General features: G+C 45.5%; 6 protein-coding genes across 18 annotated transcripts in view; 1 reads left to right on the top strand and 5 right to left on the bottom strand.

Moving 5' to 3' along the window:
* The window catches only part of MAP3K12 (mitogen-activated protein kinase kinase kinase 12), a 116,839-nt gene extending 70,510 nt beyond the window's left edge, over window positions 1-46,329 (bottom strand). The window contains exon 1 of the mRNA XM_084836740.1: window positions 45,924-46,329. The gene's annotated coding sequence lies outside the window, so the exon portion shown is untranslated. The remainder of the gene's footprint in view (window positions 1-45,923) is intronic.
* Window positions 46,330-48,558: 2,229 nt separating this feature from the next.
* On the bottom strand, window positions 48,559-62,347 carry LOC146353565 (pleckstrin homology domain-containing family A member 3-like). 3 transcript variants are annotated; one of them, XM_084836737.1, is made up of 8 exons: window positions 62,285-62,347; window positions 60,391-60,507; window positions 58,376-58,531; window positions 56,731-56,867; window positions 55,993-56,163; window positions 53,904-53,947; window positions 52,858-53,015; window positions 48,559-50,619 (listed from the first exon to the last, which is right to left on the bottom strand). In XM_084836737.1, exons 1-8 carry the CDS (start codon window positions 62,322-62,324, stop codon window positions 50,558-50,560), a joined length of 885 nt encoding a protein of 294 aa, XP_084692863.1. In that variant the 5' UTR covers window positions 62,325-62,347; the 3' UTR covers window positions 48,559-50,557. The 3 variants fall into 3 exon arrangements, with proteins under 3 accessions (XP_084692863.1, XP_084692865.1, XP_084692864.1); XM_084836739.1 differs by lacking the exon at window positions 62,285-62,347 and adding an exon at window positions 60,982-61,092; XM_084836738.1 differs by having other exon boundaries at window positions 49,419-50,619; window positions 52,805-53,015.
* Window positions 62,348-67,042: 4,695 nt separating this feature from the next.
* TARBP2 (TARBP2 subunit of RISC loading complex) lies at window positions 67,043-82,939 on the top strand. Of its 4 annotated transcripts, none has more exons than XM_084836733.1 (9): window positions 67,043-67,169; window positions 72,671-72,840; window positions 74,696-74,801; window positions 76,101-76,196; window positions 76,760-76,829; window positions 77,905-78,022; window positions 78,768-78,895; window positions 80,246-80,438; window positions 82,367-82,939. In XM_084836733.1, the coding sequence occupies exons 1-9, from the start codon at window positions 67,108-67,110 to the stop codon at window positions 82,522-82,524; spliced, it is 1,101 nt and encodes a 366-aa protein (XP_084692859.1). In that variant the 5' UTR covers window positions 67,043-67,107; the 3' UTR covers window positions 82,525-82,939. The 4 variants fall into 4 exon arrangements, with proteins under 4 accessions (XP_084692859.1, XP_084692858.1, XP_084692862.1 ...); XM_084836732.1 differs by having other exon boundaries at window positions 76,757-76,829; XM_084836736.1 differs by lacking the exon at window positions 82,367-82,939 and adding an exon at window positions 80,603-80,748.
* A 3,162-nt stretch (window positions 82,940-86,101) lies between these two features.
* On the bottom strand, window positions 86,102-91,099 carry NPFF (neuropeptide FF-amide peptide precursor). The gene is made up of 3 exons (XM_084836731.1): window positions 90,910-91,099; window positions 87,761-87,891; window positions 86,102-86,441 (listed from the first exon to the last, which is right to left on the bottom strand). Exons 1-3 carry the CDS (start codon window positions 91,054-91,056, stop codon window positions 86,318-86,320), a joined length of 402 nt encoding a protein of 133 aa, XP_084692857.1. The 5' UTR covers window positions 91,057-91,099; the 3' UTR covers window positions 86,102-86,317.
* Window positions 91,100-95,989: 4,890 nt separating this feature from the next.
* On the bottom strand, window positions 95,990-232,407 carry LOC146353562 (cyclic AMP-dependent transcription factor ATF-7). 6 transcript variants are annotated; one of them, XM_084836723.1, is made up of 12 exons: window positions 232,237-232,407; window positions 194,161-194,225; window positions 140,731-140,827; window positions 135,685-135,803; window positions 129,271-129,405; window positions 127,672-127,829; window positions 125,098-125,197; window positions 122,721-122,834; window positions 120,562-120,714; window positions 118,415-118,612; window positions 114,186-114,294; window positions 95,990-110,358 (listed from the first exon to the last, which is right to left on the bottom strand). In XM_084836723.1, exons 2-12 carry the CDS (start codon window positions 194,206-194,208, stop codon window positions 110,141-110,143), a joined length of 1,449 nt encoding a protein of 482 aa, XP_084692849.1. In that variant the 5' UTR covers window positions 194,209-194,225; window positions 232,237-232,407; the 3' UTR covers window positions 95,990-110,140. The 6 variants fall into 6 exon arrangements, with proteins under 6 accessions (XP_084692849.1, XP_084692851.1, XP_084692852.1 ...); XM_084836725.1 differs by lacking the exon at window positions 232,237-232,407 and adding an exon at window positions 145,009-151,306 and having other exon boundaries at window positions 194,161-194,227; XM_084836726.1 differs by lacking the exon at window positions 232,237-232,407 and adding an exon at window positions 151,194-151,306 and having other exon boundaries at window positions 194,161-194,227.
* Window positions 232,408-250,000: 17,593 nt separating this feature from the next.
* On the bottom strand, window positions 250,001-263,163 carry ATP5MC2 (ATP synthase membrane subunit c locus 2). 3 transcript variants are annotated; one of them, XM_084836721.1, is made up of 6 exons: window positions 263,119-263,163; window positions 262,766-262,850; window positions 257,508-257,580; window positions 255,408-255,485; window positions 252,264-252,454; window positions 250,719-251,008 (listed from the first exon to the last, which is right to left on the bottom strand). In XM_084836721.1, exons 3-6 carry the CDS (start codon window positions 257,544-257,546, stop codon window positions 250,894-250,896), a joined length of 423 nt encoding a protein of 140 aa, XP_084692847.1. In that variant the 5' UTR covers window positions 257,547-257,580; window positions 262,766-262,850; window positions 263,119-263,163; the 3' UTR covers window positions 250,719-250,893. The 3 variants fall into 3 exon arrangements, with proteins under 3 accessions (XP_084692846.1, XP_084692847.1, XP_084692848.1); XM_084836720.1 differs by lacking the exon at window positions 262,766-262,850 and having other exon boundaries at window positions 250,001-251,008; XM_084836722.1 differs by lacking the exons at window positions 255,408-255,485; window positions 262,766-262,850 and having other exon boundaries at window positions 250,725-251,008.
* Between the last annotated feature and the right edge of the window lie 25,195 nt (window positions 263,164-288,358).

Genomic DNA, 288,358 nt, shown 5'->3' with positions numbered 1-288,358 from the left:
AGGCGGAGTGAGCTCCGCCTCATAAATCCCAAGTGGGAGGTCGTGTTCCAGCCTGGTTCTTCCTGAAAACCACGTGAGAGACAAATACGAGAGGGAGGTACAAGGAAAGGGGAGGGATGGAAGGCTGCGATGCTGCCATAGCAACAGATGAGAGAGAGAGAGAGAGAGGCCCTGAGCATGAAGTCAGCACTAATATTAATCGCTGACTCCACACAGTGGGTGGTATGCAGGAAAAAGGAGGGCAGTTGGGCCTAGGGGGAACAGAGGAGTCACTGCACTGCTTTAAGATAAAGAGTCCAGCAGCCTGAGAGGAAAAAGGTGACCACATGCAACAAAGGGGGGCAAAGGCTTCTGCACCTTTAAAGGCTGCATAACAGGGACATGGGGCAGGTGCATCTTTGTGCATGAAAACAAGCTGCACCTGCTCTAAGAGGTACAGAAGACTTTCACAGTAAAAGATATGTTCTTAGCAGTAAATGATGCTGCTTTTTTTTTTATCACGCTGTGCAATCCCCATCATCCCTAACCACTGGGAATGCTGGCTGGGGGGGCAATGGGGGTTGTAGTCTGAAACATCTGGAAGACACCAGGTTGGGGAAGATGGTTGTACAGCATCTGGCCATCCCAAGAAGGAACCAGGCCCCTGAAAAAAGTCTGACAAGATCCCACCATCTACAGCTGGTGGGAATGCCATCACTCTCACTTCTCCTCCACAGATACCCTACACCTTTAAACAGCTGTGTTTAAAGGCATATTAGCAGGATTTCAACATTGCATCTTTATGCTGCAGAAGTCTGCTGATGATGAATCTCTGCCTCTCATGCAGGTGTTAAATGTACAGGAGCCCCGCCCCTGCCCAAGGGGGCTGGCACCATTAGGAGAAGGAGGACACTTAATATGACAGCAAGAGACATTCTGGGCTTCTCCACAGCAGGCTTTTTATCCAGCAATTTACTGGGGCTTCTGCCTCCGGATTCTTTGCGGCATTCAGCTTGGCCCCTTACACAGGCTTTTTTTCCAGAAGATCCTTTGTCTGCCAGAGCTACATGTTTCATTATACAGCCACTAGATGGTGCTGTGATATAGCGGAACTTCGCAATTTCACATGGCCATTAAAGCAGATTGACATTTATTACTGCATTATCCCTGATCTTTTAAAAACCAGAATAAGGATCAGAAAGTGCAGGAGACACCCTGGAGGTTGACCTTGTGTAAAGGACCAACAAACTTCCGTGAGTGGCTAATCAGGAGCGTGCAATAAAAGCCTTGTGTAAGGGTGAAAGTGGAGTCTTTGTCCTTTCAATGCATGCTCATGGGAGGGGACTGGAGAGTCAATCCTGCTTCTGTTTTCCCATCAATGTAGTACAGAGGTGTTGAACCTCAGGCCTGTAGATCAAATCCAGCTCACCTGGGGTCCCAATCCAGCCCTCCATGCCTTCTTTCCCTGGCCCACCCCTTTCCCCCAACCACGACTCAGTGGTTTCCCAGATTTTGTGCAGTTTTTTGCCCATTCTAAAAGGTTGAAATGCTTCTCCTAAGCCTTAGTTCCTGGAAGTAAGAGCTTTGAGATACAATAGGATGGTATTTTGGCATTTTACCCCTTTTGCCTTTGGCCCTGCTGACCACTGGAATGTGGCCCCTGAAGACTTCTCTGAAATTGATTTTGGCCCACAGACTAAAAACAGTTCAATTTATTTTTATTTATTATTTTATTTATTAAATTTATTAATCACCCATCTGGCTGGTCACCCAGGTTCAACACCCTGATGTGGGATGGCCACTTCCCCCTCCTCCTGCCATGTTGATCTCATGCTTTTAACAGAGTCTCTCTCTCTCTCTCTCTCTCTCTCACACACACACACACACACACACACACACACAGCGAGAGCGTGAGAGAGATCTGAAGCAGGTGAAGGTTATTAACTACCATTTATCTCCATGCTTCACTTGTGTGTATGTGTGCTGAGCTGCTGTTAATGGCACAGGGGCAAGATCAGGAAAAAAAATGCACGATAAGCACTAAATAGATCAGATGGATAACAAGCTGCTTTTAGTGCCTTACAGAGAGGAGCCATACACAATTAAGCGAGGCTTGTATGCTTTTAATGGTGAACAGTGTGAAACTATGGTAGGATCCAAAGTATCTTTATGCATGGGAGAGCATAAAGATAGGTAAAACTTTCTATATTGTACACACACACACTGATTTCTGCCTCAGCAGAAAGTGACAGGACCTGTTTGGGAGCTTTATCCACAGAAGCTGATACATAATTTTCACAATAATAAGATTTTCCAAGTTGTTAATTATTGTGAAAATTATGTATCAGCTTCTGTGGATAAAGCTCCCAAACAGGTCCTGTCACTTTCTGCTGAGGCAGAAATCAGTGTGTGTGTGTACAATATAGAAAATTTTACCTATCTTTATGCTCTCCCATGCATGAAGAAGGGCAGGATATAAATAGCCTCAACTTTAACATTGTCACTTTTGGCATGGGTACTGTCTGATAACACCACTGTAAAAATCTGTATGTATTAACACAGAAGCTGAAAAGGAATTATATGGATGTTGTAGGAAGTACAGACACTCCTAAATTTAAAGAAGCATTAGCACAGCCTAAGCTGGCCAGATGCAAAAGAGGATAGGGCTCCTGAACCTTCAGGGCCAGCCCTACCATTAGGTAGAGTTGTCTCAAGTGGCTGGTGCTGAAGGGTGGGGGGGAGTAGCAGTGGCAGCACCCCAGACATCCTTCCCAAGTCCCCCATGTGCTACACAGCCTGCCCTGCACTCCCTAAGCTAGCCTGCTTCCCTCAGGTGTGCTGGAGTACGCTGTCCCACAGCCAGTGATGAAGTAAGATTAAACTGAACATCCAGTTTCCTTCATATGTGGAGGGGAGCATCTTGTCCTTTGTCTCAGGCAGCAAAATGGCCACCCTGTGAACTTTTCATAGTTGCATAGAAGAGGGAATTTCTGCAGGTGCAGCTTGTCATGCAGGCTTTACCTGCTGAAATGCCCTCTTCTGTGCAACTATTAAAGGTGCAGGAGGCTTGTCCTCTTTTGCATCTGGCCACCCTAGCACAGTGGGTCTCAGATTCAACAAACCATAGAGTATATTAGGCTACTCTTCTCTCAGGCCTCTCTTTCTAGCACCTGTACTCAACTGAGCCAAAGTTTCTTTTTTACCACCAGCGTGCATGACTGATCTAGCTTCACCATTACATCCCATCTGGATTTGGATTCCAAATGAGCCAGAACTCCTGGGTTCTGTTTCTACTGAGATGCTTCTCTCCCTCTCCCCCACAGCTGTAAATTATCAGTATTTGTGGAGATTTGGGAGGGGTGGGATATACTGACATGAAGTGGGTGCATCACTTCTATGCATGGTGGTGTCTTGGGACCAGTTATGAACGGACTCTGCTTCGAGTCATTGGAGTACTGGGGTCCCAGAACTGCTGTCCCCACACCCCCCAGCTTGCATCAAAATCACTTCACAATCTCAAAGGCAATTACCAATTTATCACTGATCCATCACAGAGAATTTGCAGCTAAAGAGATTATGGGTAGAGGCAAGAGGCATATAAGGATTCACTATACCTTCCCTATAAGGGTCTCTCCCACTCTCACTGGGCAAGCCAAATGCCACAAGCAGGGATGGGCAAAATGCAGAAGATCGATGCCATCAGCCAGATCAGTTTCCTCCAGTCCTAAACAATGGATTTCCACATGGAAAAATCCACTGGCAATTCTACTACATTCACCTACATACACCACTGTTGTTGAAACTTAGGAACATTGGAGGCTGCTTTATACTGTGTCAGACCCTTGGTCCATCTAGCCCAGTACTGTTGACACTGACTGGCAGCAGCTCTCCAGGGTTTCAGGCAGGATCCTTTCCTAGCCCTACCCGGAGAAGCTGGGGATTGAACCTGGGGCCTTCTGCATGCAAAGCAGGGGCTCTACCACTGAGCTACAGCCCCTCCCAATCATTTGATTTAATCTGGGCCCTATATGTTGCATCATGCAGTGTTCCATTTGCCATCACACTGTAGCATGGGCTTTTGGAGGCTTGCACCTTCTGTTCTTATGACTTTTAATGTGGGATGAGGTGTTTGGCTGGAGAGACCATAGCTCAGAAATGGAGCATATGCTTTGCACATAGAAGGTCCCAGGCCGAATCCATGGCATTTCCAGCCAGAGCTACTACCAGGCAAAGTACACAGTGCTGGGCTGGATGAACTAATAGCCTGACCTATATAAAAGGCAGTTTCCCATGTTGCTATATTGCAAAGTTGGTTGGACAAGATTACAGGAGGTGTCGTGGCTCAAAAGGGTTAGAATGTCGTGTGAATAGAGAATGCTTGTTAATGAGACATTGAAAACCCTAATAGCAAAAACTGTGCTGGATAAACATACAGTAGATCTGATGGAGATTTAAGGAAGGTTACCTGAATTGTGACAGGGCAAAAGTTTGAGTTGACAGAGTGGCAGAACTCAGCTCCTGTGGTTGACATATTCCTGTGACAATCTGAACTACAAAGGGCTTCCTCTGTTACCCAAGGAAAGACATCATTCATGGCTGCCCTACCATCAGGCAGAGAGAGGCAGTTGCCTGAGGCAGCAGATACTGGGGAGCAGACAAAACAGATTTGCACGGTTTGTTGTAGGGTTGCTGGGTGGTTTGTTAACTACTCCAGCCACCCACCCTCGCTGGGTTTGGATGGCACAACAACCCATGCCCGGCAAGGGTAAATAGGGAAATCAGCCAGCATGTGCAGGGGTGGTTAACAAGCCACCATGGCTTATTAACCACCCTTGTGCCATGCGAACCAGCTCAAAGTGTGCTGTATGCTGCCCCCTAAGCCAGTCTGCTGCCCTCAGGTGCAGTGGAAGATGCTGTCCCATCACCTGTGTTGCAGTAAGATTCAAAGTCTGAATGGCTTTCATACATGGAATGGAGGGAGGTGCCATCATGTTCTGTGCCTCAGGCAGCAAAATGTCTTGGGCCAGCCCTGACATTATTCTACTGATGGCCTATACATTTGCCTTGCCTCTCTTGCTGGGGACCCTGGGCAATCCCAGAAGCAGTACTTTCACCTTGCCTTTTTGCTGCTCCACTCAGGTATGAAAGTTTATCCAGGTAGTCTGTTGTGCACAAATGCCATGGTCCCATTCCACTGAAATCAGCACCCCTTTCTGCAAGAAGCCACACAGGGGCTAAAGATGAGCTGAGACCCAGGACCTATTTGAATGCCAGGACAAGCCTGGAAGATTTGAAGTCGTAGTGCAGAAGTGCCCCTTGATAACATATAGAACGCATCTCCCTGACAGCTGTAGTAAACGACAGTCTGGTTCCCTGTATCTGAGATTAGGGCACAAGACTTCCAGGCCAACAGAAGCAGCTCCCAAGAGTTGGTTCCCCTGACACCTGCCCTTTGAGAGCTTGACCCCTACAAATAAATCCTCTTTACCATTATGCATGTAATGTGCAGCAGTGGCACAGAGAGAGATCACATAGGCATTTTCATCACTTCTTGACTGAAGCACCAAGCGGAGACTTGTATGTGTGAATCAAGCAGAGACTTGCACGCGTGAATTGGACATCAGATTATTCATCACAGACTGACATGGTTAATATTTAAGGGCAGCCTTGGCAGCATGCGGGGCTGCTGCTGTGTACTTGGTCCAGCAGTACTCAAGTGGAAGCACTGACGGTGAGAAACGGCACCTCCATGTGGGGGAATGACGACATGGCTGCCACAGTGTGAGAGCTGGTGTGACACAGTGACTATGAGCTATGCACGGAAAAATGCCCAACTTGAATCTTGCCCTCTGCTATGAAGTGACTAGTTAGCCTTAGGCAAGGCACCCTCTCTCAGCCATAGTCCCTCAACTGTAATCTGGATACAGTAATGCTGGCCTATTTTGCGGGGTTGTTGTAAGCATTACAAGATGATGTATTTGAAGTGCTTTGAACATCTGAATGCTCTCCCCGAACATTAAGCAATAAACAGGGGTTGCAATGGACCCTTTTTTGGCTTCCTGCAATTGCATAAATTGCAGCAACCATGTGAACAGTCTCCACATGGAGGATTTCATTCTAAAAAAACAGAGCCTCGGCATCAGTCCCGCCAGGCAGCAAGCCAGGTGGCCCCTCCGTGCTCCTTAGGAGCACTTTTCGGGGTGGGGAGGGGTCACATCATAGAATATTTGTATCACCAGAGGTCAACTCACGCACAATGCTTTTCAGTGGGGAGAGCTGACATACTGGGCTGAGGGTTCTCAAGTGTCAATCAGGTAAGTAGATAATGGGAGACCAAATGCTTTAAGCAGTTTTAATCCTTGCCCAGCTCACTTCCCAATATCAGAGCTGGCTTTGGGAAAATGGCTTAAAATCAGCAGACTGCAACAAGGTACAATAGGGGAGGGGGCTGGATTTAGCTCCCCTGCATGCTCCTTTTTGTGTACAACCACCCTCACACACATTTTATATATGAATAGGGCAAACACAGGTTTAAGATGCACAAGTTTAAGATATACATGATTGCCTCACACATCTAATTTTGGCCCTTAGAGCCCTGCAGTGGCTGGAGACCTACAAGTATGGCTAAGGCATTCGCCTTCCCTCCCCACTCTTCAGGTCGAATCCTGAAGAATCTGGAATATTCTTTGGAGTGGCCCTTCAATGGGTCCAGTAGCCCTACTTTAGCGATAAACAAACAGATTATTACAAAGACACCATAGGACTTCAAGTTCTCCTTCAGAGGCAGGAGGCCCTCTTAAAAGGCAGTCTTGAAGTGCTTCCTGGAAATGTGAATTTACCTCAGAATAACTCCACTCATCCTCCCCCTGCCTCAACGCACATCTTTCAGCCTGATCCTACTAAGCGATATTGGGAGAATCTCTCTCAGTTGAAAACTACCTGACAGATTTTTTTTTCCTGTGAGAGTAAATGAGCTAAGAACAGCTAAGCACTTAGGAGATGAAAAAGAAATAGTGACGCTCTCCTTGCGTCTTGTCCGGCAAGGAACGGCCAGCTCAGGAGACCCCCTCCCCACTCCCCCAACAGCCATCTGGGTCCCCTGCCACTTTTGCCTCGCAACAGTCTTGCAAATCTTCCCGACAACTCGGCATTCCCACCAATCACCTCAGCCAGAGGGGCTCACGTGAGCGAGCCCCCGGCCAGGATGCCAAAAAGCCCCCCATCTGCTTGGGCCTGGGAGGGGAGCCAGACATGCCGTCACCTTGTTAAATGGAGCAAGACGATTCCCAGAGTCAATTTGAATTTTTCATAAGTTCCACTTTATAAAATATTAACAGGGGGGAAGGGAAGAGGGAAGGGCCTGGGATATTACGGAGCAAGGAAAAGGGTGGAAAGGAAGTAGGTGACATTAGTGTCTATTGAACCTAACTGTGCGTTGTAGTTTTTTTTTAAGAAGCGAGCGCCAGAATAGTCCAGCAAACAGGTATCAGTAGAGTTTTGGCCTGAAAACTATATGTGGCCTGCATGTGGGAGAAATTTTCCAGGACTGATCATTAATGTGGAAATTTGCATGGCTATTCTGACATACATTCAAGAGTTTTCCTCCACCCATGAGGTTCCGGACCCGGGTTTGCAAGGTGAGAAGTGGGAACTCTACTCACTCAGTCTGACTATAACCGCACAGGGGGGTTGTGAGGCTAAGAGTGCAATCCTTTACACACCTGCTCAAAGTAAGCCCCACTGAGCTCAAAGAGACTTACTCCCAAGTAAGTATATATAACCCCCTTCCCCAAGGTGACTCCTGTCATTCCCTGGCAGTGATGGGAGTTGTAATCCCACATATCTGGAGAGCACCAGGTTGGGGAAAGCTGGTGTATAGGACTGCAGCCTACTGTATAGGATTGCAGCCTAAGCTAGTGTATAGGATTGCAGCCTTGGAGTTCCTTGGATGAAGGTAAGATCAGTGGAGGCTGGTGGCTCTGATTTCAGTGGGGCTGTAAATCCATTCTGGGTTTCAGTCAGAACCAGCCTGAACTCTAAAGGAGATATCCAAAGTGCTGAACCAAATAGATTCAATGCTTTGGATAGCTTCTTTAGCATTCTGGCTGGTTCTGACTGAAACCCAGAATGGATGCACATCCCCACCGAAATCAGAGCCACCAGCCTCCAGTGGTAAAGATAAAAATGTAACAAAATAAAGTAGGGATAAGCTAGAGACCTGTTAGTCTATTGCATAGGGCTGTCAGCTTTTTCACTGTCCCCTGCTGCTGTGTTGTTGTTTTTACTGCCCCCTGTGTGGATCTGAAAACTTTAGCAGTGATAAAGATTCTCTCCATGCCGTGTATAGGTTCACCTGCTGATTTCTGCAGATCAAGCTGCTGTTAATGGCATAGGAACAGACCAAGTAGTTTTTCTTGGCAGCCCCACATACATGTGTTTGACAAATGTGTGTTTGCACATCCACTCTATAGGTTTTCAGTGTAATTTTAAAAAAATGTGTGAAGAGGTCCTAGGATACCTGTAAAACCATGAGTCCACCTATACTTCCTTGGAGCACTCATCCCTCACTTCCACTTTTGTGGGACACATGTTAGTCCCTCTCTGCTGATCTCATCTGAAAACTACCAACACCTTTTAATAGGCATAGCAGGTGCAAAACAAAAACTGTTTGATGGGATTTTGAGAAAGCTGGTGTGACTGTTCTGCAGCTTGAAGGGCACTGTGGCTGAGCCGGCTATCATAATTCCTCTTTGCAATTATCTCCTGCTTCAGACCATTCGCATCAAGCAGTGACCACAGCAATTTAAACTCTAAAAGCATCATCATTAGCCTGTTCAACGTAATTGTGCACAGGATCATGACAAATGGGACAGAGGTGGCCTCAGGAAGGGGTCAGATGCTTGCGTAGTTTGCTCTTTGAAGCTAAGCAGCCTCTACAGTGACCAAGGTCTCCATGAAGAACATAGGAGTTTCCAGGGAATGTTTGTCTCTCTCTCCCCACACCCTTGTTGCATGATGTAGTGTGGCTGCACTGAGCAACTTGGCACTACATCAGCTTTCCCCAACATGGTGCCCCTCCAGATGTTTTGGGCTGCAACTCCCATCAGTCCCAGCCAGCTTGGTCAATGGTCAGGAATGCTGGAAGCTGTGGTCCAAAACAACTGGAGAGGCATGAGGGCTAGATCTACACTATTGCTCTCCTTCAGAACTCTCCTCATAAGGAAATGGCATCTTCCCACTTCTGGCAGGGTGTGGAATGATTCATATCATGGTAATGGGGTGTGAGGGGGGGAACTCCCACAGGCCTGTTCCTTAATGTCAGCCCTTATCTCCCTGCAGTGATGGGAGGCTGGTCTGGATGGGGTGCCTGGTCAGCTTGTTCAGTGACCTGCCTCAAAGGGGTCCAGATGAGGGAGTGAGTCTGCACCAATCCAGCACCAGCCTGTGGAGGAACCTGTGCTGGAGACCGCACAGAAACACAGCATTGTGACACACGCGAGGTTTAATGTTGGGGCACATTACACATTCTATATACTGCTATCACAGTGATTTCCTGCTTTTTATTCCACATTATCCAAAATAGCACAACAAATGTCATTGTGGGTCCTATGAGGTATAAATGTGCAAGAGGGATAAAGCGTTACCATGAAGGGATCGCAATGATATGACACAAGGTGTAGAACTGGCCCAAGTTGGGATGGTTGCACTCCCTATGATGTCAAATATATTTGGCACCTCTTACCGGTAAGTACTGTCATCCAGTACATCTCAATGGCAGTGCTCTTAGAGACTTTCTACACGAGGTATTTATTGTGCGCTCATGATTCCAGATGGTCAATATCGAAATCAGATTGATAATGTCCTTTGCAGTCAAAGATGGAGAAGCTCTATACAGTCAGTCAAAACAAGACCTGGAGCTGACTGTGGCTCAGATCATGAGCTTCTTGTTGCAAAATTTCGGCTTAAATTGAAGAACGTAGGGAAAACCACTAAACCATTCAGGTATGACCTAAATCATATCCCTCATGAATATACAGTGGAGGTGAGGAATAGATTTAAGGGATTAGACCTGATAGAGACAGAGTGCCTGAGGAACTATGGATGGAGATCCGTAACATTGTTCAGGAGGCAGCAACTCAATCCATCCCAAAGAAAAAGAAATGCAAGAAAGCCAAGTGGCTGTCTGATGAGGCTTTACAAGTAGCTGAGGAAAGAAGGGAAGCGAAAAGCAAGGGAGAAAGGGGAAGATATACCCAACTGAATGCAGAGTTCCAGAGAATAGCAAGGAGAGACAAGAAGGCCTTCTTAAGTGAACAATGCAAAGAAATCGAGGAAAACAAGAGAATGGGAAAGACTAGAGATCTTTTCAAGAAAATCGGAGATATCAAGGGAACGTTCTGTGCAAAGACGGGCATGATCACGGACAAAGAAGGCAGAGACGTAACAGAAGCAGATGAGATTAAGAAGAGGTGGCAAGAATACACAGAAGAACTATACAGGAAAGATCTGAATGTCCCTGATAGCCATGATAGTGCGGTCACTGAACTTGAGCCGGACATCCTCGAGAGTGAAGTCAAGTGGGCCTTAGGAAGCATTACTAACAATGAAGCTAGTGGAGATGACAGTATCCCAGCTGAGCTATTTAAAATCCTAAAAGATGATACTGTTAAAGTGCTGCACTCAATATGCCAATACATTTGGAACACTCAACAGTGGCCACAAGACTGGAAAAGGTCAGTTTACATTCCAATTCCAAAGAAGGGCAACACCAAAGAGTGTTCAAACTACTGTACAATTGCACTCATTTCACATGCCAGCAAGGTGATGCTCAAAATCCTACAAGCTAGGCTTCAGCAGTATGCGAACTGAGAATTACCAGAAGTACAAGTTGAGTTTCGAAGAGGCAGAGGAACTAAAGATCAAATCGCCAACATTCGCTGCATCATGGAGAAAGCAAGAGAATTCCAGAAAAATGTCTATTTCTGCTTCTTTGACTATGCTAAAGTCTTTGATTGTGTGGATCACAACAAACTGTGGCAAATTCTTAAAGAGATGGGAGTACCAGACCACCTTTCCTGTCTCCTGAGAAACCTGTACGAGAGTCAAGAAGCAACAGTGAGAACCAGACATGGAACAACCAATTGGTTCCAAATAGGGAAAGGAGTATGACAAGGCTGCATATTGTCGCCCTGCTTCTTTAACTTATATGCAGAGTACATCATGAGAAACGCCAGGCTGGATGAATCACAGGTCAGAATTAAGATTGCCGGGAGAATTATCAACAACCTCAGATACGCAGACGATACCACCCTAATGGCAGAAAGCGAAGAGGATCTAAAGAGCCTCTTGTTGAGGGTGAAAGAGGAGAGTGCAAAAGCTGGTTTGAAACTCAACATCAAAAAAATGAAGATCATGGCATCTGGCCCCATCACTTCCTGGCATATAGAAGGGGAAGAAATGGAAGCAGTGACAGATTTTATTTTCTTGGGCTCCAAGATCACCACAGACGGTGACTGTAGTCATGAAATTAAAAGACGCTTGCTCCTTGGGAGGAAAGCTATGGCAAACCTAGACAGCATAGTAAGAAGCAGAGACATCACCTTGCTGACAAAGGTCCGTCTAATCAAAGTTATGGTTTTCCCAGTAGTAATGTATGGCTGTGAGAGCTGGACTATAAGGAAGGCTGAGCACCGAAGAATTGATGCTTTAGAACTGTGGTGCTGGAGAAGACTCTTATAAGTCCCCTGGACTGCAAGGAGGTCAAATCAGTCCATCCTAAAGGAAATCAACCCTGAGTGCTCATTGGAAGGACAGATACTGAAGCTGAAGCTCAAATATTTTGACCACCTAATGCGAAGAGAAAACTCCCTGGAAAAGACCCTGATGCTGGGAAAGACTGAAGGCAAAAAGAGAAGGGGACGGCAGAGGATGAGATGGCTAGATAGCATCACCGATGCAATGAATATGGACTTGAGCACACTCCGGGAGAGAGCGCAGGACAGGAAGGCCTGGCATGCTATGGTCCATGGGGTCACGAAGAGTCGGACACGACTGAACGACTAAACAACAACAACATGATTCCTCACTCATGGTAGTTTGTGGGTCCTTTACATGACATTATAATCCCCCAGGGCCTTTCCCATGGTTTGCAACAATTTTAGCTGGTTTTTTTCTAATGAGGAAAGTCTGGTATATCCAGAATGGTGGCATGAAACCCTCCATGTGGTTCTGCAATTCTGCTATACCACAGTGCCACCTAGTGGTTGTGGAATGGAACATACAGAAAGGCAGAGAACCTCCTGAAAAAAAAATGTGTAAAAGAGCCAAAGAATACGGAAACAGAAGCCTTGGTAAAGTGGTGGGTTAAAAGCCTCATGTAGAAAAGCCTTTTGTTCCCAGCTTGTTGTGGGACATTCTAGCCCTCCTCTAGCCAGGTACATATACAAACACATGAAGCTGCCTTACACTGAGTCAAACCATTGGCCCATCGAGGCCGATGTTATCTACTCCGATTGGCAGCAGTCTTCCAAGGGCTCTGGCAGAAGTTTGCACAGCAAATACCCTCTGAAGAAATATCAGAAAAAGGTTTAAAGTTCACAAAATGAGGTAGACATGGGAGTTGGAGTGGTTGTGGTAGAATGAGATGGTGTCACCTGTCAGTACTGATGCTAACACTGTTGTGTGAATGTCCCAGGGATTTATTAGATGTAATAATGTCAAATGGATCTCTGGGACACTCAGACAACAATCTTAGCAGTGGACATGATACCTGGAGAAACTATTGTGCTTATTTCAGGTAGAATATACATTGTATCCAGTACTCAAAGAGATGATGTCCCCACAACAGGAGCACAAACTAGAGAGAGGAGATGTGTGAGCCATACTCAACAACTACATAACAAATATGTTATTGAGCTATGGGGCTGCACCCTAACACTTCTTTGCTGGAATGATCCCCCCCCAAGACCATTATAGCCACAGTCCTAAGCACTCCTCATCATGTGTACTCAGAAATAAGTCCCATTCACTCCAGCAGGGTTGACTTCCAGTATGCATGCTAAGGATCGCCTTACTTCTTCTTTTCTTCTCCTTCTCCTCCTCCTTCTTCTTTTTAAGTAATTACCATCAAAATGAATGGGATCTCTGTCCATGTAAATATGCTTAGGTGGATCAGGTGGTACCACCATTGATTTACCTCTACTTCGTTGATAGTTCAGTGTTCGATCCAATTTAGCTGCTAGTAGAACATATATCAGTATCATCAAGTTTCCTGGGGGGAACTAGCAAAACAGAAGTATAACCTTTTCTGGGATCCAGAATAACATTTTGTGTATTTTCTAACAGTTTTCTAAACAGAAACCATTCTAGAGCAAAACAGGTCTGAATTGGTGACACACAGGTGTATCAGGCCAAACCCAGAAACCTCCCCCCCCCCATTTTTTTTCTGTTTGCTTTGGACTGCAAAAACAGAATTGTCGTGCATAGGGCAAGTGGATTGCATCCAGCTTTCGGTGTCACAGGTTAAGGGAAGACCATAGCTCAGGGTCATGATTCCCTAAAACATTACATTTTAGCGTTTCTCCATTTGGAGCAGACCATTTTGTCAAGTTCCATCCCACAACCCCCTCAGCTCCACAAATAGGGATGTTGGAGAAATCTGCAATGGATTCAAATTAGTTTGGATTTCTACAAATCCGACCTGTGGATTACGAGGACTTGCAGATCACTTTGTAACTTTGCGGGTAGGGATTTGCGCAAATGCACACTTGTGGTAATGTGCATTTGCAAAGAGGAATGAAATTCTTGTACATCCCTTTTAAAAACATCAGATTCTATCAATGAGTGGACGACGGAATGAAAGATGCCTGAGAATCCATGAAACACCAGACAGAATAGATTTAACAAAATCTGTACATCCCTATCCACAAAGTGGTTGGACAGAAAAAGATTAGCATCTTCCTTGCCCACTTCACTCCTTTGGGGAGCTAAACCTTGGTGCTGATCACCCCTTTCCTGGGCAACCCAGGCCTATGTGCAGCTCTGCCCAAAGTGGTGGCTCCTGTAGATCAAAGTCACCTCAAGTCAAGCAGTACAAAACACATCAAAATGTCCTTTTTAGGTTGTCCCTTTCCTGTCCCTCTCCATCCATCTTGACCAAGATGATACACTCTGCAGATTGCCAGCAAGAGATCCTGATGAAAGTGGTTCTGTAAGCTCAAGGGTGGGCAGAAGATACAACTCCAGGTGTTTTGGATTTCAACTCCCAATGGTCAGGAATGCTGGGAGTTGAAGTCCCAAACAGCTGTAGATCTACTTTTTGCCCACCCTTACCTCAGCTTACGCAATGAAGATTTTAGGCAGACCAGGATTACTGGTATAGGATTTGTTTTTCTGTGTTATTGTGCGTACTCGCTACTTTCTTCCCCTTTCCCTGTTTTGTTTTATTAGTTTCCATATTACATCAATTCATAAATTCAAATAATGGTAAAGTAGACCGATAAACATAATCAAACTCATCCCCTACCCTGTTTTTATATTTACTTTAATAAACTTACTTCATTGGACTATTAGGCTGGATTGATTATTTACACCTTCAAGGGTTGGTTTGTTCCCCTCATGCTGCCTAGACCACAACGTTTACTGAGTTGCTGAGTGACACACTGAGGAAGGGAAGACAGGCTAAACATTGTCCAGCAGGGGCTGGAAGCTTAGCTGGATGTTTTCCTACTGTTGAGTAAATGCCTAGAGAAGGGAGGAATCCTGCTCACCTCCATGTGGGCTAGCTAAGAGCAGCTGGTGGCAATAAGGAGAGAAAGGTGAGTGGCAGGTGTCCAGAGACCTACCCTGGAGGGCTGGCATTGGAGACGGATAGTACGCAATCTTGACAAGGATCCCTGGCACCTCCAGTTAAAAAAGGATCAGGTAGCAGGTGATGAAAAGACCTCTGTTTGACAGCGAGAGAATCGCTGTCAGCCCAAGTTGGCTATACTGAGCAAGATAGGCAAAGGGGCTGTTCACATAACACACTAACCCATACTCAGTGGCTGAATGTGGGTTGTTTTGAACCATGGGTTAGCGTGTTGCCTGAACATAGCTTGGTTTTTGGAGGGTAGCTTGTTAACCATGCAGTATGTCTTGTTAACTACGCTGAACAACCCAGGAACAAACCATGGGTTCTCAAGGTAGCTTGTTCAAGAAAAATAAGTCACAGTGCATGGTTAACAAGCCATCCTGACAGCGTTCATGATAACACACGGTTCAACAAACAATCCATGGTTAGAAGCAACCCACACTCGACCACTGAGTGTGGGTTTGTGTGTTATGTGAACAGGCCCAAATAGTCTGACCTGGTATGAGGCAGCTTCCTATGTTCCTGGCTTGTGCAGCCCTATTCTAAAACACCTTGACTAAATACTGCATTCCCCCCATTCCTGCCCCCGTACTTGCTCACTGCAAGGGATAGCTGATCTCACACTCATGGCATGAAGTCAGGAAAAGAGAAGATGGCACAAACAAGGAAGTGTTCCATTGGGAATAGTTGCAGTATGAGGACAAAACAGAAGCCAAGTGGCTGCCATGGATACTACCCGGGGAACAGAGTCAAGTGTAAGAACTCCAGAGGGGGATAAAAGATAAATATGAATGCCTCCTGAGGTCTGTGCTGTGCCGTACTCCAATTCAGACCACACAATGTAGTCACAGAAGCTGCTACCAAGTTTCAGCAAAGTTCTCCAGTACAGTACATTCCTATTATGAGAGAAGCCCAACTTTGTTCCCTTCTTAGGTTCTCCACTGCTGTTCACATGGCTTGCCCCAGATCACCACCCAAATGCACACCCTCCCTTCCTCGCCTCTTAATCTCCCTCGCAACAACCCAAGTGCCCCCACCTCTCTATAACAACTCCTTAAATTATACCACCAATCAGAAAAGGAAGCAGGGGTCTCCTTAGAGGTTGCTGGATCTGGCAGCAGGAGAACCTAAAACATCCCTCTCTGTACTTGCTGCAGAGAGGGAAAATACATCATTCGTCCCTGGAGAAAGGTGAAATTGATTGGGAGAGGGGGCCGGAGGGTCCAAAACCTTCTCCCACAATTAGGCCATGTTTCAGAAGGAAAACGTCCTCTTTATCCTTCAAACTTCCTGCTCCTTCTAAATATTCTTTGTTCACAGCAGAGATGTAGGGCCCCTTCATAGGTTAGATTCTCCCTACACAGAAAGCACTTCTGGGTAGGAAATGAAGCACAGTTTTCATGTAGATTGTCACACAGTGCTATTTCAACTGCATATACCGTCAATGTGCATATGTCGGAAAGACATGCCGCTTGTGGGTTCCCAACAGGTGTACAAGTGTGGCTGGCCTTAAATTGGCCCACCCAAGTCCTCTCCTCATTGGCTGGGCTGCAGACATGCCTCATTCTCCTAAGGGCCTGTTTTACAGTGGTTCTGCTCCTACTTGAACAGCTGGTTCCAGAAGGTGGTGTTGGGGGACTACAGTCCTGCCTTGTGGAAACTCCGCTGTGTTGGCCTGTTTTGTCCCCTATGCTTTCTAACATCTGCATGAAACTGCTGGAAGGGGTTGTCCAGAGGGATGGAGTGAAGTGTCATTAATATGCTGATGACACCCAACTCTACCTCTCCTTTTCCTCAAATGCAGGTGAGGCAGTGACGATCCAGAACCAGTGCTTGGACTTGGTAATGGGCTGGATGAGGGCCAATAAACTGAGACTCAATCCAGACAAGGTGGAGGTTCGTTAGTAGGTGGTTCATCTGTCCAGTTAAATGGTATTCAGCCTGCTCTAAGTGGGGTTGCCCGCTCCTAGAAGGAACACATTTGTTGTCTGGGGGTGCTCATAGATCTAGCTCTGTCATTCCTTTGAGGCCCAAGTGGCCTCTGTGACATACAGTGCCTTTTATCAGGTTTGAGAAACCTGCTACAATCCTACCTGTACAGAAATAGCCTGGCTACAGTTATCCATGCACTGGTTACCTCCCACCTGGATTATTGCATTATATGTGGACCTCCCTCTGGAGACAGTCTGGAAACTTCAGTTAGTGCAGAAGAGAGCACCGAGGCTGCCTATTGGGGCTGGCCACTTTGAGCATATTACCCCAGTGCTGCATCAACTGCACTGGCTGCCAGTCAGGTTCTGGGCCTGGTTCGAACTGTTGGTGTTGCCCCTGAAGCTCCAAACGACCTAGGAACAGTCTATCTGAAGGAGTGCTTTATCCCACATATTCCTGCCCGACTGTTAAGATGATTTTCGGAAGCTCTTTGGGTGCTGCTGTCCACAATGGAGCACCAGGCAGCTTCTGGGGAAAGAGCCTTTTCTGTAGCCCCGTCCCCCCAGCCCATCTGTGGAATGCTCTTCCCAAGGAGGTCTGCCTGGTGCCTTCACTGTGTATGTTTAGACACCAGGTTAGACCTTCTTCTTTAAGGAGACATTTAATCTTTAATTCGTTGCTGTGATTAATTTTATTGCTGGCTCCTTCAATGTTTTTAATATTTTTAATGTTCAATATTGTATTATTTTATACTTTTATTGTATTATTATTAATAATAATAATAATAATCTATTTTGTTATTCTTGCTTGGTTTTATGATTGTAAACTACCCTGAGGGCATTTGCCAGTTGGGCAGTATACAAATTGATGAAACAAACAAACAAACAAAACAATGGCTATGTGCAAAGCTGCCTCCACTCACTCGAAAGGTGTCGGTGGAGGAATGAAGTTGCATGGCACAGCAACTTCTGACAGGACAGTTGATGCTGCAGCCAAATTTACACAAGCAGATCAGATGATAAATCAGTTTCTGGACTGTACCACTTCAGACAGCAGGTGGGGCTAACGTGATCGAATGCTCCCAGATAAGGAAAAAAGTGCCATGTACACAGAAAACTAGGTGTCAGGGAGAAGTGTTCTATCCTAGTCTTCCTCGGATATGCTAATTTTGTATGTTATGAGAGTTCTGTTTTTAATTTGGAGGACCTGCAGTCTAAAATGGTACAGTCCAGGATCTGTTTATCACCCAATCTGCTGTTTATAGGACAGTACCTTTTATCAGCTTAGACTGATATACCAGCTATGACCCTGTCCATTCAGAGAGAGCCTAGCTACAATTACCCATGCTCCGGTTGCATGCTCTCATTTGCATTACTGCAGTGCATTATATGTGGGGGTGTCTTCGAAAGTGGTTTGGAAACTTCACCTGGTCCAAAATAGGGCAGCGAGATTGTTAATGGGGAATGGTCGATACGACAATATAGCATCAGTGCTCCCTGATCTGCACTAGCTTCTGGTCCATTTCTGGGCCCAATTCAAAGTGCTGGCATTAACTTGTAAAGTCCTGAATGGCTGGGGACCAGGCGACCTGAAGGATCGTCTCCTCCCATATATACCTGTCCTATCACCTCCCCTATCATCTTCAGGGGCCCTTCTTCCGGTGCCCCCACCAAGTGAGCTGAGGTGGGTAACTACGAGACAGAGGCCTTTTTCAATGGTAGCATCCTGGTTCTGGAAAGCCCTCTCCAGGGAGGCTCACCTGATGCCTATGTTGTAGTCCTTTCGGCACTGGGTGATGACCTTTTTATTTTCCCAGGCTTTTTAGTCCTTCAGCTTTGTTTAATTTGTTTATAGGTTTTTTACACTGCTGCTGGTTTGTACCCTCGTTTTTACTTAGGCTACATGCTGTTTTAAAATTTTAAAGGTTTTATATTTAATCATGTTGGATTTTTGGCTTTTAACTTTTGCGAACGGCCCAGAGAGGTTTGGCTATTGGGTGGTATAGAAATGTAGTAAATAAATAATATGAAAGAGGTCTGTATTAAAGGCCTTTCCTTTCCTTCCACTCCTGGTGTATGTATGCAAATCTAGGCTTATATTAAAGGCCTATTTATTTGAAAATGTGCTTGCCACATTTTCAAATACTGTTTGCTCAAGGCAGCTTATGACACTGAGAGCCAGTACGGTGTATTGGTTAGCGGGTCGGACGAGGACCAGGTTCAAATACTCCCTCAGCTATGAAGCTCAGTAAATTTGGGACAATCTCTCTCCCTCCCTCAACCTGACCTACCTCACAGAGTTTTTGTGAGGATAAAATGGGCATATAAAAGGACCATCATACACCACCATGGAAGAAAGGTGGAATAAAAATTAAATTAAAATATATTTAAAGTTACACATACCCAATCAATAAAGACAAGCAATAATAATACACACAGATGACCAATGCAGAACAAGTGTCTCTTGCCTCTAGCTCTGCAGACAACAACAACAACACAGAATACTGACAGGGTGCGTGATGATGGCTTGGATTAGTCCAGCAGCGAGAAGAATGTCTTTCCCACTTTAAACAGCTGATGAATAAATAACGGCCAGCGCTTCCCCTAATGAAATCATGGCTATCCCATGGGGAAGTTCTCTTGTTATAGGGCTGGATGCCAGAGCTCAGCACAACAGGCACAACCTGGGTGCAAACATCCGGTCCCAGTTAAAGGAGCTCCAGGCCAAAGCATTGAGATTTCACTGGCCTGGCCAGCTGCAGGCCCTGTGAGGCAACCTTGAAACCACAGGATGCGTGGATGAACACAGGAATCTCCCTCATGCCAGGTGAGCACTTTCTTCTTTCCGTTTTTTACTCTAGCACAGGCGCAGGGCTCCTGATCTGGATCCGGACCTTAGCGTGGGGATTAGGGGGGCTTTTAAGATCCAGATCAGTCCCACTGCACCTACTTTAGAGTAATGAAAAAGAAGTGTAGTTGCTAGACACAGATTTAAAGTAATGACTGTTTTGGCCCTTAAATGAGAGTTACCAGGGAATGAACCTGGGAAGATGATCAGGGGACTGGAAACAAAGCCCTATGAGGAGAGACTGAAAGAACTGGGCATGTTTAGCCTTGAGAAGAGAAGACTGAGGGGAGACAGGATAGCGCTCTTCAAGTACTTGAAAGGTTGTCACAGACAGGAAGGCCAGGATCTCTTCTCGACCATCCCAGAGTGCAGGACACGGAATAATGGTCTCAAGTTACAGGAAGCCAGATTCCGACTGAACACCAGGAAAAACTTCCTGACTGTTAGAGCAATACGACAATGGAACCAATTGCCTGGGGAGGTGGTGGGCTCTCCCACACTGGAGGCCTTCAAGACGAGGCTGGACAGCCATTTGTCAGGGATGCATTGGACTCGATGGTCTTGTAGGCCCCTTCCAACTCTACTATTCTATGATTCTATGTGCTCTGTGCAGTGGTGGTGCCCTACCACTGAGCTTCGAATACAATCCCCCCACACACACTTGTTCCACCCTGTCCTGAATACTATCAGCCCCCCCCTGCTTGTTAAAAACTGGGGAGGAGGGATCTGCTCATGGTGCCCACTGTCCATGGGGTTTCACTGGTAACATCGAGAAGCAGGGACTTTTCCGTCATTGCCTTGAGGTTGTGGTATGGACTCCCAGAGGTGGTCTAAAAGCTATGTAAAAGGTGCTCATTAATATGGAAGCTGGTGCTAGGTGGTTGTGAGTTTCCTTGGGAGGGGGCTGTTTATTGTTCTTCGTAACTGGATTTGTTTTTATTGTGGATTTGGAGTGGTAAATTGCTAGCTTTATTTCTAATTGGATTTCATTATCATTGATAAAAATACAACCTGTAAGCCCCTTTGAGTACAGTAAAAGCACAGTAGAAATTATATAAATTAATAATACATCTGCCACTATCTTCAGTGGGAATAGCAGCCACATTGGTCCTAGTATGTGGCTCAGTTTTACACTAGATGTATGCAACCACCACACTAGAACAGTACTGGAGGCTGGTATGATCGTGGTGCCTGTGGACTCTCAATTATTTCTGATGAGTAATGGGAACGCCTTCCTCCTTCCGAGTATTGTGGCTCTAGCCATGCTCCAGCATGGGTAACTGCATAAATTCAAGTTGTGAGGGAAGAGGGAGAAGAACCTTTGGTTTAATTAGCTTTTTAGGCATTCTCTCTGTGTATTTCTTTCTAACGTGGTACCTCCTTTGGACAATGAGATATTGGGAGGAGATTTGATATACACTTACACTTTGCCAAAAGAAGAAGAAGAGGAAATGCATTACTAAAAAGAAAGGACAAAAAGGAACATGTTGCCTAAAATTTGCGTATACTAATGTATATGACTAGATGCAAATCTAGAAATAATTTCTGTAATTTAAATAGAAGCACAATACATCTCAACATAGTGAGGAAAACTGTGACCAGGTGACATCTGTTCTTGCCTGCTTTTCAGGTGCTAATGCTGATAGGCAAATTCAAGGTTCCTGCTCTACCTTTTCCTGGTTCTTTATCTTTAAACCAGACTTGGACAGGACAGCCCTTCCAACAGAGGACTGTCCTCTGTAAAGCAGGGCATATGGCCATCCGAGGTTGTATGTTCAAGCCACAATTCTACATTACAGAGTTCAAATACCAACTCAGTCCCTTGCACCCATTTCAGGGGGATGGGAGAGGAAAATCGTAAACATGCATTGCAATGCAATACTTGCCTTGAAGATTGAGATATCACTGAGACATCAGAATGACACTTGGTTTATGATGTATATAAACAACAGCTTGAACCCTCCCACACAGCAGTTTTCAGTACAAATATTTATGTTAAAGTGGGGTTCCCCAACAATTTCGGGCTGGTAGGCACATTTGGAATTTTGAGTGAGTGCCCTGGGTACTCTTACAAAATGGCTGCCATGGGGGTGGGGCTTGTCCATTCACAAGTTGGCTGCCATGGTGTGTGCGGCCAGTAATAAAACACCCATTTCCCAAAGGAAACCTGGTGAGGCTAAAAGAAAAGTAAGGTGCCCAAGGACCTAAATAAAAGGGAGAAGTGTGGTCTGAGCTCTGAAACACAAAGCCACTCTTTTTTAACCCACAGTTTTCTGCTCCAGCTCCCATTTCATAGAAGGCAAACTGATGACATTCAGAGACAAGTAACTTGGCCAAGAAGCTGACTACGAGGCAGAGGTGGAGTCTGAGCTCCAAATGCCAAATCACAATTTTGCTCCCACAAAGCACAATACAAGACCCATTTCACAGAAGGCAACTGGTGATGCTTAGAGAAACATACATACAGAGCCAGGCAAAACATCCCAAAGCAAGCAAGCAAGCTAGCTAACACACAGCACAAAAAAACAAACACAAAAGCAGGCAAACACATGCACACAGACAGCACAGCCCCCTTACTCCCTGCCATCCCTTCTAGCCCCACAAGATGCTGCGCCCCCCGGCCCTCCACAATGTTCCCACCCCCATCAGCTTTAGCCTACCTTCCTCTTTTTTCTGGTTGGCTGGGCATGCTTCAGAATGAAGTGCTGGGCTCCCACCATTTTTTTCCTGGGGCCCATGTGGGGCCCTGAGGCATTCTTGGAAATAAAAATGGCACTTGAGGCCAATGCATTCCTTTGATGCATGCCAGCCTCCTAGTTTTTTAAAAAAGTAATTACAAAATCTTTAAAAAATGAAATCATGAGGGGGCAGGGAGCCTGGAGGGCGCCATGTGAGATGCCTGCAGGCACATTGGTGCCCACGGGCACCATGTTGTGAATGCCAGCGTTAAAGCAATGCCTCTCACTGCTGTGATTTACTAGTGCCTAACTGCAACCACTCCTGTACCGACTCCCATGCAAGTTAAAATGGAACTGAGAAATTAAATTGTCTATATCACAAGCCCCTTCTGGTCTAGCAAATTTCATTCCCTGGTGGAAAAAGAAAAAAGAAGAGGAATTCCTTCTCAAATGACAAGGAATTGATCAAAGGGAAAGGAAGGCTCACAAGGTTTCTCCCCCTACTGTGCACGCATGAGCATAGACACACACTTTTCAAAAAGGACTACTTGGAGACATATGTACATAAGCAGCCATTCTTTCATGTTCTAAATAGATTAATTAATTAATTAAACCAAATTCAAAGCTGTTCTAAAATTGTTCCAGGCATCGGTTGGTGAGAGGTTGGCGGAGAAGTGCATAATTTGTCACAAACAATATCCAACAGACATTTCCGCTCTCTCTTTCTCTCTCTCTCTCTCTCACACACACACACACACACACACACACACCTGTTATACCACTGCTAGAAATACTCCTAGGAAATTATATAAGCCTTGTTGAGATGTATAGGTTGAAGCCCAATCAAACCCTGCAAAATCAGTTTGATCAGACTAACGATGGGACCCCAAACCATACATACCCCAGGCAGTGGTGGCCCTCCGAGACCACTTCCAAGCCTCTGAAAGCCCATCTTTTGCACTTTGTGCAGCCAGCATCTGTCTGGCTGTACCAAGTGCCGAGACCCTTCCCTTCTGACTTGCACGAGATGCTAAAGCAGACATAACCTTAAGCCATGTCTGAGCTGGTGTGCTGTCGCAATTTGTCAAGCTCCGCTGAAGTGGAGGAAAACAATACATGTGACAATTCAAGCGGATTCTTTTACATTTATTTGTATATCTTTATAGCCTGCCCCATGCCTCGCACTCATGGTGGGTTATTTACTTTATTTATTTCATTTCTATATTGCCCAATAGCCAAAGCTCTCTGGGGGGTTCACGAAAAATACACATCACAATACAAGATAATAAAGACATAATTATTGGCATAATTATTCTGTTTCTTTTAGCCATGTGGCAGGGCAAGGAGGTATGCAAAGCGTTGCAGCTCCACCCTTTGATCCATGGAACATCTGGCTCAGCCCCTTTCTGGTTTTTGAGGTTACTACTGGGTACCGGTCATTTTTGCAGCATAAAAGGCAGAAATCAACAGGTGATGCTTTCCTCGTCACTGCACTTTCATGCCACAAGAAAGCCTTCACCTGTTGGATATCTGTTTGCTATGCAACTGTTAAAACACAAAGTGGGCATGGGGGGGGGAAGGGTGGCATCCCTAAATAGTGACGTTTAACCAATGTTTTGTGCTAAACCACTCTAAGACATTTGTACTGAGGAGCAGGATTTGTGAGTGCACATAGAAACTGGCCCTCTCTGAAGGGAGAAAGAAATGTTGCTTTATCATTAAGGCTGCTCAAATCATATTTGATTTTTAGAACTGTTTCATAATGTAAAGAACCTTCAAGCAGTTCAGAATAAACTTGCCACCTAGATTAACTTCCAAGACCTGGAAATGAGGTGGAATACCATGATTCAAACACACTTGAATCCTGCTCGAAAAATTCTGGTGACCATAACCAAAGGAAGTCCAAAGCCTTCAACACTAATAGATTTGGAGCACAATTATGCTCCGATCTGGTGATTCTCCCAATTGCTGCCTTAAGCAGATAGTGCTCTTGCATAGCTTCTGCCCAATCTTCAAAAGTCATGAAAAAGTCTAGGCTAAATATTTGAGCTCAGCATTACTTCTAACCTTTTGGGAGAAGTAGAAATTATGTGCCAATCTATAAATACTAGATGCCTGTATGTAGGGAAGTATGGATTTTGTTAATCCCATTCCGTCTGTGTTTCACGTATTGTCAGGAATCTTTCATTCTGTCATCTGCTCATTGATGGAATCAGCTTTTTTAACCAGAATTTTGTTCTACTTGTGCTAATTTGCATTAGCGCCAATACGCATAAACACAACTGCGCATTAGCACTAATGCGCACTTGCGCAAGTGTGCATTATTTAATGCGAATTAGCACAACCCCCCCCCCCAAGTGAAAAACTGGTCTGCAAGCCTGCAGAATCCACGTGACTCAGAGAAAGCTGGTCTGCAGCAGAATCCACAGGTTGGCTTCAAAGAAATCGGAACTAATTTGAATCCGTTGTGGCTTTCTCTGACATCCCTACCTGCACCCAAATATTTGGCTGGCTATTTCAAAACAGTATGTGAACTTCAGGCGTCCTCACCTCTGAAACTCCTCATTGTATGTACCACTTCACTCTGCCAATTCTCTTTTGCAATTTGCATTTCCCAGTCAGGCTCCACTTCTGGCTTCTCCTCTTGTCCTCGTTTTTCTGGATCATGCCCTGTTCCACTCCTCTTTCCCTAGGCCCCCCCTGCCCCACCCTAATGCTCCCCTGGATCAGTTTATCAGAGGCAAAAGGGGGAATGAGTGTATACAGCAGGATTAGTGATACTGAAAGGAACCATACACCATTTCCAGACTCAAGCTCACTATTGCCAGAGGCTTCACCATCACCATATTTCATTGCATTGCGATATTTGCTGATTGCACAGCATGACAGCCCACCACAAGCTGTTTAACCCATGGTGGGGCTGTGGTGTGTACAGCCACCACTTTGCATATCCAACTCCTGCTCGGGGGTTGTTACGCTGAGCGAACCTGGTGAGCGTGGGTTATGTGAAAGTTAAACAACCCTCGCATAACCTATGGTCTGTTTCAGGGTTATGCAAGGGTAGTTTAAGCCTCGCATAACCCACGCTTGCTGGGTTTGCATGACTGGACAGCCCCAGAGCAGGGGTTGGATATGTAGTATGGTGCCTCTGGGTGCTACAGCTCATCTGAATATGAGAATGTATACAACTTTCCCTGAGCACTGTGGTTAGGGTGGGACAAAAGCCCAAGAAGTACAGCAACATAACAAGGCATTGTCATTCTGTTTCACTCAGTGCAGCTTCAATTACTGTTGTGGTTCTGATCTGTTAAATGTTATGACTTGTTTCTTCTCCTGCTGCAGGTACGGAAGCATTTTGAAAGCTCTTTGTCTTGCCCACGTCCTTGGTTAATGATTAGGGTTGCCTATCACACAGTATTTTATTGGTCTGAGCAGTAAGAACCATGTGCTATGAGGTAACCAGTATTGGGGGCTGAAAAACCATTAAAATTCATCCTGAAAGGCTCTGCCCATAACCGTCCAGTACTCATTCTGACTCTGTCCCTGACCTGATTCTACTTCCAGAGGGCTAGCCTCTTTGAAATTAGAAGCTGGCAACCCTATTCATAATATTTATTGGATTATCATATCTCTGGGGTTCTATCCATGCATAATCCATAAGGAATTTGCCCACCATATTTTGGGAAGGCAGAATTTGTGCCTACATAAACTTCAATCCATCTCACATTTAGTTTCAGAAATATGTATTGGGGGTAGGGGGCGAAGATAGCTTCTTGGGACAGCTCAGAATACCAAACAAGCTTTAAAAACAACAGCAACACAACCTAGTAAGGGATACAGGTTTTGCGCAGCTATAATATTTAGCATTTTAAGCTATTTGTTATATCCTGTCTGAAAATTACAATAGTAAAGAAGCATATGGGGCCATAATAACCATTTGGCATTAGGGATGTGTTTTCCCAACCTCTTTTTTAACTGGCTACCCACAATTGTCCTATGATTGCATAAAGTCTCCTGATATCCTACACATTTTGCCCCACTGATATGCTGATGAGGCAGACTAATGGTTTGCAAGATGTCTGCCCTCAGAGAACACTTTCCATATTGACTTGCCTGCCATGGAAGCACTGTGCATTGCAGAGGATTATGGGACGTATTATACTTGATCAGGCTTGATCAGGCCACTTGAGCCTCAACTATAGCCACTTCCACATTGCCAAAAGAGAGGAAATGCATCACCAGATACAGATTTGCATAAATTTGCATAGGATAATTTATATGTATAGATACACGTTTAGACATAGTTTAATTTATATAAGAGATACAGGACATCTCACCATAGTGAGGAAGACTGTGACCAGTTGACCTGTGTGCCTTGCTCAGTCTGCTGTCCAGGTGTTAAGTGTTGATAGGCAGCTTCAAGAGCCCTCCCTGCTCTCCCTTCCTATGGATCTTTATACCAGACTTGGACTAGACAGCCTTTCAAATAGAGGACCAACCTCTGATAGTCCTTCAAATAGAGGACTGCCCTCTGTAATGTAGGACACATGGCCACTCTGTGAGTCTCACTGAGAGCTCCCCAAGAAGGGCCTAGATCATGTCCAATGTTCCTCCATTATTACCCATTTCAGGGGAAGATTGTTAGCGCCATGCCATCTGTCTATCAGGGAAGCTTGTCTGATATTACTGACCTTTCCAGTGTGGAACGCCTGATAAGCCTCTGAGGAAGCCCAGGGTGCCCTGGGACAGTGTTTGGGAACCACAGAGCTAGATTGGGGTTGTTCACACAACATGCTAACCCACACTCAGTGGTTGAAAGAGCGTTGTTTGCTGAACCATGGGTTAGTGTGTTGTCTGAACCTAGGACATTTTCTGCAGCATGGCTTGTTAACCACCCTGAACAGGTCAACAACAAACCAAGGGTTCTCAAGGTGACTTGTTAAAGAAAAATAAGCCACACTACATGGTTAATAAGCCACCCCGCAGGAAATGTCCTGGGTTGAGAGAACACACTAACCCACGGTTCAACAAACAACCCACGGTTCAACAACCACCCACACTCAACCACTGAGTGTGGGTTAGCGTGTTGTGTGAACCCAGTCACGATCCATTATGTGCCAGGTTAAAAGGCTGCGAACCTATCCTCCGAAACCCAGCCACGCTCATGTTCAAGAGGCTCATGTCCACGCTTTGCAAAATGCATCACGCTTGAGAGTACCCTTCCTCCAGATGTGTTGGACTACAACTCCCAGAACCCGCCAGGCAGCAGCACCATGTTGGGGGAAGCTGTTCTCGAGAATAGCCCTACGTTGCTGACATGCTAAGAAATGCTCAGAGAAATGTGGCAACAAAAGGGTGTGTTTCACGCGCATGTGTGTGTCTGTGTGTGCATGATGTGTGTGGTGGGGAAAGAGTTCCAGAGTTGCTCTCTAGAAGTCTGGTTCTGGATTCTTACCCCAGCCTAGCTGAGAACAGCGCCGACCTGCCACTTCTAATCCCCTATTGTTACCATCTATTATTTATTATCTGTAATGCTATATAATTCCCCCAGCTATATTATTAAATCTGCAGAAGTGTTTGGAGATACCTTTGAATAGGATGCGCTCAGTGGAAATTAATTGCATTCTTATTAGGTTGACAGGTCCCTTTTATACACATGCAAATGAGCTCCGGAGACACTTCTGGGAAAGGAGTGTGAGTGTTACTGGAACGCCCTCCGTTGGGCAAGAGATAAATCTTGGGCTCCATCTAGCGACTTCTAGTTGACACTGTAGGGTTTGTGCTGCTGTTGTTCTGGTTGCCTTTTTCTCATGAGCATTGCCCTTAACTCAGCCTTCCCCATCCTGGTGCCCTTGGACTACAACTTCCAACATTCCTGACCAGTGGCCATGTTGGCTGAGGCTGATGGGAGCTGAAGTCCAAAACAGCGGGAGGGCACAAGGTTGGAAAAGGTTGCCTGAACGATAAAGGCCTAGAACTGACAAACAGCAAATGCAGTAATAAACCTGTAGTCTGGACTGTACCCCTTCAGACTGACATAGAAAACTAGATGTCAAGGAGAAAGCTAGACTAGAACCCTAGTCTCCCTGATATGCCAATTTTCTGTGTGCAGGGAATAGGGCGGCATGGTTACATGAAGAGGGATGAGGCTAATACCAAGATATTTCCCCCCCTAAACTTGCATCGCTGATTGAATCTGACATTTTCTTTTTTATAGTGCCTACGCACTTTGAGTAACTCTGTCTCCAGAGATGTGTGGGCTTTTTTTTTTTAATCATCAGACTGCATCATCCCTTTATTTTAATTTTAATTTTAATTAAAAAAAAAAGACTCCTAGGCTGTAATTTTGTACATACTTACCTGGGAGTAAGCCCCATTGAACTCAATTGGATTGACATCTGAGTAGACATGTCTGGATTGTGCTGTTAAGAAGTTAAAATTACTATCCTACTGAAACTGCTTACTTATTGAATACATACACTTTCATTTATAAGCCAACCCTAACCCAACATTTTAGGGTGTACATTTGTTTTTCAATGAAACAACAAGATTCTAACCCGTGAAATAGCCCCATGATTTTGCTCAACTGTGTGTGCTTGCAGTTGGTAATGTCCACAAGTACATGCTAAAAATAAATTAAAACCCAGCTCCATCTGTACTGTGGTGCAGCTGTACTGAACATTTATAGAGAAGGGAAATAAGCCATACTGGTAGGTAGGTGTTTGCAATGGCAGCTGGTGACTCCAATTCCAGAGGAACAGTAATTCCATTCTAGGTTTTACTGACAACCAGCCAAAGTGCCATCCAAAGTGCTGAACCTTATCCCCAAAATGGGTTCAGGACCTTGGATAGCACCTTTAGACCTTTGGCTGCTTGTAACTAAAACCCAAAATTGAATTGCCTCCCCTCCAGAACTGGAGTCACCAGCAAATACTGTTTACTTCTGTTGGGATTATTAAGGACAATGTAACTGACTCTAATGCTATTCACATAAGTTGAGAGAGCCCTCACATAACCTGACAACAAATGGAGGGTTATATGTAAGGGTTGTTTAACCCTCACATAACCCCCAATGGCTGGTTCACAAGATATGCCTCAACCCCCCATCAGGGATTACATATTCAAAAAAGGTGCCCTACACATTGTGTAGCTCATCATGGGTTAAATAACCCATGGTGAGCCTGGTGTGTTGTGTGAATTGGGTCAGTGAGTTTATGGTGGAAGTAAGATTCAAACCGAGGGCTTCCTGTGCTACACCAGTAATGTACTATTATGTAAAGGTACATACTCCACTTTACAGGTGCATCTGTACCCCAAATCCTTCTTCACTTTTAACCCATTGCCCAGGAAGTAGAGAAAGGGCATTACTGGCTTGTTAAACTAAAGCAACTGCTCAAGTACACATGAGCCTGACAGACCAATGTCCTCGCTCTCGTTCTCTACTGGAATTGCCATCATAGCAATGACAACAATAATTAAATTTCAACAGTAAAAAATCATGATTCAGGCAGCAACGGGAAAATGCAAGGCACTTCCTGGAAGTCAAGAGAGAGACTGTTAGAGTAGGAGTAATTGATAAACATTTCCCCGCCTAGAAGAGAGATCAGAGGGATGGAGGGAAAGTGACTCACCAGACCGACACAAAACTGACCTGGTGTGTGAAATGCAGAATACAAATGACACTGATGAAAACTCTTCAGCATGAGCTATGCCACCTGTGGTGGTGACTTGGAGCGACACTCTCATCAACATGGTTCCACAGGGCAGCGTGGTCAGTAGAAAACAGATTATCAGCACAATCCATGTAGCCAAAGGGGCTTGTGCCAGGTGGGAGTGCTGAACGGAAGCAGAGGAAGGCTTTGGGGGCATATCTGGTGCTGTTTGGATGCTCCAAAGAGGCACACGTATCCTCCAACATTTCAGAAATGGAGATATGGACACTCTTGAGTACTGCTAATGTATCTATTCACACCAAGGAATACTTTCTGGTCCCCACCCTGTCTTTACACCATGGGTAAAGCAGCAGGAAACCACAGGCCCAGGGGCCAAATCTCTCCCTCCTGGGGCCCTGGGAAGACCCTCCAGGGTTCCCCAGATGGCCATGCCTCCTTTCTCTCAACCTCCAATTGTTTGATGGCTTCCTAGCTTTCGTGCAGTTTTTCCCCATTCTAAAAGGTTGGCATGCCTCTCCTAAGCCTTTGTGACTGGCAGGAAGAGCTTCAAGCTAAAATAGACTGCCATGTTTTGTGCCTTTGGAATGTGGCCCCTGAGAGCTGAAAGATGTTCCTCACCCCTTTGTACATGAATATCTAATAGTAGTAAAGTAGGCTTGTGGTTGTGGCAGAGTTGCCCAGCTAGCTTGACCATGCAGGCCAACAAGGCAGTGGCTTAGCACTACTCAAGCGGTGCCTGCCTTTGGCCTCACCCACCACTGGGATGTGGCCCCTGACAACTTATCTGAAATCAAATTTGGCCCTTGGGCTGAAAGAGGTTCTCCACTCCTGCTTTACACCATGGGTGGAGAAGGCATGGCCATTCAGAAGTGGTTCGACTGCAACTCCCATCAGCCCTATCCTGAATAGCCAATGATGAGGGATGATGGGAGTTGTAGAATGACACCATGTGGAGGGCTACATGTTCCCCATTTCTGTCTTTACACTGCTTGCAAGAATTTTTTCTTGTCATGTCCTCTGGTTCTGAGACTCCATGCTCCCCTGAAGAGAACTTGGATTCAGTGAGATCACAGGTTACCCCACCTTAGGGGGAGCCCTCTGACCCCTTTTTATACCTCTCTTGCCAGAGGATGTCACTCTCTCATCATCTGCCTCTGACTGCTCTGAGGCTTCTCAGCCACGCAGGAGCGTGAGACTGTGGAAACTGACACACTGGCCCTTTAAGAAGTGCAGTTAGTATCCATCTGGGGTGGAGCCACTGAAAGACCCGGCACTGCCAGCTTTCTTAAGGCTTCAGTTGGCTGCTGTCCTTCGCTGGGACAACACTTCACCATGGGAGAAGACTCCAGCCAGCACTTCATGCAGTGCGCTCTCCAGGGTCCTGCCTTGTTCAGCCTGAGCACTGTGGTGCAGATGGCTTCCCCAAGGCCTAGCCAGTCCAGTCCAGTCCAGTCCAGTCCAGTCCTGTACTTATTTAAAAGCAAAGAGGATCCTTAGGTTAAAGACAGAGTAGAAAGTTGTCCTAGAATAGGTTCTCAACAGTTCAAAATGGGACTCCCCAGGTGAGGCCTGTGCATTAAATTTATTTATTGTCAGTTTTTATTGTTGCTTTTATCGCTATTTTATTGTGTTTATGTTATCGCTTTTAATATTTTAACTGTTTTATGTACTGCTGTGAGCCGCCTCGGGAGGGCTTCTGTCCTGAAAGGCGTCAAAGAAATTTCTTAAATAAATACATACTTACATAAATAGTTTTGATGGTCTTGTAGGCCCCTTCCAACACTATGATTCTATGACGCCATTAAAATCCTAATTCCAAGAGCCCAGTTAAAATACAATGAAATGCACCAGCACATCACTAAATGATGCCTTCATGTTCCCAGCTGTGTATCATGTATATGCACTAGTGATAAGAGGCAGATGCCCATTCAGCACCCAGATATTAAGTCTTAGGGCCAAAGCAGTTGTGTGTGTGTTTATTATTTAGCTATAAAGCAGTGATGGGAAGGAATTAACATTTTATACTAAAGGGAGGTGCCCCCTTCTCCTATTTCACCCCTCTGTACTCCACTGCTTTAAGCTATTTTCCCTCTGCCTGGCTCTGACACCAGAAAAGAACTGGTATCCCCTGGTGTCACCATAGCCCCATAGGCCCCTAAGCCAATATTTCCCCCCCTGGGTCTGGTTCGTGGATCTCTGGGTGCTAGCAAAAATACCCAAAGCAGATCCTGTAAGCCTGACACCCCCTCAACATTGCAGTAGACAATGGGGAAAATGGGAGGTGATATGGTTGAAACCTTTTAAATACAGTGGCCAGGTGTCCTCCTTTGCTGTACTGAAAGCTGTTGGGTTGGAGGGGACAAGCTGTTGTTTACATACATCACCAAGTGCCACTCCGATTTCTTGGTGCTATCTCAAGCTTCAAGGCAGATACAGCATTACAATGCAATGTTGTGACTTCCTTGTTCCTGAAAATGGGTGCAGGCATTGAGTTGGTATTTGAACTTTGTAATGTAGAATTGTGTCCTGAACATGCATACTTAGGGTGGCCATGTGGCCTACTTCACAGAGGACAATCCTCTATTTGAAGGGCTGTCTGAAGGCAGCCCTCTCTTTGGAGGCATCTTCTATTTGAAGGGCTGTCCAGTTCTAGTTTGGTTTGAAGATAAAGAACTGAAGAAGCGAGAGCAGGGAGGGGCCTTGAAGTCACCCATCCACAGTGAGCACCTGGTCACAGTCTTCCCTACTATGGGGAGATGTATTGTATTTGTATTGAAATAATAGGAATTAACTCTACATCTGCATCTATACAAATACATTAGAATATGCAAATTTTATGCAAATCACTGTTCTTCTGGCTCTTGTTTTTTAGTGATAGATTATCTCTTTTTTTGGAGATGTGTAAGTGGCCACACTTTTAAACCTGGCAAATTTGGGGCAGCCTATTTTATCACTAAGATAGTAGGGCAAAATGAGCAGTTATTTATTTAAAACATGTTTACCCCACCTTTACCACAGCTCACAAAAGATGACAGCATATTTTAAATCTAACCCATAAAATTCCTAAAAATAATTAATTCCAAACAGTCATTTTTTTTAATTATAGCTCATAGTCTGTCATAACAAACAATAATAAATACGTCACCACAGACTGACTCACAAAATGTCCACTTCAGTGAGCTTTACAGGGCTTCCTAAAGAGGTACTTAGTTGCATCTCCTCTGGAAGCTCATTCCAACATCTTGGAGCTACTACAGAAAAGGCTCTGCTCCCTCCCACTGCCAAACTCATCTTCCTAGGTACACTAAGCAGAGCCCCTACCTGCATATCTCAACTAAGGACTTTAAAATTCTAACCATAACGCTAGCCTGACCAAAAGAGACTGGGCAGGGCAGCTGCATGTTTTATCCACTCCCTGTGTGGGAGTCTGAGTATTCTTTATATCAGGAATGGAGAACCTCTGGCCCATGGGCTGAATCTGCTCCATGCACAGAAACACTTTTTTTGATGCACAGAGAACATAAGAAAAGCCCTGCCGGATCAGACCAAGGGTCCATCTAGTCCAGCATTCTGTTCACACAGTGGCCAACCAGCTGTCAACAGGAACCCACAAGCAGGACGCAAGTGCAACAGCACCCTCCTGCCCATGTTCCCCAGCAACTAGTGTACATAGACTCACTGCCTCTGCTACTGGAGGTAACACATAGCCAGCCACCAGGACTAGTATCCACTGATAGCCTTCTCCTCCAGGAATTTGTCTAACCCCCTTTTACAGCCATCCGAGTTGGTGGCCATCACAACATTCTGTGGTGGCAAGTTCCATACTTTAACTATGCGCTGTGTGAAGAAGTCCTTCCTTTTATCTGTCCTGAATCTCCCACCAATCAGCTTCAGGGGATGACCCCAGGGTTGTCGTATTATGAGAGAGGGAGAAAAATGTCTCCCTTTCCACATTCTCCACACCATGCATAATTTTGTACACCTCTATCAGGTCTCCCCTCACTCGCCTTTTCTCTAAGCTGAACCATCTCAGAAGCTGTCAGCCTCCCTCATGGGTGAACTGCTTCAGCCCCTTGATCATTTTAGTTGCCCTTTTCTGCACTTTCTGTGCCTTTCTCTGCATGGAGAAAGGGGCAGTCCTTTCTCTCCAGGCGGAGAGAGGCAGGAACAATTGCTCTGTAGGCCTTGCCCCCGACATCATCTGCCCTCCCCTGGGGCTGTGAGGGGGGGATGAGCCAAAAGGCAATCTAGCTTCCAGGGCCGAAACAGTTCCCCACCCCTGCTTTACATGAAAAGGAGCACGAGTGAGAGGGAGGGAGTGAAACCCACCCTCTCCTGCCTTACCTTGCTCTGCTCTGCTGCTTTAATTAGTTTTCTCTCAATCCAGGCCACTTCCAGTATCAGAGCTGGGACAGGAGGTAAGGTGGTTAGGGGCTCTTTTTGCTCCCCCTTCCTCACATGCTCCTTTTCATGTAAAGCAGGGGTGTCACACACCCCTTTCCCCCAACTAGTGATCATGGTTGATGGTTTCCCAGTTTGGGGACAATTTCCCACCTGTTCTAAAAGGCTGGAATGCCTCTTCTAAGACTCATTTACTGGCGGTAGGAGCTTTATGCTAAAATACACTGGTATTTTTATTATTTTATTTATTGTGATGTTTATATCCTGCCTTTTTTCCTCTTGTGAGGAAGCTTTGGTAGTTTGGCCCTGCCCACCACTGGAACACGAAGCCCCGCGAGCTGCTCCAAAATAGAATGTGGTTGTCAAGCTGAAAGAGGTTCCACACCCCTTGTGTAAACAGTAGGTGCTATTGCCCCCACCTTGATAGGTAAACAGGGCAGGCAAATCTCATTTAGCCCAGAGAGACAATAACTTCCCCAAAGTGACCCATGAAAGAAATCCATAGGCAAGTGGAGATTCAAATATGTGCCCCCCACATGTAACCATGATATGTAACCCACAGCCCCACACTGGGAGGCCCTTGCTGAAGGTTGGAAGAACGCAATCAGGGGTGGAAGAACTTGGCCAGCTCGTAATCCTCTCCCATTGCTAATATCCTACTCATACTGGTGCCACCTATTTGGTCAGGCTCCGCATTTCCCTCTCTTGCTTTCCACAGTCCTTGCCCCTGCCCAAAACGAAACAAAAACCACGGCGGTGTATCTGCAGCAGCCAATCTTTTCATTTCAGTAAATGCTGCATGTTGCCTGTGCAGGGTGAATCAACTCCTATGTCCCGTTCTTGTTAGTGCTCTGCTTTTGAGTTATTCAGTGTTGAAGTTAGTACCTTGTAAATAGCAGTTATTATTATGCATTATTTATACAGCACCACCATGCTGTATAAATGAACATGGCACATTACAGAGTTTTATAAGCAAACGAAGAAGAAAAAAAGGCAGGTCCACAAGCAGAGTGAGGCAGCCATCTGAAGCAACAGATCTGGGGTGCCATTAAAAGGTGACAAAATTACAGAGATTTAATTTGTTATATTATCTCTGCAGACTCTGCAACTATGAATTGATAGATTAATCAACTAAGGGTGCAATCCTATCAAACTCGGAGGCTTCCGATCATCCAGTGCAAGGCAGGAAGAGCAGCAGAGGTGATCTTTGCCTCCCTGTCCTCCAACTCTGCATGTTTCACTAGATGGGCTTTTTAGCCCATCTAGCAATGGTGCTTCAGAGGGGGAGGGAAGGAGGCTGGAAGAGGCTCAGGATTGTTCATATCCTGGCCTCCTCCACCCACCCTTTCCCCCCTCCCCGAAGCCAATTTTCTGTGAGAGGGAGGGGGCAGATCTCCAACTGTCTCTGACTTCAGAGGGGTCTCTGACCTCAGAGGGGGGAATCACCAATATCCTATGGCTCCTCAGACAATGTCTAAGGGCCATGAGATTGTGCCCTAAAGCATTAGTTGATTAATTTGCAAGGGGGCAGTTTTAAACAGAAGGACAGAAAGCTAATGACACACAACTTTATTATTTCCATGTCACTGAAACAAGGAATGAAAAAGAAAATGTTTAAAGATAGCCCTTCCCTCCAGCCATGCACAATCGCTTTTGTTCATTAAGCTGTAAGTTGTCTCAAACATTATTCCATATCTCAAAAAGGAACATATGCAGAGGTTTGGGTAATATGCAAATATATATGTTTAACTGATTAATCAATCCAATCATCAACTGAAAGGCAGATAATTAAATCAACTAAAAGGTCTTGTAGCACCTTAAAGATTGCATCAGATGAAGTGGACAGTGCCCATAAAAGCTTATGCCAAAATTCATTTGTTCATCTTTATGGTGCCACCAGAATCTTTGTTGTTTTTGCTGCAACAGAATAACCCAGCTCCCTCTCTGGAAATTAATACCCTACAAGAACTCACAGCCCCAGCTTTATATGGGGGAGGGCAGGAGGAGGGAGGGCAGGGGAAGCCATTTGGCTTTTCCTCCTCAGGTGCCAAGATATCTTGGGCTGGCAGAGTGTCTTTAATCTGCATAATTGAGATGGATGCAAGATTTGGCATTGTTTGGTGCAAAATCTTGACTCCCACGCAGACAGCTCTGGGTCCAACCTCCCCTGTGGCCTTGGAGAGTGCTGTTGTGAGTCGATCTTAGCCTTAAGGGAGGCTAATGGATTTTTGGGAGCGTGGCATGGCAGGCAAGAGCCTCATGTTTGGCCATCCTGCACGGTGGCCTTCCCGGCACTGCAAGGATTTGCCTGCCTATTGCCTTTCATTCTCCCACCCACCCCCATCTTCAGAGAGAGAGACAGAGAGAGAGAGAGAGTGCAAACACAGGCTTCTTTCCTGCCCCTCCTCTGCTTAAGGCCTAATTAGCCAAGAACAGGAGGTACAGCAAGGACCCTGCAGTGACCAGCTGCCCAACTTTGTGTCAGGTGGAGGAGGGAAAGCTCTTGCCTCTTCAGCCAGCACCTTTCCCCCAAGGCTTTGTCTGTGGTAGACGGACAAACAGCATCAACCTAGGGTGGCCACTTGCACATTGCCCTCCAAAAAGAAGAAATGCATCACCAAAAAAAGAGGACCAAAGGTGACACAGGTTTGCATGTGTGCACTTATATGGATAGATGCAAACTAATATATGATGACTACAGTTTTAATAGAAATACAATGCCTCTCACCAGGGCTGGCCCAAGACAATCTGTTGCCTCAGGGCAAAGGACAAGATGGAACCCCCTCCATTCCGCCTGCAGAAGCTAGCCACATCGATGGTGGACTCTTACTTCAACACTGGTGGTGGGAAAGCATTTTCCTCGCAGCAGGCTAGCTCAGGGGGTGCAGGGCAGACTGAGTGGAAAACTCAGCAACGTCCTCCAACAGTGGGGGACAGACAGGGAGTTGTCACCATTGGCCCCTCCACTCTGCCTAATGGTAGAGCCGGCCCTGCATCTCAATATAGTGGGGAGGACTGTGACCATGTGACCTGTGTGCCTTGCTCTGTCTGCTGCCCAGGCGCTATTGTGGATGGGCAGCTTCAAGATTCCTCCTTGCTTTCCCTTCTTAGGGTTATTTATCTTTAAACTAGACTTGGAACTGACAACCTTTCAAATAGAGGACACTTCCAAATAAGGGACTGCCCCCTGTAATGTAGGACACATGTCCACCCTACATCAATTTAAAGGGAACAAAGCTACTTTGTCGCATCAATACAAGATTTTGGACACCATGGACAACAGTCCCGTATCAGAACTTTCCAGAATCCTCCATGAAACCAGAAAGGATTCAGATTGCATAGGGGGCCGGCCCAACCACTTACAGAATGCCAGGCACCACTTGAATAGTGCTAAGCCACTGTCTTGTTGGCTTGTATGTTCAAGCTAGCTGGGCAACTTTGTCACCATCCACAAGCCTATTTTACTACTATTAGATATTCATGTAGAACAGGGATGAGGAACAACTTTCAGCTCTCAGGGGCCACATTCCAGTAGTGGACGGGGCCAGAGGCAAAAGGGGCAGGGCCCAAACCACAAAACATGGCAGCATACTGTAGCTTGAAGCTCTTCCTGCTAGGAACTAGGCCTTAGGAGAGGCATGTCAACCTTTTTGAATGGGGGGAAAAACTGTCCCAAAGCCGGGACACCACCAGACGATTGGTGGTCAGGGGAATGGGTTTCTATTCCAGCAAGAGGACGGTGGAGTGCTTTCATTACTGGCTTTCTTGCACATTTTTTAACTTTTCATATTTAAGTGGCAAAATAGTGTTATTCTGCTATGAAAAATAGTAGGAAAAAATAAAGGAAGTCAATAATTAAACCCTCCCCACACCCTACCCCAAATCCAGGAACAGAAACTGATGCTGGGTCAATTAAAATGGGGTTTTAAAGGGGCAATTAAGAGGCTATATACTAACTGCATTCTCATTCTCTGAGTGTGTTCTTATGTAGACAAAGCTGCACTATCCACCATCAGTAGGCTCAGGGGAACCTCTGTGTTTCCAGAAGAACAAAAAATATTTAGGGGAAAAAAACCTAAGGGGGATGGGGAGAAAACCTCCCCCCCCCCAACAGCTTAATGAAGACTGAGCATGCTCAGTAGCCATGGAATGCTATTGGGGGGGGGTGGAGAGAGAAGGAATGGAATGGAGTAACCTGGAAAAGGACCCACCGATTCATGGCTGGCTGGCTGGAATCCTGAACAGGAGCATTTTCAAATCACAACATTTGGTTGTAGGTCCCACTTGTTCATCACTAATCTAGAGATGATTAACATGAAGAAATAAAACAGGCAGGACCTACAAGCAGGAACCTTTTAATTAAATGTACAGGAGTCCACTCCGTACAGGGAGGTTCTACAACTGCAGAAAGATCACCACAAATGATATCTGAAAAAACATGAGATGACAGCAGAGAAAACACCAGAATGAAACAATGTCATCCGGATTCTCTACAAGAAGAGTGTGAACAAAAGAAGAAGAGAGCTACTGTGGAAGCAACCCAGGAAAGCACCTATTAAACTGAAGCCGAACTCCTTGAAAGAGCTCAACTCCTCCATAGCTATATGTCACCTAATCAATTTATCTTAAACCCTAATGTTAGCTTAAGAGAAGCTTTCCATCTTACTAGGCTATATACAAACTCAGCAAAGCATCACAAAATGAGAGGTTTCAATCTATCTCGTATCTCCCAAGTATTGCAGTCTGTTTATTCTTGCACCTACCTTTAGCAGTGTGACTTGATATTTAGATTTAATTCAGAAAATGTTGCCTAATTTTATTGGGTATATTTTAAGCATGAATCGGTGGGTAGAACTTAAATGTAACTCTTCTGTTTTTTCAAGATGATGATGATGACAATGATATCTATAAATCGCCTTTCTGCCCACCAGGGCCCTCAAAGCAATGTACCATTTAAAACAACAATACCAACAGAATAAGAACCAAAGCAAAACATCATTTAAAAACAAGTTAGGGCAATATTCAAAACCATCAAAGACCTAGCAAAATGGTGCAGTTTTTACTGCCTTTCTAAAACTCAATAGGGAGGGAGCCAACCTGACTTCCTTCAGGTGGGAGTTCCACAGGTAGGGTGCTGCCACAGAAAAGTTCCTGTCTCATGTACCCCCTGACCTAGCTCTCCTGGTGGAGGGCGGGGCATACAATAGGGCAGCCTTCACCAACTTGGTGCCTTCCAGATGTTTTTGGGCTACGACTCCTAGCATTCCTAATCACTGGCCATGCTAACAGGGACTTCTGGGAGTTGAAGTTCAAAACACCAGGTTGAGGAAGGCTGCAACAGGGCCACTGATAAAGACTGCAGATTATAGCCAGGCTCATAAGGGAAGAGGTGATCTTTCAGATATCCTGGCCCCAAACTGTTTAGGGGTTATAGGTCAAAACCAGCACATTGAATTGGGCTCGGAATCAAACTGGAAGCCAGTGTAGCTGGTTCAAGACCGCTTTTATGTGGTCTTTAAAGTGCATGCCGGACAACACTGCATTTGGCACTAGCAGAGTTTCCAAACACTTTTCAAGGGCAGCCCCATGTATAGCACATTACAGTAGTCCAAAACAGTTAGCCCAGATGAACAGCCCTCTGTCTGTTCCAGACACAGATTCCTCTATGAATGTGCATAAAATTGCTGATTATGCTTCTTAGCCCTTACCTTTAGTTTAAACATACAATTATGGTTCCCAGAGAGCGCAGAGCAGGGGGAAATGGGTGTGGGCAGCTCAGGTCCCCGAGGGAAGGTGTGTGGGAACCACTGGTGCATACATGCTTTGCACTCTACACACTAACTGCTAACTCTGCTTCCATACCACGAAACACTACACTGATGCAGATTGGATTCCCTGCTTCACTGAGAAACTGTGCACTGAAAGGCATGTTAAGTGTTTAACTCCTTCCACTCTGAATAGAAGTTAATTAATGTTAACCCTTCACAAACCCATATTAAGGGATCTTCCCAAGTATGCTTCCTAGACAGAAAGAGAGCACAATGTTGAGCTGCATTCCATCTAAGGCAGCTAAATATCCAGCCAGAAGAGGTTAATATTTCTAGAGCGCAGTTCATCTAAAACTCCTTACAAATTGTTTCCAAAGGCTGGAGTGGTGTAGAGCTTAAGGGGCTGAGTTGTGAGGCAAGAAGTCTACAAATCTCACTTCAGCCTTGAGCTTAAGGGCTGGCTGTGCCTGATCTGGTCTGATCTCGTAAGTTAATCAGGGTCAGCCCTGGTGAGTACTTGGATGGGAGACCGCCTGGGAATCGGGCTTCCTGCATTGAGCAGGGGGTTGGTCTTGTAGGCCTCTCCCAACCCTATGATTCTATGAGTCTTAGGACAGCCACTGCACTATAACTCAGCCTCAGTCTTACCATCATAGGTATGGGAATAATACCACTGTATTAACTTTGCACTGTTCCAGTACTGTAGATGGCCAGGCTCAAGCCGAGCTGAACATTGCAAGGATTGGCGTGAAGCTCTTTGAACACTTTTAAAAGTGGTATTTTAGTCCTGAATATGATTGTTATTATTTGCACTTGCATGGTCTCCATTGTTCATGCAGACTGACCTCACACCAAAAATGTCCAAAGGCACATGCCACCTACGGCAGGCTGTGTTTAAATTCTGTCCACTGAACGATTTTTTTCACCCTAGTCACCAGCTCCCGGTGCCGTTCCCTCTCCCACTCCGCTGCAGTCGGAACTCTCCGCCACTGTACGTCCTGCCAGGGTAATGTCAGCAAAGTCAGGTGAATCTGAACTGAGAACATTCTAATGTAAGAAGCAACTTAACCAATCAGCATCCTTTCCACTCTGCCTCACTTACATGGTGTAATTCTATTGGCTGTAATTAATCAGGGCTGTGAAGACGAGTTGGCAAAACAGGTGAAGTTCTGACGGGTAGAGCCATCTGGGGCTTGCCAAGTTTTCATAATAAAATCTATTGGATTCTGTGTCCCGGAACACAGCCTAAAATTTGAGAATTGATTGGAAGTGGTTTTTCAGAAAAGCATCACGCTGGCAGACAAACAGAGGGGACCCAAAGGGGCTTGCTTCCAATAAAGCAAGGCTGACAAAAATATACATTCATAATCATAGCTATCTCTAAACCTCAGCAGGAAACCCCTTCCTTGAAGTATCTTATTCCACTGCCGCAAGGGAAAATTGCAAAGGAGAATGCCTCAGACACAGACTGCAAGCAAAGATCAAGGCACAGAGAATGCATTTGTTGCTCACTGGAGACCTTGCGACCACCATCTTGCATAGCCCATGTTCACAATGTGTATAACCCACGCTAGCAACATGCTTCCATTAAGGGGTTACTCTCACAGCAAGGATTGAGCACATGTACATATACCCATATCAGTGCTTTTAATTAACCCAGAAGGTATTGTTGCCAGGCAATTAAAGCCAGGAGCTAGAATGTTTACATTAAGTCTCTGACTCAAAGAGGAAATACGGTTTTAGAGCACGTCTACGCTACACGGTTAGGCTAGGTTCAAACCTCTTTGACTTTAAACCTTTCACTTGCACCAAAGAATTCTGGACATGGTAGTTCTCTCAAGGGGCTAAGAATCAGTAACAAATAATTCTGAGCAATTTCATGAAACTGCATGGTGGGGCAAATAAGGATGGCTAAACCAGTTGATGGTTGTAGTGGCAGTGTGCAATTACAGGCAATGGCCAGGGCTTCGGAATCTTGTCTGCAGTCCTTCCACCTACCACCAAATAAGAAGAACCCCTTTCCTCTTCTCATCGTTTCTGTTTTCAATGTAATAAGAAGTTTCTGTCTCCTGTTATACTCGTGACCAAGAAACAGAACCCAGGGTGGAATATGCAGATGAGGGGGTGTGGTTATGCAAATAGGTACTATCTTGATTCTCATTGGATCACACTGAATAAACAGGCTGCAATGTGAGACAAGGCAAAAACATATCCCCCCAACTTAGACACAAGCATCAATAGGAGCAGGTTCAGACCCCATGTCAGCAACCTGAGAATCTCATCTCCCTCCCTCCCTGTCTTTTTAAAGCAAGAGCCTAGCCCTTATGGTGGTTGGAAAGACAGGCTTGTCACTACGTGACCAATGTTTGATGAAATCCGTAGGTTCAGGAGTGGGGTGGGGGTTGAGGTGGCAGGTGAGAGATTTTGGAGACCATTAAGGATGACAGATGAGAGCCAGTGCTGTAGCAGTTAGAGCATCAGGTTAGGACTGGGGAGATCCAGCTTTGAATCCTGGCCCAGCCATGAAACTCCCTTGGTGACCTTGGGCCAGTTACCATATTTCAGCTTAACCAACCTCACAGGACTGTTGTGAGGATAAAATGTTGGGGCGGGGAGGTGATCCATGTGCACCACCCTGAGCACTGCTTGGAGGAAGGGCAGGATAAAATAGCCTAAATAAACAGACAGATCTGACTTATGCACAAGCCACTGAGAACATCTCCTGTGCAACACTGCTCTTGCCCAGTTCCCATTCGTTTCAATGAGGCTCATGCAGGAGAGCTTCCCAAAGGTCTTGGCCCGTTAATAAGTGGGAGGGGTGCTGGGTGTTTCACCTCTCTTGGGCTAGCCTTGCCTCAGTAATAATTACAGTGGCTGGGGTGCATGGCTTGTGCTCTGCATAGCACTTTATCTCTAACTCTGCATGAAACAGTATAAGTTATACAAAAATAAATGAAACACCAATTTGCTTAATTTCCATTATCTACGTATATATACAGGTCCCAAATTTAGCATTAGGAGAAACAGAATTCTGTGTTGCCTTCCTTGGTACATGTATGCATGTGTAAATGTTTGTGCGCGCACACACACACACAGTGTATACACCGCCCTGCCCCATCCTTCAAAGAGAATTCCAGCTTCCAGCATTCCTTGGTTTGTGGTGGTTGCCATAACAGTTAAAGCCAGTTTAAAGACTGATGAAGGCTTGTGATGAAGAATTGTTCTGCATCTCCAGCTTGAGAAGAAATGTCTAGCAATGGCAGGGAAATTCACCCCAGCCCTTTCTGAAACACGGTTAAGGGATCAGGTTGTGACCCTTGAGCTGGTCCCTCTCTAACAGCAGATTCTGTGACCATGTGGCAAATCCTTCAGATGCAGGAAACATATGTAGGCCACATTTTCTTGTCCTTGATGCAGGGCTGGAAAAAGTCCAAGCACTGGTCATCTGGGGACCAAAAATCTGGATTTGAAGGGGTTCTAGCCAAGTAGTTCTCCAAACCCACCTTGATGAGTCTGAGCCAAAGGTGGTTTGGATATGTCATGGGACTGCTTTGCTCTTGTGTTCGCCTTTATTCTCCAACCCAATGTATCAGAACATTTGTCTGTCACTAATTCAAGGGATTTGCATGGTCTAATTGCTCTTGCATCTGCCTGAACTGAAATAGCGGGGGAGAAAGATGTGTAGTGCCCCCTGCTGGCTAATGCCACAAATTGGATATTGTTTCCATGTCCCCTTCTTTTAAGACATACTTGCTTTGGGTCATCTCCACAAAAACCTCTGTGCGAGGCACAGCTGTTCTACAAAGCTTCCTCAAACCTCCAGCTCCACATCTCACTACCAGAAGTACATACCAATCCTCTGTCATTGCAGCAGCTGAACAGTTCACATTTTCATCTCTCTCTCCCTTCAAATCTATGTACCTCACGCTAAATACAATACATAACACCCTCACCCACGTCTCCTTGTGGCAAGGCTGTTGTGGAGGCTGGAGGCCTACAGGAGATAAGTGACTTTCCCAAGGTCACACAGGAAGTGGGTGGCAAAACACGAACTTCCATTCTCCATATTCTGGTTTAGCAGCCCTAAGCTAGCCAGGGTGCTTCATAGCATCTGATGTTGTGGGATGCTTACCTCCCTGCCCTCCCCCTCAAAAAAGTGAGTGGACAAAGGAAAATCTACCAAAAGTTGCTTACTGAGATTATTAAAATGAGGCAGATGGATTAAGGAGAAGGCAGGGGCGGGAAATAGATCTCTTTCCTTTGCCCTACTAAGAGGCGCTCCCCATCTAAACACTTCTCCATACCCCTCCTCTATAGTCTGTACATCTTCTATAGGCAAGAGAAAGGGGATTAGGGCTACCCCCATTGATATCCTTAAGAACACACTCCCCGATCCACTTAACATGAATTAGTTAGCCCCGCAACACCATTTAGTAATCTGGTGATTCCCATATTCAGCATGATTAAAAAATTATGAGAAGGGTCCCCCCCCCCCCCGCTGTACAGGCCAAGTGGGGATTCTAATTTGTGTTAGCAACTCTGAGGATAGGACCATAGTGATGGTAGTTATTCTCAGAGCATAACCTTAGTGATGGGTTTATCCCCCAGAAACTGCTTTTTGAAATGCACAATTTGGAACATGAAACCATTAAGAAAATAAAAGAGTGTGTGTGTCCCTCTAAGCACATGCAAGGTGCATTTCCTCGTCATTAAGTAACCACAGCCATTCTCAAATATGTACTATTAGGGGCAGGATTTCCACATCAGAGGTTGTTGTTTTCAGGCAGGTCTGGAGGGTGGGCACCTCTACATAATTCGGAATAAGCAGGAGTTATTCCAAATTAAATAAGGAGAGGTACAAAAAAGTACAGTCTCTTGGATGTGCATGGGCTCTGGAGACCACGGAAACAGAATCCCTCCTCCCAACCTGCCCTGCCTGGTTCCCACTCTCCCTTCCCCCTCTCCCAGCTGCTAGCCTTGGGGATCTCACTCCATCTGCCTCTCGGTCCATCACTCCCTTTCTCCCATCCAGCACCCTCCGTAGGGCCTAAGGGGTGGTGAGGAGGACCACTTTGTGGGCAAAGGCAGGCGATCAGGAAGGCGGCCCCAGTCATCCTGGCCTTGAAGGAGCCGCATCCTTCCTTCCTCGCAGCATCTCTGACTCTAATCACAACCGGAGGTGGGGGCGGGGGGGGGGAGATTACACTGACGGAGAGACCCACTCCAAAGCACGAAGGATGGTGCAAATCAATAAGAAATTCATCTTTCCCTGCAGTCATCCAAGCGGGGGGATGGGGCTGCTGTTTGGGGAAAGGGAAGGAGAGGACAACCTCTCCCCCCGCCCCAAACCTATGGCTACTCTCTATCTGTGAGATGAACACTTCTAGGGCAAAATAGCACACTAGTACCTTTTCCCTCCTACAAAGTCACACCTTGTTAAGGAGAGGTGGGGGAGGCAAACTGAGCCACCATTTGCGGGAGGGGATGGAGGATGCGCCCCTCAAGCATCCTAAGCAGAGCCCTGAGCAAGCATCAGGTTAAAGAGGGGGAGAGAGCGAGCGCATCCTTTCCCCGTCTGGACGTCCCTCCTCCGCGCCATCATCGCCTCTCCATCCCTTCCACCAGACCTCCCCTCCCCCACCAGTTACATCCCAGGGCGGCCCTGGTCTCCCCGCCCCCCCTCCCGGCTTCATTTCTCTCGCCTCCTAGCCCCGATCCGCGCCCCCCCCCCCGATCTTGAGCCCCCATCTCCACCAGTGCGCTTCCCCTTCTCCATGCACCATCCATCCCGTACCTCCGGCGGGTGCCTTCTCCTGGCCCTTCCGCCCCGTCCTCTCCTCGCAGCGGAACGATCCAGCGGCGGCCGCAACAAAAGCGCCTGCTCCTCCCCCGCTCCGTCAGCCGGGCAGGCCGGTCCCCATCTGGCTAATCACCGCGCTCCCCGGCCGCAAGCAGAGGCAGCGGCAGCTCGAAGGAGGCGCATCCTCCCCGGCCAAGGCTCGGCGCACGCAGCAAAGCCGGCGGCGGTGGCGGGAGAGAGACACCGGTGGGGGAGGAGGGAGCGGGGTCCTCGCTGTGCCAGCCCCGGACCGGCCTTGCCCCCTCCTGCTGCTGCTGCTGCTCTTCCCTGCAACTCGAAGTACGGATCAGCTCCTCTCCGCCCGATGCCCGGCTCTGCAGGCGTCTTGCCGGTCTCCTCCCCCCCCCCCCCCGGGCCGGTGTTACTCCAGGGACAGACACGCCCTGAGCCTGGGGGACTTGGAACTGCCTCGGGCAGCGCCGATCGCCAGCCCCTTAAAGGCGAAGCGCGCTAGTTTGGAGGAACAGGCCACTCTTTCTCGCCCGAGAGATATTATCATTGCGCTCTTCGTGTACAAAGCATTTCACGTAGAGTAATCCTTACAACAACCCTGCAAATGCCGGTATTATGATTCCTATATTGGGGGTGGATGGGGGTGTATTAGCAAAGGCCCTTGCTGTAGCAGCAGTCACATTTGAATATTGTGTAGATGGAGGGCTCTGGTCATCGAATCTCAGAATGGACATCGCTGAGCTGAAAATGCTATAGGAAAAAAATGCAACTGAGGCTGCAATCCTGTACATACTAAGTCCATTTAATTCAACGGCACGCACCATGGCTCATTGTGGGTTATATAACGCACCGTGTCGTGCAACCCGGGTCACTATATCCTATTTTTTTAGCATGGCCAGTCCAAGTTTGGATGACCAGAGGATGGAAGCTGGAGGTCTGATACAACAAAAAGAATAGGGAGTAAAAAACACAATAGCCGCACACAACCACCCCAACACCGTTTAGTCCTGAGAGAGGTGCATGTACAATTCCCTGCATCTGCCAGGGAATACTACCAGCAGCAAAAGGGAGCCCTGGCCTACTGGGTCTTGGGTTGAAGAATGGGGCTTGCTGTGCTTGTCCCCTGAGCCCAAGATGGATTGGCTTAGGATGGATTGAAGGGCTCCAAGAAACACCCCATACACTTAGCTTGACCTCCCACAGGTGGAGGTGGGAGCCAGAGCAGGGTGCCCACCCTGGGAAAGCTCCAAGACAGCCTGCGAGGACTCCAGGAGGCTTGGGAAGATAGGCAGGGGTCCAGGTGCTCAACTGTCCAATTCCTACCACAAGTCCAACTCAAGCCCTCACACTCTTTGCTTGGAGAGGGGTGGGGAGATTCCAGTGGGACCATCTGCATGGGTCCGTGATTTCCAGTGCCAAGCACTGGTATGGAAAGGGTACTGCGGAATGGAAGAGCAACAGGGAAAGTAATAGGCAGACTCCTGCTCCCCATCTCTGCCACCTGCCTCTCTTGCAAACATGGAATAAGAGGACATAATTTCCCAAATTTGCACCACATCGAGAAAGATAATCTGTGTTTGAGTTATCAAAAGTTTGCAAAATGCGGTTTTCCTGGTTGCAGATTTCTGGCTTTTTGACTTGCCATCAGCCATTGTCCCTGCCTGAATGTCAAATAAATCTTATGATCCACCCCTCTTGGTGAGACCGGGCATTTTCCTTGTCTCAGGCTGCCCGTCACAGAGAACTAATGAGATTATGATGCCCTGTTCCCCAAGTAATCTGGAAGAATCATAGAAACAGGAAGTAGCCGGCGTTTCGAAAACATGCCTACAATTCATTTCGGATACTGAGAAACTCTCTGCCCAGTCCTAAATTAGTTGCAACTTAGGCTGCAATCCTATACACGCTTACTTGGCAGCAACTGCCATTGAAATCAGTGAGACTTACTCCCAGGTAAATATGGATAAGATCAGACTACATCCCATCAAAACAAATGGAAGCAGTTAGGCTCAACATTATCTGGAAGGGAGCCATGCACGCTTACAAAGGAGTATGTCCCATGAACTGTGTGGCACCTACTTTGGATTGAGCATTAGTAGGATCATGCAGCAAGAATGGTTAGTTGATTAACAGTCTGCTTTTTGGATAAATCAATTAAATATAAATATGCATATTACCAAAGCCGCACTATAGGTCCCTTCCTGAGATATTGTACACTGAGATAAAGTGTACACTGAGATAAAGTGTACAATGTAATTACTAGAAGCTGCTCCTTAAAGCTTGAAAGAAATGCCAACTGTTTCTTTTCCATTCCTTATTACAGTAACCCAAGGGTGGGGAACTCTAGCTCTCCAGATGTTGCTGGACTCCAATTCCCAGCATTCCTGACCATTGTCTATGTTGGCTGGGACTGATGTTGTTGAACTCCAACCCCTATCTGGAGGGTCACAGGTTCCCCACCCCTGCAGTACCCCCCCCCAAATGTGCCCTCAACTGGACTAATTCATCAAGTAAAACTTTACTTCATTAAGCTTCCAGTTAAAGCCTGCAGGCCTACTATGCACATAACTTGCTAGTAAGTCTTATACATTTAAAAGAAACTGTATATTCTTCCATTGTAGAATTGTTTATATAGTTTTGTTCTAACACTGGACAAATTGGCCAGTGATTTCTATGATACTGTGACTTTAGGAGCGCTAATGCGCATGCATACCCAGGGCTCAGCCTGAACGCTTCCCCCTTCATTTCAAAATCACAGACAGCTTTGCACGTATATCGTCGCTGCACATGCCGAGCTGTCCACAACACTGAAGGGAATGGGAAGCCCCAGTTATTGTAGGAGCTCTCCTGACGTTACGGATTGGTGCAACAAGGGGGTTGGATCAGGCTGCTGGCTCTCCTTTTCTGCCCTTCCTCGAGACCGGAGATAAATAATAGAGGCATATTGTTCTTTGCCTCTGAACCCATGGAGGTCTTGCCCTTGCTCGGAAAGCTTTAAAGGGAGGTACATCGCAGCAGCTTGAGTTGCCATAAAACCCAGCCCTTGCATACTCAGTTACTTAAAGACCCCAATAAAGAAATTAAAGGCAAGCCAAGATGTGCAGGAGAGGCAGGAAAGCACGGTGCACGAGAAGAGCCAGAAATAGCCCCATCTGTTTCCCAGTATGTTTCTGCCATTATGAGTCACCTGCATCCTGATTCTACATGGGTCTTCAGCAATGGTTTATATAAAACCACGAACACCTGCTCATCAATGAAGGCAGGGCCCATTTGCAGGTGCGCATGAACTCCGATGCCATCAGCTGCGTAGCAGGCGAGACGAGATTGCTGATCGTCTTGTTTGCTACAACCATGTCAGGCAGCCAGGAGAATGACGGCTGTTTTGTTTTTGGCTCTGCTTCTCGCAGAAAACCCCAACGGTGCCTCCTTCTATCCCACAGGAAAAACAACAGAGGAGTCACAATGCTGTGTTTGTTTCAAAATTAGAGTCTTCATTCAAAATCAGAGTCTGATCTTTGGCAGGTCTCGCCTTGTGAATGGGCTCGAGAGAGAGGGAGAGAGACGCATGCATAGGTGTGCCGGCACGTACACACGTGCATGCATGCGCCCAGGATCCTGCCATGCTTCTGCACAAAAACCATAGATGACAGGCAATCCCACAAGGCAAAGTCTTAACTGTCCCAACGGCGGTGTACAGGAGCTAATTCATGTCTGGTACGCGAGTGGCCACGGTCACCTGGCCCTGGGCTGCGCAGGGGAAGGAGCCAGACGTTGCTTCGAGGCCAGACGTCCAAAAAGACTGCTTTTCCTACCACGGGCATTCGCTACACACCGCTTCGGCAAAGGGCTGAAGGGAAGCAGGGAAAGCGTAGGAGGAATTCTGCATCCTGCACGGCAAGTTCCATAATGGAAGTCCTGTTAGGGGAGGAGGGCTTTGGAGGAAGAGGCCTCTGCTGAGGAAAGAGAAGGGATGCTCAGCACGCAGGTCCTTCCCGGAGCACGCTGGCCTCTAGAGCGGATTCCTGGGCAAAAAGCTGTCCCATCCAATTGCCAGGGGGCAGAACACTTCCCAAGTCAACCTGAAGGAAAGCAACTCTAAAGAAGTGACAGATCTTAGCCTGGTGAAGGGGAAGGAAGGTGTTCTGCACTTGCCACAGACCTTCCAGTCTGCAGCTACCTCTGGGACAGAAATGTTGGCCACGTAAGGACAATGGGGAGAGCACCAGGAGAACATTTGGGCAACCTGTCCAGTAAGAAGCTGCCTCCTAAACATCCCATGCTCTCTTCAGGGCCATCTCTTCTTTCCCTGCCTAATCCAGCATGGAGAGCTAGTCACTATCCTGCCCCCAACCCATCCTCTTCTTACTGAGGACTATTTTGGAATGCCAAGCAGCCCTGGCAGCACTCCCAGGCACCGGGCAACCACAATACTGACCAACAGCCCTGGGCTTTCATGGCTGCAAGCCACAGAGGATGCATCCAGCCACTCATCGAACAGGCCCAGGCTATTCCTACTCTAGAGGAGGGAACCTCAGGCCAATTGTTCTAGCTAGCTAGCTAGCAGTAAGGAGAGCTCGAAACTGTTCGCAAGAGTTGACGAAGCACCAAAATCCAGATTACAGCCGCTGGTCACTGCCAGCCAAATCCACTGGAGGGTCTTGTGCTGACAACTGGGTATCTGCGGTAAAAAGGAGGAAGAAACTAGTTGAGGGAGAGATTGGCAGCCTCCAGTTCCAACCACTGACATCTTCCCAGCACTCTCCCAGGCCCTGGTTCATAGCTGGGCCACACTCCTCATCCAGAGCGGCAAACAAAACAAAGCAGAACATAAATTCTAACTATATGCAAGTTTCCCAGGTCGTACAGGAAGGGTTCAGGACAATAAGACTGGAAACAGACAATGACTACATTCGCACAAGACAATATGCTGGGGTTCTGGAGAATCCTGGCTTATCATGAATGAGTTGCATGTGGTGGATGCAGCTTGGTTGCTCTCGCTTTGCTCCTCCCTGCTAAGCACAACTACTAAACAAACCAGGATGGGTTTGTTTACCGTATCACTGAACCCAGGGATCATCGCTTGCTGCTCATAGACATGCAAGGATCCGTAAACCAAAGCCAAAACCAAACTCTGGTTTGTGATCCTGGCTTGTAAAGAGAGTGACAAGCCAGGATGCCCAGCTGGGATGACATGCTAAACAAAGTGTTCCTGTTTTGTTGAGCAGTCACACTAGTAGGGAGGAGCAAAGTGGGAGCAAATGGTCTGTGTGCACCAGTACACAGTTTGTTCATGATAAGCCAGGGTTCTCCAGAATCTTGGTTTATCGTTCTCTGTGAATGCAGCCAATAGCTGTTTCAGAGAATAACGTGGTTTCAAACAGGAATTGCTGCTCAGGCCAGCAGTAAACAGGGTTTGCAATGTTTTGAATGGTTTCAAAACCCTGCCAAAATCTGTTTGACCAGAAGTGACAGTGGGACAAAATAAGTGTGTGCATGTATATATACACACTATTAGGAAGCAATGCTTTCTTCAACCTACTTTCAACTCTCTTAAAATCTATTATTGGTCTCCAGACCAATTTCTTTCTTTGGCGGTTTCCCTTTGACAAGTTCCTGGTAGATCTTATCTTCATGAGCAATGACAGGAGAGACTGATAAAACATTTTCTAGCACTATATGTCCTGGGATGCAAAGCATGCACATTGGCATAATAACCCTACAAAGGTGTGTGGGTATACACACACGTGCCTTGCTATTGATTCTCCACAGCACTCATCTTGCAAGAGTGATAAGGAAAGACAAAATGCATTCTGCTGGTCAGGGATACATATGGACCAAGGAAACCACTAAGGAGGGGATGAGGAGGAAAATGGCACAGATCACAGCCATTTTTTTCCCAAGAGACAAACTGCTTGGATTGGAACAAGCAACATCAGCTATACTGAGAAGGGAACATGGACATAGTCAAAATACTTGGTTCCACTGATCATATTTATAAAGGAGAACAGAAGCAAGGGACATGGTTGCAATTGAGCACTGGTAATGGTGATGGGAAATCATTGCCTGGAAGCGCCCCAATAATGCTTTTTGAAAATGCCTGTATCATATCTCTCCAGGATCAGGTACAACTTCCATTACCTGCTCCTGGCACAGGGCAGAACACACCACTTTTCTAACTTTGGCTCTAGTTTCCCCCCAAACTTTTGAATATAGTTAATGGGGCATATACCTCAGGAAAGGCTGATTTTTAATTCAAGGGGTTTCTTGCAATAGGGCTATTCCATTTGAACGGGCTTGTGGATGCATGCTTTCTCAAACAGATGCAGTCTTTATATATACTGTGGAGGTCTGGGCGTGGCGCACACCTGCCTCTACTCCACACCGAGGACTGGCCAGCTGGAAGTCAGTGCAGCTGGGGTGTGCGAGGCTTCTGGCCATGCCTGGGCATCCGGCACCACTCCACCCCCAGACTGCCCACCATTTTCCTCCCTAACTTCTTCCCCATGAGTACCTGAACTGAGGACAGAGAAACGACAAAGTACAAATTAGTTCCAGATCAAGGCTGGTGCTTGATCCAAAAGGAGGACCACTCTCTCTTCTCTTAGCTTCTCAGGAGAGGGGGATACTCACAGTGGCTGGATTAGGCCACCAATTAAGCCCACTTCAAAGACTTCCAGCTCCAGGCTCAGTTGCCCAACATCTTCCTAATCCATGCACAACAGGTGAGCTGGGGAGGCAGGCCCCGAGAGTCCTTCCCATCTCCTCAACCCGCTAACCAGCTCGGTAGTAGAAAAGCACCCCCCCCCCCGCAACTTCTCTCTTATCAGGCAGAAGAGGGTAAGCTTGGATGCCTACCAACTCACCGCCTTTCCCCTCCCATGTTAACCTCATGTAGTTATCTGGAGGTGGCCCCTACCAACTGCTTCTTCAGTTATGGTGCCTGTGGGGCTTGCAGACTGGGGACCCTGCTGCCCCCACTGCTGTGAGCGGAACACCACCATCTCCTCCAGGTTGCGCAGCACAGTCACGGTGCCCTTGGAAAGTGCCGGGGGGGCCCAAGCTGGCTCCAGAGCTCTGCAAGGGAAGATTTCCAGGGTTGAGGGGGTGGGGCTTCAGTACCTCACATGCTCCGCCCCATGATGGCTAAGGCTGCAATACTAAATACGTGGGACTAACGTCTGACTAAACATGCACAGGACCGCACTACGTGAAAAGCAGAATATGCCGTGCAAAATAAGCGGCAATACGTGTAACTTGCATAAGATATACAGCTTGCAGAAATCATTTAAAAAAAAAAAAAGAGAGCATAAAACAGCCCTTTCTACAGCAATACAGGAGTTTCCTACTGACCAGATCAGGGACAGGAAGCAATCTGAACATTAACTACAACTGAGCAAATTTAGAACTGATGCCTTTCAGAATATGAACTTCCGCAGTTTGGAGAGGCTCATATATTTATGAGCCAGATCCGTGCCACCCACCCCACTCCCAAAATATAGGTCTGGTTTGTAATGGGGTTCCCCCACACCACTAGCCAGCCCTTCCTGCCCCCCCCCCCCACCCCGTGACTTTCTTTCCAAGCAAAAGCCTGGATGCTTGAGAAGATGGGGTAACGAGCAGTAGGGAGGGCTTGGTAAGGACAGGAGAGGCCTTGCAGGCTTTATCCTTCATTGAAAGGCCTCTCTTGTCTTGACTGCATTGCACCAGCCATCAGTAACCCCATCCCTTTTTCAAGAGTTCATGTTTGTGTTTTGCTTGGGAAGGGTAGGGGCTGGCAGAGATGAGGGAATGCAATTAACCCATGTGTGTTTCTTTCCCTAAGATTTCCCAGCAAAACTAAAAAAACCCACCACGCAGTGTTTTGGGGAAAAACTTGAAGAAAGCTAACAAATTCTAAGATGAGCCAGGGGAAGCTTGCCCATCAGTACTAAATATAAGAGTTCCTTCCCCATGGATGCTTACCTGTCTGAGGAGACTATGCCTGTGTGGCTTACAGAACGTCTTACCTGAAGTTTGGGGGGGGGGGGGGGAGAGAACAACAACACAGCAATGAGGACACAGACACAATTTAACATCCTGTTATTCCAGAATCCAGATTTGACATGTGCAATAATAGCTCCAATCTTTTAGTTGTATGTTCATAATCAAAAATGTGTTTGGGGATCATCACTCCAGACACAACATGGAATGACAATTTCCAAATTACTCACAAACCTTTAACCCCCCCCCCCTTTTTAAACCATCTTGGTTGTGTTTATAAAGAGGCCACCTCTTTAGTTAATCAAAAAGTTTTTAATTGATTCACCTAATTGATTACAGGGTTTATACTAGATCACCAACATTTAGTTGATTTAAGGTGCAATCCTAAGCATACTGGGGACTGTAGGACTTTTTTCTGTCCAAACATGCATAGGATTGTGCCTTTAAAGAGTTAACTAATCTTAAATAATTCAAATGGATTTCCATTTGGTGACAACACGGAGACTGGCCTTCTCTGCAGTGGCACATTTCCCATGGAATGATCTCCCCGCTGCGGTACATCAGGCCTCAATGCCGGCACGTTTTAGCCATTTATTGAAAATGCATGTGTTTACTTTGGCTTTTCCCCAGCCACGAGCTATCTTTGTACCAGCTTTATGATACCAGTGTGTGTGTGTGTGCGCGCGCGCGCAGGCGCTCATGGTCTTTGTTTTTGTTTGTTTTTAATCCTTTGTAAACAGCTTTGGGATTTGTTTCCAGGGAGAAGCGGTATATATTGTTAATGATAATAAATAAATAATCTGTATTAGCCTATTTTGAGCTTGCTCTTTAGGCTAACTGGGGCAAGAGTAGGAAATACTAAAGATACTAGGCCTGGGACAGCTGGTGCATGCCTAATCTGCAGTAGCAGCGAAATGACATTTGAAACCGTCCCACCGTAGGATCTAGGAGAACAGTTGGCTTCTCACCATAAACTGCAGGTCCCAATAGTTCATTTCACCCTTCCTAACTGCCAGTGCACAGCTATAGTTTGCAGAGTAGATGGGTGCAGCTTCAAAATGGCAGAGATCACCTAAGGCCCAGTTTCCGGGTAACAAGAGAGCAAATACACTGGCAATGACTTGACTTCTGGTGAACGAATGCAAGAAGGCAGATTGGGTAACAGCATATAGGCATGCTGGGAGCAACGATGGAAACCAGGCTGAGTAATAATAACTTGGCCCCAGCTGGTGCAAAATGTAGCTGCCCAACTTCAGTGAGGAGTACACCAACAGGGACGGACGTGTAACAGCTGTTTTTTATAGTTTGCACAGGCATCCAAATCGCTTATGGGAGATTCAAAGTAGTGATCATTCTCTTTAAAGCCCCAAATGGGCTGGTAGCAGCATCCCTTAAGGCATCCTCTCTTAATATGATGCCTTCCAAATGTTTTGGACTGTGGCTCTCATCAGCCCCAGCCAGGGATGACGGGAGTTGTAGTCCAAGCATCTGGCAGGCACCCCATTGTGAAAGACTGCCTTAAAGGAATGCCTTCTGCCATATGAACACGTCCAACCTGTGTTTTGAGATCAAACAGTGATGCCCTCCTGTGAGTTTAGTAATCTATCTCTATATCTCTATACACATATAAAGCAAATTAATGCAAATATGAAGTTTACGTAGAAATTACCTCTTATTAAAAACATAGAAACTTAAAGATACATATGATACATTTCTCATATAAAGGAAAAGACCAAGGGGAGAAATGTCCTGGGGTTTCCCAACTAACGATCTCCCAAGCTCTGATGCTGTACAAAAAAACAAGACCAAGACCGCCCAGATTCCTTCAAAACTGCCACATTACGGAACTGGGGTTCTCAAACTGGCTCTTCAATCAGCGACCTTCGACAAGGTTCATTGATCCAAGAGATAAAATCAGCTAGGATACAGAAATGGCCCCACTGTGAAATTCCTTTTCTAGGGAATACTGTATATACACAGCTTTTTAGACTGTAAACTGCTTGTGGTTCCTGCCTGGGTAAAAACAGAGAATATCAATATGAGAAATGATTGAACGGATGAATAGACTTACCCGGTGAGAATGCGGGAGTTTGGTGCCCACAAAATCAGAAGGCTGGGGAGCCATTGAAGGATGGTAAAGCTCAGGAGCCAGCTGGGTGTTTGCAAATTTCATGCACTCTTCTAGCGTGGAGATGAACTGGCTGCAGGTTGCCCGCAACAAGGATGAAGCTTCGTTCATCTTCTAGGGGAGGCCAAGAGCAGGAGGACAGAATGAACAAGGGCCATGGCAGCCTGCCCAGCTCGATGCTCACAGCCACAGTTCTGGGCAGCCTCTCAGAGCAAGTGCTAAAAAGCCTTGTTGGCTTAAGGGCCAATTTAAACATTTACATGCTGAGGTGGTACAGCTCTGTCCCTCCTTGGTGTCCATACACTGGGGGAAGCCTGGAGTGCCTCGAAGCAGCAGCTCCTGAGGAAGCCAGTTCCATGCACCCCTCACAGCAGCAAAGAGGGAGCTGCTCTGGCTGGGAGTGTGAATGGATATCTATAGGTACCTGTGTCTGAAGGGGGTGTCTGAGGATGTGTGTGCACTCTGGCCATGCCTGCTACTGGCATGCAGCCTTGGGGGGATTTCCCAGGGGGCAATCCAGCCCGTAGGCTGAAAACATTTCCCCACCCCTGTGATACAGAGATCAGAGGTAGATCACCTTCTGTTCATGAATGGTCCAGGGGATGCATGCCCTGCAGAGGACCTTGCCACACAGGGCTGGACAACGCACTTGCACAAGGCGCACGAAAGAGCTGCCCCCACCTGGATGTCAAGCGGGGAGCCATTGTCCTGAGGGTGCGTTGCGTCCTGCACGGCTAGGACCTGCTGCGTCAGCACATCACAATACAGCCGCAGTTCGGACAGCTTCCTCCCAAGGGACTCATTGCTCAGGTCCAGATCTGAGGAAGACAAGCGAGCACAACACAACACAGGTTTACGTGAGAGACCACAGGAAAAATAAGCTGCGCACAGAGGAGGAGAGCAGAAAAGAGCTGCCGGTTACTAGCCAAGGGCAGTGAAGTTCTGGTTTGGAGCAGAAAGCGAGGATGACATGTTGAAATAGTTGGGACAGAGAAACATGACACAGTTTGGTGGCCAACTGGAGTTCTTAGAGAGGATGAGATTAAGTCAGAGCCAGAACTGGAGAACCTTGCTCCCTGTACCATAGTGCCTCCTAATGGGCATCCCGGATTCCAAGGGGAAAGTGTCTCTTGGTGATAGTGCTGTGAATGGCGCCAACCCTGAAAGTAGAACAAAGCCAGCTTAGTCCTGCACTGGATCACCAAAATAATTTATTTTCACTCATAGCCTGCCAGCTCGCTGCTTCCTAAAGGTCAGGGGCAGGTAATAAAAGTAAAAATAAATACATTAAAAATCAGTATAATAAAATAAAGCTTCATCTAATTCCATGAATTTCCCCCAAATATCCTGACTCCCAAAAGCTAACCCAAACAGATAGGTCCTCTTAATGCTTCCAGAGGGGTGCTAGGCCATGGACTTCGGTGAGTCTGTAATGAGAAGGAATTCTGCAATGGTGGGCAGGGGGTGGGGGAAGAGGTAGCCAGCGGTGCGATTATGGCAGGAATTTGGGGCAGAAGCCCAGGGCTCCCTCCACAGAATGTGCAGGAAGACACCCCCCCCCCCCCCGCAGTAAGGCTGGCATAGCACATTCTGAAGTAAGTGAACTAACAGACACTGGGTTTGATCCAGTTTTAAGCTGGATCAACTGTGCTGTTGAACGTAGATTGCGGTGTCACCTCCTCCCCATGGCAGCCGCTCCAACCCCTTGAAAATGCTACACAAAGAGTCAGAGACACTGCTGAATGGGGTGAGCTGCAGTGTGAGGGGCAGGAGAATCCTTAAAAATCAGGGGGAGGGACTTTCCACGAGCAGGGCACTCCCTCTCGCAAAAGGCAGATTCTGAATCCAACCCAAAACCATGTAAACAGGGAGGATCTTCTAACAGTCTAAGATTACCTAACTGCACCACTGGAGGTAGCCGCTAGGAATGCCTTTCCCTTGCTGATTGACTCTGACACACTGATTAAGAGGGCCAACGCAGCAAACCTCAGAATTCATAATGAGACAAAGAGAAGAAGATTTCTTAGTATATTGGGCCTAAGCCATTTAGGCTTTTTAGGTTATAACCAGTACCTTGAATTGTGCCTGGAAGAGAATAGGGAGCCAGTGAATACATTAATGCAGTGGTGTAATATGCTTCCAGCCACATGTTTGCTAAGGAGGTGTGAGAGTTAAGCACATCCTTCTAATCATAGTTTACCAAGAATCCCCACCCTGCACCTCTGCCAACACCCTCTTTAATCTCTGCCCCACATCTCCTCTTATTTCCACCTCTAAGCTTCCCAAACTCTGTCTCGTCTTCTCAGTACAAAGCCAAAGAACCAACCTTTCTCTTTCTGGGTCCTGCTGTCCCCAAGGCAGGCCTTGGAGCTGCCCAAGGCCACCAGCCATTTCTGTCTCTCGGCAGCACCTCCTGCCTTCAGGTAGAAGTACTGCTCACCTGGGATGACCAGCTCCATACGAGTGGAGTCTGTAGCGTGCACTACACGAGGGATTAGAAAAACAAAACAGAGCAGAGGGTGAGTGATCTGTGGCTTCCCTGCCACACTTTCTGCCTACACAAGAGAACACCTGTGCAATGTTGAATAACAGTAATCCCCTGGAATTTCCCACCTTGCACAAGATCAAGGGTGTTGAATCTCAGCCTCATGGGTCAAATCTGGCCCTCCAGTGTACCCCAGATGACCATGCCCCCTTCCGTGACCTGATCCCCATTCCTCCAACCAATTGTTTTGGTGGTTTCCCCGTGTTTGCACATTCTTTTCCCCATTCTAAAAGGGTGAGATGCCTCTCCTAATGCTTAGTTACTGGGAGTAAGAGCTTTAAGCTAAAATATGCTGGTAGTTTTGATATTTTTGCCCCACCCACCACTGGAATGCAGCCCCTGAGAGCTTCTCCAAAACTGAATTTGACCCTTGGCCCTGCCAAGATGACACACTGAAAAAGAACAGGAAGTCCACCTTCTTACCCACTTATAGACCCACTTCTTACCATTCTGAGATTATCAGGAGGCTTAAGGGGCCACACAAAATAGCCTCAAGTATATGTACTTTGGATAAAGTGGAGGCCAACACTGCAGCCAGGAACCTGGCCCCAATGTTCTAGATCCACGACATCAGCCTAGAACGCTTTGGCCTGTTAGAGCAAAAATTGTCCCTGGGGACAAAAGCTCTTGGACCAATCCCACACCAAGACTGGAGTCCATTTCTAACCACATACAAAGCTTGGGGGGGGGGTTGGACCTGGCCTTGTACAAGAGACAATTCTACCTATCCCTGGGTGGCGAGAAGCTTCACCTAATAATGTCTGCAGATCAAGCCACTGTTCAAGTAACAGGAGCAGGCCAGGACTATTTTTTTCGGGTCAGCTGGCAACTCTAAGAGCAATACTTAAATAGTGTGGGAGCTCAGTGGAAGGTGGAGTCCACGCCAAATCAGTTCCAAAGCATACAGACATGCCAGCAAATCCACAAGTCAGTTTTGCCGCCTGCAGTGGATCTGTGAGATTTGCATTACTGCACGGCAGATCAGCTGCCCATTGACTGCATGCTGAAGTGCAATCAGGAAGCTGCCTTACGTCAAGTCAGACCATTGGTCCATCTTGCCCAGTACTGTCGAAACTGACCGGCAGCAGCTCTCCAGGGTTTCATGAAGAATTTTTCCCAGCCCTACCTGGAGACGCCAGGGATTGGACTTGAGACATTCTGCATGCAAAGCAGGTGCTCTACTACTGAGCCATGGCCCCTCAAGCTGAGAGGTGTGCACTGTCCACTATTGTTCCATTGCTGGTCCCCTAGGTGTTAACTGGGGTGGGTGGGGATGATCTGGACTGGAATGAACAGCTGGGACATTTGGTCCAGGAGTTGGGCAGGCAGCAGTTGTGAAGGAAAAAAAACTAATGGAGACGACGAGATACTACAAGCCTTAAAAGGGGAAAGAGGGGAGCAGAAGGCAGCCCTGAACTGTGAAAGCAACAGGGTGAAGGCGCTGCAGGTCCTAGAAGGAAGCAGCAGGCAATTTATTATTTATTATTGCATTTATATCCCGCCTTTTTTCCTCTTGCAAGGAACCCAAGGCGGCTTACATTATCCTCCTCCTCTCCGTTGTATCCTCACAACAACAACCCTGTGAGGTAGGTTGGGCTGAGAGTCTGTGACTGGCCCAAAGTCACCCAGTGAGCTTCCATGGCCGAGTGGGGACTAGAACCCGGATCTCCCAGCTCCCAGTCCATCACTCTCACCACTACAAATTTGGAAACCCAGACGTAGTACAGACTTGGCATTTCACGAACCAAAATGCCACACAGTATCTCCACCCCCAGAAGAGCACCAAGTCACCCTACCTTTGATCTCGCACACAGCCATCTTGATGCTGCCTTTGCTTCCCTTGCCCACATCGTCCTGAGAGTCGTAATAGGAGAGGATGCCGTTCTCTAGCACAAAGTATCGTGGCTGCCAACCTGAGATGGGAAAAAGAAAGAGGAGAGATTGAGACCACAGGTAGTTTCCTAAGAAAAGAAAAATCTAACTAAGCTTCTCCACATGTAACCAGGAATATGTTTTGGTGCAGATCCCCTTTCCATGAATGTGTAAACAAATATTGCTTCCTACACTTTCATGACTGAAAGTGGGCTTTGCTTCCTCCACAGCCACCAAGCAGACTTGCAGAGGAGGGATGGGGATATCGGTCCCTCTTCCACTTGCCCACTTACTCACCTGCATGGAATTCCTTGTAACCTATTGCGACCAAACGACTGTATAAATACAGGGCTCAGGGGGTCAGGAGTTCTCCCGCCATGTAGTTCTAGTCAGCTGTTTGACAGGGCTGTAGGCATTCCTACACAGAAATGGTTATCTCTTTCCTGACTATTGCTGCTATTTGACCTGTATTCAGTATCAACATTGCACTAGGCTCTGAGGACCAGATCACTTACAAAGCAGGTAACATCAGGTCTCCTGTGCCTTGATCATTTTCATGGCAGGATGTTGATTTCAACTTGAGGAAATCCAACAGGTTAAGCTTTTCCCCGCATGCTGGAATGAAACTGGCAAACCCAACCCCACTTTGTGCTTTGTTTTAATATTTGTGCAAATACCTCTACTGGGGAAGTGCTCACAGTGCTACAAAGGGAAAGCCATCTCAGACCTTGAGTCGCATGACCCTGGAAGGGTAAAGGAGATAGATTCCCACTTGGTGCAGACAGTTCACCCTTCAGGAGGACCAGGAAAGGGCCTACAGTGGGTATACACTGTAGTGGATATTTGATTTATACCCCGCTTTCCCACCAAAAATGGCACTCAAGGTGTCTTACAAAACAATTTAAAATGGATTTAAACACCTTAAAATACAGTAAAAACATAATATAGAATAAAACACCACTCAACCCACAGACCCACTTATAGACCAAGGGACTTTTTGAATAAAGTGGTCTCGGAACGATAGGAGAGAGGGATTGAACCTATCGGTGGTGGTCTTGAAACAAGGGCCTTTGTAGTTATCAAAAAAAAAGGTTTCAGTAATAGGGTTTTTATTACAGGGTTACCACTTAAAAAAATGAACAGAAACTCTCCACATCTAAGGGTGCTTCCAGACAAAGCTTTTATGGTGACATCACCCTGCCTTGGTCACGGACATTTATGGGGAATCCAGACATCATCATCTTCTGCGCATGACCCTCCCATGTTACCTTACTGCTTCTTCTGTTTTTTTCCTTAACCAAGAAAATCCGTTGAGGAGAAAAAGGTGGAGCAGCTGCACAATGCCTTCTGACTGCTAGTACTCTGTCTGGAAGCACCCCAGGAATTGCCTGGCAAGGAGCAGTCAACAGGTGAAGTCTATTCCTTCAGCGCATCTCCGTGCTTTGAGAAAGCTACACCTGTTGAATTTCTTCCAGCGATGCGACTGGAAAGGTGCAGCAGGGGCTCTGCCCATAATAAGGCAGCAACCCTAATAGCTCCTGCCATGGGAGGAGGAGGCTCGGTTGCAAATGGGCCTTTTGCTTTTGGGAGACAATTTGAAAGAAAGCAACACAACGAGGAACGGAGTTATCGAGGGGAAGTGGGCGGGTAACGGAGCCGGGAGCCCGGACTCCTGGGTTCCGAATGGCTGCGTTGCTAAGAGACGGGGAGGCGGGGCTGGGGGCTGCGGGGCGGAGTGCCTGTGGGGCGGAGCAAGGCATTCGGGCGGCAGCCGTCGCCCCATCCCGAGGCCGGCACCTCTGGAGGACCCCCGCTCACCCGAAAGATAGTTGGTCCATTTCAGCAGCGCCCCCTCCATCACCAGCGCGGCTCGCGGATTCCGCCGGTGCGCCGAGCTGAGCCAATGACGGCTCTGCGCCGGTGGGGTTCAGCCAATCATAGGGCGGGTCCCAATAACGGCGCGGGAGTGTGGGAAGAGAAGGTTAAAGGATTGGACGCCAAGGGGCTCGGAGGAAACCGAGGCGGAACCAATCAGGCTGGGAAACGACCAGGCAACAGTACGGGAAACAAAGCCAGGAGGAACGAGAAAAGGGAACACTCTTAGCCAATCAGGTGATCCGCGTACTGGCTTATGGGTCACGTAGTTCTGATGCCCATTGGTTGCTCGATCTCGAGAGACAGCAAATCTAATCTCAGCTCTTCCTTCGCGCGGTTCTGGGTGATGCTGGTGGAGGCTGGTGGCTCCGATTTCGGTGCAGCTGTAAATCCATTCTGGATTTCAGCCAAGACCTCCAGAACTCTAAAGGAGCTGGCCAAGGTTCTGAGCGTATTTTGGGGATAGGATTAGCACTTTGGATAGGATAGCTCCTTTAGAGTTCTGGCTGGCTCTAATTCAAAGCCAGAATGGATTCATGGCCCCACCGAAATCGGAGCCACCAGCCTCCCTTGGATGTGGTTTAAATTAATATTCATAGAATCATAGAATCGTAGGGTTGGAAGGGGCCTACAAGATCATCGAGGCCAACCCCCTGCTCAATCCAGGGATCCAAGTCAGAGGATCCCTGACAGATGGCTGTCCAGCCTCGTCTTGAATGCCTCTAGTGTGGGAGAGCCCACCACCTCCCTACGTAATGGGTTCCACTGTCCTATTGCTCTGACAGTCAGGAAATTTTTCCTGATGTTCAGCTGGAATCTGGCTTCCTGTAACTTGAGCCCATTATTCCGTGTCCTGCACTCTGGGATGATCGAGAAGAGATCCTGGCCTTCCTCTCTGTGACAGCCTTTCAAGTACTTCAACAGCACTATCATATCTCCCCTCAGTCTTCTCTTCTCAAGGCTAATCATGCCCAGGTCTTTCAGTCTCTCCTCACAGGGGTTTGTTTCCAGTCCCCTGATCATCTTTGTTGCCCTCCTCTGAACCCGCTCCAGCTTGTCTGCATCCTTAGTGTGGTGCCCAGAACTGGACACAGTACTCCAGATGAGGCCTAACCAGTGCTGAGTAGAGGGGAACTAGTACTTCCCGGGATTTGGAAGCTATGCTTCCATTAATGCAGCCCAAAATAGCATTTGCCTTTTTTGCAGCCACATCACATTGTTGGCTCATATTCAGCTTGTGATCGACAACAATTCCAAGATCCTTCTCGCTTGTAGTGTGGTTGAGCCACGTATCCCCCATCTTGTAACTGTGCATTTGGTTTTCTTTTCCTAGGTGCAGAACTTGGTATTTATCCCTATTAAATTTCATTCTGTTGTTTTCTGCCCAGCACTCCAGTCTATCAAAATCACTTTGATTTTTGTTTCTATCTTCCAAGGTATTAGCTATCCCGCACAATTTTGTGTCATCTGCAAATCTGATCAGCGTTCCCTGCACCTCCTCCTCCAAGTCATTAATAAAAATGTTGAAGAGCACTGGGCCCAGGACTGAGCCCTGCAGTACCCCACTCGTTACCTCTCCCCAGTTTGAGAAGATCCCATTGATAAGCACTCTTTGAGTCCGATTCTGTAGCCAACTGTGGATCCACCTGATCATTGTTTCATCTAGCCCACTTTGAGCTAGTTTGCTCATCAGGACATGGGGCACTTTGTTGAAAGCTTTGCTGAAGTCGAGGTATATTATGTCCACAGCATTCCCACAGTCCACAAGGGAGGTTACCTGATCCAAAAAAGATCAGATTCATCTGGCAGGATTTGTTCTTGACAAATCCATGTTGGCTTTGAGTAATCACTGCATTGTTTTCAAGGTGCTTACAGATGGATTGCTTTATAATCTGCTCCAGAATTTTCCCAGGGATTGATGTCAGACTGACTAGTCTATAGTTCCCAGGTTCCTCCTTTTTACCCTTTTTTTGAAGATAGGGACAACTTTAGCCCTCCTCCAGTCATCTGGCACTTCACCCATCCTCCATGATTGCTCAAAGATAATAGACAGTGGTTCTGAGAGTTCTTCTGCCAGTTCCTTGATTACTCTAGGATGCAGTTCATCTGGCCCAGGAGATTTGAACTCATTCAAAGTAATTAGGTGTTCCTTGACCATATGCCTGTCGATCTCAAGCTGCAATTCTGCCCCTTCAGCCTGTGCTTTGCCTTTGCCAGGGGGGGTCATATTCGTACTTGAAGACTGACTCCGAGAGGCTACATTTTGCCCAGCCCTACCAAAGACAGTCACTTCTTGAGATACAGGCATAGACTATATGACTAGACGCGTAGCCCAAGCCTAGTAACATTTACTCAGAAGTAACCCCATTGTGCCACATATCAAGTTCACTATGGTGCACAGGACATCTATTGATTCAGGGAACAGGCAGAAGTATACTGAGAGAGAAGCAGGTGTGACTACCGACCTGATTCTATGTCAAAATCTGATATCAACCGCCCTGTGGGAAGGAAGAAAGAGCGAGGGAGACAGGAGCAAGGGAGAGAGAACATGCTGCAGTTGGGCTGCCTCTCACAGGGCCAAATGGCATCAACTGCCTGGTGGGAAGGAACATCAGATGCTGGTTCCACTTAAGTGGTGCTGGTTGTGTTGTTCACTTTTGTTTTTTGAGCATGTGGTTCTTGCTGTATTTGTTGTTTTTTATAAATATTGTAAGCCACTTTAAGGACTCTAGCTGAAAAGTAGGATATGAATCTGCTAAATAAAAATAATCAGATCCAAGGGCAGAATCCAACAGGCTGCTTCCACCCCTGCCGATTCCCTTCCGCCCCACCAGTCCCCTTCCGCAAGTGGCGGGTTCTGCCGATTCCATTGTGCAAATGGGACCCACCGCTTAGGCAAGGGAGATATAGTGCTTCCTAGAGGAATCCACGAAACAAGCGGAAACACTTGTTTCTGGCAGGAGGCAGGTCGGCGGAGCTCCCTTATATGAGCTCTGCTGACCTGCATATTTCCAGCAGGGTGCTGACCATAGATTTTTGCCAAGGGAACCAAGAGGAAAGGACACATTTTTTTAACAATATTGTAAATGGAGAAGTAACAGACATAATAGCGATGGGGGAAGGGGGAGAGAGAGAAGTCAAGGAGAAACCCAAGGCTTCACACCTGTTCAACAGAGAGGGTGGTGGAGTTGCCCGTAGATAAGGAGAGTTTACGAGGAGATGAAGGCCTGGAGGAAAGATGAGAGCTTTGATCTTGGACATATTGATCTTGAGACACCGATGAGGCATTCAAGCGGAAATATTGGAGAGGCACTTGGAGATACAGGACTGGAGGGAGGGAGAAAGTTCTAGTTGCCATTGATATATATTGAGTACTGAAGCCATGGGATGTGACAAGGTAGTGAGAGAATAGCAGAAGGCCAAGGACAGAGCCTCAAGGAATCCCAAAACAGAGGGGAACAGCACAGAGGAAATTAAGCAACAAAAATTAATTAAGGGCACAATCCTATGCATGTTTAGACAGAGAAAAGGCCTATAACTCCCAGCATTCCCCAGCCAGCCATGGGTTGTAGGCTTTTTCTCTGTCCAAACATGCATAGGATTGCACCCTTAGGCACCTACCTGAGAGTAAGCCTCATTCAAATCAACTGGACTTACTTCTGAGTAGTTATGTACAGGACTGCACTGTAAGTGTGTCAAAAGCAGCAAAGCTGTCAAGAAGGATGAGGACTGGATAGAGCTAACTTTGGGTTTGGCAGTGATTTAATGATTTTGGCGAGAGCAGTTTTATTCGAGTGCTGTATGGGGAAGCCAGATTGGAATGGGTCAAATCAAAGTTCATTCAAAACCGGAGATCAAAGGAGGAGGCAGCTGGGTCAGAGAAATTATCCACATGAATGTGGTTCTTCAAGAGGAAAAATGTGACTGTGTTGTAAGAGAAGAAACAAAGGTGAGACAGCAGTCAGGTTGTAAAATGAAGGTTGAGAGGGAGTCAGAGGGGCAATACAGAATAGCAAAATGGAGATGCAGGCAGGAGTAGCGTCTGTTCTTAACAGAACGGATTTCAAAAGGGAGGGAAGCCGTGAGATTGGGGAGGGGTGGTGAGGGGCCAGAACAGACTTATCGCGCTGCCTGGGTGACAGAGCTTGTACCTGAAGATTTTGCAGAGTTCCGTGTGAAAAAGTCGTAGTCGGACATGAAGACAACGATGTCTGGACCCCTTGTAAAATGCCATGAATGAGGCTGGGAGATTGCACAATAAAAGCCTCGCCTGAGAGAACCTTCTATATACAACTATACTATTCAGTCAGTAATAATGAAGTGTATGGCATTTTACAGAGTAACAAAGAAGGTGGTGGTGGGAAGACAGACGCCTTTCCCAAGGAATTTTTAGCCTTTGCGCGTCCGCCAGGTGTAAGCAGGTAACTTTCCCCTACATAACTTGGGGACATGAGAAACAACCACTGTCGGCCAAGGAGACTACTACTCCCAGCGTGCACTGGGAGCAATCATGGTGCTTCGACGCATAGAGATGGAACAAGCCGGTCTATGCCGCCATGCGGCCGAAAGGCCTTATGGGACATGTAGTCTCTTTGCCCGCGTGGCCTTGTGGCCGAGGTGTCCACGCGGACTCCAGCTTCCAGGATGCGCCTCGCAGCGCTTTGGAGGCGGCGGGGGGCCGTCGCTTCCTCTCTCCCGGCCATTGTAAGCCGGGCTGGAGGGCGGCAGGCGTTGTGGCGGCGGCGGCGGCGGGGCAGGAGGAGGGAATGAGCGAGGAGGAGGCGGAGGAGCCTTGCGGGAGCGCGAGGAGCTGCGGCAGCTTCCCCAGGTGAATAACCCCGCCCCGCTTGGGCCGTTGCTAAGACACCAGGGGGAAGGCCCCGCCCCCTGGAAGTGCGGTTGCTAGGATACCCCCACCTCAAAGGAGCATCTCTCGGAGTGCGTTGCTATGAGAACGGGGAGGCCCAAGTGGGCCAGCCTGGGGAGGGCTACCATGCCAGAACGCGGGGCGCTCGTTGCAGGAGGAGGCAGGGCCGCGGATGTGTCCGGGCTCTGGCGGGGTGGGGTAACCCGTTTTGTCACCACGTAGGGCGCACGGGCAAGGGGAAAACACGCTTTCGTTAACCTTTCATACGACTCCAGCCACCCGTTTCTGCTCCCATATGAAGGGGAGGGTGCTGGAGAGACCCCCCCAGGGAGAGGGGGGTAAATGCCTTGTGGGTGGAGTGCGATTCTGTGTGACGTTCTTGATCGTGAGAACGCATGGAGGGGGAGGAGCGGGGAGTCAGTTAAAGATAAAATATAAATCTGTACCTCTTTTTTTTCTCCCAAAGGATCCAAAAGGTTGGATTAATTGGAAGTAAAAATTGGGAGTTTTGCTCCCGATTAACCAAACACGGGGTAATAAACGAACTGCCCTCCCTCCCTTTGCAATTCTGTGCACACTTACTTCAAAGTTGGGCCCACTTGGGCGGGGCGGGGGGCTTATTCCCAAGGACATGTATATAGGAATGCAGCTCTGCAGCACGACCATACGCATCTGTGGAACGAATCCTTTAACCTCACCCCTAATGTGTTATGTGTACCCCAGATTGGCTTGTGTTTAGCATGAACCAGAGTTACTCCATGTTGTTGGCATAATAGTTTGTAAGAAGCAAATCACAGCCTGTAAGCAGTTCCTTTAGAATTGGAAGGGAGGATGAATTCCTTCCCAGACTGCAGGCTGATAACATTGTATTTTGTGCAGTAACTGAGTGTTAGTAGCTGGCAGACTTCCATCCCTGTCCAAAGAGAGAACATTCAGTTCCTCTTCAGATAAGAGACTGTGTGAATACCTCCAAGTCATGTGGCTACTAGAGCATGGCTAGAGTTCTTCCCAATATGTGACGTACTTTGCTGTATAAAAGCCCGCCCCACAGAACAGTCGGGGCTCTTTGCCCCTGTGCTGAGAGACTGCCTTGCGGGCCATGCAATAAAGCGCTTTCAGATCCAGAGTTTTACCCATGTCTAGTGTGATCCATTGTCTGGCTAGACAACCATCACGTGAGAGTGTTCCACTCCTACCACACATCTTTCTTCAGCAGTAAGTGTTCCTGACTTCAGGAGGGCTTAACATCTTGTAAGCAGGCATAGGATTAGCGAGAAGCTTCTTCTGTCATACATGAGCTTTGTATTCCACCTGATTTTGATCTGAAACATAGAATCCATAGCTTATGTGGATGTCATATAGGTCTGTCGTATAGCTGTTATACTCTCTCTACTCTCCATGTATAGAGTCCGTATACCTCTGAGTACCATGTTGTTGTTCAGTCGTGTCCGACTCTTCGTGACCCCATGGACCATAGCACGCCAGGCCTTCCTGTCCTGCGCTCTCTCCCGGAGCATGCTCAAGTTCATATTCATTGCATCCGTGATGCTATCTAGCCATCTCATCCTCTGCCGTCCCCTTCTCCTTTTGCCTTCAGTCTTTCCCAGCATCAGGGTCTTTTCCAGGGAGTTTTCTCTTCGCATTAGGTGGCCAAATTATTTGAGCTTCAGCTTCATTATCTGTCCTTCCAATGAGCACTCAGGGTTGATTTCCTTTAGGATGGACTGATTTGACCTCCTTGCAGTCCAGGGGACTCGTAAGAGTCTTCTCCAGCACCACAGTTCGAAAGCATCAATTCTTCGGCGCTCAGCCTTCCTTATAGTCCAGCTCTCACAGCCATACATTACTACTGGGAAAACCATAGCTTTGATTAGACGGACCTTTGTCGGCAAGGTGATGTCTCTGCTTCTTACTATGCTGTCTAGGTTTGCCATAGCTTTCCTCCCAAGGAGCAAGCGTCTTTTAATTTCATGGCTACAGTCACCGTCTGCGGTGATCTTGGAGCCCAAGAAAGTAAAATCTGTCACTGCTTCCATTTCTTCCCCTTCTATATGCCAGGAAGTGATGGGGCCAGATGCCATGATCTTAGTTTTTTTAATGTTGAGTTTCAAACCAGCTTTTGCACTCTCCTCTTTCACCCTCAACAAGAGGCTCTTGAGATCCTCTTCGCTTTCTGCCATTAGGGTGGTATCGTCTGCGTATCGGAGGTTGTTGATAATTCTCCCAGCAATCTTAATTCCGACCTCTGATTCATCCAACCCGGCATTTCTCATGATGTACTCTGCATATAAGTTAAATAAACAGGGTGACAATATGCAGCCTTGTCGTACTCCTTTCCCAATTTTGAACCAATCGGTTGTTCCATGTCTGGTTCTGACTGTTGCTTCTTGACCCTCGTACAGGTTTCTCAGGAGACAGGTAAGGTGGTCTGGTACTCCCATCCCTTTAAGAATTTGCCACAGTTTGTTGTGATCCACACAATCAAAGGCTTTAGCGTAGTCAATGAAGCAGAAATAGACGTTTTTCTGGAATTCTCTTGCTTTCTCCATGATGCAGCGAATGTTGGCGATTTGATCTCTAGTTCCTCTGCCTCTTCGAAACCCAGCTTGTACTTCCGGTAGTTCTCGGTTCGCATACTGCTGAAGCCTAGCTTGTAGGATTTTGAGCATCACCTTGCTGGCATGTGAAATGAGCGCAATTGTGCGGTAGTTTGAACACTCTTTGGTGTTGCCCTTCTTTGGAATTGGAATGTAAACTGACCTTTTCCAGTCTTGTGGCTACTGTTGAGTGTTCCAGATTTGTTGGCATATTGAATGCAGCACTTTAACAGCATCATCTTTTAGGATTTTAAATAGCTCGGCTGGAATACTGTCATCTCCGCTAGCTTTGTTGTTACTAATGCTTCCTAAGGCCCACTTGACTTCACTCTCGAGGATGTCCGGCTCAAGTTCAGTGACCGCACTATCATGGCTATCAGGGACATTCAGATCTTTCCTGTATAGTTCTTCTGTGTATTCTTGCCACCTCTTCTTAATCTCATCTGCTTCTGTTAGGTCCCTGCTTTCTTTGTCCTTTATCATGCCCGTCTTTGCACAAAACGTTCCCTTGAGATCTCCAATTTTCTTGAAGAGATCTCTAGTCTTTCCCATCCTGTTGTTTTCCTCAATTTCTTTGCATTGTTCATTTAAGAAGGCCTTCTTGTCTCTCCTTGCTATTCTCTGGAACTCTGCATTCAGTTGGATATGTCTTCCCCTTTCTCCCTTGCTTTTCGCTTCCCTTCTTTCGTGAGCTACTTGTAAAGCCTCATCAGACAGCCACTTGGCTTTCTTGCATTTCTTTTTCTTTGGGATGAATTGAGTTGCTGCCTCCTGAACAATGTTACGGACCTCCGTCCATAGTTCCTCAGGCACTCTGTCTATCAGATCTAATCCCTGAAATCTATTCCTCACCTCCACTGTATATTCATAAGGGATATGATTTAGGTCATACCTGAACGGTTTAGTGGTTTTCCCTATGTTCTTCAATTTAAGCCGAAATTTTGCAAGAAGCAGCTCATGATCTGAGCCACAGTCAGCTCCAGGTCTTGTTTTGACTGACTGTATAGAGCTTCTCCATCTTTGGCTGCAAAGGACATAATCAATCTGATTTCGATCTTGACCATCTGGTGACGTCCATGTGTAGAGTCGCCTCTTGTGCTGCTGGAAAAGAGTGTTTGCTATGATCAGCATGTTCTCTTGGCAAAACTCTATTAGCTTTTGTCCTGCTTCATTTTGTACACCAAGGCCATGCCTGCCTGTTATCCCGGTGATTTCTTGACTTCCTACTTTAGCATTCCAATCCCCTATGATGAAGAGGACATCTTTTTTTGGTGTTAGTTCTAGAAGGTGTTGTAGGTCTTCATAGAACCGATCAACCTCAGCTTCTTCGGCCTCAGTGGTTGGGGCATAGACTTGAATTACTGTGATGTTGAATGGTTTGCCTTGGATTCGTACTGAGATCATTCTATCATTTTTAAGATTGTACCCCAGTACTGCTTTTCCCACCCTTTTGTTGACTATGAGTGCTACTCCATTTCTTCTAAGGGATTCTTGCCCACAATAGTAGATATGATGGTCACCTGAATTAAATTCGCCCATGCCTGTCCATTTTAGTTCGCTGATTCCCAAGATGTCGATGTTCAATCTTGCCATCTCATGTTTGACCACCTCCAGCTTACCTTGATTCATTGATCTGACATTCCAGGTTCCTAAACAATATTGTTCTTTACAGCATCGGATTTTCTTTTCACCACCAGACACATCCACAGCTGAGTGTCCTTTCGGGTTTGGCCCAGCCGCTTCACTCTTTCTGGCGCTACTTGGAAATACCCTCTGCTCATCCCCAGTAGCATATTGGACACCTTCCGACCTGAGGGGCTCATCTTCCGGCGTCATCTCTTTTAGCCTTGTGATACTTTCCATGGGGTTTTCTTGGCAAGAATACTGGAGTGGGTTGCCATTTCCTTCTCCAGTGGACCACATTTTGTCAGAACTCTCTGCCATGACCTGTCCGTCTTGGGTGGCCCTGCACGGCATAGCTTATGGCTTCACTGAGTTACGCAAGCCCCTTCGCCACAACAAGGCAGTGATCCATGAAGGGGTACCATGTGCTTGATACAAATGCCAGGGGAATGCCTGTTTATTTATTATATTTATTTGTTACATTTATATCCCGCCTTTTCCTCCAAGGAGCCCAAGGCGGCATACATGACCTCCTCTCCATTTTATCCTCACAACAACCCTGTGAGGTAGGTTAGGTTGAGAGTCAGTGACTGGCCCAAAGTCACCCAGTGAGCTTCATGGCTGAGTGGAGATTAGAACCCGGGTCTCACCAGTCCAGCAGTCTAACCACTACACCACTATGGCTCTCTGTTGCCTTCATGCTTTGCTTGTGAGTAGCCAGAAGCATCAGGCAGCCTGCTTTTGTAAACAGAATCCTGAGTTAGATGGATCTGTGGTCTGATCCAGTTTTCGTCCTAAATTAGAAGCCCCACGTCACTCATAAGAATGCACTGAAAATAAATCTGTCTACCCTGCTGGTGGGCACAGCAAGTAGTTAGATTGACAGGAGCTAAGCAGTCTGCATTAATTAAGCATTTGGGGGGATGTAATGTTGTGGTTTCTTTGCTACATACTTATACTGCATCCTCGCTGGGACCTCTGAGGTTGGATAAGAGGGTTGGCTTCATTGTAGATCTCCTATGGAAGGGGGCTTTGGTCATAGTGGAGTCACGATGGGAGTTGCACTTACCAGTGATACAGCATGGCGACACGTAAAAGAGATGGGGTGAGGGAGCAACGATCACAGCCTTTGTTGGAGGGTGGGATTGTGGAAGGCACAGAAAAGGTGTTTGGCAAAAGAGGGTCCCTCTACAAGGATAGGGTGACTTCTGAAATCCACCTCTGTCTCCTTGCTGCCCTCAGTATAGAGCAAATGCTGGCGTCCAACCCCGGCAAGACCCCTATCAGCCTGCTGCAGGAGTATGGGACACGCATAGGCAAAACGCCCGTCTATGACCTACTGAAAGCCGAGGGACAAGCGCATCAGCCCAACTTCACTTTTCGCGTCACTGTTGGTGACATCAGCTGCACGGGTTAGTTGCGGTAAAGAATGGGTGCATGGATGAACCTGTAGATAAACTTTTTCCTTTTGGCAGGGCTGGCGGGGGGAAGATCTCATATCTTCCACGGTCCCTCATGTTATTTGAAGGAGATGTGGGAGGGAAAATTCTCCAGTTGTGCTTTTGAACTGCGACTCCTGCTTCCCATAAACTGCGTGCATTGGAGCTGATTGTGGAGCTTCCTCTGGAGCACACTGGTCCCCTTGCCTTTAAGCTACCATTCTAAGACCAGCAGGCCAGCCTTCCCCAACTTGGTGGCCCCCCTCCAGCTGGGTTGTACTACAACTCCCATCATCTTCAGCCAGCATGGCAGTGGGCTGAGCTGGCTGAAGGTGATGGGAGTTGTAGTTCAGCCCATCTGGAGGGTACCAGGTTGGGGGAGGCTGCATGGCGGGTTTCTTCCTTTTTTATGGGTGGCTGGAGAGAGAGAGAAAGAAAGCTGCCCTTTTCCAGGGACATTTCCCATGCTTCCCATTTTTGGTTTAGAAAAGACTTTTATCCTGTCCTGTCCTGAAGGCTCAGAGTTTGTTATAAAAAAAGAAAAAGGGGATAGGACGGGGAACCACGGCTTTGATCAATACAAATAAAACAACTTTTATGTTTAGAAAAGCACAAAAGGATTAGAGATCCCATACTAGAAAACCCCAACTGCAATTCAGACTCCCCACACTCTTCAAGCCTGTACACTGCCACCCAGATGCCTCTCACTTAGGGTGGGGACTTACCCAGACTGATGACGCACCCAGTCAGCCCAACCACCAACATGTTCTCAGTCTTCCTCCTAATGGAATTTCTCCTGGTTTAAATCTCTCCTCCTTAAAGAAAACATGTTGAGAACTGCAGTGGCAGACAGGGACTATGGGAAGTCAAGGACTGTGGGAAGTTGCTAATGGGTTTTTTTGTCTCTTCCCAAAAGCTAAACAAACCTACATTGCTACTTTGCATACACTTCAGTTTCAAGACATGCTTCCTAAATACAGCAGACTAAAACTGGATCTGTCCTGATCCATGGCACCACTTCCTAGATTTGGGCATAGAACCTAGGGGATCCTGGCTTTTAGACCTCTTACTGTAACCTCTTTGATCCCACTTCCATCTGAGAACTAGGGAGGCCTGAGCTGTTTGTTGGTTTTGTAAGGATCCCTCTCCCAGAGTTCACCAGAAGTCCTCACAAGGTTGGGGTCCCTCACCACTGAGCATCTGGAAGCTCTCCTGGAGAACGAACATAGCCTGCTCTCAGCTGGCTACACTGGAGATGGATATTGCAGGAAGGGATGCAGAGCTGTAATGAGATAGTCAAGAGGCAGACGGGGACAGGGGCTGGTTTGCAGGCTGAGCACAGAGGCTTAGCAGGCACTGAAGCTTTTTATGCAGGGGGATCTACAGTTATGCCTGATTCTGGATTGGGCCCCACAGCTCCAGTTGGCTCTTGGTCCTTGGTCGTGGCAAGCTGGCCTGGCTCTCAGTAAGCCCATGCTGGACCTACCTGACGCTCACCCTGATGCCCCAGTTGTGTTGTCAGACCTTAATTGTGTTGCATGCATTGTGGTGCATGACAAACTCTGAGCATGTCTAGAAGGCACATGATGCAGCCGCCTTTGCTGAAGCTAAGGAGGTCTGGGTCTGGTCAGTGCTTGGATGGGAGACCACCTGGAAAACCCAGATGCTTTGCCTTGTGTTCCATCATGGAAGGCAGGCAGGATATAAATAAACCAACAAATACCTGTGTTTGGCCAGGTCTGTCAGCTTGTCAGGGCGCCGCCTGCTTTCCAAGTTGCCACTCCAGCCTTCCCTCACGATTTGGCTTCTCCCCCTTTCCTGTTTTCAGGCCAAGGCCCTAGCAAAAAAGCAGCCAAACACAAGGCGGCCGAGGTGGCGCTCAGGCTTCTGAAGGGAGGGAACATGCTGGAGCCAGCGGCACTGGAGGAGAACAGGTGAGGGCTGCATAGTATGGGACGGTATGGGAAGATGGAACCCTGAGTGTCCTTAAAAAATGTGCAGGGAATCCTCTGTCTTCAACAGGGGTAGGCAATGTGCCCCCTGGACGCCTTTCTTGGTGCCCACCGAGGTGCCTTATCCCTCCCACTTAAAAAAAGAATAAATACATTTTCTTACCGGCAACTGGGATTGCTGTGAAATAGGTTTCTGTTGGTGCTGAAAACTGTGGATTCAAAGGAGTTGTTTAGTGTGTTGGGGCCCTAGACCCCACCTGTGCCTTGTACTCAGTACCTGGGCAGGTTACTTGTCCTGTGCCACATCTCCCATGGCAGTCATTTTGTGGTGGTGCCCACGACAGTTTCTCCAGTTGCCAAATGTGTCCACAGCCCAAAAGGTTGCCTAACCCTGGTCCACAGCACCTTCTCTAGTCTCCTGTCTTTCTCTCAGCTATGTGATTGTGGGCCGTTATGACAAAGAAGTGTTTTCTTTCTTGCTGGTGGCAGTGTTGATGGGCCAGGTAAAGAAGCCACTGAAATGCTGATGGGAGGGAGGATGTTTGGCAGACTGTTGGAAGGGGAGAAGGCCTGTGGAGCTTTACGGGGCTTAATCTGTCCTTCCTTTTTCTCTCAAGGCTGAGCAAGCCTCCAAAATGGTAGCTGTGCTACAGTATTATTAATTCAACCATGGGTGCCAGTGGTTCTCTTTGGATGTTTGCAGCCTAGTGCTAGAAATAGGCATGGCTGTGTATACTCTGAACTTTAAAAACATATACACACACGAATGTAATTCGCATTCAATGCCAAGCAATGCCTATATCTGCCCTGTGAACCAGTTGTATACAAATTTGCTTTATTTGAATAATATATGCTGCTTTTGCCCATCAGGTAGATGGGCAAAAGAAGTCATACTCAGTTCTTCCACCTCTGCGATTTCACCAGGGAACATGCAGATGTTTCAAAGCATGTTTCCACCGAGGCTGAGGGACAGAAACTTTTTTTAAAAGAGAAAGTGAAAATTTGCATGATGCCGCATTCCATGATGCAAAATAAATTCTGAACCTGTACAGCACACAGAAGCATGAATTATATACACAGTGATGAGACTAGGACAGTTTTGAGGGCAGAACTGCTGTGACCAAGGAGAAGGTCAGATGGAGGGTGTGTCTTTGAAGAACAAGAAGGGGATGCACAGACTCTGGGGGTGACGTTGGCCTTCTCACATTTCAGAAAGCTTATTCCACTGCCTGCACTTCTGTTACTGAGCTTGCTTTAATGTTGTCACCTTGTATTTCGAAGCTCTCCTTTCTCTCTAGAGCCCTTGGCTCAGGCCGCCGCCACCACCGCCACCCCAGTTGCCACACCTGTACCCCTCCTGCCGGTTGTATCTCCCAGGTAATGGAACAGATGCAGAAGATAAAACACAAGAAGTGGGCTGCCCAGAGAGAGAGCCTTTGAACTACTCACATGTGCTTGGGCATGAGCTGGCTTCTGTGGTGGGATGTTCCCCGCACTGGTTGCTGTTGTGGCTTCCTCCTAGGCACCAAAGAAGCAACTTGGGAGTGGGATGGGGCATCCGTGTGCTTCAGCAGCTATCCAGCACTCTGGAAGTGTAGCACAAAAGAGCAGAGAAGATCTTGTTTGCCATTGGAAATACAGGCAGTTGGTGGCTGCATGGTACTAGTTAATAAGTACCCCTGATCAGAAGACCCCTCTCTATCTGGCATTGATCCTCCTGTCCAACGCTGATTGATCAGTCAGGGCCTTGCCCTCCAGTGAAGCTCCAGTTCTAGGCAAGGCTGTCTTTGTTGAGGGCCTTCTAGCCAGGTCCCTAGAAGGTCTCCTGCATTCTCATACCTGTAACTGGTGGTTGGTGGGTGGGTGGGAGGGCGGGGGTGTTTGGGTCAGGAGAACTATTTGGGAGAATCCATTACCGTGTGTCATCTTTTACTCAGAAGCTCCCCGATGGACATGAAATCCCCAGTATCGCCGCAGCAGTCAGAGTGCAATCCGGTTGGGGCCCTGCAGGTAGGCAGCTCTCTTGGTGGTGGGTTCATGTCAAGCCCAAGGCCTTCCTGGTGACAGCATAGATGGATGCAGGCAGTGCTGGGTCTCCTCTCCCAGCCTCGGAAGTGGTAGTGCAGACCAGTGTCTTCTGCTTTGCCTACACAGAGCCATGAGAGTGAAGACAGCCTCCTAATTGCACCGTGTTCTGCCAAGCCCCTGTTTCATCCCCTGGCCTTTTGCTTCTTTATACTAGGCTGTTTAGGATCCCCTCAGTGTTCTTGAAGTCCTAACTTTTGAATGCAAGCCGTTCAACTCATGTGGGCCGCTAGCAAGCACTTAGCCAGGATCCAGGGGGGGAATTCATCCATGTCCTTCTGCATCCCTTTCCACCGCGTTTCCAAAAGTTTCTCCAAAGCGGGAGCTATTGAAGAGGAAGGCCTAGGAGCCGCATTCAAGAAGCCGAAGTGCTTGGATGTGTCCATGGGAGTCTTTGGACCTTGGCTTTTGGAGACGAACAACACAGGGCGGCCGTAACTCTGGAATGAAATCAGGCATGCTCCCCGACTCAGTGTTCAGTGGATTCCAAACAGAGATGATTTATAGCAAGGGTGGGGAACCTGTGGCTTCCTTGTTGGACTACAACTCCCGTCATCCCTGACTATTGGCCCTGGCAGCTGGAGCTGATGGAGCCACCAGTTCCCCACTCTTGACTTATTGAGCAGAACCCAGCTGTCTGTCCCAACCCTCACACTCTACGTAAAAAGCCGTTCCCTTTCGCCACATCATCCTCAACGGCTGATAAACCTTGTAGATGGATCCCCAGGTTGTCTTGATTCACCCTCCGGCGATCAACTCTAGTGTCCCTGCGTGACCATAGCAAAGCTTAGATGCTCTAGCTTGTATTTTCTCTCACTTACACTTACAGTTCAATGCTCTGTAGGTCGTTTCAGAAGTAAATATTACCGAGTTAAATTGGGCTTGCACCTCTGTTTCAATGGACTGCGGCTTTAGGTGCATCCCTGCAGCAGTAGAGAATTTGCCATTCCCTCTGTGAATTCAGAGGGGAGCGCCTTTCTAAAGTTTCCTCTCTCTCCAGGAGCTGGTGGTGCAGAAGGGCTGGCGGCTCCCCGAATACACAGTCACTCAGGAGTCAGGACCAGCACACCGCAAGGAATTTACCATGACCTGCCGCGTTGAAAGGTTCATTGAAATAGGTACAGCATCACGGGACTCTGGTGGGGACGCTGGGGCTACCTGCACCTCATCTGTTGTGTCCCGTGACTCCCTGCCTTTGCCACCCACCTCGCAGCCCTTACCTGCACCTCCAGCAGCAGCCCTGGGATTTGCAAGGCCCCTGTGCAGGGGTCGGAGGCTTCCTGTAGAGCAGTCTTAAGCTCTTACAAGCCTGGTGTCTGTGTACCTGTCAAGCAACATGGGGGAAATCGGAGATGGAAAGCAACAAATCTGCAGGCAGGGAGGCTATGCTTTGGGCTGCACAACCGGTGGCTCATCAGCCATGTGTGGCTGTTTGCCAGGGGCTCAGTAAGGCTACTGGGTTGTTGCTGTTTGCCTGCCCACCTGCCTGCCTGCCTGAATCTGCAAGAACAGAAGGGCTGCAAAGATTCTGCTTCAAGAAAAACTGAGTTCCGCAACTTGTCCAAGTTGTGCCCATTGCATTAAGCCAGCAGATACAACACACTTGTTTACTTTTGCTCCTGCGCTGTCTGGCTTAGGCAGGATGGATAGACTCCCAAGCGTGCACAAGAGCTGGGGCTGCATGTGACCTAAAACAGCAGCCAAACTTGGTGGGAGGCCAGCAGGTGCTAGAGGCTACGGGGAAGACATGTGTAGCCCACCTTGCTGTTCTTCCCCGTAGCTCTCGTTATTCCCCCAGCCCACCCCCATTACATACCCGAACCGTCTTCCAAATTGCCACCCCACAATTTCTTCTTGCTCCAGGCAGCGGCACCTCCAAAAAACTGGCCAAGCGCAATGCTGCAGCGAAGATGCTGGTGCGGATCCATAACGTGCCTCTGGACCCTCGAGAGGGCAGTGAGGCGGAAGTGGAGGAGGACCAGTTTTCTATTGTGAGTAGGGGGAGGGGGGGAAATCACTCTGAGTGTGGCTGCCTTGGTTCAGCTTGTGACCCCCGAGAGCATCTCCTTGATGGGGTGTATCAGACTCTGAAGAGATACCCACATAAGGAAATCTCTGCTGGAGAGAGGAGCCGGTATCTGTGGCAAATTAAGGGCACAATCCTGTGCATGTTCCGACAGAGAAAAGGCCTACAGCTCCCAGCATTCCCCAGCCAACTGGCTGGGGAATGCTGGGAGTTGTAGGCCTTTTCTCTGTCGGAACGTGCACAGGATTGCGGCCTAAGTAACCTTATAAGCAAACCGTTCCATCCAAAGGGTCCTCTTCAAGAGTCCTGGGTTTCCTGTCCTGGTCATTGTGAGGTCAGCAGTCCAGGTTCTTACTTAGCTACTTGCTGTCAGCTCTCTCAAAGCCTCATCTAACAGCCCTACCTCTGAAGCTTTGTCTGGTCGCTAGAGTGAGCAGAAAAAGGCTCTTCCCGAGAGCAGCATACATGCTGCCAGAAAGCTTTAAAAAACCCTGAGCGGTGAAGCTTTTTAAATATCTGCAACCTTTCAGGGGCGTTGTCGAGCTAGAATAAAAAACTGAATAAAACTGGGAGTGGTCTGCTGATGTTGAAAGGCAAGCAGCTCCTTCTCCCCACAGTGTGAGACCCTGAACAGGGAGCTGCTGGAGGCAGGAGATGCTCCCGTGCTGCTCTTTAGATCAGTGCTTGGTGAAGCCAGGCAGAGCCCATTCCATCCTTCTCATCTCCTCCCCTGTATCCCTCCCCAAGGAGTCAGGCACCGCCTGGACAGAGCAGCTCTCCGATGCTGAACTCTGTGGATGAGTGGGATGGGAATGGGGGGGTGGGGGATGCAGGGGAAGTGGGTGGGCACTCTTATTAAAACTATCTTTGGTAATCCCTTTGCCTCAAAGCACGAATTGCCACGTACAGCAGAGAATTGCACACACAGATTAGGGTTGTGGGACATGGCCTTATACCAGATCTGGCCATCGGTCCATCTAGCTCAGTACTGCCTACACCCACTGGCAGCGGCTCTCCAGGGTTTCAGACGGGGGTGTTTCCTGGAGATGCTGGGAACTGAACCTCAGATCTTCTGCACGCCAAGCAGGTGCTCTGCTGCTGAGCTGTGGCGCTCTCTCTTGCCAAATATATGACTGGTGCTGGGCTGGGAGGGGATTCCACAGAGTAGGATAATTTCAGAAGGCATAACCGCCTGGAGGACAGAAACTCTTGAAGTGCAGATATGGGCTCACAGGGAAGGGCAGTTGCCCTGCCAAGATCAGTGGAAGAAGAAGAGTTTGATCCTCCTCCTTCAACTCTCTTTCCTGCTCCTCAGATTGCAGGAAACAAACTGGACGGGGTGAAGGGCCGGGGGTCTGGCTGCACCTGGGATTCCCTGCGCAACTCAGCAGGAGAGAAGATTCTGCACCTCAAAAGCCACCCGCTGGCGGTGCTCAATGCCGGCTTCTGCAGCCTCTTGCAGGAGCTCTCTGAAGAGCAGAGCTTTGAGATCAGCTACCTCGATATTGGTAAGAGATGAGGCACAGATCCGGAGGAGTGGCTCCCTGTACAGGGTGGGTGGGTGGGGGAATTCTTTTGTTTGAGAGTGGCAAAACACCCCCCCCTCCTTTTTGAAAATCCTACCTGCTTGTGTGTGTATGTTGGTCCATTTATATGAATTTATATTTTCCAGTTTCAAATTGCATGGCCAGGTGGCCAAAAACAGACGTGGCCAGGCCAGTTTAGAACGGCCCACTTGAAGAGTTGGAGACAGGACGTCAGTATTAGCCACCTTAACGTTGGTCTGTAGCATGGCTTCTCATATTGGCACTAAGAAAGGTAGCTCCAAGAGAGGGAACTTCCGAGAGAATGCTGTCTGTAAATCTGAATTGTTCATATTGTTTTACTGGGAAGAGATCGTCACTTCCTTCCCAGTGTCCAGGCTTAGGACCCTCATCTCCCTCTAAAGCGATGTTCCCCCTCCAATTCCCCCTGCTCCTTCAAATGGAAGCATTGCTTGGTCAGACCTATTGCTCTTCTAGCTCAGCATTCTATATTAACAATATTTAACATTGATATAGCATTGTTGGGTGTTTAAACCTTTCATCTGCATTATTCCAGGAATCCCTTACAACATAGCCCATAGGCCACAGGTGGACCTTGGCTGTTCCCATGCGGTTTGTGATGCTAACAGAACCCTACCCATTTTTGCCCTGCCCACTCTCCCGACAGGGAAAAGCTCTAATCTGTGGTCAGTAGCTGATTGGATTTAAGAGCTTTTCTCTTCTAGGGGGCGGAGGGGGGGAGGCCTAGGGAAGAAACTGCTGAGGGATTCATCCTGCTTACTTCTGAATAGACATACTGAGCCTCGGTATCTGGGATTCTGTTTGAAAGTGCTGCTGAGTGATTCAGTCCTGCTTATTTCTAAGTAGAAAAAGGTTCCTCATCCTGCCAGTGGCAGTGGAGAAACTGTGTGTATGCACCCGCGCAGCCCCCAAACAGACACTCAATGCAGACCTCAGGGCCAAAAAAGTTGTGCATCCTTTCCTTACAGCAGCTGGTGAGATAGGTCAGCATTATCATTCTCATAGTGCAGATCACCAGGGGAGGGGGATGTCTGTGATGAAGAAGGACAGGTTTGCCTGAGCATACTTTCCCTAACCTGGTGCGTTGGACTGCAGCTCCCATCTTCCCCAGCCAGAATGCAGTCCAATGTATCTAGGGGGCACCAGTTTGGGAAAGGCTGGCATAAGTCTTAGGCCACTTAGTGAGCACACAGCTAAGACACAATTTGAATATGGTGTTTGCTGCTCATGCTTGGCCATGCTGTTGCACCAGCACCATCCTCCAGGAGTAGCCAGCCAGAATCCCCAGGGGAAAATTACAAAAGCAAAACGAAGTGCTGTTCACTTCCATGATCTGGTAGACTGCCTCTGATCATGGAGGTTCTGTGCTGAGTTGTATGTAGCTATTCTCTTTCCTCTTCATTGTGGCCATGTGCTGAGAACTAAATGTGCTCTTCCCACATTTAAAGGGAATGGAAGACTACATTAAAATATGACGTATTGTATTCTTCCTAGTTATTTGCCCTGTGTTGGATGACTTGCAGCTGACTCCAGCAGCCATATAAGATCAGTTGCCCTGTGGGAACAATGAGGGAAAGGGGCAGTGACCCCATAATTTGTGCCATTCTGTGAAACATCATGGACTGAACCCTCCCGCCTCCCCCACCCCTTAAGAATTGGAATATGTGTACGTTTTGCTTTTCTCTTGCTCCATTTCAATTGTGAAAAGCTGAATCTGAATGAAAATTGAATTCTTCCATCTTAAGAAGCAATCCATCTCTAATATGAAATTGCTGATACCCACCCTGAGCTCTCCAGACTGAGCGGATGGTGCGTAGAAACGTTGATCTTCTTCCTGCTCAGCTGATGCAGCATCTTTTTCCTTCCTGCAGATGAGATGAGCTTGAGCGGCCTGTACCAGTGCCTGGTGGAGCTCTCTACGCAGCCAACCACGGTGTGCCACGGCTCAGCCACTTCCCGCCACGCTGCCCGTGCTGACGCCGCCCACAACGCCCTTCAGTACCTCAAAATCATGGCAGGGGGCAAGTGAGGTGCCCTGAGACTGCTGCTGACGCTGAGCCGCTGGAGATTCCCGGGCAGCTCCGTCTCCATCTTCCTGCACGCCAAGGAGGCAGCTTTGTTTCCCCCGATCGTGAATTGGCAGAGGGGAAGACTTGCAGGAGCTGCAGGAGAACCCCCCTCCCCCCGATGGTCGGTGGGGTGGAGACGGGTTATTTCAAACCGGAATCAAGACTTGAAGGGGGCTTGCTGTGCCTGCAGCGGAGACAAGGCTTGTGCAGACTTGTAGCCCTGAGTACTCAGGGTGGGCTGCCCATCCAGAGGTCATGGCAGTCCTACCTCTCCATGGTCCCCCCGATGACATCCTGGCGCTTTTCGTTGTGGGCGGACAAGCACTGACTATTTCTGTCATGGTTGGGGGTTGCAATAAACCAGATTTTTGTAAGGAGGTGTCTTCTTTTACCCAAGATCCCCTTCATGTGCTCATCGTGGACCTCCACATCTAGTACACCCCTGACCCCTGTTCCATCAGCTGAGGGCCCTTGGGCAGAGTTGAGTGTTCAGGGTATTCGTAGGCTATTCTACTTTTGGCTGCAGGTAAACTGGACACTTATTTAAATGCATCCCAGTCTAAAAATGTCCCTCTGCATACAAAACTAATATGTCAGGGAAAAAAGCCTGGCCTTCCCTTCCTGACGCATTAATTTTCTATGCTCGGAGGGCAGGGGTGGCATTTTATGGGGGTCTCCATGAAATGACTGCCATGGTGGGCATGGCTGGTCACAAAACACTGATTTCCTAGATGTCTCAGTGATGAGGCTGAAACAAAAGGGACTTGCCCAAGAATCTAAATGCAAGGCAGGGGTGAGGTCTGAACTCCAAAACACAAACCACCCTTTTGAGCCCAACTAATGCTGCTGCTGGAGGGCAACGCTTCACTTAGCAGCATGGCAGCCCCCCCCAGTTTAAAAAAATCTTAAGTAATAAAGTAAAAACCAAGAGGAGTAGGGAGCGTGATGGGCGTCAAGAGAGTTGTCCGTGGGGACACTGGACCCCCGAGTAACACGTAGTGGCGCTAAAAAGCCAGCTTGCCCCAGCACTCCTTCCCCACTTTCCCTTGTCTCCACTTACCTAAAGCTCCTCCTACCTACTGTGCTGGTGGCAGCTCTTCCGGTCAGATACAGTGGGTAAATAAAGCTTCCCTTTTCAGAGGCAGTATATCTGAATACCAGATACAGAAGACACAGAGAGGATGCTGTTGCCCAGATGTCCTGCTCCTGAGCCTTCCAGGGGCATTTGGGTGACTGCATTTGGAATCAAACAATGAATCGTGCTAGATGGAGACAAGTTGCTTTCCTGAGACCACAGGTGAAAGATGAGGTCTGAGCCCCCAACCCCCCAAATAAGCCCCCGTCTAAAAAGTGTCAGCATGTTGACCCATCATTTACTGGTGTGCCATACTCTAAATTGTTCCTTCCTCCCCACCATGCCTCATAGCAGCCAGTTCCATAAGTTGTATGGTGTGAAGAAGTCAAGAAAAGTTCACAGCATAGCTTTTACGACACTGTCGGAATTTGTTTTTCTTTTTGAGTTCTTTATAAAACACACAACTAACATAGGGGCTTCACTGCCACAAGGTGCAGCATTGGCCATTAGCTTAAAAAAAAATGAGACAAAACCACGGAGGAAACCTCTATCAACAGCTGTTCGCCATGATAACCAAATAGAGCCTCCATGGTTGACAATGTACTAAACACTGAAATAACTCTGGGCACAAGGGAATGTGCATCACGGTCATGTCTGGCTTTAGAGCCTCCAGAGGCATTTGGTTGACTGTTAGGCTAGATAAGGGGTGGGGAACCTTTGTCCCCCTCCCCATTGATGGCCCCCAGCTCCCACTAATTCCAGCCAACATGGCAACAGGTTTCCTCACCCTGTTCTCATGCACAGAATGTACAGAAATTATTTCCCTACAGATTTGTTTCCCCCATGTACACAATTTCCCATTCATTTCCCCTTCAGTTTCTTAACAGATTCCCCTTTCTACAGCCAAACCCCCATTTTTTCACCTCTCCAGGGATGTCACACCGCCACCCCACCCCCGGCAATGTGGGAGCACTTAAACATACCACACGCACAGCTGCAAGGGCCTGATCTCGGAAATCATTTGCCACTTGTTTCTTTTTGATAAATTGGCCCTAAGAATGGTCAAGCTGGAACAGACCTATGCTTCTCCTACTAGCTCTTTCCGACTGCTGACACTGGCCAATGAGATCATACAGGGACATTTACGAACACGAACAGCTGCTCTGCTGGCTATCTTGACACTTTTTTGTGGAATAAAAAAAGCATTTATGCCAGTGACTGTCCCCATCTCTTACAAAACAATGATCTCCGTGCTGTGGGTGAAGTTCTCCATTTTGTTGTAAATCTGTAGAATGGCCTGACTATTTCTGTAATCGGAGAATAACCCCCCCCACCCCCATCCACCCTGCGCGCAGGAGAATGCTCAAGCGCACATGCCCAACGTCTCATCACTAGTGTGACTCCCAAACAAAACTCAGGGTGGCATGACCCAGATGGAGGGGCAGGGATCTGTACAGAGGAGCAGGCTGCACACTCGGTGGGTGGGGCCACCAGGGACAGGGAACACATTTAGCCATAAGCGTGCCTTTTACTTTTTCCCATAGAAGTGAACATTTGCCATTCATTGCTCTAGGGAAAAGTTGAGCACTGCTGTGCTCGGAGCAAAACGTGCCCGTCACCCACAGCATCGACTGGCCTGGCTGGCACTGGTAGTAACTCTGGAGGTGTTCCTTCCACATGCTACCCACCAGAATGGCAGGCCTTTTGCTAGTGATCCTGTGAGCAGCTGGCTGGCCGCTGTGTGAACAGAACGCTGGACTAGACGGACCCTTGGTCTGATCCGGCAGGGCTCTTCTTACGTTCTTATCTGACAAACCACTGTCCTGCCCCACCCAGGTTACCATTTTGCCGAGGACCTATTCACCCAAGAAGAGGTTTGCCCCTCCATGCATTTTATTCCCAAGCACTCTCAACTGCTCTTGGGGCACACCTGGGCATAAACCAGGGGTGGGGAGCCTTTTTCAGCCCAAAGGCTGAATTGGTTCTATGCAAGCAGGTTGAGGGCAGCGGTGAGGCTATGCCCCAAAGTGGGTGGGGGGTGGGGGACTGCAGTGGACTGCAGTCATGCAGCCCCAGTGTGACTGCCCAGACCCCATTCACTCTCACAGCACACTCATCTTCACACACACTCATACACACACACACACCCTCCTCCACTGCATTCACGCTTCTTAAAAGCCTCCATTGGTGCCAAAGGAGGCTTTTAAAAAGGCCTCACTGCAGCAAATGGGGCAATATTCTGAGGGGGGGGTGTCACAGGATTGGGCAGGGTTAGCCCATCCCTCTCCAGCAGCAGGCCCACCGACAGAAAAAGCCTACCCATTCTTGCAGTGAGGCTTTAAAAAGCCTCCACTGACCCTAATGGAGGCTTTTTAAAAGCCTCATCACTGCACGGCAGGGAGGAGGGGAGATACGGCGCCCCCAATCTCAGAAGGAGAGATTAGACAGTCCACAATGCAGTATCTTCCAAGATGTAACTACTGTTTTTTAATTATTATTATTATTGTTAACGACTAGCAAAGCACCAGCTCCAAACAGGAGAGCCAGTCACCCAGGTAATCCACAGTGACGAGACACAGACGTAGGAGCAGAAAGGGAACGAGGCGCTTCGACCCTGTTTGGCAGAATCCAGTTGGCAATAGTTCTTGGTGGGTTTGGGGGCATTGACGTTTCCAGCTTCATTTTTTCTTGCCAAAGCGCTGTGGAGCGGCCATGCTCAGAAACTGAGGTGCCATGGAGTCCCAAGCCCGTGGGTTGATCCGGCCACCGCTGCTGGAACTGGTCCTGGCATCACGGCCAAACCTACAGAGAGGGAGGGAGGCAGAAGGCATCGCATGGCAGTCGCAGAGTTGCTGCAGAAAGATTTTTGGCACTCAAACATACAGCTTGCAAGGAGAGTAACAAGCCTCATTCGTCTCCTGGACCTGGCAAGATGAACTGGACTGTAGCCTTGGGGTGTATATTTATTTTTTCAAACAAATGGAAAGGCAAAAGCATGAGCCCCAGTCATTGTTACAGACTTCAGTAAAAGGGAAATTGAGCACATGAAAATGGAACTAATGAAAATGGAACTAATGAAAATGGAACTAATGAAAATCTATTTGTTCATTCATCCATAGATTGCTTTTTGGTGCGTTGCATTGGACTGGCTGCTTTCACATGTAACATTAAACCAGGATTTCGCATGACATGCAAGACCAGAAAGGAGCCTGGGCAAAGTGCTGCCCTCCTTCCTTCTCCCACACAACAGGGAGAAGAAATAAACTAGGATTCAGCTTCACTTTGCCCAACTCCTGGCTTGTTAGGTGTGAATCAGGAATCATGGCTTAAAATAAACTCTAGTCAATTGCTAAGCTAAACAAGCCAACTACAAACCCTGGCTTGTTTAGCTGGCTTGCTTAACAAACTAGGGTTTATTTTAAACCTAGTTTATTCCTTCTCCCAGATACATGGGAGGAAGAGCTAGCAATCTGTGTACAGTTCACAGAAAGGTCACAGGGAGGGCGGTGGGGGAGTAAAATTGACAGACTGGAAAGTTTGATTTAGATACCAATTCTGCCCTAGCCATGTGTCTTTTTTAATGGCCTCTAAAATAGGAGCCCTTTGTCTCCTCGGTCTGAGATCTGATTAATATGATATCCAAGTGGTGGTAGTGGTGATGGTGGGGGTGCTAGTAGAATGCCTGCAAATGCCATGCCATTTGGATGAAAAACACAGCAGTTGCAGTCAGCAGGGAAGGGCTGTGGCTCAGTGGTGGAGCACTTGCTTTGCATGCAGAAGGTCCCAGGTTCGATCCCCATCTTCTCTGGGTAGGGTTGGAAAAACTGCTGCTTGAAACCCTGGAGAGCCGCTGCCAGTCAGTGTCGGCAATACTGGGCTAGATGGACCCAGGGTCTGACTCTGCATAAGGCAGCTTCTGATGCTCCTAGAAAACTGGCAGCGTCTCCCAAATGCGATCAATGGAAAAACTAGGGAATGGACGCAATTCCAACAACTGGAAAGTTAAGCAAATGAGACTTTGAAAATGAATGGAAAGATGAAATAAACCATTCCCCCTTGCATGCTCCTACAGTAGCCTGAGGACAGCTTTCTGCCTGGCCTCGTTGATCCATATACCTTACCTTTGGGGCTGGAACAGAAAGGAAGGGCTGCGGCCGGGTCTCTGCACAGCATGGAGGAAGGAGTGGAGGAGGACGCCCAACGGATGCTCCTCAGGCAGGCTCTGGGCAGCTCGGACCTCATTTTCTTGCTGCTGTCGGAATCAAGATAAAGCCAGGCGCTCGTCAGAGCATGAGAGGGGACAGGAGGAGAGACGCCAGGCCATGCGAGGACCAGGAGCGCCCACAGCGCGCACCGACGTGGTGGGAGCAGCGGGGCATGGAGCAGCCCACCTTGGAGCTCCACCTGCGCAGGGCACCTTCCGGACTTCACCGATCCCAGGGAAAGCTTAGAAACAGCAGCATTTCTGCGAGGCTCTGCTTCCCATTCACTTGACTTTCCTCCCTAACATGTCCTGCCTTTGGATTTAAATTGTACGCTTTGGGGCAGGGTCAGTTTTAATCTTTGCAAAGCGCCTAGCGATGAATAATAACAAGAACAACAACAACAACAATAATAATAATACTTTAAGACCGGCGCTGGCTGCTTGCTTGTTACCTGTTCACTCCTCTGTTTGTCAATACATAGATATTACAGAGCACTATTTAAGCCTCCAGCACCGTCTCCTCCCGAAGACATTGATGCTGTTAAGCTGCCCTGGACCTGCCTGTGGTTTGAGATTCATGAGAACTGCATCACCTGATCTTTATGGGCCCCTGCATGCTGCCTGTCCTGCACCTGCCCCCCCACCCCCGTGTGTGTGTGTGTGTGTGTGTGTGTGTAGCACTGTCAGGGTTGCTCCTGGTCCACGCTGGCACTCTTTGGCATGGGCCAGTGCCCCCATGTGAGCCCATGGAGCTGCTCTCACTGTGCTAATCTTGTCCGCTGCAGAAAACAGCACTTTCAAGTCTAGGCGCAAACAGCTTCTCCACGCCAGAATGCCACCCTGAGGCAACTGCGTGCGTGGAGACTGCTGTAATCTGTGGATCAGCCTTAAAGCTCAGGACGGGTAGCTTTTCCATTATCTTGTTCTTCCCGTAATCACCTTGCAAAAAATTACAGGCAGAATTTAACAGAGGCTGAGAATTTGGTGACTTTGCCAAGTGGTCTCCCTGAGACCATGTTTCCCAGGTCTAGGAGTAATGAAACTGCACAGGCTTGTGAGAAAAATGGGTGCAGGGGAGACAAGGCTCTCCGCAAACCACACAATAACCTGGTAAACACATTCTTGTTCCCATACATCCCTCCTTTCACTTGGTGAATACAGACATCCATTTACTGCATGGTATTTGACTGCAGTGGACTCACAGCCCCATTGCCTCTCTCTTGTGGTAAACATTCTCCTCACCACACAGGCAGACAGGACAGATGCCTCACTCCTAACATGGCGGTATAGCCACGGCGGGAAATTACCACTTGATCAATGGCCATCTATATTCGCTCAAAATAAAATCAAGCCACTTAAACTCAATGTTGCATACATACATGCGTACCCACACACAAAACTTCGTGCCATGGTAACCAAAACTGTACATCCCCCCCCCCCCCGCCAGCTGAATTCTACAGATTACATTCGGCGATTGATGGATGTTCGTTATGTATCAGATTATTGTGCATAATTTCTTTTTCTATTTGTGGGGAGGGCAAGAAGCAATGTAGGTTATCTCCTGACTGCAGGAAATGCTGCTTGATCCCTTATGCCTGACTTTCATGCCTTTTTTTGTTGCTGCCAGGACTAGAAACTTGCTTAGAAAATACAGTGAAAGAAATCTGAGATTCTCAGGATGCTGTGTACATGTGTGCGTCACATCGTCACAGAATATACACAACTCTGGATAAAACCTAGGTGTCCTGGTCAACCACCAGCACGATTCAAAGCACTTTGCAGATGTTCATGGGTACCTTTTGCAACAGCTCTGCCCGGTACGCCTGTATTATTACCCCCACAATTGCAGATGAAGGCTGAGAAATTTTTTGCCTAAGGCCATCAGGTGAGATGACTAGAAGATGACCTCCCTTCCCACAAGCAGCCTGGCATCAAATACCAAAACCAATCAAACATAGAGCCCACTGATCCTGCTGGTACCCCCTTTTGGGTCCACTTTTGGGGGACTCCCTAGATTCCAGCAAAGGGCTAGGAGAGAAAAATGGGCAAAGGCCTGCGGTCATGGATTTTACTACCTTCCTGGAACTTCCCAAGGGTCTCAACTTAGCATACCACCTGGCCAACCGTTTTACCTCACTGCTCTCAGCGAGAAATTACTCATCACCACGAGCCAGTGTGGTCTAACAATGAGAGTGCCGGGCTATGGTCACGCTAATAATATATAAATCATAAAGCAAAAAGTTTTGCTGCAGCATTCAGACACCAATTCCCGCCTTCATCTATGCCCCATGCCCTGCCACAGTGCCACCTGAAGCAAGGGGGAAGAACCATAGTTCAGTGGCAGAGCGCCTGCTTTGCATGCAGAAGGTACCAGGTTCGATCCCCGGCATCTCCAGGTAGGGCAGGAAAAACTCCTGCTTGAAACCCTGGAAAGCTGCCGCCAGTCAGTGTCCACAATACTGGGCTAGAGGGACCCAGGGTCTGACTCAGTCTAAGGCAGCTTTCTATGATCTGGCAGGCCAGGGTTCAAATCCCCACTGTGCTCACTGTGTGACTTCGGGCCAGTCTCTCTCTCACTCTCAGCCTGTTCTACCTTGCAGGGTTGTAGTGAGGATAAAATGGGGGTGGGTGGGGAGGACAACCATGTATGCTAGCTGAGCTTTTCGAAGGGAGAGTGGAATAAAAATGTAACAAACAGAATCAAAACCCATGCTGCTGTTAGATCTTTATTAGGCCAACCAAAAGGGCACCAAAAAGTGTGCTAGCTTTTGAGATCCCTGGATGCTTGCACAATTTTTTGGTGCCGTTTTGGTTGGCCTAATAAAGGTCTTGCAGCAGCGTGGACTTTGGAAATTTTCTTATGGTCAAAACGGCTACCTCTGCTGCTGCTGCTGCTTCTTTTGTGAGAATCAAAAGTCACCCCTCCTGCTATTTTGTACTATGCGGTGAAGTTAAAACATGGCCCTCAAGGAATGGCAGGACACAGACAAAATAAACACACAAATAAAGAAGAACACTTCACGTCCCCCATCAGGTTACAGCCTCGGGGGTCCCAAGACCACTTACCATCCAGTCTAAGAGCCTCTCGGGATACGCGTTGGGCTCTTCCGCCAAGAGCTCCTTTGAGCCGAGTGCCTCTTCCTCAAGGCCTCGGCCTGACCCCAGGCAGCCTGAGAACAGCACCAGCATCTGCAAGAGGCGGGCGGCTTCCATGTCTGAGGCCTGGCCTGCACTGCTCTGCTCTCCACTCCGCCGTCCCGCGTCCCTTCTCCTGGCACTGCCTTTATATCTCTGCACCGGAGCTGGGGGGACATGGGGCGGGACTGATGACAGCGGAGGCAGCTATTTGTAAGGCAGCACATACGGCGAGGGCCCCTGCGGCACCTGCCGGTGATGAGCAGAGAGGGACCACGACGGTCCCTGACAGAGACGGCGCCGTCGTCGGCTGGGGCTGGTAGCATCTTATTGCAAGGATAAATCCACCAAAATGGCTCTTTAAGCCCTGTTGGGACCTGGCGGCTAATTGCTTGTTTATCGTGGTTTGTGGGGCCACGGGGGAAATCGAGGCTGGGCCTTTCGGATGCTGACCCCCGGCTTCTCCTGCCACTGGCTTAACTCAGGCTGGATTGATGAGTCTGGGAACCCCAGATGCTGCTTGGGACCACGCATTTGTCATGCTGCTCCCTGAGCGGCTTTCCAAGCCGCCTGCCCCCCCACCCGTGATCCCTGAGGCATTCACATCGACAAAGCTGCACAGCTTACAGCTTAATGAAACCCATTTACAAAGAAGCAGACTGGTGATGGGACAAGGGAGGGAAGCTGTTGCCGTGGGGGGAGTTTGGCATGCTGAAATGATGCAATCCCAGGCACCTGGAGGTGAGGTACGGGCGGGGGCTCCATTTTAGGTTGATGGAAGCTCAGGGCAATCGTAATGGTCTTGCCCCATTTGCACTACAGAGGGCTACCCCCCTTTTAAAAAGAGAAGAAGACAAAAGTCCGGAGCTCTTTATAGCAGCACAACAGGGCATACGCAGGAATCAAGGGACCTGGCAGTGGGAATAACTTTGCCTGTGGGATATCTGCCCATCACGGAGCAGTTAAGAGGCATGGTGCCTGTTTTAGTAACAGTGGCAACTGTACAGTATTAGGGCAGGCAAGGCTTAAGGCAGTGAAAACTCCTAGCAGATGTCTCTTTCCCCAGTTTAATGCATTTGTGGGAATTGTGGGCTAATCAGATGAGCAGGGAAACTGAATCGTATCACCAGTTTGTGCAGTGCAGTGCACACAATCCTAGCCGCTGCAGGAGCTCACGTGGAAAAAGGGTCAGTACAAATGTATCCAAGGTGTTAAAAGCCACCGCTGGGCCTGAGTGCGAGAAGCAGTCGGCCGACCTAGTTCAGCCCTTGTTTCCCCAACGGCATCCCGACCCTAAAACAAAGGTAAGTAAGGAAATAGCGCCATCTGCTGACAGTAGAGGAATAGCCACTCAATAGACTTCAATGCTCTTCCTCAAATATACTTGCTTCAAAAAGCCAGTGAGCGGCACACTTTCTCCCTGCCAAGCTTTTAAGGAAAACAAAAAGGAACAAGGGGAAGGTTGCCGAGGTGTTGCCAGTGCCAGCACTTGCGAATGTTTACATGAGATTTTTCTGCGCCACCCCCAGGCAACTAGAGAAAGCAAGATATCAGTGTGACTGCGTATTAATCCCCTTGCCGCTTTTTCCTGGAGGCCCAGGCAGAACCATCGCATCAGCACCTGATTGATGCTCCCAATAAGGACCAACTCCTTTCAGGCACTGGAGCCGGGGACAGGCTCATTTCCATCAGCACACTGGCGCCAGGCAACGCTACCCGTTCGTCAGCAACACATCTCCTGGTGGGGAAGACGACCAACTTGCATTGGGGTGAGAATGGGCCACATAGCAAGCCAAGCCCTAATTTCCATAGAAGGCAGAGACCAGAATCCTTCACAGTAATGAGAGCGCCCATCAGTGCACATCCCCCTCAAAAGTGAAAAACTGGTCTGCAAGCCTGCGGAATCTACATGACCCAGAAAAAAATGGTCCGTAGTGGAACCCACAGGTTGGATTCATAGATATCTGAACTCATTAGAATGTGTTGCAGTTTTCTCCAACATCCCTAGCAATGAGTTAGTGTTCTCCCTTCTACCACACCTGAGGGCAGCAGGCTAGCTGGGGTGCGACAGGGCAGGCCCCCTGGCACACACAGCTTTGTCTCCAGTGCCTCATTGCTGCTTCCTGCTCCCCAGTATGTGCTGCCTGAGGCCACCACCTCACTCTGCCTAATGGCAGGGCCGGCTGTGGGTGCAGAAAGGGCCAGGAAGCAACTGGTGTAGAGGTGAGGAAGGACGGGGCTTCCCCACGGCTGCCTGCATGGCAAGAGAGGTGAGCAATCTGGACAGAAGGGAGGGGTGAAAAAGGAAGGCCGGGGACCCATCGCCTCCAAAATGTGCACCACTGCAAGGATCAAAGAATGAGATAACCCAACCACAAACCTGAGATCACAGCCCCAGCACTGGCTATTTAGCAGCTCATCCTTCAGAGCAGCCTTCCCCAACTGGGTGCCTGCCAGATGTGTTGGGCTGCAATTCCCATCACCCCAGCCAGCATGAGGGGAGTTGCAGTCCAACACATCTGGCAGGCACCCAGATGGGGAAGGCTGCTCCAGAGCTTTGAAAGCAGTGCAGGTGAATTAAACTTTGCACAAACGTGGCTCCTGAACACAGGCAAGTGGGATATATCAGCCTTTTCACGTTTTGAATCACTCGCCATTGCGGCGCACGCCGGAGGGCAAAGGGGCGCTGCTGGGCCGCGGGGCGCGGTGGGCACTTTGCGAGTGATTCGTCCCTGCGCTCGGTAACATGGAGAAGAAAGCTGTTGGGCTCCGTTTCGTGGTCCTCTGAATACCGGTGGAGCGATGCTGCCATCCTGTGGCTGACAGCGGGAAACGCACATTGCTAAGGAGGTGGGTTAGTAGCGAAGGTTTGGTGCGGTTCTGGGAGACAGCGCTGGCAAACAGAACTCCAGATGCTGCCATGAATTTAAAAAGCACAAGATCTAGGGCACACGTTGGCACACGAAGACATTTTCTGGGGGTCTAGATGGCGTTGCCTCTAGGATCCCTGCAAGCCAAACAGATCCGTAACAGAGCTGACAACCAGTGAAAGAATCTTTAGCTGAATAATCACTGACCTTTTAACTTGCCGATTAGTTGGTTACATTTAAATGAATGTGCGTATTGCCAAAACCTCAGTATAGGTTTTGGTAAAAGGGCTTGATACCTATTGTGTCTGTAATGGTCTTTTTAATTCATTTCTTTGTATGTTATGTTTTAAGCAAGAGTTTCTTTTTAATCTGTATTCTGTTGTTAGCTGCCTTGAGTGCGCCGTTTCGGAGTGGAAAGGCGGGATATAAATACATACATTAATTAATACGTGCCTTTTAAAGATATATTGAGGATAACTTGCAACATGATAAAGAAAAGCTACCTTCTGTTGAAAGGAAAGATCTTCTGTGATGTTTTCTTTTTTCATTCCCTTAGACGGAATAGCCTCAAAATGTGTGCACAGGGCTGATGTCATGGGTAGGCACGGTCGGGCACTTGCCGAGGGCCCACACCCAGCAGGGGCCCCCTGGGGTTGCTCCCCCTCTTCACCATTGCAGCCTGCTTGCTCACCCGCCTCTCGCTCTGGCCCAGACAACGGTGGTGGCGAGGAGGAGGAGATGCCACGGCCTGCCCGCTCCCTGCCCGCCAAGCCAGCAAGTGGTAGCAGTGAGGAGAAAGGGGACAAGGAGCAAGAGCAGCTGGTGGCAATGGCAGTGAGGAGGGAGACTCCGCGAGAGAGGGGGCCCACGGAGGGTGTCTGGCCCAACGGCCCTTGAGGTTGCAGCTCTGGCTCCCAGGGCTGAATGATGTGCTGGCTTTCCACTTACTGCATTGCCAGACCAGGCAAGGTCGTCCAGCAACCCCAAGCACAGCACTGGTGTGGGATTTGACTAAAGAGTGTCAGTGGGGAGCTACCCTAGGCCAGTGGTCGAGCCCCTGCCTTGAGTGAAGGAGGCTCCAGGGTTGATCCGGGGCAACTCCAGTTGAAAGCGTCAGGTAGAAGATGACGGAAACCATTCTCTGCCTGCGAGATCCTGAAGAGCCACGCTGCCAGTCAGAATCAACCATACTGGGCTAGATGGGGAAACAGTCAAACCTGCCATAAGGCAGCTTCCTCTGTTCCTAATCTACCGGACCAGATCGAGAGCCCGTCTTGTTCAGCCAGGTGCTCCGAGCAGCTTACAAAAGGCCTTGATGACAAACTGCATTCCCTGCTGTCAGCCTCCAAAACCTGCCGGTTTTACTTCTGAACATGGCCAATAGCTACAGATAGACGTCTCCTTCAGGAGTTTGTCTAATCCATCCATTTTTTTGTAGACTACTTGGAAACCGCTGGGGGTCTTGGCAGACCATTTGCTAAACCGTTTCTTGTTCTGCAAATCAAAGCACATACATGACCCATGTATTTTTAAATACCTATTTTTCTTCAGGTTTAGCATCAAAAGCAGACCCCCCAAGCCAGCCCGCTGAGAAGGGTTGCTTTAATGCAGGGGTCTCCAACGCGGCAAGCCACCGGTGCACACCTCCAATGGCACCCACAAAGGTCTCCAGTCCCTGCCCTTCATTTTTTTTTTTTTAAAATTAAAACCTTGGAAAATGTTAGGGCAAGTCTTCTTTCTGTCCCTTTCTAGGCTCTAGCCTTGCTTTCTCTTCCCTCTTCCCCTTTGCCTTGCTATTTCCCCTTACCTTCCAGCCCCTAGCCTCGCTATTCCCCCTCCTCTTTAGCTCACTGTTTCTCCCCCTCCTAGCCTCTAGCCTTGCTCTTTCTCTCCCTTGCCCCTCTTTAGCTCACTTTTCACTAGCTCACTTTTCACTAGTCATCATGTGACTAGCCATATACTCTGTGGAAGCCATTTTGTGGTGGTGCCCACAGCAGTTTCTCAAATTGCCAAATGTGCCAACAGGTCCAAAAAGGTTGGAGACCCCTGTTTTAATGGATACATTTTAAAAGTGAGAAATAATAGAGAGCACCGTTGCCCTATTATGCAAATCACAGGCCCTAGGCCTCATTAGCGTTTGATCATCTGGCCAGCCTTGGTCAAAACAGTCTTGATCTCTCAACAGAAAAAAATATAGTCAAGGGCAGGGCCAGTGTTCTTGACTGTTCCACAACCTTCCTGCAGACCACCTGAATGGAGCTTGCAGACCACAGTTTGATAACCTTTGGTCTATCCCAGCTTCCCTCCAACAGCACCAGGTCCTGATTATCTCAGGGTACATTGCCTCTTAGATGAGCCCCTCTCCCCTGCCCCCCCCAGCAGCATTTAAGATGCCCTGATGAGGTCCGACCTGCTCCAGATTCCATCCTAGAGGGAAGAGGGGCTAGGGTGGCTACATGTCCTCCTTTACAGAGGATGGTCCTCTATGTGAAGGCCCATCAGAGGACTGTCCTCTGTTCTGAAGACATCCTTTAAACTGGCCTATCCACATCCGGCGTAAAGATAAAGAACCATCAGAGCTGATCCTTGCAGTTGCCCAACAGCAGACTGGACAGCAGACCGAGGAAGGCACACAGGTCCCCTGCTCATGATCTTCCACACTAGGATGAGATGTACTGTGTTTCTATTTAAAGTGTAATAATTATTTCTACATTTGCATCTAAACATTTAAATTAGCATATGCATATTTTATGCAAATGCTGTCCCCTTGTGTCCACTTTTTTTTGCTGATTCACAAGTGGCCACCCTAGGCCGGACTAGACTTCATGAGGGATGGGGACCTTTCAGGGGCTCTGGAATTCTCTTCCCAGGGAGGCAGGCACAGCCTCCTTCTTGCTGTCTTTTCAAAGGCAGGAAGCAGCAAGCCTTCCGCTGATTTTACAACTTATTTTGGGTTAGCCTTGTTTTTTTGGATACTGCTTTTAAAATGCTTTTGCACTCAGCTCTTTATATATATGTGTGTGTGTATGTATGTATATGTGTGTGTGTATATATGTATGTGTGTGTGTGTGTGTGTGTATATATATATATGAGAGAGCGAGAGAAAATGAAAGATAGAAAGTCTAACAACAGAGTATTCAAAAATATATTTAAGCTAAACATTTCGGCTTCTGCCAAAGCAATCACGTGTGACCGTTATTAAGGGAGAAGAAGCAAGAGAGCCATTTTAAATGTTCCAGACCAGGCTTCCCTAATTTGGCACCCTCCAGCTGTGCTGGACTACAATTCCCATCACCTCCGTCTGCCTGCCCACCGGCTGCAACCAGGTTGCAGATGGCAGCTCTTCTATTTACATTTCAGACATGGGAAAATGTAAAATAATGAAACCCACCCGTTGTGTATGGACACACCCACGGCCAAGGTCTGCACACCAAGTCCTCCGCCTTCTGTCTCTGTGGTAAGCATCGGTCCCACTATCCATTTTTTAGCCAGCTTTGTGATGCCAAGGGACAGAATATGCAACTTCTCCAATATGTTCCCCATCTAGCTTCCTGTATAGACCATCCTTCACCACTGCCCACATCATTTGGTGAAATGTTTCATATAGAATCAAGCCTATTCTCTTCCCTCCCCCGTTCAGTCGCCTTTTGCCTCTTTAAGAACTGACCATATGGGTTGGTTGGTGAAGGTGGTTCAAGGTCAATGGCAGCAGTGTAAGGGCCAGTGGTTTTGCGATTGTTCTCCATTTCAGGAATCCCTTCCACATTGGTTCGCTTGCCAACAAATCCCTGTGCATTTGTCACAGAACCCTTTTGAATGGCAGAGGATTCTGGGGAGCGGTTTTAGAGCACACACTCTGTCCGTGCATTGGTTCTCCCTTGCTGCCCCCCATGGGAATGTCCCACGTTCCAACGCTTGGGGCAGCTGTGCACTGAAGATCAACAGCAGTGTGTGGGCAAGGCTTCTGTGAGGGAAAAGCACCTGCCATTCTGGATCTTCTCATTACAAAACTCTTGATAAACCTCAGAGGAAGCCCAAGTTTCCCCAGAATGTATTTTGAAAACCCCTGGCATAGATAACATGCTTGGTAGCAGACTGAAGGTTTCCCATTCAGAGATCCATGCCAACGTTTTTTATTATAGTTAATAGCCTGGGTTGGTGGTTGTCAGTTCATGTGGCCTGAACTGACCTTATCCTCATCTTCTTCAGCTTACTTTACCAAGTGCTTCTGTACTTGGAAATGTTTCAGCCAATAGGTATGGTAATTCCTGGGGGATGGACTGTAGCTAAGTGGTCCAGCACTTGGCTTTGCATGCATAAGGTCCCAGACAATGAGAAAGACGTCTGCCAGAGACCCAGATTGGCAATCAGAGCAGACAATGCTGGGTTGGATGAATAGTCTGACATGATATAGAGCCAGTGTGGTGCAGTGTTAATGTTGGGCTGGGATTTGGGAGATCCAGGTTCTAGTTCCCACTTGGCCATGAAGCTCACTGGGTGACTTTGGGTCAGGCCCTGGCTCTCAGCCTAATCTACCTCACAGGGCTGTTGTGAGGATAAAATGGAGAGGAGGATGAGGATTGTGTATGCTGCCTTGGGTTCTTTGGGGGAAAGGTGAGATAGAAATGTAACCAACAAACGAATAGTATAAGGCAGCTGCCTATGTTACCTGTGCAATGAAAGAGGAATAATACACAATTAAGAAAAAGCATCAAACAGGAGAGGGAGAAAGCAGAGTAGGCTTCCCAGCATTCTGCTGTAGAGACATCCCATGAACCACACCAAACAAAAAGAGATAGGATGCAAACAAGCTTATTCTTGTTAATATTTTAATGTTACATTTGCAGCATAAATAAAAAGGCACATTATATGTTTGGTAAGAACAGTGGCTGAAAGAACAAGTTGATAAGTGCCAGGGTTTTTAATGTATTTATTCATTTTTTTTAAATTTAAAAATAGCAGAATACAAAGATGAAATGCCACAGCTCACCCAGGCCCATGGTAAGAAACATAGGGCCACAGGAACCACGGGACAGGCAAAATGCTAGCTTGTGAGGACCTGCTCACAGGAGCACTTAGGTGAATTATTGGTTGGCTTACCAGTTAAGTAGACGCATCTCTGCACCTTTCTCGCCCTCCCCCCTCCACTTAGCTATCAAAAGGCAGAAGAACCTAAAACAAAGTCTCTATTGAGGGAGGGAGGGGTCTGGGACCCCCGATCTGTATACATTTCAGGAAGTGACATGTCGACAATGTCATTGCATAAGGAATGGCAGCCATTGAGGAGAAAAGAGCTGATATATGCCTATATATTTCTATATATATTCATAGATACGTATTTCATTTTATGAGATACTAAACCCCCTTTGTGGTTAAGTATTCAGGGATCTCTCTCCCCCACCCTCCTCCCCTCAAATGTATTGAACGTAAAAGCTCTCCATATAATATATCTATATTTGAAAACATAACCAAAAAGCAAAACAAAAACCAGGCAGCAACCTGTGGAAAAGGAAGGCATCGCGTGGGTTCCTTCACAGCTGCAGATTTGCAACAATGGAAGGCTTTGGGAACAGGAGGGGGTGGGGGAAAAGGGTCTGCAGGAGAGAGACATAAAGGCCATGGGGTTGGGAGGTGGAGCACCTTCGGGAAATCAGGAACAATCATACATGATGTGTACAACCTTGGATGATTTGAGGACCACCAAGAGGGCTTGGAGGCAAGGGGTGGTGCTCTGGGGTGCCTCTCGTCCACAAAGGGAAGGGTGCTAGGATGCTTTTACATGGATTTCTCAGATAGCGATGGGATTTTCTCTCTCCCGGCAATGTGAAGAAGGGTCACCAGACCAGAGTGCCTGCCTTTGGCAAAGTGGCAAGAAAACACAATGTCCGCCTTTTGTAAGGAGAGGTGGAGAAGATGGAGATCAGATGTGACTAGAAACATTTCAAAGATGGGCTATGCTCCGAGGCGAGCTTATAATGGGGTGGGGAATCAATAAACATGTTTTCTCAGTTGTTGCCATTGGAGTTCAGCTGGCTGGACTCCAAAAGCGAACAACGGCTTAGCATATGTCAAAACAGGAGAAGAGAACGAATTGGCCCCCTTCAGGGAGCCTGTTTGCCACTATCCTGTCCTCTGTTCATTGCTCTATCTCAAAATCCTAAGAGTGGGTTTCCTCCCAATATTGTTGTAGAAGAACTTTCTCCAAGAGAATCGAACCCAGTCACGTAACCTGCACCGCTCAACATACAGACTCCATGTATACTTCAAGTATCGCCAAGTTTCCTGAGCCATCTATTGCACTGCAATTTCCCCTACCAACGTGCTTGCACTTGCTCAGGAACGAAGGTGGTCCCTTTCAAATCATTTGAGGAGGAAGTGCCTTCGTCCTGCAGTTCTACGTGTAGGACTTGCCCTTCCTAAGGCATCATCTCTGGCTCTTTATAGAATTCTAGTAGTGTATGTCAGGCCTGCAGCAAAAATGGAAGCAAAGAAGCAGTCCTTATCTGTGGCTGCTGCTGAAAAACCATTGGAAGGGCCACCGGATCGCTTATTCCTCAGCAAGGACAATCACCACGGTGCATCTGGATTTCTCCCTTTGGCTTCTCCTCAGAGCTCTGGTGCAGTTTGGACTTTCCGGGGCAGCTGTGCAATTTCTACAGCTACACTAAAGAAACAGGGCTAGGGAGAACAGGGCTTAAGGTTCAGGAAACCTTCTGCAACATGATTCATTTCTCCAGCCTTGCAACTCAAGGGCCTGTTACAACACAGCCACCGGATACACCCGTTAGGATGGTTTCCAGACACCAAGGTCGATGAATTTGTGTGTGTGTGGTCAGAATGGGTTCTTACACCTTACCCAAAGAGGGCCTGTGATTCATCCTAGAATTCACTGTCTAATCCCAGCCCCATTTCGAAAGGAAGTTGCAGTGACACATTCAGACAAAACCTCTCTTCCTACGCAGCCCTGGGAACTATTTTAAAACACCTTTCTGGAGGGTACAGCTTCCATTAATGGGGCGATTGGTGATGCCTATTGCTCATTCACCTGCTTCACCCCGTGTCCTTGGGAGCACAAGCAAGGGGGAAAGTCAAGATCGACGCGATGCTTTCTCAAGGTCTCAGCAATGAGACCCAAGTGAGCATGTCATTAAATCTGATCCCTGGATGTCCCTTCACAGGTGGTTAGTAAATGATCAACATTTAGGAAAAACCAAAGGATGGGGAGTTTGCTCAGCTGGCTGTAGACTGTGCTTCAAATGGCTGGCTCTTAGATCCAGAACAACACCAATCTTCGCACGTTCACACTGTGACCTGGTTGCACTTCAAATGTAAATGTTGCAGATGTTGGTCCACAGAGCATGCTTTTTATTCAAGAGTACTTCTTCCATTTTTCATCATGTCAACATAATGCTCCCCTGGGTTGGCACAGGCATGATGAACAAGCCCTGGGAAACAAAAGAGGAGCCCTTTCACACAGGTGGCCGTCCCACCTCCACGCAGTTGTGTTTCACACTGCCAACTACACCACGGTTCGTACTTCTGAATTCAGTCAGAGGCCCAATGTGCAATCTGACAAACCAACAAGGTAATGCAGCTGTGCTCAAGCAGCGGCAAGAATCAAAACCCTGGCCCCCCAAAATGTGAAGAACACATTCGAATGCTGGTTGTGCCTGGCTGGTGTGCTGCTGCTGAGTGGAGACAAAAAGGAACAAGGCATTTGCTGTAGAGCAGGGAAACGATCCTTGAGTGGGAACACACGCATGCAACAAGCAAGCAAACAGATTTAGCCTTGCAACTCCTGGTTTAAATCTGTGTAGGTCATCTACACATATGAATGATATGTTGGCATGTTTTGAAGGAATGGTTTGTTGAAATTAGCTGCAGGAGCCCAAGACATTTTGGGTATAAAAGCCCATTCTTCAGGGGCAACAGTCAATCCTTATATCATGGGGGGACTGAGTCCCTCAGCTAGAGCAGGCCAGTCTGCCTAGAAAACTGGATGAGAAGCACCACTTTTGATGAGCTCTGTATGAAGGCTGGTGCAATGGACTTCCTGAAATGCATCGGGCTTCAATAGTGTATTTCAACAACGTCTTTGCAGTGGTCAGGATCATCCTCTCCAGTTTCTTCTGCTAACTGGTGCTGCACCTCCCTTATTTTCCTTCTAGAACATGGAAAGTTGCTGTGCCTTCTTTTTGGAACACAGCTAGAAAAATTAGCTTCTCCTGCCAGCTTAGTTCCAATTCTACACCTAAAGGACCATCAGAACATAAGAACCACCCTGCTGGATCAGACCAAAGGCCCTCGTCCGGCATTTCACCCCCTCCCCCACCCCCAGAGTGGCTGAACAGCATTTTACCACTTTGTATCTGCAGTGTCCGTTTGCACTGTTCTTGCCAGATGTAAAACTTCTGCTTTTTCTTTGGTTTCTGCGCCTTGTAATGACGGGGAGTGTGGGAGGGGAGAAGGAGTATAAAAAACAACAACTAAAAACAGAAAATGCCAAACTAGTCCAGTGGAAACCTAAACAGTGGTAGGTGCACTTCAGTTCATAGTTTTAGTGCTAAAGTGCTAGAGCAAATGCAATCTTCTATCTCTAGAATTTGGGTCTGGAGTTTTCCTCTTGAAGCCTCGCAATCACTCACATGCAGATCAAAAGATAAAGCTAATGTTTTCCACCACTACCCCTTGCTGACTTTTCTGCTTGGTTCAGCTGGCTGGCCTCCCACCCCTAATGCACTTACTGTTAACATGTAAGAGCAGTCTTTTTCAACCTGGCACCCTCCAGACGTGTTGGACTGCAACTCCCATCATTCCCAGCCAGCATGGTGCCAGGGTGGGGAAGACTCTATTGGAGCCACAAAAAAAGATAGGCACAGTGAAGCCACAGTGAAGCCACAGTGAAGCTTCAGTGAAGCCAGTGAGGCCATTCCACAAAGTCTGAGAAATGTGCTCGTCTCATCATCACTCAAGCCCCATGCTATCTGGGGCAGCCATGGAGCTTTCCGACTATAAAGTGACTCAGGGATGGTAAGAAACAAAGAGCCATGACAGAGACATGCAGCAACCTTGTTGGCATCTGGGAATTAACACTACCTAGGTAACTGAGGTCCTGAGCCAGAAGCCAGGGCCAGATTCAGGATTTTGGGGACAAGACCCACCAGCGGGGGAAGGAAGACTGAAGCCGCCCAGTGAATTCCATCTGCTCCAAGGCTTGCTGCTCAATGCCTTTTCAGTCAAAACCATGGAGACTTTAGCTTGTGTGTATGTGGATTCAATTCTTGCTTTTCCAAACTTATCAGAAACACAATCTAGCTCAGAAGGAACAGCATTCCAAGTCCCATTACATTATTTGTAAGAAATAAGCCAGAAAAGCAGAGCTGTTTCCCTCACTGAAACACAGATCAAGCACAAGGGCCAAAAATTGCACACACACAGGCACATGCATGCCAAAACATTCCACATCCTATCAAGAAGGAAACAATTTTGTAGAGAGGGCGTGCACGCCTGTAAATTAACAAAGTGGATAGGCCACTAAGCAGGGCCTGGAGTTTCTTTCCAAGTTGCTGCTCAGGGATTGCAATGCATGAGGGTATCTATTTCCTTCAAACTGGGGAAAGGGATTTTGGCAGATAGCTGAGATGTGGGTGGTGAAGCAGGGTGGAGGTGTGATGGGGAGACAAGATAGAAGGATTTATTGTTCAACAGAACCAGAACCATCTGTGGATTTAGGTTTTTGTTTTTTTTAAAGAAAGAGTTCTCCAGAGGAAGGAAAGAGTGTATTCCCCCCCCCCTTAAATCCTCTTAAGTTGGGAAAAGTACCCTGCACTGAGAGAGGACAACACGAACCAGAGGAACAGAAGACAAAAAGAAAACAGAAGGCAAAGACCATCTTAGATATGGAAAAGTATAGCCAAATGGGTATTGATTCTCAGCAGGAGGCCATCCAGGGAATGCAAGAAAGAGGAAATCTCTCAAATAGTGTGCATGGCAGACAAGAACAAATAAAGCCATTCCCTTTTTAAAAATACGTAGGTAATACAAAATCTGTCTCTTTAAAAAGCAGGCAAAAAAAGCATTTGTTGTTCAGGCTGTATAAAATATTTAAAATGCACATCTGTGGCCTGGCCTCAAAACATATGATACTAGCAAATAAGGTTAAGGATGAGGAGAAAGCCTGCATCAGACCAGCACATCACAAGCCACATTGTTTTGCCACCACCATAGGGGCACTGGAGATAGAGAACCTGGTGCAGCAACGTATTTGGTTTGGGTTCTAGAACCTCTCTTCCCATTTCTATTTTGCAGCGATGGGAATGGTCATCCTTCAGTCTACATACACTGTAAACACCATCTAGCAGGCATACATTCCTCAGCACAGGCCCAGAGTCTAGCAAACATAAAGGCACTTATTTTCCCTTTCTATTGGCATGGAAGAACAGATTGTGGAGGCTTAAGCAGCAGGATGAACAAGAAGTCAAAGCAGTAAGCAGTAAGCCACTCAGCACAACGGGCAGGGCTGTATCTAGGCATCTGTCCTGCGGAAGGGCAGGCAAGCAGGTCCCGACCATCAGAAAAATTAGTGGAGTGGTATTCTTGGTTTGGAGACAATGGAGAATTCTCTTACAGAGGAAAGAAAAAATGCCTATTATCTCTATTATCGACCACTGCTAATGATGTGATTGTCACTGCCAGTACTTCCGGCATCCAATTTCCTTCTGACTTCACTGTTTACAATCCCCTCTCCCCCCATATGTATGTATGTGATATACACACACACCCTTAAACTCTCAATCACACTTCATGTATCTGATGAAGTGGACTATAGTTCACGAAAGCTTATGCCAGAACAAATTTGTTAGTCTGAAAGGTGCTACAACATCCTTTGTTGTCCATGACAAAAATGTTAGTGAGGCCTGTGTAGTACAGAAGTCTGCCTTTGGCCAAAAGGATCTCCTATATAAATAGGCCCAACTCTGTAAGATAAAGCATGGCTTCTGCAAAGTGCTTCACACCGAACCCCTGTGGAGTTCCAATTGCAACAAGAAGGTTCATTGAGTACCTTAGTGGGCCTTCTGTGCCGAGATGCACATACATGGTTTGCACGTAAAGAACCATTGATTTAAAACCCTGGAAATAGAATGGGAGATTATACTTCTCTAGGGGGCTTGTGCACACATTGTATTTTCCCCTTTTCAGACAGACTGCTCCAAGAAGCGGCCAGAGAGATATCGAAGATCTACTGGAGACATTTTTTTTTTACTAGTTCTGTAACATTTTAAAAAGAAAATGTTAAATCATGGGGATGCTATATGATATAGTTTGTCCTCCCTCTGTCCTATATAAACCCTGACACATCCTAGAGTGACAGATGGCAACTACTCAGTAAGGTCAGTTGCACCTAAATATGCAGATTAGCTGTGGTACTCCAGCACATCACACATAACTGATAAGGCCCTCCTTGCTAGCCTTTCCCTGAGCTACAGTTATTTTATGGAAGATCCTTCTCTCATTACTTGCAGAACTCAGCATGCACTTCCCTAGAGTGAGCACATCAGCTGACCTCTTGGTCCAGAAACTGAGGGTGTATCAGGACAGACTCTTTGCCGCTTTGTCCTTGTTGTCAGCCCAATTTAGAGGTGGTCTGAGTTGTAGTAATGTACTCATCAGCATTTCCTGACATGTTACGCTTATTGCCAGCTGGATTTAATGTAGGAGGTAATGTGCAAGGATTCTCCCCTCTGCTTGTGAGAACACTGGTGATGCAGTTTCCCTATGCACTGGCAAAACCCATGGATTGGGCCGCACGTTGCATGCTTACTCAGAAATCAACATGGTCACCTCTACGTACGCCTGCAGCATCATGACTGCCAGCTTCCCCTAGGTGTGATCCCAGCCACACTGCTGAGATATGTGTGTGAATACTGTAACCATGCAGGCAAAGAAAACTGTGTAAGTCTGACATCCTTCCCTCCCAACAGGGTGATGAATGGTTGGCAGAGACTCATGCAACTTCATTCCCACATTCCACGGTAGCGCAGGGTCACACCAAGGGAAAGAGGTACCCTGCTGCTGCAGTTAAATGGGAAGGGGGACTATAAGGCAGCAGTCGATTTTAAAACAACCACAAGAGAACTTACTTCCTGCAGATACATTCTGGAAACAGTGACAAGCGTGTTGTATGTGCTTCTTATTTTGTTCTGTTTCAACTGGGGCGTGTATATCTTGCTCAGGAACACAGCGGATTCCAAATGACAGGTGGTGGTTTATTAAATACTTTTGCCAAGCACATTTCTCCATTCATAACAGCTAGACACTGGGGAAGGCAACTCATTTTGCCTGCAACTCCCATTGACTATGCTGGCTAGGGCTGATGGGAGTTGTAGGCCAGAACATCTGGACGGCCAGAAGTTGCCCACCCCAGCTGTAAAAGAAACGACAGCTGAGTTTTTCTAGAGTTGCAGCAAGCACTGCAGTATGTGCATAAAGGTACCCTGGGGCACCCACATTATTTCTACTTGCTCTAAAACATGATGGGGAACATGAAAACTACCAGGGGCTAAATACTGCAAACGCGTAACGGGCACTATCCAATACTCTAATTCTGCCTTCCTTCCTTCTCTCCCCTACATGTCCACGCCGGAGTCACCTTGATCATGGTGACAAATCCATGAGCAACAGAATTAATTAATGCCGAATGTAATTAGTTAACACTGCGCCCCACTTTAAAAAAGTGCCTGACGAGCTCTGGCTCTCCACTGACCACCCTTTCCCCACTACAGCATCGGAGGCTGAAGCAACCGTGCTCCCAGGAAATGTGATGGCTGCCTTCCCCAGCCTGGAGCCCTACTGATTTGTTGGGCTACAACTCCCATCGCCCCTAGCCAGTGACCCTGCTGGCTGGGGATGATGGGAGGTGTCATCTCACACACCTAGTAGGCACTAGGCTGAGGAAGGTTGCTGTAGAACTGGGTCCAAGTTGACATTCAATCCAAATCTGTTCTGACTAGACGATTCTGATTAGGAGAGAGGCCACACGCAGAGCACTGCATGCAGGAGGCTCCAAGCTCAATCACAGGATCCCCAACTAAAAGAGGCTCAGACAGCCAGGCTGTGAAAGGCCTCTCTGCCTAAAGCAGGTTGGAGAGCCTCTGGCCCTTGGGCCAAATGCAGACCTCCAGGCCTCTCCGTCTAGACTTCTGGCATCCCTCCAGGCCACTCCACCTCACCGGCCCCACTTCAAGGTATGGACATTATTTACTCCATCCTGCTCTGTCCCCCAACTATAGGGCTGATGGAAAGAACTTTGCACAAGTCGAGGACGTAGAATGGCTGGATGCAAATGTCTTTTTTTTTGGTGGCACACCAAGTAAGAGCCACAGCGGCGACTCTGCCCACTTTGGGTTCTGGCCACAGCCACTGCTGGAACACATGCCCGGACTGGTTTTGACTGAGGTAATGTGGACCTTGACAGGAAAACGTTTCCCACTAAGGCCTTGGAGAACCACTGCCAGCCTGAGTTGACAGTCATGGGCTAGGTCAGCCTTCTTCAACCTGGTGCCCTCCAGATGTGCAGGAAACAACTCCCAGAATCCTCCAACCAGATTCCAGTGGTGTGATTCAGATTCCAGATTTGCCCAGAATCCTCCAGCCAGATTCCAGTGGTGTGATTCACCAGAATCAGCTTCATATATTCTCTCTCACAACAGTGTGGTTGCTCTTCATGCCAGATGTGGATCCAATTCAGATTTCTGATTCAACCCTACTGTGATCCCCCTTTTTTCATTGGAAAACATGACCAGCTGGAAGAACTAATTCTCCAGTACCTTCTCTGACCATGCAACACATTCATTCAAAAGTGGAAAAGGTTCCTGAAATGTTTTAAGAATGAAAAAAACAAAAAACAAAAATACATACTATTGTTGAAAGGTGAAAAAAAAAATTGCAATCTGTCCTCTAGCCAGCAAGCTCCTTTCCTATTCTATTATCCTTAGAGGATCCTGGCTGCACCTGCTGTGCGTTGTTATCGGAGCTGTCACTACGGAAACAGATACTCTGTTGGGACAAGTTATGTTTCAAAGTTTCAAAGTTGCCAATGTGCAATTTCAGTGTATCAAATAAGCGTGAGGAGGGGGAAGACAAGTGACCGGATGTCTGAAATGCCTGCTAAAAGGAAGTCTACAGACATTCAGAATGTGTTTCTTGCTGCTTTTAAACAAAGGGAGAAGGAAAAGGACCCTGAGAGGAGAAAGATTTTTTTAAGCCGCAGAAGAATAGAATAGAAGCGAGATTGTGTAAGGCAAGGAAACAGGTCAAGAAACAATGATACTGAAGCCCTGAGAAGCTAGAACGGTAACAAGAATAACAAGAGAGCTCGCCTATTGAGGAAAATCTGCACAAGTTCTGACATGCCCACATCATGCAGTGGATGTGATCCCTGAATTAGAATTTATACTCTAATGGGTGAAAATCAATAAAATTGGGGGTAAGAAGTGAAGAATGATGAACCTGGTGTGGTTTGGCAGCATGGAGTACAAAGCCCCCTGAAGGACGAGAATGCTTCAAATGTGCTGGGGGGATATATTTAGGAACACAAAACAGAGGAAGAATTTGCATTTTACAGGGTTGTGTGATGATAGCTGCAGCATAACCACCACAACAGACCTTCTCCCCTCACTCGAGAGTCAAGCTAAAAAAAGTGACATTTACCCAGCTAGCAAGAGGTCAAGGAAAACACACACACAGATATGAACACACACATGCTTTGGCGATAAGCAAAGGCAACTGGAAGAAACAATGCCAAGTGCCTTTAAAAGGCCAAGGATTGGGTTTTGTTGTTGATGAAATCTACCTTGTGACCCTGGTGCTCAAGGAGTCTTGCATTTGTTCTGAAAGGGGTACATGGGAGAAGAGGCAGCACGGGTATCGTTACCCAAAGAGAATGTGTGGGGGTGGGGAACATGTGAAAGAAAAAGAAAAGAGGGGAGGCAAGCTGGAACGCTCATCCGATCCTCTTGTCCTCAAAATAGACAGGCCAAGATTTAAGGCCACAGTCTTGATAAGTTCACTGGGTTAAACGCGACAGACGATCCTTTGAAATGTGCAAGGTTGAAAGGAGTTTTGAAGTCTCTCAAATTCATGGTTTACTGAGAGGTTTATGTGTTTTTGCAGAAGGGTGACTCCTACGTTGTCCCAGCTCAGCTTTGTATGAGCCACACACTGCAGCTCAGTGCCTAGCCAAGGCTGACCATGTAAGCTCAGGGCAGCCCTGCCGTAATGTGGGTGATGTATATTCTATGCACACACGTGCACACACTCCAATCGTGTAGTTTATTCTGCGTCTGCTACACATGGGGTGGGGCAAGAAGGTGCACAGTGTGCAAAAGCTCAGCCTTCCTAACACTGGCAATACTGCTTACCCCTCCCCTCCTGGCCTCTGAATCTCCAGGTACTTCCCATCATGTTTTGCTGGTTCACCAGAAGGGCTAGAAATTAAGCCCGATAAAAAGGTGACTGAGAACACACTCATCCCCGATAATATACATGTCTACAGACTATGCAATCAGAGATGCACCCAACAGGTTCGCCATTCCACTGCAGCGACTGCAAACGCCCATCAATCACCAGAGCTAGGAATGCCGTTTCTGACCTGCTTCACAAAAGAATTTGGTCATGGAGGGGTAGGGTGAGGAAAGAGATCAAACCCACAAAGTCATGGAGCTTACCACCTTCAGTTGGAGTCCGGTGCGAATGTGCAGAATTGAAGGTTGGCTACACGGGCGACAGATACACCAGAGATATCTGAAAGCAGTGAGGATGCTAAAAACAATTAAGAAACGGGCAGCACCAGCAAAATGTCACCATCTCTCCCAAGAGCTGTTTTCCTTTGCTAAAGCGGCTAACTCAAGAAAGCACCATGAGCAGCCAAGCTAAGGGAGGCTTAGTGTTAGCGTAACTTATACCTGAACATTAACCATTTAAGAACACACTGAGCAAAGGCTACATGTACTATTGATTCTATATGACAACTGATCGTCCCTAAGGGATGGCGAGGTTGCTCATTCTGAAGCCATCCTTCAGAAACAAGACGGTCATACGACATCTGCTTTGGGCCAGAATCTGTATGGGATATACTTTGTTAGAAGCTCCATAGCTGCCCTTAACTCACTTTAAGAAAACAAAAACAAAACAAAAAATGTATCCACCCCATATTGATCAAGGGGCTTAGTTATGATCAGTCTCTCTGGCTGCAAGTTCTTATTGGTTAGTTCTACGTCACACGGTTTGTGACATCATCTGCCAGCAGACTGAGATTGTGGAGCCATAATGACGTGCGACTGTATGGGCACGTTCAGTTCTGTCCTTTGGCTGGCCATCTGAGTGAGGACTGAAGTGGCGACGGCTTCAGCTGCGGAGCGGATGTTCAGGCCGTTGGGAGAGGCTGTCACAGAACTGTGCTGGATGACAGGAGCTGGGGAACCTGTAGGCTCAGAACTCTCCTTTGGGCTTTCTAATTTTTCCAAAAAAAAAAAAAGAGAGAAGAAGAAGGAGGAGGAGGAGAAGGAGGAGGAAAGAAACATTATTAAAATGACTGCTCATCACATTATAGTGTTGACAGAAGCCTACCAGTCTGGATTCTAATTCAGAACACACCTGAGCAGTCATTTGGTCCCCTCCCACTACCTATATTTTTCCTGCTCCTTTCCATTCCTTTATAGAAAAATAAAGGTGTCGCTCCAGTGTTAACTCAGCAAAAATCAATGCGTTTTGGTGTTGCCTAACTCATTCAGATTAGCTGTTTCTATACACACATCTAGAAAATCAGGTATGTAGATGGGACAATCCACACTGTATGTCATTTTTCACTGTTGTGGTTCCACCTTCTGGAGAGTTTGTATAGGAAAAATCTACCCTCTTCAAAAGGTACAAATTTCCAGCATAGTGCCAATCACCCCGTCACCTAGATTTATTTATTCATTATGTTTATATCCTGCCTTTTCCTCCAAGCAGCTCAAGGCAGGTGTGCATAGTCCCCCTCTCCATTGTATCCTCACAACAACCCTGTGAGGTAGGTTAGGCTGAGAGTCAGTGACTGGCCCAAAGTCACCCAGTGAGCTTCACGGCACAGTGGGGACTAGAACCCGGATCTCCCAAGTCCCAATCCGACACTCTAACCACTATGTGACACTGGCTCTCAGATGCCTTAATCCTGTCTGTTAGTTTCTTTGAGCAGAAGCTAAATGTGGCTTCTTCACCATCCTGGAAAGCAGCTGTTTCATTATTTCCAATACAAGGTTCCGCACCGCTTTCCCAACAAATGGTAATAGAATCATTTATTTATTTTTATTTATTTGTTACATACCACTAAATTCAATAGAATCCCTTAGCAGATCATCAAGGTGCATGCGCATGTATAGATTCAGATGTACACATTAAGCATTTGTTAAGAGAAAACTCGAGCCTAGACTACTTACTAGCAGAGTAGACCTGAGGCTGAGAGGGTTCCAGCTTATGCAGAACAAATCTCTGATAGTCTGACTCAAGCAGCAGACTCACCTGCTGCTTTAACAGCAGCAGATTTGCCGCTCAGGGGGGCTCAGTTTCAAGAAGGTTGCTGGAACCAGCCCACAGATTGCACAGCCCATGTGATGCCTTAGACGTTATATGGAACATCATAGGAAAAGCCTGTTCCTCTTTAAAGAGGGATTCATTCTCCCTAGGGTGCACATGGAAGTGGAGTGTTGCCCACCAGGGACTCCACTTGGAATCTAATGTGAAAAGCATGAGCTGTTCTTGGGATATATTCCAGAAAACAAACTAGTACAAATTCACTGAGTGACCCTGCTCAAGATCAATGGCAGCTGACTGCTTCTGAATCAGGCTTTTGCCCAAGAGCATACCTGTGCAGCCAGAAACACAAAAGAAACATCCAGTCTTGTAATAGGTACCTTAGAGTCCTGTTCTCAACCAATATTCACCTGCTGTTCAGTACAAGTCCCCCAAATTTTAAGTGAGCTACTGGCTTCGATTTTCAGATTCAACTGGGAGAAATATATATAACCTTTTAGCATGGTAGATTGCAAATCCAGTGTTGTTTTGGTTCACTAGCTGCTTGCAGTTTAAGATACTCTGGCATTCCAACACCCCTATCCCACCCCCCACCCCCAGCCAATAAAAATGATTTACAACGTATGGCAAATAAAATAATCCAACTGTGCATGAGGAAGCTATAATTCCATCCATGCTCTCTGGCATTTTTGTTTAAGGAGCTGCTTAGTCACAAATCTCAATAATAAAAGTGTGTGCATGTGTTTGCGCGTGCATGAGTGTGTGTGTGTGTGTGTGTGTGTTAAGAGAGACAGAGAGAGCGAGACAGAGAGCACACACATTTCATTTTTATTATTTAGATGGAAACCGAATTTCTATTCCTGCAGCAAGTAGAAAGCAAAGACTAATAATATGAACTATAAACTCCAGAAGTTAACGGGGAAGAAAAATCATACTGCCTTTCTGCATTGTACACAAAGGAACAGCCTCTGGGGGAAGAAGAGGGAGGAGGTGGTGGTGGTTTGGTTTCACTACCACATTTCTCAAGCTGCGAGTCACTGTAGTGAATCAAAATAAACTGCATATGCCAAGAGCCCTGCAAGGCATGAATGTATGTTCACTACATGCAAGTGGCATTTCTGAATACTCAAAGAGTGATGTCTTCTACAACATGAATGATCTTTTCTGTAGTCTTGTGCGCTCTCTCTCTCTCTCACACACACACACACAATTTTGCATCTCTACAAGCTAAACAACATTATTCTGACAAAATGACCCTGCAAATGTCATGCAAGGATGGAGGCAGCCCAATGTCTATCCTACTCTGAATATCAAGGAGCTGCACAGATTCCAGGTCTTACTAATAGAGTTGATGCAAGAGACAAGAAGAACCCAGGCTGGGAAAATTGGTGGTGATGGGGTCAGAGGGAGAAACGGGGGACAAGGAAAAAGCAGCAGTTAAAATGAAAGAAATGGACAAAGGAGGAACTTTGGTGGACATGGTACCTTTCCCACTCTTTCCTTTAGCCACGGTTAATACAGCCCAGTGAAACTTGGAGATTCAGCTGGAAAATGGGAAGGTGGCAGTTCATGCTTGAGGAGCAATGCCAGCCCAGCTGAGATCCTTTTCAAGCCCTATGACTCTAATTTTTCCTCTGGCTGATGAGTGTATCTAGTCCTTAGGGAATAGTCCTTAAATCCACACTGGCTTCCTAGTGATGAAGCTTTGTTTGTTTGGCAGTGGGGACAGAGCATAAGACGTTCTTTACATGCCCCTGTTTTGGCTTGGCTGCTATTGTCTCCAAAGCTGGTCCCATGCTGATCTGGGTATGCGTAAAGACTTGGCACACCTCCATTATATATACATTACGTATATATAATACAAGTGGTGCCTGGCCTGTTGAGAGATGTGTGCTATGCAAACACGCTGCCAGGACAAACCACATGACCAGATGTTTTTACAAATACTCCAACTGGCATGGAGCAACTACAGAGGTGGTACAGGTACATGTTAGGGAATGTCGCACCGTAATCTTCCAGGATTCCTCCTCAGAATAGATTTTGTACTTATTTTGGAACTGGAAACATATACTGCCTGCCATAAATATGTCTGGAGTGAGCAGACTTGCTTTAAAAGCAGGCTGCTGGTTCACAGCTGATTCACCGTCTGAATTGTAGCAGAGAGATGAGCCCACACAAACTTTCCTGATTGTTCAGAGTTACAGGGCTCTCCTGGGATTGCTTCACACATAGGTGGCAGCAAACACATCTGCTCTTATGTGCACACATGGCCAGCAGGCATAGCCAAACCTGGCTCCCTGGTGCCAGAACCTGGATGATAAATCTGCACGTTTTGCACAGTTTTACAGGTATAATGCACCTGTGAAAAACGTCATATATAAAGTGACCCTCATCAGGAAGACCAAACCAGAGCTCAAATTTGAAAACCTCTTCTAGATCTTCATCCTAGCAGATGGCTAGTGCTGGTAACTCCCCCCCCCCCACACACACCTGATTATTTTTGTAGAACAAGTACCCACTAAGTGAGTTCATGGCTGAGATGAAATTTGAACCAGGGAGTTTCACAGCTCAGTCTCTTGGCCACTATGGCACACCAGCTACAGAGTCCATGGTAAAAGGGTGTCTGTCACCTCAATTATCATTTGGGTATTTTTTGTGTGAATACCGAATTACTCTAAAATGCTATTTTGTAAAGTATTGAGATTCCAACAAATCTATACACCCTAGCCCTTATTTACCCTGCAGTTATGTTCAGAGGACTCTGCTTACCGAGATAACCTTGTGTTTTCTTCTGTAATGCAGTGACTGGGCAGTCCTTGTGAGCCAACAAGAGCTGTTTGAGTTGAGCAACTTCGTTCCTTAATAGTGTAACTTCATTCTGCGAGAAACAAAAGAACATTTACCTTCACTGCATGTGTTCACATGTGCAGCTTTCAACTACTGTTGAATAATCATTTGGAACACTTCTACAACAATCAGAGGTGCTGAATAAAACGGGATCTAAGTACTATCGGTCTGATCCTGCCAGTGAGTGAGCCCCTTGCAGGTTACTGAGGTCAGGAAATGCTTCATTTTCCATGTCGTGTTTTTTGGCATTTAAATTGTGCTGATTTTATGGCTTAACCCTAAGTGGTGCTTTTTGCCACTGAATTATCACCTGGGCTGATAATGAACAGGCCCAAGCCAGAAAAATAACAACCCCTAATGATGAGGTGTTTTTTTTAATATGATAAAGTTGCTACCTAAGTAAGATTGAAATGTAAAATCTATTATTTTTTAAGGGAACTGTTATCCCCTTCAAGCCCATGGGACAGGGTGGGCTAAAAGTTACACACAAATACAGAGCTGGTAGAAGGTTTAATGTCTCAAATGTGTTTTCATCACTGAAATATAAAGAAGGCCAAACCTCCACCCAAGGAATACAGCCAGAAGGACTCTGTCCAAGCAACAGGGCAGAAGAAAAGCACAGCAACGGTATGCAGAATGCATCTGCTGAAGAGCCACACAATCAACTAACCAGACCCAAGACACCTCCTACGTCCAACCTTGATTGATATAGTTGAATGGAATGCTGTAGCTATTCTTAGGTTCTAGTATGTAGGAGTGGCCTGCAGGGGTTACAGGTCACATCTGAGCTGAAGCTGCTTGCGTTTGCAGCCCTGCTACAGTGGGTCTGCTAGCAGCATTCCAAAGGTGGCATTCAAGTCCCCTATAAAAGGGGTGGGGGAGAGATTGTCAACACACACACACACACACAGAACTTAAGCATTCTTTTTGGAGAAAGGGAAATCCTTACCTGGTGAACTCCATTTTTCTCAAAGGTATTCAGGACCATTCGCCATTGGGTTAGGCCCTGGCTTCAAGGCCCAGGATGGCAAAGCTAAATTCCTGTCCCTGGAAGGCAGGAACCAATCTTCAGGAAGGCTAAGGATCAAACTACATGTTATGTTAATTATGTAGTGTGAAGCTGAGCCTATTATTTTCTTTAGCTTGAGAGTAAGTGTGTGCAGCCCCAATTCAGATTGGAGACCAGCACACACTGGGAATGGAGGAGTAAACTTCCTCCACACCCATTTGCTTCCCAAAATTCCACCTCCTCTGCAGGGATTAAAAAAAAAGAAGACGTTTCCACTGACTCCAAGAGAAGCTTTATTCCTTAAAAAGTATATCCCTGTGAAGAGGGGTGACAGTGGAATTTCGGGAAGCAAATGGGTGGGTGGATGGGAGGTTTAATCCTCCCCTTCCACTGTGTGCTACTTCTGATCTGGATTGAGGCCATGCACATTTATCTCAATGAAAAAAAAATATAGGCTCAGTTATATTCTTCCATACAATTAATGTAACGTGTAGTTTGACCCTCAGAATTATGATAACAATAAGAACATTTCACAGAAGAATTGCAGATGAAGTGTCTCTTAACTACCATCAACAGCATATCACATTAGGCCAAAATTCCAAACAAGACAGGAGAAGACATGGGAAACTGCTCTCCCAGCATTCAAGACAAGATGGAGAAAGTGAAAAGACACACATCTGGCATGCACTTAGGCTACACAGAGTGGGCAGAATGTTCTACCTACCTACAAGAAGACCAGACATTCACCAGGTAGGAGGACATTCAGTGGCAGTATAGGAAAAAAAGTACATCCCAGGGAGGGAACAAACGTCCCACACCCTGACTGAAACTGATCCCTAAGGTTTAAGGACTCTCTGAAGAACTGCGCACCCAAAGGCTACATCAGCTGACCCATAGATGTCAATAAAAAGCTATGAACAGAGGCCTGGGTTGCTGCCCCACAGATCTCTTCGAAGGGACCATCTCTCAGAAGACTGCAAACAGGCCCTACACCTTAACTAAGGGAGCTAGAATTTGAGGTGGTAAGAAGCAGAGACATCACCTTGCCGACAAAGGTCCGTCTAATCAAAGCTATGGTTTTCCCAGTAGTAATGTATGGCTGTGAGAGCTGGACTATAAGGAAGGCTGAGCGCCGAAGAATTGATGCTTTCGAACTGTGGTGCTGGAGAAGACTCTTACGAGTCCCCTGGACTGCAAGGAGGTCAAATCAGTCCATCCTAAAGGAAATCAACCCTGAGTGCTCATTGGAAGGACAGATACTGAAGCTGAAGCTCCAATATTTTGGCCACCTAATGCGAAGAGAAAACTCCCTGGAAAAGACCCTGATGCTGGGAAAGACTGAAGGCAAAAGGAGAAGGGGACGGCAGAGGATGAGATGGCTAGATAGCATCACGGATGCAATGAATATGAACTTGAGCACGCTCCGGGAGAGAGCGCAGGACAGGAAGGCCTGGCGTGCTATGGTCCATGGGGTCACGAAGAGTCGGACACAACTGAACGACTGAACAACAAGGCAAAGAGAATGCATTTTTCAGACAGCGGGACAAGTTGGTCACCAAACACCTTTCTCTGGCAAAGAAAGCCAGAAGTAGACAAGCAGGCTCCTACTGGTGGTGCAGGATGGACGTAACTAACACCAACAGGGTCCTGTGTGTCAGGACCTTCAAAGCTGCTGCGCCAAGGGTGACTACAGGAAGTGCCTGAATAGCACGATGAGTAAGGGAAGGAGAGATTAATTCTAAGTCATTAAGAACTTCTTGACCAGGGGCGAGAAGCAATTCTGTTGCACCCTATGCTGGAAAGTGCTAAAACCTGTCTCCTCTGCACATTGGTCACAGACCAGAATCCAAGCCATCTTGAAGGAAAAGCATAGTGCCATTTCCTAAGCAGCGGCACCATGCAAAGAAGGTGTTCCAAGTGTTGTTGTTGGCACAGATCACGGAAGATTTACAGAAGGCCGAAGGAGTTGAGATTACTCTGAAGTGGCATCCTTCAACTAGCATGGTTTGCCTTTCAACCTCCAAGAAGTCAAAATGAAAACTGGTGGTTGAGGATGAAGAGCAGGAGTCCTGATATTACCAGTAACTACCATGGATCCTTGATGTAGAGGGCCACTAAATAAGAAAACCCGGGCTAATTGATGATGATGATGATGATGATGGTGATGATGATATGACTTCCTTGTGAATTTTAGGATCCTCATGATTGTCTCCTCTTCATGGATCACTGCCTTGTTGTGGCGAAGGGGCTTGCGTAACTCAGTGAAGCCATAAGCTATGCCGTGCAGGGCCACCCAAGACGGACAGGTCATTGGCAGAGAGTTCTGACAAAATGTGGTCCACTGGAGAAGGAAATGGCAACCCACTCCAGTATTCTTGCCAAGAAAACCCCATGGAACATATCACAAGGCTAAAAGAAGAGAAAACTCTCTGGAAAAGACCCTGATGCTGGGAAAGACTGAAGGCAAAAGGAGAAGGGGACGACAGAGGATGAGATGGCTAGATAGCATCACCAATGCAATGAATACGAACCTGAGCACACTCCGGGAGAGAGCGCAGGACAGGAAGGCCTGGCGTGCTATGGTCCATGGGGTCACGAAGAGTCGGACACGACTGAACGACTGAACAACAACATGATTGTCTTGGAGATCAAGGGAAGGCATACAGAAGGCCTGGAAGTTAGCACACTTCCAGGTGTCTACTTGGCTTCTCTTTATCTCTTTCTGTTTCCAAACCAAGCCACCTGACTGATTGAGCTAGCGGTGAGGAGATTGATTTGGGGAACTCTGAACCTGGATGCTACCTGCCAAAACACTTTCCAATGCAGTACACATTCCGTCTGATCGACCAACCTCGAACTCAATCTGCTTCAGTCTTGAAGTCCCGCATCACATGCTCAGCTACTATGGAGAAAAGATGTTTCTGTGCCCGTTGAAAGTGGCTGATCGCTTCCTTGAGGAGATATGGGGAATGGGTATCTCCCTGTCTGTCCAGATGTTGATGTTGTTGGTATGGAACAGTACATCTCACCTGGACAGTCAGGGGTTGAAGGCCCTGAAAGCTAAGTAGATTGTCATTCTTGTGATTTAAATATGGATATGTGTAATATCAATATGCTGTAGGCATCCTGGCTGCATACTTACACTTAGCTGGATGTTCTGTGTTGTGAGCTCCTCTGCCTTTTTCTCCAAGGATGACACCCAGAGCTTGCGTTTCTGGCGGCAGCGGGAGGCCGCAGCACGGTTCCGCTCCAAGAAACGCTGCCTGCGTTCATCGGGATCTTCATCCACTGTGCGTCTCCGTCTGCCTCCCGTGCTGGGTGTGGGCTGCGCTGGGGAGACCTGGGGTTGAAGAACGGAGGAACAGCCAAAATTAACAAACAAAATTAATAAGGTGGCTCATGCCATCCCAGGGCAGTCCATTAAGATTTCAGCAGTGAGTTGCTATCATCAGAGAAGAATTTTCCCGATCCTTGATCCCATATCCTCGCTAGTTCTCAACAGGCTATTTAGGCAGAACAGCAATGCAAGATTTGGCTGTGTGCAAGTGACTTGGAAGGCAGTCAAACACCAACTGGGTTCACTTCTTTTTATCTGACTAAGTCACACTTAATTTCAAAAAAGGATTTCCCAATGCTGTAAACCCTCTGAGCTTCTACAGCTTATTTATTCTGTGATCCTTATTCTGCAGAACCAACACCGTTACAAAGACTCTGACAACCTTTTGTCATTTTTAAGGAACAAAGGAGATGAGCTGCCAAGAGGAAAAACAGATCTGCAGGTTCCCACCTTAGCTCAGCCCCACCAAATGAGCTCTCTATAACCGGTTTACACTTCACTACTACTCACTGTCAGTCAGGCAGCATATGGATAGTAAACTTCTGGAAGCCTGTCTAGCTGACAGAGCAGGTGGCAATTTTGATGGAAAGCTGGCATTTGGTGAGCTGGCAGGACCAAATGGGGTGCATTTAAACCCAAGCAATTAAAACAGGAAGAGAGACAGAGGGAGAGAAGATCTTAAAGCATTGCTTCTATCTGCCAGACTGTGTCCTTATTGCTTCTCATGTCTAAATGGTAAACGCCTGGTAGCAATGGTGACAGGAGCAATGGAGCATCAGACAGATCTATATGCCTGTATGGGGGATCAAAAATTCAGTGCCAAAACCTCCCACATTCTGCAAACAGAAACCCTAATTTGGCAAATGGAAAAACAACACCTATGTAAATGAGGCAAATGCATATAACATCTCCATGCTTATTTCTATTTGCAGAATTTGCACAAGCAGGGCATGAGCGCAACAGCACCTTCCCACCCATGTTCTCCAGCAACTGGTATACACAGGCTCACTGCCTCTGGTACTGGAGGCAGCACATAGCCAGCAAGAGTAGTAGCCACTGATAGACTTTTCCTCCAGGAATTTGTTCAACCCCCTTTTAAAGCCATCCAAATTGGTGGCCATCAACACATCCTGTGGTAGTGAATTCCATACTTTAACTACGCGCTGTGTGAAGAAGGACTACCTTTTATCTGTCCTGAATCTTCCACCAGTAAACTTCATGGGATGACCCCAGGTTCTAGTATTTTGAAAGAGGGAGAAAAATGTCTCCCTGTCCACATTCTCCAAATCATGCATAATTTTGTAGACCTCTATCATGTCTCCCCTTACCCTCCTTTTCTCCAAGCTAAACAATCCCAGCTGTTGTAACCTTCCCTCATAGGGGAGATGCTCCAGCCCCTTGATCATTTTAGTCACCCTTTCCTGCACCTTTTCCAGCTCTACAATATCTTTTTGTAGGTACGGTGACCAGAAGTGTACACAGTATTCCGTGTGATTGCACCATAGATTTCTATAAGGGCAGTATGATATTGGCAGTTTTATTCTTAATTCCTTTTCTAATTATGCCTAACATGGAGTTTGCCTTTTTACAGCAGCCACACACCGCACTGACATTTCATCAAGCTGTCCAGCACAGTCGGTCAGCGCTAGCTTAGATCCCATCAGGTTATACTTGAAGTTGGCTTTTTTTGCCCCGATGTGCATCACTTGACACTTGCTTACATTGAACTCCATTGGCCATTTAGATGCCCATTCTCCCAGTTTGGAGAGATCCTTTTGGAGTAGATTTTCAAAAGCCTAGGCCAGCTTTCCTCATCCTGGTACCCCCCAGATGTGTTGGACTACAACTTCCAGCATCTCCCAGCTAGCATGGCCTAGAGTATACCCCTCCCTTCCTAGACCACTGCAGCTCCCCGAAACCCCTATTTTAATCCATTCTGGCTTCAAGCAGACCTGTGGTTGGGCTGGAGAAGGTGCATCAGGATGCTGGATGAGTATTTGACCCTGTTCAGGATGAGATGTCACCATTGTGCTCGCTGACCCCACCACCATGCCACTGCCATTTAGTGAGGAAGTCACTCCTTGTGTCAGGCTGGCTTTTAGCCTCTGCAAGGGGAGAAAAACAACACAACATCAGCAGAGGCCCCAGGGTTGCTTTCCAGTTTGCAGAGGTTTTTCACTAATCTGTTCTGTTTGCCATAGTGATGCCAGCTTTTGAGAATGGGGGCTGGCAAAACTCTTTAGGACATGGGGTTGTATCTAATGATGACTTTGTCTTAATGGAAAGTGCTTCTGCTTGCTTAAGTCAGGGCACTCAATTTTCGCTGATCCTCCCTACCCATTTATGCCCACTGTGTCCCTCTGCAAAAACTATTTCTGAGGGTTAGGGGATCCTCTGGAACAGAATGGGATAACGCACGGAAAGCTGCAGTAGTTGGGGGGAATCAATGAAAATTGGGTGTGCCAAATAAATGGAAGAACTTTCTATTAGGTCAGGGTGCAGAACTTCAGGCCTGGGGTCCCAATCCACCCCTTAGCGGTTCCACAGAAAACCTTTTCCCCCGGCCCCACCCCCTTTCCCCCAACCACCAATTGTTTGGTGGATATTTCTCTCTCTCTCTCTCTCTCACACACACACACACACAGTTAAGACATATGCCACCACAAAATGTTTAGGCAGCTGGGACCTGTTTTTTATATCACATTTTCATCCCACCTTCCCTCCAAGGAACATGGGGGTAGGGATGCACAAGGTCCCCCTTTATCCTCACAATGACCTTGTGAGAAAAGCTAGGCTGAGAGAGAGGGAGGGAGAGAGAGATTTTATAACCCTGTGAACAGTTTGCTCCTGAGGTGCAATAAATAGTGTGTTGCCCTAGTGAAGGCCCAACCTGAAGGACAAGTAGACTGTTTCCTACATTTATGCACATGAAAGCCCTACCCTTGTTATGTTTTACATGGGCATGTGTACACTTTTGTGGCTGTGACCATTTTACCATCGGTCCAGGATCCAAAGAACTGTGAAACCAGTCTTGTGAGCCCAAGAGGGCTTTATAGCCAGCTTTTGCCAAATACCTCCCGCTGAGGCCATATGGCAAGCTGCTTTTGAAACTGAGAGGAATTTTCAAAAGCAGGTTGTAATATCTGGCATTGAGCGGAGAGGCGGGGTGTTAGTTGTTAAAAAAAAAAAAAATCCTCCAGGCTACTGCAAACCCATCGTGTGAGCCTAAACAGCTCTTGGATCTAGGCCAATAAGTCTAAAAACACTGAGGGTGTGTGTGTGTGTGCGTGTGGGGAATGAAGCCCTGCCTCTTTGGAAAAACTTTAAAGCAATTGAAATATTTCATAAACTGAAGTTTCCTGGAGATTTAGAGCAATGACAGAAATAGTTTATGGAACACATTACAAATCCTTGTGATAGTAAATAATATTATAGTATAACCTCGTTAGCTTTCTGGTTACAAATTCAAGGGTTAAGTGTAGCACACATACAGACTAACTGTTTTAGTTGTTCAGATATTTTAATAAATTAGCATGAGCTTTTGTGGGTTACGACTCACTTCGTCTGATGCTTATAGCAGTTAGTCAATATGTGCACTACACATATCTCTTGAAATCTTCATGAATATCTAACTACTGTGTAACTATGAAACACGCTTCTTTTTCACAGTAAAGTGGGAACCAGACATGTTTTAATTCAAAGTCTGTAACACACCTCTCTTTTATAAGAAAATTCAAGGTGACTCACAGCAAAAGAGTTAACACAACCAAGAATGGTTCCCACTGCATTCTGGTCCAGGAAACATACCTAGATGTTGTGGACTGGAGAACCTTGCAATGAGTGGCTGCAACAAAGCTTTTTTTTAAAGAAAAAAAAAGGGGGGAAACCCATGGACACCTCACTTTCTAAAATCAGGCAATCACCCTCTCCCAAAACATCAGGGAAATTTGTCTGCCCCCTGAAAGCAGCTGAAAATTCTGCATCCTCTTTTCATGGAGGATGAATAGCCTTTTGTGAAAATGGGGTGGGTGCCCCCCAGGTGCCCCGCTCCTTTCAACTCACAGTCACCAGAAACAGGGTGCTGATGCTATTGTTACGTAACACAGCTCACCATTTTTGCTTCTGAGTGCATCGGAAGGCCTGACGGTGAAATGGAGCCACTGCTCATAATTGGAGGACCGGGAATACCAGGAATGTTTGGCACCATAGACATGGGCCTCGCCAGCTATAGGTTGAAAGGGGAATGGAAAGCACCTTGCGTAAGTTAAGCCATTTTTATGAGAAAGAGAGAGAGAGAGAGAGAGAGAGGAAAAAGCTTGTCTTAAAAAGCTGAACATATTACAAACCTCATCCCCAGAGAGAAAAACAAAACATTTCATAGCTGCTCCACAGAGTAGAGCAGTGCCAAAGGTAGTTTAGAAGTGGAAGAAACTGGAGGCAAAAGGGAAAACCCAAATGCCCTTTTTTTTTCTCTCTGAGCCATTCCACACCTCACGCTACAGCAGATCTTGGGAGTGAGCCACAGCCAACCCTGTGTGGAGCCAGTGTGGTGTAGTGATTAGAATGCTGGACTGGGACTTAGGCGGTCTGGGTTCTAGTCCCCACTAGGACATGAAGCTCACTGGACGACTTTTATCCAGTCACGGACGCTCAGACTGGGTTTGCATGATTGTGGGGTAAAAGAAGCCGTCATGGCTTCACCTCCTGCCCCTAAGCGTGCGCTGATTGTTTGCATAATTACCCGTGCTACAGTGCAGGTTGGCGTGTCGTCTGGACCCGGCATGTGGTGTGGTGGGGGTAACTTCATACCCACCCTACAACCTACGATGTGCAGTAAGGGTTGTAGGGTGAGTACAGCCACCCCTGCTGTGCCACACACCGGGTTCAGATGACACGTCAACCGCACTGCAGTGTGGGTACTTACGTAAACAACCGGTGCACACGTGTACAAGGCAAGGGGAAAAAGCCACAATGGCTTCCTTACAAACGCACCTCTACGACATACTTATTTCTTGCATTTCCTTGTTAGATTTTTAGGTGTACATGTATAGCATCTTAAGTGTACCCCTAAAATCTGCAATGTATGTTGCAGTCCTCAGGAGGTTCTTACTATGAAATTAGGTATTGCTGGCAGTGAGCAGAAAATTATGAAAAGACAAGAGATTTTGACCACAAAGCTGAAGATATTGTTTTAGGAGTTGCATTTGGCGTGTAAGTGTGGTGTAATGGTTAGAGTGTGGGGCTTGGATTGGGGAGATGCAGGTTCACATTCCTACGCAGCCACAAAGCTCAATGGTTGGCTTTGGGCTCCTCCCCCTCTCTCCCCCTAATCTACCTCACAGGGTCGTTGGGATAAAATGAGGTCGGGAGACGATGTACACGGCCTTGAGCTCTTTAGATGACAGGCAGGTTTTAAAAAGTGCAATTAATTATTGCACGCTTGGGATGTGTCTTCCTTCCAGCGACCCTTTCTTTTTGCATTTTTATGATAGGCACAGTTAACTTACAGAGCAATTCAGGACAGAAAATGATGGATGGCTAACTAGAATTCATGAAGCATTTTTGAGATATCCAGGGGGAAAGGCAGTAGGTGTGCAAACTAGACAATCAGGCACAAAAGGAGAAGTATTTATTTGTTATGTATATATCCCGTCTTTCCTCCAAGAAGCCCAAGGTGGCTTACATGGTCGCCCTCCTCTCCATTTTATCCTCACAACAACAACCCTGTGAGGTAGGTAAGGTTGGGAGTCAGTGACCAGCCCAAAATCATCCAGTGAGCTTCACGGCTGAGTGGGGACTAGAGCCCGGGTCTCCGCAGTCCTAGTCCAACACTCTAATCATGACATCACACTGGCTCTCTGTTCCTCGCCTTTTGGATTTCATGGGGCTTCCACATACTGACTCCAATTTCCAACACATGGCAGAAACTTTTTGAACACTTAAATCAGACACAAAGCACACTCACAAAAGAAACAGGCACTGGATTTGCACAGGCTGCAGAGTCGACAGCAGGAGAAATGCAAACTGCACCAGAAGGTACTGTGTTTGTCAATCACATATCCCGAGAAAATTCATATGCAGAAATAAAAGCTAAATAACCATTTCATGCCCCGAAGAAGCCAGGGAGGGACTTTTTTTCTAGCTTAGGAAGGCCAAAATGTTCTCGGCAAGCTTGAATGATTTCAGCATAGAGCTAGCTAATCAGAGAGCCCGCGGTTCCCAGCCCTGGAACCAACAGTGTCAGCCATCTGCTCAGATGAGGATTCAGCTCCAAGCCTTATTGCCCAGCAACGTGGCTGGCAAGCCTGGCCACCTTTCAGGCAGTGGCTGCCTCCACCCCCGCATCCTCCCCTCCAGGCCAGGCTGATTCACACTGAGGGGGAGAGGGAGATGTCAGTTTTGCAAATTAAAGTGCCCGCATATGCTCTGCAAAGGGAAAAGCTGTCCCTTCCTTTATCAAAAGCAACCGTGCTGGAAGCTTCCATTACCGATATGACAGAAGGCATCTGAACGGGAGGGCCAGGAAGAACAGGCATGGTCTGTCCATTCACAAGGTGCATGACAAGTGGTACAGAGCCGGTGGGAGACCTGGAAGAAAACAACAAACAGACACATCAAAAACCGTACTAGAATCCGGCTTGCACGTATTGTCAAGAATCTCTGCCCAATATGTCCTAGGTACAGGGGATTCTCTAACAGAAGTCACCCACCCCTCTCTTCTAAGCAATCTGTGGAACAAGCTTTGCACTGGCAAATGTAGCCATGAGAGAAGTATCAAGTTTCCTATCCTAATTCTTTAATTGCTAGCTAGCTGGCCTCCTTGCCAGAGTACATATGGGCTACAAAAGCACAGATGCTCTCAGCTTGTGTTTATCTGCTCAAGTTTAGACAGGATTTGCAAGGTGTCAGGACTGCCCCTGTTGCCTTCTGAACCCTCCAACAACCAGAATCAACAGTCAGACAAAAGGGCTGCTTTCCAAAGCTTTATTTCCATTCAACCTAATGAGGCTTACAGATGCTAATTGCCTGAGACTCAGAGGAAATACAAAGGAACAGCCTACCAGGGGTTTCCAAGAGTTAGGACGTCAGTTGGTCTCCGTTTGGAGAAAAGTGTGACAACTCTCTGAACTTAAGGAGGAGGGGAAATTCTCCCCCTTTCCCGTGGGGCCTCGGGGCGCAGCTGCTGACGTCGAGGCAACTGGGCTGAGCACCTCAGCTCGGCTCCTGCAACCTCTCACTTGTGCCTGCGCCTGCCACCTCGCGACTAAAAGCTCAAGTTGTCCCTCCCTTTCCATGCCAGGGTCACTGTCGCTCCCCGGAATGTGAGCGGGGGGGGGGCTCCCCCTCCAGCTGCACCTCTGAAACCTGAGAGGGTTCCTCTCCCACAGATTGTATCTCCTCCTCAGAATCAGAGCTACTTTAGGACTCTATGGGCTCAGATCCAAACCTGACACAAGGAGATCTGACTTTCCTGCCAACTGATATGAGAACTACAGTGTTGGAAGTGGCATCCAACATCCAATCCTGTGATGGAATAGAGAGGTGTGTAGGGAGAGAGGGCTTCTGGGAGTCACAATCCAGTCAGGTGCAAAAGTATTATCCCCAGTGTACATGCAACTGCAGGAGTAAATGGTCCAAGCGCCACACAGGGCTGGAAGTAGTATTTTGAGCAGCAACTAATTAGACATAACTAAGGGCAGTTTCATTAAGCCAATGGAAAAGCACAGTGGAGAACATGTAGATCCCCTGAAGGTTTTCCCCCAGCTTCCTCAGACATATTCAATCAGTCTCCATTAGTTGCCCCACCTTGCTGTCCCCTGGAGCAGTTCACAGCCAAATAGTGAGGAAATACTGAATATCAAGCTGCAGGGAGGAAAGTCATCTAGAGCAAGGATGGGCATCTTTGGCGGGACCGGGGGCCAATTTTTGCCCCCTGGACCCCACCAGGAGCTCCCCTGCCCCTGTAATTGGTGCCATGATGAATGCTGGCACCATGGCAGCAAAACAAGCCGCACTTCCGCTTTAAAACACGGTGCGTGGTGAGCACATGCCTCCTTTGAAAGGCAAATTGCGCTTCCAGAAGCCTGCAATTTAACATTAGAAGAAGGCACTGTGTGCCTTGTTTTAAAGGGGAAATGCATCTTTTTGGCAGCATAGTGGCAGCAGCACGTTGGGGGGTTGTGGGGGCTGCAAAACAGGCAGGGGACTGCATGTGGCCCATGGGTCACCCGCCCTTTCTCTAGAGGCACCTGAACTCCTAAATGAAGCAGGCAGCATTTGGGAAGAGAAAGAGGCCATTCCCTAGAGAAAGGATCAGTCTGAGGGCCAAACTAGACATTACATGGCAGAGACCTGTAGTTGTCCCCTGATGGATACACACACGGCTAGGTCATGGAACAGCCAGAAGTGGGGTGCTTATTCCTTTCTTCCTACCTGTTTTTCTGCTCAGAACAGCCTTCTGCAGGGAGGGGCAGTCCAGCAGAAAAAATAGCCAGAGCGGGAGAAGTGAAGTAGTGCTCCTCTGACATTCCCTGGCTCAAAAGGACAGTGGCCCATGGCTGCTTTTCATTTTTAGAAAATCCATCAGGAGACTATTATGTGCTTCTACTGTAATGTCTATCTTGGCCCTTGCTCTCTGGAGGAATAGGAGGAGAGGTGTGCCTTCCCCTCAGGACAGAGCTGCCCCTTCGATCCACGATCTAGTCAGGAGGTGGCTCTAGCCAGTTCTGGAATCGTGTGTTGGACTACAACTTCCATCATCCCCTGCCCATTGGTCACGGTGGCTGGGAATGATGGGACTCATCGTCCGACACATCTGGGAGGGCACTGGGGGGGGGCTGACTTAATATAATGATCAATCAAGTCCTCGGGATTTCTAGCATCCTGTTTTCCTCAGGGCTGCTCTTGTGCAGTTTTATATACAGCTGCCATACCCTGCAAGATTTAAAACAATGAGATCTGCAAGAAAAACCGCTGTTTGACAGTTAACCGAGTGCCCAAGTCTACACCTCTGAAGACCCTTCCTCCTTCCTACCACCCACACCCCCCATCTCCTTACTTACCCAAGCTGTCTGTTGGAAGGTGGAGCTTGGGTGATGACAGAGGTTGGAGACGGGAGAGTGGGATGTAGAGGATCATATCCCAAGTGCAGAGGCAGTGACCCAGGACGTACAATGGTTGGAGTAGGCGTAGAAATTATTACAGGCTTTGAAGCACTCTCCTAAGAAACATGCACACACTCAATGCCAGATGTTTTCATCTTGTGTGACTACTGATTTGTCCCTCTTACAAACCCTCATAACCTTCAGGACTACCTCTCATGGGAAAGCTGAAGCACAGAAACAGGGCAATAATGTGCTTCAACGGTACAGGCAGGAACCAGAAGTCTTAAATCCTGTTCAAAGCACAAGATAATACTTCCACTGTGGAAACCCCTAACATCAAATTGGGCTGAAGTGTGCAACAGGCAAAGCAACCTTGTCAACGTACATTAACGTATTGCCAGAATGGCCAGGCTGAATTCAAAAGTAAATAAGGCAGAATCTCTCAAGCCAGGAACCCAAGTCGTTCAATTTCATTGTGACCAGAATAAATTATAGAAGTGTAACTTGATTTGATAAATGGCTCAAAATGTATTAAAACTTTGCATCAAAAGGGATAGCAGGTTGTTTTAAAACCACACCAGTCCTATCAGGTACTTTGTTCTAATTGCAATGTTGTGCAACCATAGTGGGGAAGGATGGATAAGACATGTAGGGAGTTGAGGTTAGACTCTGGGGAGGGGTGGGAGTAGAGGATGGTCATGAAGAATGAAAAAGCTCTTTCCTTTCACCAAAGTCCTCACTGGCTCTTTGAGGAGAAACTGCCTTTTATATTTCTTTTGAAGCTCTTTTTCACTCTATGAGTTAGTTCAGAAGCATCTGGGCCCCTATGCAGTTGCCTGTGGGAGCACATGGGGTTTCTGGCAGGCCGGCTACCCAAGTGGGATTGTGTGGAGGTAGATGCACCTTCCATGCGTCTGGCCCTCACAAGGAGATAGGGATGTTGGAGAAATCCGCAACGGATTCAAACGAGTCTGGATTTCTCTGAATCTGAACAGCAGATTCCACAGCAGATTGTCTTTTTCCAAGTCATGTGGATTCTCCAGACCAGTTTTTCACTTTTGGGGGAGTACTGGTGCTAATCAGCATGTGTGCATTAGTGCTAATTTGCACTTTCACTAATCGGCATTAGTTAATGTGCATTAACTAACGCAGATTAGCGCAAGCTTTCAAGAGCGCATTAACATGAACTCAAATTGGCAGTAGAATTAAATTCTGGTAAAAAAAAATCCTATTCCATGAATACGCAGATGACAGAACGAAAGACTACTGACAATCTGCAAAATGCAGACAGAATGGATTTAACAAAATCCATTCATCTCCACATGGGAGATGCCAGGTCTCTACAAATGATCCTTCCATAGGATCACAGCCTAACGGTGGCCCTGTGGACAATTTCTGTGCATGGGCCCAGGCAGCCCGTTCTCCAGAGTCTATTAGATCTCCTATAGACAGACGTGGTAATGAACACATTCCTGCCTTTCGTGATACAAGAGGGTATGGGGGGGCGCAGGGGGGAGCCATGAAAAGCAGATGAAAGGACGACTCATGAAAGCTCACCTTCTCATTGGCCAGTGGTGACCGTGGACTTGCCACTGGACTGTCTGGAGGGGAAGAGTCCACTTCAACTGGTTCTTCCTCTTTTATTTTGATGTCTGGGGTAGAGGGGAGAGACATATCCAAGGGTCCAGAACACTACGGAAACACAAATACTTATTTTAGTGTTTAGACACCAGACTACTTTAAAATAAAAACCATGTGTGTCTGCAGGCTGCTGCACACCACCCTCCAACACAGCCTAGAAAATAATTACATGCGGTCACCCATCCCCTTGCGGCATTTGCTGTTTACATTGGTCTCCCCCACCTTCACAAATGGTGCGAGTATGGCTGTGTGTAGAAGGGGAAAGGCCATAGCTCAGTGGCAGAGCACCTGCTTTGCATGCAGAAGGTCCCAGGTTCGATTCCCGGCATCTCCAGGCAGGGCAAGAAAACCCGTGCCTGAAACCTTGGAGATCCTCTGCCAGTCAGTGACAACAGTAATGGACTAGATTGACCAATGGTCTGAGTATAAGGCAGCTTTCTATTTCCTACCTGTTCACACTCCCCAGCCTCAAAAGAGCCACTACTTGACTCCTTCGGGCTAGGAAAGCACTCCTATAAAGTAGCGCTATTGGGACTGCCCTTATGGCAGTCTCTGGACTGGGGGAGCATACTGGATCTGGTGCAGGAATAGTTTGCCCCTCACCAAAGTGTATTGCTACTCATCTACCCATCAGGCTACATGGCTGTTCTAGCAGCAAATACCAAAAATGCTTATTAACACAGGAATACTTGACATTTTGCAAGCAATACCTACACGAGCAATTCTCTTTCTTTTTTTTAAAGCTTTGCTAATATAAAAAGAAAGCTGAAACGCCTGCAGGTAGCAAAAGGCACTTTCATTCATAGAAGCACGGTAATCTACTATAATTCATTTTTGAATTATTGCTTGATCTATCAAAAGCCAACAAGAGAGCCATACAAGTTATTATAAATCTATGACCAGCCCATTGTAATAAAACCTAACCATATGCCTGAACCTGGCATTGTGCCACCACACCTATTTTCATTTCAACAGCGCTGCATGGCCTTTCCCAATTTGGTTACCAGCAGCTTGTTCCCTCTGTAGAGCAATGGGTCTGAGGGGGGGAAAAGAAAGTGGCAAAACGAGGGGTACAGGGTGGCCACAGCAAAGCAGGAAAGAGAAGGAGCATATCAAAGAGTCCTGAAGCAATCGGAAGCAGCACAGGGCCGCCTCCTCAAGTCCTCGGATGGAGTTTGCCACAATGATAAAAAGAAAGCGTAATGAGCTGCTGAGAAGAAATGGACAAAAGTCAGCATGAGCAAGCCATCCTGCAATGAATTCAAGGCAGGAAATGGCACTGAGTGGCTACCAAGAAAAACCACGGAGGCAAGACTTAACTAGATCATACATCTTTTCTTGTTTCTTATTCCTTTGCTTAGTGACAGCTTCTCTGCTAATTGTCTCCACCCCCTTGTTACGTTCTTCTGCTCTCTGCCGTGCTCTGCCTAGTGTGTGGACCAACTGCTTCCTTTAAATTCCTCCTTGAACCCACTTCTACCAGCCCTTCCTCAGCTTCCACTGTAATACCATCTGTGTGTTGTGTTGCCTGCTGGCCCTCTTCATCCCACTGTGCCACTCCTTTATCCTTTCACTTGTTTAATACAGGTCCAGTATCATCTATCAATTTTCGTAGTGGCTCTCCAGGTCTTGGATAGGGTTTTCCCCCCATCACCTGCTACCTGATGCTTCTAATTTTTGTTTTTAAATTATAGGTGCCAGGCGTTGAATCTGGGTCCTTCTGCATACAAATCATGTTTTCTACCACTGACCTTTCCAGTCTGCCTTATTCATACTGTAATTCTAAGTGAGTTTATGCGGAAGTAAACAATCACTGATTTTAGAGGGAGCCATTTCCAAGTGAGAGTCCTAAGGATTGTGGCCAGAAAGTCACTTCTGCAATTAACACTGATCTTAGGACTCATGCCAGTTTATTTTTATAGGGTTACAGGTTGTTACTTTCTTGCTGATTTCACTCCCACACTCCTGAGAGGAAAATCATGAAAGTGACACACATTTTAAGATTAAGAGTCTGAAGTAGACTATAGATTAGGGATCAGCAACTGGAGAACCTTGGGCCAAATCTGGCTTGCTGACAGATGTTGCTGCATTCTCCACTGCCCTGCCCACCCCCTACTTGCCAATCTCGAGAGGTATGGAGAAAGTGGCTTGGGTAGAAGCTGAACTTGAAAGCAGGTCCTTTAAAGGGCAGGAGTAGGCAGTCTCTAGGGGCTGTGGGCACATTTGGCAATCTGATAAATTATTCTGGGCACCACCACAAAATGGCTGCTTTGGGAGGCATGGCAAAGGACAAGTAACTTGCCCCAAAGACCGAGTACAAAGCAGAGATGGGGTCTGAACCCCAACACAGTAAACAACTCCTTTGAACCTACAGTTTTCAGCACCAGTAGAAACCTTTTTCACAACAATCCCAGTTGCCAGTAAGAAAAGGTTTTGTTTTTTTTAAGTGGGAGAGATAAAGCACCTTGATGGGTACCAAGAGAGATGTCCAGGGGCACACTGGTACCTGTGGGCACCATGTTGCCTACCCCTGTTTTAAGAGGTGGAACTTCAAGTACTGGCCCTCTACCCTTCTCTACAGAATTAGTGCTGATCAGAGCCTTAGATTGCCTGGACACGGGCACATCGTTTATGGCATTCTGTATAGCACCTACCAGACTAAATAAAATTCTCAGAACAGCATATCAGAATATAGACAGTATAGGAAGCATAAACCCAAATGAGAGGAGTGACTTCAACAGAGAACCATGCCTCCTACATATATAAGAAGTATCCAATCATTTACCATCTTCAGAAAAGCTGCAGAAAGCATCAGTGAAATTTTTACATTAAGGAAAAAGTTTGAACCCGCTTAGAGCTCCCTGTGAGAACCAGAATGCACTAGAGAGAGTGCTGGGCTAAAGCTGGGGATAGCCATGTTCAAAAGTCCATTCAGCCCAGAAGCTCACTCACGGGTCACCTATCTTCCATCAGATGAACTGCCTTATGTGGTCATTGTGAGGATCACGTCAGTGGGAATAACAGTGTATGCCAGCCTTCTCCAACTTGGTGCCCTCCAGACGTTTTTGGACTGAAATGCCCAGCATTCCTGACTATTGGTCATGCTGGCTCGAGCTGATGGGAATTGATGTCCAAATCATCAGAAGGGCAGCAAGGTGGGGAAGGAGGATGGATGCCATCCTGAGCTCCTGAATAAACACACACATCCACCTTCACCCCCATTGCTGGCTGGGGTATGGTGGGAGTTGTAGTCCAACACATATGGAGGGGAGCAGGTTGGGGAAACCTAGTATGGACAGTACATGACTGGTGCTCTGACTGAGAAGGCCAATCACCCACAGAACAGCAGGTCTGGAAATACCCTCTCTCTCTCTGCATTTAATTACCACAAAGTCTGTGGTTGGAACAATCCAGGACAGCCCCCCCCCCCTAAAACTAGCACCAGCAACTGGACTCAACTCAGCCAAATGTTCAAAGCATCTCATGAATGTGCCTGGCAGCAGAGCCTGCCAAGTTTTCTGAACAGCAAACCAGCTGGATTCAACAATCCAGGCAATTCTAGCAGGGGTAATTCCTTTGGCTGCAGTCTCCTGTTGGAGGTCAGAAATATTAAGGCCGAGACATATTTAACAAGAAATAAATTTCTAGCAACCTAATAATCGTAGCTATTAAAACAGTACAACGACAGGATTATGGGTGGTCTTACGCAAATTGTCTGGCTAGACTGTGGGTTGTCAATGGTTTATAAAACAAACCTCGAAATAAAACTAAGACTAAGATTCTGGGCTACAATAATTATAATAATAACGATGTTGAGAAAGCTGGAGATACACAAAGGACCATCTCACTGTGAAAGGACACTGCGGCAAAAGCAGCCTACAAAATCAAGACATGGCTAAGAGATCCATGGCACCGTTTTTATTTATTTCAAAAATTGTAAGTAAAAGAGAAAAAAAGAAAAGGAGGACACACACATACACACACACACACACACACACACACCCTTCATTGATGATTTAAGGTGAGCATTGAAACTTTCTCATTTTGCCCGGTCTTTGACCTATTTTTTTAACCTGCTAAATAGATTTGGTTTTGCTCTGTCTTAATGCACTTTTTTCTTACTGTTTATATTGTATGATTTTAATGTTGTAAGCTTCATTGGGGAGCCTTTCAAGAGCAGAAAGGCAGGATATATAAAAAAAATAAAAAATATTTATATAGTTCTGAATTCCCCATGTCACTATCTTTGGAAAGATATTTATGTGATTGAATTTCTACAGCTATTTAGCTGAGAAACAAGCTGATTGAATGCAGAGGTCTATCTTTTTACCAAACATATTTCAGTCTAGAAAAAAAACAGTTGTACAAAATATGCATTACCCAAGCTCCCCTCTCCCCCCACCCCGGAATACTTTGAATGCATTTTTCAACACATTCTACATAGAAAACTTGGGTAGCACACGGGGGGCCGGGAGTGGAGGTAGGTCTTTGCTTCATTATTTCATTCATTCCTTAGGTGGGTTCTATGAAATCTGACCTCAGCTATGGCTGGGATGGGTTCCAAAACTTGCAACAACTAATTGGGCGAATAAAAGATTTCCCTCCTCTTCTAGGTGTCCTCTTTAAGCCCTGTAATGAATGTGAGAAAAACCCTTTACTTGGCCAACACGGAAAAGATTCTGCTCCCTCTCAGAACTACATACTTGTAGATCCTAGCAGTAGGCAATTTAATTCTGACACTGTAAGCCTATAGGCAAGGTTTGTCTTCCATTTATCTTTCACAAAGCTCCTAGATCAGTATAGCCAATCATAATCACATTAAGTGGTGTTTTCAAGGAAACAAAATAGACATTTGCTTGGAAGAAGCAAAAATTTGTTCTAAATATTAGTGGTGTTCCTTCCTTTGCAAGGCAGGGAAGGCACAAGGAAGAACAAAGTTGTAGACACTTCAGGCTCTTTCCTTGAATGTTCAGCTTTCATTAAGGAAATATGAGCAGGCAGAATCCTACCCAAGTGGCTCAGTAAGCTGCTCCTGCCTTCCAGTGTTCTGGCCAATGAGTGCAAAGGCACCAAGATGAAAGACGTGCACCTGGGCATTTAGCATTTATTTTTTAAAGTTCTTAAATAAGTGTTGACTACCTGGTTTGATGTTTCAGCTGCTTCACAGAGTCCTGGAACATGCAAGGGAACATGCAAGGAAACAACAGGCAAGAGGCAATTCATTCCAGCAGTAGAGCTCAAAGCCATTGTGAAGGTGACTAAGTTAATTGCCTAACTCCCTTTCCTCCTTTTGGCTTCTCCTCAAAGCCATTCCTGGACTGCCAAAGCTTTACCTTCTCTGTGTCTCCTCCAGACTCCTTTAACACGTTCCAACTTTCTTTCATTCCAGCTGTTTTCTAGGCAGCCCAGGCTCACAGGCTAGCTACTGCATCCCAAGAATGGTACCCTATTCATTTCGAGCAGGATCAAGACATCCCAATGTACTCAAACTTGCCAAGCATGTTCCTCACTACAGGAGAATAGTGGGAAAGAGCTGAGCTGCTATTTCCTGCTTCAGGGCTCATAAACAGCCTGTAGGAGCAGTCAGTGGCCCTTCCCCCTCCCTGCTTTAATGGCTGCTGGACCCAGTGTTTAGGTAAAGGTCATAACTCAGAACTAGGAGTATGGGCATTTCCCTGTGCTTCATCCTCTGCTTCATGTCAGTGGCTCGCGAGATCGGGCAAAATTTCCATGGTCCATGAACTGCCTAGCACCCATCATGTATTTGAATGTTAGCATGCACTTACAAAAAGAAAAAAAAAGAGGATAGTCTACAGAAGTAGCATTCCCCACCACCTATTCTCCAAAATGGTAAGGCAATCCAGCTGTTCCTATTCAAGATGCCCTTAACCATTTGAATGCTACAAGCAAAGAGTGAACAACAGTATGCAAAACACAAATAGAGAAGACCAAAGTATGGTGGCAGAAGCAAGTGCTTTGCACGCAGCCAGTGTCCACAGCTTAGGAATAAGGGCAAAGATAGGCTTCTGCCAGAAACCCTGGAAAGTTGCTGAAAGTCAGGGCAGATAGTACCAAACAAGATGAACCATTGGTCTGACTCAGCATAAAGGCAGAACTCTACAACTACCGTGTAGCATCTTCTGACACACTCGATTCAGGCCAGGATTGGAGACGAGATCTGAAGCTAAATGAACCTCTGGGCTGGGTAATGTCTGGCAATGCTGAGGCTTGTGTCTTAAATCTCACAACTTAAGGACACTACAGAACAACAAATCGCCCCACAGTTCTCCAGAGTCTAGCGAAGCTAGAATGAAGCACTTTGCTTCTTGCCTTTTTCTCATCATCTTCTGTGGCTTTCTTGAACTCATGCTCAAAGGAGCTTGCCAACTCATTGAAAAGTCCGACTTCCTCACAGTTCTTCAGGAAACGGGTTGGTGTTGGCGTCTGATCTGTTCAGAGAGCGAGATAAAAAGACAATTACAATATTCACTTCACAGAATGAGGAGCCAGGAATATGTATTCATCATAGAATTTCCTAACAATGCTGTTTTTAACCTTTTAATTCTAGAAAACCAGTTTCCTTTCTTTCATGCATCTCTACAATTCCTATTTTTGTGTGTGTGTCTTTACAAAACACAGCCTAATCTGCTGATAACGTGGGTAGGATACAGAAATCTGCAATACAGGGTAGGATAAGGGAGTCCTCTATGGAAAAGGAAGCCGGACATCCTGTGGATAGGATAGCTTGGAGAGAACGAATTTCCATGTAGGTGGTTGTGAATCTGGATGCAGGAATGGAAGGGGGCATTTTTAGAAGATAGACCAGAAGTGGTTAGAAACAGAGAGAATGCAGAATTGGTTATATAATGGGAGGATAGGAAGCTCTTATGGCAGAGCCAAAGGAAAGTCTAAGACATTTTGCTGCTTTAGATGGCATCGCTACATGATCTGAAAGGCACTACAGAGGTTACCAGTGTGTTTTCGAGCCCAATTGAAAGTGCTGGTTTTGCTTTAAACAATTTGGGACCAAATTACTTGAAGGTCCACCCTCACCCATATCAGCCTGCCTGCACTTTAAGTTCAGCAAGAGAGGCCCTTCTCATTTGCCCACCTGTTAGGGCAGTTTGGTGGGTGACTACACATGAGAGGGCCTTCTCTGGAGCGGCCCCACATCTCTGGAATATGCTGCCATTGGAGGTCTGCCATGCTCCAACATTGCAGGCTTTTCAGAAGGCCTTGAAAACATATTATTTTACTCTGACCTTCTCCTAATATGATTGCTCTTGTTGCTGCTCTTGTTGTTCTCTTTATTGCTGTTTTTATTGTATTCTTACTGTTTTTATTGTTCTTAATATCATACCGGTTTTATGTGTTTGATTGCTATATGCTGCCTTGGGAGGGCTTCTGCCCTGAAAGTGACCAAGAAATACTTTAAATAAAATAAATATGCTCCAGGATCTCTTAAGATGTCATGGGGAATACCACTTGGATGACAGGTACTGCACAAAGACCCCTAAAAATATTGCTCTTCTAATGAAGGGGTAAGCAAACTTTTTGGGTGGACAGGCACATTTGGAAATGTGGGAAACTGCCGTGGGCACCACCACAAAATGAGCGTCCTATAGATGAAAGGATCGGCCTGCAGCCACTGGTGCCTACAGGGACTATGTTGCCTGCCCCTGCTCTAAAGTGACTGCTTGGGTTGCTTGAGCAGTTCAGATGATCCTGAACTGCAGCATTATCATGTCTCCACCAGTCTTATTTTTCCAACCCTTCTTGATCAAGTCACCTCAGCTTTTCACAAAGGGAACAGGATGACTTCAGGGTCTTGGCTAACTCTTATGAGTTAGCCTAGCAGGCTCACCTGGTGCCTACGTTGTTATCTTTTTGGCACCAGATGAACACCCTTCTTTTCTCCCAAGCATTTTAGAGACTTAAATTTATAGATTTTTATGGCTGTTCATATCTATATATCTATCTCCCTGTGCTGTTTGTAGTTTTTTGCATTGTATCATGTTCTTTTAATTATTTGTACTGTATTGTATTCTTTTAACTGTTATCTGTCCAGAGCACACTTGCTACTGGAAATAAAATTAAATGAACGAAAGAAAGAAAGAGAGAGACAATATCCTGGCTCATTCCCACTGCCCCACCCAAATATCCTTAAGAAAGCCCTACCACCACTTGTGACCTGCTTTAGCATATTGTCAATGGCCTCACTGTTGTTGCTTAAATAATGAGTTAAAGAAATCAGCAGTTAAACACATAAGAACATAAGAAGATCCCTCCTGGATCAGACCAAGGGTCCATCTAGTCCAGCATTCTGTTCACACAGTGGCCAACCAGTTGCCTACAGGAAATCCACAAGTAGGACATGAATGCAACAGCACCCTCCCACCCATGTTCCCCAGCAACCGGTGTACACAGGCATACTGCCTCTGATACTGGAGGTAGCATATAGCCATCAGGACAAGTAGCCACCATGAATTTGTCTAACCTCCTTTTAAAGCCACCTAAATTGGTGGCCATCACTACTTCCTGTGGTAGCAAATTCCATAGTTTAACTATGCGCTGTGAGAAGAAGTCCTTCCTTTTATCGGTCCTGAATCTCCCACCAACCAGCTTCAGGGGATGACCCTGGGTTTTAATATTATGAGAGAGGGAGAAAAATGTCTCCCTATCCACATTCTCCACACCAGACATAATTTTGTACACCTCTATCATGTCTCCCCTTACTCGCCTTTTCTCCAAGCTAAACAATCCCAACTGTTGTAACCTTCCCTGATAGGTGAGTTGCTCCTTGATCATTTTAGTTGCCCTTTTCTGCACTTTTTCAAATTCTAATGTATCTATCTCTAGAGATAGACAGACAGACAGACAGACAGACGTGGTGACCAGAACTGTACACAGTATTCCAAGTGTGGCTGCACCATACTTTTTCAAAAACTAGCCTACCTGCTGCCCATTTGTACCTATCTAAAACCACTTGTGGCAAATCAATGGCCTAAAAGAGAAGAGTGCCATCTTCTAATTTACACAAACTTCCCTACTTGTTTGCCCGGAGAAGAATCTAACTTGCCACAGAGAAGCTGCTAGAGGAATGACTACTAAAAAAGCACAGTGGTAGCATCAGTTTCCTGATTTCTGCTTCAGAATGCCTATTCCTAACTACTGGGTATGGAAATCATATCTGATTTCTAGCTAAAGGACTGTGTACATTCTGCACTGATACAAATGGATTTCTATACATATTCTGCATCAATGTGCTATGACCTGAGTTATGCATTTTTCAATATATTTCCAGAACCTGCGTAACACATTTTGCTTCCATGGGAAAGGGAAGGAACTACGTAAAGCATTGAAGCTCTAACACTTGGAAAAATGGTCAGCATTCTGAACTTCCTACATCAATTGTTCACACATTTTCAAGCTTATTTTAAAATCCAGAAAGAAGTGTGCTCCCCCCTCCACCGTTTAAGTGAAATTGGACATTCTTGGGATGCTGACTTCTGTCTCTATTACTAAATTAAATGCTTGTGCAGGGCAGCTGCAGAAGAATGGGATGCAAGCAGCCCTTGCTTAAATCTCAGTCCATGTAACTTAGATTTTTCTGGAATTTTTTACTAGGTTGGCTGATGCTAGCAAGCCCAGAATCTCAGGGGAACTTTCTGATTGCACATTACATTACTTTGTGTCAGAGAGAAAAGACTGATTTGTTCTCGTCGGGAGGGACAAGCTCTGTGGGCTGAAATATCCAGGATGTTTGGAGGACAGGAGAAGAGCTCTGAGTGACTCATCTGCTTAATCGAATAGCTGCTGCAAAAGGAATAAATGACGTGCATCTCCTACTGTTGAAATGGCCATTATACAACTGGAGATGGTGATAGTTGTCAATGCTGGAGAACTGCGGACACTTTGTCTTTGACTAAAGGACATAAAAATGCAGAAGAGCACTCTGCTGTGTCCTAACTCCAGCTGTTCAGACCCTATATACTTTTCTGCATGCACAACTGCACTTGTCAGGAAGAAAGGAGTTCCAAGAGCAAGAAAGATTCTCCTTGTAACACATTAGCACCTGGTCATACAGAATGTGGCTACACAAGATCAGATGGTGACTCCTGATCTTTTTATATGGTGAGGTTGATGAGAATAGTATTGATAAGTGCAACTAAGGGATATTTTGCCCTGACATGGACTTCATGTCAAGGACATGCTTTATATGCAGACAATCCCAGGTTCATTCTCTGGTGCCTCCAGTTAAAAGGTAGCTGGAGATGGGAAAGATTCTCTCTGCCTGAGAGCACCATTGCCAGTCAGAATAAACAATATGGCTTTGATCAGCTCTCCCCAACCTGGTGCCCTCCAAATGTTTTAGGCTTCAACTCCCATGAGCCTAGTCAGCGTGACCAATGGTCAGGAATTCTGGGAGCTGTCGTCCAAAACATCTGGAGGGCACTAGGTTGGAAAAGGCTGAGTTAGGTTATCAAATAGTATGACCTGGTATAGGGCAGCAACCAAGTTTTAATAATGACTTTCAATAGCTCTATATTAAGGAAGAATGCCAGTAGCGACAGCTTTTTTTCCCCCTGCCAAAGCTGTAGTAATAGAAAAATTGGATCTGCCAAAATTCTATGGGTTTTACAATCCAATATTAAATGTATGGAAAGTACACCAAGGAAGCTGAACTGTGCATAGTGTGGACTTTTATAAAGAAATCAGTTCTCCATTGGAAACTTTGGATGCATTTATTCCCTTTCGATAGGGGGCAGAGCAGAAACCATTTCATTATCTAATCATCAACTCTGCCCACCTCATTCACCCCTTTTAAGGATCCACAATGCAGGACAATTGAAAGCGTGGGAGAATATCCCTCCATGGCAATAGCCTACTGCCAGGTACATTTCCCTCAAAGCTTGTATAAAGGGGCTACATTGGCTGCCTATGTTGAGAGAGACTCATCTGGGCTTTGCAAATGCACCTCCAGCAACAGTCAGCCAGTGAGACTGAGTTTCAAATTTATTAACTGACAGTTTAAAAGCCTGAGAAAATTGACACCTGGGACAAGAAGAGGAAGCTGAGCTTGTCAGCTTTTGTTCATCACCTCGAAAAGCACACTAAGACACCTGAAAGACCTTTTGTCTGTAAATCTTTCACTCTTAAGTCACAAAACTTGACACTGCCACCATAATACATTTAAAAAGGCAAGAGATCTAGAAGCCTCTCACTTGGTTTCCGCCACCTCTTCCTGATTAAATGAAGGTCACAGCACTGGGTGGAGCAGACATTATTCAGTGCACCTGGCCCCTGGTATCGATCTTACAACTGGGCTGTATTAAATGTGCCACTTTCCAAGATGACCTGGATCGCAATACGTACCTGCTATGATGACCGAATCCGTTCTGGCAGGACCGAATTTCAGTGTCATCTCATGCTTGAGTTTATGAACGGCCAGGTGGTCCTCATTTGTAAACCTCTGAAATGAAACGGGGGGGATGGGGACAGGGCAATAAATGAATACATGCATTTTATATTATACTATACATTCTGCAGCAGGATATGGGGTGGGGTGGGAATGCCTCAAAATAGAGGTTGTAATATAATCACTACAAAGTGCTAAGTAAAAACAGAACTGGACAGATTGTGAGAGAAGTGCTGTGTGAACACATTTTCTCTAAATGGAAGGGAAAAAAGCCATAACATGCTGAGCCCCTGGCTGATAGAGGAAGATAGGTTTAATAATCAAAATTCAGAAAGGGGGGAAAAAGGCAACAGTGTGTAGTTACTGCAGCTAAACTAGGAGATTTGAAATATTCTCTCTGCAGTGCTCTGCAAAATGTGCCACTTTATTATTGACTAATGGAGAGAGAAATTATTTACTATTGGAGATGGAAGGGTGGGGAACGGGGGAGGATCAGTTAATAGCTTGGCTTGTGCCAAACAAAGTTGGCATTTATAAGGCGATTTGGTCCTGCAGTTTATGAAACACAACAGAGCTCGGCTGGTCCAAGATCATTGTCCAATGGCTACAAACGCAGAGAAATGCAACAGCTCAATCATCGCTCCCAATAAACAAGGGCCTGCACATCTCATGTGCCAAAATATGCTATGTTCCACCTGCAGTATGATTACAGGAAGGAACAAAATGTAACCAGCGTCTGGGACCCTGCTGGCCAAAATGGATTTCCCCCACAAAGGATATTTATTACTGCCAGGGCTGTTAACAAATTAACGAGATTTTTAGTTGATTAATTATCTGCCTTTTAACTGATCAATCGTTAACATTTGGTAAAATCTGCACATCACCAAAACCTCAATAAAGATGCCTTTCTGCAAGACTAAATGAAGTGAATAAATAAAAACTAGCAGTGATTATTAGAAAGGCCATCTTTAATATTTTCTTTATTAGAGCAAACATACAAGAACCAAAATAGCTTTAAAAAAATTGGAAGCATGCTCTTTACACTCAGCCTCATAAATTAAACTTGCCCTCCATCAACTAAATGTTAGTTGTTTATTGATTAAATTTAAAATTTCATTCTTACAACCACCCTGTGAGGTAGCTCACCCTGTGAGGTACCCCAGCTGTAAAGCGCAGGTGAAAGACTTGCACTGTAAAGTGTAAATGAGGCTACTTAGATCAAGCTCATCACCATGCATGGAACTGGAACCATAGCTCAATTTTATTTATTAGATTTATTAGCCGCCCATCTGGGCAGCTACCCAGCCACTCTAGGCGGCGTAGAATACTTATAACATGAAATACAACGAATTTACATAATCAACTGAACAAAACAACATAACAAAACAACACTGCTCTAAAAACCCCTAACCCACCCCAAATGCCCACCTGAAAAGCCACGTTTTTAAAGCCTGGCGGAAGCTCATCAAAGAGGGAGCGTGGTGGAGATCACTAGGGAGGGAATTCTACAGAGTGCGGGCCACCACAGAAAAGGCCCTCTCCTTAGTCCTCACCAGCCTAACTGTCCTGGCTGATGGGAAAGACAGACGGCCTACCGAGGCTGATCTCAATGCTTTATTTAACATAACTAGGGATGTATGAGAATTTTGTTCAAAATCAGCAGAACTTGCCCCAATGGCAAACCCAAATACAAATGTGAATGGGAGTGCTCGGGGGGGGGGGGGGATCCGCACATTCCTAAACTTGCAATTATGTTAGAAAAAATGTGTATTTTTTTTTAATGCACACTTTAAAATGCACTTTAAAAAAAGTATTTTCACACTTTAGTCAATGGGGAAAACGTGCACAGAAATGTGTATTTTCCCATTTGATATGTGCACTTTCATTTCAACAAAAAGAAAAACAGGTCATAAATGAAAATGGTAGAGAGGCGAACCAAGCTTCCAAGTGGAGTTTGGAGAATCTCGTGGGGCTTGAACATCCCTGGTTCTCCCATCTCTAACTATAACACACTACTATTCTGGATTTCATTTGAGAATGTCTTCATTCTCAAATGGAAAGCAAACAGATGTGCGTGTGTGTGAGTGAGTGCAGAACCTGTTCAGCAATCCAGAATTCTTCATGTGTTCCACAGCTACTGCATGAGAAGGTTTTCCTATTCACTTCAATGGAGGGGGCAACCACATGTGCACATTCCTTGTGGCCACAGGCCAGCTGCCCTGAACCTTAGAGAAATGAATGGAGATGGCTTTGTTGTTGAGAGCTCCACCACCCACAAAGAATAATAGATATAGATAGATAGGATCCATAGAATCACAGATTCCACTGACCAGAGAACCAAGAGCCACTGCCTCCTAGGATGAACATCATAGCAAGGGGGAGACCAACCTGGACCCACACATTGGCCAGAGATGGAACAGCTGCAGGGAGCTTGTTTCACTCTTCCCTGCCATAAAGAACACGTATAAAAACTCTGAAACTAAGAACTGGTGCCTAAGTTTTAGCTTTTTTTCTTCCTCCTTCCCTCCCAATCCCTTTTCCTTTTGTGTCCTGTCTTTTAGATTGTAAGCCTGAGGGCAGGGACTATCTTATTATTAATCTCTGTAAGACGCTCTGGGAACGCTTTTTGGCCCAAGAGAGGGGTAAAAAAATATGTAAATAAATAAGTCTCAGGTAACACTTCAAAAAAAAAAAAATAGAGGCACCATGGGAACAGAGGAAAAAGACAAAAGGGCGAAGCCACCCCCCTGCCCCCAAATTTGAATTGTTTGTGTGTCTTCTAAACCCACTGTGACAGCTTTAGAACATTTCCAAGTGACCATATTGCAGGATTTTTATGCAATCAGTATTTTTGGTACTGCCGAAACACTGCCTTGTCTGTAACAATAGCTACTGCATCAGAAGAATTATTAACACTTCCTTTTTTCCTTAAATAACAATTTGCTCCTGTGAATTGCTTGAGGCACGCCAATATTCTTTGGCCTCTCCAAAAGCAGAACGCCATCCTTTCTATGTGGACATGAGGCAGTGAAATTGAGATGCTCCATTCTAGCCTTTGCAGTGCATGTATAAAATTACAAACACAGGAGTCAAAGTCACCCCCCCGCCGCCATTTTATTACTAAAACATATTTTTGAATGGGATTTTATACATAGGAAGGCAAACCTGCCATTAGATTTACCCTACAGCATCACCTTTTCTTGCAATTCATTATGAGGAGACCAGCGTGTAGAAGGGATAGTAAAACAAGGATTTGGTGGAAAATAATTGGTCGCCTGTGACAATATTTAACAATCGGTTCCAGAAACAAAATGATTCATAAAGTGTAATAGCTTCAACATGTACACGCTTTTGGATATGGACACGCGAGGCCATTTTACTTCTCTCCTCTCTTGATTTGGTAGGAGAATCAATGCTAAACAAGTCCTAATATTGTCATAAAACCAGTATTACAATTTTTTTTCAGATGTAGAATTTTCCAAATATCTAGCTTTCAACTGCTGAGGCCACTTCAGTCTTCCAATTTTGTAATTTTGTCTAGGAGTCCTCTTTGTTCCAAAGGAGCATGTGTCGGTCTAGTTTTCACATGCACAGTATGACATGATAATATTAGGTCTAGTGGCAACTGAGAAGGAGGCCCACAGACATAATAGTGATAAAACAAACACTTTCAGAAGATCTGGTCACACTTTTAATTCTGTGATGCACAGAACACCCCCCTCCTTTCCCATCTCTCTCCCTCCCCCCCATTAGTTATCTTTATTATATTTTTCCCATCCTTTGCTTGATAAATTAGAACTTGTGAAGGCATTTCTCCATCATCAACTGAATTGTTAAAAGTAGCTGTTGCACAGGTGAGATAGAGGAAGGGGTTTGTCTGTTCTTTATGCAAAATATTGCTTAAAAAACAATAAACACTATCAATAAAGTGGAATCTTAAAATACACTTTAATTACCAGGCAATTATGGGAGCTCCCTTCCACTGATAACTCCATACAGTGCCTCTTTTGGAGCTATATTTAGCAATATGGGTTAAGTGGGGTCAAGTTGTATTAGATGCTACCAATGAATAATTGTACTACATTTTGTTTTAAGGTGTTATTTATCCTAAACCCTTCAGTGTGGGTGGACTAAACAAGCACATTTTTAAAAAGTATCTATGTGTGTATTACATTAGACTATTGCTTTAAGTTCTTCATTGGTGTGCTTCCAATGCAAATTACTGTGAGCCTTACTTTTTAGCCCATTCCTTTGTCTTTACGTCTTCTACTCAGCACCTCAAAAAGAACTGGCATGAATTCTGAAAGCAGATAGATGGGTGAAGGCAATGTGAAAGCAATTCATTTTCTTTCATAGGAATGGAACAGTAGTGGTAACAAACTAAACCACTTAAGTATTAAACCTGCCACTATTTCAAAAGCAGCTTTAAAAATAAAATATTCAACAAAGAAAATAAAATTAAAACCCACAACTACAAGTCTTATTCCTTTGACACCACAATCTGGCACTGAAGAAGCGGGTGGAGATTTCACTTTGTCAGGATGGCAAACAGTGGCAATCAGGACTATAAAGCACTGGAACTGAGAGTCAAGCTCATCTATTTGCCAGCGTGGAAGGATTTGTGGCACCAGGTTTTTAAAGTAAGTGCTGCAACATCATGCTATATTTCACCAGGGCCTGGTAATGATAGCACTGTGACTGCCATATAACCATGGTACATGAAGATGTAAGCCACGTCTCTCAATAAAGTACAACCATGGGGAGTGGAGCTTCTACTCTGATTTTCAGCTACATTTTGTTTCATCTCAGAAATCCTCTTCATGCTGTCATGCCCCAGAATCCAGAAACGGCCATTCTGATACAGAGGAGACCCCTTGGGACGTGTCTTTGTGGCAGGGAGCCTACAGATCCAGAAGTTGGCCTACAGTCCTGTCAGAGGAAAAGCACTGTGCAAGCCACCCAAGGAGAGGAAAATTAGCACCTGACTGTTTATCTGAGCTAGGAGCTCCTGAGCAACCAGGATTTGCAGGCCCATAAAGTTTCCAGTTGTCCACAGCCCTTAACTCTCTTCTAAGTTCCCAGCAGAGAAGACTGATAGTGGGGAGATTGGGGAGGGCACTTGGAGGCCAGCCAACTCCAAGCCAAAGCACTGCCTCTTTAAATTCTTGCTAACTGGGCTAGGGTAGGGGTGGACAGAAGGTAGAACTCCAGATACTTTGGATTTCAACTCCCAGAAGTCCTTGCCAACACGTCCAATGGCCAGAAATGCTGGAAGTTCAGGTCCAAAACATCTGGAGATCTCCTTTCTCCCTGACTGCCACCTAGGGCATGCAGTATGGCTGCTTCACTATTTATTGTGCAGTCGAACCCAGACTGTTATTAGAGCTACTTCTCCTGCTCCCGGGAATTTGCAGTGGGAGCCAGCCCAGGTCCTGCCCTGCTTGACCCAGCTTTAGCTACCTGGAACTGTACTCAAAGTCATGCCACAGATCCATCTCCTGTGACCTTTGCAGGACACATGCCTTCATTCTAGACTACAGATGTTTACAAGCTTTAATAGGATTTTATTTACTCTGCAATGTTTATTGTACACAAACCAACAAAGACTCTGCTGTTTTCTAATGAACACCAAAACCTGGAGGCTAACCTTGGCACTTCAGCCCTAAATCACATCTCTCCCCACAGAAGGCAAAGTGATGGAATACAAAATGAAAGGGTAGGAGTTTGAACCACAACATCAGTGTTTAATCTCCTTCCCTAGCTGCCAAGTCAGACTCTGGATGGGCTTCCCTATCTTTGAGACATGAACCGAGGGGAGCATTTCATCAGATGCAGCTGTTCCTGCCAAGTTTTGTACCAATAGTAGAAAACTGCACTGGATGGCATTTTCCCTTCTATAAAACACTTAAAATGTAGTAGGGATTGGGAGGTTGAATCCAGGATCTGCTTGCGGAAGGTGCCCCAGTTCCATTTTTGGGGAACCCTCACAGCTCACTCTATTCAGCAGGGTCTCCCATCCCTCTGTATAGCATTTTCAGGGGGCTGGAGGGGGTCCAATAAGGAGGAGGGGTTAGGAACATCTGCTTCCACTACTCCAGCTGCACACAGCTGCTGCCCATCGCTCCTACCTGGATAGATGGCTCCAGAGTAAGATGCATGGGGAATATTGCTCGGCCCTGTGGATTCTCCAGTATGGGGTTCCACAGGGATCAATTTTGTCTTCCATGCTATTCAACATCTACATGAAACTGTTGAGTGTAGTCATCTGAAGTTTTGGAGTGCTTTGTCATCAGTATGCTGAGGACATGCAGCTCTATTTCTCCTTTTCATCTTCCTCAGGTGAGGCTGTGGATATGCTAGATTGGTGCCTGGCTGCAACAATAGACTGGATGAAATAAAATCGCATATGGAATATTTCCTTTGGTAGAATGAAACTCAATGTTGCTGTAGGTGAAAAACAGCACTTCCAGTCCAACCTGCGATGGTGGTCCTGTCCAGTGAGAATGCTGCTGCTTTCTCTTAGTGCTTTATTAGGGGATAGTGGTATTAAGTGACATCCTCATGCAGCGGAAGGGAATGGGGTAACTATTTGGATCCTTTTAGTTATAAGAGGTGTAGGCCTGAGTTCTGGAGAGGGAGATGCACACCATCCGAGACAGCTGAGGCATGGGGGAGAAAAAAAAAGAACTATGTTTCTTGTGTGTGTGTGTGTGTATTTTTTAAATTGGTCTTTTTGTAAAGCCCCTTGATTGGCTTTTCCAAAAGGGTGGTATGGAAATGTTTTAAATACATAGACATGACAGGGCATTCAGAATAGCACAAAGAGTCATAGGAGGGGATGTGCCACACTTCACAGTGATGATACGGTCTAGCCAATAAGGTATCTGTGACAATGGCACAATTATGAGAACAAAACAAAACACCTTAAGAATTGCACTTGCTGCAGAAAGAATAGAAGTTTACCAAAAAACAAACCAACAAACCACCCTTGGGTTAGCACTTTGAATGCTGTTCATCAACCTGCTGGGAAGACATGGTCTTACTGATTCAGTCACAGATACATACCCCCCCCCTTCCAGGTTACACCATGGAAGGCCTACAATGCAGATTCTAGAAATAATACTCAACACCTGGACAAGAAGCTGACTATAACCAGCAATGGCTTCAGGGTTGCCAGTGCTGGTGTTTAGTTGACTTGAGAGATCATTGTAAAAAGTCAGGATGGGGATGGGGGAAGAAGGGCATAAGCAGAGTGGCTTGAATTTTCCAGTGAAAGCCTTTGGAAGAGTAAAATGCACATTTTGGTCCACAAGCTACTACAGCTTCCAAATGTCATCTCTGGAACAATACATTTTATAATGCGAGTTTACATGAATACACTTTGTAGCAAGTGTGTGTGTTTCTAAAAGAGACAGTAACAGTGGTTTTTGGAGGAAAGCATTTGATCACCTTTAGAATAGGAAGCTTGTATCCTTTGCCTACAGGACACAGAGCCTTTGTGGAGTAAACACTGTGATGCCAGAGAAGGATTTGGCCCCCGGGCCTGAGATTCTCCACCCCTGCCCTAGGGGGTCGGTCTACCTTGTCAGTTTGGTGGCTTGATGTTGCTGGCTTACAGCCATTTTTTTCAGGGGGTAGCATGTGAAAAGCAGTAACACACAAGACCTTTATTAGAATACCAACTTCACTCCTAATCTTTTAAAAGTGTTATCCCACCTTTATGAAGCCTCACAGAAGGCAACAGTTCATAACATTATTGGCTTCTCTCCCCTACCCCCCATGCAATGTACCTTTAGGGTGCATTGCCAGGAAACTGGCAGAGCAATCCTGGCAGGTTGCTACAAGCCTTCTTAGCTAAAGCCAAGATATGGGTTGAAGCAAAAGCTAAGCTCTGCAACCCCTATCTTTGGGAAAGTGATGCCTGCATTGGAAAAAAGAGGATGATTCAGTTGATGCTTGGCATGTCACAGCTCTTACTAAAGTTGTGTCCTTAAGGGTACAATCCTATGCATGTTTAGATAAGAAGTCCTACAACTCCCAGCATGCCATGCTGGCTGGGGAATGTTGGGAGTTGTAGGACTTTTTTCTGTCTGAACATGCATAAGATTGTGCCCTAACTTGCTTAAGATACTGTTGCCTCTTTGGTCTATGGGCAAAGCATGTACATATAATGTTAATAGCACAGTACCACTAAAGCTCAGCACCTTGCAATATGTGAACTGTGAGTTTCATGAAAGCAAGCCAGTCGCTGATGACTGTTTTCCAAAATATTTTTTAAAAGGATTTACACTACCATAAATAAAAGTTTACCTAAAATATAGGTGCAGTCAAGCCTCCAATGGCAACTGCCTCTCCTTACATGCCCAATGTAAAAATATCCTCCCCCAAGTCTTCAAACAATTGAAGAGAAGGTAAGTAAGGAGTATCTCAGCTTGCTGATCAGAAGAGTTTCTTGCTGTTTCTTATCTTCTCCAAATCCCAGTGAAAATGAGAAAAGACTCTGTCTCTTCCAAGCCCTCTGCCTATACCAGAGGGATGGGTGGAAGGGAGAGGGCTGATGGCAACCACGAGAAATGGCTTGGATGCCAAGCAAAGTTTGGGGACCCCTGGGTGAAGCGGTATTAAGAACAGGAAGAAGTTTTCAGGTTCTATTCCTGGCCTTATCACTAACCTATCACAGCAGTTATGGCCATCAATGCTCTTAGCAACTGATGGCCTGAATTGCCTCTCTTTTCCAGAAGGACTTACACCAAATTGACCAAACCTGTAGTAAAGTCTGCTTTCTCTGTACCTTTGTATCACTTCCAGCTAAACCTATTTTCAGGGCTAGAGTATATGAGTAAATACAGGGCTAATGCAATCCCTGTCCAATATTCCTTTGCTTGGATGAGAAGCAGACAGGAAGGGAGAGAGCTTTGCCTGAACAAAGTAATAACAGTCACTTTCTCTTACTGCACAAATGGCACTATGAAGTAAAGAGCAGGAGTAACTAGTTTTGGATGGCTTTTTAAATCCCAGCCGAAGAGCAAGGCTATAAAATGGCCAGGGGCAATTCCAGTAGGAATTATTCTACGAAGTTGTACATTTAGAGGACAGGCATCCCCTTCCTTTTCTCTCCTTCATGATCAAAAGCTATGATTCAAACATATAAGGACCAATTACAACACAATAAGAATCAATACATGTAAGGCTCTAAAATAATGCAATTGATTACCACACTGTGCACGGAAAATGATTCAGCGGCTGCCACTATGTTAACATCATTGTATTATTAGTCTTTGTTGATGATGGTTATTGGCTGGTTGGTACATTTAGTGGGTTGGTTTTAGCTCCTTTATACAATTAATTGATTTTTATTGGTGCTGGCATTTGTTTTCTCCTTTTATGCTGGATTTTATTGTGAATTGTTGAATTGTTATTGTTTAAATTTTGTTTTATATTTGACCTTGTCACATAGAGAATTATATTTTATAAAGTACCTAACAAATATAAATATAAAAATGCCACAACAGAAGGGAGCACCAAACCATACTGAACATTTTATATTATTATTAAGGCACCTATTTAATTTAACGCATCTGCTAGATGCTAAGCACAAAAATACACCGATGAATAATCTTTGGTCGGAAAGAATCTGAACTGGGGCAATACATTGAAACAACTTCCTTTTGTTTCCTTTCCAAGCCCACCATTTCCATCTCCACTGCAACAGGATGTCTGTATCAGAAAACATTTGGGTATAAAATATACAATGCCTTTCTGAAATTTCAGATCAACATTACAGAAAAGAGAGACGTATTTTTCCTTCCAATTTTATTAGCAGCTTGCTGAAATCTGGAAACCCACATCTAGACATGCTCCCTTGGGAAACAGGGGTTGCAATGCATTTGTGTGAAACAGAGTCTCAGAAAGTTACCACCCGCTTCAATACTAAAATGTTATTTTTGGCTCTGACAATCTTCAGGGACCCATGTGGATATATGCCTTTTACTTTAAAAAATGTGCTTACATCCTGAAGTATGATTAATCCATGTTCTTTTGTTTTTATAAACTAAATCAGAAATACAAGCTACATTCTTGGGCAACACTTATTTACGTTATGAGCAAGCCAAGTCCAAGTATCTGAAAATGTATGCAGCTTTAAACATTGCCCACTGCCTAAGCTCAAGCCAGGAATAACAGAATTAAAAATAGCTAGATTTTTTTTTGAAAGCAGCAAGCTGGAAAAATATATTCAGCACATGCCCATCATACTCCTCCTCGTTTACATAAGCCAGGTTTAAAATGCTTGACCTAATTTTTAAGCTCTTTCATTTGAGCTACAGGAACCACCGACAGCTCACTCACTAGAAAAGGTCATCACATTTATTGCCTAGTAGTATTAAAAGCCATAGTAATATTAGCTGTGTGCCTGAACAACCTTTGGGTCTGTTATTCTGAAGCACCCCACTTTTCTTCTTCACTGAGACTCTGCATGTTCTCTATTCATAAAGCTGGGTAGCACCACTTCATGCTCAGTATTGGAGCAGGTCTCTGCATGTAAGGAAGAGAAATGAAATGCATGTATCTCTAATAGTTATGAACTAAACTAAAATTTGGGCAGATGCAGCTTTTCCTGTCAGAATGCTATGCTAAAAAGGAGCCGCTGAAACCCTCCCTTCTGCACAACTATTATACACACAGTAGTTCTATGCCAAACAGAACCTGTGGGCATTATAGGGTAGAGGAGATAATGAACTGGGAGTTTTCTTTTCTCTGATGTGCTCCCACCCAACAACATATAAATGGGATATATATGCTCTGTGCCTTAATCCCTAACAACTGGAGGTCATTTCCCCTCTTATCCAGACCCCCCCCCCCCAAAAAAAAAGAAGCAGACCATTCAGGGTAAGGATGAAAGCAGTTCTGCCTGCTCAGATGAGGCAGCAGCGAAGTGCTAGATGACCTGGGACAGGAATCTTCTCCATCCATTGGGCAGCCCACATAAAACTGAAGATGCAAAACCAGGAATACATCTGAAAAGTGCAGTGTGTGAATGTGACAAATCTCTTACCCAGCAGAAGTGACTAATGGTGACTAACACTCTTTTTAAAACACAGCTGTGCCACAGAATTCTTGCATAACCTTGAACAAGCCAATTTCAGCTGTGCACTTACGGGCCCCACTTGCATCCTATCACCTGAGTCCTGCACTCAGTTAATGAATTTAATTTTATCATCCTATTAACCAAGCAAATTGCATCCCTACTTCATGGATGAGGAACTGAGGTACAACAGACTGCAAGATTCATGTCTTCAGTGCACAATCACATCTACTACCTATGATTCTGCCACCCACTATATTCGAACACATCTAATAATTAGGTTTTAACCTCCTTCTCACTCTTACTTCATAGGAATACTTAACTATGAACTCAGGAAATGGAATACGTTCCGTGAGTGCTCCACTGCCAGCCCTGCACTGACATGGAGGCAATTACGACAGGCACAACCCACCCTCTCAGCCTGGTGCTTGATATACATATGTTAAGTGAGGGATTCACATGTATAAATATGGAACAACTAACCAAAAGGTGTGAGCTATGTTAGAGGTGAACCACTGAAATTTAACGGCTGAGGTAGGACTTGCAGTCAAATGTCCCAAATAGCAAGACTATTTTTGGCCTCTTGGCCAAGGCTCCACTTCTCAGCTTCTGAGTCATAAAAGCTTCTGAATTCAGAACTACTTTAAAAAAAGAAAAGGAAAAAAGGCTTAACTTGTGGAGAAAACATGTCCAGAGAGAATGCTGTAGAAAAAAGGTAAAGGAAACGTTCCTCCTGTGCAAGCACCGAGTCATTACTGACTCCTAGAGGGATGCCGCTTGCGCTGGCGTTTTCATGGCAGACTATAGTGGGGTCGTTTGCCATTGCCTTCCCCAGTCGTGACTACCTTTCCCCCAGCAAGCTGGGTACTCATTTTACCGACCTCAGAAGGATGGAAGGCTGAGTCAACCTTAGCCGGCTACCTGGGACCCAGCTTCCTCTGGGATCGAACTCAGGTCGTGGGGAGAGTTTCAGTTGCAATACTGCCGCCTACCACTCTGGGCCACATGAGACTCCAGAGAAAAGGTAACCACAGTGTTATTCCCCAAGTCACCTAAGGCAAATCAGTAGTTCGCAGGGCCACCTAGATGCAACAGCCGTGTTTACTGTTCATGTGTCTAAACCTAAATGGGAGGTCTAATTTTAACATCAAAAGAGGTCTGCGGATGAGTTGTAGGAGTTTCTCTTGTTTGCCATTTTGAAGTAACCAAAATTGTTGCTGGTATGGGAATCCAAATTATGATACAATGCTCCTTATTAACAAATCAGTATGTCCCTACAAATCAATCAGTATGTCTCTACAAAATGTTTACAGGATCAAATGTAATATTTCAGTTGGTCATATTTAAATTGTAACCCTCCCCTCCCTCCACACACACACAAATTAATAAATCTTCAGGCAGGCCCTCCATACTTGAATAGTCAGCTGTTAGGTTACTGCAACATCAATATTTATCCTGGCTATTTTAATACATTTATTTAACTGGTATACATTTATTTAACCGGTATGATACCAACTATACGGATCATATAAATTATTTTCATTGAAATTGATACAGGGAGTTTCTGCTGGACCTGTAATAAAAATATAATTCCCAAAGGGCTGGATGTGTCTGATCTCATCTGTTCTCAGAAGCTAAGTAGGGTCAGCCCTGGTTAGTACTTGGATGGGAGACTGACTGGGAATCAGGCTTCCTGCACTGAGCAGGGGGATGGACTCGATGGTCTTGTAGGACCCTTCCAACCCCATGATTCTATGATATCCTTTGCTATATCTTGCCAGCAATTCTTTTCTCCCATTTTCTTCTTAGAAGTATTTCCAAACTCACTTTCTGAATCTAAGATGGGAGTATATTTTTTATAACATTCCTTTTAATTCATCGTTCATAATAGTCTCATTTCAAATACTGTTCCATTCCTTAAGTTCATTATAATGTCATTCCCTAACTGAAACATTGGTACCAAGGAATATTGGCACCACAGATCATCATCATGATCACCACCACAACCACCACCACTGTCACGAAGAGTCGGACACGACTTAACGACTGAACAACAACAAAGCTGCCTTTCTGCAATACCATGTTAAACTTTTTTAGGCCATGCATTAGCCAGGTGTTTATACCTAGTTACAAACGTATGGTTAAACTCCAGAGTCTTAGAATATTATTTAATTTATCACATCTTTTTACAGTTGTTGTTGTTCAGTCGTGTCCGACTCTTCGTGACCCCATGGACCATAGCACGCCAGGCCTTCCTGTCCTGCGCTCTCTCCCGGAGTGTGCTCAAGTTCATATTCATTGCATCAGTGATGCTATCTAGCCATCTCATCCTCTGTCGTCCCCTTCTCCTTTTGCCTTCAGTCTTTCCCAGCATCAGGGTCTTTTCCAGAGAGTTTTCTCTTTGCATTAGGTGGCCAAAATATTGGAGCTTCAGCTTCAGGATCTGTCCTTCCAATGAGCACTCAGGGTTGACTTCCTTTAGGATGGACTGATTTGACCGCCCTGCAGTCCAGGGGACTCGTAAGAGTCTTCTCCAGCACCACAGTTCGAAAGCATCGATTCTTCGGCGCTCAGCCTTCCTTATAGTCCAGCTCTCACAGCCATACATTACTACTGGGAAAACCATAGCTTTGATTAGACGGACCTTTGTCGGCAAGGTGATGTCTCTGCTTCTTACTATGCTGTCTAGGTTTGCCATAGCTTTCCTCCCAAGGAGCAAGCGTCTTTTAATTTCATGGCTACAGTCACCGTCTGCGGTGATCTTGGAGCCCAAGAAAGTAAAATCTGTCACTGCTTCCATTTCTTCCCCTTCTATATGCCAGGAAGTGATGGGGCCAGATGCCATGATCTTCGTTTTTTTAATGTTGAGTTTCAAACCAGCTTTTGCACTCTCCTCTTTCACCCTCAACAAGAGGCTCTTGAGATCCTCTTTGCTTTCTGCCATTAGGGTGGTATCATCTGCTTATCGGAGGTTGTTGATAATTCTCCCGGCAATCTTAATTCCGACCTGTGATTCATCCAACCCCGCATTTCTCATGATGTACTCTGCATATAAGTTAAATAAGCAGGGTGACAATATGCAGCCTTGTCATACTCCTTTCCCAATTTGGAACCACTCGGTTGTTCCATGTCTGGTTCTTACTGTTGCTTCTTGACCCTCGTACAGGTTTCTCAGGAGATAGGTAAGGTGGTCTGGTACTCCCATCACTTTAAGAATTTGCCACAGTTTGTTGTGATCCACACAATCAAAGGCTTTAGCGTAGTCGATGAAGCAGAAATAGCCACTTTTTCTGGAATTCTCTTGCTTTCTCCATGATCCAGCGAACGTTGGCGATTTGATCTCTAGTTCCTCTGCCTCCTTGAAACCCAGCTTGCACTTCCGGTAGTTCTTGGTTCGCATACTGTTGAAGCCTAGCTTGTAGGATTTCGAGCATCCCCTTGCTGGCATGTGAAATGAGCGCAATTGTGCGGTAGTTTGAACACTCTTTGGCATTGCCCTTCTTTGGAATTGGAATGTAAACTGACCTTTTCCAGTCTTGCAGCCATTGCTGAGTGTTCCAAATTTGTTGGCATATTGAATGCAGCACTTTAACAGCATCATCTTTTAGGATTTTAAATAGCTCAGCTGGAATACTGTCATCTCCGCTAGCTTTGTTGTTACTAATGCTTCCTAAGGCCCACTTGACTTCACTCTCGAGGATGTCCGGCTCAAGTTCAGTGACCGCACTATCATGGCTATCAGGGACATTCAGATCTTTCCTGTATAGTTCTTCTGTGTATTCTTGCCACCTCTTCTTAATCTCATCTGCTTCTGTTAGGTCCCTGCCTTCTTTGTCCTTTATCATGCCCGTCTTTGCACAAAACGTTCCCTTGAGATCTCCAATTTTCTTGAAAAGATCTCTAGTCTTTCCCATTCTGTTGTTTTCCTCGATTTCTTTGCATTGTTCATTTAAGAAGGCCTTCTTGTCTCTCCTTGCTATTCTCTGGAACTCTGCATTCAGTTGGATATATCTTCCCCTTTCTCCCTTGCTTTTTGCTTGCCTTCTTTCTTCAGCTACTTGTAAAGCCTCATCAGACAGCCACTTGGCTTTCTTGCATTTCTTTTTCTTTGGGATGGATTGAGTTGCTGCCTCCTGAACAATGTTATGGACCTCCGTCCATAGTTCCTCAGGCACTCTGTCTATCAGGTCTAATCCCTTAAATCTATTCCTCACCTCCGCTGTATATTCATGAGGGATATGATTTAGGTCATACCTGAATGGTTTAGTGGTTTTCCCGACGTTCTTCAATTTAAGCTGAAATTTTGCAACAAGCAGCTCATGATCTGAGCCACAGTCAGCTCCAGGTCTTGTTTTGACTGACTGTATAGAGCTTCTCCATCTTTGGCTGCAAAGGACATAATCAATCTGATTTCGATATTGACGATCTGGTGATGTCCATGTGTAGAGTCGTCTCTTGTGCTGTTGGAAAAGAGTGTTTGCTATGATCAGCGTGTTCTCTTGGCAAAACTCTATTAGCTTTTGTCCTGCTTCATTTTGTACACCAAGGCCATGCCTGCCTGTTATCCCGGTGATTTCTTGACTTCCTACTTTAGCATTCCAATCCCCTATGATGAAGAGGACATCTTTTTTTGGTGTTAGTTCTAGAAGGTGTTGTAAGTCTTCATAGAACCGATCAACCTCAGCTTCTTCGGCATCAGTGGTTGGGGCATGGACTAGAATTACTGTGATGTTGAATGGTTTGCCTTGGGTTCGTACTGAGATCATTCTATCGTTTTTAAGATTGTACCCCAGTACTGCTTTTCCCACCCTTTTGTTGACTATGAGTGCTACTCCATTTCTTCTAAGGGAGTAGAACAGTTACAGTTTACAGTTGTTACTGTTCAAAAAGGATTTTATCATTCCCTCTATTTCAGGTGTTCTGGCTGTGAATGCTGTTGCTTATATAGCCAAAACAGCACAACAGAGAAGGCTTAGGGGAACCCCAAGGTTCACAGAAGCACAAAAGAAATCTGTAGAGAAGAAACTCTAATGGGAGGAACTTCCCCCACCCTCAAAAAGCCAGTCTGAGCATGCCCAGTGGCCACAGAATGCTGAAACTGTCGGGGTGGGGATAGAATGGACAGATAGGAAACCAGTTAGAATACCATTTTAAATGTTCAAAAGGGACTAAAGGAAATCTTGTTTTAAAATTCACCATGATTTATTCATATCGACCATTAACCACTGGGACAAAACTTTCAAACAAGCAAAATAGTATGTAAAAATATCAGGCACATTCAGATCTCCTTTACCATAAGGTTTTTGCAGTGTTGTCACTGATGCCCTTTTATGATTTTCCCTTTCATTCAAAACTAGTCAGTAGGTTTTTGCCACTTCAAACTCACCTGTATCAGTACATTTTGAAAAACAAAGCAAGAACAACTTTGGGAAGTTATTAATTTTTAACATCAAACATCTCCCAGCTAGAAAGGATTGCTATTTAGCCCACTCTTTAAGTCTATTGATATGTTATTTGCAAGTGGTGCACAATTATTCAAACACAATACACTGAAGATAATAAATAGGTTTTTCAGACCACGCTATACCAATACGATTTAAATTTGCTCCTTTTGTATGGTCAGCAAGATTAATATTCACTTATCTGTCTTCATGTTAGTCTAATATAAAAATGTTTATGGATATAAATTTATAAAATTCAGTACTTCCCTTAATGATTTATAGTGCCATCTTATTCACATCTACATGTAAGCAAGTTCCATTGGTTCAATGGGACTTACTGAGGTATGTGTATATAGGATTACAGCCTTATTTATTTATTTATTTATTTATTTATTAATTACATTTCTTGGCTGCCTTTCAGAGCAGAAACCCTCCCAAGGCAGCTTACAGCAATAAAATACATAAAACAGTTAAAATATTAAAAGCAATAAAAACATAAAAATAAAAGCAGTAATAACAACAGCAGCAGTAACAGCAACAACAGCAGTCATATCAAGAGAAGGTGACGGTAAAATAATATGTTTTCAATGCCTTCTTAAAAGTCTGCAATGATGGAGCATGGCAGACCTCTGATGGCAACTAGTTCCAAAGGTGTGGGGCCAGTGCAGAGAAGGCTGCCTCATGTGTGAACACCCACCTGACTGCTCTCAGGGGTGGGCAAATGAGAAGGGCCTGTCTTTCTGATTTTAAAGTGTGGGTGGGCTGATATGGGTGAAGGCAATCCTTCAAGTAACGTGGTCCTAAACCGTTTAAGGCTTTGAAGGTCAAAACCAGCACTTTGAATTGGGCTGGGAAACTCACCGGTAACCAGTGCAGCTGGCAAAGTATAGGCATTATGTGATCAAATCGTCTTGCCCCACCAATACTTGGGTGGCCGCATTCTCCATGAGCTGGAGTTTCTGAACTGTCTTCAAAGGCAGCCCCATCTATAGTACATTATAGTAGACCAGCCTGGATGTCTCTAGTGCGTGGATAATTGAGGCAAGGTCTGTCCTCTCCAGATAGGGCTGCAGCTGCTGTGCCAGCCTAAGCTGGTAAAAACCACTCCTGGACACCACAGCCACCTGGGCTTCCCCAGTTAGCTCAGAGTCTAGAAGGATTCCCAGACTGCACACGTGGTCTTTTATGGGGAGTGCAACCCCATCTAAGACCAGTTGTAAAGCTCTATCCGAAGTAGTTGGTTTCCCAACCCACAGTACTTCCATCTTGTCTGGATTAAGTTTCAGCTTGTTCACCTTCATCCATCCCCAAACAGCCTCCAGACACTGGTTCAAGAGTTCCTGGGATGCGCAGATGGAAACGAGAAGTAGAGCTGAGTACCATCTGCATACTGATGACATTTTAGCCCAAACCTCCTGATGACTTCCCCCAGCTGTTTCATGTAGATGGTAAAAAGCATGGGGGACAAGGCAGAACCTTGCGGCATCCCAGAGGCTAATGGCCATGGGGTGGAACAGAAGTCCCCCAGCACCACCTCTGAGACTGCTCCTCCAGAAAGGGCTGGAACCACTTTAAAACCATGCCTCCCAAGCCCAATCCAGATAAACAATCCAGAAGGATACCATGGTCGATAGTATCAAAAGCTGCTGAGAAGCCCAGAAGAACCAAGAGGGTTGCACTCCCCCCATCCATTCCCGGCCTAAGTCATCAACCAGGGTGACCAAGGCTGTTTCCATCTCATAACGAGGCCTGAAACATGATTGGAATGGAACTAAGTAATCAGTTTCATCTGAAACGGCTTGGAGTTGTGAGACCACCACATGCCCCAGCACCTTGGCCAAGAATGGCCAATTTGACACAGGGCGGTAGTTATCTGAAACCATAGGATCTAAATTTGGTTTCTTCAACAAGGGCCTCACCACAGCTTCTTTCAAAGCTGTGGGGACCTCACTGTCCCTCAAGGAGGCATTTACCACCTCGGAGGTCCAGATATCCAGCCCAGCTCTGGCAGATTTCACAAGCCAGAATGGGCAAGAATCTAGGGCAAGTAGCCTTAGTTATATTCACTATTGAAAATGTCATGCCACTGGCATATCATGATATTTTAAATGTGTATTTTTCAAGTTTAACACCTGCTATATTAGGGCTGATAATGACAACTGCAGATGGTCTAATACTAATCACAAATAAGAAATTAAAGAACCATGTCTAGTCCTTCTTTGTAAAGATATGCTTTCTAATTGTTGACAACTAATTGTCTGATTGGCAGTTAACTATAAATGTTCTTAACACATTAAAAAAGGTGTTTCCAAAGTTCAAGTACCAAAGAATTTTAAATATAGCCACTTGGCTCTATCAAAAGCCTTTTCTACATCAAATATTAATGTAACTTCTCTCTTGTGTTCCTTACATTTAGCCATTATGTTCAGTGCCCATCCAGCACTAACCTTTCTACAATAAAACCCATTGGTCACCAAACATCAAACACATAGTTTCTTACTACTTTATTGATTCTGCCAAAATTGTAGTCAGAATCTTATAATTCTCAGCAGAAGATTGGTCCGTATGATTCTGTTAATATCAGGACTGTCCTATCTTTGCAGATTTTGATATCATCATTTCATTCTATGTTCCTGGCATCTGATGTGTAATTTGGCATTACTTACATTCTTGTCGATGGAATATATGAAAAAATGACTACTTTATGTATTCAACTGAGAACCCATCTGAACCCAGATACTTCTTTCCTTTTAACCACTTTATGGTTTATCTTATCTCTTACAGGGCTAAGGGACTTCCTAAAAATGTTTTTATGTTCCCTCATTTAATTTAGAAATGTCTGTTTTGGCAAAGGACTGATTTAAATCTGTGTCTTGTGGATGCTTATAAAATGCTATGAATTCTACTAATATAACTCCTCACTGAGGTTTTTTGGTTCTCTCATCCCTAGAGGAACAAGTTTCTTCCTTTGTTCTCCTGCTAATCTCCCAGCTAGAAATTGATCAGCTTAGCCATCTCTCTCAAAAAACTTTTGTGTAAGGCTTTTGCTCCTTATTAACTCTGGTACTTTCTTTTACTTCCTCCAATACATCATTACCTGGATTATTTTTATTATGTTGTAATAATTCTCTGACCTTTTGAATTAACTCTATCTTGTTTTTGTTTCTCAGTTTATTTATACAGGAAGGCAAGCTTATGATCAAACCCTTTACATAAACTATACTATTTAGGATGCAAGTAAATGGGTGTATACCAAAAGTAGTGTTAATACTGAAACACTCTGCTAAATTAGCATTTATTAGACTATTACAATTAATAATTGTAACAGTTACTCTGAAGTGTAGGTCAACAGCCTTTAAAATAAAATAAGCCCATGAAATTTATTAGTCTACAAACATTTATACTGGTTTGCGTGCCCAAACATACTGATATTAAACATTTCTGGCACATCAATGGCTGAGCACATTCGTTCATTTAGAAATCTTACATTGCTTGGTCTCCTCAGGCAAATCTTACTCACCGCAGGTGAACAGGCAAGATGCTATTTATAGACTGAAACAGCATGTCTGAGCCTCCCATATCAAAATCTAACATTATCCACAGCATAGATACCAGCCATACAGAGATACTTCGAAGATACAAAAGAGTGACAAGCTGGTACTCTATAAATTAGAAATGGCATACTAATTATACTTTGTTTTTACAGGATGCTTTAGTGCACTTCAAATGCTTTATGCACACCATCCTGTGAGACAGGTTGGTATTATCCTAATATCACAAACTGTTGGATGCCGAGGCTGTGGGATGCTGAGGCTTTGCTTTTCTGAGGCTATCTAGCAAACTAATGGCTGAGGTGAAAGTTGAACTGGCATCTTCCTACCTCACAGCTCACCCTCTTAGCTATAATGCTACACCAGCTCTAAAGGCCACTTCAAATGTTATATTTTTTTCCTGAATATATGAAACATGTTGGTGTAGGAGAAAGCTTATAGTATGCTAAGCAGGGTCAGCCCTGGTGAGTACTTGGATGGGAGACCACCTGGGAATCAGGCTTGCTGCACTGAGCGGGGGGTTGGACTCGATAGACTTGTAGGCCCCTTCCAACCCTATGATTCTATGTGAATCCATATCACAGAGCTCCTACTATTAGGCAAAGTGAGCCAACTGCCTCAGGCAGCAGAGGCTGGGCACTGGCCCCCAGTTGTTCCTTCTGAGCCCAGCCATTCCCCTCTCTTGGAGGACAGAGCTTTGCAGGCCAAAGAGCTGTCTGTCCTGCAACCCTTAAACTAGCCTTCTGCACACAGACGGAGGACACTGTCCCATCATCAATGTTCAAGTAAGGTGCAACTGACAGTCCAGTACATGGAATGGAACGAGGGGACACTACCTTGTCCTTTGCCTCCAGCAGCAAAATGTCTTGGATAAACCCTGCTATATGAGTACACAGACATGTGTTGGAATGCTGTGTCCAGCTTCCCAGCACAAAAGCATGCAATAAAAGACACAAGAGTGATTGTGCATGTGATGATGATTAGCCATGTTTTCATCCCTGCCCTCCCACACACTGAACTGTTGAAATGGAGTAGAGATTACAACAATTTAGGGCCAAGCTAGACGTGATAGAGGCAGCCAGGTTTGTTTATTCCTGTATCTTCCCTGTTTATATATACAGGAACATAGGAAGCTGCCTTATACTGAGTCAGACCACCTCACCCAGCATTTTCAAATTGATTGGCACTGGGGTTTTGTGCACACCTTGTGCACACAAAACAGGTGCTCTACCACTGAGCTACAACCCCTTCTATATAACTCAAGCTATGGACGTACGTTTTACAACAAAAAATGCATGCAGTTGGTGAGGAAGGGCCTCCCTCTTTCCCCAGCCCTGCCTTGCGGTACTTGGTCATCTGAAGTGCTTTTCTCCCCTCTCCAGTGTGGGTCAACCAATCCAGTGCAGCAACACGACATTGGGGTGGGGTGAGAAAGTTCAGCTCCCCTCACCTGCATATACCTTTTGTTGGAAAATCAGACACACACTCCTTTAATTAAATTTCTTAATCGCCCATCTGGTCGGTCACCCGGCCACTCTGGGCGATGTACAATGGTACAATTTAAAACAATAAAATTATACATTAAAACATTATTTAAAAATACCCTAACCCACCCCAAATGCCTGCCTGAATAACCAAGTTTTCAGTGTGTGGCAGAAGCTCATTAAAGAGGGGGCATGGCGGAGTTCCCTAGGGAGGGAGTTCCACCTTCCACTTTATACGTGGGGCAGACATGTGAATAAGCAAACATGGCTGCTCATATCCACTTTGGCCATAAGGCATGCCTCAATAATCAAAAGAGCATCTCACAGTCACAGTCCAGGTACAAGGATGTATATTGTGTTCTGAAGTGGGGGAAGAAGAGACCCAGAATTCAAACTCGGATCCACCACAGAAACACAAGACTGTATTCAGGCCTTCCTGCAAGATCTGACTGTTTACTAAATTAATCATGCCTCCTGTTGCAAATGCTTCATATCTCCTGAATTCTAGACTCAAGGAAGGATTCTTCTCAAGCAAGCTTCATGTTTTGTAGACAATATAGTCTGTCAAAGTGGGAAAAATGGGATAGGGCAAACAGCTAACCCTTCCGCAAGATACCCAGAATAATTCAAACACGATGGAAATCAATTAATTTGTCTACAGCTCCAAGCATGTGTTCTGTGGGAGGCTATATTGATCTCTTAAAACATCTCTGGCATCCAGCCTGGCCTTGTCAGTTATACACAAGCAAGAAAAGATTTGCCAGCAGGTGCTAAGAGAAGCAGTTGACTGATGCAAATCATCATGATTAGGAGTTTCCCTGGCAAACGCTGCATTTAACTTAAAGTGCTCTCTCTCTCTCTTTCTCTCATGCACACACGCGCACACACACACACGTGCGCACACACACGCACACTCATGCTCCCTATACAAGATCTTGAACTTCTGGCAAAAATGGAAGGTCTTGGGGTGTCTGTAGTTACACACACACACACACACACACACACAACACACATACACACCTGGTAGAAATTAGCACAGCCAGTTTTGCAGATGGCTTTTAGTTGCAAGACTGTAGCTAGCCATAACTAGTTTGTGTGTGTGTGTGTGTGCATGCGTGCGCACGTGCAACAGACTCATATCTTCCACTACTTTACCTTCCAAGATTCAACATTTCAAAATCAATTGTTTCTGGACCCATGCAAGCTTAACACACAAACACACACTCTCGTGTGCATGAATTCTGGCAAAAACAAATTTGTGATTATATTTTTCTTCATAAGACCTGATAAACGATTAACTGCTTTCAAGAATGGTGGTGGAAAGATGAAGTTAAATAACGTTATAGTTCATGAACTTGAACACTTTTCTCCACACAAGAAGTCAACTCCCTCATATCAAGGACTAAAGAACAAGGGACGATAGTGAATCTGAACAAGAGTTACTTTTAGAGTCCTGGATCACTTGATGAAATTCCAAGTGCTCAGCCTGCCTGCATCTGACTGACAAGTCATTGTTGGGGTTGCTCATAGTTGACCACAAAGTAGCTTATGGCTCCTGCACACATAGAATGTATGCACTAGATACTATACTAGGAAGTGGCTTCTGCAATTACTTCCATACTGCTGTACATCTACTAGTCATATACAGTTAATTTTGGAGAAACGGCATACATGCCAACATTAGAAAAAAAATCTGTAGAGAATATTTAGGCATTGTAGGACAGACCATCATTCTTTAATAGATCTCTACTACACAATTTGCAAAAGTAAATCCACAAAATTATTTTTAGAAGAAAGGATATTGTAAATATTTGCATTCATTTCACATTCCTCAATAAAGCCAAACCAAAGCTATTTTTATCCTGCCAAGCGTTAAGGATTAACAGCCAACTTGAAATGTTTGTTTGCTCCGTTCGTAAGCAATAATTTATTGACTAGCAGCTGTACTCTTGCAAACCTTGTTATCTTTAGGGGAGCTACAAGTTGTAAAAAGTACAGTCTAGCAACTCAGCTCTTACAAAGCTTATCCTGCTTCTCTTACAGCACAATCCTATGCATGTTTATTCATAAGCAAATACCTTCATGTTCAATGGGGTTTACTCCCAATGCATAGGATTGCAGCCTTAATAGCCAACAATATCATCTTGGAAAGATCAAGGGCAATATAGTGGTAATGCTTATGATTAAAATCAAAACAGCAAAAGTACAGGGAGGTAGACCAAATTCAGAAGTTGAAACGGCAAGCTGTTTTGCAGAGAGGAACAGTTAGCAAGTCTATCAGGGGTAAACTGCAGTCCAATACAAAAGATGGAAAAGATGGCTTAAAACACAGCAAAAAAGTAAAACAAGCCCCCCCCCAACCTCCACCAATGAAAATCTAATTTTAAAATCAAGGGCTCCTACACCCTGGATTCAATAAGAAACATATCCTGTTTATCTAATGAGCTGGCATGCTTTCATTTGTTTTTCTGCAAACTACGTTGTTGTTGTTGTTGTTCAGTTGTTACATTGTGTCCGACTCTTCGTGACCCCATGGACCATAGCATGCCAGGCCTTCCTGTCCTCTGCTCTTTCCCGGAGTATGCTCAAGTTCATATTCATTACATCGGTGATGCTATCTAGCCATCTCATCCTCTGCCATCTCATCTCTTCTCCTTTTGCCTTCAATCCTTCCCAGCATCAGGGTCTTTTCCAGAGAGTTTTCTCTTCGCATTAGGTGGCCAAAATATTGGAGCTTCAGCTTCAGGATCTGTCCTTCCAATGAGCACTCAGGGTTGATTTCGTTTAGGATTGACTGATTTGACCTCCCTGCAGTCCAGGGGACTCGTAAGAGTCTTCTCCAGCACCACAGTTTGAAGGCATCAATTCTTCGGCGCTCAGCCTTCCTTATAGTCCAGCTCTCACAGCCATACATTACTACTGGGAAAACCATAGCTTTGATTATATGAATCTTTGTCGGCAAGGTGATGTCTCTGCTTCTTACTATGCTGTCTAGGTGTGCCATAGCTTTCCTCCCAAGGAGCAAGCGTCTTTTAATTTCATGGCTGCAGTCACCGTCTGCAGTGATCCTGGAGCCCAAGAAAATAAAATCTGTCACTGCTGCCATTTCTTCCCCTTCTATATGCCAGGAAGTGATGGGGCCAGATGCCATGATCTTCATTTTTTAATGTTGAGTTTCAAACCAGCTTTTACACTCTCCTCTTTCACCCTCAACAAGAGGCTCTTTAGATCCTCTTCACTTTCTGCCATTAGGGTGGTATCGTCTGCGTATCTGAGGTTGTTGATAATTCTCCCGGCAATCTTAATTCCGACCTGTGATTCATCCAACCCCGCGTTTCTCATGATGTACTCTGCATATAAATTAAATAAGCAGGGTGACAATATACAGCCTTGTCATACTCCTTTCCCAATTCTGAACCACTCGGTTGTTCCATGTCCGGTTCTTACTGTTGCTTCTTGGCCCTCGTACAGGTTTCTCAGGAGACAGGTAAGGTGGTCTGGTACTCCCATCCCTTTAAGAATTTGCCACAGTTTGTTGTGATCCACACAATCAAAGGCTTTAGTGTAGTCAATGAAGCAGAAATAGACGTTTTTCTGGAATTCCCTTGCTTTCTTCATGATCCAGCGAATGTTGGTGATTTGATCTCTAGTTCCTCCGCCTCTTCAAAACCCAGCTTGTACTTCCGGTAGTTCTCGGTTCACATGCTGCTGAAGCCTAGCTTGTAGGATTTTGAGCATCACCTTGCTGGCATGTGAAATGAGCGCAATTGTACGGTAGTTTGAACACTCTTTGGTGTTGCCCTTCTTTGGAATTGGAATGTAAACTGACCTTTTCCAGTCTTGTGGCCACTGTTGAGTGTTCCAAATGTGTTGGCATATTGAGTGCAGCACTTTAACAGCATCATCTTTTAGGATCTTAAATAGCTCAGCTGGAATACTCCACTACTTTGTTGTTAGTAATGCTTCCTAAGGCCCACTTGACTTCACTCTCTAGGATGTCCAGCTCAAGTTCAGTGATTGCACTATCATGGCTATCAGGGACATTCAGATCTTTCCTGTATAGTTCTTCTGTGTATTCTTGCCACCTCTTCTTAATCTCATCTGCTTCTGTTAGGTCCCTGCCTTCTTTGTCCTTTATCATGCCTGTCTTTGCACAAAACGTTCCCTTGAGATCTTCGATTTTCTTGAAAAGATCTCTAGTCTTTCCCATTCTGTTGTTTTCCTCGATTTCTTTGCATTGTTCATTTAAGAAGGCCTTCTTGTCTCTCCTTGCTATTCTCTGGAACTCTGCATTCAGTTGGGTATATCTTCCCCTTTCTCCCTTGCTTTTCGCTTCCCTTCTTTCCTCAGCTACTTGTAAAGCCTCATCAGACAGCCACTTGGCTTTCTTGCATTTCTTTTTCTTTGGGATGGATTGAGTTGCTGCCTCCTGAACAATGTTACGGACCTCCGTCCATAGTTCCTCAGGCACTCTGTCTATCAGGTCTAATCCCTTAAATCTATTCCTCACCTCCACTGTATATTCATAAGGGATATGATTTAGGTTATACCTGAATGGTTTAGTGGTTTTCCCTACATTCTTCAATTTAAGCCGAAATTTTGCAAGAAGCAGCTCATGATCTGAGCCACAGTCAGCTCCAGGTCTTGTTTTTACTGACTGTATGGAGCTTCTCCATTTGGCTTTTCAAAATGATGTCTTATATACATTGAAGTCAAGCATATGCAGTAAAGTATTAGGACTATTCTCCCCCCTGCCTAGCAAGTCCTTGGGCAGAAGCCTTGTACTGTTAAACTCCTTGAGCAAGAACAGTATTAACCTCTTTGGTCGGTATAACACCTACAGCATTGTTGCTGCTTAAAACATTACGTAGCAGCAGCATAGATGAGGATGTTCACGTTGTACAACTGCTGCAGAGTTCCTGGAAGTCAGGCACTGATGCAATTTGAGCTATGTAGAAGTGTGTCCAAGGCATTCTTCAAGTACCCAACAAAACTCACCACCTCTCTACTTAATTTAAGTAGAATACTTAAGTCATAGCTTGCACGATAACTCTCTACTTCTTCAACCACAAAGACCACAACTTACCACTAGCCATCTGCAAGAGAGTTATGCAATCCTGTAAACTTTTCAAAACAAAGAAGTTGATGCTTGCTTCACTACAAATCCAGGAAGGACTATGTGTGTTTTAAATACTTCCTAGTCTTTTTCTAAATCTTATGTTTGTCATGCTCATGATTCACAACCTGGGAGGGCGGGGAGGGAAAAAGATTTCAACTGGAAGAGAATTAAGTCTGGCAGGTCCATTAGCAAACTCCCAATGCACCCATACTAACGGCATACTTAGTGGGCAGATCGAGTCCTCACCAAAAAATCTCCCTATGCTCATTGCTTCCGAATTCCCAGATGCAATTCTGTGCCTGATGATTCTCTAATTTACAGTTCTAATTGCTTTTTGAAACTAGTCCTGAGCAGCAGCCAAAGCTTTTAAGCATTTTACTTTCCAGCTGCAGCCTCTTAATAAAAAAGACTGAGTGGTGACGAGATCAGTACGGATAACCACAATGTGAGCAAGCTATGCAGAACCTTTTATCCATGTAGTTTTGTCAATGAACCTATATTTTGATCTTGAAGTGACCTCTTTCCCTTCCACGCTTCCACAGGTCCCAAGCTGAAATGGACCAGCTGATATGGCAAATGCATTTGTGGATTTTAAACAAGCATTCAGGATGTCAAAAGAGGTTTCAAGTGGGAAGAATAAAATAGATTAAGACCTCAAATCCCTATTTGTCGAAAGAGATAAATTCCTCTCCAGCTTTTATGCAGCCTTCTTGTTTGAAGTTTATGAACATAAAAATGGATGCCAACCCATTAAAATACAAAATTAGTGCAATAGTCCTAGCTTAATCTTTGTCGTTCTAAAAGACTGACAAATGCACAGTAAGCGGCTCACTGGTGATTGGAGAGGAATGTACAGATTTCTCTCATGGTAAAAATGACTAAGGGCACAATCCTATGCATGTTCAGACAGAAAAAAGTCCTACAACTCCCAGCATTCCTCAACCAGCACAGCTGGCTGAGGCATGCTGGGAGTTGTAGGACTTTTTCTGTCTGAACATGCACAGGATTGCATCCTAATACACTGGGGTGCTGAATTAAGGTAGCGAAAAACATTCATCATTAAAAGGCCACTTCTGTATCTAGTGACCAACTGGTACAACCACTTAACTGATTCCTAGGATGCCGGAGGAAGAACAGAACAGGCAGGCGTCCAAAGCTGTTTCACACTGGCAGCATGAAGTCAGATACTCTAGAGAAAACTGTCCAGCTGGCATCAGGCTTCAATATCTACTGTAAAGTGGTTTAGCAAGTGACCCATTGTGGCACCAATCTATGACAAGACTACATACATAATTAAATTTTAAAGGCAGAGGCTTCTTTTCCTTTGTGCAGTAGCCTGGATCATGCCTTCAGTTTATAACCCAAGGCAGTTTTCTTTAAAAAGACAATGTCCCTGCTACTATCAAAAGGCATACATTTACTACTAATTAAATTGCTTTTCAGTGTTCAGGGCCTATAGTCAGCCTGGAAAAAGGAACCTTGTGTTGTTCAGGTCTGGGTGGGAGTAGAGCAGGGCAAAGAGGCAATTTTCAGCAGACATTCTATTTTCAAACTGCTCTCAAGCGTAAAACTAAATTTATAGCCTCATTCAGTTTACCCAGTTTCTAGTTCCTTCGTGTGTGTGTGTGTGTTTAAGTGTGGAAGCTCAGCCTTTTTGGCTTCTTTTTTTGATCTTTCAAACTTATAGGTATATGTACTTCTGCATTCTTCATAGCTCCAACAACAGCATTCTTCCTCCCCAGTTCAGTGAAATCCTTAAACCCTCACCTCTAGGTATAAAGTCAACCACTCAAAGGCAATGTGGTGTTAGGAAAAGAGCTGACTGCAGGGACACTGCACCATGATGCCATCATGTCACATATTGAGGAAGTAACTTGCATGGATGTGAGGTGGGTTATGTGAAGATCCATATCAGCTATGGTGTAATATCACTTGCATCATACAAGGTGGGCGGGCCTATGTGATGCAGCCCACTGTGTACAATATGACAACATGCAGGCCATCTGCAGCAGTATCCGGTCTTGCACCATTTGAGTTTCTCATCTAATTATTCACAAACAGCACAGCCTTGCAGTAAGCTACCCTGCTAGTGAGAGGAACCTTTCCTTGACTGCAAGGGGCTTGCTGGACACGTTGCTAAAGATGACACACAGGTGCATCTCCCCCCTCCCCCCACTTTTAACATCCGTTGTACTCATCCTGGAGTGCCACAGTAAGTTTAACAAGAGTTTACACCATGAATGATCAGAGCCTTGAAAGCAGTGGTTTTTAAAATGTTCTTCCTTCAGGGATCCACTTCCACGTTGGCTTGTCTAAGAAGGAACCCTTGTATGTTTTCCACAACCGCCCTGTATACTAAAGAGCTCCTAGGGTGCAAACTCCCAGTTTGCATGATCAAGAACTAACTCAGTGAGCCTTGGGCAATTACGCTCCCCCCTCTCTCCTCTCCTTCCATGCAAAAGAGAAGGGGAGGAAAAACAAACCTCACCTGAGGTCCATGGTGACTCATTACTGATAACCAAACTATAGTTTAAAGATGATAGTCTAAACTGGGCCACTGTTTACTAGGGGGCATGCTCAATTTACAAGGGGTGATGGCCAGGCCTGTTTGGTGTCATTGCTGTCCCATGTCAACCAAGTGCACACTCCAAAACAGCCTTCCCCAACTTGCTGCCTTCCACGTGTTTGGGACTACAGCTCCCATCAGCCCCTGCCAGCATGCCAATCATCAGAGATGATGGGAGTTGTAGTCCAAAATCATCTGGAGGGCGCTAGGTAGGGGAAGGCTGCCCTAAAACATACTCAAGAGTCTCCCGAAGCTGCACACTGCAGGGAAAAGTCAATAGTCATGGGCCTGCTGTCTTACTGCCTTTAGGAATCTGCCTTGATTCCTCCCATGACTGACATTTTGGAGAAACCCCAGAGTTCTCTGGAACACAATTTGGAAAGCCCTTTTTTTAAAGGTTTGGACCTGCCATGAAAATAGCCACAGAGCCTTCACCTGCCTGAATCCAAAACAAAATCAAATGTATCTGCCCAAGATAAGCATGTTTAAACCACTTCTTATTAGCCAAATACATCAGTATTTGGGCCCAGATTACCAAAGAACCATTTTCTCCCACTCCAAGCTGCTTGCTCCTCAAGTTTTGTGGGGAAGGCTGTTCTCTATATCCCAATGGTGGCTGAGATCTGTCTAGTTAGGGCACAGGAGAGGGCTTTCTCTGCAGCTGCACCTAAATTATGGCAGGAGGACCCTTTGGCTCCCTTCTTGCATTCTGGCACATAGTTAAGATGTTTTTATTCTGGCAGGCATTCGGCCTGCTGGGCTGAGGTGTTTTAGTGCTGACCCCGTGTTTCTAAAGTTGTTTTTGTCTGCTGTATTTGTCCCTGTTTTATGATTATTGTTTTTACTGTATTGCTACATGTTTATTACTTTTTCTGTAGTTTTAAACTGTTGCAAGCTGCCCCCAGCATTGTAGCTGTGGTAGAAAGACAGGATAAATCAACTGAAAACAGACATGCGTAGGAGCAGACATATCTGAAGCTCGGTGTAAGGCAGGGATGGAGAACCTCTTTCAGCCCGAGGGCTGCATTCCATTTCGGAGAAACTCTTGGGGGCCTCATTCCAGTGCTGAGCGGGACTGAAGGCAAAGAGGGTGGAATCAAGGGCAAAAGGGGTGGGGGGTGGGAAAAGCAAAAAAAAAATAAAATAGTAAAACCCGCATATTTTCACTTAAAGCTCTTGCTGCCAATAACTAAGCCTTAGAAGAGGCATTTCGACCTTTAGAATGGGGAAAGAACTGCACAAGAGCCAGGAAACCACCAAACAATAAGTGGTTGGGGGAAGGGTGTGGGGACAGGGAAAAGGGTGTAGCCATCTGAGGAACTCCAGAGGCTGGGTTGGGACTCCAGCTGGGTCAGATTTTGCCCTGGGCCGATTTGCATGATGAAACAGCCCACTATGGCTATCTAAGCTACGGTGGGCTGTGGTGTGTGCCGGGGGCCATTTAAGCTGTGGCCCCGGCTTGTCATGTCATCCGAACCTGGGCAGTGGATATTGCGTGAGGGTTGAACAGCCCTCGCATAACCCAAGGCCTGTTTAACCCTTGTACAACCCCTGCTGCCCGGGTTTGGATGACATGACAAGCTGAAGCTTGAATACTTAAAAACTGTCTGGCACACAGTGCAGCCCACCATGGCTTAAACAAGCCACGGTGGGCTGCGGTGATTGTGTGAACCGAGTCACTGTGTCCTCACACTAATAGCTACCAAGTGCGCTTTATGCTATCAAAGTGTAGTCTTACTATGGGTTATTTTACCCTTCAGCAAACATATCAATATGCTCCCAAGAGATACAAAGTCAACGTAGCATTTCTACATAACCCTTAACCACAGGAGCCCAAACTTTGGGAACTAGCAATTTTAAAAAGCAGCAGCTATTTACGTGCCTTGCCCTAGCTCCACATTACAAAGTGGTTTTATTTAACAAGGTTTTATTACAGTGGTTAAATTATAGCTTTGTTTTGCTGGGCTTTCTGTGTCCCCTATACTCATTCCTTTTACACAAAAAATTCTTAATTTGTTGATGTTTACTCTCAAGGGAATCTTAGAACCATGATTTTCTTTTAATGCACACACTGCTTTTTAGCCAGCAGATAAAGATTATTCAAGAGAAACAGCTGGTAGCTCTAAAACACAGTGGCTTGGTTTGTCAGCAAGTCTCATTAAGACCGCGTGAGATGCAAACAAGATGCCACATTTCTCAAGAGATTCACCTTCAAACAGTCCTCTGGGGCTCCCTTCAGAACAGCAAGATCCATCAAATCCCAGTTGCTGATCCTCTATATGTCCCTACTAATCTCCCAATACTGTGTTTGCTGTTAGAACATACATCCTCACTTGGATAGCCACCAGCTTCTAGAAAAGACAACAGAGTTGCTTCAGTGACTCTCCTGGGATGCTGGTGCACAATGTGCAAACACAAGCTCTACATTAGGGGGCTTTGCACCTACAACCATGCACAGCTTTGTGCCTCCTTATTCTGTGTACAGGGCCTATGGATTATTTATTTACTATTTATTTGTTACATTATTATCCCGCGTTTCCTCCAAGGAGCCCAAGGCGGCATACATGATTCTCCTCCTACTCTCCATTTTATTCACACAACAATCCTGTGAAGTAGATTAGGTTGAGAGGCAGTGACTGGCCCAAAGTGGGGACTAGAACTCAGATATCCCAAGTCCCAGTCCAACACCCTAACCACTACACCATGCTGGCTCTTGAGTGAGCTTTATGTCCACATCGGAGCCCTGGGGAACTCTGGATGGTGGCCAGGGTCATTCTACGTAGCTGTGTCGTTGGGTGGCTTGATAATTTCTGAGTCACATCAGAAATACACCACAGCTTGAATTTTCATATTTTTGAATTGGCAATTTTCATATTTTAGGGAATTAGTGTAACTTGTGTCATTTTACCTTGTTTTGTGGGCAAATCATTACTCATAGATGCATAATATTGCAATCATCCTTTGAGAAATCTTAATATGCAGCCCCAAATAATGAGCAATGAATGAGTTGGATCTCTTTCGGCTGGATCTAGTCCTTCAGATTTTTGCCAGTTTGCTTTCCAATAAAAAAATATATTTATTTTTACATCTATATCCCGCCTTTTTTCCTCTCATAAGGAATCCAAGGCAGCTTACATGGTCCTCCTCCTCTCCATTTTATCCTCACAACAACGCTGCGAGGTAGGTTAGTCTGAGAGCCAGTGACTGGCCCAAAGTCACCCAGTGAGCTTCATGGCCAAGTGGGGGCTTGAACCCAGGTCTCCCGAATCCCAGTCCAACACTCTAACCACTACATCATATTTGTTCTTAGTGTGGTTCCAGTAGGTGGCAGGAGGATATTCTGCATGCCCGAAAAAGCTAAGGAAGAGCTGTCAGTCAAACCAGGCAGCGGTGTCTCCAGCTCAGCAATGGAAAGACACACTATAGTACCATCACCACCACCACAGTAGTGATGAGCACTGCAATGACAGAACACAACACGATAATATTCCCAGAATAAAGCTGTCTTGAGAGAAACCCCTTTGTACATTAAGGTCTCAGAAGCCTGGAAGGACCGAACTAAAGGGTCAAGATGCTCTTGTTCTGCTTATGAAAACAGGAAAATACCAGTAGCAGGAGGGCATTCTACACTCCAGGGTGTACAAAAGCAATGGTAAACTCAAAGCCAAGCTTCTCTACCCTGCACACTAAATAAGAAAAGTCTGACTGCAGGACCATTTGCCTACCATCTGCATCTGCAGCAGCTAGCCTTGCAACACTTACTAAATCATTAATATATGTATTAATACATGTATAATGACCGTACAGATTTACAAGTTCACTTTTAGCATAGGGCCACTGATATAATGGCATCCTCACCCAGCTCTCCACTATACACATGCTGGGCTCATGTGTGAACTGGCCCGTAGCAGCATCCCTTCCTCTCTCTGCAGTGAGTTCCTGGTAATGAATGAGGTCCCCAGTCATTAAGGCCAGCATCAGTTGTCAAGACAGTTTCTTTATTGGCATTTCCTGGAGAGGCCTGTGCAGCTGGTCTCAGCACTGCCAGGATTACTAAACTTCCTCAGGCACTACCACCTTCGTCCAACTTTTTGCCATTAATTACCTTTTGGAATGTTAGCAGAAACCAAGGCTATCCCACGCCTTGCACAAAGACATTGGGATAGATGCCATTATTAGATACAGCGGTAATAGAAGACTCTGTGATGGACCCCTCCTGATCAGGATATGAAGATAAGTCTCTGTTAGGTCAACAGATGGCAGAATTTTTTGTCTCCCATAGCACCCACAAGGACTTACAATGTTCAGTCCATTGTAAATCTGAACTAGTCAGTCACTCACTTGAAATCTTCAGTCTCTTGAGAAAGATGAAATTAAGTCTTAAAATATGCTGGACGATCTCTGGAAAAATACTGGTTCTATGGCCTATAATGTAAATCACTGGACTGATTCACAGGCAATGTTTCCAATCCTTTAAGGGTGCAATCCTATGAAGATAGTCAGCAGCCTTCGAACTCAGAGGCTGCCAGGTATCCAAAGCAGGGTGGCTGGAATGCAGAGGCAATTGTCACCTCCGTTCCCCACCTGCCCTGCATTTCTGCTAGATGGCTGATTTCACCTGCCTAGCAGCAGCACTTCGAAGGGGGAGGGAAGGAGGCTGGGCCGGCCATAAGAAATTTTGTGTGGCTGTTGCCCCAGTGTCCTCTGCAACCTGGGAATGCCCCCCTTTCCTGTCTCCGCACTCCATTTCTGAGTGTGGAGATGTAGCCAGAACCATGTTGGCTCTGAGGGGGTAGGGAGCGCAGTTTCTGGGCTCCAAGATCAGAGCCCTGTTTCCAACCTTGGAGCCCAGAAAACAAACAATCCTATGTCCCCCCAGACACTGTCCACTTGCCATGCTGCTGGGCTTATGGGAGTTGTAGTCTGAAGCACCTGGAGTGCACCAGGTTGGGGAAAGCTGCTCTAAACCATGGTTTGGAGGATAAAGAACAAGTCTTACTATGGTTTGTGCTTGCCCTTCAAACCCGAATGGGAAATTACCATTTGAAGCTGGTTTCCAATCCTGGTTTGGAGGGCAAATGGAAGCCATAGCATGCCAGTTTGAACACAATGGCAAACTGTAATTCATCTAAATGAAAACCCAAATCTTGATCATTATCCTCCAAACCATGGTTTGGAGGACTGGGAACCTATGCATAAACCAGCCCAGCACCCAAGATTCATGTTGAAATGAGAAGCTCAGAAACCTTGCCTGTCCTCTATGAAGACTATTGGAGCTATCTGGGAGCAGGAGCTTGTAGTCCAGTTCTCATGTACCTCCAGTCAATATCTGTGGCACTGCTCCCTGCTCCCATACCTTTAGAAGTGAGGTGGTGGCACAGGAGACAAGGTCTTTTTAACTGTGACACTGCAGTCATGGAATGCCCATCCAAGGGAGCAAGCAGTGCAAAGCTGGTTATCTAAAAAAGCTTTGGGATGTTGATGATGGATATTGCTGAACACTGTTTTATTGTGAAGCTGCTAGAACTGCATTTTATGTATTTTTATGCTGTTTATTCTTTATATTTTGTCATCTCAATTCATTTTGAAAGCCCCTCCTCCATGAAAGAAAAGGGTATCAAATATAGCAATTACATAAGCACGAAAGAGCAGATAAAATCTGTACCTGAACAGTCCCACTTCAGCCTACAGGTGGAGTCTCATAACTTATTATTCCATTATAACCCCCACCCTCTCCAAATATTCCCTGCATATAGGAAACTAGCACATCAGGGAGAATACTTTGTCAGAACCTCTCTGCCTGACATGCTAGTTTTCTCTGTCTATGGACTGTAATTTTTTGTGTGGAAGACCATTTAGTCATGTAATCTGAAGTGGTACACTCCAGAAATAGTTTTGTTATCTCTTCTGTTGTTTGGGCAAATGAGGCTGCAGAAGTCTCCTGGAATTATTAATGGTTTTGTTCAGCATTTTGGTCTATAAGGAAAGGGCAACCTGGGGCACAGAATGACCTTAAAGTTGAAACCACAAAGACTTTTCTTCATTATTATTATGAAAAAGTGAAAACTGGGATTTTCAAAGAAGTGTCTTGCGATGAGAAGGATGAGGACATAACAGGTCAGTTTCACTATTTTGTATATCCACCACACAAGTTTCCACAGCATAGAATGACAGTTCTGCCAAGTCAGTAGAAGATTAGAATGAAGTAGAGCTTGTTCTGGTATGACACCAGGAGAGATATTAAATGCCCCTGGAAGCCTCCAGACCAGTTTGTTGGAAACTCAACTCCTTAAAGAGAAGGGTGGGATTTTTAAAGAGATTTCTTAAAGTGAGTTAAATTCACAAAAAAGTGGAACAAAATGTGGACCGCCCAAGTATCAACTTATCCCCTTTGTCATTAGTCCTTCTGTTTATATACACAGGCTCTCAAGCCATGAAAGAGGTTTCCTGACTTTGCAACAAAGATGTTGCCAACCTTGAAGTGGTCCGAAGTCATAAATCAGGCCCATATAAGACAGATCACAAGGCCTTATTTTCTTTTTAAGAAAAAAGATGCTAGCTTTTCTTGTTTCCTTCTTTGTTCAAGAATACTATAGTCACATTTGCCAGCTTTGAACAAGAACCACAAAAGGACAAATGTTAATGAACTCTTTTGACGTTAGACTAAATCATAAGTTATGTGATGAGTCTTGGGGTTCTCTTTGAATTTACGTAAAACTGAAGTTTTACCCCAATCATTCCAGGCGCTGCATATTAGCAAAGCAAATCCTAGTGGCATCTTCCCATGGTCTGGATAGCACAGCTGAAGATGACCCTCAATATATGAACACAGCGGGGAAATTCATATGGTATTTTGCCCCAAACCAGTTTTTAGTGGGTTTGACATGTGGAACTGGTCTTGTGAATGGGTCAGTATGCCATACCTGCTTCAACTCATCTTTGAAAACTTTTCAGGGCATGATACATTGGATCCCTCACAAAACCACTTGGTCACTCCAAAATCCACTGACATTAATTCTTAATAGATCAACATTGTTACAAATAAGACTCATCAGCCAACCATGTATTTGGGAAAATCTCTCTCTCTCACTCTCACTCACACATACCTCATGTAAGATGGCTTCTAACTTAAAAAGCAACATTTTCATCTCCAGTAGGGATAGTTTAAGCCACGCTTCGCCTTAGGCCTAAACTCAACAGCTCGGTTTAGCTCTTTCCAATATAGACAGATGGCAAATGGAAATGAAGTTAGAATTCACAAATGGATAATTAACTCATTTCCATTGCTTAGTGAGCAACAGATGACAGGTTAGGAGCAACATGTACCATTTTCATAAATAAAAACAAAGGATGGGGATTAGGAAGAAAACACCCTCCTGTCATCTCCAGAAACTTCCACTAAAATAGGCTGGTGATAGGCATGAGAAATTGTCACAGGACTGGAGAGTAATAGTACAATAGCATAATAATGGCTACTTCCCATAACAAACAACATAATGCATTACCTAGCCCTAGATCATATTTTAGACACAGAAGTAACACATGGGAGACAAATGGGATCAGTTCTTTGCCACAAAAAAGTGTGATGTGGGGAATGATTGCAGAACGGAATGCAAGCAGGCAGGCAGACATACCAAAAACAAACAAAAAATCCCTTTTGAAGATTCCCAGAAAAACATTGTAATACAAGGAAGCATGGGAAAGAACACAGCTTTAAAATGAAATAAAGTCACAGGTTTGTGGGCGTGATGCATTCAGAACAAGGTACTCTCTTGATTAATTTGATACGACAGTAAAGATAGTAGTTTAATTTGAGATCATTAAAAAAAAAGCCTTGGCAGAAACAGATGAGAAATCCAACCTTTCAAACTATTAGCCACTTTGGCCTAACAGAACTCTTCTTGCAGCCCAACCAACTGCCACTGCAGGTGTAAAATGTGTGTGCTGGGATCTCCCTCATAACCCTTGTGCTGGCAACATGTTAATATCTTCTTTTAAATTGTTAAATCCCAAGTAAAACACACCTACTAGCCAATATATCTTCAAAGCCTCCATCCCAGTTTATTTTAGAAATCCAGTTAGAGGGTGGGGGAAGAGAGATAGAAAGCACTGATTTAATCTATAGACAGGCTTATGACAACAGCCTATATTTATCTGAACTTCTCTTCCCAGTTGATGTTAATATGGCATCAGAAATGTCTCATATATGTGCTCAGAGAAGAGCTGCCCTAGCTAGCACACACATTATGGAAGTATAACCCCAATGGCCTGAACATAAAGGAACATATTTCTTTGTATTAACCCCCCCACACACACACACACAAATATGGGGGGCGGGGGGCGGGTACAGTCCAAAATGGGAAAGGAATGTTTAAACAGCTTGTATTCAAATATGTATAGGAAACAAAATACATTTCAAACCCCAATTTGCACTGACCTATGTACCAAATTCCCCTTCATCCCTGTACAAATAAATCTCATTGAACTTTTCACTCATGGGGTTTCTGACTTGGTATGCATGGCCAAAAATATCTCAGGCCCTACCATGTTCTTACATGCTTTAGAGCAGTTGGCTGCATTTCAGAGGTCTTGTACAGATGCCATTGGTGAAAGGTTTCTGAATCCTTTCAGACAAGAACAGGGAATGCAAAGGTGTATTTATATAAAATTGCTGGTCATGCTCTGTTGCTCTAATGTATAACACAATAAAGCAGGATGGCATATGCAAGAAGTCAGATTCACAAACCCATTAAGCTGGAGTATTTGTACTGAAACGTATTTTCTCAAGCCTCAACACATTTATTTTAAAAGAACCCCACTGATTTCACTGAAACTTCTGAGTAAGCAGTTTCTGGTCTTCAGTCTTGATCACACTAGTTGACCGGAGCAGTGTGCATATTGCAATTCTGCTATTCATGTACAGGTTTTGGTATGCAATGCCAAACGGATTTCTAAGGATGCTGCAGGGATCCTTCTAGCATCCTAAGAATCTGGAGGTGATTTAAAAACAATTGTGTTTCTAGTGACTAGTCCTTATGGTTGATAGAACAAGTTTAAAAGTATTTGTAGGTAATGCCTAGTGAGGTTTCAGAAGTTCTTAGAGGGGCAGAAAAGAGAGAAAACGGGAAGAACAGGATTTGTAGCAGTCAGGGTGGGACTGTAATGTTGTACCTACATCTTCGCTTCTTCCTATAACTAGGAGAAGAGCAGAATAAGCTATGCAAAGCAAACATATATGCAGATTTCCTTAATTTGCAGTATACATACATAAGTCACAAACAATCTTTTCTTAGCACTGATATCCAGAACTGGCCTACAGCACAGAACACCCCACCCCCTTCTATCTCCCTCTCTCTCTCTCCCTCTCTCGTTTAAGTACAGAATACACACAGCGATGGTCAATGAAATGAAGTTATGATGGAACAGAATAGTGAATAGTTAAGGAATGTGACCGCAGTCAATGACAGTGGGGAGTGTAAATATACAGGGCACAATATACTCTAGCTCCTGAACTCTAGAGCCATTTGTAAACGCTCAGAATCCAGGTTCTCGGAGAAATCAGCTAACCTTTAAATTCAGCATCCTAGCTGAAGGGTTCTGCAGTTTGATTATGTTCCAACCAATGTAAACCTTGCAGCATGCTGCGATTCACTGATGTCATACATTGATTCAGAACACTGCATTGGTGCCTTACACAGTGATGTCACTTTATCTGTACTGCACCGAATAGAGTACTTGTCTGGCAAATAAATGGATATTGAATATAGGCAAGATATCAAGCATGCCATGTATGCATTTATCCTAAGAGGTACTCTAGCAATCTCACCATCATCAACCCTGGCACAAATCCAACTATATGTTGGAGTAAGCAGCCACAAGGATAATGGTATCAACATAACAGGAAGGATGTGGACCATTTTTGCCACACAAGATGTCATGCTGATAGTGCTAGCACACAACTCTACCACTTTTGCCTATCGATGCCAGATCACAGGAGCTGGATAAGTCACCCACGTTTGCTGCCTGCCTAAAACTGCAAAAAAAATAAATAAAAATGAAACGAAACACAATAGATTGTTTGAATGAATACAAGATTAGCAAATTGCGTTTATAATTTGTTACTTTAAAATATTTGGTACAGAATTTGGGTTTCCTGGCATACAATGTGGTATTTGTTGCCCAGCATACTACCTGCCCATCCCATAAAGATCTGCAGTGCATTGCATTAGGACTAGGGCACTAGCTGCCTTAGAAAGGTCACCGTTGTGCCACCATGCTTGTTGTAACAGTCACCACTCAGACTTTTATAAGCTCATTATATCATTATACAGCCTTTCATTGGCTAAGATTCAGTTTATAACTGCCTGCAGTTTCCAATTTGCAAAATGGTAGTGTATGAAATCAACGTATTTCTAAGGATGCTGCAGGGTATGGTAGAATAGAGAGATCCCTGCAACTGTTTGAGTACACAGAGATAATTAAGCTGCTCTAAATTACCAACAGCAGCTTGAAGCAGCCAACAGAACTAAAAGTTCTCTCTGTTCTGTTATTAAATAGGATTGATTTAAAATGGCAGTTCACAAGAACGGATGGCCATTTTGTAAAATAAAAACTGCACTATTGCAGCAGTCGTCAGTCACCTTCACACTCTTGCCTCTGCAGTGAAAAATTGGTAATGGTATTACATCCAGTTTTGACATTTCTGAGGATATTCTCTGCACCAATAACCTGGATAGGAATCCAAAGTGCTTTCCTTAACAAAAATGTGTTGAATTTGTGTGCTATTAATCATTCATATTGCCACTAGAAGTAGGTGGTTACAGAATTGATTTCTAGTTCAAAATGGAGCTGTTTTGATTAAGTGCATTTTCTTCCCTTTTTAAAATTGTGGTTCTAGAATGAGTGTGAACTCTTTTTATCAGGAATGTGTCCGCAGCAGCCAACAGCAGCTCATGTTTTGAACCAGCAAGATGTACTATGCCATAACAGAGTAGCTATAAACAATCAGGCAGGATGTATTCAAGAAATGCAGCAAACTGGGACAGAAAAACCTTTTTTTAAACCATACCCTCCCGAGGATAATTGTCCTTTGTAAATAGAAGTTACTCCCAAATTACAAGAGCACAGCACCTTCTTTCAGATTGAGTCCTACCAAGGTTTCATAAACCATCAAAATGAATGCTCCCCCCGCCCCCAATGTGTAAAGTTTACAGATTTTGTCATTTCCAGACTCCTTCCTCACTGTGGTGATCAGCTTTGGCACTGCTTCAGTTATTTGGAAATCTCTGTTTTGTTCCAAAATCTAGATCATGGTTCTCAGAGCCATTCTACTTCAGGGAAACCTTTCCATATTTACTTGTCTAATGAGGAACTCATCCTACAGGTCTGACATGGAACCCCTGAATGTTAACAGTCCTGGGAGATGTTCTAGTTAGTGTGTGAATGCAAAGTATATGAAGATCTACTCAATTGCCTCTCCCCCCTCCCAACACCACACTTTCACAGTTGCATATTAGAGGTGGTATCTTTTAGGGAGACTTGTCTGCCATCAAAAGGCTTAGTGAGACTACATCATCAATAAGCCTATGTTAAGAGTTGGAAAGCTGAAGCTGGTGGCAACTTTCCTCCCAAATGTGGGAGTCACTACTCGTTATCAACTGGAGCATTGTGACTGCCAGAACTGGTTGCTTATTATTTTCCAATAAGGCACCTTTGATAGTGCTACCAAAACCCAAGCATCAACAACACCATTACCAAGGAAGTGTGTATTCCAATACTGTTAACCTGTAAACGCCACATAATAGCACCACATAATAGAAAGGCATCTGTTTCAGTAGTGAGTCACTTCATTGGTGACTAATTTTGACAGCTTTAGGTTGATTTGAAAACCAAAGTATCATTACATCTCCACCAGGGGAAGCCAATTCAGTGCTCAAATTCCGTGTGTGTGCATGTGCGTGCCTGTGTGCACGAAGGACCTCATACCTCTCACTTTTTGCAACAGTTCTCTTAGCTACTGTTTTGAGAAGGTTTTGGGGGGAGGTGTAATTTGGCTAAAACAGGGGGGACGTGGATTTCATTAAACTACTTTACTTTTCCTCCCCAACTCAAGCATTGGACTAATTACTCATAACACTGCATGGGGCCATGGGGGTGAGGAATAAATGAAGAAAATACCAACACTGGGTCCCACATTCAGACTGAAATTAGAGACCAGTCCTGGGAGGACCGAAGATGGCTTCACCACATCAGTTTCCATATCAAACTCAGATTACAACATATTTTTAAAATGCCACATGTTTGATTTAAGATGTCCCAAAGTGCTCTGAAGTTGGGCATTGATTTGGAAGTGCTAAGCCTTGTTATTTGATTAACACACAGCTGGCAGTGGCTTCCCTTAGAAATAATGCAAATCAAACATTCACTGCTGGGCCTCCTTCAACTGAATATTTGCCCCAAGTCAAGGATAATCACTCATAAATACAGAACATTTGACTTTATGGCCTTTTGGTAGCTTCCAACTCTGGTAATGAACAACGAACAGAGTAGCAATCACAGAACTGGAAGACACTAATAAGGTCACTGAGTCAAATAAACCGCCCCTTCATCAATTATCACCACTTTTTCCCTCCCATGACTACCCTTGATCCAATATGCTTCAGAGCAAATAGTACCAAGTCATCTTAAGCAGGCGAGCCAAGATTCCAACTATAAAGTCAAATACAACACACACAGACACCCTAAGTCCTTAATGCCCTGGTACCACATGAAACAAATGTGCCTGATTAAAGCAGACTGCTACTCCCAAGGCTGCAAGTCCTAGACTGTGACTGTGGTATCCATACAAATAGTACTTTTACCTCCACCCCATCCCAACGTTCAATTTCTAATCATAGTACCAGCTTTGTGGCAAAACTCCCAAAGTAGTTTCCATGAACACAGATTTAACTTAATCCAGACAAGGTATGAAGAACTGTTGGTAGAGAAACCACCTGACAGAGGTTTAGGGATACAGTTGACTTTGAACAGGGTTTCACTCCCCTAATAGATCAGGTACGTAGTTTGGGGGTGCTCCTTCATCCAGTGCTGCTGTCGCTGTCATCTCATAAAGTTGGCATTTGTAAAATGCACTGTTTTTATTGATTTTAAATACTTTGGGTTTATTTGATAAAGAAAAGCAGAACATAAACTGGTAAATTCATTTTAAGTAAAGAAGCGAGATTGTGTCTCTAGCCCTAAAGAGACGTGGCAGCACATTGCATAAGAATGTCACTCATGTTACTCACTAGCCTGTAGCTACGCCAAGAGTAAAAATGTATCATTGAAGCAATCCCCAGAATGAGCCATAAACCATACATACATCAAGTAAAATCACTATTGCAAGCAACACAAAGTCCAGAAAGCAAAGACAGGAAAACAAACTCTCTCTTTTCTAAGTACAGCAAATGCATTAAGTCAGCAGCCATTAGTACAAAAAGTTGTGAACAAAACTTGTCTTTCAAGCTCTCATTTCCAAGTCCTAGGAACTGATCTCAGGGGCTCTGGGTTGAGGAACATACACAGTCCAGATCTGGATTCGGGAATAGTAGTCCTGGGCCCCAGCCTGGCCACCACACCTGCATCTTGAGGTGAGGAATGCAGCCATGGCTCTGTGTTCCCTTGTCCATGGAGACACAGAGCCTTCTCTGTGGTGGTGCCCAGCCTTGGGAGACCCACCAGGAGCATTCCCCATCCATTAACAGATTTGGATTACTGCTATCATATGCATAATATAACATTTAATTATATATTTATTCTAGACTTTTTTTAGTATTGTGATGGGCGGTTTATATTTTTACATAAAAATAACAAATAAAATATTTTAAAAAGAGAAAAAAAACCTACACCAAAGTGCCTTCTGTGTAAAAATTTTGCAACATGTGAAGAGATCTACAGATCTAGACCAGAACCTTTCGAAAGTATCTTGCAAAGAACCACAGTAAAAATTTTCAGCCTTCTGAACAAAATGCTGTTAAAATGCTCCCCTAGTAGAAGTAACCTACTTCTGCTCTCCTTGGATAGAAGCTGAAGCTAAGACCCATAAATCAAGCCTGTTGCCTGTGGTCTACATAGATCTCTCAACATAGGGATAGGCTTTCAAAAAGGCGGTCATGGGCAACCTGCTTAGCACTGCAGTGTGCATGTACCTCCTTGGATCGTGGCCTAAAGGATTAGGTTTCATGACACATCCAAAGCAGTATGTTATCAAAGGGACTGGCTCTTATTTAGAAGAGGAAGGGATTTGGAGAGCTGTCCAGAGTAATTTACATTTGACAGACAAGTGCTTGTGTTGATACAGCACAGCATGTGGGGCTCAACTGATTCTTAAGGTCTGCAGTGAATCCTCACTGTAAGAATGATTAAGCTTTCAGGTTACTGGAAGTGCTGCTATTAAACAATATTTAAGCCTTTAATTATATTTTAGAGTACAGAACATGTTATAGTGGTTTTGTAGTTAAAGGTCTGTCAACATTTCCATTTTAAACCCCCATTTCTAAGGGGTTTATAATTTGATTGTAAAAATTCATTCTAGGCTGGAACTTGGCATACAGGAGCTTAGCCCGGGAGCTTTTTCTTTATTATCCAATTTGGTTTAAATTGGTTTGGCCATTTTTAAGTTATAGGCGTGTTAAAAAATAAACGTTCACTGGCTTCAGATGACTTTTCAAACTTATTATTCAAAAATTAGCTTACCACACTCCCACATAGAAAGATACCCGTTTGAGCAAAATACAGAAGGAAAAAAGAACACTGTTGGGTTGCCTTGCACATATAAAATGTAAATCCTTCCTAGTCAATGACTGCAGCCTTAAGAATTACGCGGATAAGTTTTGTTACTACAATTTCAGAATATGTCTATCATACAACAAAACATGTTTTCTAGATTTGGCATGCAGCCACCTTGGTGATGAGTTGAAGCAAATCTGATTTTTCTGACATGAGAGTGTTATTACGCTCATGTCTTGCTCATGTGCTTCTCATTGGCATCTGACTGGCCACTGGACCACCTGGTTTTGCAAGGAGGCATTAATTACTATCAGGATCCAGTTGGATAATCTCTCCCTCCCCCCCCCCCACTTGTTAGATGTTATCAGCCCTGGTTGAGCAAGTATGTGAAGACATTTGGCCTACCAAAACACCTGTCCACATCCCCAAGCTACAAGTGAAAGTTATTCCACAGACCGTGCTCATGCCCACAGGCCCAAGAGCAACACAGATCAAAGTTGATGGGGAAAATGTAGAGCAATATAGCTGGCCCTTCAGGGGAGGGATCCTGACAAAAACACCTACATTGACACAAGAGTAAAGAATATAGCCTCTTGTACTATACCAAGTAGGAGGGGTTAGCCCACTGTTTTCTGTTCTAATTAAGCTACCCATGGGGAGGGACCCAGGAAGAGCCTGCATCTGTCTTGGCAGCTGTTCACCTTCCCTTGGGGGGCCTGCCTCACACATGGGGAACACTGCAGATAGTGTTTTTGCAAATAGCATTTGCAAAAAAGGCAAATGCTATTTTGGGCTGCATTAATAGAAGCACAGCTTCCAAATCCCAGGAAGTACTAGTTCCCCTCTACCCAGCACTGGTTAGGCCTCATCTAGAGTATTGTGTCCAGTTCTAGGCACCACATTTTAAGAAGGATGCAGACTAACTGGAGAGGGTTCAGAGGAGGGCAACAAAGATGATCAGGGGGCTGGAAACAAAGCCCTATGAGGAGAGACTGAAAGAACTGGGCATGTTTAGCCTTGGGAAGAGAAGACTGAGGGGAGACAGGATAGCGCTCTTCAAGTACTTGAAAGGTTGTCACAGAGAGGAAGGCCAGGATCTCTTCTTGATCATCCCAGAGTGCTCAGGTATACAGGAAGCTAGATTCTGGCTGAACATCAGGAAAAAATTCCTGATTGTTACAGCAATACGACAATGGAACCAATTACCTAGGGAGGTAGTGGGTCTCCCACATTGGAGGCATTCAAGACGAGGCTGGACAGCCATCTGTCGGGGATGCTCTGACTTGGATTCCTGCATTGAGCAGGGGGTTGGCCTTGTAGGCGCCTTCCAACCCTACTATTCTATGATTCTAGTTTTATTTCAGATATACTCATTGCCTATGGCAACATTCAGAAAATAAAAGGATTTTAAAGCAAAAGGAAGACACTTCCCTTTTACAGGTACTTCTCTCTTTTGTTGGCTTCAAGCAGATATTCCGGAGGAGAGCATTCATTGTGCATACTTTTAGACAGCTGTTTGAAAACAGGCTTGGGGGCTATAATCAACCTTCAATGACCAACTACCAAACATAATTAACATAGTGCAGACAGGAAAGAACTCTCTAAATGGATGTAGGGGTTTGTGTTTTAATGCACCAGTGCACAGATTTGAAGTCTTTTCTACAATCATGTGATTTGCCACTGAAAAGTCAAAGACAGCAAGGGCAGCCCACCACTGGAAAGCTTCCTGAAAGGAGAGGGCACCTTCTGCCCCTCCCGTCTTTTTAATACAAGAACTTGTATAACAGGAATAATCTATATTGGTTTGTATTATACCAGCTATAAAACACACCTTAGCTTCAGTGCCATGTTTAACCAATCACAGAAGCCATTTGTTGGCTCGTATATTACAAAGCAATAGAGATTTAAGGGATAATGGTTATAGTGGCAGAGTATACAAAGCAATAAACTACTTTTGAGGTTGGTTAAATGCCAAGTGATGCTGAGGCTTCAGTGCCATAAACATTATTTCTATTATATGACAAGATAAGAGGATACAATAAAGCACAAAGAAGGAGAGTCATTTTCTGGCCTCATGCAGGTTCTGAGCTTTTGATTTCTTGGACGTTCTACAGATGACACCCTTAGCAGCATAGGCTTAAGGGGAATAAATTGTCAGAGAGGTAGGTTTAAAAAGCAGACAATTGTTTGAGGAAATGGCTTGTATAAAAGTAGTGATGCGATCAGACTCTAAGTGGTGATTTGTGGTAAGTATTAAAAAGTGAAATGTTCTGATTTTTTTTTCTTGGTAGCAGCCTAAAGTCTCTGCCTTGCAGAATACAGCCAGCGTTATTGCACCACCCATTAAAAAAAGGCTCTACTACAAGACAGCTGTACTGGATGAAGTATACTAATGATAGCCGTCTATTTTAAATACTTTATAATGCTATCTACAAATGCCATATGCTTGGGATTTAATAAAGGGGGTAGAAATGGAAGGGAATGCATAGCATTAACAATGAGCCACTATATTTTGTGACAGCCAGACAAGGATTGAATTGCACCTTTCAAATGAACATTTTAGAACAACTTCAAAAAGGAAAGCTGTTTTGTTTTAAGTTTTATGGTACTGCAACATGCTCAGTATCACCTGGTAAGTCTGTCACAGAATTCTGAAGCTATGCCAGAGTATTCTGGCCATCTGAAGGATATGGCTGAGTGCACCTAGCCTGGAGTTGCACTGTTGGCACAGAAGTTGTGCAAGCACCCTATCAGGTGCACAGTTCAATTTAGTTTTGCCAACCAACCACTGAAATACACTCCCACAAAAAGCTTCTGCAAGCAGACTGGAAACTGTGTACTCAATGGCAGGTCAAGCTGTGAAATGGACATATGGTGCTTCTCCATGAGTAAAAATAATAAACTGACTGAACCCACTCGATCCACATGCCTGACATGGCAGTTTGATTGTGTAAAATGGCCCTCAGCCCCTCTCTCTCTAGCGACACCAATTTTATGTCTTTGAGACAGTTAATACAAGAGCGTATTTCGGCAGGTCTATTGAGAAGGTTGCATCATTATACATTTTTAGTCAATACCTTTCTGCTTTAACGACACTGCTAAATTTTATTGCTCACATTTAGCTCCATTGAGGGTATGCTTTATTATCTCAAAGTATTTTAAATAGCTTTAGAAGATTATGTTAAGTAGCCATTGGGGATGCCCAGTACCTTGGTCAACAGCACTATTTGGATCAATTGCACTTGACACTGTTAGCTAAAACCCAGGAATGCGTCTTGTAAGACATTTTCTTCTCTGTAGCATTGTATATTTTCTTCACAGTATCAGCTACATATAAGCAGTTACTTTCCCCTTCAATGTACGTTGTAAACAAGGTTCCACCATTACAATCTGTACAGGCAGTGTTGAACAGTGAGGGGCAATTTCACCAGTCTTATGAAAAAGGTAGAATTTGGGTAAATAGCAAACTCTACCCATCCAGTTATATGGCTATATTATTCTGAATGTAAAGGAGATAAATATCATGTGCAAAGAGACCTACGCACCTGAGAGAACTACTTGGGCATATTTTGATTATCGCAGTTTCCCTTAAATATCCAAGCATGTTACTTCCGAGTATGTCAGTGAGAGAAGAACTTGATGTTTAGTACTTTGCAGTGTTTACTCTATTTATCTGCATATATTTAGGAACTTAGGGGTAGAAAACGTCCACAGAAAACTGATTTTCTTAAAATAAAACACCTCCCCAACTTCTCTCTCTCTCTCTCTCTCTCTCTCTCTCTCTCTCTATATATATATATATATATATTCATTCTACAGTATTCTTTTCCCAGAAATTACTATGCTGGGTTTAAAATTATAGGGCAACAGCTTTAAGTTAAACATTAGAGGAAAGTTTCCAAACTATCAGGAGAGCAGTGAACTTTCCACAGGTGGACTATGGACAAGCATCTGTCTGGGTGGCTTTTTGCAGCAGATATACTGTCTCAGGGCAGAAACTGCAGCCAATAGGCTTCTAGGTTCATTCCAATGAGATATCTTCAGTGTGAAAGGCTTGGGCAGCTCTCAAAAAAAAAAAAAATCATGAAGGAGAATAGTCTTGGGCTTTGTCTCATTTCTCTCTTTGGCTGGATTCAAGCATCCAGTTTGTTGAGACAGCCATATGTGTGCCAGTGTGATGGACTGGTAAGAATGCTGGACTTGGAGAGGAGAACCGGGATCAAATAACCACTCAGCCGTGAAGCTCAAGCTCTTAAGTGAGCATCTCTCAGCCTCACCTACTTCACAGGATTGTTAAAAACATAAGAGATCATGACCACGTATGCTGCCCTGGAGCAATACAGAAGAAGGACTTTTAAAACTGTTGAAGCACATAATAAGAATGTGTCTACAGCAGGTACCAGACATTTGTTGTCACTAAGTTGTGGGAATCAAATAGAAATGAGGATGCCTAAGGGACAGAATGTGCGCAACATGCACTGGCACCACCTCGACTGTCATCCCATGTTCAGCAAACTAGATTTCTATAGCTTATCCAGAAGCTTGAAGACCTTATATCCTATTGCTCACTTGGCCCATACACAGGCAATCCAGTTCCGCTCAATTCTTAAACACTTGGTATCTGAAAAACTCTAATTGAGAACACAGTGGCTGACTGCCTCTTCCAACTCAATGCTCTAAAAGTGGCTTATCTGAGTGTGAGTGTTTTTGAATGGATTTTCATATTCTGTTTGGAGGGGGTGGGACATCAACAACAACTGGGCAGCCATATGGTTTTTTTTTAAGTAAAAAAGAAAAGATCATTCACTAGGAGGGCACTAAATTCTTCCTAGCTCTTAAATTGCAGGGGACCCTTGCAGACAGATGTCCTAGCTGTTCTAGTTACCATTGGTAGCTTCTATGTTATATAGGGGACTTCACCCTAAGCTCCTCTAGAAGGTACCCTTTGGGCTAGAATGGGAAAATCCATTAGATTTTGGGATGAAAAGTTTTTTTAAAAAAAAATTACTCCAAGAAAGAGTATCAGCTTGAAATGTGAAGGGCTCCTAATTCTCCAGGAAGCAGCTGACTGTACCTGCAGCTTCTGTTTTTCTGCAGTATCCTTCTATTGAAAGAACATTCTTTTTTGCACTTGTATAGCTGTTCTCATCTTATATCAGGGTGAACCCTGGCAGACAGATGTCCGACCCTCTCAAGCTACCTACCATTTAATACTTAGATCACACATGGGAGGGCAGTCTTTGGTTAGGGAACTGAGTACTAAAGGCCTTGAGAGAGCTTCGAGTTGGGATTTTAAAGCTACAATCCTACACACACTTGTTAGGGTGTAAGCCCCATTGAAACCAGTAGGACTTACATCTGAGTAAGCATGTATAGGACTGCGCTGTAAATCAGCAAAAATCCTTCATTAAATTAAACTGGATCCATCCAGTTTATTCATGTGATTTGAGGGGGTAGGTTGTGGATGCAAAGTGAAACGTTTCAAAATTATTCCAAGGCAGATACTTGCTGGTTAATATGATTTCTGTGCAACCTTGAGAGCTAGGCATTTTTCTTCAAAAAAAAGAAAAGAAAGAAAGCTAAGATTCTTCAGATTTTAAAAGGAAAGTGCAAGCCACATAAATGTGACTCAGGAGTGTACATAGTCCCAGCCACAGGACATCTTAGATCTCCCTGCACCAACTCCCCCTTAAGGGACAAGTTCTTGTTGAGCAATCACTTCACAGTAGAGGTGGGGAGGGGGGAATGTGGAGAGGAATGGAAAGACTTGTCACCTGTCCTCTTAGAAAAGAAACTAGATAAACGACCTTCAGCAGAATCTTTTAAAAAGAAATATATGCAGCACATTTAGAACTCAGCTGTGTCACACCAAGCTTACTGCTGGGAAGTGATCATGTACAGAATCCAAAAATAACAGCCATTAAAGACCTAGCAACCAAACACATGTTTACAGGCCCATTAAAATCTTAGTAGTTTGGATTATAGGGTGAGGGATAAGAAGATCACGTAAATCAGTTTTAGGCTATCATACCCCTAATTACCACAACACTTTCCAAAAAAATAAAAGTACAATGGAAAAGAATTGGGAATGAAGCAATCAGCTGACAGTGAGCACACACACCTCAAACATCGCAATATTGAATGCATATTTCATATTGTTACCAGTCTTCAAGACTGGAAAGCTTTGGTAGCAATAGTTTTCAGCTTGCATTTCAAACTTGTTTCATTTGCTCTTATTTTTTCCTGCTTTTTAATTTTAACACCAATAAGAAAGAACTCCTAGGGACATAAGTGGATCTGCTCTTGGTGTCTTATACATTGCAAACCACAATTTTTTTTCATTTATCACATCATCAGTGAAGTGACAGCAGAAGACAGACCTCATTCCTCTCAGTCTAAAGTCAGAACCCTAGGTAAGAGCGTATTGATAGATATAATGAAACCACTTCCATCTTTAAAGTATTAGGTACATTCCTGAGCTCCCACCTCTAACACACCATACTTTGGAAAACAATAAATTAGTTTCCAACTAGAGGAAAATAAAAGGATATGCATAAATTGTATCAGGGTGGATTTCCTTCCTTTCTTTCAGAGAGGAAAAGGGTAAATAGAAGACAACTTCTCTTTAAATGCAGACAGGGAAGTTCCATCCCGGAATGCACCACTTTGAAAGCTGCTAAGCGCTCCATGAAGCAGATGCATTTCTAAGGTGACCATGCTGTGAACAGCACACCATTTGAAAAGGAAAAAAAACACAACTGCAAATACAGTACAGTGATGAGCTTTGACTGGCCACGTCTTCTTGGCATGTAGACAACTGCATGTCCTTGACATGTATACTCTTTCCCACTATGTATTTACAGATGTGTCTCTCTGCTACAAAATACATGCAAGAATGTGCTGGAAACACACACATAGCAGTCCTGGGTTTTCTCTAAACCTTGCAATACAGAGAGGAGAGTCTGTCAAGACACAGTACTAACTACATACAGTACATACCGATTTCCAGAAGGGTAGCTGTGTTTGTTTTCGATTTCCAGAACGGTAGCTGTGTTTTTGCTGCAACAGACTTAAGAGTCCTGCAGCACCTTAAAGATTAACAAATTTACTATGGCATAAGCATCTAAAGAGGTGGACTGTGGTTAATCTTGAAGATCCATAAGACTCTTTGTCTTATTTGCAGTGAAGTTAACTCTGACCATGTTCTAATGTGGGTCCTCCCTCACTGGAGGTCTTAAAGCAGAAGCGAGGAAGCCATCTTTTTGGCATCATCTAGCTCTGGATTTCCTGCATCGAGCAAGGGGTTGGACTAGATAGCCTACAACAACCCCTCCAACTCTGGGATCATATTAATGTTGAGTTTCTTGGCACTGGCTCCGATGTTCTGTTTCTTGGCCCTGTGAGCCACCCCGGTGATCAGTTATTGGACAGCAGCAACTTCTATGGCTGTGGCAGGTGGAACAACCAGCCACTTATAACCAGTTCACATTTAAAAAGCCTGTCCAGGAAACTTACGATGCTATCTAGGCAGCATATATGGACACCTCCGAGTAGCTTCCTGCTGTGGAACTCATGCCCAGAACACACAGCACAAATCATCAGGCTAATCTCATTTAATGACCATAACTAACATTGATCTGGTTTCCCTTTCCCTCCCTCCCTCAGCACCCCTTCCAAGGCCATCCCTTCCCCTCCAGTTGTGGACTTGACATGTTTTTGTTATGGCTAGTAATGTTATTAAAAAAGAAGACTTGTTTTTAAAAAAACAGGAAGCAAGTTGATGCCAACCAATGACAAATTGCCAATTGACAACCAATTGACAAATTGTCAACATTTGTATGTTTGACCACAAATGATGGCTCATACAGATTTTAAAAATGTGATGGTTGAACTGACCTAGCCGTTTCGAAGTGTACTCATAATCAAGTGCACACAGATTACAAGATGATTAATCCACAAAAATGCTGAAATGTGCTCCACTGGTATGGGCCCCCCTGCTTGCCACCAGCATGGAGAACTGAACCCTGGCAAAAAGTTTCATTGGAAAAGTTTCGGTCTTTTTTGAGAGAGAGATTTATATTTCATACTTGGAATACGCAAGTCATCACAGGTGCTTCATTCTTCTTCCAATTTCTTTTGTCCATCACAGATCAGTATACCATACAGTCCATATAAGGAAAACATCATGCAGATTGTGAAATACAAACTGTATTGCACACTTGTATATTGCAAGGAGGCTTCAGGGTCTTACACCTTTCAACCCAGCAGAAGCTCAGCTTGACTACCATGCAAGTAGTCCAATCTGATTCATGTTTACTCAGGAGTAAGCCTCAACGATTTCAGTGGGGCTTATTTCTAAGTAAGTGTATGAAGAATCATATTTTAAGAGCAGCTTCAGCTGTGTACTTTCTTATACTGAAGTCCACCGTTTTGTTTTATTTTTAAGTGAATTATGCACCCCATTACATAAACAGGCACATTCACATAGAGGAATTATTTATGGGCAAAGTATCTTAAGCACATAGCTAAAACCAACTTCTTTGGATTTGTGTTTGCATGCAGTACCACTTGAACATACAACCATTAATGTATTAAGTATCCAGCTGAAGTCATCTAATGGCAAAGACTTCTAAGAAAATTCACCACCTCAGCCAAAGAATTTCACCTACCCACCCTTAAATATAAAAGGGAAGGTTTATTTCTCCATTTGAAAATGAACACGCTCACCCAGGAGTGTATAACAACACAATTTGAGTCCCTGAGTTACTTAAACTAGCAGAAAAAGCCAAAGTATTATTCCTAAAGCTCCCAACAGACCCCTGAAATTTAGGGACTCACATAGCAGCATCGCTTTTAACTGAATTCTGTTTCTGAGCTGGAGGTTTTTGTCTTTTATTCTTTGCCCTTGCCATTTGATTGTTTGTATATGATATTTTACTGTAAACCACTATGGAACAATATATACATTTAATAAATAGACAAAAGTAATTCCAAGCTGCTTTTCAAAAATATGCTACTCTAACTAACAAACGCAATAGCTCTTCTTTGGTTAAATAAGCCTAAAAAGGAAATAAGCAACATTATCAGATATTAACTACAAACCAGGATAGGGTTTTCCTCTTCTGAATTCCACGGATATTACTGGAGGGGGGGGGGAATACCAGCAGAACACCAATATGGAACAAAAGCCAGGCAAATTTCATTACTCTGGAGCCCTTGCACTTGCTCGTAACTTGGATTTACACACTGCAAATCCTTCGATCTGATTACCTCCAGTGATCACGTAAAACACTGGCTTTAAACTCTTTGCCTTAGTGATAAAACAGCCACTTTGATTCACAACGACATATTCGCCATAAAGTATACTGTAAACGTACCTGTCCGCAGCCTGGGGCATTGCACACAAATGGCCTGTCGTCTCCCATATTTTTCCACAGCTGAGCTACACAGGACAACAACAAAAAAGGGAGGGGAGAAGGAAGAGAGAAAATTATTAAATAAGCCAAAGAAGATGAAGGGGGGAAAATACCAATTTTGTAGCACTTTTCAGGAAAGCAGTTCATCAGTAGCAATACTATGGGTGTTTGGATGGACCGTCCCTTGAGAGGCCAAAGAAGGCAAAGAGAATTCCGGGGGGGGGGGGATTTTCTGTCTTACTCTTGCCAAGCAGGGGTGGATAAAAAGGAGCAGTTCCTGCCTGCCAGCTTGTGCCAGGGGTACAATCCTAGAACCAGGAACCACTGCAGGCATAACTCCCTTTTTGCAAAGCAAAAAGGGAGGTAGATGGGTGGTGGTGGTGGTGAGTAGAGGGTTATGGAGAATTGGCACCACCAAGTTTCTCCTGGAGATCTCTGTTCCCAAGATATGTATATACAACATTCCCCCTGCCCAGCCAGCCAGCCATGTTCTCTGTGCTTTATTACATGCATGGAAATTCGTTTACTCTCGAGAGGTCCTCGTACAACACCATCATCTCTGGGAAGCAAGCCATGAAGGCTATATAGGCTGCACCGTTACACAGGAGTTAACCACCACCCATGTGGAGAGGGATGAGAATGGGCTAAAGTCCCCCAACACACGTAGATCAGAGTAACTATGAATACACCACCCAGGGCCCCACCCCGATATTCAGTAACCAGTTTATATGAGTATCAACTTGGGGGACACACACACATGCTATTTGGGAGTTTCAGAAAGAGGCAATGCTCCATGCAGTGAAGGAACTATAAAAGCCAAGAAAATCTCAGCACTCCTGGCTTTCGCCCCTTCCATGATGCTTTGCAGGTCTCAATCCCTAATTCTGGTTGCAGGGTGAAGATGGCTGATATTTAACGTAATTCCTTTTTTATCATCCTTATGAAGAAGGTGGGTGGAACTCTCATACCAGATTCTTGATTCGCCTCAACACCACAAAACAGATGTATATATTCGTAAAGAGATTCTACAGACACACAGCCATGTACAGCCAAGGCATGAGGAGATAAATCCAAGCCTTCTTGATGCACAAGCAATATTTTCAGTGGGAGAGAGCTAAAAAAAAATTGTAATTAATTAAGGGATTATAGGAGTGGTGCTCCATTTTACAAGACCATAATCTAGCTCCCTAGTGGAAAAACTGCAAGACTGATGGCAAGAGTAGTTTGTCACTGACTATAACCAAGAATAACAAAGCATCCGTCCCATTATGTTGTAAGTGAAGCTATTCTTATTAATAAAAACAGTAAATAAAAGAAAACCCTACCATGTAAATTCCAGAAATGATGGTTCTGTCCATCCACTGTTTTTTTAACAGTGAAATTTAAAATGCTGTAATAAAGCAAACATTGTCTCTTCAGGGAATTTGCTACATTAACATATTGCAGCTGTTTATGTTGTTCCCAATCATATCTCAATTTGAGTTGAGCGTTTGTCTGTTGGAAGCAGACAAATGCTACTGCTGAAGTAGAATGCAGCCATTGCAGGATAAAAACAAGCTCAGAAACACAAGTTCTCCTAGTTCTACTTAACATACAAATACTTTTAGCATGTATGAATTCAAGAGGTAGAATACACTAGTTTGTACCTGGTTAGGTGCAAGATAGAGGCACTGTTCAGATATAACACTGAACCATGATAGTTAAATGTTTTGAGCTAACTATGATGTCTTAGTGTATTGTCTGTGGGGTGTTTTTCATAACTATGGTGTAACCACGCTCACTATGTGCTGCAGTAGGGTTAGCGGCTCCTACCATGGCTTAGCGTGTTGTCTGTCAGGCACCCGCCGTTACCTGAGCGCTACCATAGAGTTCGGTGGAAAGAGCAGCTGAAAACGGCTCTACTGCTCCTGCCAGTGCATGAAATCTCCATGGTAGAAATCTGCCCAGCAATACATGACATGCCAGCCGAGAGCTAGCCTCCTAGCTCTCCATCCCTGCCCACAATACAAAATTGGAGAAGTGTGCAGGGAGCAAAGATGTTTTTGATACCTCGCTGCTGTTATCGCCACAGCTACCTTGAGCACTTCATGCTCCCAGGCACAAACACCTGTGGCTGCTGTGGAAAGGAAAAACATCCCTGCCCGCCAGTTGATGGCCAAGCACCATCATCCTCACCTCAAACTGTACCTCCCCCAAAGCTGCAGACCCCTCAGGACCCAAGGCCAGTAAGGCCAAGCCCCAGTATATGCCCGGGCCCCACAACCCAGTAGGGAGGCAGCGGCTGCACAGCTGGCCCCAAGATGGCTCCTTGTTCCGCTAAGGCTGCTGGGATGCATGGCAGTCAGGCCGGAGGACTCTGGGATTTTGTGGGACGGGGCTTGGTTAGGCTAGCCATGCTGCGGGCCGTGGTTCCGTGCACGTGTGGCAGGAACATGCAGTGTGGCTAGTGGTAACCACCATGCACCACGGTTAGCTTAACCACCTTTCTTCACGTTATGTCTGAAAAGGGGCAGTGTGTGTGATGCATGGTGAAACACAAACACAGTGGATAATGGTAACTGCTCGCAGGGTTGTTTTTTGTAGCGTTCACACTGACCACATTCAGGAGGTCATATTCCCAATCATGGATTGGAGAACTGTTACCTCCTCCCCTTCCTCTACCTCCTCCCCTCTTAACACGTGCCTCTATCAAAGTCTTCCTGGTTTCCTCAAAGCACCATTTGCTGCAAAATCTGAACTGTCTAGCTATGGTTTGAGCAATCCCTTCAAACAAGGATCATACAAACATGACATACAAACTTGGTTTGGAGGGATCACTCAAACTACAGTTAGCCAGTTTGAACGTCATGGTAACTGAGATTTGGAGGATTGCAAATGTGATGTCTGAATGCCACCACTGTGAACTGAACGCATATACATATACACCTCCTAAGTTACAGTGGGTGCATATCACATTTTTTAATGTGTATCTGTAGCAAGCAGATAAACGTTAAACAACTCTTTGTTTAGCATTCAAAACACAGTGCTAATATGGAGTGAAATCTTAATTGGAGGACTAATTAAAGTAAAGCACTGTAGAGCTGTGGCATTTAGCCTTTTCAGAGCCTTGGCCCACCTTTAGTTCCAATATGAATTCCCCGTCCCCCATCTTAGCCTTTTACCATATGGTAGTGCTGCTGCTGTGACCCAGTAGTGAGTCCTGCCCCACCAGTTGAGACCATTGCTCTAAAGTAGAGGTGGGCAGAAGATAGATTAATGGTTCACCAGTGGACCATCAGTAAACTGCCAGTGGATCACCATTCCTTTTGGCTGTGGGGATTCTTGCAAAAATTGCTGGACTGGTTTGACCATGCAATACATTTTATATGTCCTTAAGCAAGAATACACATTAAGAGATTCAGAGTATACATTCTCATTTTGTCATCTTAAAAACATAAAGGCGCACTATATGGATTCCATTGTTGTTGTTTATTAAATAGCCCATGCAGTCTGAAGTCAGTCTACCCTTATCCTGAAGCAGGTGTGAGCATTTACAAAGGCAGCAAAGAACAAGAGAAAGGTACCTGTGGCACTCATTTGATCGGACCACAGAGGATAAAAACATATGGAATGGAATGGCTGGAATAGAAAAATCTAGAATAATATGGAGAAGTTCTCAAACATAAGGCAATAGGGACTAAAACCTTACCAATGTCTGTCTTAACAGATATGGACTACACAAAGTCTGCAGTCTGGACTGACTCAAGATTTCATATATAAAATGCCAAAATCTGCTACTTCTATGCCAGAGTGAGATAAAGTAGTTTAAACTCCTAGATGCCTAGGGCTTTTTCAGAGACCCCCTTAGGGAGATGCAGACAATGGCCAGGGGAGCCGCGCGTTCTTCCTAACAAGTCCCCTGACCAGGTCACGAGGTAGAGCAGTGGTAGTTCACTGCTTCCACTGTTATCAATCCTGCTGTATCACAAGGAAGCCTATTATACAGGGTTTTTTTAAAAAAAATGCAATAAATTAGGTCTCTCCAACAGGAACTTCAAAACATGCTGCATCTAGTCTAACACAACTTTACTCCCTTCATTTTGTTTTAATATGCTTATCCGCTGGCTTAGGGCAATAATGGGCACTGCCAACCAAGCTACCAGTGTTATGCTGCTTGATCCTACAACAGTTTCCTTGCCTTAGGAAAGAAGGGCCTCTCCAGAAGATCTTAAGAACCAGGCAGGCTTATATAGGAGTAGACCGTCTTTCCGGTAGCCTGGTCCCAAGCCATATAGGGCTTCATTGGTCATATCTTGGCAATGTGTAATTGGCCACCCTAGTTCCCAGTCTCCCTGGGGAGAGGGCAAAGCTGTGAAATCCTTCCACAGGGAGGGATAACTGACTGGCATTTAAGAAGTGTGTATAGCTCCACCTGGTTTTGCAAGTCCGGAGGGCACCTGGATTTTTCAAGGACTTACATGACAGCACATGCCGAACTATAAAAGAGCATAACTGAAGAATAGCTACAGATATCTGGAAGTGCGGCCCTCGGAACAAACAGTGCATTTCATTTGCAGCATTTTTATTTTCGGTAATGTCTGAAGAGGAACTCGTGTAGGGAACAAGCAGAAGCTTGAGAAGCACTTTTACATGCATCCTTCAGAGCTGAAGGGAAGCCTCTGCCATCAGCCAGGGGGCCAAGGGGCATTGGGAGGCTGCCTACCCTGCCTCCTAAAAAGTTCATGGCAAGAGGGAGGGGTGTATGTGTGTATGCTGGATTGAAAGGTGAGGTATAGATCTTCTAAATAAATCGGATACATAAACAAGTCTCCATTCAGGAGTTACCTGCTCTCTTATGGAGGGTGAATGTACTATTAAATGTATACCCTTGCTTCATCACCCCACTAGGGCCCTCAAGGCAACTAAGTTTCATATATAAAACAAAACAAATTTAAATCCACAATTAAAACATTTGGGGTGGGTTAGGGTATTTTTAGAAATATGATGTTTTTACTGTAGAATTTTATTATTTTAAACTGTTTTATTATACACTCTGTACATCGCCCAGAGTGGCTGGGTGACCAGCCAGATGGGTGATTAATGAAATAAATAAATAAATCCACAATTAAAACTAAGAACAAAACTAAGAACAAAACAAACAAGGGAGCTTAATATCCCTGCAAGGGAGGGATATAGATTCGGGGTTGTAAAATAGATTGAGAGCCATCTCGGCCATATTGTCCCAAACACCACAGTACATTTCAAGCAGTTACCTGCATTCCCATTCAGTTACAGCAAGGAAGCATAACATATCAACATAGAGCTACCAATTTCAGCCTACTATTCCAAAGGAGTTCTGAAATAGCTTGGACTTGACTGACCTCCTAGAAGTTTAACTGACCAGGTCTGACATGCTTCACCAAAGAGGGAACTCAACAAGGAAGCCACCAAAATGCAAAAGGGCCTGCTTCCCTGCATGGCAGATAAGGGTCATGGGGTGGGGGGCAAGCAGAATTAGGGTAACTGAGGAAAGCTGCAGTTGTTGAAGCATAGCTACTTATAGCTCCAACTACAAACTTCATGTTCGTACTGCTCCACAATTTTCATGCAGCACAACCAGTTCTGTATAAAGATATCCCTGCTTCAGATTTTTTTAAAAATCACATCCACACTGCACACCCAAATTAGTCCCAAAGTCAAACTATTACAGCTTTGTGCATTTACCACATTTTTATTCCAACCTTCCTCCAAGAAGCCCAGGGCAGCAAATATGGCTCCCTCTATTTCTCCCTCCCACTTCACAACAACCCTGTGGGTAGGTTAAGCTGAGAATAACTGGCCCAAGGTCACCCAATGGCCTAGTTCACACATGACCCTAACCTATGGTTTGAGTTGTTGAACTCTGAGTTGTTGAACACATTGTTGCAATGTGTGGAAGCAGCTGTGCTAACAAACCATGGTTTATAAATCACAAAAACCCAGAAAGAGAGCCCATGGTTTATTGTTGAGCTGTGAACTTTGGGTTGTTTAAACCATGGCTTGTCATTATACATGAATTCCGTACCATGGGCTGTTTCACCAGGCTACATTGTAAGCGGGCAAGACTGCGTAAAAAACCCAGCTGCACTACATGCCAGTACTACACTGTCGCAAAGGCATTTGGGATACAGGGAGGGAGAGGGCAAAGGAGAAGGGAAACAAACAACCCAGGGATTGAGAAAACAAACCACAGGTTGTTCAATCATCTGCCAGACAAACTCAGGGTAGGGCAACAAACCTTGAATTAAATAAACCATGGGTTAGTGTTATGTGCGAACCAGGTCACTGAGTGGGTTTCATAGGCAAGTGGGGACTTGAAGCTGGATCCTCCCAGTCTGAATCCCAACACTCTAACCACTATATCACTGCATATTTCTCTTATGGAATCTCTACCTTCACCCCTTTCATAAATGGGAAAGGATTCATTATCAGCATCTGGAAGGTTTAAGAAACACATGATCCTGAAGACTTAGGGCAGGCTTAAAACTAGGCAGAAAGAAAAAATAAAAAGATGTAAAACAAACCCAGTTCACTTGCTTGGAGGAGGTGGGAAGAAGAAATTAAGGCAACTCAGCTCTTCAGTAGTCTAACTGTATTCGGAACTTTTAAGATATCACAAATCACACCTTGACAGCAATCTGTCATGTGTATGATCATCTCGTTTATCAAAAAAAAACCCACGCTCAAACCTCAAAGCTCAGAAAAGCAGCCACAAAGCCCTCCCAAACCTCCATCTGTGACTAAAGGCAGAGATAAACTTTGCTGGGCTGTAGAATGGCATCCTCTGTCTCTGCACTACTGTGCTCCCCATTGATGGTTTACAAGAGTCTCCTTCTCCCAACATTTCTACGTTCCCCCCCCCGCGTGTGTGTGTGTGTGTGTGTGTGTGTGAGAGAGAGAGAGTGAGAGAGAGAGAGAGAGAGAGAGAGAGAGAGATTGATTTTATCTTACATCAAGCAGGAGGGGAGAATACAGCAGCAGCACTAGGACAGGCGGCACCATTCCCACACTGCAGGTATCAGGTCTCCTGCCCTGCTGCTTTATTCCCCTTTCCTTTCACAGGTGGTGTTTTTGGTCTATTTGCTGTGGCTGAAAATGACTCAAACCCCCCTGCTGCTAGCAAGATCCTTAAAAGCAGGGGTTGAAAAGCCCTTTACTTCCCCCACCCCGCCTAAGCTATGGGATGAATAAGAATACTGGAACCACATGGACCAATACCATAGTTCTTTTGCTCCAGCCACGAGGTAGAGGGATCTACCTGCATTTTGGTTTGCCTCCCTGAAAAGGCCAGTTTTATGGCTGCCAAGTTGACAGCTTATTTAAAAGCCAAGTTGTAAACAAAAATCCAAAACACCTCTCTCTCATCGTGTTGGGAAGTGTCAATTCAAATGCAAAACATATGAAATACGACCTGTAAACACACTCATTTGAGCATACAGTCAGATATTACATTTAATCTGATTAAATTGCTTCAATGAAGTCCACATTTAGTATCACAGAGTATAAGACTATGACTGGATACTTAGGCATATAACATCTTTGCTCTTACATCAGCATCAAGTCATTTCTTAAGAAACTGCTTTCATTATGTCCATAATGTCAAAACTGCAAGAACTAGACATGGACTGGGATCTCCCGGAGTATTTTTGGAGTATGCCTGCTCCCTCTACTAAGATAAAGGTTCTGCTTCTAACAGATATGGCTTTTTCCATCTACTTAGGAAAGAATGAAAGTGTATTACACCAGTCTAACATTTTACTGATTGACAGGAGAACAGCAAAAATCTCTTAATTGTACTATGGAGATAGCAAATTTGATATCATCATTTAACCAAAAGGAAAAAGAAAATTGGCTAGGGAAAGAACCAAGGACAAGACGGACACTTCTCAAGGTAGTGTTCATGCATGTGAGGCAGGCCTTCCTGAGGTGCCACCCAGGGTTGCTGGGGGAGGCGCAAGCGTTCTTTGATCTTCCCACACCAATCTGTGTGTACATATGTCAGGGCAAGACAGAGAACTCTCCCCATACCCATCAGCACAACACCCTGGTAGCTATGTGGACTGTAATGATTTTCTTAAGCTTGTTAAGGACTCAAGGGGTTTTCTTTAAACAGTAGTCAGTGCAGGCTCCCTTGAGGCTGATCTACGTCTGCACAGAAATCATGCAGGAACCACCTCTCTGGAAGTGCATAACTTCATTTAAGATGGGGTACCACATGCTTCAGTGCTCCCACAAGGCTGAAATAGGGAGAATCATCATCATCATCATCTCCTCCCCCCCACATCCCACCAAGGAGAGGGAGCATTCAAGCATATGATATGTCACCTGCAATCTGAAGTGGTACGCTTTCAGGATGATCACACCCAGGTGACTTCTCCACATGTGTGGATTACTCCCAAGTAAAGAGATGTGAAGGCCCAGAAAAGTTTGAGGGAGCGGGGAAGAGTTTTCCATTCCCACCCCCAGGACTTTTAAACCATTTTTCCAATGGAAATTTCAGGGAACACTGAAATAATATCCTATGAAATCCTCTCTCCTTGACTGAGGAACTGCTTTGTAAAGACAAAGTTTTACTTACTCAGAATGTACAGTGTGCACATTTTATGTAAGACCACCTACAGCATTAAAAAATGATAACACGCTGTTGAAGTGGTCAAAGTTTTCAATGAAATTATAAGGTTTAACTCAATATCCAAGTATGCAGGCAGTCCTTAATATTGTAACTGTACTTATTATTGCATCTATATCCCAACTTTTTTCCTCTCGCAAGGAATCCAAGGCAGCTTACATGGCCCTCCTCCTCTCCATTTTATCCTCACAACAATCCTGTGAGGTAGGTTAAGCTGAGAGTCAGTGACTGGCTCAAAGTCGCTCAGTGAGCTTCACGGTTGAGCAAGGACTAGAACTCAGATCTCTCGAGTTCCAGTCTATCGAGTTCCAGTCTAGCACTACACTACACTGGCTCTCAACTGTATGAGACCATTTCTGCCTAAACACAGTATTGTTCACTACAAAAATTTCTGGTTCCTAGTTTCAACATTCATTTTCTCCACTTTCCCAGATGGCAAAAAACTAATACATGTGCTTAGCATACAGTACAGCAGTTTGCAGCTCGCTCTCTCTAGTATCAGGTATATTCACAATTTTGCTTGTACAAGAACTAAGGCATTCATGCTTTTGAGGGTGGAATCCTATGTTTACCTGGGAGTAAGATCCAATAAACAGCATCGGTCTTACTTCTGAGTAAACATAAATACAAACGTTATGTAAGCCGCCTTGGGAGGATTTTACCCTAAAAGATGGCCTATAAATATTTAAATAAAATTACTGAAAATTTCATAAATATGCCCAATAGTACAATTTTATATGCAAATATACAATTTTATATGCAAAGTGCAAACATGCAGTTAATATTGTTAAGGGAATAAAATGAGTTTAGATCTGATAAGGAAGTAAATATTGCATATACTTCAATTTTCCTCCCATTTTCTGCCTCCTGCACAAAAATCATGGAAAAACATATTCTCCCCGACCCCCATGGCTTCACAGTTTCCAGAAATGTTGCATCTCTATCCCTAAGGGAACCTTTATTACTATTTAGGTGTTTTGTTTAGCTAGGGTGGTTCTGACCCCCTTCATGAAATCTACAACTTTTTAGTTGGTACACGAGTACCATGGGTGATTTCAATGCATCCTTCACCTACAGATTTCATAAGGAGAAATAATTTTTTTTCTGCTTTACTTAACCATATTTATATCCCACCTTTTCAAAGCTCAGAGCACTGGGAGATCTTACTGTTATTTGAATGAAGAATCTCCCCCTGAGTCTAGGAGGCTAACAGTACAATCCTAGACATACCTTCTTAAAAGTAAGGCCCACTGAGTCCACTTATGGCTTACTCTCAGGTTAGTGGGTATAAGACTGCAGCCTAAACCCTCAAGAACAGTTCTGCCTAATTTTGCAGAAGGGAACACCCCATATTCAGACAACTGCAGCACCTCCCCCAGTGGTTATTTCTCCCCACTGCTAGAGGAGCTGGGGAGGGAACACAGCAGCTCAAGACCTGTTACTTATTTCTACCTAGGGTCAAACTTCTTTTTGCAGGGGGGGGGGGAATAATGTCCCAATAAGACCTCAAAAGGATGTTAGCACCGCATAAAGAAAAACATTAAAATTCCTCTTTATAAAACATGGGAAAGTTAACACTTCCAATTTAAAAAGGGGATGAAAAGGCATTGTGCCTGTTCCTGAGATAGAAGGGGGCAGGGGAAGGTAGAGGGCTTACTATCCCAAGTGATCAGTGTCCTGGGACAAACTCGAAACCCAATTTGTTTACACTTTCAAAGAAGATTCAGAGGCTGAAGCAAAGGTAGGAGAGCGGGGGTGGCGGAACATTCCTGGTAAAGTTAAAGACTCCAAATTCTCCAAATCCTTTCCTCTCTTGTGAAGTGACCATATAAATTATAGGAGACTCAACAATCTTAGGTTTCCATGGTAGCTCATCACGTCAGGAAGAGTAAGAAGGCAAAAGAAGAAACTAATCAACACGAGAAAAAACTCCAGATTTTTAATCCCCAAAACCAAGAAACAGAAGAACTTTAAGAAAGGTTTTATTAGCTGTGGCAGTCTAGGCAAAGCAGTGAGTTTTGCTGCTCGATTGAGTCGGTATATTGGAAGGTGGTATGCAATCTCTTAATGTCTCCAGTAGTCTATTAACTGGTTCACAAGGCAGCAATCAGAGATACTTCACCTCATAAATCACATTAGAATAGCTTTTTTATTATGGTGTCTTAAAATATCCCGTTTTTCCAAGAAGTGTGACATTTTAAGTAAACCCAGCTTCGATATATGAAACATACAGCAAGTGAAACTGCACTTTCATTGTTTGGGATAATACCTATAGCATGCTATTTATTAGCAAGGTTAATCTGTGGTTAGATGTCAACTTTTAAACATATTGTCAGAAATGGGAAGCTGAGGAACAAGAATGGAACACAGATTCTAGGTTCAGAATTCACTTTAGCAAGGGCCACTTAATTGTAAAAGAAAACTTAGCCAAGGGGAGAAAATGCCTCTCATAGAATTTTAGGGCTAGAAGGTATCGGGAGGCAATTGAACACACACTCACACACACACGTGACAGAATCTTATTTCAGATCAGAAGACATTGTTTATGTTACCTGCAAATATAAAATAGGAATGAACAAGGTCCACTAAACTAGAAGAGCCTTCAAGGAATACACTAACTGAAAAAGATATCAGAATCAGTTCCTCCTGGCTATCTAATACTCTATTCAGACCTTGAAAGTGAAAAATCACATCCATTCCTCTTGTGGCTATCTCTGATTCTTTAAGAAAAAAAGATACCTGAAGGGAAAAAAAAACAAGACAGCCCCCTTTTACCACATATAGACAACTTAGATTGGAATACCAGATTAAGTAACAGAGCTGGGTTTTGAAGTGACTGAGGCTCTGTGGCCCATTAACTGTTAAAAGGAAGGCATCATCAAGTAGTCAGTGCCAGAGAGCTCCTGCTTCTATGTTCTCAGCCTTGACAATGTGGTGGGTCAGTTCCATCACAACCAGCATCTGCCTCTGTCCTCTCTGCTGAATATTAGTTCCCTAGGCCAGGAGGCACCACCACTGAGGAATTACATGGGACCATGCAACCAAATTCTTCACCTGGTTCTGTAGACCAGGCAGCCTTCTTCTTGGAGGAATGGCCTCCGCCCAGGAGTATATAAAAGTAGAGAAGCCTCTGCAAGAAAGAGATCAAAGGCAGGCATAAAGGAGCTAGAGCACATAGCATAAGTACTTTGATACAGATGGGTACACTGTAGCTGGGAATCCTCTATTCTACACTGAAGCTGCAGGCTGGGTCCACTGTCCTACACAAAAGAGGACAGAACAGGATTACTTATTTTCTAAGATATACCTTCCTGTGGGAGTTGCAATAATGCTTTATCTCAGGCAATCCCCCAGGTGCGACAAGTTGACTGTGCTGCTCATGAGCAATAGCCACAGGGGAAAAAACATCACCATGGACCACTGAGGAAAATAGCAACCTCAACAGTAATTGATCTTCTGTAAGTGCAGTTCATATAGCTTTCAGCAAGAGCATGGTCTGAAGGTACATGATGCAGCCACCTTGCTGAAGCTAAATGGATCTCAGTCTGGTCAGTACCTGGACGGTGACCCTATGTACGTCACCTTCAGTTCCATTACAGAAAGGTGGGATATAAATGAACTAAATAAAAGTTTTCAACTGATGTGGGTCTTCTGGAAAATTTTGAATTGGGCTACTTTGCATCGGGTTATTTGCATAAGAAAACTTTCTGATGCCCTAGAGAGTGATCTAATTTAGCATGTTTATTTTACTTGTATTGAAATTTCATTTAAATGAAAATTCCAGAAAATTGATTTGATATTTTTGAGTGTTCTGGTGGACAGAGCAGCCTTCCCCCGCTGGTGCCCTCCAGATGTTTTGGTCTGCAACTCCCATCTGCTCCAGCCAGCATGGCCAATGGTCAGGCATGATGGGAGTGGTAGACCAGAACATCTGGAGTACATCAGGTTGGGGAAGTCTGGAACAGAGTATTGAACTTTGAGGACTTGAACCCTGGTCTCCCCACTCAGCCAGCTATGGAGCTCAAACGGGTGCTGTTGGGCCAGTCCACATCCGGCTAAGCTACCACACAGAACTGTTGTGAGGATAAAATGGAACAACCTCATTTAGGGATGGCCAAGGAATTCATTGGGTCTGTATTCCTCAGCGAAGCTGCCTCATCTGCACCTCCCAGACTAATGTGTGGAGCAGAATGCCATTGTCCTTAGGAATCTGCACTGCAGCAAATTGTATGAGGTGGTCTGCAGGATGTCTTTACTTTTATTTTTAATAGGCAATAGCCAGTTGGAGTGGCTAGAAAGCATAGCTGCTGCCATGACTTTGAAAATGGAGCTGTGAATACCCCTGGGAGAAGTGGGAAGCACTATCCCACCAGGGCCACACTATGGAAAATATGGGGGGAGGCAGCCATCTTCCTCACCCGCCCTGTACAATATCCCTTTCTATCCACTCCAGCCAGCTATTACCTGTTTTTTCCTTTCTGAAAGGCAGCCTTTTGACCACCTTGTAACAGTGCAAGTAATTCCTTTGCAGGGAGCTTGTTAGGGATTTTTGGAGATTTCTTTTCTTTTTTTTAATTGCTCATTAATGCAGAAATGGGAGGGAACGGACTTAAAAACATAAAAATGTGACAGTGACATGACCCGGAATTAGTCTGATGCAACCATCACTACCTCACATATGATGCCCTGAGCGCATTGAAGGAAGAACCGTGTAAATCTTCTGTAAATAAATTACGAATTAAGACATTACGTAAGTTGCCATTTGCCCCACAGAGCCCAACCACTTTAACACACACCTGTAGCAGACAAATCAGATCCCATAGCTGGCTACGGGTAGCAAATGGAATGAGAGAAGAGTAGAAGCAAAAAGAGGAAAATAAACCTAAGTGGCCTTCTCAATAGTTTCCTTGGCCCCCACCCCCCACCCCAGCTACTGCCATTTTGGAGAGACAAAGCCCAACATTGAATATGAAGCTGCACTTCAGATCAAAAGTGCATTCATGTAGGAAACAAGAAGTGCATTTTTAAATAGAACTTTCAAACCCAACATCACATTTTACAGTAAGAAAGGCCAATTTTTAATTCCAATAAAAACACTTATGAAAATAAGCAAAACTCCCTACTTCAAAGTGTTGTACCACAATGCTCTCCTCAGACATTTCAACGGCTGCCTCTGGTTGGTCCAAAACATGACCTAAGGATCACTCAAGAAGCCTATCCTTCGAAGAACTGCTTTTCAGCCAGCCAGGAGTAACTGGTGGGCATAGCAGGAAGTCCAACTTTGTGAGACATCAGAACACACTCCAAACCATTGCCAATTGTCAGCAATCCCATTTAGAACTTCAAGGCTCATGGATTTTCTTTCATTTGATTTTGTACCTCTTAATGTAGACTTCATAACAGTGATATGGAAACTTTTATAATGTCTCTTTCAGGAACCTTTCTTTCAAGGGAATCCAAACTCTTGTATGCAAGGCTGTATCCAATGTTGGCTTTGCACTAGTGGAAACGACGTACGCTCACAGAGGGTCCAGATAACTTTGGTTATTTGGCATTAAATAAAGGCAGGACATCTCATTATCACTGATCCTCCTACCTACTGAAGCCCTCTGCACCATATCCCATACAAAAGATCACTTATATTAAATGAGACACTAAGTCAAATTAAAGGAGTCAAGAAAAAAAAGAAGGGAAGGATCCAACAGTGTGCTACCGCTACTGACTCTGCATTGGTTGAAACCAATGTGATGGGTTTCCCGGAAAAAGTGTGTATAGGCTGGGGGTAGCTCCTGCATATCCAGTGGTGAGTCCCTCTGGCCCCTCCTCTTATGGCAGGGATTGGCAACCTAGTGCCCTTCAGATGTTTTGGAATACAATTCTCATCATCCCTGACCACTGGCCATGCCAGCTAGGGGTTATACAGTCCAGAATACCTGGAGGGCAGCAAGTTTCCTATCTCTGCCTTATGGTATTGCCAGCTATATGCCTGGAACAGGCAAAGCACACATGTCTGAAAAACTTCCCCATGCTCTCAGGTTCTCTTGGGCTGTAAGAACATCAATCATTCCTCCTCAGCAAATGTAATCAGGTCTTCCAAACCACATGTTCAGTCTGGGAGGAACATTCTCTTGGCAGCATATTTAAGGGGCTAATCTCTTAGCTACTTTTGATGTTTGCAAGAACCCCATTTTAGGGGAAGAACAGAGCATTGTTTTAAAAAATGCAAAGAACACCATTACAAAGTGTCATCTGTCCATATACATTTTAATACTGCTGTCCTAAGATATGGCATTAGACTACAAGTCCACATAATATGAGCAAGGCCTGCCCTACCTCCACCAGATGGCCTACATGTTCATGTTCTCTGGTTTCTTATAAAAAATAAATACATTTATGTTTATACCCTACTTTTCTACAAGAAGTACTGAGAATGGCATACTCTCATGATGATTGTGGTTTTATTTTTATTTTTTAATATATTTTTATTTTTTTTTAATAAATGAAATAAACAATACCAAAATTACCAACAACCTAATCAATACTTCAATTTCCCAACAGTACAATATTCTGATGAGGACACCACAATAACAAAGAAAGAAGAAAGAAGAGAGAAAAAGGGGAAAAGGGAGGAGGAAAGGAAGTGAAGAAAATAAAAAAAAAATCCCTCCCCTTCCCTCCCCCTAAAAAATTAAGTTTAAACTCCAATACCCCCTGGCCTCCGATGCCATTCTATTTTAACGACTATATATATAACCTTAACAGTCTTACAGTTTAATAAACAACCTTACATTTCTATATCATATCATCAATCTTATATCAAGGAAAACGGTCTACAATTCATTCCTAAAAGCCTATATTATTATTAGTAGTAGTAGTACTAGTAGTAGTAGTAGTAATAATAATAATAATAAATATATATATATAATATTATATAATAATAAAACTTAATATAAACCTTCAACCATCAGTAATAAATTTTATACTAGATATATTATCTATTTTAAAATAAAAAATATAAAGAAAAGCAAGAAAAAATAAAAAGATAAAAGAGAATAAACCAATATAAATATAATCATTTATCTTCTGAATTAGCCTGAGTCATATAGACTAAACACAAACAGTTAACAAAGCTTGTTTAAAGATTCCAGTTCATGGGGTTGTAACAGAATTCTCACGCATTTCTACATTAAGCCAAGCCTCCGTCATTTCATGATTTAGAAACTTCTTCATCTGACCTTCAGACACAATACAAAGTGCAGCGGGATATTTTAAGTAATATTGTAAGTTCATTTGTTTTGCCATATTCTTTGCATTAATAAATTGCCTTCTTATATTTGCCACCTCTTTGATGTAGTCTGGGAATAACATAACTTTATCTTGTTTCCAGGAAAGGCTTCCAGCTTCCATTGCCAAGCGCAGGATATAATTCTTCGTGGAGACTTTTGCAAATTGAACTATGATTGTGTATTCAGTCCCTTTAGCATTTGGCACACGAAATGCCTGCTCAATATCAAGTAAATAATCAGATGAAATAGGGAGTATCTCATGCAAAAGTTTATCCACAAAAATAGGCAATTTTACATCATTAGGCAGATTTTTAATCCCAATAATCCGTACATTGGATCTTTTCGTGAAGGCCTCCAGTTGAGAGATTCTATCAGAGATATTTTTTAACACAGTTAAAAATGTGACGTAGTTTCATTTCCTGCCACTTGGTTTTCAAGATCATTAATTTTCATCTCCATTTTTTGCCATGATGCATTAATTAAATCTACAGCTCCTTGCAGGGCGGTGATGGAATTTTGGATTAAATCCAGCCCTTTGACTTGCTCTGTGAATTGCAAAGATAAAGTCTTTATCAGCATAAATAACTCCCCTATATCTTCTGTCTTCAACACTTTTGACACAGAGGATACGGGGGGAGGAGATGTCAGCTCCTTTCTTCTCCTCGATGTAGACATGTTTCTCTCAAACAAATCTTACAGATTTGTCCTCAGATGTTCTCAAATATTGTTAACGTTTCTTAAATCATCCCTCAGAGGTTGTTGATATTTCTTAAAGCATATATTATTATGGAACATGTCAGCCCTGTTTTCTCCTATAAAATAGGAGTCTCAGCACAGCTTTTTGTGTTGGTAAAGCTCTGGGGAGATAATCCTGGAATCCAGCCCCTCTCGTGTGGGAGTTACCTTTCTCCAAGATGTTGTCCAGAGCTGTTGCCTTGCCCCCCCTTTCCATTCCAGGGGGGAGATGAAAAGATTTTCCAACCTTTTAAAAAGTTGTTTGAGAAAGCTCCCACGGAGGCCCGTGGGAAGCTACCAGAGCAACATTGGTCCCAATCGGAAGTCCACTATGATTGTGGTTTTATGATTTGTTTTAATTGTTAGTTCTCACTGTGTGTATTTTATTGTCATTTCTAACTATGATGGGGGCTCCTAGTTAACCAAAAGACAGGCAGCTTATATTAGCCTGAAGATCCCTAAGCAGCATTTCTTATAAAATTTCCACAAAAAGTGTTAATCAAATACAAGAGCTAACCTTTGACTAGCAGCTTTTAGTTAACTTCCCTCAAATATTATTGAGGTTTCACCCATTTATGCCTGCTCCACATAAAGTACTGCTATAAGTTTTCTCAAGGAGCCACAGACAAGTAATAATATTTTTTATAATTTTTTTGAGAATCGTGTTTCCTAAAAAGCATACTATATAGGCCTTATTACTCCCACGCTATTTTAGATTTATTGTTTGCCTTTCAACGTACGAAGAAAAATCAGTACCCGAGATAACTCAAATAATAAAAATATGAAAATACAAGAAAAAGTAAAAACATTGTGTATTTTAAGCAAACAGCAGAAGCAATAGGTCAGCTAAGCAATGGGAAAGCTTGAAAGTAAAGGTCGGTTTTGAAAGGAGTGTAAGGATTAGAGATGTGAAGGCCTGGAAAATAACTGGAACAATTTAGAGGAAAAAAAAACATTTTTTTCCAAGGACCTTTTTTTGTTTTCATCCCACCCCCACAAACTGAACAACTTTGGATTATGAAATATTTTCTTTTAAAATTTAAGACAAAGTATTTATATATTGTTACCCAGCCTTTATGCCCCATAAAATGATTTCTAAAAATTATGTAATAAGAACACTTCTATAGAAAGACTAGAGATGTAAAATGTCTGGAAATAATGAAACCACGGGGAATTTTTAAAAAAATTCTTCTCTGTAAGATTACCAATATAGTTATTTTCTTCCATTTCTTATTAAAATTATCCACAATATCTGAAGGGCACCAGGTTGGGGAAGGCTGTCTTAAAGCAACAATGTGACTTTAGATATGTAAAGAGCACTAAAAAAATAAGTAATGCTTGTTTTTCCATTTTTCCTTAAAGTTCTATTTTCCCCCCAACTCCAACCCCTGCCCCGTAACGATTTTTTTCCCATGGCCTCAAAATTTCCGGAAATTTTAAATGTCTAGTAAGAAATTTTAAATGCTCTAGTAAGAATATCCTTAGGTGGGTTATTCCATAAAACACTGGAAAAACCCTAACAAACATTGGAAATACCCTGATCTACATCCCTGTTCACCTGACAGTACACCAATCAACTCCAGATGTCAGAAGAAGATGCTCCCTAAAGGTATGCAGAGTGCAGGCCACTGAAAGGTAATATCAGCACAGTCTGAATTGGGGCCAGAAGAAAAAGAGAGAGATGCTGGTGCAGAGGAGCATGAATTTATATATTATGCTTTTTTTGTGACCTGCCTAAGTCAAAAGCCAAGCTGTAGAATTCTGAGCTACAAGCTTCTGTGAGGTTTTCAATGAAGCCCGAAAGAGGACATATTACTGTAAAAGCCTAAAAGTTACTTGCCAGTGGCCAGATCTGGAGGCAGAAACTACCTGTATGACCCAGCCAAGCCCCATTGGTTTCAATGTTTAAACCAATGTTGAAATCAATGCAACTTGTGCTAATTTTTAAGTGACAAATTCACAAAGGTCAAAAGCAGTGATGTAGGGCGGAAAATTTTCCAAAACGGAAAACATTCCGGTGCTTTATTTTTCAGCGGAAATTTTTCAATTTCCTAAGTTCATTAGTAACAATGAATGGATGCCATTGTCAAGGCAAGCTTGGCAGTTTTAAAAATTGTAGGTGAGTGATTGTGAGCATATCATACACAGTCCTTTGAGTTGCTAAAATTTATTAGCATGTCAATTTTCAGTACTTTCCCTCCCCAATAAAATTTCAATTATGTAAGGGAAGTACATGCTATGGTCTTTCAAGTTTTCTACGTATTCCAATAAGAACCCAAATACAGCATTTAAATCACACTAAGTGTATTTTAATTTTTTCCCCTCATGTATTTCAAGTCAAATATTTGTAGTGTATTGAGATTAAAAAAAACAACCAAGGGGTTCTTTTCTTTTGCTTTATTGTTTACTAAATACAAGTAAAATAAACATGCTAAATTAGGTTCTAGAGCACGATAACATTTTAAAATGCAAACTGAGTATTTTCCAATGCAAATGACGCTACCCTAATTTGTATAGGAACATTTTCTGGAAAATTTTCCAGTTCAAAATTTTGCGGAAAACCCACATCACTAGTCTCAAATGCATAATAGCTAACTTTATTGGTATCGATGGCAGCTGGATAACCACCTGCTTGATCAGGTTAACAAATATAAATACCTAGGAGTGACATTTCAAAGTTCAGGATCTTGGTCAGAGCACTTGAAAGCAATAGCCCTGACAACTAATGCAACTAGTAATGCCATTCTTTGTTTTGCTGCTGGGCCCTTTAATAGAGCTATACAAGAGCAAATTACTTCCCCAAATATTATATGGGGCACCTGCCTGGACCCATGCTAACATTGCTTCATTGGAGTCAGTGAAGCATAAATTTCTATCCAGAGTACTCAGGGTTCCCAGATCCACTTCAAAGGCCATTGTCCAACCAGAAACAGCTTGTCACTCAGTGGGAATGCTCGTCCAAAATGCTGCCACTTTCTTCTGGTTAAAGATAGTGTTCCAACTGGCCTCCCCCTTGGTCTTATTAGCATATGAAGCTATGGGAAGGGGCTCACGGGCAGACAAGATAACCACATCTATCTCTGAGTTGGGCTTTTCACAATCATATTTGCTTGCGAGGGGCTATGAGAGGGCTAGGGATGAGATTTCAAAGAGGTTACAAGATGTTGATATTCATACAAACAATGGCTGTTGCTGCTGAAAGTCGCTCTAACAAGATCTATAAAAGCATCATGACCTCCCCGGGGAAGGTTCCCCCGTATTCGATTTCCATCACCTCACGTGAATTGAGATGGCTCATGACTAGGTGCAGGCTGAACTCACTCCAATTAATGGAGGTGAAGGCATGTTATAGGACCCATCATGGCATGAGTGCAGATTGCCCAGCTGGTTGCCCCAAGGTAGAGGACATGGTACACTTTCTAGCAGAATGCCCATTGTACATCGATTTGAGGAAGCAATACCTTGAGTCAGGCTACTAGAATTAAGCTAAAGACTCTTCATGTCAGCAGACACCTTCATACTATGGCGTATGTCACAGGACATGCGCTTGTTAGAAAGAAAAATGGCAAGTCAGCAGAATGGAAAAAGTTACAGTTCCCTGCAAACTAAGAGAGCATAGACTACAATAAGCCATAAAAAGCCCCATTCCTATTTTGCTGTCAAAAATGCAAGTACTTGCAGACACAGCCCATCTTGCAAAAAGCAGTAAAATCTCTCCCAGCAAAAAATACAAGGAAGGAAGTGAGTGCTTTGAAATTGTTCCAAGAGAATATCACTTCTTAACAATGTTCAGAGGAAACACAGTTCAGCAGAATGTTCACTGAACCTTCTGAAGTCCATAGGAAAAGAGATTGGCCAGGAGCAACTAATCCATGGATAGAGCCAACTGTAAACCTACCTACAGAGGAGTCCCCAATTTTGAGACTCCCCTCCGCCCAAAAGAGCATACCATGGTGCATTAATACTAACCTTCAGAAGCATTATGCATCTTATCATTAAGCATCTTATCATCTGACATGTAACCCCTTCTGTTACTCTTAATTACGCTAAAAGGAGAAGCATTCCCACACAGTGGTACAATTAGAAAAGCAATTAAGTTCTACTTAGCAGAATGAAGAACATTTGAGGGCTTCAACATACTTGCTCGACGTTCAGCCCCCCCCCCCCCCCCGTAAACTATGAGGGATAGGAACTTTGCTTCCACAACGAAGTCCAGAACCATTCTGAGAACAATGTCATCAGATCTTGGATTCTACCTTTGATTAATGTTATAACCATTAAAATGGAAAGCAGATATCTGGCTAATTGAGAGGTCTGACAACAGTTTACTATTTCCAGTTAGGTGCCTTTTGTTATTTTTTTTTTTTTAACTATGCCATCTCAAAAGCTGCTTACAGCTTTTTGCCGTAAACAGCAGAAGACAGTGGCTTCAATGCTAAAAACCATGAACAGAAGGAAGCTTATGGAAAGGGACTTTCCTGCCCTCTCTACCCTCAAAATGACTCCCTAGGGCATCAGAGGACCTTCCTCAGTAACATGGGATAGAGAGATGGAGGCTCCAATGGGACAGGGAAATTGCCCCAAATGAGGCAGAGCCACCTCCACATAGTGGTTCCACCCCAATTTTGGGCAATTCCCTTTTCCCACTGCAACTCCCTGCACTCTGTCACATACTGTTCAGAAGGGCCCCTTGATCCTCTGTGAAGGGGGAGAGCAGAGATTATAATTCTTCTTCTGTTCGCTGTGCTTAGGATCCAAGAAAATGTTTTTTAAAAACTGGAGACAAAACCTTAGGAAGTGATTTCATAAAACAAAAGCCATTGCAGAGAAGGCACTACTTTTTTTTTTGTAGATGACAATCTTGCTTCCCTCAGCGGAGGAAGGCAAGATTCATGGTCCATATTTACTTTTACCAGGCATGCAGCCACTTGTTACAAAGTCTTCATGATACCATTTGTGTTCATACAACCAATGCAGGGGTTCTACAGTACAACAGGATTTGAGAGCCAAAATCCCATCCTGATTTCTCAAGATCTCTTGCAAACATTCCATCCCAAAAGTATTGTTTTCGCAATATAAGGATTCTTGACAGTTTTCTTTAGCAGGCTCTTTGTTATAACATGCCTGCCAACTTTTGCAGTACCATCCCCTGCATGAAAGCACAAGACAGATAGAAAACCAATGCCTATTCCCCCAAAGCCCTGTATGTCAAGTTTATCAGCGGCTTCTTCTACAAAAGTAGATAGCAATATTTTCCAGAAACAGCAGTGGCTGGGGCCAGAGCGAAAGGTGGGCAGCCCCTTTTCTCTCTCTCTAAAGCTTAAAGCAGGGGTGGGAAACCTTAGGCTGTCTGTGGACCAATTCCACCCCCCACGGGCCTCATTCTTGCCACTGCCACACAGCAGTAGCAAAACAAAACAATGGTTACAGAGGCTTACTAACGACAAATGTAGCTGATTTTCTTCTCCTTTTTTGCATCACCAACATTCGCTGGATCATGGAGAAAGAGAATTACAGAAAAACATCTATTTCTGCTTCATTGACTACACTAAAGCCTTTGATTGTGTGGATCACAACAAACCGTGGCAAATTCTTAAAGAGATGGGAGTACCAGACCACCTTACCTGTCTCCTGAGAAATCGGTACGAGGGTCAAGAAGCAACAGTAAGAACCGGACATGGAACAACTGATTGGTTCAAAATTGGGAAAGGAGTACAAGGCTGTATATTGTCGCCCTGCTTATTTAACTTATATGCAGAGTACATCATGAGAAACGCGGGGCTGGATGAATCACAGGTCAGAATTAAGATTGCCGGGAGAATTATCAACAACCTCAGATACGCAGACGATACCACCCTAATGGAAGAAAGTGAAGAGGATCTAAAGAGCTTCTTGTTGAGGGTATAAGTGGAGAGTGCAAAAGCTGGTTTGAAACTCAACATTAAAAAAATGAAGATCATGGCATCTGGCCCCATCACTTCCTGGCATATAGAAGGGGAAGAAACGGAAGCAGTGACAGATATTATTTTCTTGGGCTCCAAGATCACCGCAGACGGTGAATGCAGCCATGAAATTAAAAGACGCTTGCTCCTTGGCAGGAAAGCTATGGCAAACCTGGACAGCATAGTAAGAAGCAGAGACATCACCTTGCCAACAAAGGTTTGTATAATCAAAGCTATGGTTTCCCCAGTAGTAATGTATGGCTGTGAGAGCTGGACTATAAGGAAGGCTGAGCGCCGAAGAATTGATGCCTTCAAACTGTGGTGCTGGAGAAGACTCTTACGAGTCCCCTGGACTGCAAGGAGGTCAAATCAGTCAATCCTAAAGGAAATCAACCCTGAGTGCTCATTGGAAGGACAGATACTGAAGCTGAAGCTCAAATATTTTGGCCACCTAATGCAAAGAGAAAACTCCCTGGAAAAGACCCTGATACTGGGAAAGATTGAAGGCAAAAGGAGAAGGGGACGGCAGAGAATGAGATGGCTAGATAGCATCACTGATGCAATGAATATGAACTTGAGCACACGCCAGGAGAGAGCAGAGGACAGGAAGGCCTGGTGTGCTATGGTCCATGGGGTCATGAAGAGTCGGACACGACTTAACGACTGAACAACAAAAATCAGTAGCACAGCGGCAGGGGACAACAGGGCACAGCAGAGTTCACACTGTAGGGTGGCAGGGGCTGCATGCAGCCCGTAGGCCATGTGTTGCCCAGCCCTGCTTTAGAGCTACATGTCTACTTTTATTTTGTCATCTATTCATCACTCCAGTCTCTAGATACAGTAACTTCTGGAAATGGAGAAATCGTCATAACTAGATGTCACAATGCAAAACCATAATTAACACAAACCAGAGTTTACAAAACCACTTTAAACATGGTTTCGTATTCTTATTTTGCTGGCCAATTACAACTATGACTTGTCAGTTCAGTCATACCACCAAAGTTAAGCTTCCTTAACCATAGCTTGGTATGATGTCTGTAAAAGGGCACAGATTCCCAGGGTAAGATCTTGTGTACCCAATGTCTAACTCACAATTCCTCTATGGAGCGGATTTGTTTTCACCAAACATAATTAAGGTTAACTAGAGTTTAGGTTTTGGGCATAACCACTAAACTGTGGTTAATCTACAATGGAAGCAGATGCCTCCAATCTCTTCCTTGCAGCCATGCCAGAGGAGCGAGGAGGAAGGAGCATATGATCCTGATGCTTGTTGAGGTGCAAGTTCATAATGCTAAACCATAGTCTAAAACTACACATGAACTGGGCCAGAAAAATAAGCCAGGTTAAGTCTTGTTACCTTTAAATGAGATATAAACATGCTTATTTCCATGGATTACTTCCATGTTTTGCCAGATGTTCTGGAAAGAAGTCAATGGTTACAGAGTTGCAGTAAGGTTCATGTAGTTTATTCTGCATGATATTGTAACTTCCATTCTTTCATTGCTAGCTTTTTCATTTTCTTTTCTTATTTCCACTCCGAAGAAACATGCTCCTAAATATCCCGGTCAAGCATCTTGTTTTTCATGCTGTGCGCGTTTAACTATTGTCTCATGTTTGGGATTCAAGAGTAACTGGTCATCTGAAAGGGCCCAAGATATGATTGATAGATCTTGACCCGATGTATTTTGGTGTGGTATCAGAAGCTTGGCATAGCAACTTGTGGGATAGCTTCAGAGCCCGTCATGTGCTGGACCAAACTGATGACCCAGTTCCCATCATGTGGTAATAGTAAAAACAAGCAAATTCATCTCAGTTCTTTCTAAGAACCTAATTTTTGTTTATAGAAATAATAATCCAGATCAACTAAAGTACCAATTGCTGTAATGTACTTCCCATGTCTGTTGCAGCAGAATTTTCCTCAGTCATCCAAAACCTCAACTAGTTGAAATGATTCTGTGTCATTGCAGCACTAGGATAATTAAAACAGGCTGTTAGACTTTGCCACAAGTGCTGAAACTTTTACTCTTCAACAAAACATGATGTTCCACCTTAATGTGCTGAAATATATGTGATGAAAACAAACAACATTTTTCCCTCTTGGAATGTAGCTTTTTGCTATTACAGAGCTGAAAGACGTTTCTAGGGAGCATTGTTGTTGTTCAGTCGTTAAGTCGTGTCCGACTCTTCATGACCCCATGGACCATAGCACGCCAGGCCTTCCTGTCCTGCGCTCTCTCCAGGAGTGTGCTCAAGTTCATATTCATTGCATCGGTGATGCTATCTAGCCATCTCATCCTCTGCCGTCCCCTTCTCCTTTTGCCTTCATACTGGCTAGCAAACTGGTACTATAGGAACTAGAGCAAGGGTTCCCAACCCTTGGGTCAGCGGGCGCATCTGAAATTTTGAGTGTTTTGGGCACTCTCACAAAATGGCTATCATGGGGTGTGGCCAGTCACAAAACACCCATTTCACAGAAAGCAAACTGATGAGGCTCAGAGACAAGTAATTGGCCAAGAAACTAAGAATAAGGCAGAGGTGGGGGCTGAGCCCCAAATGCCCAATCACTTATTTGTTCCCATCCCCTCTAGCCCCCCTACCACCACTGGGCATGGTGGTAAGCAGCTCGGCACACTTTAAAATGAAATGGTAGCCTTCTGCTATGTTTGTTTTCTAAGAATGCCTTTGAGGCTCATGTGGGGGCAGATGTCTTCTTTGAAATAAAGCTGGCACTGAAGGCCAACACTTTGATTTGCAGCACGTCAACCTCCCAGCTTAAAAACAATAAAATCTAAAAACAAAATAAAAGTCAGGAGGGGCGGAGAGCCCTGGAGGGTGCCAAGGGAGGTGTTTGCAGGCAGAGTGGTGCCCATGGGCACCATGTTGGAAACCCTAAAATTATGGTTTGGCATTGGCTTGTTTCCACTAACCATACTTAAGACCAACTGCAGTTTTCTGGGTCCGGACACCATGGCAAGCTGCAGTTATTCTAAAACAGAAGCAGAAGCTTCCAATCTCCTCCTCGCAGCCATGCCAAAGGAAGAAGGGAGGGATGTAGAAGTCCAAGGCTCACTGTGGCTTGGAACACTAAGCCATGGTTTAGCATTATGTGCTAACTCAGCACTCTTTTACCATTTAAGTTCCTGGCTTTGACACCTTCCATCACAGCCGTAACAAGCTTCCTTCCACCATTCTAGACCTTGCAATAATCTTTGGGCACCATTATTGTTCTGAATCCATGCAAGCTAGAACCTCAATTTTGCGTTTACAGCTGTAATCCACTTCAATTGGCAAAATTTGGTAAGTATGTTTTAAATAATGTCTGAGCTTGGGATTTTAAGGATTATTTCTAAGCGTTGCTGATTACATTTAACAGACACATCTTCATAAATATGACAAACACAGAGTTACAGATGATGGACACGGCATGCTTTCCACAAAATTTTTATTTTTTAATGGATTTTAAATTGATTTTACCTGTACACTGCCCTGAGATCTTAACGATTTATTTATTTATTTATTACATTTCTATCCCGCCTTTTTCCTCCAAGGAACTCAAAGTATACATAATCCTCCTCTATTTTATCCTCACAACAACAACCCTGTGAGGTAGGTTGGGCTGAGAGTTTGTGACTGGCCCAAAGTCACTCAGTGAGCTTCTATGGCCGAGTGGGGACTAGAACCCGGATCGCCTGACTCCCAGTCCAGCACTCTAGCCACTACATCACACTGGCCATATAGGGCAGGATACAAATGTTTTAATAAATAAATGTTTTGAAATTGCTGCCTTTAAGAGAAAAATATGCACACTTTCAATACAATCTTGATATGCCTTAGAAGTCATGTATTCAAACACACAAAACTTTTTTCTTTAAAACTGCCATATCACTACTATATTGTCCAAAATGTCAGCTGTCATGGAGGGCCAGAAACTCGTTTTTTAAAAACAAAATGAAAATCAGGGTTCCCAAGATTCTGCCAAGAGCCAATAAAAATTGCCTGCTATTTTCTTAAGGCCTCCAGCTTGTTTTTAAGACTTTGAACCTAGCCCATCCCTAGGGATTGAAAGAGGCAACTAAAATGTCAAATCATAGCAGAATGACATGAGTAAGACAAACTATACAATGGAAAGTTGGTGGGGGGAATAAAAAGCCCAAACACAAAGGGTATACCATGATTCTGGAAAGTGCTCAGGCCTGGATTTTGATTAAAAAAAAAACGCCACCCCTACCTCTTTACATGACCTTGCTGTTCAAAGCTGGTGCATAGATGATATCAAGAAGCTGCTTTTCCCCAAATGGCCACTCCCTCTTCCACTTTTCCCCAATTGTTTTATGCTTTCCCGGCTTTTGTGCAGTTTTCCTCCTATCCCAAGAGGTTGAAATGCCTCTCCTAAGGTTTAATTACTGGCATAAGAGTTTTAAGCTAAAATATGCTGGTATTTTTGGTATTTGTCCCTGCCCATTATTGTCTTCGGCCCTGCCCACCACTGGATGCAGTCCCCAAGAGCTTCTCTGAAACTGAATTGGGCCCTGGGGTTGAAAGACATTTAACATCCCTGCTCTAACACATGTAAGGTATATACCCAAACTCACAACAGCCCTCAAATTCTCCAGCTATCATGTAGTGAGGATCCATATTTATCATCATTTCCCAAATGAGAACTGTAGACTGGGGCAAACTGATATTGAATATTTCAGTAGTAGTGCTATTTTCACCCTTCCCTTCATTCTCAAAAGGCCTTCTACAGGTCTAGGACAGGAGCTGAGCAACTCCCTCCTCCAGCTGCTGCCTGCAGAATTCTTGTTCCATGTTTCTCTTAGATAAGTTGGAGGTGGGGTTTTCCCCCAGAGTTTCCCCAGAACTGCTTTTCTTCTTGCAAACCTGCGAGTCTCAACATTTACAACCCTCTGCAGGTATCTCTCAGCCACCAGAGTCCCAACTCCCCAAACACAATATGACAATTTACGATCTAATCTGACATAGTCACCCTCAAAACCGAACCTAAGCACTTAAAAAAAAAAAAGATCACAAGATTTGGCTTTAGAACTCCCAAGTTTTCAACAGTGAAAGTAGATGTCTTGCTTGCTTCCTTGCTGTTGATCCATTAACCTTTCACCACTGTATTTTTTTCAAACATCTTTGTAACTAGGAGGGCCAGAAAAACCTACGCAAATGAAATCAGGAATTTGCTGAATTCTAAGATGATCCCGTGGACTACAAAAGTGTGCTTTGCAAGGCAGGCATGAAGGCCCCAGCATATGCCCTCCAATACAGCTACACACACACCTTTCTAATGCTGTCACACACAAAAGTGTACTCACTGCAAAACCATGTGCTAAAATTATTTTAGTTTATGTGTGAGATTATTTCAACTTTAATCCATCAAAACTGTTTCAGCCCAAAACAATGTGTCAAAACCAAATGCAAGAGGCAATCTGAACTAAATCGTGTTCACAATTATGCTTTTCATTTGTTGTAATTTTGTGGGCAGACAAGCCCTAATTCCTTCAGCCATATGGAAAACTATAGGGCGGGGGGGGGGGGAGAGCAGGGAAAAGGCAGTAACAGAGGAATTCCACATAGATTTCATTATCCAAGGTCTTAGCAACACCTAAGAAATATTGAAACCTGAGGCTAGTAAATTAATTCAAATGGGAAGGACAGACTTCAAATTCAGCTCTAATTGTTCCCTAGAGGCAACTTCCTGAACAAATCCACCCTGAATAATCACTGTTTTCAAATGGGAATTTATCTCCTTTGTTTACACCACTGTTATTATTCAGTGTGTTGAAATATCTCCAAATCCAGGGGAAAAAATAGAATGCTTCCAAGACAAAATGGAATGGAAGCATAAACTAGCCGCATTATGCTCTGCCACCAAGAGAATTCATTTCTTAGCCAGGGCAAATTTCTATGTCTGATCCTCATTCTATACCATCTATATTGCCCTGCCCCACTACCTGCTCACTACTGTTGAAGAGTGCCTGCAGGCATGTGTAGATAGACTAGGGATGTACGAAAGTGACTTACCTTTTGCAGATTATGTTGATGGGGGGGAGGCGTGCTGTCCCTCCCCCCGGAATCCTGGCCGGGGGCATTCCTCCCCCCGGAATCCTCGAACGGCCGGCTGTGCTCTGCGGCAGCTCTGCGGAGCAGCTGGCCAGGCCAGGCCAGGCCCGGCCCGGCCAGAGCCGTCTGCAGCCAGATTTCCGGCCGCGGAGGGCTCTGGGTAAAAAAACAAACCAAACCAAAAAACCCAACCAACTGCGTACGAAAATCTTTACGTAGGCTAAAACGGCGAATCAAAAGGGGACACAAATAGCGCCCGCTACGCTATTTGCGTTCCCCTTTATTTTCGCCGTCATAGTCTACATAAATATTTACGTAGATTAAGACGGTAAAAAGAAGGAACGCAAATAGCGGCAGCCATAGCCGGCGCCATTTGCGTACGCGTTTTTTTTTTTAAACCCACCCAACCATGATAGGCTACGTAAAGATTTACGTAGCCTATCACGTCTTTTTTTTCTTTTTTTTAAAACCTAGCCATGATAGGCTACGTAAACTTTACATAGCCTATCACGTTTTGTTTTGTTTTTTTACACACAAGCCAGGAAATGGCGGCGGCGGCAGCAGCCGGTAGGAACCAGCTGCCTCCGCAGCCGCCCAGAAGATCCACCCTAGGTGAGTCTCATCCCGGGGGGGATCCGCGGGGGGGGCGGCAGGCCGTTCAGCCACGGAGTTCGGGGGGCCGAATGCACTGGCATTCGGCCTCACCGAGATCCGTGGCGGAATTCTCTGACATCCCTAAGATAGACACAGCTGACCCAGGTAAGGAATTTCCACCCAGGAAGGAAGGCCCATCTGGCTTCTTCTATCCATGTCCTGCTTGGGGACATAAGGCTTGCCACAACTAGCGGCCACCTCTGAATAGGTGTCTGACCCTTTGGTGTTGCCCCGTCAGAGAGCAGTGAAGGCCAGCCCCATTTCAGCCTACTGTGAGAGTGAGCTGGGTTGAAGGATACTGAGGTTCTGTCTGCTTGCCTTATATGAACAGGCTGCTGGCAGGAAGGCAGCTGAAGGTAAGGGCCACCTCTTTTTTATATCTTGTGCACAAAGGCAGGGTGAAACCCATATAGCAAGAGGGTGGATCTTGCCTGGGAGGCAGTGTATCTGTTTGCATTTTCGTTCCGATTAGATAAAGCGATAAACTTTTCACTGAACATTTGATTGATTTATAGTATTTATATATCACTTAACATTTAAAAAATCTAAGTGATTTATACTAAAAATACATATATAATACAATATAAAATAATTAAAAATATTAACGCACAGATTTAAAAACACACTAGTAAATCAGAGCACTGTCATAGTCCATTACAGGCCACGGAAAGCCTGTGTAAACAAGTAAGTTTTCAGAAGGTGTTTGAAACTAGCCAGAGTTTCTGTCCCATGGGAGAATGTTCTAGACGGTGGGTACCACTAATATCACGAAGGCCCGCTTTTGTGATATTACATGGCAACATTCTACTGGTCACAGCATGACCAATAAAGCTTCCTCTCAGAATCTCAAGGCTAGCTGTATAATATAGGGGGAAGTGGTCTGCAATGGATTCTGGTCCTGAGCTATTTAGGGCTTTGTATATCAACATGGCTCAGTAGCTAATAGGCAGCCAGCATAGTTCTTTTTAACAGGTGTAACAAGTATATAGATAGCTGCCCCACTCAGCATCCCAGCTGCCGCATTCTGCACTAGCTGCAGCTTCTGAACCAGGCACATGGGCAGCCCCACATTACAGTAGTCTAATCATAAGGTTACTACTGCATGAACCACAGTGCCTGGGCTATCCCTAATGAACAAGCAGCCATAGCTGGTGCATCAGCCGAAGTTGGTAATCAGTGCTCCAGGCCACTGAAGTCACCTGGGCCTCCAGTGACAAGGATGGACAAGATGGCATTATGGATTTTTCACTTCCAGTTGAGTAAGGATCAGTTTGCTTACTGTCTGTATTTTGCATTTGCCCAGCTATACTTGTATGAATTGTTTATACTGTTCTTAACATTTTAACGCATTATTAGATCTCTTTCTTTGCTTATATTGTTGCCACATTGATTGCTATTTTGATACTGTGATACCGACTGTTTCAGCTTTACGTTGTCGGCCACTTTGGGTCTTTGGAACAGAAAAACAGGGTACAAGTTCTAAACAATTATCATAATAATAGCGGAGGTAACATAGGTGTTAGAGACACCAGAAATGTTAGATAGTTGCACAAATACCCCTATGATAGTTATCTGTAGACCAACAGTGTAGCAGCAGTATGCTCACTACATACAAGTTAGACAGCAGTCTCTCTCTCTTTTTTAAAGGAGCCAATATCTCATTTTTAGGCAACTGCCCACATAGGTCACAACACGAAACCATATTTAGAGCCATCTGAGAAACAAGGCACCTTGAATTTTTCCAGGTCCGCCCATAACAACAATCATCAGTCAGTGAAGTCCAGTTCTTCCTGCTGTATCCATACACAGTACAGATAAAACCCCGTGATGGCAGGATCTCTCCCCTTCCCCCACCCTATGCTGTGCCGTGGTAAATGAAGATATGTCTGTAAAACCTTGTAGCTACCTCTATGGCAGACTATCAGCATAGCTCTATGGCATAACTGTCTGTTATCCAACCATGGTGATTACTACTAATAAACCAAAATTAATAACTATGATCACGGTATTCACATGACCACACACCACCTATTCACATGAGGTTACACAGCGAACCAAATGTCATCATTCTATAGCTGGACCACCACGTTAGGGCAGTCCAATGCTACACAAGATGATGCAAATGCTTCTCCCTGCCTAGTGAGCTAGAAAACTAATAGCCAAATGCTAAAAATGTTTCCTCAGAAGCCCTAATGAATTACATGGGACTTACACCATAATAAATATGCTCAGGCCAGGAGCCCTACTGCATCTTGCAACTGGTGTACAAGTATGAGTGGGAACATAATGCAGAGATGGAGAGCCTACCGAACCAGAAAAGTTGGATAAAACCATTTTAAACTAATGCTTAGCATTTACACAAGGCATTGCAAGTGTTTCAAAGTGCTTTACATAAATTCTCTCAGTAATTCCTGGAGCAGTTCAGTAAGGCAGAAAAGAATTATTATTCCCATATTGCGAATGGAGGGCTAAGGCCAAGAAAATAGAAGCTTGCCTAAGTTCATGAGATTTGAATTGAGGACTTTTTGGCTCTTACCTCGTGCTCTTAGGGCGCAAACCTATGGGGGTAGTTGGCCGCCTCCAAACTCGGAGGTGACCGACTATCCAATTGAGGGCAGGCAGAGCGTGAAGGGGATCTTCCTGCATTGAGCAGAGGGTTGGACTTGATGCTCTTATAGGCCCCTTCCAACCCTACTATTCTATGATTCTACTCTGTGCTACGGCCGCCCTGCATTTGTGGCTAGATGGCTGATTTTGGCTGTCTAGCCAGGGTGCCTCGGAACGTGGGGGCGGGGCGAGGAGGCCAGATAGCACACAGGAAGAGTCAGAATGGCACTTCTGCCATCCCTTCCCTGCCCCCCAAAACGCCCCCTTTTCGGCTGTTCCGCATTGCTCTTACAAGTGTAGAGCCAGGGACAAACCATGCCACCGACAAGGTGGCGGGGGAGGGGGCAGGGAGTAGGTTTTCTGGGAACCAACCTTGGAGCGCTGGCTCCAAGGTTGCTTCCCAGAAAACAAAAAATCCCATGGCTGCCTAGATGGTGTCTAGTGGCCATAGGATTCTGCCCTTAGCCATTCTTTTATACCAGCTCTACACCAGCCTTATTACCCCCACCCCCAATGTTACTTGTCTGCAAAACATTTGGCTTTATTGCTTTTTACTCAAAAAAGGCAAGGTAGTAAAATAAATTTGCAGGCAAGAAGTACAGGAGGCTAGCAAAGGAAAAACAGAATGCTCAGTTTCTTTTTCACCAGCTCACTCCGCTTCTATAGTGGCCATGGAGGAAGTGAAGCCTCTTTCTCTGCAGCCATTACAGAGCCAAGCGGGCTGGCGAAGGACGGACAAAGTAATTGGTCACTCCTTTGCCAGCCCACCCACTCACCTGGAGGGAATTCCATGTGCTTGCCTGCATGGAATTACAGGTCAGTGGACTGCTCTACACCCCACTTTCAGTCTCTGTGACATCCAGATGGCACTGGCATAAGACAAGCAAACTTTTCACTTCACTTTTAGGACTTAATGAACCGAAGTCAAGCAGAGCCAGGGCTCCCCCTGACACAGAGCCATGACTGTGGAGAGCTCTGCTCCCCCTGCAGCAACCCGCTGCATTTTTCATAAGTGTGGAAGAGGGTGCTTTCTTCCTCTGACAGCTTACTTGGTTTCTATGCTGGATCCAGAGGAGGGATGGAGTACTCCTTCACTCCTCTTCTAGCCCGCTCACTCATCTGTATGGAATTCCATGTAGTTGCCTGCATGGAATTCCTGGACACCTGTGGCTATCGGGTTGGTGCTTAAATACAAGGTAGTGCAGGAGCACATGTCCTTTATGGCCTGCATAGTTGCGTGTGGAAGGGATAGATGTCAGGCTTGTAAATACCTGCTTGCAAATAGCCATTTGCCTCCCCTCCTATGGTGATTACAACCATCTCTAGGTGATCAGCAAGGAAGATTTTGTGAACTGGAAGAGAGTACACGTTCCCCTTTCAGGTTATTGATGTGCCACAGATGATTTACCTTAGTATGTATTATACAGACCAGTAAAAATTGTGGACTAACACTTTTTCACTGGGCCAAACTCTGGACAAAACCAGATCTGAATTTCTGGTTTCATTCCATCCAGCTATAGGACCAAACTGACATGGCCAAGTATGATCAGAGGGAGAACTTTTTTAAAGCATTGCTTTCTATGCTCTTAAACAAAACAAAAGGCATAAAGAGAGAACTTGCACCTTATTATACCCCTTTATAACCTTAGATAGAGATAACACCTATCAGCAAAGCACCCTCATATTTCCTTTTCATTATTTAGAAATAAATGATATCCAGTAGGCAAATGCACATTGGGTACCAAGGCCATGTAGCAATGAAAAAGGAGATTTATTTTCATGTGCCATAACTGAAACCTGCAGCATCTTTCTTTCAACCAGTAAATATTTTCTACCTGTTGGGCAAACAGGTAAGCTTATGTCACTAATAGTCACCATGCAGGCTAATAGTAGCCAATGGCACCCTAGTCATCTTTTACTCAGCCAGCTGAGAACCACAGAAGCATAAAGATTTAACCAGACCATCAAAGAACATCCAATTAGCAGTAACACTGGATAAATAGGAATTTTAAAATATTTTGAGTAGGTTCTGAGTATGTTGAAGAAATTTTGATTTCTAGATAAAGTCACCAAACAGGCCCCTGTGATTTGTCCCACTCCATAAAGAGATACTACAACAGCCTTCCCCAATCTGGTGCCCTCTAGATGCATAGGACTACAACTCCCATCATCCTTTAGCTACTTCAAAAGTGCTATCAAGTGCAGAGCAAATATATAGATGAGACTTTCAAGCACTTACAACCAGTCATCAGATCTATGATGTTCAGTTCTTAAGTAGAATTCAAATAAGTGATTTCTAGGAAAGTGGTATGTTGTTGTCTACCCAATGACAGCTCAGTTTGCATATCTGTCCCTTTGTGCACACCCAATCAGTGTTGTGCAGGTGATTGTTTGTCACCTCACATTTTGAGTAGACTGAAAGCCGTGAGGATCTTAGAAAGTTAATTTCCCATCTTTCTGACTAAGAACTGGCTTCCTGCTTTACTGAGGACTTTAAGGCTTCCGGTAGACAAACATGGTCTTGCTCCTTTTATTTATCTTCAGTTTGCCAGCCACTAGGCCTGGTATGAGAAGAAACAACACCAGTCAAACCACCTGTCTTTGTCTCTGGTGCATTTGGGGAGGCTTTGAGCAGTTTCTTCTTGACTTACCAAGAGTCAATGTAGCAAGGCATGAGAGCTTTAGATCCATGTCTGAACATCAAGCCCAAAATGAAAGATTTAATAGTTAGAAGACCAAATATCTAAGTGTATCCAGTAAGTAGGGGCTGGTCTACATCTACACTTTTCATACATCATATTCTTTGCTGACTGAAACTGCATGAAACAGTTTAGCTACCTTTTTAAAAGAAAAAAGATATTACTCAAGTTTTCTGAACTCCACTCTTTGAGTTGGAAGTGTATACAATTTTATCTCTCATACATTTTACTGGTTATCAACTCACTTTCCCATGTGGACAAGTAATTCGAAGTGTGCAGTGTCACATAACCACTTGCATACAGGAAATGTTTGTGCTTTAACCCTTGAAGTTACAAGACAAACAAGTGATGCAGCACGACAGCTATGAGAGTGAGCCTCCAGAGGTCCACAGTTCAAATCTCACCTCAGCTCTGAGTTAACTACAGGCCTACAGAGCTGTTGGTTTTGAGATCATAAGTGTAACATCTGGAACTCTAAAAATGAGCTAAGCATTGTTATAAACACAGTGGCTTGGAACTAGAATCCTCATCCTGCCAATGGAAGGATGCCACTTGTGTAAAGGGACTCCTGCACCCTCTCCTCTCCCAACCTTCCAGAGCAGATTTGGAGGGTGCGTGGGGCTGCAGGAAGCAGGAAGAGGACACTCATTCCACAAGCGGTGTCCTCCTGCTAGCAGAACAAGGGTTCTGGATTCAACCTGTTTTGTAAATATCTAGCTGCCACTAATGAAATGATATAGCTACTTCAACGTCACTGAAATGAAAGCACTTCCAATCAAATTGGTTGAGCCAATGCATGTAATGCAGGACCCATACCATTTTTATATAATACCTTTCATAACTTTACAGACTTCTCAAACTGTTGCCAGTTAAGCACATTTTCTATGTAAATAGAGAACTTTTCAGTTCCACACATGCATTGCAATATTGCAACCAATTCCTTCCTTCCTTTCTTTCTTTCAGATGGTGCATGGGAAGAACAGATGGGTTGCCTTGGTTGACAATTACATGCTACCGGACCCCAATATCCTATGATAAACCAATTGATCAACTAAAGATACAATTTCTATACAGTGCTGTGGATATGAAAAAAACCAGAATAAACTGTTTGCTTCCAAGAGTTCTCAGCAAAACCAGTCAGCAAGAATCATATTTTCTACACTCTTTAAATGTAGTTGAAGATTGCTGCATTAAAGTTGACAATCAACTCACAGGGGCTGCAAAGGTGGGATCATTCCTCACATGAACACCACCTTTTCAGTCAACTTCCTTGCAGGATAATTAGGTGTTTTTTTTATTTCCACACTCTGTCTTTCTAGACTCAAACATTCAATGTCTAAATCCTCCTGGCAAAAGCTATGGGCCTCTCTACATGAAATTCCTCACCCCAGTGTATGCACAAAGATCCAGGGTTAGAATCAGAAGTGCTAGTGGGCAGCTGCCGAGGCCACCAAACCTTGAGAGGTCGCATCAGCTATGCTCCCTGACTGCTGCTCTGCAGGGACAGCTGGCTATCACCCCCTCCTCTATGCTGTGCTACTGCCACCTTCACTGACACCAACATCACCTCCTCCTCCCTGCTCAGAGTAGGCAAGTGAGTGGCATTTTAAGGAGCAGCCACCTCCTCCACAAACTTGCCTGTTCTTTCCCTCTGGGTGGCAGTGGTAATTGGGCATAGCACCACCACCCAGAAAGAGCGGCCAAGCAAATGGCGATGGCTGCTCCACGTGTGAGCAAGCAACACCAGCAAGGAAGAGGCAGGATCTCCACTCGCTCACTATTACCCTCTGGGTGCTTGGCATGTAGAATGGGCCTCCCAACTGCCATGATGGCCACAGACAGAGTAGAGTTGGCAGCAGCAGCTGTTTGCAGCCACCTTCATTGTCTGGTTGCCAACTTGAGTGAGTGAGCAGCAGCCGCTGCCTCTACTCACTGATTCATCCACCATCTTGAGTGGTGCGGGGGAGCCCAGTCCAACCACCACTGCTGAGAGAGAGAGAGAGAGAGAGAGAGAGAGTCTTGCAGCACCTGTACTGCTCTGTCACTCACTTGGGTAAGAGAGCAGCAGAACTGACTGCAAAGAGCTGCAGCTCTTCTCTTGTGTGGCTGGGAGGGCTCACTAATGCAGACTCCTGATTACTTGCCATCAAGGAGCAGCAGCTACCACCGTTACCGGGAGGGCACTCTCTTCTGTGCTGTGTTGCCATCTTCTGCACCAGTGAGTGCAACACTCCTCCCCTCCCGTGGCATCCTGCCCAAAGCAAGCAAGCAAATGGCATTTAAACAGCCACCTCTGCCCAGCATCTGCCCTCTCTCCCTGGGCACTACTGGGGATCATGTCCATCTCTATCCAGAGGGAAAGGGCATACGAGTGGAAGCAGCTGCTTCCTGGGTGAACAAGGACGTCAGGGATAGTGGCCAGGAGCAGCCGTTGCTACTCCCTCACTTGCTCCCACTGGACTGTACTGGCTGTGGGCCACACTGCCCAGAAAGGAAGAGCAGAGGAAGGACCAACTGCTTCCTGGGGCCACATCTGCTGCTTGGTGGCCCTTGAAGGCAACTGAACTAGCATCCCTTGTTCTGCTCGCTTACCCTCTCCTCCTGGGCAGTACAGATAGGAGCATTGTGCCCACTGAGGTGGTGAGGTGTGATAAGCAGCAGAACCCATGAGGGGGATGTTGGCAAGGGCTCTCCAAAGCCTGGAACTGGCCCTGCAGAGACCACTCAATCCCGACCAAGGCACGGAGAACATGCACTTATATAATAGCCCCCTCCCGGTCACCCCGCCTTCTGCTAGGACATCACTTCAAATAAGTCTCCCCACCAGCCTCTGCAAAGACCGCAAGCGTCCCAGATCGCCCACACCACTCAGCTTTCCTTCCCCGCCCCCGCCCGTCCAGGAGGATGGGGGGTTCCTCATTATGCCCACGTTAACCATAACCCTCTTTAATGGTAGCCCCTTATTCAACAGCCTCCTCCCTTCTCATGCTCACCCACCCACGCATACATCAGCACTCCGCACATGCCTGCCAGCCCACGTCGAGACCCTCTCCCCACCCCGCACGCCCATCGCTCCAGCTTCTGGCCGCACGCCCCTCCCCCTCCCGGCCACCGCCCGGGCCCCCTTCTCAGAGGTTCCTCGCAGCCCCCGAAGTCCCGCCCACCTCCAGGAGACGGGGAGGGGTCTCTTTCCAACCCTGCGCCCCGATTGGCTGCGCCGCCGCCACTCGCCCCCGACGGCCGCGCCAATTGGTGCAGCTGAACTGCCAATCACGGCGAGGCGGAACCCACCTCGCAAGTCTTGGAGGAGTTCGGGGTTTTCTTGAGGGGAGGAGGAGGAGGAGGAGGAGGAGAAGGGGAGGGCGGGCGAGAGGGACAGAGGCAACGGCCGAACTCACCTCAGAACCGGAGGAGGGAGGGAGTGGAAGTACGAGGCCGGGGCTTCCCCTCCCTCCCTGCGGGTCCCGTGACCCTCCGCCTCGCGCCGCCACTAACGGGGCTCTCCCCACTCTCGAGCCGCGGCCCCCAAGCCTTGCTGTGGTGTAGGGCTGCCCCCCCTCCTCGCTTTCTGCGCGGTCGAGACTGTCGCGAGACTTGGCCGAGGGGCGGGGACATAAAGCTGCGGAGCCAATGAGAGAAGGAGGGGCGGGGCCAAGGAAAGGAGGGGGCGGGGCCAAGGTGTGGCGGAGCCGCGCGCGGGGGCAGTGTTAGCGGCCCGCGAGTCTTTGCCTCCGCCTCGTCCTCCCCGTACGAGGGGAGCTGAGGTGCGCGCGCGCCGGGGAACTTCGATGGAGCTCCAGACGAAGATCCCCTATTATCAGCCTTCTTCCCCAACCTAGTGCCCTCCAGATGTGTGGGACTACAAGTCCCACACATCTGGAGGGCACCAGGTTGGGGAAGGCTGCTCTGTGTGGACATGCCACCACTTATTCCCCCAAAGAGCATATAGGAAGAAGGGACAGCTGCCAATAGAGTTTCGGCAGCCATGGAGAATTTAGGGGCAGCGTCCTTCGCTCCAGCCTATCCAAACACTGCTTACCCAGATTGCACCGTTGAAGCTTTAGTCAGCTGGGACTTGAGTGCAAATCTCTCGGCAGGTGCAGGGCTCTGCCGCCCCAAGCGGAATATTAACAACAACAACACCCACGCACCCACCCCGCGCGCCTTGAGTCCGAAGTAGCACAGCCCAGAACTCTACCTCGTCATTCTGCTGTAAGGTACAGATCTCACGCTGGGAGAGCCTTGGCTGTTGCTATTCTGATCCAGCAGGCAGAGATCAAAATCGCACATGCAGGGAAACAGGCTTCTAGCCTTTGTAGGTCCATTTTTTTAAAAGTCTCCCCTTCTCGAGCTGAGTGTCGAGGGTCCCCGTAACTATTCACACCTCAGATTGTTGAGCTCCACGCCCCACGCCAAACTCCTGACAGGCCCCAAACTGTAGCTGTTGCCACCTGCCCATGTCTCTAGTTGTTGGTGGTGGCGGCGGCGGCAGCATTGGTGAGATAGGGCCCACACAGCCACACTTCCATCTATAGGTGTGTGTTACATGCCCTTGCTAACTGACCTGCCACTGGGCAGTAATGGTTGTCAGGAGCAGCAGCAGTGCCTGCTGTTCTCCTTGCTATTGCCATTCACCAATCTGTGTCAGTGGTGAGCGAGCCAAGCAAGCAAGCAAGCAGCTCCCCTCTGCTTCTTTGGCAGAGGAGGAGGAAGAGGAAGCGTCTGGGTGCCATGTGCTAGCTGATGGAGGAAGGAGTGGGTGAGCTCAGTCCATCAGTCCTTTGACGTGTGCACACATCCCCTGCAACATGGGTGACTCCTCATCTTCCTGGGCAGTAAAAGGAAGTTGCAACAGAGCGAGCAGTAAAGGCTGCGAGGAGCTGCTGCCAAATGGGCAGAGGAGCAGGCCACGGTTGCTCCTAATCACCGTTGGCCACTTGTTTACTCAGTTGTCTGGGTGGGTGAGCAGCAATGGCCACTAAAAAGAGCCACTGTGGTTTGCTCGACTTCCCGCTCCCCTTCAGCAGTGGTGGCATCTCCCAGCAGCTCTCACTGCTTTGTTTGCGGGCACCAAGTAGGACGGAGGGGGGATGAGGGTTAATCTACACAGGATGTTTCTGAGGGGACCCCAAAACCTGGAGCTGTCCCTAATTTTTCTTCTTAGCAGCTAATTCTCCCAGCTCTTTCCCATCCCAATTCACTGAGAACATTGGCCACCAAGAAGAGAATGAAGGGGAGATAAACAGTGGACAGAGAAATGCAACCAGAGGCCCCCTGCTTCACGAAGTGCATGATTTATTTATGTACTTTTTTTTTAGCAAGATTTATATGCCACTTCTCATTTGAAACAAATCCTGAAGCCGTTTACAAAAGAATAAAAACAAAAACAGACACAAAAGATTGCCCCCTGCCCCACAAAACTTTCATGAGATTGTTACAAAGATAGCTCAAGGCTGCGGGAAAGCCAAAGCAAACATATCTTTTCAAGAAATACCTAAAACATGCCTGCGTTGAGGCCTGACATACCTCAGAGGGAAGATCACTCCACAGGGTGGGCACCACTGCAGAGGAGGCCCGTCTCTGTGTCGCTGCAGAACGAAAATCAGTAGGATTTTCTCACCCTCTTCAGAACTCGGAACTTTCTGCAGGCCTTAGGGCAGGGCTGCAGTCATGCAAGTGGAACATGTAGCCAGGCTCTTATCAGGGGCCTGTGAGCATGAGCAGAGGTATCTATTTAACATTATTGAATAGTCACCACAGTCAGTACCCAGTAAAGCAGGGTTAAGGAGGGCTTCCAGGCAGGCCTGAGTCACAGCATGTCACTAAAAAATCCTGCCTGAGTCCACTTCTGTTCTGACAACAGGAAGCAACATAGCATAGTCTGACAGCTAAGCTGTCTCTTCACAGCCAAGATCAGCCTTCCCCAACCTGGTGCCCCCCAGATGTCTTGAACTCCCAGCATCCCCCATGCTGGCTGGGAGATGCTGGGAGTTATAGTCTAACACATCTGGAGGACACCAGGTTGGGGAAGGCTGCCCAGGATCAACACAGCTTCTCTGTTTTTGATGGAGAGAGCTGCAATTGTTCCTAATCATTAGAAGCAATGCCTTCTTTTTCTTTTCCTTGCTTGTGGGATATTGCAGGAGAAAATATCTCCAAGGTTGACATGCTCCCTATTGCCAAGGCTACTGTATCAACACTCTCCCATTGGGATGTGCATCCAAAGGCACACCTATTGAAAAGTTGGAGGCACAATACCTGCATTTTGATGTGCATTCCAGATGTCACTGCGCTACTTTCAGTGGGATGTGCAGACAGCATCAGCCCAGATGCCTCAGCAATGAGGCTGTGTTCCCCTTTCCCTTGACACCCATCCCCTTGCAAACTGTTCTGCATCCTTTTACAAGGGGATGGAATAAATTTCTGGAAGGAGACAGTAATTTCATGGAAGACAAAAATGTTCCTGAAATGAGCCACCCTGTTTTGGCCCATCACCGGTCTTATAGCTTCCCTTTTGGTCAATGGCCATGCTGGCTGTGGATGCTGGGAATTGCAGTTCAGCATATCTGGAGGGTGCCAGGCTGGGGTAGCCAGCATTAAAAGATTGGCTGACATTGTAAGGAAGGGACCATATACTGCCAAAACAGCAGCCTAAATCCAAGTCTCACTGAATACAGGAGTTAGTCATGACCGACTTCTTGCATTGGTTTTGATGGAAACTTTTCTGTATGTATTGGCTGGATCAAGCTAAAGTTAGCTATGGTTATGTGAGATAGGAAAATTTGGAACACAACCCTAGGCATGTCTGCTCAAAAGTAAGTCCCATCAGGCTCCATGGTGCTTACACCCATGTAAGTATATATAAGGCTGCAGCCTTAATTGCCAGATTCCTGGACATCCTGAATGGCTGTGCTCATTCATGATCTGAATTTTTCAGATCTATAACTGATTCTTAAACAAACCCACTGCTGCAAAATTTCAGACCTAGGCTCTAAGGCTGGGCAGTGCAACAAAAGAATGGAGCAAATTCAGTATTAGACTTGGAAAACTATCTTCATCAATGTGAAGCCTAAATGCCGTTGGAGGGCAGGGCTGTTACAACAAAGTTGTTCTTGATTCAGGACTATATGGCTACTGAGTCCATCACAAATTAGGCATGCTTAACAGCAGGGGTGAGCAGAAAGAAGCTCTCCAGATGTTTTGCATTCCTGACAATTGGCCATGCTGGCAAGGGCTGATGGGAGTTGAAGTCCCAACCCTAGGAAGATCTACTTTTTGCCCACCCCTGCTTACCATTAAAGCCCTATACATGTGCCCTCATCAGTAAATCCCAGTGAGTTGAATGGGGCTTACTTCCCAGGTAAGTGGGTATAGGACTACAGCCTCAAGACCTCACCTCCTGTGGCTACTATAATTGGGGTATCCTACCCATCGAAGACCTCCCATATTACCCTTTGGATGGTTGTCTTTATTTGAACATCAGGGAGAAAATATTATGCTCCATTTTTGGCTAAGATTGTTGCCTGGGATTTAAACAGCAAGTTTATTTGTCTGCTAAATGGAAATAATGCATTTGTAACCATCAGGTTGCTTTATTCACCTTAACAATCCAGTGGAAGTAGTACAGAACTAATCTTTGGTGGGGGGCCAAATTGGCCTCCATTAGGCCCTTTGCAGGCCAGAGAAGATCCATGGGTGTTGCTACACCCACTGACATCATTTTTGCTTTATCTGTGCTGAGGAGAGGCATGGAACTCCATGCCTCTCTCAGCTCAGAGAAAGGGACTCAGCTGGTGCTGGGAGGGGCAGGCGAGTCCCCAGCTTTGCACGCCTCTTGTCCTCCCACAACAGGGATGGCAAGGGATGTGCAAATGAACTCATCAGGTGCTGGGAGGAGCGGCTCCTCCCAGGACTTGCCAAGGTGGACACCCCCTCCACATACCTTTTAGGGAGAGGTGCACAAAGGAAGCAGCTGCTCTTCCCAGCACCAGCTGTCCCCACATCAGCTGGATCCTCCAGGGGAGTAATCCAGGGAGAGTCCACAGGCCAGATTAGGGGTGCACGTTTTGTGCCCCGGGGCTGGAGTGTCCGACTAGGACTGGAAAATCCCAGGTTCAAACCACCATTCAGCCATGGAATTCACAGGGTGATCTTGAGCCAGTCACTATCTTTCAGCCTATCCTACCTCAAAGGGTTGTTGTGAAGACAAAATGGGGGAGAACCATGTTATGTCGCTTGAGCTCCTTAGAGGAAAGGGAGATATAAATGTAATAGATAAATGCGTTATAATGGGGAAAGGACTCTTGGAGAGGCTGGTTGGCAGTGCTTAATTTTTCATGTTAACAACCAAATTATTGGACACATTTGGGTTGCTTGTTTTGGAGTAGACTGAAACGGCCAACACAACTCATACTGGCTTGCTCCTTGTTAATTATTGCACAATTTGTTATGACCTCCACCTTAAACAATAAACTTGTCATGCTAATGCTTTGTTGGTCATGGGGCTAATGAACCCAAGCTACATGAATAATTTACACCCATCCACAGTAATGGTAATATATTGTCATAACTTCCAACACATTCACTGTTTGTCATTGGGGTGGCAGGAGGAGAAAGAGAAATAACATATCTAAATCTGGGATGGTATTCTAGTGAACACCCATCTCTCTGCAACTGTACATTCTATACCAGCCTTCCCATGGGCCCAGTTCACATGTAATGGCAGCAAATAATAACTTAATTATCCCTCAATTAATTAACCCACAATTTGCTGGGTTGCGTGCCATGCATACGCTACTGTCCCTTTAAATATGCAACCTCCAATTGGCCAGATTGTAAGTTGCTCCATGACATACTGACCCAGACACTTTGGATTTTTCCCGTAGGTAAAACAACCCAAAGTTAACCTACAATTAACCCATAAACAACCAAAAGTGTCTGAGTTCACAGATCACAGAGCAACCTACGATAAGGGGTCGCATATTTAAAGAGGCAGCGGCGGCACATATGCAGCACGCAACCCAGCAAATCATGGGTTAATTAACTGAAGATTTGCTGCTGTTACATGTGAACCAGCCCAATACATTGGACTACAACTCCCATCACCTCCAGCTATCGCAGCCATTGGGGATACCGGGAGCAGTAGTCTAACATACCCAGAAGGCACCGGGTTGGGGAAAGGTCTTCTATATTTTACTATCCAGCTTCTTCTATCTTCCCTTTGTTTAAACTTCGACTGGTTCAGATTTTAACATACAGTGCAATCCTACCCACATCTATGCAGAAGTATGACTCAGTGAGTTGAACTGGACTTACTCCCAGGTGTATTGGACTGCAGCTGTAGACCGGTTCAGACTTGTTCACCCATGAATGTCTCACCCAAAATGTCCTGCTTTGACTGTAGCAAACTCTTAACTACAGTGAAGTCAGAAAACATTCCAGCCTACAGGTGGTTATTCAACATGGTTGAGGCTACTGCAGAGGTGGTCTAAATCCAAGCAGAAGTCAGAACGCAGGCAGGCAGTCAGACTACAGACAACAGCAGGAACGGTGACAATATCAAGAAAGAGGTTGAACACAGTGAATCAGTCAGGTATGTTACACCATACAGAAGCAGGGCCGTTGGGCAGTCCAAAAGATCAGGAAACACAGCATCAAGCACAGCACGGTTCCGGAGGTAAGGTATGCGGCACAGAGGCTAGTTGGACAATGTTGTTCCAAGGCTGACTGGGTTTCCACTGAAGCCTTTTAAGTGCAAAGTCTGCTGGACCCCACCTGGAGTTCAGCTGCAGTAATCAAAGCTCTCCTTCCAGAGCCTTACTCCTAAGGAGTTGCTTTCTCCCAAGGAGACCTTTTCTGGAGGCGAGCACTCCTTTGTAGAGGCGCCCTACTAGCCTGTTGCTTGAGGTGATGACACTCCTGGGGATCAGGGGGTTGCTCAGCCTCTGCCTCAGAGGCAGAGTCCCTTTCTCCTGACAGGGATGGCCCTGCAACCCCCGAGAGCTCAAGCTCCTGTGGGTCTGGTGGCAGTCCCTGGTCTGGGGTGCCCTGGACTTCTGGGGCCTCCAGCTCTTCCTCTGAGGAGGACTCCTCCAGCAGGGGCATGACACAAAGGCTGCAATTTGAAGTAATTACTTGAATGATCCAAATGCACGGCTCCTCAGTAACATCAATGCATACAGTCAGTGGTCAGTCATCAGGCAGAGAGAAACAAAGGGATGCACCTGCATGTGTGAAGCAAGCTTCATGTGCAAGTGTGAAGCAAGAAAACTTTCACTCCCTTTGGGACATGCTCCCTTTTGATGCATGTACATTCCCAGCATAATAAGGGGCATGTGACAACCTAATTAGCACATTCATTCATTCATTCATTCATTTATTTTCTTAATCGCCCATCTGGCTGGGTCACCCAGCCACTCTAGGCAATGTACATCAATACAAACAATTTTAAAACAATAAAATTTTACATTAAAACATATTTCTAAAAAAACCCTAACCCACTCCAAATGACTGCCTGAACAACCACGTTTTTAATGCGTGGTGGAAGCGCATTAAAGAGGGGGCATGGCGGAGTTCCCTAGGGAGGGAGTTCCACAGAGTGGGGGCCACCACAGAGAAGGCCCTCTCCCTTGTCCTCACCAGTCTAGCTGCCCTGGCTAATGGAACAAAGAGAAGGCCATCTGAGGCTGATCTTGTAAGCGGCCTGTCTGGTGCTGCTGGAGGCAGTCTTTGAGATAGGCTGGGCTGGCCTGGAACCATATAGGGTTTTAAAGGTCAAACCCAACACCTTGAATTTGGCCCGGAAAACAACTGGTAACCAGTGCAACTCCTTCAGCACTGGAGTGAGGTGATCATGCCGGCGGCTGCCTTTAATCAGGCGAGCCGCTGCAGTCTGTGCCAGCTGCAGCTTCCGAACCGTCTTCAAGGGTAACCCCACATAGAGCGCATTACAGTAGTCTAGATGAGAGGAGACCAGGGCATGTACTACCGATGGGAGCAGATGGTCGGGAAGGTAGGGGCACAGCTGCCGTATCAGATGGAGTTGGTACAGTGCTGTCTGGCTCACAGCTGACACCTGAGCCTCCATGGACAGGCGGGAATCTAAAATGACCCCCAGGCTGCAGACCTGGTCTTTCAAGGGTAGCCATATCCCATTCAACACCAGGTCAACATCCCCCAACCTCCTCTTGTCTCCTACCAAAAGTACCTCGGTCTTGTCAGGGTTCAGCTTATTCAGCTTGCCCTGAATAAAATCCAAAGATTGTAATTCAGTCTTCTCTTTCTCTTCTACTCTATTAGCCTTTCAGTCCCAACTTTCAACTGGGCTGAGGCCACAATTTGAAGATCCTGTTGGCAGGACATGGTTTTGTTCTAGGATGCTGAAACAGTGGAATCATTTCAGAGAGGAGCAACTGCCATTGCAGTGACATTACAGCAAGGCAGAAAAACTACATCCTTCTGGTCTAAAGTTTGTATTTGCCTTCAAAACATCATTTAGGTTCAGTGATGGGCATCTGTGATAGAACTGTCCTCCCACATTGTGGGGTTTGTCAGAGAGCCATCAGAAATGGCTTCTCCAGGCCTTCTTGATTACTCAAAGACTTGTACTGCAGCTCTGGAAAGATTAATATATGCCCTCGATACACCAATAGACAGCTGAACTGACTGTGCCCCAGAGCTTGAGCATGATTCTTAACGAAGGCACCGATGCATGGACACATTTCTGAAGACACAACATACAGGCAGCATATACAGAGATCTTTGCCTAAGGGCTCTGTGCATCTTCTATATAGATTCAGCCATCTATATGATGATCTCTTATGTATAACCTTTCTATATGATCTCTGTCTGCATTTCTACCCCTTCCTTTTCCTTGCGATTAGGCGATTGTGCAACATTATTAAATACTGTAGAATTTGTTATAAAACACTTATTCAATAAAAAGTATAAATAAAAAATGATCACAAATGTGAATTCAAGCTGCCAGCATCAGTGGTGTCTTTGATTCTGCTGTCTTCAAAGTTCTTGCTCAACCAAACCATTTCTCCTCCTTCCCACTGCCCAATCTTACAGCCTAGTTCTGATTTCTTCTTCTGATGACTGGGGCAGGGAAATAGGAATCTGAAACGTGAGCAAAGGAAGAGGAACTTGGATGGGGAGATGGCTAAGGAAGAGTTAGGTAAAGAAATAAGAATATGGAAAAGGGGGTCTTAGTATCATGTTGTTTCTATAAATGTGCACTTTTAAAATCCCTTCTTACCACTGGTTCACCACATCCTTCCTAAAATTCTGCTTCTGATTAGTCATTTTCTAGTTTCTGTTGAACTTAGTTCCCAATAAGAGTGTTTAAGATCACAGTCTCAGGGCAAGACTTTAAGGGGAGAAAAACCCACCTCTAAGCATACTGAAGTATGGTACACCCAAGACCAAGTTACTTAAAGGGCCATCTGCACCCATTTGAACTTGCCTAGTTCCAGAGATCAGCCGCGGAAGCCCTGCTCTCTGTCCTGTCACCAAGAATAATCAGGTTGACAGGGGCTTTGCAGTGGTACCCCCCACCTCTTTGGAATCCCCCCTCCCCGGAGGTGCAAATGATCTGTTTTATTTATTTATTTATTTATTTATTTATTTATTTATTAATCGCCCATCTGGCTGGTCACCCAGCCACTCTGGGCGATGTACAACAATAAAAACAGTTCATACAATAAAATTCAACATTAAAAACATCACGTTTCTAAAATTACCCTAGCCCACCCCAAATGCCTGCCTGAACAACCACGTTTTTAATGCGTGGCAGAAGCTCATTAAAGAGGGGGCATGGCGGAGTTCCCTAGGGAGGGAGTTCCACAGAGTGGTGTAGAATGACCCTCTCACTGGTGGCTTTTAAGCAGATTTTTAAAATGTGCTTATTTTGTTCAGGGTTTTGTTTTGTTTTATAATCAATGGCTTTATTTGGTTTCAGCTGCTGCTGTTTTAAAATGGTTCATTTATTGGTTTGGTTTTTAATGTTTTATTTGCTGATATATTGTATTAATTGCTTGGGGTAGGCCACCTTGGGACAGTTTGACCCTAAAAGGCAGGATATAAATATAAAAGGCTACAAATCCTCACCTACCCCTAAACTGGCTGAGCTGGTAGGATGTCAGGAATAGAATGCTGAGAGACAGTGCAACTTCTGTGAGCTAAGTTAAACACTACTTTTGGTAGAAAGATCCCAATACTGGGCCTAGGGAGAGGAGGAGCTGTATGTGGGGACAGAGCAGAGATAGCAGCCAAATACTCAGGGCTTTGGGAAAGAGAAAGGATGGCATAGATGGGAAATATAGAGAAAGTGAAGGACTATGGGAAATTGGGGCAGAGAAAGTGAGGGAACAAGCAGACAACAAAAAAGGAAAGCAGGGGGAAAGTTTTCCTGTAGAAGAGGAACAGATGTGTGCTGAAGGGGGAAAATAAGACTGCAGAGAGGCAAAGGCACAAGTAGATCAGGGAGTCAAAGCAAGCAGGGAAAGGCTATATTTCCCCGTTGATTTGATTTTTAACCAGTAAAGTCTTCAGCTGCTATCTTTTTTAGCTGTGCTAGGAGAGATCCTTCAAAACAGAGATGCTCAAGATTGAACTAGGAACCCTGTGCATGGCAAGCCATGTGCTTTGCAACAAAGGCATGGCCTCTCCCCAAGGTTGGCAGGAAGGGTTCTTGCCAAAATTTGCATGCATATTCTCCTTCCATGCCAAATATCGTCACCCTCGACGCAGAGGCCCTACAGGGATGGTATTTGCTTCCTGGTTTAACATGTTGAAGCTAGCGATGCCACTGGATTTCATAATTAGTCGGCTCGTTGGGCAAAACTCATCTGTTTATAATGCTCACCTTTGTAGCGAGCCTGGATCGATGTATTACCAATTTGCTATTAGGTTTGGAATGGATTGTGAGCTCCAGAGTATGCGGAGTAAAGTAGTTCATAGATTGCCACCCCGTTTGGTGGCAGGGTGATTTTCAGTCCTACCACCCAGACCCCCACCCCACCCCACCGTACCTGAAGCAGCCTCATTTGCTGCTTCCCTCATTGTTGTCATTGCTGCCACAGCTCTGGCTCTGAGGATGACGACTCTGCAGGCCCATCTTCATACGGGCGGCGGTGAGTAAACATCACATGATATCATCATGCAGGCAGGCCATGTGAAAATAACCAGAAAGGGGCCACATAACGTGGTGACATATGGCATCATGCTACATGACGCGATTCCAAACTACAGCTCCCAAGATACACCTTGATATTGCGCACGTGCAAAAACTTGTATATACAGAATGAGATTTCATACACTAAAGGAGAACTCTCATCTGAGCTCACATGGGTAAATTTGTTACTTTTTGAGTAAATAATGAATTCACTCTGGGTAAGTTCAATAAAGCCCTAGTTAAGGCCAAACGGTCCCCAGTACCATGGGGGGAACAGGATAGGAGGGGTCAATTAACCTGGTACCAGATATAAAAAGAGAGAGAGCACAATTGCCTTGTTAACAATAATGTGCCACTGGAAGTAATAAGCACAAAATTGACAGAGATTAAGCAAATGGCATGTAAGTGAACTCGATAATATCTGCTGCCATTTCCATTAATTAAATTTATGAGCCATACGGCTATTTAAACCACAGCCTGCTGGTGAATGAGCGACTGAATACCCCTGTGTCCCGCAAGCTTGAGAGGAGTTGATGACAGAGGAATCATCTAGGCTAGAAGTCTTCCCCAACCTGATTCCCTCCAGATGTTTTGGACTACAACAGCATTGCTGGTTGGTGGATGCTGGGAGTTGTAGTCCAACACATCTGAAGGGTACCAACTTGGGAAAGCTTGGCCTAGAAAATGGCCCAGGCCCTCTGATTTAAAAATGAACCACTCCAACCTTTATTTGCCCAGAAGATGCTATTTTCATATAAACAAGAGTCCTCAAACAACAAAAACTACCTTCTTGCGTAGCAGCTTTTCCCAGTCTCCAGATGTTTTGGGCCACAACTCCTAGCATTCCTAACCATTGGCCATGCTGTCTGGGGCTGATGGGAGTTGAAGTCCAAACCAGCTGGAGGGCACCAGGTTGAATGTTGCTATAAGGCCACCAATGGCAGCTAGAGGTATGGAAAAGGTCTGCTGTCCTCCCTCTCTCAGCTCCAGTCACTAGCTATGACCTATAATGCCTTAGCTGGGTTGAGAATACCACCCTCCCCACCCGTGTCCATTACTAGAGACTGAAGCTGGTGGTGTAAGGGGAGGAGGAGGATAAAATGAACAACAGGAACTAAGTGCTGTTGCTGTTAGGGTCAACCCTGCTTTTCTGGAAATGTTCTTGCTCCTTTAACGTGATGGGCAGCATGGTGACTTTTGTGTGGCCCAGAGGTGCACCTGTTGAAATGACTTGTCACACAGCTATTAATGGCACAGGAGCCCTGCCAGGAAAAAAAATACGCACACACAGGCAACAACCATCGTGGTCATCAGCATAGGGCCAGATAGGACATTTGTACCAAGTCAGGTTGCCAGTTTTGGGGTTTCGTTTTTATAACTGGCCCTGTTGCACCTTGTACTGGTAGCTTGTCACGTAGAAATATCATAGGTGAAAAGGCAGAAAGACAGAGAAGCAAAACAATCTCCTCCCTAGGAAAAGATCCACTTCCTAAAATGTGTGTGGTGGGCTGCTATTAAAGGCACAGGGTTGCATTTTCTTGGGCATATATACAGTATATATGGGAACTGCGCACCAGTGAGGGTGGGGGCTACACGCACACATACGCACACGCATTTACTTGTTCTCTCTCTCTTCTCCCCCCGCCCCGAGGTTTTATCCAAATGAAATTTGCAGGAGCAGAGGGTTCTAGCTGATCCAAATTGGGATCCTGATTTGTGAGGCAGTGCTTTTAGCAGACCCCCTCCCATTTGCTCCAATGGGAGCCCCCCCCCCCAATGCAAATTGCAGGCAAATGATGCCTGATCTGAATCAGGTCATTACTAAGTCTACTGAATAAGTCTCTACTATTAAATAGAGTAAGACTGAAGTTAATCCTAATAAAGCTCCCATACATCAGGGTCCTAATTCAAATTGGACCTCTCGCCTGCAATTTGCTGTACTTCTATGCCGGCTGAAGATAAGAAGCCCCTCCCACCAGAAGCCAACATGGAAGTTGGGGAGATGGGGTGGAGGAGAGGCTGTGTGAACCTGATAGGAATCCTTCAAGAGTTGCATGGGCTGGAGGTTATGCATCTTGGGATAGGGGCATGCCTTTTAAAAAAGATTGGCCTCTTGCATGATGGCCTAACGCAGAGTGGAGGATGCATAGGCATTAAGAGGAAGAGACACTAATCTGGACTCCACCCATGTCATTCTATTGACAGTCCCATTGCAGATGAGGCCATCAGAAGCTGTTTTATACCAGCCGTCCCCAATGGGCAAACTCCAGATGGGTTGGACTAGAACTTCCATCATCTCCAGCCAGCATGTTAGTATGTCCACATTCCTTAACATGGTAATCGCTCTAAGGAAAGCACAGCCTGTCAGGAAATTGGCCATCTTCACACCAGCTTCCCCTTAGGAGCAGATCCAGCATCTTACATGGAAACCAAGCACCACCCTGAAAATAAGAGTGCTATTTGGAAAAGAATATGGGTCCTTCAAACAAAAAACAATATAATTTGGTTGTTTCATGGAGGTTTAAGGGAGTTCCTCTGCCACTGGGTTTTTTAGGCCATTGAAGCAGGCAGTAAAATGCATGTGATCACTTTCAAAAGAACTGTCACAGGTAAGATTGCCAATTGATCAGAAGGAGCTTTACCTGCCCTTTACCTTTGAACTGCAGGAGTCAACAGGCGAAGCTTGTACGCTTGTCTCAGTGAGCATTAGCATCTACCAATTGCAGCTGCTGTTAAAGGCACAGCTGCAGGGGCAATTAGAAGTTGGCAACTTAAGTTATAGCCAAGCACAACTTTTTCTTAAATTGTTCTTTAAGCTGCATGTTCCTGATGGCAAAGTGAAGGGATATACCTTACCATCAGAACAAGCAGAGTAACATAGAACAGGTCTCTTTCTATCTTAAATTTCATCCCTTGTGAAGTTTTTAATCTGGCAGAACAAAGCATTAAGGTTTCATCTAGTTAAAGTTCTATGCATGGGCTTAAACTTGGAGCATTTGCTTTTTCTTTGCTAGCTGGAGAGAGACCACCATGGACCTGTGCCCAAATTCTTTTCACTGGCTTGTGTTTGAAAGCAGGCCAGCTCTCCACTTTTGCCAAGCGAAGAGGGAACCTTCCTTTGTTCCCGGCTGCCTGTCCTAAGATAGACACAAATGAATGGAAAACTTGGACCCGGGAGCTAGTATGATGCATTCCTTACTTCAAAATCACTAAATATCTTCTTACTTGTAGCTGGAGACAGTTTTGAAAATACAAAATAAGATCCATAGACTGTGTTGCAAACATCCTCACCCACCATGAGAACAACTCCCCTAGGGCTGTAACCCAGCTCCACATGGATCTGGGAGGCAGAACTGCTTACATTACTTTCGTCTTATTTATACAGTCTTTAACACTATGGCACTTACTTTACTGGAAAGGGGGAAAAAACAAACCCAAGTGAGTTAAATGTAGCATAGCTGCTTCAATGCCTGGCTGGTGAATCAGAGTGTGGCACCCTCATTGCCAGAAGCATGAGTGACCAGAGCAAAACTTACAGAGTCTGGTAGAATGAACATCCTCATTTTTAAGAGTCAAAAGGACAAAATCTTTAAGTTATTAAAGATGCAGAGAGAGAGAGAGAGACCCTTTTTGACTATCACACCAAGGAGTTCTGCACAGGGATGGGCCATTTTCCCCATGATGTCCCTGTATCTATCTGGTTACTGGCCGCGCTCCATGATCTGACAATTAAATGTGTGTTGAATTTACACAAAATGTTCAGGAGTGTAGGAGACAGCAAACCCCCTTCTAGCATTTCACACACACACGAACAGCGTAAGCCCAATTCAAAGGACATCATCTACCATTCAGTTTTGTCAGATGATGAAGGCTGCAGCGGGGAGCAGGCAGCATGGCCCCAATTCAGTTCCCAAGGACAGGGGGAGAAGAGGGCTGGGGTACAGTTGCAGGCATGCTTCTATATCTCTCACCTGCCCAAGCAAATGCTTCCCATCTCCCAGATGGAGATGCCAATGAAGACATGCAAGATGGGTGGTGCCATAGAGGGTGTCCATCTACTACTTCAGCACTGTGATGGTCTATCTAACACCAGAGATGTACAAAGATGAGCTACCCCTGACTTATGGGGTTTTGTATAGACCTGGCAGAAACACAGATGGTGAGGAAGAGTGAAGACCCAACATCAAGGGGAGGCAACCTGGTGGCCTCCAGGTATTTTGGACTGCAACTCTTATAAGCCCCAGCCAACATGGCCAATGGGTGGGGATTATGGGGGTTGCAGGCTTAAACATGTGGAGGGGACCAGGTGGGGAACCCCTGATCTACATTTCTTAATACCAACTACTTTACAATCAGGAGTTAGGAGCAGAGGTGCTTCATTTTGCAGCAATATGGTGCCCTTGAAGCAATATGGTGCCTTTGATGTTTTGGACTACAACTCCTATAGCCCATTTGCTGTGCTGGCAGGGGCTTCTGAGAGTTATAGTCCTGGGTTGCCTATCCCTGCCTCTAATTCAAGACATAAATCCTCACCAAAAATCACCCATTTAAGCAATCCACCAGTGTGAATTACCTCTCCCCTTCAGCCCAAGGCCACCTCCCGCAGGCATGGTGTTTGCATGGTTCAGATGCTGAATTGTTTGCATTCCCTCGATCAGTCCACACCCCTCCCTTGAGCTTCTTTTTTTCCACGGGCCAGTCTGGCATCAGCAGCAGGTTTCCAAAACACAGGCACAACTGTAACACACACCCAGCTCAGCTGGTTCCCTAGCAACCCCAACAGCAGATTGCCAGGACCAGCTGTGGGCCTTACCAGTAGCAACACTGACTGATAACAGGTCAGGCTCCTTAGAACCGCCAAAATAGTTCCCCAGCCATTTGCTCCCCCGGCGTGTTCATATTTGGGTCATGTGTACCGGACAGGTGATCCGGCTTGTGGCCTTTGCTAATCATAGATCTGTGGGAAACACAGTGTAGTATCCAATGTTAGTCCTACATGGAGTAAGCACATTGAAATGAATGAGACTTAAGTTGGGCACAACGGACTAAAGTCCTATTCATCTTTATAGGTCTACTTCTACATAGGACTAACACTGGATACTACCCGCACAGAAATGGGCAAGTAAAAATGACCAATGGGCTGCAGTACATTTCCTTTGAGAAAGGAAAGCATTTAGGGCTTTTTAAGTTCAGAAAAAAATAAAAATAAAACTAAGTCAAACGAATAAAATAAAGTCTTTTTTTTTTAAAGGAGGGACGGGAGACCAAAGAGGTTTCTGAATTATGAACTGCATTGCACAGGGGAAATTCTTCCTCTCGTATAACATGGGCTGAGCAACCCAAAGAGGGCAGAGAAAGGAGAGTCCATGACGCTGGAACTGCCAAATCCAAAACCACACCAGGTGTGTGCCAGTAGGGCAGAAGGTGTGGGTGGCACACCTGGAGGGAGGTGTATTTCCAGGCTGGTGTATTTCCCCCCATTCCCAGGGCAGCAGAGGTTTCCACACCTGCAATGAGGGGCCACAGGATTGCTCATTTAAACCAGGGGTCATTGAAGCCAATAGGCAGCAAATTCACCACGGACAGAACGAAGCACTTCTTTACATAACGTGCATTTAAACTTGTGGAATTCACGTTTGTGGTATGGTGATGGACGCTACCTTAAGTGACTTTTGGAAAATCAGATTTTTCCCCCCTTCGCAAGTGTGCCTCAGTGTTCCAAGGTGGTTTATGTTTGAAAAACCAAGTACTAGAGCTGGGGTCTTGAGCCTCTTTCAGCCCAAGGGCTGAATTCAATTTCGGAGATGCTCAGGGGACGGGGGCGCATTCCAGTGGTGGTCAGGACTGAAGGCAAAGGGGCGGAGCCAGAGGCAAAGGGGCAGGACCAAGATACCAGCCTATTTTAGCTTAAAGCTCTTACTGCCAGTCACTCATTCTTGGCAGAGGCCTCTCAGCCTTTTAGAATGAGAAAAACATGCAAAAGCCACAAGTTCAGCAGTGGTGGGAAAGGAAGCAGAGCCAAGGGAACGGGTGTTGCCCTCCTGAGAAACCAGAAGGGCTGGAGTGGGACCCCAGGCGGGTTCAACACCCCTGTGCTAGAGGAACAAGTAACATGTAGAATAGCTATCACCATTGTACCTTGCTTCCGAGCTTCTCAAAAACATTTGGCTGACTGCTGTAGGCAGCTTCAAGCTGGCCTGAGCCACCGAAGCAATTCTGATGTTCACTAGTCTGTAGCCAGTTCTACCAAACTGCCACTCTGTGGAAGGGCCACACTGCACACTTCCAGAGGCACTGCAAATAAGCATTGCTTCTGGAGCAGGGTAGCAGGTCAGATATGCTAGAGGACACATTCACGTGACCAGCGGGACACGTGACCATCCTGTTGGAATGCTCTGGCCTGGAAGCCTTTCTGGGCCTACCTAGATGGCCAGAGAGCCTGAAGAATGCTTTGGCCTCCCTGCATTTAGAAACACAGCATTAACTTCAAGGGCTACACGTGTCAAAGGCAGCCATCAGCTCGCTTGGGGCAGCTTCACTGCACGTGAGCTTTCCCTGGCCAGGGATAACCTGCTCACAGTAAAGCTGGGCTACTGACTGAAGCGCCAACCAGATGAGCCTCAGCCGATGCTTCAGCCAGGGACTGAATGATGTCCAGGGGTGTTGTCCCACCTGCTGATATCATCATCTAGCCCATTGAGGGCTCATTGGAGGGTTATCTGGCTCCTCACCTGAAATAAGTTTGTCATCCCGATCTACTGTAAGCTCTTCTTAGCATCTATCTGGCCAGTTAATGCTTTCTAGTAAAGGGATAACATTTAAACCTGGTAGTTTCCATCTTTCATGTTACCTGTTATGTTCTACCTTAGAATGAGCACTTTGTCAACAGAAGCACGAATAATCATTGGCTCCTTTGCTTAAGTTTACCAAATGCTTTGGCACCTACCAATAAATAAATGACCTTTAAAGCATGAGAGAAGCTTGAAAGGATAGTTCTGGGCCATGTTTTAATTTACTAGAACTTAGACAGCCAAATTCTACAAGTTCACCAAAAGCAGAGATATACAGAGAGCCAGCGTGGTATAGTGTCTAGAGTGTTGGACTGGGAGCCGGGAGATCCGGGTTCTAGTCCCCACTCGGCCATAGAAGCTCACTAGGTGATTTTGGGCCAGTCACAGACTCTCAGCCCAACCCACCTCACAGGGTTGTTGTTGTGAGGATAAAATGGAGATTATGTATGCTGCCTTGGGTTCCTTAAGGAGGAAAAAAGGCGGGATATAAACATCACACTCACACACACACACAGACAGTTTCACTTAAATGCTACCTGGTTCCCTAAGCTAATGATGAACTTTCATGGAGGTTTGTTCAGCATCAGGAGTAACAGGTTTAACAGGGTTGCAATCCTATGCATATGTACTGAGAATAAGCCCCACTAAATTCATTGCGACTTTTGAGTAAACATGCATGGGATCAAAACTAGTGAAGAAGAAAACAGAGAGAAGAGGTTCTCTCTCCTGGAGCATTATAGCCTCCTGGAGCATTACAGGGCTTAGATTTTCAGCAATCTAATGGATGCACTGAATATGTTTTCTGATGCTGTACAATTGGTTGGTGCCATAGAGTGAAACTGGTGTCCCCAAACGTGAGAGGGAAGCTATTGGGGCCCAGATGCTTGTCAAGAAACCAAATACACATCAAGAAACCAGGGAATGTATACCAATACAGTATTTATTCACTTGCCCCCTCCGAACCGGACGGATTTGGTTAACAGATGGGCTTCCCCTATCTGTTACAGAACAATCAGGTCAGCGTACACAGTGGATTAAACCCAGGGGGAAGAGAGGGAAACACATGACAGGCAGCATATCTGGCTCTTTCACATAGCAAAGAGAATGAGGAATGCCACCATCAAGCAGAATAGCCCCATGGCCTCGGACAGTGCAAAACCCAGGATGGCGTAGGAGAAGAGCTGCTGCTTCAGGGAGGGGTTTCTGCAAGAGAGAGAGAGACATACTGATCAGTGAACACAGAGCAGTAAACTTAAGGTGCTTCTGCAGTCCCAGCATATCCCCAGAGACAGCCCTCCCAGCCAATTATTGTTTGAAGGAATCAAAATACCTAGCTGCATGGCATAGCTGTCAGCCAGCTTTGCAAATAAATCTACAAAATTAACTAGTCCATAAAGCATTTACTAGGATTGCTTCCACACTACTGTCCTTTAGCACTGTTGAGGCTCTGCTTTTCTGCAAGCAGGTGGGAGCAGAATTAGAACAGTGGTTGTTATACATGGTACTTAATATAGCGCTGTATTAACTGGCAATGCCCCTGCCAATGTCCAAGAATTTTCAATAATGTTTACTCAGAAGTAAATCCCATACAGCAAAGGTCCCTTGCAATATCAATTAGCAGCTTCTCCTTGTGGCTTTTGTCCCTCATGGGTTCCTGTTTAGCACAGCCATGGCATTATTGATGAATATCCCTTTAATCAGTTCCTGTTCCCTACAGGGGGTTTAATTACTTTTTTTAAAATGAAAGAGGGCAATTTCACAATGAAGAAAAAAATAATTAGGAGGATGCCTGTAATTAAATCCCTCCAGAAACGTCACTGAGTAATTATGGGACAACCACATCCGGAACATCACAGCAACACTGAACAAAAACCAACTAGAGGCAGAAGCTGCAAAGAGTAAACTTCTAACTAAAAGGCACAGTAGCACTGAAAAATCTTCAATATCCTTTTGCCAGTCCACACTGGTGCTAAAATGTGATTTCAGTGGAAAATAAGTCACAAATCAGGTCTGAAAAGAAAGGAAGGCAACACAGAAGACACTGGAATGCAACTAGCTGGAAACATCACCTGGCTTCTCTGTAAGAAGCAAGTAAACGGATGGCAATCCCAGACTAAATATCTTGTGTAGGTAGGCAAGCTGGGTTGCTTCTGCACATGTTATTTGTGCCCCAACCAACTTTAGAGCACGCCATCTATTTGCCTTAGAAATCCCAGTGAGTGTCCAAGCCTGCCTGGAGTCAGTCCAGTGACGTCTTAGCTCCTGAAAGATGCATCTTACACGCAGTGGCATTTCAAAAGTCAGACTCACCACTGCTTGCCCAGCACGTATGGCAAGAGATGCCCCTTCTCTCAATGTCATACTTCTGATAGCCAGGGTCGGTGCCTGAAGCAGGCCTGCTAGCCACTAACGCCTCTTTCCAGACATCTGCCTTACACTGCTTAATAATCCCACATACCTGGCATAGCCAATGATGAGACTGCCAAATACGGTCCCGATGCCAGCGCCGGAGCCCGCTACACCTACAGTGGCAGCACCAGCACCAATAAACTTGGCGGCAGTGTCAATGTCCCTGGAAGCAGCGCTGGTTTGGAATGCCCGGCGCAACACCAGCGAGAGTTCGCTCTGAGCAGCTGAGATGCAGCGGGGCTGGGAGGAGCAAAGAAGAAATGGGATTAGAGTAGGGAGGACATGCTACCGCTTCGAAACAGCCAGCACTTCAGGTTTCTACCAGCAACCATTGTCATCTTTCCTGCTGATGCTCATCACCGTCACAGCTGGGTTTTACTTCCAAGCCAGCCTTCCCCTAATGTAGTGCCCTTCAGATGTTTGGGGCATCAGCTCCCATCAGCCTTAGTCAGTATGGCCAATGCTGGGAGCTGTAGTTCAAAACATTTGGAGGGCACTAGTTCGATGAAAGACTGTGATTTTCAAACACTGTTCCAGAGAACAGTGGAATTCTTGACCTGAACCAATAATTTGCATAGCTGAGGCTAGTGGGCCTACTGTGCCTGTTCCTAGAGCTGTCTGATCTGGCCATGGTCATGCGTGCCTTAGTTATTTCCCGTTTCGACTAGAGATGGGAAGGCCTGGAAAAATTCGAGAAAAAGTTGTTTTTTCCCTGAGGACCACCCCCGCCCCACATTGGAAAAATTGAACAGCTTTAGATTATGAAATATTTTCTCTTCGAATTTAAGATGAAATATTTATATTTATATATTGCTACCCAGCCTTTACTTCCCACAAAATGATTTCTAAAAACTATGTAATAAGAACACTTTTACAGAAAGACTAGAGATGTAAAATGTCTGGAAATAATGAAGCCATGGGGAAAAATGTTTTTTTAATCCTCTGTGTAAGATTCCCAGCATAGTTACTTCTTTCATTTCTAATTAAAATTATTGATACTACATTTTACTGATAGACATTTATGCTCAGTTTCCCAACATGTGAGTAGAGTCACCACTGTGCATTCTTGACAGTAAATGTGCATTTTTGATTGTTTGGGTTTTGCTCTATAGAGTCCTGTGTTTCTGATGTTGTAGCAATCATTTAATATAGTTTTAATCTATTCAGACAATAATTACAAAGGTACTAGCTGAGTTTCCTTTTAAAAGTTTTAAAATATAATGATAATTTTATACGCAAACTAAGTTATACATAAAATAACTTTAGGAACAGAAGTGCTGCTTTATGTTCCTAAAGCAGCCCTCCCCAACCTGGTGCCCTACAGATGTTTTGGACTACAGTGCCCACCATTCCTGATCATTATGCTGCCTTAGGCGGGTGCTGAAGTCCAAAATATCTGGAGGACACCAGGCTGGGGAAGGGTGTCTTAAAGCCACAAAGTGACTTTAGAGCTGTAAAGAACACTAAAAAATAAGCAATGCTTATTTTTCAATTTTTCTCAAGGCTATTTTTTTTCCTGAAAACCACCATAGAAAAAACCCTGTTTTTTCCCCCATAGCCTCAAAATTTGCAGGACTTTTACATCTCTAGTTTGGACTACTGTAACGTACTTTACAGAGGGCTGCCTTTGAAAACTGTTTGGAAACTTCAGCTGGTCCAGAATGCTGTGGCCAGAAAGTTGACTGGGGCTGGGAGCATGTGACTCACAGCAGCTTCACTGGCTACTGGTGTCTTTCCAGGTAGAATTCAAAGTGCTGGTTATGACCTATAAAGCCCTAGACAGCTTCAGACCATGCTCCCTGCAAGACTGCCTTCCCCCATATGAGCCTGCCCAGTCCTTAAGATCTTCTGGAGAGGCCCTCCTTTGGAGACCGCCACCTTCAGAGGCATGTTTGGTGGCGACATGAGAGAGGGCCTTTTCAGTGGCTGCTCCAAGGAACTCCTTCTCAAGGCAGGTTAGGTTCGCTCCTCTCTGTTGACCTTCTGCTGGCAGGCAAAGACTGTTTTATTCAAAAAGGCCTTTGCCCTTTAAGTGGGTCTGTTGGGTTGAGTGCTGTTCTTTTTAAAAAAAAATTCAGTAATTATGTTTTACTTTATTTTAATATATTGTTTTAATCAATTTTAATTGTGCCTGTAAGCCACCTTGAGTGCCATTTTTTGGCAGAAGGCAGGGCACAAATCAAATCAAATCAATAAATCATGGCTGACAAGTTCCCTGTGGGGTGGCGATGGAGGAAATAGCTTGCTCACTGATGTCAATCAATCCCCATGACGCACAGCCACAGTGGAGGCTGTGCTGTGCTGCAGGGTACACTCAGTTCATGCAGAGCAACCAAGAAGCACAAGAGACCTGGCCAGTGCCCTGCATGAACTGCAACATGCAGGGGGACCTAAAAAAACTAGTGCGCTGTGGTGGCCAGAGTATCAGGCTAGGATCAGGAGATTCAGAATTAAATACCCATTCAGCCATGAAGCTCACTTGATGTTCCTGAGCCAGTCACCATCTCTAAGGCTAACCTACCTCACAGGGTTGTTGTGTGAGGATAAACTCTGCGTGTGTGTGCGCATGTGCATGCACGCACAAGAGAGACAGAAAGAATCATGAATGCTGCCCTGAGCTTTTTAAAGGAGTGGGATAAAAATAGAATAAATAACTTAGGAGTTGATATGGAGAGGGTTCCTCGAGGCTAGAAAAGTTTGAAAAATCACCAACTTAGAATTTCTAAGAACTTAGAATTTCTATCTAAGTTGGTAGTTAATTTTTCTCTGTTAATTCCTTGTAAGAAGAAAATGGGATAGCCCCATATAAACCACTCTGAGGTCCCTGAGGAAATGCAGCATAAAAGTGTGATAAACATGAATGAGCCTAACATAAAAATGTTCACTGATCTCTGGGCTGGTGCCTCAATTTTACAATTTTAGAAAGACAGCCATGTAGTATCATGATGGCTCCTAGTGACTCACTGCAATTAAAAGCATAAATCCTAGATAGAATGTACTGCTGCTAATCCAAAAGGCCCAGCAGAGCCAATTATCCCAGAAAGGATCCTCCTCTTCCTCTTTCCTATTCCTTAACAGCTGCTGAGAATTTCCCTGCACAACCTTGGCTGGGCGCACAAGCTGTAAGTCCTGAAGACCCAGGGCCCTTTCTCCCTTGGGTATAGCACCTAGAAGCTATGCCATGCCAATTTACCTCATCCATCCTGGCCTCAGGCCTGTTCAGCATGGAGGCAGAGATGGGCCTGCAGAGCAGCCGGGAACTGTTCCTCACCTGCAGAAGGGAGAACATCCAAGCTGAAGACACAGAGCAAAGGGAAATCCCTGTTGGCAAAAGGGACTTCCTTCTGAGTACATGCTAGACTTAAGAGGCACAGTCCGTAACTGTTAGAACCAACTTTGACTTGAACATACCTTCATTAGCCAACAGAGCAATCGTTTGGGCTGGTGATACGTCTCCTCCCATTTCTAGCCAAGAATCCCTCACAGCAAAGGACCAGAGCTACCAGGTGGTGCCCTGGGCCATACAGACGGAACAAGGCATGTGACTGGTGGAATTGTTTTTCTAAATGAGATTAGGAAGCCTAGGGGTAGAGGTGAGCCGATAAGACCAGCCTTCCCCAACCCGGTGTCTTCCAGATGTGTTGGACTACAATGCCCATGATTCCCAGCCAGCATGGACAATGGTCTAAACCAGGGATACATACTTACGCTGAACTGTGTTGTGAAGCCTGAATTTTGCTCTCTGCCTGCCCCACAGTCCAGTAGTCCCACAGAGGAAGGCACCCTCTCCTTGTCCCATCCATTTCACCCTGGGGTGTGATGCTGCAGGAACTTGCCTAGGCCTTATCTTGCTGCCTTTGCTGGTGGCTATTTGTAGGCCTACATGCTAAGGCAGCATAACTCCCGGCTTAGTTTTTAATTCAGTTTTTGTTTTAATCTTGGTTTTATTATCATTAGCTCCCTTGAACACCACCTGCAAAGGCAGCAAGATAAGGCCTAGGCAGGTTCCTGCAGCATCACACCCCTGCACTGTAAAACGCAAAATATGGTCACTGCCTACAATCACGTGATGACCAAACAGCCAACAGCAAAGGCAAGCAAGAGAAGGCCTACATCCAGGCAACATAGCTTCCGGCTTAATTTTTAATTCAACTTTTGTTTTAATCTTGGTTTTATTATCATTAGCTCCTTTGAACACCATTTTTGGGTGTAAAGGTGGGATATAAATTAAATAATTTATATCTTTGATGAGCTTCTGTTGGACTTTAAAAACCTGGCTGTTCAGGCAGGCATTTGGGGTGGGTTAGGGTTTTTTAAAGCAGTGTTGTTTTGTTACGTTGTTGTTGTTCAGTTGTTGTAAATTTGTTATTAGTACTGTACACCGCCTAGAGTGGCCAGGTAGCTGGCCAGATGGGCCGCTAATCCATCCATCCATCCATCCATCCATCCTTCTCAGAAGGTGGAACACAGAATACAAGGTGCTGAGGATTTCCTGCAAGGAAGAAAGGAGTGCAGGTCTCCATCACTAGCTGTAGCAACTCACAGACAGGACTGGCAAAAGGTGAATGGAATATAGCAACGCTGAAGCAAAGCACCCCACTCTCACAGCAGAAATGGTTTCTCCCACCCTGGCGTTGCTGTGTTCTGTTTTGCCCATCCCTGACTGGCAGCAGCAACTTCCAGTGGGCTGCAAAGGAGGCAGGGAACAGAGAGAATAGCCTTAGTTCTACTGCATTGTTTTCATTGTAGTAGTGCGGGGAAAGAATGTGACATGACCACTGCAGTAAAAGCCCATGTTCTGCCCCAGGAAAAAGACAGGCAGGAGTTGCATCATTTCACTTAAAAGTGCATGCTCTGTCTGCTGCACAGCTTTTAAAGAAGAATGTTGCTGTTATGTACTCAAATGTTGGTGGGAAACTTTAGACTCATGGAAGAACAAGGAAGGAAGGATAGATTTTCAAGGGCAGAAGGACAGGAACACCAAGTTAAGTGCCATCCACTCTCACAAAAGGTCTCTCCAACTCACTCTGATTTTATATTTCAACAGCAACAGCTGCCAAAACATTTTCAGATTTTTCCTTGCCATCCCAAGGACTAGAAATGGAAGCTAGAAGAATCTGCAGAAGATACTGCATGACGAATTAGTCCATATTCCATCCTTGATAACATAGTTATGCAGATTATTAATCTTTTGAACCTACTTGCCAGCACAGGCAGATAATACTTTGGTGCTTTGAAAATCAATGTGTTATAAAAACAAACCAACCCAAGATGTCACATCTTAGTTACTCACGAGAGTGGGAGCAGAGACGAACTTTGCACAGGCATACATATTCAGGGATGGTGGGGGTGGCCACACTCAACAGCTGGAAAAGAACCAAACACCATGGCATTAGGAGAAAGTATCCGCAGCTTTCATTGCTCGCTACCAATAGAAACCCACCAAACTAGGTAGGTCTGTGGCAGGCTTGATTTATGGAGGGCAGCACAATCTGATGCACAGCAATAACAAATGCAAAAATGACCATAGCTTACGTGATCATGCAAAACCAAAACAGCGTACAGCATGAAATCCACAGGGCAGAAAGATTCAATTCATCAGTGCAAGCAGGCTGGACAAATCCTAGGGGTTTGGCTGCCCAGGGGGTTTGGACTAGCTTTCCTTCTTAAGCAGGGTGCCCAAAGGTTTGATGCTGGCTCTTCCAGGTTTGATTTTGGTACCTAGATTACTCCGAATTTTATATCATACCCAGCCCTCAAGGGCTCAGAGGGGACAGCAAGCTTTATAAAACAGAACTAGCACAATTCCTTCAAAATCTGTAAGATTCACTACTAGAATAAGCATAGTTGTTCTAGCACTCTAGATACCTAATTTTTAAAGACATTTTATGTATCTAGTACTCTAGATATATGTTTTGCTAAAATAACATGGATCTTATATCACCTCTGGAGGATGCTCTGGATGGACATTAAAAGATGCTCAGAGCATCTCTTTGAGCACAGTGCATAGTTAAACTATAGAATTAGCTACCACAGGATGTAGTGATGGCCACCAATTTGGATGGCTTTAAAAGGGGGTTGGACAAATTCCTGGAGGAAAAGGCTATCAATGGCTACTAGTCCTGATGGCTATGTGCTACCTCCAGTACCAGAGCAGTGAGCCTATGTACACCAGTTGCTGGGGAACATGGGTGGGAGGGTGCTGTTGCGCTCATGTCCTGCTTGTAGGTTCCTGGTCGACAGCTGGTTGGCCACTGTGTGAACAGAATGCTGGACTAGATGGACCCTTGGTCTGATCTGGCAGGGCTCTTCTTATGTTCTTAGAGAATGACAGATGAACAGCTGTCAAAATTGCCACTCCACGTGGATGTTAATTGAATCATGCACTTGGATGGTATATTTGAAAGGGAACTCTCTGCTGAACTTAGGCTTCATCTATTACACCAACTTTCTCTTACCTAGAGCCTTCCAGATGTTTTGGGTTTCGACTCCCATCAGCCCCAGCCAGCATGGCCAATGGTCAGGAATGCTAGGAGTTGTAGTCCAAAATACCTGGAGGGCACCAGGTTGGGGAAGGCTTTATTACACCAGCACAGATCAGCTGCACAGGCAATCCTAGTATAGCTATGTTTTCAGCATCTGCATCAGCAGCATTTTGCGCTAAGGTGTCCCATGGCACGCTACTCTTCTTTAAAGAACTACACATTGGCCCCTAGACTGCCCCAGCTTGGAGACCGGCCAAATCCGCACAGCAATTACTATAGGGATCAGAGGCATAGCTGAAGCACTTTTATTCCCCGCAATATACATATGGATTATTCAGCTCAAGCTGGACTCTCACCCGTACACAAGTGTATATGAGCCACTGTGCGAGGAGTACAACTAATAAATTGTGGCATTCGTTACCACAAGATGGGATGGTGGCTGCTAGCCAAGACAGCTTAATTATGATTATTACAGATGAGGTATTCATGGAGGACAGGCTAATCAATAGCTACTGGCCTGAGTAGGCAGTATACCTCACAAGAACCAGATGCTGGGGTCAAACAGAGAAGGATAGCTTGTTTGTGAGGTTCCAAGAGACACGCAGCTAGTCCCAACTGGAAACAATGCAGGACTAGATGGACCTGGGTTACGTTCAGCATGGCATCTCTTATGTTCAGCTCAGCCTGAACAGTCTGCATGGCTTACTTCATGCTTTCAGGGCAGCAGTGTCCAGAGGAAAAAGGGGATCTACTTTTTTCTAGAGGTCTTCCCTGTGTTCCTACTCGTTTACTGCCTGTTCCCAATTCAGGGCTGTAGCATACATGTTAGGGCAGCCTTCCACAACCCAGTGCCCTCCAGATATTTTGGACTACAGCTCCCAGCATTCCTGACCACTGGCTGTGCTGATTGGGGCTGATGGGAATTGGTCCAGTACATCTGGAGGGCGCAAGGTTGGGGGAGGCTAGTCCAGTTAGTGGATGTGTAGTGACGAGAATTCCCCATCTTCTATTTGCCCCAGTTGATAGCGCATATTCTCAGAACCTAGTTTGTTTCTGTTGCCTATTCCATCCGCAGAATATTAAGCCAATTGTAGTTTGAGAGCCAGTTAAACAAGAGAGAGAATACAAAAATAAAAATGACCTCTAAGCTTTTATTAACCTTTTCGAAGACCCATGGAGGGATCTTACTTTCAGTTATGAGTAGCTCCAAGGAATCATCTAGCAACCCTGTGACCAGAGATATCAAGGCCTGGAAACCCCCCAGAAAAAAACAGGGTTTTCTATGAACTATTCAATAGGAAGACTTGTATGTAAGACCAGAAGTGTCTAATTTCTGGAAATTTTAAAGCAATGGGGAAAATGTCCCCGTCCCCCCCCATGGCTTCAAAATTTCCAGAAATTTGGCATCTCTACCTGTGATCTCTGGTGTGATGAAACTTTGGCTAATGCAGATGGAGCTACTCATAAGCAAAGATAAAGTTATTTCCATGGGGAATTGATGCACTCACTCAGGGCCAGCTCAAGATATTTTGCTGCCTGAGGCAAAGGACAAGACCACGCCCCCTCCCATTCCATGTAGAAAAGCTAACCGGACTGGTAGTTTAATTGTTCTTCAACAATGGCAATAGGACATCTTCTGCCACACTTGAAGGCAGCAAGTAAACTTAGGGGGCAAAGGGCAGGCTGTGTGGCCTGCAGCTCTCTCCTCCAAAACTTTGCTGCTGACTCCCAGCATCTGCCGCCTGAGGCAACAGCCTCACTGCCTAATGGTAGGGTTGGCCCTGCGCTCACCCCGTTCCTCATCCACTAGCCCCTGAAGCTATTTTAAGTCTTTAGCAATGCACTGTATTTCCTAGAATTTCTTCTGAATTGCTTACAAGCTCATTCAAGGCATTTTAAACCATGATGGCAATACAGTCAGGGCACTATTGTGCCTGCTCTACCACAGCCCTGTCCCCTCTTTTCTCTTCTATCTCAGCCTTACCCAACCTGCTGCCCCCCAAGATGTGTTGGACTACCACACCCAGCATCCCCCAGCCAGACAGGTAGGGGAAAGCTGCTCTCTCTACTCTTAAGATTCTTTGGGCAAGAGCCATCGGGCTTTGTATAGGCTTTGGCAGTGCTTCCCTTGACATATTTCCTATTGCATTTAACACACTCTTGCAGCTGGGCACAGGGTAACAATTCCTTCTTGGCAAGCAGTGTGAAAGGCCTCCCTGGTCAAATTGCTCTTTAACACTGACAACAATTAAAACTCAGATTGCCAATTGACCAGTAAGCCAGCCAGGCCTGCTCCTCTAACTTTTAAGAGTTTGAGCTGCAGGAACCAGGTGACATTTTTCACAAACTGCACAGAGATAAGTATTATTGTTTACAGTAAATTTATTGTTTATTGCACAGGGGGACAATGGCTTACAATGTGTAAAGTGTGCATTGAAATCAATATTTTGTTTACTGCACAGGGAAAAAGTTTGCCAGACAAAAATTTGGCTTTCAGCGTGTCAAATCTACAGTATAGCCCACTAAGACACACACGCTAGAATAAAAGTCACTAACACGCACATTAAAACAATGCTCATCTCCACAATCTAATAGCTTCTTATTCATAATGTGTGATCAAATCTCACCTGCACCCAGCATGAGAAAGGCTATGCTATAGGGTAGTGCAATTTAATACAGAGATCAGTTTGAATGTTGATGGCCATCCAGCCATTTTGGTCACATACATTCAACAGTGCCTCTTGTAGCGTTTTATACAAGAGGCATGTCAAGGAGATTTTTTTTTAAAAAAAGCAAAGATGGACATGCCAGTCCATGAGGGGGAAAAAAGGAAATACTTGTTAATATCTGCAGATCACGTTGCTGTTAAGAGGAAGAACAGGACAAGTTGGCAAAAGAAAAAAAAGAAAAGAGGGGCAACTCTAACTTGGTCCAGATGAGGGCTATCCAGACATCCACTGGCCAGTAACAAACACCTCTAGTGGCCCTTGGACGAGCAGGACTCCCAGCATATTTCAACAGACTTTACAACGGTTAGGAGAAGGGAAGACTCAGGAATTTATCTCATCGTTTCTTAGCCAAACCTCAATGCAAATGAGATGAAGATTCCACCTCTCCTTCAAGCCTTCTGATAGATGGAAAGGGCTCAAGGGAGAGGCACATACCTCCCCTTTACACTGTTGTTGGGAGAATGTTAGGACCAGCAGGGGAAAGTCCTACCATTCCTAACCTTCTCTATACCTCAGTGCAAGTGGGTAAAATTCCTGGCTCTTTCTCGAGTCCTTTGCATCTGCTAGAGCAGCCTTCCCCAAGCTGGTGCCCTCCAGATGTGCTGGATCCAGATGTGCATGAGAATGGGAGTTGTAATCCAACACAGGAGGGTATCAGATCAGGGAAGGCTGTTTTAGAGAGTTGGTAGCAAGAACAGGTAGAAGCTGGCTAGTAAGCCACACTGATGTGTCGGTGCCTGGCCATCCAATTCTAAAATGAGAGGGCTATACTAAACTTTGTAATACCTCACTCAGGGGAAAGGGATGCAAGGTATCTTCACAGTTATATGGCCCCTCATGCCTCTCCCCTACCAGTCAAAACTCAGGCCAGAGAACATTTTCAGTCCTCATTAATCCTTGCAACAATCCTGTGGGGTATGTCAGACTTATCCCCATTGGCTAGATAATATGTGGAGGAAAACTGGTGGTGACAATGATTCATTGGCTAATCTGGGACTCAACCCCATGTCACCACAAGAAGGAGCAGGAAAGGAGACCTGTAGCATTTAATGTTGCCACCTTTTTCCTGGTCGTATTCATTCACTTTTAACAGGAGATGATATGACCGGAATCAAGTGAAGCTTGTCTCTCCTCCCTCCCTCCCTGCTAGGGAAAGCTTCTTCTCTCTCCTTCCTTGACAGGAAAAGCTTCTCCTGCTTAACATCTCCACATCAAAGCTGCCATTAGAAAAAACCCACAGGAAAAGGTGGCAACCCCAAAACCATCTTAGGGACTAGCAACTTTATTGGAGCACGAGCTTTCGGGCAAGCAAGAGCCTGCTTCCTCACATGCATCACCTTCGCAGTGCAGCAGCAGTTAGGGCACATGCGCTGTGCCATCAGACTACGGACAACCGGTGGAATCGGGGTCCACCTTGGCCACCTAGGAATTTTTCATTGGAAAAAAAGAACCTTGAGCTTTAAGCCCCACCCACGGGCCAGGGAAGAACGTTCACAAGGGTGGCTCCGCCCACCACAGGCTCCGCCCCCACCCGCCAACACGGTGCATGCCGCGCTCGGCCCGGCTACACGTCCCCGCGACGAGAAGCATGAGGAAAGGGGGGGAGCCGGGAAAGGGGGGCTGGGGCTGGCTAGGGCAGGAGGATGAAGCGCCTCCCTAGGCCGCTGCAGCCGGGACTCCGCGACCCTACCTGCTTCTCAGGGGGAGAGAGAGCGAGAGCAGGGCCACCTTGTGCGCGTGCGCCACCGGAAGGAAGGTTGACGCCACATCCGCAAGGCGCCCGGAAAAGCCGGATAGTGGAGCGAGCGCGGCGGCTAGAGCGCTCGTCGTGGCCAAAGCCGGGTAGTGCGGCACAGCGCCATCTGCTGGCGTGGGCAGTGGTACTGCAGGGGGAGCGTGTCCGCTCCGGCGCGTCTGCCGGGGAAGAACTGACTCGTCGCTTCCCTCGCTGCCGGGGAAGGTGGGGCAGGGCCGGGGCCGGGGCCGCTACTTGGGGAGCTGCGCATGCGCCGCTGATGGATGGCGCGGGCGGGCGGCCGCCCTCCCGCCCCGCCTTAGGCACGGTGGCTCGGGAGCCGGTTCAGGAGGCGCTGAGCCGTCAAGCCCACGCGGAGAGGGTCGCAGCCTTCGGCGTGGTTTACTGAGGAGAAGGGAGAAACGATTCCTCTAGCGCGGGGCGGCCGGTGCTGCCTGCCGGCGTGGAGCGTTTTATTCAGTGGAGGCTGGTGGCTCCGATGGCAGTGGGGCTGGGCATCCGGCTGGGCTTCAGTCAGAACCAGCCAGAACTCTAAAGGAGCTGCCCAAGGGGCTGAAGCACCCCCCACGCGTCCAGCACCTTGGATAGCTCACCGGGAGTTCTGCCTGAAACTAGAGCGGATGCACAGCCCCGCTGGCATCGGAGTCGCCGGCCCCCACTGGCTTTATTGCCGGCGTGCTGGCCTCGCTGCGGATGCCGCTCAAGCAAAGGTTCCCCTGAGGCGTGGCTCAGACCTCAGTCCAGGTTTCTGTTGCAGACAGGGGTGTCGCTAGGCCGCTAAACAATTTGGGGCCCAGGACCCTATGACGTAAGTCTGCCTATTACAAAGCCAATTAATTTCTCACCCAAATCATGTCAAATAATTGAAGAATTTAGAATTTAATTTGCACCCTGCTCTGGATCATCCCAAACCAATGGAACAAGCCCCCCCCCCCCAGCTTAATTGCCATGCTGGAAGAGATGGTGTCTGTGTGTGTGTTGCAGCATGTGGAGTGGGGAGATTTGACCCCTCCCTTTCCAGCAGCAATCTCCCTTGAAAACTCCCTGCAAGGCAATTAAGGGCACAATCCTATACAAGTTTAGACAGAAAAAAAGGCCTACAAATCCCAGCGTCCCTTCAGCCAGTCTGTTGGCTGCAGCATGCTGGGATTTGTAGGCCTTTTTTTCTGTCTAAACATGAATAGGATTGTGCCCTTAGCTAAGGAAAAAACATTCCATTGGCACTGATGGACACTCAGGGCTTTGGGGAATAGATCCAGGGCCCTAGGAAATGGACTCAGGCCCAGGCCCCATGCATACTGGAGCACAGGCCTTCTGTGTATTGACTACATTTATATTCCACCTTTTCCCCAAGGAAATCAAGGCAGTGTATATTGTCCTTCCATCCCCCATTTTATCCTCACAACAACCCTGTGAGGTAAGTTAGGCTGAGATGGTGATTAGCCCAAGGGTGAGCTTCATGGCTGAAATGGGGATTTGAACCTGGGTCTCCCCAGTCCTCGTCCAATGCTCTACCCCAGCCTTCTTCAACCTGGTGCTGCCCAGATGTATTGGACTGCAAGACCCATCATTCCCAGCCAGCAGCTCCCATCACTCCCAGTGACCTAGTCCTGTCTTACAGCAATCGAACAGGCAATACAGAACACAGAGAGATGCACTGTGTGGGGAAAGTGGAGGTGAAGTTCTGGGATTATGAAGGACAATGTCTAGAAATTAGGCCTCGAGGTATCACTTATTGTCAGCATGGTGCATGGGATTTGTCTGCATCCATTCTCCCTCTCTGGACCATGCAGCGGGGCAGAGTTTGCTGTGCAGAACAGGAGATTCGTAGTGGCTGGCTGCTTTGTGGGACTGGATACACTGAGTCAGGGTCCTGGGGAGATGGGTGTGGGGGGAACCTAATGTAGACATAACCTCTGTTCATAGGATATAGCATTTCTAAGGCAGTGATGGGGAAGCTGTGGCCCTCCTGATGTCATTGGACTGCAACTCCCATAATCCCTCACCATTGACTATGCTGGCAAGGGCTGATAGGTGCTGCAGCCCAGTAACATCGGCAGGGCTACACATCCCACTCTGTTCTAAGGGGTAGGCAACTGGCGGCCCAAAGGCTCCACCTGCCCATCAAGCTTTTCTCACCTGGCGCCCAATGTAGCCTCCAATTCCAAGGACAGCCCTCATTCAGGGCCTCTGTTGCTTTCTGCTGTGTCACGGGATGCTGCAGAAGCTTGGGCAGAGGCCACCCCTTCTTATGCATCTCCATAGCCCTGTTGCTCCCGTTGCTCAAATCAGCATATGGCCGATGAAATTAGCTGCTAGCAGCCTTCCCCCAATGGGGATCCCTCCAGATGTTTTAGACTACAGTTCCCATCATCCCTGAGAATTGGCTAGGCGAAGCCAGCTGGGGATGCTGGGAGCTGCATTCCAACACAGTTGGAGACCACCAGGTTGGGGAACACTACGACGACATCCAAGCTTTTGCAGTGTAGGTCCTCAGTCCCTTTATTTATTTCTCTAAAGCATTTTTATCCCGCTCTTCAGCCCCACCAAAAGGCTCTCATAGCAGTTTACATAGGATGAATTAAAACAAGACACTCCCTACCCCAGACTTCCAATCGAAAAAATATGACACTGAAGGAAAAAGGGAGGAGGAGGGAAAAGGAAAACAAGCAAATACCGGCACTAGTTGATAAAGTTACATAGGAGATCTTATAATAACCTTGTCTTTGTAACTTGATAATCTCCACTTTTCAAACTGGAGCTAGATTACACGTAAACTGTGTTTACTAGGGATGTTGGGGAAATCCAAACGGATTCAAATGAGTTTGTATTTCTACCTGCAGATTCTGCTGCAGACTGGCTTTTTCTGTGTCACCCGGGTTCTGCAGACTTGCAGACTGGCTTTTCATGTTGGGGTGGGAGTTGCACTAATTGACGTTACCACATATTCACATGAACTAATGTGCATTGCACATTTGCACAAGTGTGCATTAGCGCTAATGAGAATTAGCGCAAGTAGAACAAAATTCTGGTTTAAAAAATCCAATTCTGTCAATGAGATGACAGAACGAAAGATGCCTGACAATCCATGAAACACAGATGGAGTGGGTTTAACAGAATCTGTACAGCCCTAGCTGTTACACAACAATGGGTATCTGATACCACCAAGGCTACTTTCTCTCCCTCCCTCTTCAACGTTGGCTAGTGTGGCCATCTTCCCATGTCTGTTAGAGGGGGAAGGGATTACTCTTCCATCAAGCCCAGATCAACAGTGCTGAAAACAAAGGGGGAAATGTTTCACTTGGAGCAGCAGCATGGCTTGATGATGGCTCTCAAAGTTTGGCTTGCACAGGAGGAAGGAAGAGAGGCAGCCTGTTAGACCGGGAGAGTTTTACGGGCAGCACCTGATACAAAGAGGACCACAGGGATGCAGATGCGGGGGGGGGGGGGAGAGAAGCATGTTTTGGTTCTAACCTTTGGAAAGGCTTCTCTCCAGATGTAAATAGCAGTATCTAAGGGGGGAGGGTTACATTCTCCGTCCTCACCCCCTGTGGTCCTGCTGCTGCTTAGCCCCCCCCTTACAGCTGCTATTTTCATCCACCCTTGTTGCATTCAGGCAATTAACATTGCAGCTTGTTTGGCTGCCATGTCTTGCTAGAAAGGAAACTCAAGAGAGCAATGTGCAGGCTGGTACGGGCTCAGGCTTTGTCCGATGGGTGTGCCTGTGTGCTGCTTTGGGGTTAGAATGGCCTGTGTGCTTGCTCCTGCAACCCCCTCATTTCTTCCCAACTGGAAGGCTTGTAAATCAACAGGATCTGGCACAATAAGCCCCACTTTCTTCCAAAGGAACATGACCCTGCAAAAAGCTACCATGTGAACTTGCCACTATTCCGGGAGGTGGGTGACAGTGGAGGCTGGTAGCTCCGATGTCAGTGGGGCAGTGAATCCACTCCGGGTTTCAGTCAGAATGCTAAAGAAACTATCCAAGGCCCTTGGATAGCTTCTTTAGCGTTCTGACTGAAACCCGGAGCAGATTCCCCTCCCCCTGACATCGGAGCTGCCAGCCTCTACTGGTGGGTGAGACACTAAGGATGGTTTCTAAGCAAGTGAAAGGTTTGAACACCAACCAAGCCTGCTGCAACCTGGTCTTGTGGTGGTGGTGCCTGTAAATCAGGAGCATAGTTCAGGCTCTTCGTCTGGCTGCCTGTTTTTGCATCCTCTCTTGTCCTGGGGGCTCTCCATCCCTTCCCCCCCCTCGCACTCCCAGTCCTGACAAAATCCTGACTGTAATCGGCTTGGGGAAGAAGGCTACCATAAATCAAGCAAGGCAGTTTTAGTGTCTCCGAGGAGAGAACCGGCTCTCTGTAAGGCAGGCACACCCAGGTGGGCGATAAAACGCCGCTGCCGGCCCGGGGAGCAATTTGCTGGGCCCCGAGCCGAGATGCGCCATCCGCCGCGCCAGCCCTGCAAGGCCGTAATTTAGCGCCGTGGCCCTGCATGCTTTAATTATCACTGCAGTGGAATTTCAATGGGGGCCGATCCATCTTGCGGCTTGCCGGAGAGCGATTTATACGCCCGCGTGCCATTTCATCTCTGGGCCCCGATCTGCATTTTTATGGGCCGGCTTGGTGCCTCTTCGCTCGGCAGGCTTGGAAGTGCGGGTGAGGAGAGAGAGAAAGAGTGTGGGAGAGTATCCAGGTGTGGCTGTACAGCAGAGTTCAGAAGAGATGTTTGTGTCTGTATGTAAGAGGAGGGACATTCCTCCTTTTCCCCCATTAGGCCTGATGCTATGGTGGCAGAAAGGGGTGTGTGTTTGTGTGTGTGTATGGTGCAGCAAAGAATGATCAGAGGAATTGCCTGCCTGCCCCCCCCCCGTCTCTCTCTCTCTCTCTCTCTCTCTCACACACACACACACACACACACACTCTTACACATGTGCCAACCCAAAATATTTAGTGCAGGAGGTGGAAAACCCAACCTTTCTATAAAAACCAGTGGCAATATATAGTGCAACCAAGAAACAGAATGGGGATCTTTATTTATTTGTTACATTTCTATTTTGCCTTCCTGCTAACAATGGTGCTCAAGGTGGCAAATAACAGTAAAATATGGATAAAAGCACACTCTCCCTTAAAACGAATCCATTTATAAAAAAAACACCCTGCCATGATTAAAAATGCAGCAATAACAAGAAACAGTTATCCCCCACCCCCCTTTGGCACCAAGCTGGTTTATGTGCCAAAGGCCTGCCTGAATATAAATGCGTTTTTTTGCCCGCTGGCAAAAGGACAACAACGAAGAGAGAGAGAACCCGACTGCTCTTGGTGGGGAGTTGCAGAGCCCAGGAGGAGCCACCGAGAAGTGAGGAGCAGGCTTTGCCCATTCAGTTCTGTGGGGCAAAGAAAACAGACTGCGCTTGACAGAGGCCTAAATCTGCCTCTTGCTTGAGATGCTGGGGACCACTGGGGTCGTTCTGAAGTGCAGGAGTGCATCATGCCAGCCCCCCATAGCTGCACCCAAAGAGAGTCCAAAAATTCGGGCCGCTGTGCTGATCCATAGGCAGGTGCTGTGTGGGCACGTTGGGGAGACCTGGGTGCAAATTCCCAATCAGCCACAGCGTTCAGCTTGGGCCAGGCCCTGTCAGAGCCTAGACCGTCTAACAAAGGGATTATGTGCCAGGAAAGATCTGACCTCCCTCCCTAGCTTGCAACCCTGGCAAATACCGTTCAGGCAGATGATGTCATCTCTCCTGATCGGGGCTGGGGGGGGGGAGGAGGACTGGAGCTGCATTCTCCCCTGCGTACCTGCTCTACCACACTGCTGTTGAAGTGTGTGGCCATAAAGGCAGGCACTGGATTCCCTCACCTCCAGGCATGCTCCTGACTGGAGGGCTTTGAAGGTTCCTGCTCCAGCTGATCATCCAGAGGAACAAGGAAGATGCTTTTCCACTGAAAACCAGCTTGCTTGCTCGCTCACTCAGCTGGGTGATCTGTTTCAGTAAAGACCTTCAAAGCAGTTCTGGATGCAGCAGCCCAGGGCTGCAACCCAAGACCTGGGCCCACTAAGGATGAGAGAGAAACTGCTTGGTTATTACTACTACTAGTAGTAGTTTTATTTTTTATATAGCATCATCCATGTACATTGCTATTTACAAAGAAGGTGTGGACAGGTCCCTGCCCCAAGGGGGTTACAAGCTAGATATCGGCACTAGGGCAGGGGTGGGGAACCTCAAGCCCAGGGCCAAATCCAGCCCTCTTGATCCCCAGATGGTCACGCCCCTTCTAGCCCCACCCCTTTCCCCCCACTACCGATTGTTTGTTGGTTTCCTGGCTTTTGCTCAGTTTTCCCCCCATTCTAAAAGGCAGAAATGCCTCTCCTAAGACTTAGCGACTGGCAGCAAGGGCGTTCAGCTACAATATGCGGGGTTTTTGTTGTTTTATTTTTGGCCCCACACCATTTGTCTTTGTCCCACCCACCACTGGAATGTGCCCCCCCCAAGCATCTCCAAAACTGAATTAAGTTCTCAGGCTGAAAGAGGCTCTGCACCCCTGCACTAGGGAGAGAGGAACGAAAAACAGAGACAAGGAGTTAAAAGGGTAGCAGTCACTTCTGTTATGCATACTTCAGCCTAGTTACAGCAGAGTACAGGGATTAGGGGGTTGTGCCAAAGGCTTCCCAGAAAGTGTTGGTTTAGAGGAGGGATTTGAAGACAGGTAGAAGTGTCATTGCATATGTGTTCTAGGAGGCAGTTCCAAGCATATGGGGCAGCAAGGGATAAAGCGTGGAGTCCATTAAGGGAGTAGACATGTTTTAAATATGCTGTTTTAATATAATTTTAATTGTATTGTTGTTTAATTTATATTTTAACTTTTGTATATTTTCATATGTTTTAATTGTATATGTTTTAATTGTTGTGTCCCAGTACTGGGAAAAAGGCGGGGTATAAATATAAATATAATAATAATAAGACTTGTGGATAGCAAGGGGTGGTGGAGCTGTCCACATGAAGGTCACAGGCAGGGATGTGTCAGGATACTGGAGTTCAGATCGAAGGACTGGTAAGGCAGGGTTGTTTTTTTCCCTTCCCATGGAGAGCTGGTGTCATAGGGGTACAAAATGAGAATGTATCCCAGAGCCCCCTGAAACATGTTCGGGTTGTGCAGGGAGCAGCCCATGCCAGAAGCAATGCAAGAGCATAGACCATGCACAGCTTCCAGCATGGCGGGCGGCCCTTCGGCAGCCTGGTTTGGCTGCCGCCCTTTCACATTTACTAGCAGATCCCACCAATATCTGTGGGACTTTCTTCAGGTTAAATACGCATGAGTTAATGTGAATTATTGGTCACTTAGAGCAGAGGGTGGGCAGAAGGTGTTTTGGACTTCAACTCCCAGAAGCCCCTGCCAATGGTCAGGAATGCTGGGAGCTGTAGTCCAAAACACCTGGTGATCTACTTTCTGTCCACACATGACTTGGAGGACACTGTTAAGATTGCAGAGTGTTTTACAATCTTTACTACGCTTGCTCTCTCCGGAATCCTTGGGTGGGGTGGGGTGTGAGGGAGGTCACCATTTTCCAGATGGGGAAAATGCGGCTGGCTCAAAACTGCACGACGAATCCATGACATCAGGTGGGACTTGAACTCAGGTCTCATAAAGCCAACAGAAATTAGGGTTTTACCCCCGGAGTGACCTCTGTGAAAGTACCTAATGGCACAATTCACCTTCATTCTTGCTATCAAAATCCACGCAGAAACTCCCAGAGAGTTTCTCAGGTACACATACAAGCAGTAAATTCTCCATAAACACATGCGCACACATGCTAAGGAGAACAAACACTCCTCTCCTCCCCTAAACAAACAGACACAGGTTTGTAATAAACCTTTGTTCTTTCCCTGAGCACACCTGCTATTAACTTTCCAGCCCCGCCCCTTCTCTTCTTTCTCCTTGTACTGGCCTGGCAGTCTTACTCCCCAGGGGGGAGGCTGGGAGCCAGGCACCGTATCAAGTTGTCTTTGCTTAACCCAAGGTTTCGGCAGTTGTAATTTATACACCTGCTCTTTGGGCCAAGAAAAGCCGTTAACTCATCTTTATTGCTGAGGGGAAAAACCCAGGATGCAGCTTAAAGTATTTCATCGCTTGCAGGGTCAAGTTTCCTGGGATAATTGGTTTGTGATCAGCTGAAGTGTGCGCGCGTGTGTGTGTGCGCGAGAGGGGTGGGCATTGCAGCTTTGTAGCTGGGGGCTGTGTGCTATTGGCTGCAGTGCTCCTGTGGCACTGAGACCAGAAAAAATTCATAGCCCCCTTCCATAGTGTGTGGTTTAATCAGTGTGCACACCATTACACCCCCCCTTCTGTTTAGGAAACTAGGAAGCTGCTTTCTACAAGGTCAGGCATTTGTCTGCTTAGCCCAATATTGTCAACTCCAGGGGGGCAGAACCTCAGGCCTGGGGGCCAAATCTGGGGACCAAATCCACCCCACTGGGTCGCTCAGATGGCCACACACCCTTTCCCTGGACCACCAGTTGTTTGGTGGTTTCCTGGCTTTTTCTGCAGTTCCCCCCCCCTAATTCTGAAAGGTCGAAGTGCCTCTGCTAAGGCTTCACTACTGGCTGCAAAAGCTTGAAGATAAAATACGCTGTATTTTTTTGTACTTTGGGGCCCCGCCCCTTTTGCCTTTGGCTCCGCCTACCACTGGATGAGGCCCCCGGGAGCTTCACCAAAATGGAATTTGGCCCTCAGGCTGAAAGAGGTTCAACACCCCTGAACTACAGCACACCTGACAGATGGCTGTCTGCTGAACTGCCTTGTGTCTGTCTTGTTTAGACTTAGGCAGGGGTTGTCATTGCACAGTAACTAGAAGATTCTACGTGCTTTAGGGTGCAATCCTATGCATGTTTAGACAGAAAAAAGTCCTGCAGTGTTGTTTTTCTGTCTAAACTGCCCAGAGAGCTTTGGCTATTGGGCGGTACATTAATTAATTAATTAAATAAATAAATAAAAATAAACATGCATAGGATTGTGCCCTTAAGCTACAAAATGTTTGTATTTTTGTACTTTGGGCCCACCCTGTTTGCCTTTCCCTAATCCACACATTTTTGTCTGCATTTTTAAAATTATCATTGGAAAACTGCATTGCAAAATTTGGAGAAATGTGAATTTTGAGTTTTGGTTTGCATACTGGTTTGAAAGTGCAACATTAGGTAAATTAGCATAAAAACGCAAACTGAACTAATTTCTTCCCCATCCCTAACAGAAGAACACAAAAAATGAAGGCATTGGGAATAGATATTGCTCAACTAGTTTGGGGATGAAAGAAACAAGATAAATCAGGTGACAGATGGGGAGGGAGGCCACCAGAAAGATATTTTAATTTTTTTTTTTTTTAAGAATTGGGGAAGCAATTCTTAAAATACTGAGCTGGTGTACACCAACCATCCCCAACCCTGTTGCAGATGTGTTGAACTACAACTCCCATCACTCCATGCTGGCTGGGAATGATGGAAGTTGCAGTCCAGCATGGCTGGAAGGCCCCAGGTTGGGGAAGACTGGCGCATACTGTTATGTTGGGTCATATTGTATTTGCTTGGCTAGACACAAACTTCCCTGTGAGGCCATTCATTCATTTATTTATTAATTATTTGAGGGCATAATCCTATGCATGTTTAGACAGAAAAAAGTCCTAGAACTCCCAGCATGCCCCAGCCAGTCAGGCTGGCTGGGGCATGATGGAAGTTGTAGGGCATTTTACTGCCTAAACATGCATCGTATTGCACCAGTGGAGGCTGGTGGCTCCGGTTTTGGTGGCATGAATCCATTCTGGGTTTCAGTCAGAACCAGCCAGAACTCTAAAGGAGCTCTTCAAAGTGCTGGACCTTTTGGGGGTTAGGATTCAGCAACTTGCATAGCTGCTTTAGAGTTCTGGCTGATTCGAACTGAAACCCAGAATGGATTTACAGCCTCACCAAAATCGGAGCCACCAGTCTCCATTGGATGGCACCCTTTTTTATTTATTTGAAGCATTCTTCAGCTGAAAAAAGCTCCAAGAGCAGCATACAAAGATCAGTAATAAGACAGTCCCTGCCCTCAGGCATACTGTTGAAAACAGGGGTGGCCAGACTTCAGGGTTGCAGGGTCTATTTTGTGTTTTTACTAGAATCCTGAGATCTACCAATCGGAATCCGGTGCAAAAGACATTTTAGAATTACAGAATTCTGATCTCAGGAATTTGTTCTGAATTCCAGAACTGAATGGAGCTCACAGTCCTTTCCCCCCCAAAATCTACTCCTGATTACTCTAAGCTTTCTTCATTTCAGTAGTATTATTTGGGGCCCGCGGGGTGCTGGTGCTGGTGAGAGTCATTTTGTTGCTACAGTTGAGAAACAATTGCAAATCACCAACGGATCTACCAGTAGATCCTAAACTACTTTCTGCCCACCCCTGATCTAAAAGACGTGACACCAAAGAAAAAAGGTGGGAGGAGGAGAACAAACAAACTGAGGTGCTAGAAAGTTCTTATAACAACCAGCTGGAATGGCAACAGGTCAAGGACAGGAGGAGCCAAAAGTTGCTAATCTCTCAGTGGAGCCCACTGAGTGGCCCTGCTTTCCTTTCCTCTCCCTGCCTCAGCCAGATTGGATGGTGTAACACAGCATTGACCTGTGCAACCAAGACCTGGATAGGTAGGCTTACACAGGCCGCTATCCCTCAGGCTAAATTTTCCAACCCTCCATCTGTAATATGTGTATACAAAGGCAGATCTACCTTTCTGGATTGTTTTCATGATTATGGAGCTAACATATCAGAGCCTGCCCACACACTCAGGTCATCCTAGCAGACCTTCCTTTGAATTCCCCGCTCCCACTGCCATCTGAAATGAAGCATGTGGTGAATGTAGTAAGGGCCTTCTTGGTGGTGGTGCCCTGCTTGTCGAACGCACTTCCTAGGGCAGCCCAGCACCTGGCACCAGCACCAGGCAATGACATTTTTGTTTTCCCCAGGCTTTTAATCTGTAATAGGGGCGGGGTAGCTTTTAATTGTTCTTTTATCTTGCTGTAATTATTTGCAGCGATATCATTTTGGGGTTATTGCTCTTTTTTGGATGCTTCTTATTTGTAAGCTGTCCTGGAAATGTTTTACATTGAAGGGGCTGCTGCAGTAAACAAGCCCTACCTCTTCACACATGTCAATGATAAGAACATAAGAAGAGCTCTCCTGGATCAGACCACGGGTCCATCTAGTCCAGCATTCTGTTCACACAGTGGCCGACCAGCTGTCAACCAGGAAACCACAAGCAGGACACGAGTGCAACAGCACCCTCCTGCCCATTTTCCACAGGACCTGGTTTACATAGGCTTACTCCCTCTGATACTGGAGGTAGCATATAGCCATCAGGACTAGTAGCCATTGATAGCCTTCTCCTCCAGGAATGTATCTAACCTCCTTTTGAAGCTATCCAAACAGGTGGCCATTACTATATCCTAGAATCATAGAATAGTAGGGTTGGCAGGGGCCTGTAAGACCATAGAGTCCAGCCCCCTGCTCAATGCAGGAATCCAAGTCAGAGCATCTCTGACAGATGGCTGTCCAGCCTCGTCTTGAATGCCTCCAGTGTGGGAGAGCCCACCACCTCCCTAGGGGATTGGTTCCATTGTCATATTGCTCTAACAATCAGGAAGTGTTTCCTGATGTTCAGCCGGAATCTGGCTTCCTGTAACTTGAGCCCATTATTCCGTGTCCTGCACTCTGGATGACTGAGAAGAGATCCTGGCCTTCCTTTCTGTGACAACCTTTCAAGTACTTGAAGAGTGCTATCATATCTCCCCTCAGTCTTCTCTTCTCAAGGCTAATCATGCCCAGTTCTTTCAGTCTCTCTTCATAGGGCTTTGATTCTAGTCCCCTGATCATCTTCATTGCCCTCCTCTGAACCCTCTTCAGCTTGTCTGCATCCTTCTTAAAGTGTGGTGCCCAGAACTGGACACAGTATTCCAGATGAGGCCTAACCAGTGCTGAGTAGAGGGGAACTAGTACTTCGCGGGTTTTGGAAGCTATGCTTCTATTATTGCAGCCCAAAATAGCATTTGCCTTTTTTGCAGCCACATCACATTGTTGGCTCATATTCAGTTTGTGATCTACAACAATTCCAAGATCCTTCTCGCTTCTAGTGTTGTTGAGCCAAGTATTCCCCATCTTGTAACTGCGCATTTGGTTTCTTTTTCCTAGGTGCAGAACTTGGTATTTATCCCTGTTAAATTTCATTCTGTTGTTTTCTGCCCAGCACTCCAGTCTATCAAGATCACTTTGAATTTTGTTTCTGTCTTTCAAGGTATTAACTATCCAGCCCAATTTTGTGTCATCTGCAAATTTGATCAGCATTCCCCCCACCTCTTCCTCCAAGTCATTAATAAAAATGTTGAAGAGCACTGGGGCCAGGACTGAGCCCTGCGGTACCCTGCTCGTTACTTCTCCCCAGTTTGAGAAGATCCCATTGATAAGCACTCTTTGAATCCGAGTCTGTAGCCAATTGTGGATCCACCTGATCATTGTTTCATCTAGCCCACTTTTAGCTAGTTTGCTCATCAGGATATCATGGGGCACTTTGCCGAAAGCTTTGCTGAAGTCGAGGTATATTATGTCACAGCATTCCCACAGTCCACAAGGGAGGTTACCTGATCAAAAAATGAGATTAGATTTGTCTGGCAGGATTTGTTCTTGACAAATCCATGTTGGCTTCGAGTAATCACTGCATTGTTTTCAAGGTGCTTCCAGATGGATTGCTTTATCATCTGCTCCAGAATTTTCCCAGGGATTGATGTCAGACTGACTGGTCTGTAGTTCCCAGGTTCCTCCTTTTTACCCTTTTTGAAGATAGGGACAACATTAGCCCTCCTCCAGTCATCTGGCACCACCCGTCCTCCATGATTTCTCCAAGAGAATAGACAGTGGTTCTGAGAGTTCTTCTGCCAGTTCCTTTATTATTCTAGGATGCATTTCATCTGGCCCTGGAGATTTGAACTCATTCAAAGTAATTAGGTGTTCCTTGACCATATGCCTATCGATCTCAAGCTGCAATCCTGCCCCTTCGGCCTGTACTTCGCCTTTGCCGGGGGGGGGGGGCATAGACCCTCTTTTGGGAGAAGACTGAGCCAAAGTAGGAATTGAGCACTTCTGCCTTTTCTTTGTTATCTGTTATCATTTTGCCATCCTTATTTAATAGCTGAACTACCATTTCTTTCCTATGTCTTTTACTATGCACATATCTGAAGAAAGCCTTTTTATTGCTTTTAGCATTCCTCGCTAACCTCAGCTCGTTCTCAGCTTTAGCCTTCCTGACGCCATCCCTGCAATTCTGTGCTACCTGCCTGTACTCTTCCTTTGTAGCTTGCCCTTCCTTCCACTTCCTATATGTGTGCTTTTTTGTTTTCAGGTCATCTCTAAGGTTTTTGTGAAGCCACATTGGCTTCTTCTGTTGTCTTCCACCTTTTTTTCTTGTTGGAATTGTTTGTAATTGTGCCTTGAGAATTCCCTTTTTTAAAAACTCCCACCCATTTTGGACTCCTTTTCTCGTTAGAGTCGCTTGCCATGGGGCCTTACTTATCATTGTTCTGAGTTTATTAAAATTGGCTTTCCTAAAATCCAGGGTACGCATTTGGCTACACTCGGCTTTTGCTTCCTTTAGAACCAAGAACTCAAGTACAACATGGTCGCTTTCCCCCAGAGTTCCTGTAACTGCTATTTTATCCACTAAGTCATCTCTATTGGTTAGGATCAAGTCAAGGATAGCCAATCCTCTAGTTCCTTCCTCTACTTTCTGAAGGAGGAAGTTATCCGCCACACAAGTCAGGAATTTCCTGGAGGGGCCATGTTTTGCAGAATTTGTCTCCCAACAAATATTGGGGAAATTGAAGTCCCCCATTACTACTACATCATGCTTCCTTGAAACATTGGCTATTTGCTTTTCAAAAGTTTCATCCTCATCTTCTCCTTGATTGGGTGGCCAGTAGTAGATTCCAACCACCATGTTCCTTCTATTTTTTGCTCCATTTATTTTAACCCAGATGCTCTTGATGGGGTTACCAAGCTCATCTTCCTGCATTTCTGTGCAGAGATATGTATTTTTCACATATAGTGCAACCCCACCTCCATTTCTGTTCCTCCTGTTCTTTTTGAACAAGTTATATCCTTCCATTGCTGTATTCCAGTCATGAGAGTCATCCACCAAGTCTCACACCTATCAAGTCATAATTTCCCTCTTGTATTAAGAGCTCAAGTTTGTTCAGTTTGTTTCCCATACTCTGGGCATTAGTATATAGACATCGAAGACCATGTGCTTCATAGTCTGGCTTTCTTCCTACATGTTTGTGAAGACTATTATTGGGTGCTATTAGAGCTGTTCTCTCTGTTGCATGAGCCTTTGTCCATTGTTACCCCCAACTTTACGGCTCCCTTCCCTGTAGGATTCAGTTTAAAGCCCACCTGATAAAGTTCTTCAAGCTGTGGCCAAACACATTCTTCCCAGCCTTTGTGAGGTGCAACCCGTCCCTTGCCAACAGCCCATCTTCCAGTAAGTATAGCCCGTGGTCCCAGAATCCAAATCTCTCTCGTCGGTACCACCTTCGTAGCCAGTCATTCACCCGGAGTATTTTTCTTTCCCTTTCTAGCCCTCTTCTAACTAGTGGAAGGATGGATGAGAAAACAATTTGGTCCCCAAAATTCTTGAGTGGTAGTTTTCCTGTGGTAGCAAATTCCATAGTTTAACTCTGCGCTGTGTGAAGAAGTCCTTCCTTTTATCGGTCCTGAATCTCCCACCATTCAGCTTTAGGGGATGACCCTGGGTTCTAGTATTATGAGAGAGGGAGAAAAATGTCTCCCTATCCACATTCTCCACACCAGACATAATTTTGTGCACCTCTATCATGTCTCCCCTCACTCGCCTTTTCTCCAGGCCAAACAATCCCAGCTGTTGTAACCTTCCCTGATAGGCGAATTGCTCCTCGATCATTTTAGTTGCCCTATGCTGCACTTATTTTTCCAGCTCTACAGTATCTTTTTTTTTTAGGTGCAGTGACCTGAACTGTACACAGTATTCTAAGTGTGGTTGCACCATAGATTTGTATAAGGGCAGTATGATATTGGCAGTTTAATTATCTGTTCTTTTCCTAATTATGCCTAACATAGCCTAATGTTAGCGAATTACCTGTCATAGGAATATTAGAAGCTGCCTTGTACTGAGTCAGACCCTGGGTCCATTTAGCCCAGTACTGCTGACACTGACTGGCAGCAGCGGCTCCCCAGGGTTTCAGGCAGGATCCTTTCCTTGCCCTGCCTGGAGAAGCCGGGGATCGAACCTGCATGCCAAGCAGGTGCTCTGCCACTCTGAGCTATGGTCCCTCCCAAATCATCCCTACCTTAGGGTACCTTAGGGAGCACCTTCTCCCCTACATCCCAGTCCGCCACCTAAGGTCCTCTGAGGTCTCTCTGCTGCAGCTGCCTAATGTGAGACTGGCAGCCCCATGCAAGAGGACCTTCTCCTTTGCCGCCCCTCAATTGTGGAATGACCCACTGGTTGAAATGCGCCTGCTGACCTCGTTGAAGGTTTTTAAGCAGGCATTAAAGACGGTTTTATTGTGGCAGGCCTTCCCTTTTTGGAACTCTTGTTCCTTTCGCTGACTTTTGTATACATTTTTAAGCAGTTGTTCTAATCTGTGTTTTATTGTTGGATTAAAAAAAATGTTTTTAATTCAAAGTTGTTTTTAGTTATATGTTTGTATATATTGTCCATATGTTTTACGTAAATGGTTTTTAAACTTTGTATATTGTATTTTAATGTTTAAACTTTTGTAAACCACCCAGAGAGCTTCGGCTATGGGGCAGTATAGAAATATAATACATACATACATACATGCATAATAATCATCTTTACAGGTGATGTGTGTGACGTAGGGCTTGTGTATTGCAGCAGCTCCTGGTGGTGGAGTTCATCTCTGCAAGCTCTGCATAAAACAGGAGTGTTGAACCTCAGGCTTGTGGGCCAAATCTAGTCCTCTGGAGTTTCCCAGATGGCCACGCGCCCTTCTCCTAGCTCTACCCCTTTCCCCTAACCACTGATTGTTTGGCGGTTTCCCAGCTTTTGTTCAGCCCCCCCCCCTTCTAAAAGGCTGAAATGCCTCTCCTAAGGCTTAGTGATCAGCAGGAAGTGCTTTAAGCTACAATATACTGGGGCTTGAAAAATATTTTTGGCCCCACCCTCTTTGCCTTTGCCCCCTCCCCTCCACTGGAATGTGCCTCACTCCCGAGAGCTTCCCCAAAATGGAATTCAGACCTTGGGCTGAAAGATGTTCAATGCCACTGGCATAAAGAGATGCAGGATCCTTGTAAATGAAAACCCCCCCAAAGAGGCCACCAGTTTTACTGATGGTCACTGCAACAGTCTCCCCAAGTGCAGTGCTGGTTTTCCCCAGGAGTGCATGGCTGGGGACCTTGCATTTATACTGGAGGCACTACGGGATGCACTCAGGCATGCCACTTCATTGAGACTAAACCTCTTGCTTGCCCTGGTGACCATAGTGACAGCAGTCACTGAGAATCAACCAAGCTTCCTAAGTAATCTTATTTAATCTTGGTTGAAAACAGATGCAATATAAAAAGTAGGGTGGCCATGTGTCCTTTTTTTAAACAGAGGACAGTCCTATATTTGAAGAGCTGCCAGAGGACTGTCCTCTAGTTTGAAGGCACCTTCTATTTGAAGGGCTGTCTGGTCCAAGTCTGGTTTAAAGATAAAAAGGCAGAGCTGGGCTTTGAAGCTGCCCATTGGCACCACCTGGGCAGCAGACTGAGCAAGACACACACAGCTCACCTGGTCACAGCCTTCCACACTATGGTGAGATGTACAGTATTCCTATCTAAATTATAGCCATTATTTCTAAATTTGCATCTATATATATATCAATGAGCACATGCAAATTTTATGCAAATAGGTATCATTTTTTGTTGTTGATGCCTGTCCTCTTTTTTGGTGATTCACAAGTGGCCACCATAATAAAGAGAGAGAGAGCAAAAGAGAGCGTGCTCGTGGCAGTTTGCTTGGCCTGCTGCCAGCTTCACAAATGAAATGATAGCTGGGCATACCAATGAACTGATGGTTGGCTCAGCTGTCAAGTCTTGACTGTCCCCCATCTTGGGTGAGCAGTTTGCTTTTTTAATGTTTGAAAGTGCTACAGGTCATGCATATTTAGCCATTCATTTGTTACCGTCTTAATTTAAAAAAAAAAAGCAAAGCAAAAGCACTCTGGAGATTGCAAGGGATGTTTATTGGTGACATACCAGGCACCAGCCAATCAGTGCTGCACACAACCAATTTCTGCTTGAAACTTGTAGAACACACCAGAAATGGGAGGGAAGGAGAGAGAGAGAGAGTGTGTGTGTGTAAAGGTATATTTGGACTGAATGCAGTGAGAGGTCTTCCAAACTGGCTCCACAGCTCTGAAAGTTCACTTCCTATTCCCCCCATGTCATACGACTCAAGTCACCCCTCTTGCTATCTGTTTTTGCTTTCTGTGCCCAGCATTTCAACACACAGCTCCCCAAATTTAAAAACAAACAAGTGGAGAACAGGAATGCATTTTCCCATCCAGCTTGAGGAGATGGGATTCATACCACTGGTGCTGGTATGAACAAAATCATTTTTTATCACCTGCAAAGTCTCTCAGACAACGGCTGTCCACTGAAACAGGATAATGTGTGCTCACCAGAACATTCACATTAAATAGACACATTCCAGGACACTATTAAAGACTGGTAGTATGTGTGTGAGAGAACAATATTCATGAGTGTGTTTTTAAATTTTAAAACAGCATTGAAGACAAAAAAATGCTATTGAAAGCACGCTCTGTGTGCCTATCCATTTTTTTTGCTCAGCCACCTTTCTAGCTTCCTCTCCCTCTGCCCTCATATCTATCCATCCATCTATCTCTCCATCCACCCATCCATCCATCCTCCAGCTAGATTTTTATCGCCTGCCACAAACCTCTCACTCAGTCACTCTGAAAAGCTTCATCATGTGCCGATTAGAGGGCACGGTGTCCCTTCTTCTTGGATGATTACAGATTTGCCCGGGCCCACTCCTCACAGCCAAACTGAAGTGGAACTGTGCTTACAGAAAAGAGGGGGTGGGAAGAGAGGACAGAGCGCCCAGCTGCAGAGAAATGCCTTCAGCGATCCATCTCTCCCTAGTCGGCAGGAGAATGGCGTCTGATTGTTATGATGTGTTCAGCTCCCGGGGCCTGCTCCTTTTGAGTTATGAGGAGCATAGTAAAAATCAGTTTGAATTAGCCTCAACAGAAAAGCAGCAGTGTCCCTTCTCTGCCCAGAGAGGCAGCAAGCGGGACCTAATAGTCAGAGCTGAGGGGGTGCTTCTCAGAATTGGCTTTTGCTTGTTCCCAGTATGACCTTGGAATGCATGTATTTTAAACACTTGTCACATTTCTCCTACAGGTAATGTTGGACGTACCAGGTGTTGGATGCAGGGGGGTTACAGAAAGCTAATTTGCTTTCTTTAAGTCAGGCAGGCCACGTTTAGGCCCTGCCCCTCAGTTGCACAGAGGTAAGAGCTTGGGTAAAGGGCTGTCGAATAGGGACCTGGAGACAGCGGTGCTGCTTGGGCTCAAATCTAGGGCTCTGCAGCCCAGGGGCCCTCCACATGACCACGCTGAGAGTGGCAGGGGTGGAGCAGGCCTGTGTTGCCACCTGGGCCAGCATGGGCATGCTAGGGCCCACCGGAGCTGATCCCTTTTCCCACCACAGCACCCTTTCTTAGTACTTTACAGACCATTTTATAGTCGGGGCGGCCAGGCAGGCATGTACATGGTCACAGATGCCTATTCTCTTATTTTTACTTTCAAAAATACGTACACTATCTCTTTCCATGACAGAATGGTGCTTAATCCCTAGTAAACGTGTTCAGCATCAGGCCGGCAGAAGCAAACTCCATTTTATTCCTGTGTAGTCATGATGGTGCTATGATTTAAGTGAGTTTAAAATGCAAAACTCCACATGCTCAGAGTATGACTTTAAAAAAAAAATCAGGGTAGGCAAATAGGTCATTTTTGTTTTGTTCTAATGTATCCAGAATGTAGAGGCAGTCGTAGATGTGGAATGATGTGCGGTGGGAGGAGGAGTTAGTGGTGTGCTTCACAATTGAAGTAATATACATGGCTGTCTACAGTGCTCTCCTCCCCGCTGTAGGACCATTAAGGGCAACAAAGATGATCAGGGGACTGGAAACAAAGCCCTATGAGGAGAGACTGGAAGAACTGGGCCTGTTTAGCCTTGAGAAGACTGAGGGGAGATATGATAGCGCTCTTCAAGTACTTGAAAGGCTGTCACAGAGAGGAAGGCCAGGATCTCTTCTCCATCATCCCAGAGTACAGGACACGGAATAATGGGCTTGAGTTACAGGAAGCCAGGTTCTGGCTGAACATCAGGAAACACTTCCTGACTGTTAGAGCAACATGACGGTGGAACCCATTACGTAGGAAGGTGGTGGGCTCTCCCACACTGGAGGCATTCAAGACAAGGCTGGACAGCCATCTGTCAGGGATGCTCTGACTTGGATTCCTGCCTTGAGCAGGGGGCTGGACTTGATGGCCTTGTAGGCCTCTTCCAACCCTACTATTCTATGATTCTAAGGGTGCAATCCTATGCATGTTTAAACAGAAAAAAAACAATACAACTCCCAGCATTCTGGGAGTTGTAGGACTGTCTAAATACTGTATGCATAGGATTGCACCTTAAGTCCAGGATCTCAAATTACCTAGCTGCACCACTGCACAGAGAGAGGATCCTGTCTCCTCTTTTCCAATCCACATCCGAGCTGTGGTAGGGTGTGGGCTGAAGCCAGCCTTTTATGGTTCCTGGCTTACCTGCTACTGATACAGCATGGTGGCATGAGAGAGTGTCTGTTCTGTCTGTGGCCAGCCCAAATGCAATGGAGTAAAGGTGGGGGAGGAAGAAGCTGAAAGTGGAGAAGCGAGAACCAACAAAAAGAATGAGGAGGGAAGGAGAGAGACAAATCTCCTCTCCCACCTCCCGACACACACGCTAGTTGGTGTTTTGTCTCCCCCACCCCATTTAAATTGACAGGCCCTTCACTAGTCATTGTCCCACTCCTGCCATCCCTGCCACGAAGGTCAATTTCTACCTTACCAGGAACAGTCTTGTTGTTCAAGGATCAGGAGGGTCCAGTTAGCAGGGAGCTGTCCAGCAGAGGACACAATGAGAGATGTTGCTTCAGCAAGTGGTAGGTTCCACCTGAGCAGCTTTATTAGGGAAGTTGTTGCCCCACCCTGGCTTGTCATTAGGGCCCTGATCCAGAGCATGCTTCCTCCTCATGAGTAAAGCTCAAGGATATTTGATGTGCTGTCAGATGGACACTGTGCCTCCTGCTCTGGGCTTCTGTCTATACATGCTGCTGCCTTTGTTCTTGAGGTCTTGAGGGTGATCTTGGTGGGCCTGGAGCAGGGTGATGGGGAACTGGTCCAAGTGGTTCTTCCAATGCTACAGCCTCCTTGAGTTGGGCATTGCTCCTGGAAGTGGTCTTGGGAAGGCTATCAGTGGCCTCAGACTGCCCCTGACTCTCAGAAATTGGATCAGAGACAGGATTCTCCTCCTCCTCCTCCTCCTCGAGGATTCTCCTCTCCAGTTCCTCCTCAAAAGCCTTCTCCAGCTCCAGGGCTGTCCTGCCAGGAAGGTTGTGGGATACAGCAGTCATATAGGCAGCAGTCTTCCAGCCTCTCTTTGTGGATGGAGGGCTCTTAGCGCTAGCAATCAAAGGGCACTGTGCAGCTATTCCATCTTTTTCTCCTTAATGGATTTTCTGCATTAAGGTAAAATGGGACCAGGCTACCTGAAAGACTGCCTTCTCCCACATGAGCTGGCCTGGTCCTTCTGATCTTCTGGAGATGCCCTCCTTTCGAGACCACCACCCTCAGAGGCACGTTTGGTGGCAACACGAGAGAGGGCCTTTTCAGTGACCACTCCCAGGCTGTGAAACTCCCTCCTGAGGGAGGCAAAGTTCACTCCCTTTCTACCATCCTTCCAAATCCAGACAAAGACAACTTTATTTGAAAAGGTCTTTGGCCTGTAAGTGGGTCTATGGGTTGAGTGCTGTTTTTATTCTGTAATTGTTATGTTCTTAATGTATTTTAATGTGTTTTATTGTTTTAACCTTCTCTATTTTTTAAATGTAAGCTGCCTTAAGTGCCCTTTTTTGGTAGAAAGGTGGTGTATAAATCAACTACATACATACATAAGGGTAAAGACGATAGAAGCAGTAAGAAAAAACAGGAGGGTGACAAGTAGAAGACGATGACGTCTGGACCCCCGGTAAAGATCTGTGAATGAGGCAGGGCGATGGTATCACAGAACCTTCATCTGGAAGCACCCAAGATCACCCTAGTTGCCTAGTGCAATGTTGCCTAGTGTCTTCTTGGGGGCGGGGATGCTCATGCTGGAAGCCAGGTGTGCCAGTGAGATGCATTGGAGGCCCTGTGTTTCTAGGTGTGGAGCTCACAGAAGCACATTGCCCCTACCCTAAATAAAGTCCTGGCAAAGAGGAGTTCGTGTCCTTTCCCGGGTGCAGCTTGAGCGCTGTCTCCCTTAACGCGCCTGCTGAAGACCCCTGTGCTATACCAGGAAAGGGCAAACCTCAGGCTTGTCAGATCTACTTTGTTTTATTACTAGAACCAAGATCCACCAACCAGAGCCAGGTGCAAAACACACACAGACTTAGAATTAAAGAACAGGGTGCCTCTGAGCACATGCTGAGCCTAGGAATTTTTTTCCAGTACCAGAACTGAACTTACACAAAACTCCACTCCTGCTAGTTATGCCAAGCTTTCTTCACTGCAGCAGTCTAGTTTAGATGGGGAAAAGTCATGTTGTTGTTAACCAATTGGGAGTTGGAGATCCTTGCCGATCTACAGCAAATCACCCAGAGATCTACCAGTAGATCCTGATCTACCTTCTGCCCATCTCTATTCTACACAACTGCTCAACTATGAAAGATACAATACAGGAACCTTGTCCTCCTATGCATCTGATAACCCTACAGACATCATTACTTACCCTAGATGAAACCAATCCCAAGGAAAACTGTGTCTCTATTTGGTGAAAACTGCACAGGTGGTCCCAAGCCCCTGAAAGGAATTTTTGCACACCCCTGAAATATGACATGGCAATACTTTGAATCTGAACCCCAGAATCTCAAGTCTTGTTGGTACTTTACAATGGTGATAACATTAACATGAAACATCTAATACTATGCACCTTGTCCAACTATCCATATCCAACATTTCTTCAGGACATTTATCATATCCATAGGATCCCTCAATGGATGAGCTTTTAAACTAGCTTATGTAAAAAGTAAAGTATCACAGCTGTGTGGTTGCTTTGAGAACAAAATTCAAGCCTCTGGCCGGAGCTGGTGAATAAGATTATAGCTGATTTGGCCGGAACCAGGCCAGATTCCAAGTCCCTTTTTTCTATTGTATTTCTTTTTTTGCTGTTTATAGGCAGCACATGATGAATGTGTCGTGCTCTTGTTTAATTGTTACTGCTCATTTTAAGGGTGTGTCATGGGGTTTCAATTTTTTTGTGTCTTTATATAGCATTATGTTTTGTGTGGATTTGTTTGTGTACCGCTTTGTGAGGACAATGTGCCCTGAAAGGCGGTTTAATAACCTTTCAGTGGATAAAATTAATTTTTAAAAGTTCATCCAAATGGTCCTCAAGTGGCTAACAATGGTTAAAATAAAAGCATCAATAACAATTAAAATGCCTCTTTAAAATCAACAGTAATAAAACAATGAGACATGAAGAAGAAGTAACATACAATAAACCAGTGGGAGATAAAACAAAAATGGCAGCATCAAATTGAAAAGGCCGGTGCCATAAAAACTGCCTTAAGTGCCCTGCTAAAAAGGACCTATGGAATGGATCTGGTTAGCTTCCCTCTGCAGAGAATTCTACCAGATAGGTGCCTTCATTGAGAAAGTACTCTTTTCTGTGTTCAGCATCCCCCTATTTCCATCATCTGTCCTGATAAGCATTCTCTCTTCTGCTCCATTCCAGAACTCCCGCATGGCTCTGTCATGACCTCATGGGCCAGTCTCAAGCGTAGACATGGTTGGGCACCTGTCGAGGGCCCACAACCCAGCAAGAGCCCCCTGCAGCTGCTCCCCCTCTTCACCATTGCAACCTGCTTGCTCACCTGCCTCTCGCTCTGGCCCAGACAACGGTGGTGGCGAGAAAGAATAGCAGCAGATGCCACGGCCTGCTTGCTCCCTGGCTCTCTGCCTGTCAGGCCAGCAAGTGGCAGCAGTGATGAGGAAGAGGAGGAGGAGCAAAATCAGTTGGTGACAATGGTGGTGAGAAGGCAGACTCACTGAGGGAGGGGGCCCATGGAGGGTGCCTTGCCCAAGGGCCCTTCAAAGCCCGGGGCCGGCACTGCTGATATAAAGGGCAACAGGGGAGGTGCAGCGGAAGACTTGGGATGCCAGTACAGTGCCCCACTCCCCGCTGTGCATCTCCAGAGTTAAATGACCAGGACTGGGATGCCTCGATTCCAGCTTTCCCCAGCTGTTCTGCCAGAGTCACAGCTGCCGGCTGCTTGTGTGTGTGGGGAGGGGGGTTGCTCTCAGAGGGCCCAGTGTCTGCCTGCTGCTTCCTGGTCTGCACAGCCACGGTCTGCCTTGAGAGAGCAGGGGGAAAGGGGGGGTGGGGTGGAGTCGGCTGTAAATCCAGCAGAGCGCCTAATCGCCACCATAAATAACCATCTGAAATAGCCATTAAGAGGGTCAGAGTTCAGGTTGGCATGACAACAGCCGGCTGGTGGTGACTCAGATGTTGGAGAAGCAAGGGGCTGGAGAAGCAAGTGGGCAAGGCTGGAGCAGAAGGGGAAGCGGTGTGGGTTGGCCTGGCAGGGGCCTGAGACAGACCAGCCCTGGTGTGAGAGTGCTGGGCAGGAGGTCAAGCCACCGGTTCAACCCACTACCCGGTTGGCATCCTGGAAAGGAAGGCCTTGGCCTATGCCGGTCACACATCCCCTCCAAGACAGGATGGAGGAAAACAGACACTCATTTCACATTAGGCCCAAGAAAGGATCGTGAGATGGTAGTGAGCAAGCCTGAGGAGCAAGCCACTTCCACAGGACGGCTAGCGTGGCCTGCCAGAGCATTTTGCTTTGAAATATGAAATTCATGGGGAAGCAACAAGGCTCTCCCTTGTTTTATCCCCACAACAACTCTGTGAGGCAGGTTAGGCTGAGAGACTAGTGCAAGTTCACCCAGTGAGCTTCGTGGCTGAGCGAGGATTGGAACCTAGGTCTTCTCGCTTCTAGTCTAACCATTGCACCACACCATGACCCCCTGTTAGGTATGTGGCTGTCTCAACCAATACTTACTAAAGTTATTTATGCCATACAAAAGGAATATTGCTCAGTGGATAGAACCTTGATCTTGAGTTCAAATCCTAGCTCAGCCATGAACTCGCCAAAGGGCTGGCAAGCCAGTCCACCCCAGCCTCACTTCTCTGTCTGTAAAATGAGGAAAACAGAGATCCATTTGATGGAGTTGCTGCAAGGAGGAGTTGGACAAGGAAAGGAGCAAAGGAGCGTGGCAACTTCAAGTTTTAGATTTCATCGCCACTTGGGCACACTGAACATGTTATGCGCTAGCACCCCCTAGTGGGGGTCACGTGTGTGTTGGCTGGTATTCGTGTCTCTCCCAAGGCCTCATATACATTCCTCCTGGGGCCATTGACCTACGAGGGAGCACCATTTCTGAGCAACAAAGCTGAGTGTCTCTTTTGGCTGGGAGATGGAATGGCTTCCCCTACAGTTTAATCACTGCAGCCTGCGGTGCAGCTTCCTGCCTTCGGAGACTCAGGGGTTGCCTTTATGGGTTGGAACAAAGCATGTGTAAAAAGTGTAATTGAATCAAAGATGGCAGGGGGCCTGGCTAAGTTGCGAAGACGCAGCAAGGGCACTCGCCTCTGCCCAGCGGAGGATGCCATCACATTTCACCTCCCACTGAGCAGATGCACAGCAGTGGTTGATTTGGGATACCGGCCTCATCAGCTCTGGGGCAAAGGCATTGCAGGGTAACTCTCCTGCTAAGGCCGGG

This window comes from Heloderma suspectum, chromosome 2 (genome assembly GCF_057233095.1).
Source record: "Heloderma suspectum isolate Gila_16-S chromosome 2, 16-S_ref, whole genome shotgun sequence".
NCBI classification, from domain to species: Eukaryota; Metazoa; Chordata; class Lepidosauria; order Squamata; family Helodermatidae; genus Heloderma; species Heloderma suspectum.
Note: the sequence above shows the minus strand (reverse complement) of the source record. Positions and strands in the feature narration are given on the sequence as shown.

Excerpts from the sequence above, each read along its gene's own strand:
- ATP5MC2 (XM_084836720.1), bottom strand. The coding sequence starts at position 257,546 with ATGTATGCCTGTGCAAAGTTCGTCTCTGCTCCCACTCTC. Across the intron at positions 255,486-257,507 it reads TCGTCTCTGCTCCCACTCTC|GTGAGGAACAGTTCCCGGCT; the intron begins GTGAGTAACTAA and ends TCCCTTCTGCAG. Across the intron at positions 252,455-255,407 it reads CTGAGGCCAGGATGGATGAG|CCCCGCTGCATCTCAGCTGC; the intron begins GTAAATTGGCAT and ends TGCTCCTCCCAG.
- TARBP2 (XM_084836732.1), top strand. The coding sequence starts at position 67,108 with ATGAGCGAGGAGGAGGCGGAGGAGCCTTGCGGGAGCGCGAGGAGCTGC. Across the intron at positions 72,841-74,695 it reads TGGTGACATCAGCTGCACGG|GCCAAGGCCCTAGCAAAAAA; the intron begins GTTAGTTGCGGT and ends TCCTGTTTTCAG. Across the intron at positions 76,197-76,756 it reads CTGCCGGTTGTATCTCCCAG|AAGCTCCCCGATGGACATGA; the intron begins GTAATGGAACAG and ends TCTTTTACTCAG.
- NPFF (XM_084836731.1), bottom strand. The coding sequence starts at position 91,056 with ATGGAAGCCGCCCGCCTCTTGCAGATGCTGGTGCTGTTCTCAGGCTGC. Across the intron at positions 87,892-90,909 it reads AGAGGCTCTTAGACTGGATG|CAGCAAGAAAATGAGGTCCG; the intron begins GTAAGTGGTCTT and ends TGATTCCGACAG. Across the intron at positions 86,442-87,760 it reads TTTCTGTTCCAGCCCCAAAG|GTTTGGCCGTGATGCCAGGA; the intron begins GTAAGGTATATG and ends CCCTCTCTGTAG.
- LOC146353565 (XM_084836737.1), bottom strand. The coding sequence starts at position 62,324 with ATGGAGGGGGCGCTGCTGAAATGGACCAACTATCTTTCGG. Across the intron at positions 58,532-60,390 it reads GGCTGTGTGCGAGATCAAAG|TGCACGCTACAGACTCCACT; the intron begins GTAGGGTGACTT and ends TCCCTCGTGTAG. Across the intron at positions 56,868-58,375 it reads CAGGACCCAGAAAGAGAAAG|ATCTGGACCTGAGCAATGAG; the intron begins GTTGGTTCTTTG and ends TGTCTTCCTCAG.
- LOC146353562 (XM_084836723.1), bottom strand. The coding sequence starts at position 194,208 with ATGGGAGACGACAGGCCATTTGTGTGCAATGCCCCAGGCTGCGGACAG. Across the intron at positions 129,406-135,684 it reads CAGAAGATGATGAGAAAAAG|TGTTCTGGACCCTTGGATAT; the intron begins GCAAGAAGCAAA and ends GTGTTTCCGTAG. Across the intron at positions 127,830-129,270 it reads CACCACTGGCCAATGAGAAG|GAGAGTGCTTCAAAGCCTGT; the intron begins GTGAGCTTTCAT and ends CATGTTTCTTAG.